Source organism: Podarcis raffonei, chromosome 12 (assembly GCF_027172205.1).
Source record: "Podarcis raffonei isolate rPodRaf1 chromosome 12, rPodRaf1.pri, whole genome shotgun sequence".
Taxonomy (NCBI): domain Eukaryota; kingdom Metazoa; phylum Chordata; class Lepidosauria; order Squamata; family Lacertidae; genus Podarcis; species Podarcis raffonei.
Window position 1 is genome coordinate 1,018,564 of NC_070613.1, and position 280,627 is coordinate 1,299,190.

General features: G+C 46.6%; 14 protein-coding genes across 24 annotated transcripts in view; 11 read left to right on the forward strand and 3 right to left on the reverse strand.

The window, feature by feature from the left end:
* Positions 1–4,246: 4,246 nt before the first annotated feature.
* Positions 4,247–49,830, reverse strand: LOC128398357 (uncharacterized). The gene is given in 24 exon segments (XM_053359363.1): positions 4,247–7,229; positions 8,378–8,504; positions 9,803–9,885; positions 10,118–10,193; positions 10,382–10,819; positions 26,607–27,305; positions 27,308–28,197; positions 28,626–28,752; positions 29,325–29,407; positions 29,914–29,995; positions 30,243–30,719; positions 37,824–37,829; positions 38,826–39,829; positions 40,263–40,389; positions 41,044–41,126; positions 41,634–41,715; positions 41,886–42,362; positions 44,553–44,656; positions 46,037–46,603; positions 47,031–47,157; positions 47,808–47,890; positions 48,741–48,822; positions 48,993–49,497; positions 49,646–49,830. Coding segments are annotated over 23 exon segments (7,797 nt in total). The 5' UTR covers positions 49,407–49,497; positions 49,646–49,830; the 3' UTR covers positions 4,247–5,670.
* A 1,864-nt stretch (positions 49,831–51,694) lies between these two features.
* Positions 51,695–55,322, forward strand: LOC128424031 (neurotrophin receptor-interacting factor homolog). The gene is made up of 6 exons (XM_053409805.1): positions 51,695–52,089; positions 52,803–53,307; positions 53,495–53,576; positions 53,836–53,918; positions 54,555–54,681; positions 55,213–55,322. The coding sequence occupies exons 2-6, from the start codon at positions 52,894–52,896 to the stop codon at positions 55,263–55,265; spliced, it is 759 nt and encodes a 252-aa protein (XP_053265780.1). The 5' UTR covers positions 51,695–52,089; positions 52,803–52,893; the 3' UTR covers positions 55,266–55,322.
* Positions 55,278–80,969, forward strand: LOC128398358 (zinc finger protein 850-like; the record flags this gene model as incomplete). The annotated part of the gene is made up of 13 exons (XM_053359364.1): positions 55,278–56,525; positions 63,296–63,427; positions 65,645–66,112; positions 66,313–66,394; positions 66,653–66,732; positions 67,393–67,519; positions 68,324–69,082; positions 74,834–74,871; positions 75,966–76,442; positions 76,694–76,775; positions 77,283–77,365; positions 78,597–78,723; positions 79,157–80,969. Coding segments are annotated over 13 exons (5,298 nt in total), but the record flags the coding sequence as incomplete, so codon positions are not given.
* On the reverse strand, positions 58,850–61,200 carry LAMTOR4 (late endosomal/lysosomal adaptor, MAPK and MTOR activator 4). The gene is made up of 4 exons (XM_053409811.1): positions 61,098–61,200; positions 60,918–61,004; positions 60,405–60,522; positions 58,850–59,208 (listed from the first exon to the last, which is right to left on the reverse strand). Exons 1-4 carry the CDS (start codon positions 61,098–61,100, stop codon positions 59,111–59,113), a joined length of 306 nt encoding a protein of 101 aa, XP_053265786.1. The 5' UTR covers positions 61,101–61,200; the 3' UTR covers positions 58,850–59,110.
* A 9,251-nt stretch (positions 80,970–90,220) lies between the features above and the next one.
* On the forward strand, positions 90,221–104,892 carry LOC128424038 (zinc finger protein 345-like). The gene is made up of 6 exons (XM_053409812.1): positions 90,221–91,316; positions 92,772–93,276; positions 93,460–93,541; positions 94,832–94,902; positions 95,622–95,748; positions 101,851–104,892. The coding sequence occupies exons 2-6, from the start codon at positions 92,863–92,865 to the stop codon at positions 103,338–103,340; spliced, it is 2,184 nt and encodes a 727-aa protein (XP_053265787.1). The 5' UTR covers positions 90,221–91,316; positions 92,772–92,862; the 3' UTR covers positions 103,341–104,892.
* A 3,940-nt stretch (positions 104,893–108,832) lies between these two features.
* LOC128423995 (zinc finger protein 260-like) lies at positions 108,833–154,848 on the forward strand. 3 transcript variants are annotated; one of them, XM_053409723.1, is made up of 6 exons: positions 108,833–108,909; positions 111,030–111,533; positions 146,639–146,720; positions 148,486–148,568; positions 150,750–150,876; positions 151,302–154,848. In XM_053409723.1, the coding sequence occupies exons 1-6, from the start codon at positions 108,880–108,882 to the stop codon at positions 153,215–153,217; spliced, it is 2,742 nt and encodes a 913-aa protein (XP_053265698.1). In that variant the 5' UTR covers positions 108,833–108,879; the 3' UTR covers positions 153,218–154,848. The 3 variants fall into 3 exon arrangements, with proteins under 3 accessions (XP_053265698.1, XP_053265699.1, XP_053265700.1); XM_053409724.1 differs by lacking the exons at positions 108,833–108,909; positions 111,030–111,533 and adding exons at positions 145,153–145,344; positions 145,930–146,437; XM_053409725.1 differs by lacking the exons at positions 108,833–108,909; positions 111,030–111,533; positions 146,639–146,720 and adding an exon at positions 146,237–146,437.
* LOC128423997 (gastrula zinc finger protein XlCGF26.1-like) lies at positions 121,174–183,329 on the reverse strand. Of its 4 annotated transcripts, none has more exons than XM_053409732.1 (6): positions 183,128–183,329; positions 175,508–176,006; positions 175,294–175,375; positions 174,524–174,606; positions 124,623–124,755; positions 121,174–122,814 (listed from the first exon to the last, which is right to left on the reverse strand). In XM_053409732.1, the coding sequence occupies exons 2-6, from the start codon at positions 175,919–175,921 to the stop codon at positions 121,586–121,588; spliced, it is 1,941 nt and encodes a 646-aa protein (XP_053265707.1). In that variant the 5' UTR covers positions 175,922–176,006; positions 183,128–183,329; the 3' UTR covers positions 121,174–121,585. The 4 variants fall into 4 exon arrangements, with proteins under 4 accessions (XP_053265707.1, XP_053265705.1, XP_053265703.1 ...); XM_053409730.1 differs by lacking the exons at positions 174,524–174,606; positions 175,294–175,375; positions 175,508–176,006; positions 183,128–183,329 and adding exons at positions 125,432–125,511; positions 125,776–125,857; positions 126,058–126,556; positions 130,094–130,415 and having other exon boundaries at positions 121,174–122,826; positions 124,629–124,755; XM_053409728.1 differs by lacking the exons at positions 121,174–122,814; positions 124,623–124,755 and adding exons at positions 170,480–173,210; positions 173,753–173,879 and having other exon boundaries at positions 183,128–183,230.
* LOC128424000 (zinc finger protein 883-like) lies at positions 134,579–209,999 on the forward strand. 4 transcript variants are annotated; one of them, XM_053409736.1, is made up of 6 exons: positions 134,579–134,904; positions 136,226–136,716; positions 203,505–203,586; positions 204,986–205,068; positions 205,712–205,838; positions 206,320–209,999. In XM_053409736.1, the coding sequence occupies exons 2-6, from the start codon at positions 136,303–136,305 to the stop codon at positions 207,912–207,914; spliced, it is 2,301 nt and encodes a 766-aa protein (XP_053265711.1). In that variant the 5' UTR covers positions 134,579–134,904; positions 136,226–136,302; the 3' UTR covers positions 207,915–209,999. The 4 variants fall into 4 exon arrangements, with proteins under 4 accessions (XP_053265711.1, XP_053265714.1, XP_053265712.1 ...); XM_053409737.1 differs by lacking the exons at positions 134,579–134,904; positions 136,226–136,716 and adding exons at positions 199,267–199,314; positions 203,081–203,372; XM_053409738.1 differs by lacking the exons at positions 134,579–134,904; positions 136,226–136,716; positions 203,505–203,586 and adding exons at positions 199,267–199,314; positions 203,081–203,372.
* LOC128424005 (zinc finger protein 260-like) lies at positions 156,580–165,428 on the forward strand. Its single transcript, XM_053409751.1, has 6 exons — positions 156,580–156,712; positions 158,998–159,501; positions 159,702–159,783; positions 160,039–160,121; positions 162,527–162,653; positions 163,097–165,428. Exons 2-6 carry the CDS (start codon positions 159,088–159,090, stop codon positions 164,563–164,565), a joined length of 2,175 nt encoding a protein of 724 aa, XP_053265726.1. The 5' UTR covers positions 156,580–156,712; positions 158,998–159,087; the 3' UTR covers positions 164,566–165,428.
* Positions 190,104–196,968, forward strand: LOC128424027 (transmembrane protein 176B-like). The gene is made up of 7 exons (XM_053409802.1): positions 190,104–190,220; positions 191,484–191,728; positions 192,507–192,632; positions 194,267–194,320; positions 194,431–194,661; positions 195,170–195,280; positions 196,309–196,968. Exons 2-7 carry the CDS (start codon positions 191,513–191,515, stop codon positions 196,393–196,395), a joined length of 825 nt encoding a protein of 274 aa, XP_053265777.1. The 5' UTR covers positions 190,104–190,220; positions 191,484–191,512; the 3' UTR covers positions 196,396–196,968.
* Positions 210,000–216,248: 6,249 nt separating the features above from the next.
* On the forward strand, positions 216,249–223,355 carry LOC128424013 (zinc finger protein 883-like). Its single transcript, XM_053409763.1, has 6 exons — positions 216,249–216,345; positions 219,218–219,711; positions 219,910–219,991; positions 220,259–220,341; positions 221,062–221,188; positions 222,077–223,355. The coding sequence occupies exons 2-6, from the start codon at positions 219,298–219,300 to the stop codon at positions 223,192–223,194; spliced, it is 1,824 nt and encodes a 607-aa protein (XP_053265738.1). The 5' UTR covers positions 216,249–216,345; positions 219,218–219,297; the 3' UTR covers positions 223,195–223,355.
* Positions 223,356–233,896: 10,541 nt separating this feature from the next.
* LOC128424018 (oocyte zinc finger protein XlCOF6.1-like) lies at positions 233,897–241,512 on the forward strand. Of its 3 annotated transcripts, XM_053409785.1 has the most exons (4): positions 233,897–234,008; positions 234,841–234,967; positions 237,894–238,007; positions 240,476–241,512. In XM_053409785.1, the coding sequence occupies exons 1-4, from the start codon at positions 233,985–233,987 to the stop codon at positions 241,477–241,479; spliced, it is 1,269 nt and encodes a 422-aa protein (XP_053265760.1). In that variant the 5' UTR covers positions 233,897–233,984; the 3' UTR covers positions 241,480–241,512. The 3 variants fall into 3 exon arrangements, with proteins under 3 accessions (XP_053265760.1, XP_053265759.1, XP_053265761.1); XM_053409784.1 differs by lacking the exon at positions 233,897–234,008 and having other exon boundaries at positions 234,298–234,967; XM_053409786.1 differs by lacking the exons at positions 233,897–234,008; positions 234,841–234,967 and adding an exon at positions 236,076–236,281.
* A 2,435-nt stretch (positions 241,513–243,947) lies between these two features.
* LOC128398359 (zinc finger protein OZF-like) lies at positions 243,948–256,756 on the forward strand. Its single transcript, XM_053359365.1, has 7 exons — positions 243,948–244,123; positions 246,618–246,820; positions 248,000–248,105; positions 249,448–249,576; positions 249,907–250,011; positions 250,355–250,489; positions 254,763–256,756. Exons 3-7 carry the CDS (start codon positions 248,072–248,074, stop codon positions 256,058–256,060), a joined length of 1,701 nt encoding a protein of 566 aa, XP_053215340.1. The 5' UTR covers positions 243,948–244,123; positions 246,618–246,820; positions 248,000–248,071; the 3' UTR covers positions 256,061–256,756.
* Positions 256,757–256,969: 213 nt separating this feature from the next.
* Positions 256,970–280,627, forward strand: part of LOC128424008 (verrucotoxin subunit beta-like) — a 26,881-nt gene continuing 3,223 nt past the window's right edge. The window contains exons 1-2 of the mRNA XM_053409756.1: positions 256,970–258,808; positions 279,307–279,444. Coding sequence (XP_053265731.1) covers positions 279,348–279,444 — 97 coding nt within the window. The 5' untranslated portion in view covers positions 256,970–258,808; positions 279,307–279,347. The remainder of the gene's footprint in view (positions 258,809–279,306; positions 279,445–280,627) is intronic.

The following is a 280,627-nucleotide window of genomic DNA, read 5'->3' on the forward strand; positions in this document are numbered from 1 at the left end:
ACTGGGGGGGGGGGAGAGAGGCTGGGGGTGTAATTGGCGTACCATGAGGTGGGTCTGCAATATTTAATGGGGGGCAGTTAGCGGGGTGAATATGCTACACATGGAAAAAAGACAAAGCCTAACAGAATCGTATAAATGCAGAAGCAGCACGAAAAGTAATCAAAATAACATCCAGGATAACACATAAAGCCTCAAGCATGAGATAAAATAGCCTCAAGTTACACCCAGAGCCTCAAGAAACAGCCATGGTGTGGCTGGAATCTGCAGAGTTTGTGGCACCACAAAGCGGTGAGCAGCGTTTGCCTAAAGGAAGAACAGGGTTGCAGCCCTCCTGCAAAACCACCCGCCCCCCGGCTTGGCAGAGAGCAAGGAGGGGGTGCAGGACCCTGGGGGGCACGCATGATCTGAACACGGCCCCCCTGCACCCTCGCCTGCAGCCCTGGGACCCCCTTCTCCCCCAAAGGGAGGAAAGAGAGAGGAGACTCACCCGATTGCAGCAGGAGCCACCCAGGCAGCGAAGCTTGCAAAGGAGACACGCAAAACATCCACGCCCCGCTTGCAGGAAGTGACTTGGGAGAGAGGGAGGGAGGGAGGGGCTTTGGATCGGGAGGACCTGGTCCCCTCCCCCCACCTATCTTTCTGTCCTCTCTAGGAATCCGGTTCGGTTCCGAGTCACCCTGGCAAAGCCAAGCGCCCCAAGCTCGCCCTTCCCTCTGCAAAGCAGGCGCCCAGGAGGAGCCCCGTGCGTTGCGCACATCCAGGGATGCTGTATCCTGGCTGGGCGCTGAGCTGCTCCCTCCCTTGGCAAAAAAACCGAGGAAAAGCTGGCAGGGGAGGAGACACAACCCGCGCCCTCCCCCCTTGGCTAGACATTGCGATCTACTCCCCCTTCCTTTCAAACCCATGCTTTAAATTCGTTTCTAAGTATTTCCTTTTTGTTCGTGTGTGTGTGTGTGTATAATTATCAGATTAATTTTTTAAATTTGTTTTTATTTTCATTCCCCCCATCATACAAAAACCCAGCATTTAGCAGGGTAATTAATGACTCATGATTCTTAAGAGACTTTTCAATGCTCTGCTTCAAATTTAAGTCTTAAAACATGATAGGCAAGAACGCTAAATGACGAAACAACACACATTTTTACCAGGTATCTCACAGGTAAGCCGCAGAAAACAAGGAGGTTGGTCAAGTTTAATGACAAGGTTCAACGATTTGCTGTTTGTAATGCAATGAGTATTTGTCTATGGATGTCTCTGTTTACTGAATCTAACATAAAGAACAGTAGAGGGGGGGTGGGTAAATTATCAGGGTCTGGGGCACCTGCACAGGAGCACCTGGGAAAGATTAGTAGGTGCCATGGCACCCGCATGTGCCCAGTTGGTGACCCCCCTACAGCACTCGGTTGAACACAGGCCAATTTCTCACGCAATGAATGTAAAAAGTTCCTCTCCAGCAGGAGTCCTTTGGTCAAAAGTCTTTGCTCAGGCTACAGCTCAGGCGTAAATTTTGCGCTCACACTGAAGAGTTATCGGAGTTGAAATAATGCCCCTGCGTGAGAGATACCCTACCCCTGTTCATGAAGTATCAATTGTTGTTTGGAGGGCTGCTAAATAATTTCCATTCTAGTTTTCTTGTGCCAAGGAGTTTCCTCAAGCTAAGCACAGGTATCAGTTCTGTAGGTAGAGTGACCCAGATTCCCCAGGATAGGTAGAAATGCCAGTGCAAAGACTCTAATGGGACAAGGCTTTTTAGCTTATATATTCTTCCCCTTTTCCAGGAATCCTCAGAGGCAGAATATTCCATTAATGGCAGCCCAGAAACAAATTCATTCCCTGACCCATCCCATGAGAAGCCAGAGTCTTGGGAGCCTATATCTCCTTCCTTGAAGCCCAGGAAGACACCACTGCCACCTCAATCCACTGGTCTACAGGCTCTTCAGTGGACTGAGAGACTCTGGGGAGAAATCCTGAGCCTGAAACTCCAGATCCTAGGTCACCAAACATTTTTGGGCCACTGCCCCCCAGTCCTCCTCAGTGCCCCCTACCATATAGAAGCATTATTCAGAAGAGCTGTTTGCGCAACACACTAAGGAAGATAATAACACCATAAATTCTAAACGGTAACAGTTGCATATTTACTCAAAATCAAATGCACATAGTTTAATTAGTACAACACAAAACCAATGAACTTGATCATGCAATGGAAGTTCTTCAAAGTCTGAGAGTTGTGTACACTGCCACACCTTTGCTTCTTAGCGCCCCCCAGGAAAAAACCCCTTCATGGGGCAGTATCACCCACTTTAGGGACCAAGAGGAAGCCAGTGGTTGCAGAGGAGGAACCGGTCCTTTAACTGCGCAGGTGTGGCATTCAGGGGGTGGGGCCTCAAGCCAGCCAATAGCAAGCCAGATTCTTGGGTAACTCCAGACCACTGCTGAGACAACCCTCCCTGTGGAACCCCCTCCCACTAGATGTCAGGGAGATTCATTGGTAACTCCAGGCCACTGCTGAGATAACTGCTCTGCCTCAGCTGCAGGGTTGCAAGCTGTGGTCTTGAAGCAGACTCCTTTGTCCCTCTCCATGGTGCTGATTCTGCCTCCCCACCCCATCCTGACAGCTGAGGATCTGGGCGCTATGGAAGTCCTCTTGCTGGTGCGGTCATCAATTTCCCATGGACAGAACACCCATGTACCCCTCACAAGGCTTTTCATTCATCCACTCTCACTTCTCTTCAGCAGTGTGATGCAGCAGCAAAAATAGCTAATCCTATTCTAGGCTGTATCAGAAGCATTGTCCCCGGATTGAGGGAAGAAATAGTCATCTAATCTAACTTGGTCAGACTCCCCTAGAGTTCTGTGTCCAGTTTTGGGCACTACAATTTAAGGATATTGGCAAGCTAGAACATGTGACCAAGATGATCAAGGGCCACATGGAAGATGGAGCAAGCTTGTTTTCACTGCTCCAGAGGGTAGGATCCAAATCAATGGCTTCCAGTTACAAGGAAGAAGGTTCGTACTAAACATCAGGCAGAACATTCTGATGGTGGACTCTCCTTCCTTGCGGGTTTTTAAGCAACAGGTTGGATGACTATCGTCATGCATGCTTTTTTTCTTACAGTAATTTTTATTAGTTTTCAATTACACTAATTCAATGAAAGCCTCATTATAACAATGCCAAATTATAATACAATTACTTATCCCAATCATTCAAACGCCAAATTATATCATTTAGGTGAGCTCCCGCATACTAGAATTGATGGTTTGATGATTTACTTTATTTCTGCGTTCCAAAATCTTATTCATCTCAATTACGCCCCAGTTGAAATAACAATCCCTTCTACAACTGCAATATTAACAACATCCATTCGTGTTAAATATCAAATTATTTATAAAGCTATAAGTGAAGCATTCCAACTATGTCCTGTGTGTGTCAATTATTCTGTCCGTGTTCCTTCCTGTCCTTGTAAAATATTACATCTATCTTTTCCCAGCCGTTGCTGCTCTCCATCATGCCTTGGGAGGAGCTAATATCCCATTGTTGCTTCAGAAGTTCTCCATTTCTCCGTCCTGTGATTCACTGTTCTGCAACTTTGACAGCAGCTGCAAAAATCACACTGTTCCAGTAAATATCCTGTTTCGCCTTTTTTCTCTCATCCTGGGAGGAAGAGTGATCTGACAAACTTCAAATAGCTCAGTAATGAACCTTCCTTGGCAAGTCCACAGATTCCTTTCATCTCTCCATTCAGCCAAAAATAAGCAAATATATTTCCAATTAAATTAAATTCCAAGTCTTTTTAGCATTCAGTCCACAAATAATAGAGAATAGGGAAGTCAGCTCTAAATTTCCATCATAAGCCTTCTACTGAATAGAGCTTTCCTTTTTCCTTCTTTCTTTATAACACACACAGTTCCACTTGGTATTATACTCCATAACTGCAATCCAGCTTCACCTATACATACATAATTGAACTAGCATTTCAGGGAGGGTTGCCAAATCATATCTGTAAAAAATGAAACTTTATTTAAAGACTATAGACTCCCCTCCCCCCACACCGTCGTTTACACTGATTGAAGTCTTCTTTCAAGTTCAGACCTTAACAACCTTGCAGCTGATTCAATTGCACAGTTTATGATTACATCTCTTCTCACACGCACCTGTACTTTAGTCCAAATTAAACTCTAATTAACAGGAGAACCTCTGCTTCCTAATGGCGGCATAGGAGGGTTATTGGCAGGCGAAGTTCTTTTGCATTCCATGCCGGAGCAAGAGCCATGTACATAGATGAACTGTGAGTGGAGCCTGTTCCCCCTGTCCCTGGGGGGAATTTGCAAGGATAATTACCCTCAATCATCCTTATTTTTCCTTCAATAACAATCTCCCGCTGTCATGGGAGCTGCCTCCATTAAGGCAGAGCAGCACCAGAAGCCATCTGCCACGCATGCTTTAGTTGAAACTCCAGCACTGCAGTGGGTTAGACTAGATGGCCCCTGTAGCCCCTTCCCACTGTGTTTCTATGATTCTCCTGGTATGCAATATTTAAGTGGGATGATCAAATTCTCCTCTAGGGCATATTTATTCTTAATTGGGTCCTCTGGTTCCCAACAGCTGATCAAATCTTCTTGAGACAATTTGCTTAAGCTCCTTTATGTTCTCCTCTTTAGAGTCCTTTTATATTTCTGGGATCTGGCTGCTTTAAAGTGAAGAATTAGTGGTGATAAAATCAGGTTGTTAAAAGACTCATACTGGGAAAATTCCTTTGGAAATCAACATAGGCTTTGTGCGATGTAGCAGTGAGGGAATTTTGGGAGGTCCTAAAGGATAGTAAGACTCTCTGAGCTTGATTGTAGTAGTTTGGAGGATCCACGTTGATTAAGTCTATATGACCACTTGATCCCCTGATAAATTCCTCATATGTCTCTTGGCCAGTTGAACTGTAGTCCATGATAGGACCCAGCATATACCGTATTTTTCCATGTGAAAGGCACCACCATATTTAAGACAACCCCTGTTTTTTTTACCCCAAATTAAAATGCACTATGCACTATCCATGTATAAGACGACTCCTTATTTTAAACTTGAAAAATTAAGGAAAAATTATAGTCTTATACATGGAAAAATACAGTAGCAAGGCAAACCTTATTCAACAGATGCACTAAGTGATGTTATTCTTTCATTCCACTGTCAAGCTTCTGCCTTGTAAACTCTCGTGATTTAGAACTCATTTCCTGAACCTTATCTTTGGCTCTCAATGAGTTGGGTAGAAAAGGTTTTATTGATGTCTTATGACTTATCAAGTCAATCTCCTTTCTGAGTGTCTCTGTAAACCTGATTAGAGTGACCATTTTGGAATGAACTTCTTTCTGACAGATAAATGACAAACGAGAACTTTCTATGTGTACAGTGGTACCACGGGTTACATACGCCTCAGGTTACATACACTGCTAACCCAGAAATAGTACCTCAGGTTAAGAACTTTGCTTCAGGATGAGAACAGAAATCATGCTCCGGTGGCGCAGCAGCAGCAGGAGGCCCCATTAGCTAAAGTGGTGCTGCAGGTTAAGAATAGTTTAGGTTAAGAATGGACCTCTGGAATGATTTAAGTACTTAACCCGAGGTACCACTGTATGTGATTTTATTCTATTTTATTTTGTTCTACTCAACTTTGTTCTAAACTATTCAATCTTGTAATTGGTGTTTTTATCTTGATAATGGTTACTGACCATTATAAAATGACTACTGCTACCACTACTGGTATGCATTCTTAGATGCGAAGTTAGAGTTTCCTTCCAGGTGAAGCTCTTTCCACATTCCAAGCACTGATATGGTTTTTCCCCTGTATGAATTCTTTGATGGGGAGTGAGACTTTCCTTCCGGGTGAAGCTTTTTCCACATTCCAAGCACTGATATGGTTTCTCACCTGTATGAATTCTGTTATGGGCTGTGAGATGGGGCTTCTGACTAAAGCTCTTTCCACATTCTAAGCACTGATATGGCTTCTCACCTGTGTGAATTCTTTGATGGAAAGTGAGAGTTAATCTCTGGCTGAAGCTCTTTCCACATTCCAAGCACTGATATGGTTTTCCCCCTGTATGAATTCTTTGATGGTTCGTGAGACTTTCCTTCTGGGTGAAGCTCTTTCCACATTCCAGGCAATGATATGGTTTCTCTCCTGTATGAATTCTTTGATGGGCTGTGAGATTGGTCCTCTGACTAAAGCTCTTTCCACATTCTAAGCACTGATATGGTTTCTCCCCTGTATGAATTCTTTGATGGAAACTAAGAGTTAATTTCTGACTGAAGTTCTTTCCGCATTCCAAACACTGAAATGGCTTCTCCCCTGTATGAACTCTTTGATGTGTCTTAAGGATAGCATTCTGACTAAAGTTCTTTCCACATTCCAAACACTGAAATGGTTTCTCCCCTGTATGAATTCTTTGATGCGACTTAAAATTGGATCTCTGATTGTAGCTCTTTCCACATTCCAAGCACTGATACGGTTTCTCCCCTGTATGAATTCTCTGATGGGAAGTGAGACTTTCTTTCCGACTGAAGCTCTTTCCACATTCCAAGCACTGATATGGTTTCTCCCCTTTATGAATTTTTATATGAGATCTGAGACTCTTTTTCTGGGTAAAGTTTTTCCCACATTCCAAACACTGATATGGTTTCTCCCCTTTATGACTTCTTTGATGGGTGGTGAGATGGGCACTCTGACTGAAACTCTTCCCACATTCCAAACATTGATATGGTTTCTCCCCCGTATGAATTCTTTGATGGGTGGTGAGACTTTCCTTCCAGGCGAAGCTCTTTCCACATTCCATGCACTGATATGGTTTCTCCCCTGTATGAATTCTTTGATGGGAAGTGAGACTTTCCTTCCAGGCGAAGTTCTTACCACATTCCATGCACTGATATGGTTTCTCCCCTGTATGAATTCTTTGATGGGTGGTGAGACTTTCCTTCCAGGCGAAGCTCTTTCCACATTCAAGGCACTTATATGGTTTCTCCCCTGTATGAATTCTTTGATGGGTCATGAGACTTTCTTTCTGCGTGAAGCTCTTTCCACATTCCAAGCACTGATAGGATTTCTTCCCAAAGGGATTTATTTGGAGGGAAGTGGAATGGGAGCTTTGACTAAAGTTCCCTCTACACTCTGTATATTTACATCGCTTCTCCATTGGGTAGACATTGTCCTGGTCTCCCTCGTTTTTAATTTCCAATTCATTACCACCTGCAACAAAGAGAGAAACAGATCACAGACTCAGGAAGAAATGCAACCCTTGATTATTGAACAATGCTAATTAATGCTTGGGACAAAGGAAGAACAGAAGGGAATTAAATGTAAGGTCTTCCAACCGGCTTCACTTCTTTTGTCGACAGGCGTTAATAGGAACCTGAGTGTCAGGAACGGATCAGCAATAAATCACATGGAATAAATGAAGTTAACTCTTTATGAGAACAAACAGGCTGCTCAGTAGTGTCAGGCCCAGTGAGCACAAGAACAATTCCCGTAGACTTTGCCACTATGAGGATGTTGTGGCGACTTCAAGTCCCTGCCTTCCCACAACTGACTAAGCTTCCTCCTCTTATGGGTCCTTCCCTTCCGCCAACACAACTGTCTCTGCTCCTTCTTCTTCATACCTCTTCTAGTTCAGAGAGACGAAGGGGGAAGGGAGCTTATCACAGCAGGAGGGCGAGACACCCTGGCTTCATCACCAGCCTGACTCGTCTGTGCCCTTGGCCTCCCTCTTCTTCAGCTTCTCCTTCCGGACTCCTCTCTGCCACAGACTCCCCCTGCTCACTAAAACATGTTACTTCCTACGCTTCCAACACCTTCTCCTCCCAATCTCTTCCTCCTTTCCCTCTGACAACTCATGCTTGTCCCACCACCACTCCCCAGGCTCTGAGCCTTATTCCCGTGGGGATTTCCCACCTGGTTCCTCCCACCATTCCTCTACATCCAGCCAGCCCATGACAGTGGGATTTGAAAAGCCCGGTTCCATTCCGGAACAGATTTTGTTCTGCTGAATCATGGAATTCACACCATACCAATGTCAGTCATCTCTTTTGTCAATGAAAAACGGACAGAAGCAAAAACAGAAACAGAAATCCTGACGGAAGCCTCTTCAAATTCCATAACATCCCTGAAGGCCCAGATAGTTCAGACCAGCCCAACCATGACTTTAAAAGGGAAAACTGGAGGAAGAATATTCAAAGACAGAAGAACAGATAGCCCTCCATTCAGGGTTCACTGTGAGGGTGTCAGAATCGCAGATGCTGTAGGTGGTGCTGTTGAGCTCCATCAAAATATTGGAGGTCCATCATATATAGATACGTATTGAATTTCAAAACACATCATGATCCAACAGGGAGCCTTACTGAGAGAGTTCATGATCCCACAGTTCTCCTCCATGACTTCCTTATGCAGAGCTTTCTGGTTGGGATCCAGCAAAGCCCACTCCTCATCTGTGAAACGAACAGCTACATCTTCAAAGCACACTGGACCCTAAAAGAAGAGAGAAGTCTTCCTCTTAGACAGCCAACAGATTATCTACAACAGAGTGCTCTGCTGCTTTCTGCCTGTTCATTGCTGTTCTGTTTTAATGTGATTGTTTTGATGTCCTTTTTTATTATGGATGCACATTTTAAGGTCTTAACGGAATTGGTTTGTTGTGTATTTTAATGATGGGTATTCATCTTTGTGTAAATGGATGGAACTTCATCTGGTATTCTTCAGATCATTCTCTCTGCTCAACACTCCCCCCTTTCCTCTCCCCGTCTACTGTTCTGGAGCGGGAAAACCTTCCCCATGCCCTAAAGAACCAAGTACTTGCAGATCAAGCTATGTCATGCAAGGGACTGTATCCAGAGAGGACTCATAAATGTCTCCTACATGGCAGGGAAAGAAATTCCTGCTGATTTGTTGTCTAAAGTTGTTAACAGAGAACAACTGGATGTATATGTACATAGATTGCTGATGTACTAGATATTGCAATGGTTATCATGAAACGGGGGAGGATGTTAGTGTTTCACTCCTCCCATTGCAAAGATCATCTGATTCTATTGTTTACTTTCTGTTCTGTGAGAAAGGAAGCCTGTCTGTGTGACTTCCGTCTCTGGTACTATTGTACTTTTTCTTTCTGCTCTGTCTTGTGACAAGACTGGATGTCTGTATGAGGGCTGCTCCTCTCATACGTGTTTGTTATGTTCTTTAATCTGTAATTAGTAGAAATAAAGTAGGTATGCCCAGATACCTCCTCTCCTCCGTCTACGCTGCTTTTACTCTGCTAGACCGGGTGTTCACAAGAGAGCAGCTGTGAGTCCCAGAACACCAGGACCTCTTCCCAGGAATGCTGCGTAGCTCTTCCAGTTGCCGGAGGAGGTCATAGGCCTGCAGGAGTGTTCCATTAAAGCCAACTTCAGGGGTGTAGGGGGCCACAAGGAGGGGAAGGAGGGGGAAAGCCCTATAATGCAACTGATGGGACTTGTGAGGTGAATTCTGGCCACGGTTTAATGGTTTGTCAATTGTTTAGAAGCTTATCTTAGCATTAAAAGTTAAATTGATAAATAAAACTGCAACGACTGATAAATAATACTAGCATCCTTCAGAAGGCTGGTGAACGTGAGGTGGTTGTTCATAATTCTCTGCACATAAACCTTCTGGAATGGCCTTTACAGCCTTTGTTAAGGACAATTTTGACAGACGTCAAGAGCAGGAGCCTCTTTGCCCACAATCAGGAGGAGAGAGAACCCTTGGTGCCCCATCTCTAAACCTCTTTCCCCACAATCCTTCATTCTCCTTACCTGATTTGGTTCCAGAGCTGCTGTTTCTCCTCTGCCTCCATGCAAAGATGGATGAGGAGGTCTTCCTGGCATCATTCTGTTACCTGTGAGAGGCAGAAGTAAGTGGCCGGCCATTAGCGTATGCTTTTCTTAGCGGTGAAGCAGTGCATCTCTAACTACAGGTGGGCCTCAGAAAAAGTCTCACCTACTGAATGAATTTTGACATTTGAGCTCCTGGCCCCAAGTGTCCTTCCCCAAAAGATGAAAAGAACCCACAGGTTAGTTTCAAAATCCACAGAATGTGACAAAATGGAGAAAAAGCTCCTTCCTCCTTACCCAGTGGTCTTTCTTTGGTGTCCAATGGAGTCTTCTCTTCCTCAGTGGAATATGGGTCCATTTCTGCAAACAGATCCTTTTCATGAAAAAGCAACAAGGATTGAAAACAGAGAATGGAGAGAAAGAATAGAAAAGGAATGGGAGATGCATTTTAGGGTATCAGATATCATTCCTTGGGTGCTTTCCAAAAAAAGGTTGGGGAGTTTCAGAATACTCTCTCTCATGTTCAGAGCCCAAGAGTATCCAGAGGACAGTCTCTCTCACCTGCTGCTCTGCCTGCTTCCTCTCCTCTGTCTGACTCAGGAGGAAACCTTCGGCCAGGGCCACCGCCTGGGAACTGGTCTCTGCTCCACATTCCCTCACCCAGCTCTCCATCTCTGGTGGAAGGACAGCCAGGAACTGCTCCAAGACCACCAGGTCCAGCATCTCAGCTTTCGTGTGCCTTTCTGGCTTCAGCCACCGACGGTCAAGGTGGTGGAATCGGCTGCAAACCTCTCGAGGCCCTTTGGCCTCCTGGGAGCAGAACTGCCTGAACTTTTTTCTCTGCGCATCTGAGCTGAAGGTGTCCTCCTCACCCAGGATCTTCTGCACAGAGTTTTCCCACAATCCTTCACTGCTCCCAGTGTTGATGGCATGGCCTCTTCCTGCTTCTGGGCCAGCTGAGTCTTGCTCATCCATCTGGGCTCTCAGGAAGCCTCCAAGATATTAGAAGGAAGCCCTTGTTCGTCTGTCCTAAGCAGAGGCGTCTGCAAATCCTACAAAGTAAATACATTGTTCTGTTATGAAATAGATCACAGGAATGACAAAGTTCCCTGAGCAAGCATGGATGAGTCTTGCTAAGAACCAGGGCTGGGCTGGACTACAGCCAAGACTCTGAACTGCCTTCAAAAAGGGAGAAGGAGAAATCAGCATCTAGTCCTCCTAGAAGAAAAGTTACTATACAAAATGTGCAGGAAACCTTGGAAATTTCTATTGGATGAAGCCCTCTTCAGCCACAGCAGGTTCTGCACCCTTCCTGCCCTTTGACTTCCTCCCCAAAGAACTCTCTTCCTTGTCTCCTGAGAAGAGACAGAAGCCAGCCAACCTGCCAACTTTGGGGTCCTCTAGGGTTGCTCTCTCCCCCCCCCCCAATTCAGGGTCTATTTCTTTCCTGCTTCTGCCTCAGTTTCTAGCATTTGGATTCTCCAATGTTCTCAAGACACACTGCTGGGGTGGAGTCCCTTTTTCTTTTTTTTTTTTAAATGAATATTTATTGAATTTTCCAATTTTATATAAACACAAAAAGAAAAAGGAAAAGAAAAATATTAAAAACAATTCGGTTTCAATAACAGTTTTTCATTCACATGTTTCTTTGACTTCCTCATACCTCCCCTTCTTGTTCTCTAGTTCAATTTATTAATTCAGCAAATCCTAATCTCTTAACATTCCTTTTAAAATAAAACCTTATTTTCCATTCAACTTTTTTTTTTAAACTTAATAACATAAACAATTATAATCCCCATTATCTTTATCATAACAGCTAGAGACCACCAAAGTTCAAACCAACATCTTTTCAAAGTTCATTAATTTTATAATATTTCTGTAGATAATCCTTGAATTTCTTCCAATCTTCTTCTGCTGCCTTTTCTCCCTGGTCGCGGATCCTGCCGGTCATTTCTGCCAGTCCCATACAGTCAATCAACTTCATCTGCCATTCTTCCAGAGTGGGTAGATCTTGAGTCTTCCAGTGCTTTGCTATAAGTATTCTTGCTGCTGTTGTAGCATACATAAAAAAAGTTCTGTCCTTCTTTGGCACCAAATGGCCGACTATGCCCAAGAGAAAAGCCTCTGGTTTTTTCAGGAAGGTATACTTAAGTACCTTTTTCATTTCATTATAAATCATTTCCCAGAAGGCCTTAATCTTTGGGCACGTCCACCAAAGGTGAAAGAATGTACCTTCAACATCCTTACATTTCCAGCATTTATTATCGGGCAAGTGATATATTTTTGCGAGCTTGACTGGGGTTATGTACCACCTGTATATCATTTTCATAATATTCTCTCTTAAGGCATTACATGCCGTAAATTTCATACCTGTGGTCCATAACTGTTCCCAGTCAGCAAACATGATGTTATGTCCAAGATCTTGTGCCCATTTAATCATAGCTGACTTAACCGTTTCATCCTGTGTATTCCATTTCAGCAGCAAGTTATACATTTTTGACATGATTTTAGTTTTAGGTTCTAGCACTTCTGTTTCTAATTTAGATTTTTCCACCTGGAAGCCAATTTTCCTGTCCAAATTATATGCCTCCCTTATCTGAAAATAATGTAACCAGTCTCGGACTCTATTTTTTAATTTCTCAAAACTCTGCAGTTTCAGTCTATCTCCTTCTTGCTCCAAAATTTCCCAATATTTTGGCCAACTGGCCTCCATATTGAGTTTTTTCTGAGCTTTCGCTTCCATTGGTGACAACCACCTTGGGGTTTTATTTTCAAGTAAATCCTTGTATCTGATCCAGACATTAAACAAAGATCTCCTGACAATATGATTTTTAAATGCTTTGTGAGCTTTAACCTTGTCATACCACAAATATGCATGCCATCCAAAAACATTGTTAAAACCTTCTAAATCCAAAATGTCCGTGTTTTCAAGAAGCAGCCAATCTTTCAGCCAGCAGAATGCTGCTGACTCATAGTACAGTCTGAAGTCTGGCAGGGCAAAGCCACCCCTTTCTTTTGCATCAGTTAAAATCTTATATTTTATCCTGGGCTTCTTGCCCTGCCAGATAAATTTAGAGATATCTTTCTGCCACTTCTTAAAACAGTCCATCTTGTCCACAATTTGTAGTGTTTGGAACAGAAACAACATTTTAGGCAATACATTCATCTTAATAGCTGCTATTTGACCCATCAAGGAAAGCTTCAGATTTGACCATATTTCGAGATCTTTTTTCACTTCTGACCAACATTTCTCATAATTATTTTTAAATAAGTTCCCATTTTTAGATGTCATATTAATTCCCAGATATTTCACCTTCCTCACCACAGACAGACCTGTTTCATTCTGGAATTTCTCTTTTTCAAACAATGTCATATTTTTCTCTAAAACCTTGGTTTTGGTCTTATTCAATTTAAATCCTGCCACCTGACCAAATTCTTGGATTAATTCTAAAACTCTTTTTGTACTAGATTCTGGCTCCTGTAATGTCAAAACTAGATCATCTGCAAATGCTCTCAATTTATATTGTTTGGCTCCGACCTGTATACCTTTAACCAACCGGTCCCTTCTAATCATGTTCAGCAAAACCTCCAGGACCGATATGAAAAGTAAAGGGGAAATTGGGCATCCTTGTCGTGTCCCTTTTTCAATCTTGAATTGTTCCGTAACCACATTATTTACAATTAATTTAGCCTTTTGTTCGGAATATATTGCACCTATACCATTTTCAAACCCTTGGCCTACCCCCATACCCTGTAGGTTCTTTTTCATAAAACTCCAAGAAATGTTATCAAAGGCTTTCTCCGCATGCACAAATATCAGAACAGCTTTAGTATTTATATCCACATCTAGCTTTTCCAAGATGTCAATTACGTTCCTCAAATTGTCAGATATATGTCTTCCCGGCAGAAAGCCCGCCTGGTCCTTATGTATCTCTTCAATCAATACTCTTTTCAATCTCTTAGCCAAAATGTCAGCAAAAATTTTGTAATCCACATTTAATAAGGATATGGGACGGTAGTTTTTAAGTTGGGTCTTTTCAGTCTCTGTTTTCGGTATAAGTGTAATGTAAGCCTCTTTCCACGATTCCGGTGCCTTTTTCCCTTCCAAAATCTCGTTACAGACTTCCTTCAGAGGTTGTACTATCCAATCCTTCAAGGATCTATAATATCTGGAAGTCAGTCCATCCGGTCCCGGAGATTTGCCCAATTGCATATTTAAGATGGCACCTTCTATCTCCTGATCTGTTATTTTACAGTTCAACAATGCTTTACTTTCCTGTGAGATTTTTTGTAATCCATTTGTTTTCAAAAATCCATCAATGTCCCTTTCATTCTGTGGCCCTTGTGCATATAATTGCTTAAAATACTTCTGAAAACAATTTCTTATCTCATTTGGGTTATTTATGTCTTTTCCCTCTACTTCCAGATTTGTGATTGTATTTAGTTTTTGTCTTTTTTTCAGTTGCCATGCCAGTAATTTCCCACATTTATCCGCCGATTCAAATGTCTTCTGTCTCATTTGTTTAATTTTCCATTCTATTTCCTGGTTCATCAGTTCCATATATTGTGTTTGGTAGATCTTTATTTCTCTCAAAATCTCTTGTGACTTCGGCTTGGCTCTCAGTTTTTTCTCACCTTCTTTAATTTTCTCCAAAATTTTATCTTTTTTCTCATTTTGCCTTCTCTTTTTTAATGCATTCTGTTGTATCAAAAACCCTCTCATCACGGCTTTACTTGCATCCCAGATTACTCTTTTCTCCACATTTGTTGGCAAGTTTAATTCAAAATAGTCTTTTAAAGTCTTTTGGGCCTTGTTGTATACTTCTTGATCTCTAAATAGGGTGTCATTCATCCTCCATCTAAAGGTACCGGTTGTTGTTGACTTCATCTCCATCTTTACAGCGTTATGGTCGGAGCATGTTTTAGGGCAGATTTCCACTTTTTTTATCTTTGGAGCCATTCCTCTAGTAATCCAAATTTGGTCAATTCTGGTCCATGTCATCTTGGCTTCAGAGAAGAATGTTCCTTCTCTCTCCAAGGGGTTCTTAGTTCTCCAAATATCAATCAAGTCCATGTTATCAGTCATTTCAAAAAAAGTTTTTGGTAGTCTACCATCTTTGGTAACTACCTGTTTTTGGGCCTTGTCCATATTAGTTGATACCACTCCATTCATGTCCCCCATCAAGATTATGTTGTAGTCCATAAAGTCCATCAAAGTCTCATGCAGCTTCTTGAAAAATTCCGACTTCCCCTCATTTGGTGCATACACACCTACTATCAAAAATTTTTCCCCTTGAAACTGAATTTCAATAGCCAAATATCTTCCTTGTTCATCTTTGAGGATGAATTTCGGTGAAAATTTCTCCTTAGCGTAAATCACCACTCCTCTTTTTTTGACTTTGTCAGACGAAATAAATTCTTGCCCTAATCTTTTATTTACCAATATTTTCCTGTGTAGCCTCATAACATGAGTCTCTTGTAAGCAAATCAAGTCCAAATGTTCTTTCTTTAATATATAAAATATCTCTTTTCTCCTTCTAGGGGAGTTCAATCCATTACAATTCCAGCTTAAAAGTTGCAGAGACATGGTTAGTTAATTGGTTTTCCCTCCTACTGCACCAAGTTGTTGTTCTTCTTCTGTCGGTGGCTTGTCTCTCCTTGGGCCGGAGCGTCCAGATAACAGATTTGCAATCTCCAAAAGTCCTTGTCCTGGCGTCAATACGTCCTCAGCAGAGTCCACTTCCTTCTGCAGGTCCTCTTCGTGGTCTTTCAAAAACTTGTCCTTGTCATTCACTGTCCTTATTCTTATTTTCTTTCCTCTATATTTAAAAGATAGACCTTGGGGGAATTCCCACCTAAAAATTATTCTGTTTTTCCTCAGCAACGCAACCAAATCTCTATAGTGGGTCCTTACCTCCAAGATATGTTTAGGTATGTCTTTGAAGATTTCCACATAAGTGTCCCCAATTTCCAGGGTTCTTTGATAGTGTAAGTTCAGTATCTTATCTCTTTCTTCCTTAGTTTTCAAAATTATCAGACAGTCTCTTGCTTTGTTCTTTCCTTGCCTTCTGCCAAGTCTGAAAGCACTCACAATAGTGAATTCTTCCTCCCCCAGGTCTTTTTGCCAAAATTGTGTAAATTCTTTTGTAAGAAATTCTACCAAATTATCTTTCTCAGCTTCTGGCACGCCTCTTATTCTTAAGTTTTTCGCTTTTCTTTCAAGATCTATCATCGACAACGTCAAATCATACTCTTCAAATTTCTTATGTACCGGTGGAATCTGTTCCTGGGCAGCAGTTGCAATTTCCTTGGCTTCCTCAGCAAGTTTTCTGGTTGACGCCGATTCTTCCAATAATTTTTCAATAGACTGCGTATTAGAATTCACCTTTTTCCCTAGTTCATTTATACTTGAGGTATTCAAATTAATGCTGGCGGTGTTCGCCTCAATTTTTGCACAGGCCTCTGCCACTTGTTTATTTGTCTCTTCAACTCTGTTTGCCAATTTCTCCAGAGATGCATCAATTTTACCCAATGCTTGGGCTAACAGTTCATCAGTTGACATAGCCTTTACTTTTGCCTGTGGGGCAACAGCTCCTGCTGTGCCCGCTGCACCCCCCGTTGAGGGCCTTCTAGTAGTATCTACTTTATATTGTTTTCCGGACCTGGTAGTTTTGTCCTGTGTCAACTCTGCTTTGTCTGCCATAACACTCACATGCACTCCCAAGGTCAGTCACACACTTAAGGAATTTGTTTTGGTAGAATAGAAATTTTCCCACAGCAAAACTTGCAGTCTAAAGTGTCTTTGCAACGTAGTTGCCACTAGGGGTCTCAGGCCAGCTTCTTATTGCAACTTTATAGCCAATAATGTTCAAAAGGCCCCCATTTCTTAGTATCAAATTAGTATCAAATTTTTAGTCCCAAAATGTTGCTTTCCTTTCCCAGCTACTGTATCCTTTGCAGAGCTAAATCAAACTTTTAACTCTATTCTCCGTTGACAGTTCCCTCTGATCGGCTCCTCTGTCATAGGCAGTCCGTTCCCAAGTTTTAAAGTCAGCAGATGTATTTTAAAAAATTCCTCTCTTTGCAGGTCTAAGATCTTTCAATATCTCTCCACTGTTCCTGCTAACAGTGGGGTGAATTTTCTCTTCAGATATTGGGTTTTAATCCTCCCAAAAATTCTCCCGAAAAAGTCTCAGCTTTGAAGTCTCTTTACTTTGATCTGTTAACAGTCCGGGAAGACAGACTTCCTGTTTTTTGCCTTTCCCGTTTTCGGCCGAATTCTTTAAAAATTTTCTTTCAAATAGTGTCAAATTCCTACTCACGGGTAGTTGTTTTCGAGTCCGATTAACCAGAGAAGAAATCAGCGCTCTCCGATCCTGGCTGTGCGGCTTCACTTCGCGGAGACGGGTAGACGGCTCTCAGCTCCGCACCCTTTTCCCCCGGTCCGTTCCGGAGCCTTTAAAAAGGCTCCTTTGCAGCGGGGGGGGGCACAAATGGAGCCCGCCGAGCCTACAGCTCACAGGCTTCCCCACCTGTGGTTTTTTTCGGGTCCCCGCTTCGCTGTAGCGGTAGAACCCCAGCTCCACGAAGCCGATCTCCTCCGGTGTTTAGAGGAAATCCGCCATTACGATCGCTGGCGCTGACCGGAAGTCGGAGTCCCTTTTTCTTAGGTCTGAGGGCCAAAGAACAGTGCTAAAAAGCAAGTATAGAAGGGCTCACATTCCTGCTGTGTCTGTAAGCACCCCTCTTCAGCTGCTTCCCCTTTTTCTGGTTTTGTTATTCCTCAGACACTGACCTCTAATAATGAACCATATGTTGTAGATATTCCCATAAACATATTGTGCTATTTCTATGAAATACAAATGACAAGAGAAGACTCGGTCAGTTTATTTGTATCCTTTCTTCTTCCTAGTTTTCTCCATTTGCTTCAAACCATGAGGTATTTTCCCTCAGAGCCAGAGCAGAGTGTGGGGGTGCAGTGCCTCTGAGGTTCCAGCAGAGGGCGGGAGCCTCTTTCTCTCTCTCTCTCTGATTGGCTGCCAGCCCTTTTGGAGGGAAAACCCCAGAAGCCCTTTCTGAGGGGGAGAGTTGGGAAGGCCTGATCCGAGAGGGGTATTATTATTATTATTAATATTCGGATATGCTCTTTTCTGAGGGAGAACTGGCTCTGATCTGAGAGGAGAACCTCTCTAGCCAGAAGAAGGAGTCTCACAGCTTAGATAGGAAGACGACCCAGTGGAGGGTCTGGGGAGAATATGGAGGCAGGATTTAATCTGGAGGGCTGAGTCTGAGGCAGGAGAGGGAGAAGCTGTGGGAAGACGGACTAAACCAGGGTCTCCTTCCAGTCAGGAGGGGAGAGATCTGCTAGGAAAAGGAGATCCCCAAACCAAGAACAAGGGCTGAGGGGATCCCCTGGGTCTGTGGGAAATCCCTCAGGGTGGCTAAGAGAGAGGCGGAGGAACGAAAAGTGCCCCTCGCTCTGGAACCAAAGTAGGCAAAGGAAGATGCGCTGTATTAAAAGTAACTGTAACACCGGTCATAACTAGGTAAAAGAACGAGAGGGAAGGAACAGAAACCAAGTTAAGCCTTTTACCTCCTATGGTAGAACCATTTCTATCACAAACCAAGAACTCAGACACTGCCTGACCTCTAATAATGAACTATATGTTGGAGATATTCCCATAAACTTATTGCACTATTTTTGTGATACACAAATGAGAAGACTTGGACAATTTCTTTGTATCCTTCATTATTCCCATGATCCTTGTTATAAAACTCCATTAAAAGTTATTCCAAAAAGACAACACACACTTCCAGCCCCCCCCCCCGGGCTGCATCTGTAAAGCAGGATGAGACCCCTTTAATGAGTCCATAGAACCACAGGAACCGTAGTTTGTAAAGGGAGCTGAGCGCTGCTGGGAGAGGTTCCCTTGGAGTGGCTAGGCAACCCGTCCTCCTTGCCAGGGAACTCAGGAATTATAGCTGGTGGGAAGAGGGTCTCCCAGTAACTCTCAGCACTGGGGGGGGGGGCTGCCCCTTTCACCCCAGCACAGCTTTGCTTCCTTCCCAGCAGGGCCTCTCCTGCTGCCTTTGATTCCTTGGGTGGGGAGAGCTCTGGTGGTTCTCTGTTCAGGGCTTCCTGGTCAGTCTCAGAAGATCATTTGGACACCTGAGAGGCTGCATGTCTGAAGGGGCGCACCTGGGTCAGCCAGGAGTCTGGACAAGTTCCCTGCCTGATGAACGGGGTGGGGTGGGGAAAGATTTCCTTCTAACTGGAGGACAAGGGAGGGTTCGCTTGTATCTGGGTCACTGAAATGGATGCAGAAAATCAGTTTCTTCCAAAAGCGCCTGGATCTGGTCAGCGACCACTTACTCAAGAACTTTGCTCAGGAAAGGGAGCTTAGCCACTGGCCGGGAGTGAGTTAGGATCTCTGAATCCAGAGAATTCACCCCGCCTCCTCCAAGCAGGAAGGGAGCCCCCACTGACCCCCCCCCGGCCCAGCCAGCCCCTCCTCCCTGCTCTTTCTCATCCTCCAAGAGGGGCTCAGACTGATCCCAGCACTTAGTCCGCATCCTCCAGCCTGACGGACTGAGACTCAACAGGACTAGACTGGGCTCTGGACACCCAGGAGACTCCTCGGCTATTGCAGCAAACGCAAGTCTGGCCGGATGAAAGCGATGGTTTCCCCACAAAGCGCTAAGTATCCATTGTTACAAAGGAAGGTAATAGCAGCCCTCCTGCAAAACCACCCGCCCCCTGGCTTGGCAGAGAGCAAGGAGGGGGTGCAGGACCCTGGGGGGCACGCATGATCTGAACACGGCCCCCCTGCACCCTCGCCTGCAGCCCTGGGACCCCCTTCTCCCCCACAGGGAGGAAAGAGAGAGGAGACTCACCCGATTGCAGCAGGAGCCACCCAGGCAGCGAAGCTTGCAAAGGAGACACACAAAACATCCACGCCCCGCTTGCAGGAAGTGACTTGGGAGGGAGGGAGGGAGGGAGGGGCTTTGGATCGGGAGGACCTGGTCCCCTCCCCCCACCTATCTTTCTGTCCTCTCTAGGAATCCGGTTCGGTTCCGAGTCACCCTGGCAAAGCCAAGCGCCCCCAGCTCGCCCTTCCCTCTGCAAAGCAGGCGCCCAGGAGGAGCCCCGTGCGTTGCGCACATCCAGGGATGCTGTATCCTGGCTGGGCGCTGAGCTGCTCCCTCCCTTGGCAAAAAAACCGAGGAAAAGCTGGCAGGGGAGGAGACACAACCCGCGCCCTCCCCCCTTGGCTAGACATTGCGATCTACTCCCCCTTCCTTTCAAACCCATGCTTTAAATTTGTTTCTAAGTATTTCCTTTTTGTTCGTGTGTGTGTGTGTGTGTGTGTGTATAATTATCAGATTAATTTTTTAAATTTGTTTTCATTCCCCCCATCATACAAAAATACAGCATTTAGCAGGGCAGTGAATGACTCATGATTCTTAAAAGACTTGTCAGTGCTCTACTGATTCAAATGTAAGTCTTAAAACATGATAGGCAAGAACGCTAAATGACGAAACAACACACGTTTTTACCAGGTATCTCACAGGTAAGCCGCAGAAAACAAGGAGGTTGGTCAAGTTTAATGACAAGGTTCAACAATTTGCTGTTTGTAATGCAATGAGTATTTGTCTATGGATGTCTCTGTTTACTGAATCTAACATAAAGAACAGTACAAGAGGAGGTGGTAGAATTATCAGGGTCTGGGGCACCTGCACAGGAGCACCTGGGAAAGATTAGTAGGTGCCATGGCACCCGCATGTGCCCAGTTGGTGACCCCCCTACAGCACTCGGTTGAACACAGGCCAATTTCTCACGCAATGAATGTAAAAAGTTCCTCTCCAGCAGGAGTCCTTTGGTCAAAAGCAGGGGTCAGCAATTTTTTTCAGCAGGGAGCTAGTCCACTGTACCTCAGACCTTGTGGGGAGCCGGACTATATTTTGGGGGAAGAAATGAAGAATTCCTATGCCTCACAAATAACCCAGAGATGCATTTTAAATAAAAGCACACATTCTACTTGTGTAAAAACACAGATTCCCTCGGACCAGATTTAGAAGGCGATTGGGCCAAATCCGGCCCCCAGGCCTTAGTTTGACTACCCATTGTCAAGAGTCTTTGCTCAGGCTACAGATCTTTCCACATTAGATGTAGGTTTTGTGCTCACACTGAAGAGTTATCTGAAGTAAAATAAGGCCTCTGAGTGAGAGTTATCCTACCCCAGTTCATGAAGTACCAATGGTACTTTACTGATGGTAAAGGTGGTGGAGTCGGCTGCAGTCTTCTCGGGGTCCTTTGGCCTCCTAGTAGCAGAACTGCCTGAACCGCTGGCTCTGCACATCTGAGCAGAGAATGTCCTTCTCACCCAGGATCTTCTGCACAGAGCTTTCCCAGAATTCCCCACGGCTCCAGGTTTTGATGGCAACATCAAAAGACAACACACACTCTCAGATCCCCATATGCAAGGCATCTGCAAAGCAGGATCAACCCATTTTAGATTCCTAAGAAGAGGATTTGGGGATGCTCTTCCTCTCTGAAGGCGAGGTTGCCAGGGCAATGCTGGACACCTGAGACCTGAAATGGTCTAATGGCCTGGGCACATGGGGCCACTCCAAGGTGATGGGGGCTCTTTCCTGGGGTAGGAGGGAGAGCAGCTCTTGAGGACCCCAGGGTTAGAACCCCCCCCTCAGCCTGGTGTGAAAATTGTACTCAGTCAACCACAGTTCTAAATTCCTTCCTTGACCAAAAGCACCAAAAGGCAGGAGCAAACAGGCAGATTCATCTCACAGAAATCCCTCAGTTGCCATCACATTTGGCGGGGTCACTTCCCTTCTAGGAGGGCTAGACACGGCCCGGAATCAACCGCCACTGCTCCCAGTTTGGATGGCATGGCCCCTTCCTGCTTCTGGGCCAGCTGAGTCTGGCTCATCCACCTGGGCTCTCAGGAAACCTCCAAGAGAACAGATAGAAGGAATCCCTTTTGTTTTTTTGCCCAGTTCTGTCTGTCCTAAGTAGAGGGACCTCTACTTATTACAGTGTTTACGACCTATTTTGACGGGCATTAATGATCCTGGCCCAACTGAACTGGCTGCCAATTAGCTTCCACACCCAATTCAAAGTGCTAATTTTGACCTATAATGCCATTACCATTATTATTATTATTATTTCTGGACTTCCGGGTTGGCGCCTCCGGCAATGGTGGAGCTCCTCTGATCGGGAGGAACTTGCTCCGTGAAAAGCAGGGTCTGACCGCCACGGCGAAGGCGGAGACCCATTGAAATCACAAGCGGGAGAAGCTTGTGAACCTGGGATTCGGCTGGCACCTTTTGCGCCTCCCCTACTCGCGGGGAAACCCGGTTTCAGGGATCCGGAGCGACGTGGGGTGAGTGGCACAGTGCTTCAAATTGACTGCTTCTTTCACGGAGTGAAGCCGCATTGCTGTTGCCGGAGAGCGCTGACTTTTTCCTGTGGACAATTGGATTTTAAACAACTACCCGTGAGTAGAACGGAAAATTGGATCTTTAAATACGTTAATTTGGCACCGAAACGGGGAAGGTTTTAAACAGAAAGTCCGCCTTCCCCTTTTGTAAATAGATTGAAGCAAAGACGTTATAAGCTAAAGTCTTTGAAAGCTTTTGGCAAAGGATTAAATTTTCATCGGTTAAAACTACAAAACCCCCCTTGGAAGCAGGAGAAGAGGGGGGGAATTTTGGACTTAACAAGCCTGCAGGAGAGAGTGAAAAACCAAATTACCACTGCTCCGAACCTGGTAAGGGCTGCCAGAAAGAGTGAAGTTTTGGGAGAGTTCATTGACTGCGAACAAAACATTTTTGACAGCTAGTTAAATAAGAGAAAGATACTGTTTCCATTGTCCTCTTCTGCGTTTAAAAAGGAGGAAAAGTAACTGGAAATTGAAACTATTTTTATGGCTTGAAGTGTGTCTGAAAGGATTGATACAAGTGGAGACTGTTTCCCTCTAGAGGGAGTTTTTGAAACTGTCACAGGAGTGCAACTGGGGAATCACCAGCTGCAAGATAAGTAATTGTGAGAACCAGAGATTGACCTTGGACCACTCAAAATGTTGACAGGAGAAGCCATTGTGACGGTATTATGCAAGATAAGCTACTCGCTGGAACAGCTTCATAAGAAGACGGATGACATGTCTTTTAAAATTGACAACTTGGATCAAAAAGTGACTAATTGGAGTCAAAAAGTGAGTACCAACACAGAAATAATTCAGGACTTGGTACAAGAATCTACTTTGGCAGGACAAATTGTGGAGGAGAAAGAGAAAGCTGTGGTTGTTGAGCCTAAAGTAATACAAGCGGGATCCTCAGTCTTACAGAAGCAAATTGAGGACTACAAGTTGAGGCCTTCTATGATTGAATCTAGAAAAAGCCAGATTTTGAGGATTGGATCCCGGCATGAACGGAAGAAGGAAAGTTGGAAAGATCCCTCTGTGCAGGGATCAATTGACTTTTGGGACATGGACTTGGTCTGGAGGAGATTGGAGTTCTGGGGGCCTTTGGATTTGGAGGAATTTTGAAACATGTCATGAAACATCTTATAGACCTCAGCTTCAACTATGGAAATTTGGCTGACCTGCCTAGAAGGAATAAAAGCATTGTTAGGTTGGAGTCTTCCCGAGATCTGCTCTTTGGCATTAAAGAATATGAAGAAGACCTGCAGAGGGGACCTGGAAAAGAGTTAAGAGCCTCGGACATAAGATCTCCAGGTTGATGAACTATATGGAATTGACGGAAAGGACTGACAGAATCCGAAACCAGGGAGAGGAGATGGTGGAAGAAGATTAGAGAATTTAAAGTTTATATACAGAAATACTGTAAAATTAATGAATGATAGAAAAATGGTGGAAAGAAATTTTATGGCCTTAGCAGAAATGTTATAAGGAGTTAAGCATATATAAGTATTTTAGTTTTAATGATAAAAAATATGTTAAGATATTTATAATATGACAGAAAATAGAGAAAGATGGAAAGGATTTGCTGAAACAATTAATAGAAGTGGAATACAAAAAGGGAGGTGAGAGGAAGTCGAGGAAACAAGGAAATGAAAGATAAGAGTATGGAAAAGGTGTGATGTATGTTTTTAAATGGTTATTGTTTCGTTTTGTTTAGGGTTAAGGTGGGTTAGGGTTTTGTTTAGTTTAGTTTAATATGTTTAGGTTGTGTTTTGTATTGTTTATATATTGTATTGTATTGGTTTTTTTTCTTTCTTTGTGTTTTTTCTCTTTTCTCTTTTCTCTTTTTCTTTTCTGTAATCTTTAAAAGTAATAAATATTATTTTTTTAAAAATATTATTATTATTTCTAACAATTCGTGAAACCACAGTAAAACTAACAAACATGAAAAACTTCCTGATCTAAAAGTCAGATAGTTATTTATTTTCTTAACATCTAACAAGAGGGAGTTCCTTTTTCTATCTTAAGATAGAAAAAGGGACACGACAAGGGTGCCCAATTTCCCCATTACTTTTTATATCGGTCCTGGAGGTTTTGCTGAACATGATCAGAAGGGACCGGCTGGTTAAAGGTATTCAGGTCGGAGCTAAACAGTATAAATTGAGAGCATTTGCAGATGACTTAGTCTTGACATTACAGGAGCCAGAATCTAGTACTAAAAGAGTTCTAGAATTAATTCAAGAATTTGGTCAGGTGGCAGGATTTAAACTGAATAAGTCAAAAACTAAGGTTTTAGAGAAAAACTTAACATTGTTTGAAAGAGAGAAGTTCCAGAATGAAACAGGCTTAACTGTTGTGAAGAAAGTGAAATACCTGGGGATTAATATGACATCTAAAAATGGGAATTTATTCAAGAATAATTATGAAAAATGCTGGACGGAAGTAAAAAAGGATCTAGAAATTTGGTCTAATCTGAAGCTTTCCTTGTTGGGTCGAATTGCAGCTATAAAGATGAATGTATTGCCTAGAATGTTGTTTTTGTTTCAAACATTGCAAATCGTAGACAAGATGGACTGTTTCAAGAAGTGGCAGAAAGATATTTCTAAATTTGTCTGGCAGGGCAAGAAGCCCAGGATAAAATTTAAGATTTTAACTGCTGTAAAAGAAAGGGGTGGATTTGCCCTGCCAGACTTTAAACTTTATTATGAGTCAGCAGCGTTTTGCTGGCTGAAAGAGTGGTTGCTTCTTGAGAACACAGACATTTTGGACTTAGAAGGTTTTAATAATGTTTTTGGGTGGCATGCATATTTATGGTATGACAAGGTTAAAGCACACAAAGCGTTTAAAAATCATATTGTTAGGAGATCTCTGTTTAATGTCTGGACTAGATATAAGGATTTATTGGAAAATAAAACCCCAAGGTGGTTGTCGCCAATGGAAGTGAAAGCTCAGAAAAAGCTCAATATGGAGGCCAACTGGCCAAAATATTGGGAAATTTTAGAACAAGAAGGAGACAGGTTGAAACTACAGAGTTTTGAGAAACTAAAAAACAAAGTGCAGGACTGGCTACATTATTATCAGATAATGGAGGCTTACAATTTGGACAAGAAAATTGGCTTCCAGGTGGAAAAATCTAAATTAGAAACAGAAGTGCTAGAACCTAAAACTAAGATCTTGTCAAAAATGTGTAACTTGCTGTTGCAGTGGAATACGCAGGATGAAACGGTTAAATCTGCAATGATTAAATGGGCACAGGACATTGGTCATAACATTATGTTTGCTGACTGGGAACAGTTGTGGACCACCGGTATGAAATTTACGGCATGTAATGCCTTAAGAGAGAATATTATGAAAATGATATATAGGTGGTACATGACACCAGTCAAGCTTGCTAAAATTTATCACTTGCCCGATAATAAATGTTGGAAATGTAAGGAGACTGAAGGTACGTTCTTTCACCTTTGGTGGACGTGCCCAAAGATTAAGGCTTTCTGGGAGATAATTTATAATGAAATGAAAAAGGTATTTAAATATACCTTCCTGAAGAAACCAGAGGCCTTTCTCTTGGGCATAGTCGGCCAATTGGTGCCAAAGAAGGACAGAACTTTTTTTATGTATGCAACAACAGCAGCAAGAATACTTATAGCAAAGCACTGGAAGACGCAAGACCTACCCACTCTGGAAGAATGGCAGATGAAGCTGATTGACTGTATGGGATTGGCAGAAATGACTGGCAGAATCCGTGACCAGGGAGAAGAGTCGGCAGAAGAAGATTGGAAGAAATTTAAGGACTACTTAAAGAAACACTGTAATATTATTGAATGTTGAAGGGGGTTGGATTGAAACTAGGTGGTCTTTAGCTGTTATGGTAAAAGAATATGGAAGAAATGTTTTTCTTTTTTTCTTTTGTTTAAATAATGTTTAAGCTATAATAATTTAAGAAGTTGAATAGAAAATAAGGTGTTAGCTAATTGTGAAGCTAAGAGATTAGGATTTGCTGGATAAATAATTTTAACTAGAAAACAAGAAGGGGAGGTATGAGGAAGTCAAGGAACTATGGTTTTGAAATTAGGCTTTGAAAATTTTGTGTTTTTAATATTTTTCTTTTTCTTTATGTCTTCTTTTTTTGTTTGTATAAAATGGAAAACTTTAATAAATATTTTATAAAAAAAAAGAAGAAAAAAAAGAGGGAGTTCTACAAGGCGGGTGACACTATCAAAAAGGCCCCCTGCCTTGTTCCATGTAACCTCACTTCCCACAATCAGGGAACTGGCAGAAGGCCTTCAGAAGTGGAACTCAGGGTCCGTGTTGAACATATTAATCAAAGTCTCTGAAAATTAAATTCATAGACAGCCATTGTCTGGTTTCTCCCCACTGTGACATCTTTGAAGGCCTATGAGACTTGTCTTCTGACCAAAGCTCTGTCCACATTACAAGCATTGATATGGTTTTTCTCCTGTATGAATTCTTTCATGGACTATGAGATAGAACTTCCTGGTGAACCTCTTTCCACATTCCAAGCACTGATATGGTTTCTCCCCTGTATGACTTATTTGATGGGTTGTGAGATGGGCACTCCGACAGAACCTCTTCCCACATTCCAAACACTGATATGGTTTCTTCCCTGGATGAATTCTTTGATGGGCCATGAGATTCTTTTTCCGACTGAAACTCTTCCCACATTCCAAACACTTATATGATTTTTCCACTGTATGAACTCTTTCGTGGGAAGTGAGACTATCTTTCCGACTGAAACTCTTCCCACATTCCAAACACTGATATGGTTTCTCCCCTGTATGAATTCTTTCGTGGGAAGTGAGATGGGCACTCTGAGTGAAGCTCTTTCCACATTCCATGCACAGATATGGTTTCTCCCCTCTATGAATTCTTTGATGTATTGTGAGAATCTTTTTCCGACTGAAACTCTTCTCACATTCCATACACTGATATAGTTTCTTCCCTGTATGAATTATTTGATGGGAAGTGAGACTTTTCTTCCAGGTGAAACTCTTTCCACATTCCATGCACTGATATGGCTTCTCCCTGTATGAATCCGTTGATGGGCTATGAGACTTTTCTTCCAGGCGAAGTTCTTTCCACATTCCAAGCACTGAAATGGTTTCTCCCCTGTATGAATTATTTCGTGGGAAGTGAGATGGGCACTCTGAGTGAAGCTCTTTCCACATTCCATGCACAGATATGGTTTCTCCCCTGTATGAATTCTTTGATGTATTGTGAGAATCTTTTTCCGACTGAAACTCTTCTCACATTTCATACACTGATATAGTTTCTTCCCTGTATGAATTATTTGATGGGAAGTGAGACTTTTCTTCCAGGTGAAACTCTTTCCACATTCCATGCACTGATATGGCTTCTCCCCTGTATGAATCCGTTGATGGGCTGTGAAACTTTTCTTCCAGGCGAAGTTCTTTCCACATTCCAAGCACTGAAATGGTTTCTCCCCTGTATGAATTATTTCGTGGGAAGTGAGATGGGCACTCTGAGTGAAGCTCTTTCCACATTCCATGCACAGATATGGTTTCTCCCCTGTATGAATTCTTTGATGTATTGTGAGAATCTTTTTCCGACTGAAACTCTTCTCACATTCCATACACTGATATAGTTTCTTCCCTGTATGAATTATTTGATGGGAAGTGAGATCTTTCTTCCAGGTGAAGCTCTTTCCACATTCCAAGCACTGAAATGGTTTCTCCCCTGTATGAATTCTTTGATGGGAAGTGAGATCTTCTTTCCAGGTGAAGCTCTTTGCACATTCCAAGCACTGATAGGATTTATTCCCAAATGGATTTCTTCGGAGGGAAGCGGAATGGGAGCTTTGACTGAAGTTCTCTCTACACTCAGAATATTTACATTGCTTCTCCATGGTGTATACATGGTCATGGTCTCCCTGGTTCTTAATCTCTGATTCATCACCATCTGCAACAAAGAAAGAAATGGATCACAGCCTCAGGGAGAAACGCAGCCCTCAGTTATTGAACTTTGCTAATTAATGCTTGGGACACAGGAAGAACTGAATTAAAAGTAAGGCCTTACAACAGGCTTCACTGCTTTTGTTGACAGGCATTAATGAACATATGTATGGGAACCTGAATGTCAGGAGTGGGGCAGCAATAAATCACACGGAGTAAGTGAAGTTAACTCCTTATGAGAAGCAACAGGCTGCTCAGAAGTGTCAGGCCTAGTGAGCACAGCAATACTTCCCTCTGGGTCTGGCCCCTATGAGCCAGTTGTGGGGACTGAAGGCCCTGCCTTCCCACAACTGACTAAGTCTCCTCCTCTCCCAGATTCTTCCCAAGGGATCTTTAATTCCGAAAGAGATATCATGATCCAACAGGGAGCCTTACTGAGAGAGTTCATGATCCCACAATTCTCCTCCATGACTTCCTTATGCAGAGCTCTCTGGTCAGGATCCAGCAAAGCCCACTCCTCGTCTGCAAAATGAACAGCTACATCTTCAAAGCAGACTAGACCCTAAAAGAAGAAGAGAAAAGTCTTGCTCTCAGACAGCAGAAAGATCATCTTCTACACATTGTGCTTCTCTTTTATGTCTGTTTGTTGCCCTATGGTTTTAATGGGATTGTTTGGCTGTACATTATAATTATGGATGTAAGTTTTAACGTCTTAATGGAATTGTTTTATTGTGTATTTTAATGATGGGTATTCATCTTTGTGTAAATGGGTGGAACTCCATCTAGTGGTCTTCAGATTATTCTCTCTGCTCAACATTCCCCCCTTTACTTTCCACCTCTACTGCTCTGGAGGGGAAAAGCCCTATAGTGCAATAGATGGGACTTGTGATGTGAATTCTGGCTACAGTTTTTTATGGTTTCTCAACTGTTTAAAAGCATATTTTAGCATTAAATGGTAAACTTATAAATAAATAAATATGATAAATAATATGAAAATGTTAGTTTAGGTAAGGTGGTTGTTCATCATTCTCAGCACATAAACTTTCTGCTTGGCATTTTAAGCCTGTGTATAGGGCAGTTTTGACAGAAGTCAAAAGCAGGAGCCTCTTTTCCCGCAATGTTTCTTCTCCCTACCTGATCTGGTTCCAGAGCTTCTGCTTCTCCTCTGCCTCCATGCAAAGATGGATGAGGAGGTATCCCTGACATCATTCTGTCATCTGTGAGAGACAAAGGGAAGTGGCAGGCCATTAGCACATGCTTTTCTTCGAGGTGAAGCAGTGCACCTCTAACTACAGATGGGGCGCTCTATGCGCGGTACCTTTGAAGGGGACTCAGAAACTAATCCAGAAGGAGGCTACCAGACTGGTGACTGGGAGCAGCTGCTGGGACCATATAACACTGGTCCTGAAAGACCTACACTGGCTCCTAGTATGTTTCCGAGAACAATTCAACATGTTGGTATTGACCTTTGAAGCCCTAAACAGCCTCGGCCAAGTAGACCTGAAGGAGCGTCTCCACACCAATCGTTCAGCCGGATACTGAGGTCCAGCTCCAAGGGCCTTCTGGCAGTTCCCTCACTGCGAGGAGTACAGCTACAGAGAACCAGGCAGAGGGCCTTCTCTTGGCCCCAAGTGTCTTCCCGCAAAAGATGAAAGGAACCCACAGATTAGTTCCTAAATCCATAAAATGCAACCAAAGGGAGAAAAAGCTCCTTCCTCCTTACCCAGCGGCCTCTCTCTCCTGACCAACGGAGTCTCCTCTGCCTCAGAGGAATCCAGGCCCATTTCTGCAAAGATAATCTTTCCCTGAAAGAGCAACAAGGATTCAGAACAGAGGATGGAGAGAAACATTAGAAAAGGAATGGCAAAGGGAAAACCATTTGGGGACGCTTTCCAAAAGCTTAGTAGAGGATTTCAGGATACTCTAGATTGGGATCATTTCTAGAATGCTCCCCCCCCCCAAAAAAAGGATGAGCAATTACAAAAGAATTTCAGGATACTGTCCCTCCTGTTCAGAGCCCCTTGGGAATATCCAGAGGAAAGTCTCTCTCACCTGCTGCTCTGCCTGCTTCCTCTCCTCTGCCTGACTCAGGAGGAATCCTTCGGCCAGGGCCACCGCCTGGGAAGTGGTCTCCGCTCCACATTCCCTCACCCAGCTCTCCATCTCCAGTGGAAGGACAGCCAGGAACTGCTCCAAGATCACCAGGTCCAGCATCTCGGCTTTCGTGTGCCTTTCTGGCTTCAGCCACTGATGGCAAAGATGGTGGAGTCGGCTGCAAACTTCTCGGGGTCCTTTGGCCTCCTGGTAGCAGAACTGCCTGAACTGCTGGCTCTGCACATCTGAGTGGAGGGTGTCCTCCTCACCCAGGATATTCTGCACTGAGTTTTCCCATAATCCCCCACTGCACTCAGTTTCCATGGCATGGCCCCTTCCTGCTTCTGGGCCGGCTGAGTCTTGCTCATCCATCTGGGCTCTCAGGAAGCCTCCAAGATATCGGAAGGAACTCCTTGGCCTTCTGCTAAGTTCTGTCTGTCCTTATTAAAGCAGCTAGCAAATCCTACAAAGGAATACGTCTTTCTGTTATAAAATTCATATTATTATTATTATTATTATTATTATTATTATTTTATTAAAAACCTATAATTCAAAGTTCAAGGTGTTTTTTAAAAAATAATATTGATGGCATCATTATGTACCATTTCTAATGAGTCTGGCATCTTTTTTAGGGCTGGACGATGCCTGGTTTTCAACATCGTAAAACAGTGAATCACCAGCTAAACATCCCAATACAGTGGTACCTGGGGTTAAGTACTTAATTCGTTCCGGACCTCCTGAAACTGTTCTTAACCTGAAGCACCATTTTAGCAAATGGGGCCTCCTGCTGCTGCTGCGCCGCCAGAGCACGATTTCTGTTCTCATCCTGAAGCAAAGTTCTTAACCCGAGGTACTATTTCTGGGTTAGCAGAGTCTGTAACCTGAAGCGTCTGTGAGGTACCACTGTGTTCTGGTTTTAAAAGAGCTGCATTGGTTGTCCATTCAATGGAAGGGGCTCCCCTGAGGGTTCACCTAGACCCCCACAAATCTGAAGAACCGCCTCCTTCCCTTCAGACCCTCTGGGGTGGGGAGGCTGGCAGAGGGGGGTCCTCTTGTGTTTGGGGGGCAGGGCGGCCCCAGAAAGGGCATCCTGGTGGGAGTTCCTGGGCTGGGGCAGACCCTCCCCACCGAGGCCCCCCTGGCACCGCCCCTCTTTCCCAAGGCCTCGGACCCCAGAGACAGGTGTTTCCAGGACCCCGAAGTCTGGCAAGGGGGGCTGCTCAGAATGTTTCCCCCTGGCTGCAATCCTCACCTGAAAGGGGCTTCTTTGCCTGCCTTTTCTCAGCATCCCAAGGGAGACCCCCGTGGCCAGCTCGCCCCCTCCCTGGCTGTGCAGAGAGACCCTCCTCTCCCTGACCCCCCCCCATGCACCCCCCCGCTGCAGCCCTGGGACCCCTTTCTCCCAAGGGGGGGGGGGAGAGGAGGCTCACCGCATCCCGGGGGCGAGAGGCAGGCGAAACCTCCCCCCGCTTGCAGGAAATGACGGGGGAGGGGGAGGGGCCTTTGCGGGGGGGGGAGGACCTGGTCCCACCCCCTCCTTCCTTACCTCTTCTCTCTCGGAGCCCAGCTCAGTTCCCGGCAACCCTTGCAAAGCGGAAATGAGGAATCAGGGAGGAGCCCCGCCCTTGGCCCCCGCCCAGAGAGGTTTTCTTTTGCGGGGGGGGGGGGCAGAAGTTGGCAGAGGACAAGGGGTCCCGTCCCACCCCTTGGAGCTTCCTGAGAGCCCAGATGGATGAGCCGGACTCAGCTGGCCCTGGAGGGAAGAGGCCATGGAGCAGTGGGCGGTTTTGGGGAAACACCATCCTGACTAGCCATTTGGCCAGGAAATGTGGACTGTGACCTGTGAACTCTGCTCTCTCCGGTCTCCCCCTTTTCTGGTTTTGATTAAACCAATTCATGAACCAAGAACTCGTACACTAATAATGATCCAGGTGTTGTAGACATTCCCATGAACTTATTGTGTGGTTTTTGTGATGCACAGATGACAAGAGAACACTCGGTCTATTTATTTGTATCCTTTCTTCCTCCTGTGAGCCTTGTTTATGAAACCCAATAAACCAGAATTCAAAAAAGGAAGGAAAAAGGCAACACACACTCCCAGGTCCCCATATGCGCGGCATCTGCAAAGCAGGATCAACCCACTTTAGATTCCTAAGAATCCTGGGATCTGTGCTTTCTTAAGGATGCTGAGAGCTGCTAGGAGACACCCTCCAAGTGTGCTTTAATAATCTGTCCTTTTTGCTAGGGACCTCGGGGAATTACAGCTGGTGGGAAGAGGGTCTCTCAGCGCTGGGGGGGGGGCTGCCTCTTTCACCCCCATCCCTCCCAAGGTTCCCTCCCTTCCCAGCAGGGCTTGGATTCTTTGGGTGGGGAGACTTCCAAGAGTTAGCAGCAGGGCTTTCTGGTCAGTCTCAGAAGATCATTTGGACACCTGAGAGGCTGCATGCCTGAACGGGTGTACATGTGTCAAAGTCTGGCGAAAACCATGTCGGATGAAGGAGTGGTGGATGGTGAGGAAAACTTTCCTTCTAACTGAAGAACAACGGAGGGTTGGAACTCAGCATCACAACAGAAGACGATGGCTGTAGCTTGAATTATTGGTGCACACCCTGACAGAGCCAAGTGGGACAGCCTGCCCACCGGCACAGCCATCGCCCCACAAGTGAGCCATAACAGAATGAGCTCCATTGGCCCCATGCCCTCAAGACCCCGTTCCTCCTCCCTGGGGGTGCCCTGAGGACTGGCTGAATAGACAGACATAAAAATACGCAAAAAGTGAAAACAGAAACCTGACTTACTCAATAAATAAATAAGGGAGATGGAGGACGGAGAAAAGAAAAGGCTTCTTCTGCAGCGCAGAGTTAGACCTGGTTAGGGCGAGGAAACAAGCTGGGAGACGGTTGGAGGGGAGGAAAATTATGGTTGAACGAAACCAAGACTGGTGAGGGTTCATCATGGAGCCTTCCTGGTGGCCAGGAGGGAAGCAAGAAAGCAGACTTTGCTGTCTCAATAATGCTCCACTTTAACTGTCATTAACCTTTTAGAATGTATTAGGCGCGGTTTCTGAGTGTTCTGCATTTGTGAATCTCCCCCCTCTTACGCTGCATTGCATCTCTCCTTACCTCACCCTGAAAGTGGAACAAATGGCAGGATGTTTTAGCAGCAGAGTGTAAATCAGCTCTCCGCGAAGCTATCTGAGACCCAGGAAGAGGATTTGGGGATGCTCTTCCTCTCTGAAGGCGAGGTTGCCAGGGCAATGCTGGACACCTGAGACCTGAAATGGTCTAATGGCCTGGGCACATGGGGCCACTCCAAGGTGATGGGGGCTCTTTCCTGGGGTAGGAGGGAGAGCAGCTCTTGAGGACCCCAGGGTTAGAACCCCCCCCCAGCCTGTTGTGAAAATTGTACTCAGTCAACCACAGTTCTAAATTCCTTCCTTGACCAAAAGCACCAAAAGGCAGGAGCAAACAGGCAGATTCATCTCACAGAAATCCCTTTGGTTGCCATCACATTTGGCGGGGTCACTTCCCTTCTAGGAGGGCTAGACACGGCCCGGAATCAACCGCCACTGCTCCCAGTTTGGATGGCATTGCCCCTTCCTGCTTCTGGGCCAGCTGAGTCTGGCTCATCCATCTGGGCTCTCAGGAAGCCTCCAAGAGATCAGAAGAAAGCCCTTGTTCTTCTGCCCAGTTCCGTCTGTCCTAAGTGTCTACAAATCCTACAAAGCAAATACATTGTTCTGTTATGAAACAGATACATGGCCACAGGAATGACAAAGTTCCCTGAGCAAGCATGGATGAGTCTTGTCAAGAACCAGGGCTGGGCTGGACTACAGCCCAGACTCTGAACTGCCTTCAAAAAAGGAGAAGGAGAAGTCAGCATCTAGACCTTCTGGGAAAAAAGTTACTATACAAAATGTGCAGGAAACCTTGGAAATTTCTGTTGGATGAAACCCTCTTCAGCCACAGCAGGTTCTGCACCCTTCCTGCCCTTTGACTTCCTCCCCAAAGAACTCTCTTCCTTGTCTCCTGAGAAGAGACAGAAGCCAGCCAACCTGCCAACTTTGGGGTCCTCTAGGTTGCTCTCCCTCCCTCCCCCAATTCAGGGCCCAATTCTGTCCTGCTTCTGCCTCAGTTTCTAGCATTTGGATTCTCCAATATTCTCAAGACACACTACTGGAGTGGAGTCCCTTTTTCTTAGGTTTGAGGGCCAAAGAACAGTGCTAAAAAGCAAGTATAGAAGGGCTCACATTCCTACTGTGTCTGTAAGCACCCCTCTTCAGCTGCTTCCCTTTATCTGGTTTTGTTAAAACATATGTGCTCATCAATGCTCATCAATGGTTCCTCTTCATCCTGGAGAAGAGTGACTCACAGTGGGGTGCCACAGGGTTCTGTCTTGGGCCCGGTCTTATTCAACATCTTTATCAACGACTTGGATGATGGACTCAAGGGCATCCTGATAAAATTTGCAGATGGCACCAAACTGGGAGGGCTGGCTAACACCCCAGAGGACAGGATCACACTTCAAAACGACCTTGACAGATTAGAGAACTGGGCCAAAACAAACAAGATGTTCTTTAACAGGGAGAAATGTAAAGTATTGCACTTGGGCAAAAAAAATGAGAGGCACAAATACAAGATGGGTGACACCTGGCTTGAGAGCAGTACAAGTGAAAGGGATCTAGGAGTCTTGGTTGACCACAAACTTGACATGAGCCAACAGTGTGACGCGGCAGCTAAAAAAGCCAATGCAATTCTGGGCTGCATCAATAGGAGTATAGCATCTAGATCAAGGGAAGTAATAGTGCCACTGTATTCTGCTCTGGTCAGACCTCACCTGGAGTACTGTGTCCAGTTCTGGGCACCACAGTTCAAGAAGGACACTGACAAACTGGAACGTGTCCAGAGGAGGGCAACCAAAATGGTCAAAGGCCTGGAAACGATGCCTTATGAGGAACGGCTAAGGGAGCTGGGCATGTTTAGCCTGGAGAAGAGGAGGCTAAGGGGTGATATGATAGCCATGTTCAAATATATAAAAGGATGTCACATAGAGGAGGGAGAAAGGTTGCTTTCTGCTGCTCCAGAGAAGCGGGCACGGAGCAATGGATCCAAACTGCAGGAAAGAAGTTTCCACCTAAACATAAGGAAGAACTTCCTGACAGTAAGAGCTGTTTGACAGTGGAATTTGCTGCCAAGGAGTGTGGTGGAGTCTCCTTCTTTGGAGGTCTTTAAGCAGAGGCTTGACAACCATATGTCAGGAGTGCTCTGATAGTGTTTCCTACTTGGCAGGGGGTTGGACTCGATGGCCCTTGTGGTCTCTTCCAACTCTATGATTCTATTCTATATTCCTCAGACACTGAACACTAATAATGAACCATATGTTGTAGATAGTCCCATAAACATATTGTGCAATTTCTGTGATATACAAATGACAAGAGAAGACTCAATTTCTTTGTATCCTTTCTTATTCCTAGTTTTCTCCCTTTGTTTAAACCCACATGCTCCCATGAGGCATTTTCCCTCCTAGGCCCCTAAGAGCCAGAGCAGAGTGTGGGGGTGCAGTGCCTCTGAGACTCCAGCAGAGGGCGGGAGCCTCTCTCTGTCTCTGATTGGCTGCCAGCCCTTTTGGAGGGAAAACCCAAGGAGCGAGAGAGTTTGACAGAGCCTGATCTGAGAGGGGAGGTGGGGATTTTATTATTGTTTTATAATAATAATGATATTTATTATTATTCAGAGAGCTTTTGTCTGAGGGAGAACTGGCTCTGATCCAAGAGAGCAGATGGGAATTTTTTTTAATTATTATTATTATTATTATTATTAGGAGAGGCTCTGTCTGAGGGAGAACTGGCTCTGATCTGAGAGGGGAGATGGGGATTGGGAGAGGGTTTTTCTGAGGCGAAGGAGCCTCATAGCAACTTAGATAGGAAGACGACCCAGTGGAGGGTCTGAGGAGAATATGGAGGCAGGATTTAATCTGGAGGGCTGAGTCTGAGGAGGCAGGAGAGGGAGAAGCTGTGGGAAGACGGACTAAACCAGGGTCTCCTTCCAGTCAGGAAGGGAGAAATCTGCTAGGAAAAGGAGATCCCCAAACGAATAACAAGGGCTGAGAGGATCCCCTGGGTCTGTGGGAAATCCCTCAGGGTGGCTAAGAGAGAGGAGGGCGGATGAAAAGTGCCCCTCACTCAGGAACCAAAGTATTAGGCTGAGAAGTAAGCTGTGCTGCATTAAAAGGAACTGGGAAAAAGTAACTGAGGGAAGGAACAGAAACCAAGTTAAGCTTTTTACCTCCTATTGTAGAACCATTTCTATCATAAACCGAGAACTCAGACACTGTCTGACCTCTAATAATGAACTATATGTTGTAGATATTCCCATAAACTTATTATGCTATTGTTGTGATATACAAATGACAAGAGAAGACTTGGTCAGTTTCTTTGTATCCTTCATTATTCCCATAATCGTTATTATAAAACTCAATTAAAACTTATTCCAAAAGGACAACACACACTCACAAGCCCCCCCCCCCCCAGTGCTGCATCTGCATAGCAGGATGAGACCGTAGAATCCCAGGAACCGTAGTTTGTAAAGGGTGCTGAGCGCTGCTAGGAGAGGTTCCCTTGGAGTGGCTAGGCAACCGTCCTCCTTGCCAGGGAACTCAGGAATTACAGCTGGTGGGAAGAGGGTCTCCCAGTAACTCTCAGCACTGGGGGGGGGCTGCCCCTTTCACCCCCATCCCTCCCAAGGTTCCCTCCCTTCCCAGCAAGCCTTGGATTCCTTGGGTGGGGAGACCTCTGGTGGTTCTCTGTTCAGGGCTTCCTGGTCAGTCTCAGAAGATCATTTGGACACCTCAGAGGCTGCTAGTCTGAACGGGTGTACATGTGTCAAAGTCTGGAGAAGACGCTGTCGGATGAAGGAGTGGTGGAAGGAGTGAGGAAAACTTTCCTTCTAACTGAAGAACAACGGAGGGTTGGAACTCAGCATCACAACAGAAGACGATGGCTGTAGCCTGAGTTATTGGCGCCACCCTGACAGAGCCAAGTGGGGCAGCCTGCCCACCGGCACAGCCATCGCCCCACAAGTGAGCCATAACAGAACGAGCTCCATTGGCCCCATGCCCTCAAGGCCCCGTTCCTCCTCCCTGGGGGTGCCCTGAGGACTGGCTGCATGTAGACAGACATAAAAATACGCAAAAAGTGAAAACGGAAACCTGACTCACGCAATAAATAAATAAGGGAGATGGAGGACGGAGAAAAGAAAAGGCTTCTTCTGCAGCGCAGAGTTAGACCTGGTTAGGGCGAGGAAACAAGCTGGGAGACGGTTGGAGTGGAGGAAAATTATGGTCAAATGCAAGCAAGACTGTTGAGGGTTCATCATGGAGCCTTCCTGGTGGCCAGGAGGGAAGCAAGGAAGCAGACTTTGCTGTCTCAATAATGCTCCACTTTAACTGTCATTAACCTTTTAGAATGTATTAGGCACGGTTTCTGAGTGTTCTGCATTTGTGAATCTCCCCCCTCTTACGATGCATTGCATCTCTCCTTACCTGACCCTGAAAGTGGAACAAATGGCAGGATGTTTTAGCAGCAGAGTGTAAATCAGCTCTCCGCGAAGCTATCTGAGACCCAGGAAGAGGATTTGGGGATGCTCTTCCTCTCTGAAGGCGAGGTTGCCAGGGCAACGCTGGACACCTGAGACCTGAAATGGTCTAATGGCCTGGGCACATGGGGCCACTCCAAGGTGATGGGGGCTCTTTCCTGGGGTAGGAGGGAGAGCAGCTCTTGAGGACCCCAGGGTTAGAAACCCCCCCCCCCTCAGCCTGGTGTGAAAATTGTACTCGGTCAACCACAGTTCTAAATTCCTTCCTTGACCAAAAGCACCAAAAGGCAGGAGCAAACAGGCAGATTCATCTCACAGAAATCCCTCAGTTGCCATCACATTTGGCGGGGTCACTTCCCTTCTAGGAGGGCTAGACACGGCCCGGAATCAACCCCCCACTGCTCCGAGTTTGGATGGCATGGCCTCTTCCTGCTTCTGGGCCAGCTGAGTCTGGCTCATCCATCTGGGCTCTCAGGAAGCGTCAAAGAGATCAGAAGGAAGGAATCCCTTTTGTCTTCTGCCCAGTTCTGGCTGTCCTGAGTAGAGGGACCTCTACTTATTACAGTGCTTACGACCTATTTTGACGGGCATTAATGATCCTGGCCCAACTGAACTGGCTGCCAATTAGCTTCCACACCCAATTCAAAATGCTGGTTTTGACCTATAAAGCCATTACCATTATTGTTATTATTTTTAACGATTCATGAAACCACAGTAAAACTAACAAACATTAAAAACTTCCCTATCTAAAAGTCAAGATAGTTGTTTATTTTCTTAACATCTAACAAGAGGGAAGTTCCACAAGGCGGGTGACACTATCAAAACGGCCCCCTGCCTTGTTCCGTGTAACCTCACTTCCCACAATCAGGGAACTGTCAGAAGGCCTTCAGAAGTGGAACTCAGGGTCCGCGTTGAACATATTAATCAAAGTCTCCGAAAATTAAATTCATAGACAGCCATTGTCTGGTTTCTCCCCACTGTGACGTCTTTGATGGCCTATGAGACTGGTCTTCTGACTGAAGCTCTGTCCACATTCCAAGCATTGATATGGTTTCTCTCCTGTATGAATTCTTTGATGGGAAGTGAGACCTTCCTTCCAGGTGAAACTCTGTCCACATTCCAAGCATTGATATGGTTTCTCTCCTGTATGAATTCTTTCATGGACTATGAGATAAAACTTCCGGGTGAAGTTCTTTCCACATTCCAAGCACTGATACGGTTTCTCTCCTGTATGAATCCTTTGATGGGAAGTGAGACCTTCCTTCCAGGTGAAACTCTGTTCACATTCCATGCACTGATATGGTTTCTCTCCTGTATGAATTCTTTCATGGACTGTGAGATTGAACTTCCGACAGAACCTCTTCCCACATTCCAGGCACTGATATGGTTTCTCCCCTGTATGACTTATTTGATGGGTTGTGAGATGGGCACTCCGACAGAACCTCTTCCCACATTCCAAACACTGATATGGTTTCTCCTCTGTATGAATTCTTTGATGGGAAGTGAGACTTTTCTTCCAGGTGAAACTCTTTCCACATTCAAAGCACTGGAATGGTTTCTCCCCTGTATGAATTCTCTGATGGGAAGTGAGATCCTTTTTCTGGGTAAAGCTCTTCGCACATTCCAAGCACTGATACGGTTTCTCCCCTGTATGACTTATTTGATGGACTGTGAGATTGAACTTCCGACTGAAACTCTTCTCACATTCCAGGCACTGATATGGTTTATTCCCTGTATGAATTCTTTGATGGGAAGTGAGACTCTCTTTCCGACTGAAGCTCTTTGCACATTCCAGGCATTGATAGGATTTATTCCCAAATGGATTTCTTCGGAGGGAAGCGGAATGGGAGCTTTGACTGAAGTTCTCTCTACACTCAGAATATTTACATTGCTTCTCCATGGTGTATACATGGTCATGGTCTCCCTGGTTCTTAATCTCTGATTCATCACCATCTGCAACAAAGAAAGAAATGGATCACAGCCTCAGGGAGAAACGCAGCCCTCAGTTATTGAACTTTGCTAATTAATGCTTGGGACACAGGAAGAACTGAACTGAATTAAAAGTAAGGCCTTACAACAGGCTTCACTGCTTTTGTTGACAGGCATTAATGAACATATGTATGGGAACCTGAATGTCAGGAGTGGGGCAGCAATAAATCACAAGGAGTAAGTGAAGTTAACTCCTTATGAGAAGCAACAGGCTGCTCAGAAGTGTCAGGCCTAGTGAGCACAGCAATACTTCCCTCTGGGTCTGGCCCCTATGATCCAGTTGTGGGGACTGAAGGCCCTGCCTTCCCACAACTGACTAAGTCTCCTCCTCTCCCAGATTCTTCCCAAGGGATCTTAAATTCTGAAAGAGATATCATGATCCAACAGGGAGCCTTACTGAGAGAGTTCATGATCCCACCATTCTCCTCCATGACTTCTTTATGCAGAGCTCTCTGGTCAGGATCCAGCAACGCCCATTCCTCGTCTGTGAAATGAACAGCTATATCTTCAAAGCATACTAGGCCCTAAAAGAAGAAGAGAAAAGTCTTGCTCTCAGACAGCAGAAAGATCATCTTCTACACATTGTGCTGCTGTTTTGTGTCTGTTTGTTGCCCTATGGTTTTAATGGGATTGTTTGGCTGTACATTATAATTATGGATGTAAGTTTTAACCCCTTAATGGAATTGTTTTATTGTGTATTTTAATGATGGGTATTCATCTTTGTGTAAATGGGTGGAACTCCACCTGGTGTTCTTCAGATCCTTCTCTCTGCTCAACATTCCCCCCTTCCCCTTCCCCGTCTACTGTTCTGGAGGTGGAAACCTTCGCCATGCACTACAGCCAACTTCAGGGGTGCAGGGGGTCACAGGGAGGGGAAGGAGGGGGAAAGCCCTATAGTGTAACTGATGGGACTCGTGAGGTGAATTCTGGCCCCTCTTTTTTATGGCTTGTCAGCTGTTGAGAAGCCTATCTTAGTATTAAATGTTGAATTGGTAAATAAAACTGAAGCTACTGATAGATAATACTAGCATCATTCAGAAGGCTAGTGAACGTGAGGTGATTGTTAATCATTCTCTGAACTTAACCTTCGGGAGTGGCCTTTACAACCTTTGTTAAGGACAATTTTGACAGAAGTCAAGAGCAGGAGCCTCTTTGCCCGCTATGCTCCTTCTCCCTACCTGATCTGGTTCCAGAACTGATGTTTCTTCTCTGCCTCCATGCAAAGATGGATGAGGGGGTATCCCTGACATCATTCTGTCACCTGTGAGAGACAAATGGAGGTAGCAGGCCATTAGCACATGCTTTTCTTCGAGGTGAAGCAGTGCACCTCTAACTACAGATGGGGCGCTCTATGCGCGGCTACCTTTGAAGGGGACTCAGAAACTAATCCAGAAGGAGGCTACCAGGCTGGTGACTGGGAGCAGCTGCTGGGACCATATAACACTGGTCCTGAAAGACCTACACTGGCTCCTAGTATGCTTCCGAGAACAATTCAACATGTTGGTATTGAGCTTTGAAGCCCTAAACAGCCTCGGCCCTGTAGACCTGAAGGAGCGTCTCAACACCAATCGTTCAGCCGGATACTGAGGTCCAGCTCCAAGGGCCTTCTGGCAGTTTCCTCACTGCGAGGAGTAAAGCTACAGAGAACCAGGCAGAGGGCCTTCTCTTGGCCCCAAGTGTCTTCCCGCAAAAGATGAAAGGAACCCACAGATTAGTTCCTAAATCCATAAAATGCAACCAAAGGGAGAAAAAGCTCCTTCCTCCTTACCCAGCGGCCTCTCTCTCCTGACCAACGGAGTCTCCTCTGCCTCAGAGGAATCCAGGCCCATTTCTGCAAAGATAATCTTTCCCTGAAAGAGCAACAAGGATTCAGAACAGAGGATGGAGAGAAATATTAGAAAAGGAATGGCAAAGGGAAAACCATTTGGGGACGCTTTCCGAAAGCTTAGTAGAGGATTTCAGGATACTGTCCCTCCTGTTCAGAGCCCCTTGGGAATACCCAGAGGAAAGTCTCTCTCACCTGCTGCTCTGCCTGCTTCCTCTCCTCTGCCTGACTCAGGAGGAAACCTTCGGCCAGGGCCACCGCCTGGGAACTGGTCTCTGCTCCACATTCCCTCACCCAGCTCTCCATCTCCAGTGGAAGGACAGCCAGGAACTGCTCCAAGACCACCAGGTCCAGCATCTCGGCTTTCGTGTGCCTTTCTGGCTTCAGCCACTGATGGCAAAGGTGGTGGAGTCGGCTGCAAACTTCTCGGGGTCCTTTGGCCTCCTGGTAGCAGAACTGCCTGAACTGCTGGCTCTGCACATCTGAGTGGAGGGTGTCCTCCTCACCCAGGATCTTCTTCACAGAGCTTTCCCAGAATCCCTCACTGCTCCCAGTGTTGATGGCATGGCCCCTTCCTGCTTCTGGGCCGGCTGAGTCTTGCTCATCCATCTGGGCTCTCAGGAAGCCCCCAAGATATCGGAAGGAACCCCTTGGCCTTCTGCTAAGTTCTGTCTGTCCTTATTAAAGCGGCTAGCAAATCCTACAAAGGAATACGTCTTTCTTGTATAAAATTGGTATTATTATCATTATTATTTTATTAAAATCCTATAATTCAAAGTTCAAGGTGTGTTTTAAAAAATAATATTGACAGCATCATTAAGTACCTTTTCTAATGAGTCTGGCATCTTTTTTAGGGCCGGACGATGACTGGTTTTCAACATCGTAAAACAGTGTATCACCAGCTAAACATCCCAATACAGTGGTACCTGGGGTTAAGTACTTAATTCATTCCGGACCTCCTGAAACTGTTCTTAACCTGAAGCACCATTTTAGCAAATGGGGCCTCCTGCTGCTGCTGCGCCGCCAGAGCACGATTTCTGTTCTCATCCTGAAGAAAAGTTCTTAACCCGAGGTACTATTTCTGGGTTAGCAGAGTCTGTAACCTGAAGCGTCTGTGAGGTACCACTGTGTTCTGGTTTTAAAAGAGCTGCATTGGTTGTCCATTCAATGGAAGGGGCTCCCCTGAGGGTTCACCTAGACCCCCACAAATCTGAAGAACCGCCTCCTTCCCTTCAGACCCTCTGGGGTGGGGAGGCTGGCAGAGGGGGGTCCTCTTGTGTTTGGGGGGCAGGGCGGCCCCAGAAAGGGCATCCTGGTGGGAGTTCCTGGGCTGGGGCAGACCCTCCCCACCGAGGCCCCCCTGGCACCGCCCCTCTTTCCCAAGGCCTCGGACCCCAGAGACAGGTGTTTCCAGGACCCCGAAGTCTGGCAAGGGGGGCTGCTCAGAATGTTTCCCCCTGGCTGCAATCCTCACCTGAAAGGGGCTTCTTTGCCTGCCTTTTCTCAGCATCCCAAGGGAGACCCCCGTGGCCAGCTCGCCCCCTCCCTGGCTGTGCAGAGAGACCCTCCTCTCCCTGACCCCCCCCCATGCACCCCCCCGCTGCAGCCCTGGGACCCCTTTCTCCCAAGGGGGGGGGGGAGAGGAGGCTCACCGCATCCCGGGGGCGAGAGGCAGGCGAAACCTCCCCCCGCTTGCAGGAAATGACGGGGGAGGGGGAGGGGCCTTTGCGGGGGGGGGAGGACCTGGTCCCACCCCCTCCTTCCTTACCTCTTCTCTCTCGGAGCCCAGCTCAGTTCCCGGCAACCCTTGCAAAGCGGAAATGAGGAATCAGGGAGGAGCCCCGCCCTTGGCCCCCGCCCAGAGAGGTTTTCTTTTGCGGGGGGGGGGGGCAGAAGTTGGCAGAGGACAAGGGGTCCCGTCCCACCCCTTGGAGCTTCCTGAGAGCCCAGATGGATGAGCCGGACTCAGCTGGCCCTGGAGGGAAGAGGCCATGGAGCAGTGGGCGGTTTTGGGGAAACACCATCCTGACTAGCCATTTGGCCAGGAAATGTGGACTGTGACCTGTGAACTCTGCTCTCTCCGGTCTCCCCCTTTTCTGGTTTTGATTAAACCAATTCATGAACCAAGAACTCGTACACTAATAATGATCCAGGTGTTGTAGACATTCCCATGAACTTATTGTGTGGTTTTTGTGATGCACAGATGACAAGAGAACACTCGGTCTATTTATTTGTATCCTTTCTTCCTCCTGTGAGCCTTGTTTATGAAACCCAATAAACCAGAATTCCAAAAAGGAAGGAAAAAGGCAACACACACTCCCAGGTCCCCACCTGCTCTGCATCTGCAAAGCAGGATCAACCCACTTTAAATTCCTAAGAATCCTGGGATCTGTGCTTTCTTAAGGATGCTGAGAGCTGCTAGGAGACACCCTCCAAGTGCGCTTTAATAATCTGTCCTTTTTGCTAGGGACCTCGGTTAATTACAGCTGGTAGGAAGAGGGTCTCTCAGCACTGGGGGGGGGGCTGCCTCTTTCACCCCCATCCCTCCCAAGGTTCCCTCCCTTCCCAGCAGGGCTTGGATTCCTTGGGTGGGGAGACTTCCAAGAGTTAGCAGCAGGGCTTTCTGGTCAGTCTCAGAAGATCATTTGGACACCTGAGAGGCTGCATGTCTGAACGGGTGTACATGTGTCAAAGTCTGGCGAAAACCATGTCGGATGAAGGAGTGGTGGATGGTGAGGAAAACTTTCCTTCTAACTGAAGAACATCGGAGCGTTGGAACTCAGCATCACAACAGAAGACGATTGCTGTAGCTTGAATTATTGGTGCACACCCTGACAGAGCCAAGTGGGACAGCCTGCCCACCGGCACAGCCATCGCCCCACAAGTGAGCCCCGACAGAACGAGCTCCATTGGCCCCATGCCCTCAAGGCCCCGTTCCTCCTCCCTGGGGGTGCCCTGAGGACTGGCTGCATGTAGACAGACATAAAAATACGCAAAAAGTGAAAACGGAAACCTGACTCACGCAATAAATAAACAAGGAAGATGGAGGGCCGAGAAAAGAAAAGGCTTCTTCTGCAGCACAGAGTTAGACCTGGTTAGGGCGAGGAAACAAGCTGGGAGATGGCTGGAGGGGAGGAAAATTATGGTTGAACGAAACCAAGGCTGGTGAGGGTTCATCATGGAGCCTTCCTGGTGGCCAGGAGGGAAGCAAGGAAGCAGACTTTGCTGTCTCAATAATGCTCCACTTTAACTGTCATTAACCTTTTAGAATGTATTAGGCACGGTTTCTGAGTGTTCTGCATTTGTGAATCTCCCCCCTCTTACGCTGCATTGCATCTCTCCTTACCTCACCCTGAAAGTGGGACAAATGGCAGGATGTTTTAGCAGCAGAGTGTAAATCAGCTCTCCGTGAAGCTGAGACCCAGGAAGAGGATTTGGGGATGCTCTTCCTCTCTGAAGGCGAGGTTGCCAGGGCAACGCTGGACACCTGAGACCTGAAATGGTCTAATGGCCTGGGCACATGGGGCCACTCCAAGGTGATGGGGGCTCTTTCCTGGGGTAGGAGGGAGAGCAGCTCTTGAGGACCCCAGGGTTAGAAACCCCCCCCCCCCTCAGCCTGGTGTGAAAATTGTACTCGGTCAACCACAGTTCTAAATTCCTTCCTTGACCAAAAGCACCAAAAGGCAGGAGCAAACAGGCAGATTCATCTCACAGAAATCCCTCAGTTGCCATCACATTTGGCGGGGTCACTTCCCTTCTAGGAGGGCTAGACACGGCCCGGAATCAACCGCCACTGCTCCCAGTTTGGATGGCATGGCCTCTTCCTGCTTCTGGGCCAGCTGAGTCTGGCTCATCCACCTGGGCTCTCAGGAAGTCTCCAAGAGATCAGAAGGAAGGAATCCCTTTTGTCTTCTGCCCAGTTCTGGCTGTCCTGAGTAGAGGGACCTCTACTTATTACAGTGCTTACGACCTATTTTGACGGGCATTAATGATCCTGGCCCAACTGAACTGGCTGCCAATTAGCTTCCACACCCAATTCAAAGTTCCAGTTTTGACCTATAATGCCATTACCATTATTTTTATTATTTCTAACAATTCATGAAACCACAGTAAAACTAACAAACATTAAAAACTTCCTTATCTTAAAGTCAGATAGTTGTTTATTTTCTTAACATCTAAAAAGAGGGAAGTTCCACAAGGCGGGTGACACTATCAAAACGGCTCCCTGCCTTGTTCCATGTAACCTCACTTCCCACAATCAGGGAACTGGCAGAAGGCCTTCAGAAGTGGAACTCAGGGTCCGTGTTGAACATATTAATCAAAGTCTCTGAAAATTATTCATATACAGCCATTGTCTGGTTTCTCCCCACTGTGACATCTTTGATGGCCTATGAGACTGGTCTTCTGACCGAAGCTCTGTCCACATTCCAAGCATTGATATGGTTTCTCTCCTGTATGAATTCTTTGATGGGAAGTGAGACTTTCCTTCCGGTTGAAGCTCTTTCCACATTCCAAACACTGATACGGTTTCTCCCCTGTATGAATTCTTTGATGGGAAGTGAGACCTTCCTTCCAGGTGAAACTCTGCCCACATTCCAAGCATTGATATGGTTTCTCTCCTGTATGAATTCTTTCATGGACTGTGAGATTGAACTTCCGACTGAAGCTCTTCCCACATTCCAAGCACTGATATGGTTTCTCCCCTGTATGAATTCTCTGATGGGAAGTGAGACTCTCTTTCCGACTGAAGCTCTTCGCACATTCCAAGCACTGATAGGATTTCTTCCCCAATGGATTTCTTCGGAGGGAGCTTTGACTGAAGTTCTCTCTACACTCAGAATATTTACATTGCTTCTCCATGGTGTATACATGGTCATGGTCTCCCTGGTTCTTAATCTCTGATTCATCACCATCTGCAACAAAGAAAGAAACGGATCACAGCCTCAGGGAGAAATGCAGCCCTCAGTTATTGAACTTTGCTAATTAATGCTTGGGACACAGGAAGAACTGAACTGAATTAAAAGTAAGGCCTTACAACAGGCTTCACTGCTTTTGTTGACAGGCATTAATGAACATATTTATGGAACCTGAATGTCAGGAGTGGGACAGCAATAAATCACACGGAGTAAGTGAAGTTAACACCTTATGAGAAGCAACAGGCTGCTCAGAAGTGTCAGGTCTAGAGAGCACAGCAATACTTCCCTCTGGGTCTGGCCCCTATGAGCCAGTTGTGGGGACTGAAGGCCTTCCCACAACTGACTAAGTCTCCTCCTCTCCCAGATTCTTCCCAAGGGATCTTTAATTCCGAAAGAGATATCATGATCCAACAGGGAGCCTTACTGAGAGAGTTCATGATCCCACAATTCTCCTCCATGACTTCTTTATGCAGAGCTCTCTGGTCAAGATCCAGCAACGCCCATTCCTCGTCTGTGAAATGAACAGCTATATCTTCAAAGCATACAAGACCCTAAAAGAAGAAATGTCTTGCTCTCAGGCAGCAGAAATATAATCTTCTACACATTGTTTTGTTGTTTTGTGTCTGTTTGTTGCCCTATGGTTTTAATGGGATTGTTTGGCTGTACATTATAATTATGGATGTAAGTTTTAACCCCTTAATGGAATTGTTTTATTGTGTATTTTAATGATGGGTATTCATCTTTGTGTAAATGGGTGGAACTCCACCTGGTGTTCTTCAGATCCTTCTCTCTGCTGAACATTCCCCGCTTTCCTCTCCCCGTCTACTGTTCTGGAGGTGGAAACCTTCGCCATGCACTACAGCCAACTTCAGGGGTGCAGGGGGTCACAGGGAGGGGAAGGAGGGGGAAAGCCCTATAGTGTAACTGATGGGACTCGTGAGGTGAATTCTGGCCCCTCTTTTTTATGGCTTGTCAGCTGTTGAGAAGCCTATCTTAGTATTAAATGTTAAATTGGGAAATAAAACTGAAGCTACTGATAGATAATACTAGCATCATTCAGAAGGCTAGTGAACGTGAGGTGGTTGTTAATCATTCTCTGCACATAAACCTTCTGGAGTGGCCTTTACAGTCTTTGTTAAGGACAGTGTTGACAGAAGTCAAGAGCAGGAGCCTCTTTGCCCGCAATGCTCCTTCTCCCTACCTGATCTGGTTCCAGAACTGATGTTTCTCCTCTGCCTCCATGCAAAGATGGAAGAAGAGGTCTTGGCAGCATCATTCTGTCACCTGTGAGAGGCAAAGGGAAGTGGCCATCAGCACATGCTTTTCTTACAGGTGAAGCAGTGCACCTCTAACTACAGATGATGCGCTCTATGCGCGGGTACCTTTGAAGGGGACTCAGAAACTAAGCCAGAAGGAGGCTACCAGACTGGTGCCTGGGAGCAGCTGCTGGGACTATATATCACTGGCCCTGAAAGACCTACACTGGCTCCCAGTATGTTTCCAAGCACAATTCAACATGTTGGTATTGAGCTTTGAAGCCCTAAACAGCCTTGGACCTGTAGACCTGAAGGAGCGTCTCCATACCAATCGTTCAGCCCGGACACTGAGGTCCAGCTCCAAGGGCCTTCTGGCAGTTCCCTCACTGCGAGGAGTAAAGCTACAGAGAACCAGGCAGAGTGTCTTCCCCCAAAAGATGTGTCTTCCCCCAAAAGATGAAAAGAACCCACAGATTACAGTGGTGCCCCGCAAGATGAATGCCTCGCAAGACGAAAAACCCGCTAGACGAAAGGGTTTTCCGTTTTTCGATTCGCTTCGCAAGACGAATTACCCTATGGGCTTGCTTCGCAAGACGAAAACGTCTTGCGAGTCTTGTGATTTTTTTCGCTTCCCCCCCTTTTTCTAAGCCACTAAGCCGCTAATAGCCTTTTAGCCGCTAAGCCGCTAAGCCTTTAATAGCTGCTAAGCCGCTAAACCACTAATAGCGCTAATCCGCTAATAGGGTTGCTTCGCAAGACAAAAAAACCGCTAGACGAAGAGACTCGCGGAACAGATTATTTTCGTCTTGTGAGGCACCACTGTAGTTCCTAAATCCATAAAATGCAACCAAACGGAGAAAAAGCTCCTTCCTCCTTACCCAGCGGCCTCTCTCTCCTGACCAACGGAGTCTTCTCTGCCTCAGAGGAATCCAGGCCCATTTCTGCAAAGATAATCTTTCCCTGAAAGAGCAACAAGGATTCAGAACAGAGGATGGAGAGAAATATTAGAAAAGGAATGGCAAAGGGAAAACCATTTGGGGACGCTTTCCGAAAGCTTAGTAGAGGATTTCAGGATACTCTCCATTCTGTTCAGAGCCCCTTGGGAATACCCAGAGGACAGTCTCTCTCACCTGCTGCTCTGCCTGCTTCCTCTCCATTCCCTGATGCAGGAGGAATCCTTCGGCCAGGGCCACCGCCTGGGAACTGGTCTCCGCTCCACATTCCCTCACCCAGTTCTCCATCTCCAGTGGAAGGACAGCCAGGAACTGCTCCAAGACCACCAGGTCCAGCATCTCGGCTTTCGTGTGCCTTTCTGGCTTCAGCCACTGATGGCAAAGGTGGTGGAGTCGGCTGCAAACTCCTCGGGGTCCTTTGGCCTCCTGGTAGCAGAACTGCCTGAACTGCTGGCTCTTCATATCAGAGTGGAGGGTGTCCTCCTCACCCAGGATCTTCTTCACGGAGCTTTCCCAGAATCCCTCACTGCTCCCAGTGTTGATGGCATGGCCCCTTCCTGCTTCTGGGCCGGCTGAGTCTTGCTCATCCATCTGTGTTCTCAGGAAGCTTCCAAGATATCGGAAGGAACCCCTTGGCCTTCTGCTAAGTTCTGTCTGTCCTTATTAAAGCGGCTAGCAAATCCTACAAAGGAATACGTCTTTCTTGTATAAAATTGATATTATTATTATTATTATTATTATTATTATTATTATTATTATTTTATTAAAATCCTATAATTCAAAGTTCAAGGTGTTTTTTAAAAAATAATATTGACAGCATCATCAAGTACCTTTTCTAATGAGTCTGGCATCTTTTTTAGGGCCGGACGATGCCTGGTTTTCAATATCGTAATACAGTGTATCACCAGCATCCCAATACAGTGGTACCTCGGGTTAAGTACTTAATTCGTTCCAGACCTCCTGAAACTGTTCTTAACCTGGAGCACCATTTTAGCCTGTGGGGTCTCCTGCTGCTGCTGCACCACCGGAGCATTATTTCTGTTCTGATCATGAAGAAAAGTTCTTAACATTCTCAGCTTTCACGTGAGAATGGGATCCCACAGAGAGGGGTTCTTGACAATTAAAGAGGATGAACAAAACTGCCGGAAAGGGTTTAGGGGGGACCCAGAGCCTCTGACATTAGGTTCCCGGACTAATGAGCTTGAGGCCATCAACGGAAAGGACTGGCAATTTTTTTTTCTTTTTTGGTGTCCAGGGGAGGAGTTGTGGGGAGAGGTTTGGGAAATTTAAAGTTTTTATTGAAATGTGTTACAAAGTTATAAAGTGTTATAAAATTTAAAAATTATTTTAAAGTAAAACAGGTTGTAAGAGAAATTGGATAATGGTGGATAGGTATCCATAGGTTTAAGCAGAAGTTTGTGGAAAAAGTTATGTACTTATAAGTTAAGAATTTAAAGTCAGTAAGGTTAAGGAAAGTATGTTATATATATGTAAAAATTTGGAAAGATGGAAAGGATTTGCTAAAATATCAAATTGAAGCAGAATACAAAAAAGGGAGGTGAGAGGAAGTCAAAGAACTAAGCTAAAGAAAGATACATTATTGAAGTGTATTTGATTTTTATGTAATGTTTTGTCTTTTTTCTTTTTTTCTTTGTGTTTGTTGTTTTTGTGTGATCGTTTTACCTTTGTTATATTGTTGAAAATCTAATAAATATCATTTTAAAAAAATATATAACCCGAGGTAATATTTCTGGGTTAGTGGAGTCTGTAACCTGAAGCGTATGTAACCCGAGGTACCACTGTATTCTGGTTTTAAAAGAGCTGCATTGGTTGTCCATTCAATGGAAGGGGCTCCCCTGAGGGTTCACCTAGACCCCCACAAATCTGAAGAACCGCCTCCTTCCCTTCAGACCCTCTGGGGTGGGGAGGCTGGCAGAGGGGGGTCCTCTTGTGTTTGGGGGGCAGGGCGGCCCCAGAAAGGGCATCCTGGTGGGAGTTCCTGGGCTGGGGCAGACCCTCCCCACCGAGGCCCCCCTGGCACCGCCCCTCTTTCCCAAGGCCTCGGACCCCAGAGACAGGTGTTTCCAGGACCCCGAAGTCTGGCAAGGGGGGCTGCTCAGAATGTTTCCCCCTGGCTGCAATCCTCACCTGAAAGGGGCTTCTTTGCCTGCCTTTTCTCAGCATCCCAAGGGAGACCCCCGTGGCCAGCTCGCCCCCTCCCTGGCTGTGCAGAGAGACCCTCCTCTCCCTGACCCCCCCCCATGCACCCCCCCGCTGCAGCCCTGGGACCCCTTTCTCCCAAGGGGGGGGGGGAGAGGAGGCTCACCGCATCCCGGGGGCGAGAGGCAGGCGAAACCTCCCCCCGCTTGCAGGAAATGACGGGGGAGGGGCCTTTGCGGGGGGGGGAGGACCTGGTCCCACCCCCTCCTTCCTTACCTCTACTCTCTAGGAATCCAGCTCAGTTCCCTGCGACCCTTGCAAAGCGGAGCGCCCCGAGCTCAGCCCCCCCATCTAGAAATGATGAATGGGGAGGAGCCCCGCCCAGAGAGGTTTTATTGAGTGTGCGCAATGCGCTGCTTTCCTCCTGGGCGCTTGCTTTGCAGAGAGACGAGAAAAGAGGAGTGAGCTCGGGGTGCTCGGCTTGCCAAGGGTTAAAAGCAACGGGGCTGGATTCCTAGAGAGGAGAGGAGATGAAAGAGGGGAGAAGTCCTCCAGTGCAAAAGCCCCTCCCTCCCCAGTGCCTCCCTGCCAGGGAAGGGGGGGCATATTTTGACAGCCCCTTCTGCCTGGGTGGCGCCTCCTGGGACCTGGTGAGTCTCCTCTCTCCCCTCTTAGGGTGCACTGGGGAGAAGGGGGTCCCAGGGCTGCAAGTGGGGTGTAGGCGAAGGGGGTTGTTCAGCTTATGCATGGGGGACCCCCCCAGTGAGGCTGCAATGGGGAGAAGGCGAAGGGCAAACTCTCTCTCTTTTTGTGTGAAGGAAATGCCCACCTACAGGGCACTGCAATAATCCCATCTGAGCCTGGCATCTCTGTGCCACTGTGGCTGCTCAGCTGGCCGAAACTGGAACTGGTCACTCCTAGTCACTGAGGCTACCTGAGCCTCAAGTGACCATGGTGGACCCCAGAGGACCCTCAAGCATATCTGGCTGTGTGGGGGTTAAGTCATGTAACATCGTCATCATTAATTACCTGCCCTTCACCCTAGATTCCCAGGGCAGAAAACCACATTAAAACACAATATCAAAAACAGCTTAAAACAACTTGCAGAAAGGAGGTGAGTCCTACTTTACTCACTTTTCAGGGCTATTCTTTGGCATCACCCACTTGGCCCTCAGGGGGGTTGGATCTGGCCCTAAGAACAAAGAAAAGGGCGCCCCACCCCGTAGTTTGTCTTGAATACATTGGAGATTCCCAGTGCTAGAAAATGAAGCAGGAAAGAAATGTGGACTGAAGTGGGGGAGGGAGAGAGAGGGCAGCCCTAGAGGACCCCAAGGTTAGGACCCCCACTCTGGCCTGGTGTGCAAATTATACTCAGTTTGTCATGGGCCTGACTTGATTTGTTGACTGAAAACACACACAAAAACGCGTAAACGTAATAGGCTGTGTAATAACAATTGTAAAGTTATTTACTAGAAACTCTCAAAATTAGATACAGCTTCTCATAACATCAAAGTCAACATTGTGATGTTAAAATGTAGCTTACTCAGTTAACCATCAAGCCCAGTATGTACAAAATGCAATTCCTGGATATTCCCCTGTTTCACCTATTATGTTTACGTGTTTTTTCAAGTGGATTTGGGTAATATAGGCATTCTAGTGGTTTTGATTTTGGATTATACTAAAAAAATTGGGTTCTACTCCTTCTTCCTTTCCCCCAAAAAAGGTGGGGGGGGGAGCATAGTGTCTGGGCTGTGGTGGAATTTTTACCCAGGTTCCAAGCAAGACTCGTCTGCACTTGCTCAGGGAACCTCTTTCTTTGCTTTGTAGAATTTGGTATCACTTCTGATTTGGACAGACAGAACTTGGCAGAAGACCAAAGGATTCCTTCTGATCTCTTGGAGGCTTCTTGAGAGCCCAGATGGATGAGCAAGACTCAGCTGGCCCTGAAGCAGGAGGAGGCCATGCCATGGAAACTGAGAGCAGTGGGGGATTATGGGAAAACTCAGTGCAGAAGATCCCAGGTGAGGAGGACACCCTTTGCTCAGAGGTGCAGAGCCAGCAGTTCAGGCAGTCCGGCTCTCTGGAAGCCAAAGGACCCCGAGAGGCTTGCGGCCGACTCCACCACCTTGACTGTCGGTGGCTGAAGCCAGAAAGTCATACGAAAGTTCAGATGCTGGACCTGGTGGTCTTGGAGCAGTTCCTGGCTGTCCTTCCACTGGAGATGGAGAGCTGGGTGAGGGACTGTGGAGCGGAGACCACTTCCCAGGCGGTGGCCCTGGCCGAAGGATTCCTCCTGAGTCAGGCAGAGGAGAGGAAGCAGGCAGAGCAGCAGGTGAGAGAAACTTGCCTCTGGATACTACCAAGGGGCTCTGAAAAGCAGGGAGAGTATCCAAAATATCTCTTTTTTTTTTTTTAAGTTTCCAAGGAATTATCTCTGATGCCCCAAAAGGTTTTGCCTCTGCCATTCCACTTCTAGGCATTCTTCCCATTTCCTGTTTTAATCTTTGTTGCTATTTCAGGGAAACTATCCATTTGCAGAAATGAGCGCCAATCACTTTGAGGCGGAGAGGATTCCATTGATGACTGAAGAGAGGCCACTGAGTAAGAAGAAATTAGTTTTTCCATCTCTTTGATAACATTGTGTGTATTTTGTAACTAATGTGTGTTTTTTCTCCATCTTTTTGGAGAGACACTTGAGGCCAAGAGCCCAAAGGAGGGGGGGGGTGTATTTTTACATAGCTAAAATATGAAATGTGTCCAAATATCCAAATGCATGGACCATCTGCAGTTAGAGCTGCATAGCTTCACCTCTGACAGAAGCATGCACTCATGGCTTCTTGTTTACCTTTGTCTCTTGCAGGTGTCAGAACGGTGGTGGAAAGACCTCCTCATCCATCTTTTAATGGTGGTGGAAGGGAAGCAGCAGCTATGGAACCAGATCAGGTAGCAGGAAGGAGCATTGTGGGGAAAGAGGCTGAGGGGTGGGGCAGCCAGGATGCCTCTGGGGCTGAGCAAATCTCCCTGAGAGTAATGAACAGCCACCTCCACTTAACTAGGCTTTTGAATGTTGCTAGCATTATTTATCAGTAATAATGCAGACCCCTGACAATTAAGCCCAGTCGTGGCCAACTCTGGGGTTGTGGCGCTCATCTCGCTTTATTGGCCGAGGGAGCCGGCGTACAGCTTCCGGGTCATGTGGCCAGCATGACTAAGCCGCTTCTGGCAAACCAGAGCAGTGCACGGAAACGCTGTTGACCTTCCCGCCAGACCGGTACCTATTTATCTACTTGCACTTTGATGTGCTTTCGAACTGCTAGGTTGGCAGGAGCAGGGACTGAGCAACGGGAGCTCACCCCATCACGGGGATTCAAACAGCGACCTTCCAATCAGCAAGTCCAAGCAGCACAGTGGTTTAAACCACAGCGCCACCCACGTCCCTAATCTAATCGTTAAAATACTTATCATTAAAGTACACAATAAAATAATTCCATTAAGTGGTTAGAAGAAGCAGCCAAACAACCCCCTTAAAACAACATAGCCGTCCTGTCTAAGAAGAGGACGTTTCTCTTTTTATTTTAGGGTCCAATCTGCTTTGAAGATGTCACTGTCCATTTCACAGACGAGGAGTGGGCCTTGCTGGATCCTGACCAGAGAGCTCTGCATAAAGAAGTCATGGAGGAGAATCGTGGGATTGTGGCCTCTCTTGGTAAGGCTCCCTGTCAGATCATATTATCTGTTTTGAAATTCAATCCATACCTCTATGTGATGAGCCTCCAATATTCTGATGGAGCTCAAGAGCGCAACCCCCAGCAGTGGCGATTTGGAAACTCCCCCCCCCTCCAGTTTTGCTTTTTTAAACATTATAGAAGATAGTAAGATTAAAATGACTGGGCTGGGCTGGTTAGGAAAGTGGTGGTAGTTTCTGTCAGGATTATTATTATTATTTTGCTTCTGTCCAATTTCAGTTGACTAAAGAGATGACTGACATTGGAAATTGGTGTTGAATCCATGACTGGGCCAAGCAAAGTCCACTCCGGAAAAGAGCCAAGCTTTTCAAACCTCAGGTTCCCATAAATATGTTAGCTAATGCCTTTCAACAAATGTAGTGATCCCTGTAGTGAGACTTCCTAATTCCCTTCAGTTCTTCCTGTATCACGTGTTAATTAGCATTGTTCAATAATTTGAGTTCCATTTCTTCCTGTAATCTGGATGTAATCCATTTCTCTATTCGTTCCAGGTGGTGATGAATTGGAAATTAAGAACTGGAAAGACCAAGACCTCAGGCTCTAATCTGTTTCTATTTTTGTTGCAGGTAGTGATGAAATTAAGAACAAGAGGGACCATGATAAAATCCACACAGTACAGAAGCCATATAAACATTTGGAGCATGGAGAGAGCTTCACTCAGCACTTTATTTCCATTTCACATCAAATAAATCCCTTTGGGGGGAAACCCTATCAGTGCTTGGAATGTAGAAAGAACTTTAGTCGGAAGGATAGTCTGACTTCCCATCAAAGGATTCATAGAGGGGAGAAACCATATCTGTGCATGGAATGTGGAAAGAGCTTCACTCAGAGTGCCCATCTCACTTCCCACGAAAGAATTCATACAGGGGAGAAACCACATCAGTGCTCAGAATGTGGAAAGAGCTTTAGTGTGAAGTCAAATCTCACAGCCCATCAAAAAATTCATATCAGGGAGAAACCGTATCAGTGCATGGAATGTGGAAAGAGCTTCACTCAGAGTGCCCATCTCACATCCCATCAAAGAATTCATACAGGGGAGAAACCATATCAGTGCTCAGAATGTGGGAAGACCTTCAGTAAAAGGGCTCATCTCACTTCCCATCAAATAATTCATATGGAGGGGAAACCCTATAAGTGTTTGGAATGTGGAAAGAGCTTCAGTCAGAGTGCCCATCTCACTTCCCATCAGAGAATTCATACAGAAGGGAAACCACATCAGTGCTTAGGATGGGGACGAAACTTCACAGTGATGTCCAATCGCACAGCCCCTCAAAAAATTCATACAAAGGAGGAACTATTTTATTGCTTGGAATGTGGAAAGAGCTTCCGTCAAAGTGCCCATCTCACTTCCCATCAAAGAATTCATACAGGGGAGAAACCGTATCCCTGTTCCAAATGTGGAAAGAGCTTTAGTGACAGGGCAAATCTCACTTCGCATCAAAGAATTCATACAGGGGAGAAGCCATATCAGTGCTTGCAGTGCGGAAAGAGCTTCAGTCAGAGCAACAATCTAGCTTCGCATCAAAGGATCCATACAGGGGAGAAACCGTATGAGTGCTTGGAATGTGGAAAAACCTTCAGTCACAGCCACCATCTCCTTTCCCATCAAAGAATCCATACAGGGGAGAAACCATATCCTTGCTTGGAATGTGGAAGGCGCTTTAGTGACAGGGCCAATCTCACTTCGCATCAAAGAATTCATACAGGGGAGAAAATATATCAGTGCTTGGAATGTGGAGACAGCTTCAGTCGTAAGAGAAGTCTCACTTCACATGAAAGGACTCATAGTAGGGAGGAACCATTTTAAATCCTTAGAACATGGAAACAGCTTCAATTCCAAGATGAGTCTCACTTTCCATCCAAAAATTAGTACAGGGCAGAAACCATATCACTAGTTGGAATGTAGAGAAAGCTTCAGTCTGAGCCCCCATCTCACTTCCAATCTAACAATTCATTCATGGGAGAAGCCACAACAGTGCTGAGAATGCGGAAAGAAGTTCAATGAGAGGGCCAATCTCACAATCCATCACAATCAAACCTAAAGAAATTCTTGTGCACGTGAGAAAAATGAATATTCTCTGTTAGCAGAGTTAAATAATTTTTCATATTATATAGATTTTGCTTTAGTTGTTTCATGTGTTTATGGGATTACGTATCAGTGTATCTATGAGTGATTTGATTCTTACATTCCTACATTTTTCAAATCTCTCATGCCACACATCTACACTGCATTCCAGTCCGATCTGACCCTGGATCGTGGGAGGTGTATTTGCATTACTAGAAAGGCACAAATGCCCAGCCAAGGAGGGAGGTTTTGCATTAGTACTGGAGTGCTAAGCAAGCGGCTCCTTGAAGTGTTCCAGGGATATGGAAGGACGATTTGCCCCTTAATGAAGGCAACTGGAGGCCAAGTGCAAAAGCTGAAACCTAAGGGTTGGGGTTCCCCAAGATAAATAAGGGGAGCTGAAAACAGAGTCCAGCCAGAACTTTTACACTCCTTTACCTGTGACCTCTTTTGATGTATGCAGTGTTGTTTTGTGATGTATAGCAGCTATTTGTATAAAACCCTATAAAACCTTTGTTCACATGTTCCTTTGGGGACAGTCTTTTCTAGCTGGCAAAACTGCCCTATTGTCCAATAGTTTTAATAAACCAAGTCCCAACAGGACATTTTTGTTTGCTCTCTTGGTTTCGTCGTTATTTAAAGGTTTGTTTCCTCACCTGGGCAAGGGCCAGTGGCATAGAGGTAAATTATTACCACAGTAGGATAAATCAAGTGCCAAGGATCTATTAAACTCAATTCATGTTTCCCTATTGTCCAACCTCACTAATTCTTTTTCTTTGTTGGTGTATTTCTATCTAGGTTAGGATAATATTTAATTAAAAATCCCCTGCTATTATTAACTCATCATAATTACAATCATTCAAGTGTCCAAAATAATCGGAAATCATTTATGGAGAGTCCATATTGGGACCATAAACATTACTGCAATGAGCTCTGAATCAGGCTACCTTTTAAGGTGACTCAGAAACTACAACTAATCCAGAATGTAGCTGCCAGACTGGTGGCTGGGAGCGGCCGCCGGGACCATAAAACACCGGTCCTGAAATACCTACACTGGCTCCCAGTAAGTTTCCAAGCACAATTCAAAGTGTTGGTGCTGATCTTTAAAGCCCTAAATGACTTTGGCTCTGTATGTCAAGGTGTATAGCCTTTTCAAAAAGAACAAAGTGTCATTCTAAGTTTGGAGCTGATTTATTTGATTGGAGCACTAAATTGCCATTATATAGTTCCTTTACAGGCCAACCAGAAGATTCACAAAACAGAGATTGAAATCCGGGTATCTCATTGTTGGGAGTTCCATTGGGATTGCACCAGCACAAGTCTACAGAGTCATTCTCATGGACTTCTTTCAGGAATATTTGAACTGTTGGGCTTTGAGATATTGTTGTTATGTGGTTATTATTTTGGCATGAGAGATATTATTTAAGATTCTATGTATTAGAAGGTGTTGAAATGTTGTGTATTTTTTTTTTTTAATGCCATATACATAGTTGTGTTGTTTGTGATTTATCTCTCTGCATTCCTTGGGTGTGGTATTGAGCTTATTTCCGTGCCAGCAAAACCTTTATTTACCTTTACCTTTTATGTGGGGCCATTGCTAAAAAGAGGCTAGTCAGGCCAAGGGGATAGCAAGGCTATTATATGGGTGCTGTGCTGATCACCTAACGAGCCAGGCTACCCAGATGCATCCAGACCTTTTGGGGGGGGTGCCATTTCCCGTCCCCCAGGTTGCCTTCGCTCTCAGGCCCTTCTGCTGCCATACGAGAAACTGAGAACCTCCGAGAAACACCTTCCCTTGGAGGTTTTTAAGCAGAGGCTGGATGGCCATTTGCCACCGATTCTTTGCTTGATTCCTGCACTGCATGGGGCTGGACTAGATGTCACTCAGGGTCCCTTCCAACACTGTGGTCCTATGGCCGCAGAAGGTGGTGAACTCTCCTTCATTGGAGATTTTGAGAGAGGTTGGGTGGCTACCTGTCAGGGGTTCTGGGCTAGATGACCCCAGGGTCCATTCCAACCCTAAAATTCCACAATTCTACTAAAAAGCTAGTCCAATGGGTTAGTTGTCTCTTTTCAAAGAACTTTATTTCACATGATACTGCCATCACGCCCACAGGTATATGGAGCAAACCCCCAGCGGCACAAAGCCTTTAAGCAGAATGTACAACGCATCCAAGGAGCCGCCAGCCCTCTTGTGACCCAGTATCAACACAGGGATGAGCCCCACACACATACAAAAAAGAAGGTGCTTTGTTCCTGCACTCCAACTCTCCTTGAGTCCCCCACTCCCAAAGTCAGTTACAGCAGAAGCAGGCAGGTCAAGTTCAGACGATCACAGGCTCCCGGACGCTGTTCTGCCTCTTCACCACAAACAGCTTCTGACCAGATATGGTCACAAGGAAGGAGTGCTCCCCAAACACCACTGGGGGGACGAAAGAGAGAGAGACCCCAGTAAGGGTATTAGGAGAGACGAGACCCCCAGCAGGGTGCTTGGGTGCATTTATGTACTTTTGCATATATTTATACACAGTCTGGTTATAATAAAACCTCAAAGCAGTATATAATATTATCACTGATGAAGATTAACAGCAGCAGTTTTAAACTTTCAAAAATATAGACTAAAAACTGATTTAAACTGGCATCAACTCTCTGAATGCCAAGGCGGGCTTGTTTTGCATGTTTTTTAGCAGGAACGAGAAGAGTGCAACTGAAGGCATCTGCCTAGCACCCATAGGCAGGGAGTTCCAGAGTTTAGGTGCTACCACATTAAGTGATCAAGTTCATACAACTGCAGTGCACGTATTATGTGGCACCTGTAGCCAGCCTAAATGGTCAGGCTGGCACATGCGGGCTTAGGTGATCTCACAGGTAAACTGGTCCCAAGTTGTTAAGGGCTTTACATTCTAATTGTGCCACCTTAAACTTGGCCTGGTAGCAAATGGGCAGCCAGTGCAGGTCTCTGAGTACAAGTGTTATATGCTGACGAGGCCTCACTCCTGCCAGCAATTGCGCTGTGGCATCCTGCACCGACAGCAGTTTCAAGGAAGCCCCACAAAGAGCACACTGCAGAACCACCTCACTTGCTCCCCATTCCTTCACTGATGGGGCGGTCACCCCATTTCCTCCTCACATCCCTCTGAGGTAGGTCAGGCTCAGTGACAGGAAGGTGCTTCTCCCAAGGAAGACCATTCAGTCCATTGAGCCCAGTTCTGTCTTCACTGACTGGCTGTGAATCCACTATAGGGTCCTCTGCAGACATACCTGGAGTTGCCATGGGACCTTCTGCATGCAAGGCAGGTGCCATGGCTCAGGGGAGGGGTGCTGAGCCTTCCTTCCCCACCACCCTAGCTCTCCCCACCACCTGCCTGGCTCTCCTTTAAGGTTTGGTGAAAGGGGGCAAGAACAGGACACATCAGGGAAGCTCCGAGTTCAACTCTACACGGGGGAGGGAGAAGAGCAGACGCCAAGAGGGGCCAAGAGGAATCCAGGCTCCCCTGAGGCTCCCCGACCTTCCCCACCAAAAGGGTGGGATGCAGCCCTGCTCCCCTTTGTATTCAGCGAGGCCCCACAGAGGAAGCCCGCCTGCGAGTGCTGGGAGCGGTCCTGCCCCCTTCTTACCAGAGATACGCCTGAAGGGCACCTCGGGGCAGCGGGGCAGGCGGAAAGCGCAGGCTGTGTTCACCAGCTCCGAGATCACCCCGGCCGTCCGCTCGTTGTTCTCCAGGTCGCCCGAAGACTGGCAGGGCAGGGAGAAAAAGAAGAGGAGTCCTTTGTCAGCAGGCATCTCGGGGCATCCCTGCCACCCGCCTCTTCTCCCTCCAAGGGGATCCTGAGGCAGCCCATGTGCTTTGCCGCCCGCATTTAACTCTCCCCTGACAACAGCCCTGCGAGGTCGGCTAGGCTGAGAATAATAATAATAATAATAATAATTTATTATTATTCATACCCCGCCCATCTGGCTGGGCGGCTCCCACTCGAATATTAAAAGCACAATAGAGGATTAAACATTACAAACTTCCCTAAATAGCCTGCCTCCCCCCCCCCAATATAAAGAGCTGTGCTTCCCAGGAGAGAGGGGAGCCCTGGCCCAGAGGGGCGTCTCCTCCTCCGTGTCCCAAGGCCCCTCCTCACCGCCAGCACCGCCCCGTCGCAGATGACCAGGTAGCCGGTCTGGTCGGGGACCCGCTCCAGCCCCTGAGTCAGCGCCGCCGTCGCCGCCTGAGGGAGAGAGAGAGAGAGAGAGTCAGGGGGGCGGGGGTCAGCGGGGGGGTCGGCCTGCCCTTCCCTTCCCGCGGGGGGGGAGCCGCCCACCATCGCCGCCGCCGCCGCCGAAGCTCCGTCCCGTGACCGAGCCCTCCGGTGCCGCCTCGAACAAGTTCCCCAACCTTGACTTCCGGCGGAAGCGGGCGGATAAAGGACGTCTCCGCTCTAGTCCTCGGGGCTCTCTTAGCGGATGGGAGGGAGCGCCGCTCTAGGACTCTGGAGCCTCTCCGTGGTGGAAGCCCGCTTAAGGCCGGCGCGGGGGGACTCCTCACTGCGCCTGCGCGAAGCCTCGCCGCCAAAATCTGCCGCTCGAAGCCCGCCTTTTCCCTTCCTTTTGAGGGGGGGGGGACCCTCCAGCTGGAGCTGGAAAACGCGGGGAGGTGGGGGAGGAACAGCCCTGAAAGAAGCAGGAAACAGCAATGGTAGTAAAAGGTGTAAAAGGTCTAGGAAAGCCTACAGCTCCTCGCAATGGTCCCCATTGTGAATTAACTTTCTTTGTTCGCCCCTGAAGGTCCCTGAAAGAGCAGCAGGATAAAGCAAGACGAATAGGAGCTCCTGATAACAGAGGCACAATATAACCTCACAGGCAGGTTCACTGTCATCCTTTGTATCTGAAGATGAAGAGGGGTTCACAGCATAAAAGGCAAAATAAACACACAAAACAAAAGCACAAAATACGCAATTGGAACCAGAAGAAACCTGCAACTTCCTGGCCCCCCACACCAGACACATTGAAACCTGGTGGGATGAGAGACCCGTGGCTGGACTGTAGGGCTTTTCTTTCTCCCTTTCCACCCCATTGTTCCTGAGCATTTGGCCAGGAAGGGGGGACAACACTTTCTTTGGCCCTTTGCTCCAAGTCGATAGGTATAACCACTTCAAAGGGAATACACTGAACAGGAAGGCAGCAGCAGCAGGAGGAGGACCGTTCTCTGCAAAGGATGTGTAGGTACACCTGTGAAGAAATCCATGATCTGGAGCATGGAAAGCACATGGAGAGTCTAGGACAAATGTCAGGTTCTGCACTTAAGGCAGGAAGAAGCAGCTGCACAAATATAGGATGGGGGACACCTGGCTTACTAGCAGCACATCTGAAAAGCATCTAGGGGTCTTGGTGGACCACAAGCTGAACATGAGTCAACCATGTGATGCAGCAGCAAAAAGAGCAAATCTATTCCAGGCTACCTCAATAGAAGTCTAGTGTCCAGATCAAGGGAAGTCATAGTGCCACTCTCTTCTGCCTTGAATACTGTGTCCAGTTCTGGGCACCACAATTTAAGAAAGATGTTGACAAGCTGGAAGGTGTGCAGAGGAGGGCAACCAAGATTGCCCAGCTGTGAGTCTTGAAGGCTGCTCCCTGCAAGGCCTTTTCCCACCTGGCCTAGGGGGCGGGAATCAGACTCACCCTGCTCTGCTTTAGACTCCTGGGAAGCTGGAGGGACATTGCCCGGCTATGCGTCTTGAAGAGCCCAGACTCACTGGAACAAACTCTAGGGTTGGGGCAAATGCTGAAAATGCTTTTAAATGTTTTAAAGAGTTTTTGTGGCATTTTGAATTTTGGTTTAAGCAGCTTCTTCTGGTCAAGTTTCAACGCAGTGCGTTCCTGGAGCTTCTCCAGCTTTGTGCTGATCTTTTCGTTCTGCTGCTCCGTCACAATGATTCTTTCCAGCACCTGGGCCATCTGGCTGCTGCTATCACTGAGGCTGCAGCTTAGTTTCTCATCTTCCTCCATGAGGGAGTGATTTTTCTCCATCCAAGATTGCACCTTTTCTGAGGGCCCACGACCCACAGAGACTGGAAGGGTCCCTCCATGAGGTCTGCAGCAGCAAGACCTGCAGCTTTAGCCAGCCGATCTCTGCTGCCTGAGGGTCAGTGTTCACTGTTCTTAATTTTCTGGCCCTATCAGCATAGCATAGTCTCTTCAAGGTTGGAATCTCCTGGGCTCACACAGGCAACCCTCAAGGTGTGGCTATTGCCTCCCAAGGAATCTTGCAAAAGGCGTGTTAACTTGGAGTCCTTATAAGGGACAAAATTGCCTTTTTTGGTTAACCAGAAAGTTGGCGCTTCGAGCTAACCCAGGAACGGCTGCGAGCGCAATTCCTGCATTGCAGGGGGTTGGACTAGACGACCCTCGGGTCCCTTTCCAGAGAGAATACTGTACAGCACAGTACGCAGAGAGGTGGAGAGGAGTGGCTTTGTCGCCCTCGGCTTTGCAAGGGTTAAAAGGAACCGAGCTGGATTCCTAGAGAGGAGAGGAAATGAAGGCGGGGGGAGGGTCCTCCCGAGCAAGAACCCCTCTCTTCCTGCAAGGGGCGGGGTGTGGAGAGGTGGTCTTTTTCCTGCGCAAGCGCTGTGTCGGGGGCGCCTCCTGGGACCCGGTGAGTCTCCTCTCCCCCCCCTTAGGGTGCAGTGGGGAGAAGGGGGTCCCAGGGCTGCAGGGGAGGGGAGGCGTCTGCCCCCTTCCTCTCTGCAAAGCCAGATAGAGAGTTCTGCTGTGGGTCCGCTGCAACTCTCCTCTCTTTGACTCTGTACGCTGCCTGCCACTTGGGGGAAGGGTCTTTGGGTCAGGGAAAGAGAGCATGCAAATAAACCCCTTTAAGATTGATGAAAAAGTCGCATTTATGAACAGAGGTCGTAACCGACTTGAACATTCAGACAAAACATACGGCAAAACCAAAAAAACCTACCAAAACTGACCTATGCAATGAATGAATGAACTGCTTGGAATACAGATCCACCTTTAATACCCAGTTATAAGTGTGTTTGCAAATATGTCAGACAAAACTGATTACGGTGGAATTATAGAGTGATTAGGTGATGCAAATAATTTATATGTATTTTATATCTGACTTCACTTAGCAATGTTTGCTTTTGAAACGTTTAAGATTTTTTTTTGTTAACTTTGTGTTAAATGTGTATACTGCCGTTGACCTCCTCCTTTGTAATGTTTTCTTTTGAAGTCTTTTAAGATAATATTTTAGTTTCCTGTTAATTATGTTGCTTTGACTGTATACTTTATATCTGACTTTCTTCAGAAATGTTTGATTCTGGATTGTTTTATTAATATGCTGTAAACGGCTTTGAGATTTTTCTGAAAAATATAAAGCGGTATAGAAGTGAAATGAATAATAACAGTAATAATGTGGAACATTGGAAGACGGAGGGCAAAGAAAAGAAAGTGCTTCTTTATGCAGTGCAGAGTTAAACCTGGTACACTCCAGTACTTGGGGCAAGGAAAGAAGCTGGGAGATGGCTCATATGGGAGTGGAGGAAAAACCTGGTTGAATGCAACCGGACACTGGTGAGGGCTCATCATGGACTCTGCCTAGTGGCAGTGAAGGCAGCACAGAAGCTTCCATTGCACGCTCATTGTGCCACCCAGCAGGGCTGTTCCAGGTAGTGTGGAATCCTTTACAGTCGGCAGTAGCTCACTGTGGCTTTTTTGCAAATCCTTTTGAGGATAAAATCACTTGAATCCACCAAGACCTTGAGTTTGCTGTAATAGCAGATGAATCTCATGGTTTGTCCAGAGCCCTTACTAGTCCTGTTGTGTTGGATGAGTTTCAGTTAGTAAGACTCGCAGATGTGGACAAGTTCCCAGATCAGTCAGTGCAACCACTTGCAGTCTGGACCTTTGTCCTTCTTCGATGAGAAGAAATAGCACTGAGGTCCAGCTCTGAGGGCCTTCTGGCGGTTCCCTCACTGCGAGAAGTGAGGTTACAGGGAACCAGGCAGAGGGCCTTCTCGGTGGTGGCCCCTGCCTTGTGGAACGCCCTCCCAGCAGATGTCAAGGCAATAAACAACTATTTTACTTTTAAAATACAACTGAAGGTGGCCCTGTTTAGGGAAGTTTTTAATGTCTGATGCTGTATTGTTTTTAATATTCGGTTGGAAGCCGCCCAGAGTGGCTGGGGAAACCCAGCCAGATAGGCGGGTATTATTATTATTATGGCAGGGATGAGACAGCTAGCTGGGCCAGGGAGATGGTCATTGCCTCCCTGCATGAGTGGGTGGTCCTTTCCTGCCTGAAGGAGGCGGGGGCAGAACCAACCACTTCTCAAGAAACCCTCCCTGCATTTGGAAAACCTAAGTAACTGCAGGCCAGTTGCCAGCCTCCCCTTATTGGGCAAGGTTCTTGAGAGGTTCATAACGGACCAGATCCAGGTGTTCCTGGAGGAAATTGATTTCCTAGATCTGTTTCAACTGGGGTTTAGGTCCACTTTTGAACACATACGTATCTGGGCCTCAGAACAAAGACAAAAGGACCTCACCAAAGTAGTATGAGAACGTTGCAGATTTCAAGTGCTAGAAAAAGTGACCGGACCAGGAAAGAAATGTGCACTGGAGTGGGAGGGAGAGCAACTCTTGAGGACCCCAGGGTTAGCACCCCAAGTCCAGCTCAGTGTCCAAATTACACTCGGTACAAATGACTCTTCAATCGCAGTTCTAATGGCATACGTTCACTGAAAACACTGAAAGGTGGAAGAAACCAGGCCTTTCATCTCACAAGACTCAGCCATGCTTAATTCAGGGAACATTTTTATTCTCCTGACCGTGTATCAATTTTATAATGGAACAATCTATTTGCTTTGTAGAAGTTGCTAGCCCCTGTTGGCAGAAGACCAAGGGGTTCGTTCCAATCTCTTGGAAGCTTCCTGAGAGCCCAGATGGATGAGCAAGACTCAGCTGGCCCTGAAGCAGGAAGAGGTTATGCTGTCCAAACTGGGAGCAGTGGGGGATTCTGGGAAAACTCTGTGAAGAAGATCCTGGGTGAGGAGGACACTCTCTGCTCAGATTTGCAGAGCCAGCAGTTCAGGCAGTTCTGCTACCAGGAGGCCAAAGGACCCCGAGAGGTTTGCAGCCGACTACACCACCTCTACCGTCAGTGGTTGAAGCCAGAAAGGCACACGAAAGCTGAGATGCTGGACCTGGTGATCTTGGAGCAGTTCCTGACTGTCCTTCCACCAGAGATGGAGAGCTGGGTGAGGGAATGTGGAGCAGAGACCAGTTCCCAGGCGGTGGCCCTGGCCGAAGGTTGCCTCCTGAGTCAGGCAGAGCAGCAGGTGAGAGAGACTGTCCTTTGGATACTCTCAAGGGGCGCCAAACAGGAGGGAGAGTGTACCCAAACTCTCTTCTAATGGCCCATCCATTTTTGGAAAGCATTAAGTGGATCATATTAGATACCCCTAAATCTTTTGCTTCTGCCATTAATTTTCCAATCCTTCTTCCTGTTCTCTGTTTTGAATCTTTGTTTCTCTTTCAGGGAAAGGATCTGTTTGCAGAAAGGAGCCAAGATTCCTCTGAGGCAGAGAAGACTCTGTTGGACGCCAGAGAGAGGCCACTGGGTAAGGAGGAAGGAGGTTTTTCGCTGTTTGGTCACATTCTGTTTGTTTTGGAACTATTCTGTAGGTTCTTTTAATCATTTGGGGCCAAGAACCCAAAGGAGGGGAGATGTATGTTTGCACAACTAACATATGAAATGGGTACAAACATCAACATTCACTCAGCAGGTGAGGCTTTTAGAAAGCTCTTCTGTATTCAGTGCTGCTTAAACCTCTGAGAAGCAGGCGCTAAGACTTCCCACTTACCTTTTTGTCCTGCAGCTGACAGAAGGACGATGGCAAGAGCTCCTCATCCATCTTTTCCTGGTGGAGGGGAAGCAGTGGCTGTGGAAGGAATTCAGGTAGGAGGAAGGAGCATTGTGGGAAGGAGGCTGAGGGACGGGGCAGCCAGGTGCCTCTGGGTCAGGATGAATCCCTCTCCTCATCTTGGTTTCTGTCGCGCCTGTCCCTAACAAAGGCCTAAAATGCAATTCCAGAAGGTTAATAAACAGCCATCTCACTTTAACTGGCCTTATGAATATTGCTGGTATTATTTATCTGTAGTTGTAGTTTTATTTATTGATTTCCCATTTAATATTAAAATAGGCTTCTAACCATAAAAATAATAGTGGCCAGGATTCACCAAATGAGCCCCATCAGTTGCGCTTTCTCCCTCCTTCCCCTCCTGTGACCCCCTGCACCCCCTTGAAGTTGGTCTTAGGGCATTGGGGAGGTTTCCCCCTCCAGAACAGCAGACGGTGGGAGGAAAGAGGGGATCCTTCCATCTGGGAAACAGGGACGCTTGCGCAGACTGATTTGAAGAACGCCATGTGAATTACGCCCCCCCCCCATTTACACATAGATTAATACCCATTATTGAAAGACATGTAAGAGAAGCATCCATAATTAAAATGTACAACAAAACAATCCCATTAAAAGAGCAATTAACAGGCAGAAAACAGCAAAGCAATGTGTAGTAGATAATGTTTTCTAAGAGGAAGACTTTCCCCTTTTTATATTAGGGTCCAGTGTGCTTTGAAGATGTAGCTGTTCATTTCACAGATGAGGAATGGGCATTGCTGGATCCTGACCAGAGAGCTCTGCATAAGGAAGTCATGGGGGAGAATCGTGGGATCACGGACTCTCTTGGTAAGGCTCCCTGTTGGATCATGATATCTGTTTTGAAATTCAGTACGGATCTCTATGAGGTGAATCAAGTATTTTGATGGAGCTAAACAACAACACCCACAGCAGGCTTCTTCAACCTCAGCCCTCCAGATGTTTTTGGCCTACAACTCCCATGATCCCTAGCTAGCAGGACCGGTGGCAAGGCATGCGGGGAATAGTAGTCGCAAAACATCTGGAGGGCCGAGGTTGAGGAAGCCTGACCCACAACATCTGGGATTTTGACAGCCCCACAGTGAACCGTGAATGGAGAGTTATCAGCTGTTTTATCTGTGAATATTCTTCCTCCAATTTTGCCTTTTTAAACCATGATCTGGCTGGTCTGAACTGCCCTAGCCTTTTAAAATTTAGGCTTTGGTGTGGTTAGGTTCTGTTATGTTCTCATGTCTTTCCTTCTTTCTGTCTGTTCTTGGTAGACCAAAGAGACTTCTGACATGGGAGATGGATTGGATTCCATTATTAGATCAAACAAAATCCATCAAAGAAAAGAGCCAGGGTTTCTGAATCTCAGGTTCACATAAGTATGTCTGTTAATGCTTGTCAGAAAAGTCAATGAACCCTGTAGTAAGACTTTTAGTAAGTTACCATTGTTTATTAATCTATGGCCTGTAAAAGTGTGGGGGAGAGGAATGTTATTATGATGACAATTTTATTATTAGGCAGCCTATTTACTATGTTTTCATAACTGACAAAGGGTAATAAACTAATAATAAAAATAATAATAACTTGGAGCTCAATCTCTTCCTGGTCTTTCTCTTTTTGATACAGCTGGTAATGAATTGGAAATTGGTGATGAATTGGAAATTAACAAGGGAGACCGTGACAAAATCCACACAGCGGAGAAGCCATATAAATATTTGGAGCGTGGAGAGAGCTTCAGTCAGAGTTCCCATTCCACTTCCCATCAGAGAAATAAGAGCGGGAAGAAACCAAATCAGTGCTTGGAATGTGGAAAGAGCTTCAATTCCAAGTGGAGTCTCACTTGCCATCAAAGAATCCACACTGGGGAGAAACCATTTCAGTGCCAAGAGTGTGGAAAGAGCTTCAGGCAGAAGGAAAGTCTCACTTCCCATCAAAGAATTCATACATTGGAGAAACCATATCAGTGCTTGGAATGTGGAACAAGCTTCACCTGGAAGGAAAGTCTCACTTCCCATCAAAGAATTCATACAGAGGAGAAACCCTATCAGTGTTTGGAATGTGGAAAGAGCTTCAGTCGGAGCACCAATCTCACTTCCCATCAAAGAATTCATACAGGGGAGAAACCATATCACTGCACGGAATGTGGAAAGAGCTTTAATACAAGTGTAAGCTTCCGTCGGCATCAAAGTAGTCATCGTGGGGAGAAACCATTTCAGTGCCAAGAGTGTGGAAAGTGCTTCAGTCAAAAGGGAAGTCTCACTGCTCATCAAAGGATTCATACAGGGGAGAAGCCATATCAGTGCATGGAATGTGGAAAGAGCTTTTACCAGAGCTGCAATCTCACTTCCCATCAGAAGTCTCACAGGATCGGGACACTATTCTTTTGTTGATGCAGCCTAGAATAGCATTAGCTCTCTTTTTTGCTGCTGCTGCATCACTGTTCACACATGTAGAGCTTGCAGTCCACTAAGACCCCTAGATCCTTTTCACATGTACTATTGGCAAGCCAGGTGTCTCCCATCGTATATTTATGCCAAAGTGTGGAACCTGACATTCGTCCCTATTGAATTTCATTTTGTTAGTTTGTTCCCAGTTCTCCAATTCTGTGTTCTGGGGCATTAGCTACCCCTCCCAGTTTGGTGCCATCTGCAAATTTGATGAGCATCCGCTCAGTTCCTTCATCTAAATTGTTTATAAAGATGTTGAACAACAACGGGCCCAGGACAGATCCCTGTGGCACCCCACTTGTCACTTTTTTCCTGGATGATGAGGAACTGTTAATGAGTACTCTTTGGGTTCAGTCAGTCAGCCAGCTACAAATTCACCTAACAGTTACCTCGTTCAGCCCACATTTTACCAGCTTCCTCATGAGAATATCATGGGGGACTTAGTCAAAAGCCTTACTGAAATCAAGATACACTATGTCCACAGGAATTCCCCTGATTGACCAACTTGTTACTCCATCAAAAAAAGAAATTATATTGGTCTGGCATGACTTATTTCTGAGAAACCCATGCTGGGTTTTAGTAATCTAAGTGCTCTCAGACAGACACCTGAATTATATGTTCTAGGACTTTTCCTGGTATTGATGTCAAGCTCACCGGTCAGTAGTCAGCTGGGTCTCCCCTCCCCCCTTTTGGAAGGTGGGGACATTTGCATGCTTCCAGGCTGCAGGGATCTCACCTGTTCTCCAAGAATTCTCAAAGATTATAGAAAGAGGCTCTGAGTTTATATTTGCAAGCTCCTTTAATACCCTTGAGTGCAGCTCATCAGGCTCTGGAGATCTGAATTCATTTATAGTAGCTAGGTGTTCCCTTACTACCGGTTTTCCTATCTTGGGCTGCAGCTGTCTCCTTGCATCATTGATTCTGTTATCATCAGGCTGGGCAGTGCTTTCTTTTGGGGGAAGACGGACGCAGAGTAGGTGCTGAGTGGTTCCGTCTTCTCTCAGTCACCCAACAGCGTTTCTCTGTCCTTTCCACGCAGAGGACCTGCCACTTACTTGCTTGTTCTTCCTCTTGCTTTGAACACAGCTGAATAAAACTTCTAAAATTATTTTCAATCTCTCTTCCAAGCCTGAGCTCATTCAGAGCGTTGGCCTGCCCAGACCTCCCTGCAACTGTTGGCTACTCGTGTATACTCCTCCTTTGTGATTTCTCCTTTCTTCCATTTGCTATACGTTGCCATAGCAGTGAGACCAGTGGGAATTTCATTCCTCCGTGTTGCAGGTGTGTGATTGTTGCTGTCACACGTCTGTTTACATTCCACAGTGTTGGATGTCATGGGAACGGAAGTTCAGATACGCTGTTTCTGTGATAATGCTTTTGCTTTTCCCCTCTCTTGCTGATTAAGAAAGTAAGAGGAGCCATGTTTTCCTTTGTCCTGTAAATAATAAACATAGCGCTTCGTATCCATGCCTCAAGCCTCACTTTCACTGTCTGTTGATACTGCGTGCATATGTTTACAGGTATCTGTTGCACCGGTGGCTCGGGAGGAAGATCAATCACCCGAGTGGCACTTCGAAGGGAGTAACACACCAGCCATGGTGTTGATTTCCCAATATATTAGTACCATATCAGGTAAACTATATCAGTGCTGGAATGTGGAAAGGGCTTCAGTCAGAGGGTCAATCTCTCTTTTTTTTAATATAATTTTTATTAACAAGCCAATCAAATCACATTAATTCCAAATCACATTAATTCCAAATTACACAGCCAAATTTTTGTTGGGGGTACCCATGCTTCGAGCTCAGAAAGGGATCCAAACATCTCTCTTGCTGCTGCTTTAATGTCAGAGGGTCATTCTCAACGGCCCTTCAAAGAACTCATGGCAGGGAGAAACCCCATATCAATGGCTGTGTGTGAATTTAATTTGAGGACACTTTATGAATATGTAGGTGAGGATTGCAACAGTGTTCTTCTCATTTGGAAATCCAGCAAAAAAATGTCATTGTCAAAACCATTGAGTGCACACACCCTCAGTGCCCAATATCTCTTCATAGCCAGATTTGTGAGTTGCAAGTCACTGGGCAAGGGGTTGAATACCTGCTTCATGTCATGTCTGCAATTTGCCAGCAATTCATGTACTTCAGGAGCCTCCAATTTACTAATATGTGGTGCTCCTGAGCGCCACTGACACCCTCAGCACGTCCAGGATGGTGGCCGTGTCCCCTTGAAGCTCTCTCTGGTTTCTGCTCAGCACACACACACATCTTCCAGAAAAGCCACAGGTTTCAGGCTTCCCTCTGTGAGAAGCGTAAGCTGAGGATTCCCTTCCTGCTGTCCTTTGATTATTCAGAGTACATTCCGAGAGGATGCAAGGAGCAATGGGTTGTATCCAGGATGAAGAAAGAGTTTTCTGTTTGCTGTACTTCAGAGGTGCTTGGGAGCAATGGCAAGCAGTCCAGACCCCACTTTCCCAAGCCAGGTGGAAAAGGCCTGCAAGGCAAGGAGCAGGTCTCTCAAGATGGTCCCTGGCCTCTCCAGCAACCTCCTCAGTGGAGACAGAGTGTGAGAGTAGTGGTTGTTGTCAAGCAGGGTTGATAGATTAGTAGTAGAGAAACAGCGTTGTAACACCCATTGTAATCAGGTGACAAAAAGAGCAGGAACATTTGAAATCGTAAGTTTATGTACCCAAGATTATCTTGAAACCCTTGTGTGTTTGTTTTAATAAATCAGTTGCATTCCACCACACATCTCCTCCTTTGCTAGGTTAGGGGTGAAGGTCCTCTCTCCCCAAGGTGGCAGCGGGAATAAAGCGGTGGTCTGATGAAAGACCCAGTCAAGACCCAGCTCATAGCTGTGCATCTGGAATAAAATGGGGAGGGGGCACAGGGGTGGGTGGGCAGTGCCAGAGCACCTAGGAGTGTAGGCAGTGCAGTGTGTGGGGCTTGTTGTTGACTCCTGCTTTCAAGAGAGAAACCACAGAGGGAGAGAGGGGTGAGCTGCCTGCGTTCAGCTTTGCAAGGCTTCAAAGGACCTGAGCTGGATTCCTAGCAGGGCAGGAAGTAAAAGCAGGGCAAGGGTCCTCCAGAGCAAAAGCCCCTTTCTGCAAGGGGAGGCAGGTGGCTGTTGCATCTCTGCTCTGCCAAGGCTGCCTCTGTGGAGCTTCCTGGAACCTGGTGAGTCTCCTTTCTGCCTTAGGGTGCAGTGGAGAGAAGGGAGGAGAGGGGGGCCCCGGGCTGCAGGGGGAGGGGCTCTAATGCATGGGGAGGACCCCCAAGTCTGGGAGAAGAGGGTTCTGCCAGGGTGGCCATGAGTTTGCAACTACAGTGGTACCTTGGGTTAAGTACTTAATTCATTCCGGAGGTCCGTACTTAACCTGAAACTGTTCTTAACCTGAAGCACCGCTTTAGCTAATGGGGCCTCCTGCTGCTGCTGCGCCGCCGGAGCACAATTTCTGTTCTCATCCTGAAGCACTATTTCTGGATTAGTGGAGTCTGTAACCTGAAGCGTATGTAACCTGAAGCGTATGTAACCCAAGGTACCACTGTAGTCTTCCTTTAGATCCATACACTGCTTGCCACTTCCAGGGTGTGTGTGTGTGTGTCTTCGGGTCAGGAAAGATTTCATGCAAATAAACCCCATTCAGATTGATGAATACGTCACATTTATTAACAGAAGTTGTGGGCAGATGGAAACATTTGTGTAGGAATAACAGAGGACGACGGGAGGTTGGATGCAGGTGAGCTGTGCAGAGGCTCCTTTTATTAACAGGAGTTGTGGGCAGACGGAAACATTTGTGTAGGAAAAACAGGACGGGAGGTCGGATGGAGGTGAGCTGTGCAGAAGCAAGCTGACAAGCATGCTCCAAGCAAGCTGCCGACTAGCTGTGCAGAGGCTCCTTTTATTAACAGGAGTTGTGGGCAGACGGAAACATTTGGACATAGAATATGCACAAAATACAAAGACAAAAACCTGACCTGTGCAGTAAATAAATAAGGACTATTGGAAGATGGAGGGCAGAGAGAAGAAAGTGCTTCTTCATAGATGCCCACCAAGCTAGATGGCTTTTTAAAAAGCACGTGACCAATTCGTGGCGCTGTGGGCGGCTCCTTGCCCTTTGGGCTGTGCATTGCAGTGCTTCCAAATCCCAGATGCCGGGCACCACAGGTGGAAAGTGTTGCCCTTGCGCTCCAGTCCTGCTGGGGGGGCTTCCCAGAGGAGGCCCCTGGTTGGCCCTTGTGAGAACAGGAGCGGGGGCTCCATGGGGGAAAGTTCAGAGGGCTCTCAAAGGCAGATCTTGATCCTTGTCTCTCAGAGAAGCAGGTAGGCCCTCCCAGCTCTCACCTGGGAGCTGCCCTTTCTTCTCCCAGCCCATGGGCATAGCCAAGGGGCAGCAAGGAGGGACAGCTGCCCACCCCCAATTTAAAAAAAATCAAAAGTACATAGCTAAGGAGGTTCTTCCCCCCCAAAAAAATCCTGGCTAACCCCAAAAGCTTCCCTCCCTTGCCTCTCACACAGGGTCCTTTGTCAGCCAGCCATCATCTTCCTGTGGGTGCCCCCATTAACCCCTTCAGTTGCCTGCATATTTTGAGTGGTCACTGTCCCTCTAGGAGGGCTAGAGGTTTACTTCAGCTTCTTCCTGTTAACGGAGAAATCTGAGGGCTCCCTTGGACAAAAAACAAGGACCCCAGCCAGGAATACCAGAGCAAAACAGCAGCCAGTAGGCTTGGTCTTGATTGAAGACTGTCGTGACAGGACTCCCACCTGCCACAAGGTGGAACAAGATGGAAGCCCCAAACAAAAGAGAACCCAAACTTTTATTAGCTGCTAATCCCCCATGTTACACCCCCCCAAACTACATCACGGTTACATCATGAAAGGGGAGGTCTGGTGGCAGGAATCTGAGCATCCTGGACCTGCCCCATGGTTCCCCTTGCCCTCCACCAAACACCCATCAAGTGTAACAAAAAAGATATTTACATTTCCCTGTTTCCCAGCCAAGTTCATCCCACCCTTTTGTCTTCCTCTGGGTTTGTTATTTCTGGAATGGCTACCTGTCTGGCACTCAGGTATCAGGAGGCCAGGAATTATCCCTCAGGCAGAGGGGCTGCTGTGTAGCTGAGCTCACATGTCTAGATGAATTTCTGAAGTTTTCCCAGTGAGCCAGTACATAGATACGTTTATCAGTGAATTCTTACATTTGGTATCGTGCAGCAAAGGCCCTTTGAATAGATAGGAAGAAAGTGTGAAGAAGTGTTTTGTGGGGAGAAATCACAAAAGTCACAAAAGTGATTGTGCTGATGTTCATGATATCTGAGCTGCATGTTCATGATATCTGCTGGAGGGGCAACACCCCCCCAACCTATACAATATTCCTTCTGCAATATTCCTTCTGTACTTAAAGAAAGCTCAGGATCTGGACTGTGGTGGAGTCCAGGCTTGGTTCCTAGCAAGGCTGCAGGAGCCGCTTGCAAGCTTCTCAGGGTCCTTTGGCCTCCAGGTAGCAGAACTGCCTGAGCTGCAGGATCTTCATATCTGAACTGCAGGTGTTTTCCCATGGAAGCCTCCATAAGACCGGAGGAAGCCCTTCTGTCCTCTGCCAACTTCTGCCCCCCCCCCCCGCAAAAGAAACCTCTCTGGGCGGGGGCCAAGGGCGGGGCTCCTCCCTGATTCCTCATTTCCGCTTTGCAAGGGTTGCCGGGAACTGAGCTGGGCTCCGAGAGAGAAGAGGTAAGGAAGGAGGGGGTGGGACCAGGTCCTCCCCCCCCCGCAAAGGCCCCTCCCCCTCCCCCGTCATTTCCTGCAAGCGGGGGGAGGTTTCGCCTGCCTCTCGCCCCCGGGATGCGGTGAGCCTCCTCTCCCCCCCCTTGGGAGAAAGGGGTCCCAGGGCTGCAGCGGGGGGGTGCATGGGGGGGGGGTCAGGGAGAGGAGGGTCTCTCTGCACAGCCAGGGAGGGGGCGAGCTGGCCACGGGGGTCTCCCTTGGGATGCTGAGAAAAGGCAGGCAAAGAAGCCCCTTTCAGGTGAGGATTGCAGCCAGGGGGAAACATTCTGAGCAGCCCCCCTTGCCAGACTTCGGGGTCCTGGAAACACCTGTCTCTGGGGTCCGAGGCCTTGGGAAAGAGGGGCGGTGCCAGGGGGGCCTCGGTGGGGAGGGTCTGCCCCAGCCCAGGAACTCCCACCAGGATGCCCTTTCTGGGGCCGCCCTGCCCCCCAAACACAAGAGGACCCCCCTCTGCCAGCCTCCCCACCCCAGAGGGTCTGAAGGGAAGGAGGCGGTTCTTCAGATTTGTGGGGGTCTAGGTGAACCCTCAGGGGAGCCCCTTCCATTGAATGGACAACCAATGCAGCTCTTTTAAAACCAGAACACAGTGGTACCTCACAGACGCTTCAGGTTACAGACTCTGCTAACCCAGAAATAGTACCTCGGGTTAAGAACTTTGCTTCAGGATGAGAACAGAAATCGTGCTCTGGCGGCGCAGCAGCAGCAGGAGGCCCCATTTGCTAAAATGGTGCTTCAGGTTAAGAACAGTTTCAGGAGGTCCGGAACGAATTAAGTACTTAACCCCAGGTGCCACTGTATTGGGATGTTTAGCTGGTGATACACTGTTTTACGATGTTGAAAACCAGGCATCGTCCAGCCCTAAAAAAGATGCCAGACTCATTAGAAATGGTACATAATGATGCCATCAATATTATTTTTTTAAAAACACCTTGAACTTTGAATTATAGGATTTTAATAAAATAATAATAATAATAATATGAATTTTATAACAGAAAGACGTATTCCTTTGTAGGATTTGCTAGCTGCTTTAATAAGGACAGACAGAACTTAGCAGAAGGCCAAGGAGTTCCTTCCAATATCTTGGGGGCTTCCTGAGAACACAGATGGATGAGCAAGACTCAGCCGGCCCTGAAGCAGGAAGGGGCCATGCCATGGAAACTGAGTGCAGTGGGGGATTATGGGAAAACTCAGTGCAGAATATCCTGGGTGAGGAGGACACCCTCCGCTCAGATGTGCACAGCCAGCAGTTCAGGCAGTTCTGCTACCAGGAGGCCAAAGGACCCCGAGAGATTTGCAGCCGACTCCACCACCTTTGCCATCAGTGGCTGAAGCCAGAAAGGCACACGAAAGCCGAGATGCTGGACCTGGTTATCTTGGAGCAGTTCCTGGCTGTCCTTCCACTGGAGATGGAGAGCTGGGTGAGGGAATGTGGAGCGGAGACCACTTCCCAGGCGGTGGCCCTGGCCGAAGGATTCCTCCTGAGTCAGGCAGAGGAGAGGAAGCAGGCAGAGCAGCAGGTGAGAGAGACTTTCCTCTGGGTATTCCCAAGGGGCTCTGAACAGGAGGGACAGTATCCTGAAATTCTTTTGTAATTGCTCATCCTTTTTTTGGGGGGGGGGGGGAAGCATTCTAGAAATGATCCCAATCTAGAGTATCCTGAAATCCTCTACTAAGCTTTCGGAAAGCGTCCCCAAATGGTTTTCCCTTTGCCATTCCTTTTCTAATATTTCTCTCCATCCTCTGTTCTGAATCCTTGTTGCTCTTTCAGGGAAAGATTATCTTTGCAGAAATGGGCCTGGATTCCTCTGAGGCAGAGAAGACTCCGTTGGTCAGGAGAGAGAGGCCGCTGGGTAAGGAGGAAGGAGCTTTTTCTCTGTTTGGTTGCATTTTATGGATTTAGGAACTAATCTGTGGGTTCCTTTCATCTTTTGCGGGAAGACACTTGGGGCCAAGAGAAGGCCCTCTGCCTGGTTCTCTGTAGCTGTACTCCTCGCAGTGAGGGAACTGCCAGAAGGCCCTCGGAGCTGGACCTCAGCATCCGGCTGAACGATTGGTGTGGAGACGCTCCTTCAGGTCTACTTGGCCGAGGCTGTTTAGGGCTTCAAAGCTCAATACCAACATGTTGAATTGTTCTCGGAAGCATACTAGGAGCCAGTGTAGGTCTTTCAGGACCAGTGTTATATGGTCCCAGCAGCTGCTCCCAGTCACCAGCCTGGTAGCCTCCTTCTGGATTAGTTTCTGAGTCCCCTTCAAAGGTACCCGCGCCTAGAGCGCCCCATCTGTAGTTAGAGGTGCACTGCTTCACCTCGAAGAAAAGCATGTGCTAATGGCCTGCCACTTCCCTTTGTCTCTCACAGATGACAGAATGATGTCAGGGATACCTCCTCATCCATCTTTGCATGGAGGCAGAGGAGAAGCAGCAGCTCTGGAACCAGATCAGGTAGGGAGAAGAAACATTGCGGGAAAAGAGGTTCCTGCTCTTGACTTTGTAGGATATGAAACCCAAGAGCAGTCAAGTACAACATTCCTAGAGTGAATGTTTACACATGGGAGGAATGTTTGTCCAGCCAGCAGGTAAACTTCCTGTTTCCTTCTGGACTGGGACAGCCTTCCTCTGCATGTGACCAGAGGTGGGTGTGGCCTCACGTGCAGGTACCGACAAAAGCACAGGGCAGGGCAGCCATCTCTCTCTCTATGACTACCTGCATCGAAGAAACAACATCTGCTTAGCCAAAGATGCCCTCTTGCCTTCCAGCCAAGAGAGGACAAAGGGACTGTCTTCTTATGAGATAGTTTCCAGGTGCATGTTACTTCATTAAGCTAAGTCTGCCTTCTGGGATCTGAATGTGAGCAAACTCTTTTTTATACTTTTGTAGAAGACTGTGTCATGTCTTATCTTTTATGAGGGAATAAGGGGAAAATACCAGAACAGTTATTATACAGGCTTTAGCGAGCCTGAGCAAAACGGATCCTCTGCAAAGTTTAAAAATAAGGGGAATGTTAACACAAGTTAGATAAGGATATAATCAGACAATATATCCTTTCCTGCATCCCTGAACATTCCCACAGACTTCTGTTAAAATTGTCCTTAACAAAGGTTGTAAAGGCCACTCCAGAAGGTTAAGTTCAGAGAATGATTAACAACCACATCACGTTCAGTAGCCTTCTGAATGATGCTAGTATTATCTATCAGTAGCTTCAGTTTTATTTACCAATTCAACATTTAATACTAAGATAGGCTTCTCAACAGCTGACAAGCCATAAAAAAGAGGGGCCAGAATTCACCTCACGAGTCCCATCAGTTACACTATAGGGCTTTTCCCCTCCCTGTGACCCCCTGCACCCCTGAAGTTGGCTGTAGGACATGGCGAAGGTTTCCCCCTCCAGAACAGTAGACGGGGAGAGGAAAGGGGGGAATGTTCAGCAGAGAGAAGGATCTGAAGAACACCAGGTGGAGTTCCATCCATTTACACAAAGATGAATACCCATCATTAAAATACACAATAAAACAATTCCATTAAGAGGTTAAAACTTACATCCATAATTATAATGTACAGCCAAACAATCCCATTAAAACCATAGGGCAACAAACAGACACAAAAGAGAAGCACAATGTGTAGAAGATGATCTTTCTGCTGTCTGAGAGCAAGACTTTTCTCTTCTTCTTTTAGGGTCTAGTCTGCTTTGAAGATGTAGCTGTTCATTTTGCAGACGAGGAGTGGGCGTTGCTGGATCCTGACCAGAGAGCTCTGCATAAGGAAGTCATGGAGGAGAATTGTGGGATCATGAACTCTCTCAGTAAGGCTCCCTGTTGGATCATGATATCTCTTTCGGAATTTAAGATCCCTTGGGAAGAATCTGGGAGAGGAGGAGACTTAGTCAGTTGTGGGAAGGCAGGGCCTTCAGTCCCCACAACTGGATCATAGGGGCCAGACCCAGAGGGAAGTATTGCTGTGCTCACTAGGCCTGACACTTCTGAGCAGCCTGTTGCTTCTCATAAGGAGTTAACTTCACTTACTCGGTGTGATTTATTGCTGCCTCACTCCTGACACTCAGGTTCCCATACATATGTTCATTAATGCCTGTTAACAAAAGCAGTGAAGCCTGTTGTAAGGCCTTACTTTTAATTCAGTTCAGTTCTTCCCGTGTCCCAAGCATTAATTAGCAAAGTTCAATAACCGAGGGCTGCGTTTCTCCCTGAGGCTGTGATCCATTTCTTTCTTTGTTGCAGATGGTGAGGAATCAGAGATTAAGAACCAGGGAGACCATGACCATGTCTACACCATGGAGAAGCAATGTAAATATTCTGAGTGTAGAGAGATCTTCTGTCAAAGCTCCCATTCCGCTTCCCTCCGAAGAAATCCATTGGGGAAGAAATCCTATCAATGCCTGGAATGTGCGAAGAGCTTCAGTTGGAAAGAGAGTCTCACTTCCCATCAAAGAATTCATACAGGGGAGAAACCATTTCAGTGCCTGGAATGTGAGAAGAGTTTCACCTGGAAGGAAAGTCTCACTTCCCATCAAATAATTCATACAGGGAAGAAACCATATCAGTGTATGGAATGTGGGAAGAGCTTTACCCAGAAAAAAAGTTTCAAAGCTCATCAAAGAATTCATACAGGGGAGAAACCATATCAGTGTTTGGAATGTGGGAATAGTTTCAGTTGGAAAGATAGTCTCACTTCCCATCAAATAATTCATACAGGGGAGAAACCATATCAGTGTATGGAATGTGGGAAGAGCTTTACCCAGAAAAAAACTTTCAAAGCTCATCAAAGAATTCATACAGGGGAGAAACCATATAACTGCAAGGAATGTGGACAGAGCTTCTCCTGGAAGAAAAGTTTAATAGACCATCAATGGATTCATACAGGGGAGAAGCCATATCAGTGTTTGGAATGTGGGAAGAGGTTTCATAAAAGTGCCCATCTCACGACACATCAAAGAATTCATACAGGGGAGAAACCATATCAGTGCATGGAATGTGGGAAGAGTTTCAGTTGGAAAGATGGTGTCACTTCCCATGAAAGAATTCATACAGTGGAAAAATCATATACGTGTTTAGAATGTGGGAAGAGTTTCAGTCAGAAAAAGAGTCTCATGGCCCATCAAAGAATTCATACAGGGAAGAAACCATATCAGTGCATGGAATGTGGGAAGAGTTTCAGTCGGAAAAAGGTTCTCACTTCCCATCAAAGAATTCATACAGGGGAGAAACCATATCAGTGCTTGGAATGTGGGAAGAGCTTTACCCAGAAAAAAAATTTCAAAGCCCATCAAAGAATTCATACAGGGGAGAAACCGTATCAGTGTTTGGAATGTGGGAAGAGTTTCAGTCGGAAAGATAGTCTCACTTCCCACGAAAGAATTCATACAGGGGAGAAACCGTATCGGTGCTTGGAATGTGGGAAGAGCTTCAATCGGAAGTTCCATCTCACAGTCCATGAAAGAATCCATACAGGGGAGAAGCCATATCAGTGCTTGGAATGTGGAAAGAGCTTCAGTAGGAAAAAGGTTCTCACTTCCCATCAAAGAATTCATACAGGGGAGAAACCGTATCAGTGCTTGGAATGTGGGAAGAGCTTCAATCGGAAGTTCAATCTCACAGTCCATGAAAGAATTCATACAGGAGAGAAACCATATCAATGCTTGGAATGTGGACAGAGTTTCACCTGGAAGGAAGGTCTCACTTCCCATCAAAGAATTCATACAGGAGAGAAACCATATCAATGCTTGGAATGTGGACAGAGCTTCGGTCAGAAGACCAGTCTCATAGGCCATCAAAGATATCACAGTGGGGAGAAACCAGACAATGGCTGTCTATGAATTTAATTTTCAGAGACTTTGATTAATATGTTCAACGCGGACCCTGAGTTCCACTTCTGAAGGCCTTCTGCCAGTTCCCTGATTGTGGGAAGTGAGGTTACATGGAACAAGGCAGGGGGCCTTTTTGATAGTGTCACCCGCCTTGTGGAACTCCCTCTTGTTAGATGTTAAGAAAATAAACAACTATCTGACTTTAAGATAAGGAAGTTTTTAATGTTTGTTAGTTTTACTGTGGTTTCATGAATCGTTAGAAATAATAAAAATAATGGTAATGGCATTATAGGTCAAAACTGGCACTTTGAATTGTGTGTGGAAGCTAATTGGCAGCCAGTTCAGTTGGGCCAGGATCATTAATGCCCGTCAAAATAGGTCGTAAGCACTGTAATAAGTAGAGGTCCCTCTACTCAGGACAGCCAGAACTGGGCAGAAGACAAAAGGGATTCCTTCCTTCCGTTCTCTTGGAGGCTTCCTGAGAGCCCAGGTGGATGAGCCAGACTCAGCTGGCCCAGAAGCAGGAAGAGGCCATGCCATCCAAACTGGGAGCAGTGGGGGGTTGATTCCGGGCCGTGTCTAGCCCTCCTAGAAGGGAAGTGACCCCGCCAAATGTGATGGCAGCTGAGGGATTTCTGTGAGATGAATCTGCCTGTTTGCTCCTGCCTTTTGGTGCTTTTGGTCAAGGAAGGAATTTAGTACTGTGGTTGACCGAGTACAATTTTCACACCAGGCTGAGGGGGGGGGGGGTTTCTAACCCTGGGGTCCTCAAGAGCTGCTCTCCCTCCTACCCCAGGAAAGAGCCCCCATCACCTTGGAGTGGCCCCATGTGCCCAGGCCATTAGACCATTTCAGGTCTCAGGTGTCCAGCGTTGCCCTGGCAACCTCGCCTTCAGAGAGGAAGAGCATCCCCAAATCCTCTTCCTGGGTCTCAGCTTCGCGGAGAGCTGATTTACACTCTGCTGCTAAAACATCCTGCCATTTGTCCCACTTTCAGGGTCAGGTAAGGAGAGATGCAATGCAGCGTAAGAGGGGGGAGATTCACAAATGCAGAACACTCAGAAACCGTGCCTAATACATACTAAAAGTCAAAACAAAAATTTTTTTTTCTTTCCAGTAGCACCTTAAAGACCAACTAAGTTAGTTCTTGGTATGAGCTTTCGTGTGCATGCACACTTCTTCAGATACTGATCTGTAGAAGTGTGCATGCACACGAAAGCTCATACCAAGAACCAACTTAGTTGGTCTTGAAGGTGCTACTGGAAAGAAAAAAATTTTTTAGTTCTGACTATGGCAGATCAACACGGCTACCTATCTGTAACATTCTAAAAGGTTAATGGCAGTTAAAGTGGAGCATTATTGAGACAGCAAAGTCTGCTTCCTTGCTTCCCTCCTGGCCACCAGGAAGGCTCCATGATGAACCCTCACCAGTCTTGGTTTCGTTCGACCATAATTTTCCTCCCCTCCAGCCGTCTCCCAGCTTGTTTCCTCGCCCTAACCAGGTCTAACTCTGCACTGCAGAAGAAGCCTTTTCTTTTCTTGGCCCTCCATCTTCCTTGTTTATTTATTGCGTGAGTCAGGTTTCCGTTTTCACTGTTTGTGTATTTTTATGTCTGTCTACATGCAGCCAGTCCTCAGGGCACCCCCAGGGAGGAGGAACGGGGCCTTGAGGGCATGGGGCCAATGGAGCTCGTTCTGTTATGGCTCACTTGTGGGGTGATGGCTGTGCCGGTGGGCAGGCTGCCCCACTTGGCTCTGTCGGAGTGGGCGCCAATAACTCAGGCTACACTGCTGTCCTGACCCAGAGGTCCCCTCCCCAAAGTGGATGAAAGGAAACTTGCCTTGAACCTTTCCTGGCTTTGCAGAGAGGAAGGGGGCAAGACCCTCTGCTCCCTGACTTCAGGGTCCCCCCATGCATGGGCAAAACACATACACTCCAACATCTCACTGATTCAAATAGGGATCCTGTGACCTAGCCACTCTAGGCAGCTTCCAACATATATGAAAACATTATAAAACGTTAAGCAAAAATGCTTCCCTATGCAGGATTGCCTTCAGGCGGTTTGGGGGTTGGATAGCTCCATCTCCCTCCGACACATTTACAATGAAAATAGGGACGTCCTAAAGGAAAATGGCTCCTGCCAGCCTATCAGTTCTAAAGCACGTCAAAGTGCAAGTAGATCAATAGGTACTGCTCTGGCGGGAAGGTAAACAGCGTTTCTGTGCGCTGCTCTGGTTCGCCAGAAGTGGCTTAGTCATGCTGGCCACATGACCCGGAAGCTGTATGCTGGCTCCTTGACCAATAAAGCGAGATGAGCGCCAAAACCCCAGAGGTGGCCACGACTGGACCTAATGGTCAGGGGTCCCTTTACCTTTAAGGGGAAAGGGGGCATTCCGGGATAAAATCAGAAACCAGGACAGCTTCTCTAAATCAGGGACAACCCTGGAACATAGGGGCACTTGGAAGGTGTGTGAACAGGCCCTGCATGCACATACCCCTACTGCCCTGGGACTCCCCCTTCTCCCCAATGCAGAAGGAGAAGGAGGAGAAGAAGGAGGAGAAGGAGAAGGAGAAGAAGAAGAAGAAGAAGAAGAAGAAGAAGAAGAAGAAGACGACCTAGGCCACCCATCTCTTCCGCTGGAAAGCGGGAGTTCCGGAGGAGCCCAGTGCATCGCGCACAGCCAGAGATGCTTTATTTTGAGGGACCCTCCTGGCTGGCCTCTGAGCTGCTCCCTTCCTTGGTCAGGAACAGGAGGAGGAGCAAGCAGGGGAAAGGCTCTGCAAGAAGTAGGCAACCCCATCCTAGAGGGAGAGGGTTGGAAGAGGAGTGGGGGGGGGATCCTCTTTGGCATTAAGAATAGCTATAGAACAAAAGCTCTAGTGCAGAGCATTAATCTCTTCCATCTCTTCCCAGGCAGAAGGTTCTAGGGGTTGCGCCAACCTTGTGGGGTAGGACTATTGTGGAGCTGGAAAACCTTTGGTGAGCATCTGATATCTGGCTATGAAACCTCGCCCGTCTCCTCAGGGGAACCTCCAAGGAAGCAAAATCCACCACCATCTTACCACCAGAAAGTTCTTCCTGATAAAAAAATGCCTTCCAGTAGCACCTTAGAGACCAACTAAGTTTGTTATTGGTATGAGCTTTCGTGTGTATCTGAAGAAGTGCATGCACATGAAAGCTCATACCAATAACAAACTTAGTTGCTCTCTAAGGTGCTACTGGAAGGATTTTTTAAATTTTGTTTTGACTACGGCAGACCAACACGGCTACCTACCTGTAACTTCTTCCTGATATTTAGTCACAATCTCCTTTCTCGTAACTTGAGGCCATGGGTTCGTGTCCTACCCTCCGGAGCAGCAGAAAACAAGCTTGCTCCATCTTCCATGAGACAGCCCTTGAGATATTGGCAAGTGGCGTTCGCATATTTCATTCTGGCAGATCTCAGTGAGGAGTAAGAAGACAAATCGTTCCTGCTTTTTTTGTCACTGAAGACGGGGGACGCTACATCTACCCCAGTAAATATTCATATTGATTTTTAGTTGTATTTTAGTTCCTTCTCTTATCCAGCATATTATATTGCATTGCACTTTGAATTTTGTGGAATATGAAAAACTACAATGTGTAAGATATAAAAGGAGCAATAAAAAAAATACAATTAAATATCATGCAGCCTCTAGCAAGAGAACATTGGCTAGGGCCTGGGGCTGATAACATTGAGGTCGTGGTTTGTGGGACAGCTGCATATTCCTGCATTGCAGGGGGTTGGACTAAATGATCTTCAGAGTCCCTTCCCACTCTACAATTCTGGGATTCTGCCACAAAAGCTACAATAAACTGAATGAAATCATTAAGTGGCCAGAAATTTTCAAGTGGCTTCTGGTGGTGGGAGTTTGGAAAACCCTGCCGTAAGCTGTGCTGAGCACTTGGGCTGAGAAGCAGCATGCGCACCACCTCAAGGTATCAAGTTTTCCAAGTTTTATTACGGCAAAAGCCAGTGACACTAAACACCACAAGATCAAACAAAAAGAAATCAACAACAACATCAGAAAAAAAAGGATTACACAAGGGAACTTCGCAGTGTGCCATTCAACAGAAGAGATTTACGCTTCCTGATTACTAAAGTGCAAAATTTGGCCACCTCATATGATATTGAGCTTGAGGAATCTTCCAGAAGGTATTTTCGTAGAATTTCGGGGGAGGATTCCAAATAATGTTGTAGGGGTATGAATTTTGATAAAAGCGGCAAAATAAGTTGAACTCGCTCTTCACTATAAAATTCGCAAAATAGAAGGATGTGTGTGACAGATTCTACCTTATTAGACATACAGGGGCAGAGGCGCGCATGCATTGGTACCCGCGTGAATTTGCCGTACAGCACTGCTGAGGGCATTGTCTCAAAGCGGGCTCTAGAGAAAGCCCATCTATAAGCTTCGTTAGTGATGTTAGTTAAGTAAGGGGCAGTTGCAAAATTAGGCCAAGCTTTTAAACATCTATACGTCTCCGGGAGTAGGGCGTCTTCTTGTTGTAATTCGACATCGTAAAGTCTCTGAGTGATAATTGCTTTTGCCTTATTCAGAGTTCCCAAAAGAAGGTTTTCAGGGTTTAGGCCAATTTGTTTAATCTTATTAGTTATTTGCATAAGCCAAGGAGGATAGGGAACTGCGGCCAGGAAGCAAGGTAACAGTCCCTTAGGATTGTAATGGATTTTCAGCCAGAGGGATATTGCTTGCTCCCAGACTTTTAATTCCACTCTGGGCAGTCCTGCCTCTTGCCTTAAGACTGCATTAGGTTTACACTTTGGGGTAGCAAATAATGATCTTAAGAATTTTGATTGTACTGTTTCAAGGGTCTTAAGGTTGGCAGAGGGGCTAATTTGAGAGCCATACAGGAGTTGGGCTAAAGATTTTGCCTGAAAGACTTTTAGGGCCATCGGGAGGAAGCCAGCTCCTTTCCTTCTGAATAATCTAAGGATGGCATTTGCACTTCTTCCTGCTGATATAGCTGATGTGGTCAGGTGTGCTGACAATTTGGCATTATAAGAGAAAGTAATGCCTAAGTATTGGAAGGTCTTAGTCTGTTCAATGGCGTTTCCCTTTACGCTCCAATTATCTTTCCTGTAGGAGCGGTTAAAATGTACAATTTTGGTTTTGGCAAAGTTAATTGTTAACAGTTCAGTGTTACATTGGTCACTAAACTTTCCTAAGGCACGTTTCAGACCCACTTTGGTTTGAGAGAGAAGAACAGCGTCATCCGCATACATTAAAACTGGTACTTTTCTGCCGTTAGAGAACACGGGGGGGTGGGTTTCAATTTCACGGCAACATGTGACCAGGGAGTTAACATAGATGTTAAATAAAAATGGGGCTAATAGGCATCCTTGTCTAACTCCTCTTTGAACTGGGATTTCTTTAGAGAGTCTGCCGTCCTGTGTGAGTCTTATCTGGAGAGTATTGTTCTCATGAAGCTTAATCATCAGAAGTAATAACCTTCTGTTAATACCCATATTGGCCAATTTGGCCCAGAGCCTACCCCTGGATACAGAATCAAATGCTGCCTTTAGGTCCACAAAGGCCGCATACAATGATTTTTTCCAATGTTTCACATACTTATAGACAAAATAATCTAACACTAAGCAGTGATCTATGGTGGAACGTCCAGATGTAAACCCTGCTTGTTCAATTTCTAGCAAGTCATTATGATCTAACCATTCACATAATTTTAGGCATAGATGTTTTGTATAAAGTTTGCAGATCACATTCAGAAGACTGATTGGTCTATAATTAGATGGGTCAGAGGGGTTGCCCTTTTTAAATATAGGAACAATTATAGCCAGTCCCCAATCTTTAGGGATTTCAGTTGTCTTATCTATATATGAAAATAGATTTGCAAGAACCGGGGCCCACCAGTTTATTTGCGCTTTCAGAAGTTCAACGACAATGAAATCACTTCCTGGGCCTTTGCCAGATTTCATTTGTAGAATTAACGAAGTGATTTCAGTTTCAGATGTTGGGGGCCATGGTGTATCATTATCTAAGGGAATGTTAAGCAGCGCAGAAGGACGATGTTCCCTAAACAGCACTTTATAGTGCTCTTCCCATACATTTGCAGGGATTATTTTGCCCTCGTTAGGAGCTTTGGTTTGACTGGATATAATTTTCCAGAAGTTGGTATTGTCTTTTTCTATTGACGCTTTTATGAGGGCCTGCCAGATGAGAGAGTCTGTGGTTCTTTTTTTGGTTTTTAGTAACTCTTTGTAGTTCTTTTTTTTAAGTTGTAACTCTAATTTAGTGATAGGGTTAGGATTTTGCTGGAAGACCTTAAAGCATTCCCTTAGTATAAGTTTTGCCTGGATGCATTCGCGGTCAAACCATTTTTTGTTGGTAGGGGACTCATTGTGGTTAGGTCTCCTGAGTCTTGACAATAACGGTTGGAGTTTTCGGATTAAAGTGTTATAATGGTCAATTGGGGAGGTCTCTTCAGTGTCGTTGGAGGTCAGAACAGCCCAGAGGAGTTGACCTTCCATTGATTGTGTCCAAATGCTAAAATTGTTATTAACATAAGGGGACCATTTAGTTCTGGATCTGCCTATTTGTTGTAGAACATTAGGATCAGGTGTCTGTGGGGCGAGCCCGCATCTAGAGGTATCCTTGCACTTCTGTCCAGTTGTGGGCCAGCGTGGTCCGGGATCGGTATGAGTCCAATGGGCACCTGGAGAGGAGGTCGCTCCAAGGAGACACCAGCCAGGTCCCAGAGGTGAGGGGGGAGCCTTCATCAGGCAAGGCCTCCTTCTACCTGCCTTGCTCCACCCTCTAATTTCTGCTTCTCAATTTGTATTGTATTATTTTATGTACTGTGGCTTGCCGTTGTTTTATTGATTATAGTTTAGAAATTAGTGTAACTGTTGAGTGGATTTCTGTTTAACTTTTACATGTTGATATTATTATTTTATACTATTCTAATGACCGTTGAAGGGATGTGGGTGGCGCTGTGGGTTAAACCACAGAGCCTAGGACTTGCCGATCAGAGGGACGGCGGTTTGAATCCCCGCAACGGGGTGATCTCCTGTTGCTTGGTCCCTGCTCCTGCCAACCTAGCAGTTCGAAACCATGAAGTGCAAGTAGATCAATAGGTACCGCTCTGGCGGGAAGGTAAACCGCATTTCCGTGCGCTGCTCTGGTTCGCCAGAAGCGGCTTAGTCATGCTGGCCACATGACCCGGAGGCTGTACGCCGGCTCCGTCGGCCAATAAAGCGAGATGAGCGCCGCAACCCCAGAATTGGCCACGACTGGACCTAATGGTCAGGGGTCCCTTTACCTTTTAATGATCGTTGAATGTTCCTTTTTTGATGTAGGTTGCTTGTTTTAAAGTTTTGTTTTATTATCACCTTTTTACCTTGCATTAGATTGTTATAAGATGTACATTTTTTGTTTCTTCAGGTTGTAAACCACCTTGAGAATTGTAAGATAGAAAGACAGTATACAAATTAAAAATGAGGATGAGGATGATGCTGAAGGTGCCCTCCTTGCGGAAGCTGAGCAGGTCGATGGTGACAGTTTGCAAAGTGGTGTTCCAAATTGCAGAGAGGGCTTCCCTGCTCCTTTCCCTCCACCTCTCTTCTTCTAGGATTCTAGGAAGGGGTTCCCTGCTCCTTGCGCAGCTTTCCCCCACTGCCAGCTGCTCCTTCTGTTTCTGGCCAAGGGAGGGAGCAGCTCAGAGCCCAGCCAGGAGGGTGTCCCCCCCCCCAAATGAAGCCTCTCCTCCGGGTGTGCGCAATGCACAGATCTGCTTCGGAGAGAGGAAGAAGAGGGGTGAGCTTGGTGCCCCCGGCTTGCCAAGGGTTAAAAGGAGCCGAGCGGGATTACTAGAGAGGAGAGGAAATAAAGGCGGGGGGGGGGGCAGGTCCTTCGGAGCAAAAGCACCTCCTTGCAAAGCCCGTCCCTGCAAAGGGAGGCTGGTGCTTTTTGTCTTGTCTGCGGCGCAAGCGCTGCCTCCGTGGCGCATTCCACGATCTGGTGAGTCTGGGGGAGAAGCGGGGGCGGGGGGTCCCAGGGCTGCAGGGGAACGAGGCATGGGGGGGCTGTTCAGCTGAGGCAATGGGGGGCCCCCAAGTCAGGAAGCAGAGGGTCTTCCCCGTTTCCTCTCTGCAAAGATAGGGAGGGGGCGAGTGTGCAGGAGCTCTGCAACTCTGTTCTTCCACGGTGGCAAGACGCTGCCATTTTGGGGAGAGCATAATGGAATGCAGATAAGCCCATTTCAGATTTATGAAACAGTCACACTTGTCTGCGGGGGTTGTAGCCAGACGGAAACAGCCGGGCATAAAAGATACGCAGAACAACAGCAATGAAAGCCTGGCGTTTGCCATCCAATGTTGGAAAGTCGAGGGCAGACAAAAGAAAGAGCTGCGTCATGGGACAAAGAGTTAAACCGAGGGAACTCCCTCCCACTGGAGGATGGGATGGGCATCAATCCAGACGGCTTTCCAAAGAGGAGGAGGAGGCAGGGAGGAAGGAGGAGAGGGATGTGGGTGGCAGTTCTGTGCCTCCCAGAGTGAGCTTTGAAGCATCTTCTCCAGGATGGAGATTCTCTGCATCTGCTGCTAGTTGCTGCTACCAAAGTGAGAGGAGGAGATATTAAAATACTGTAATACATCAAACATTAAAAGCTTCCCTGAACAGGGCTGCCTTCAGATGTCTTCTAAAAGTCTGGTAGTTGTTGTTCTCTTTGACATCTGGTGGGAGGGTGTTCCATAGGGCAGGCGCCACCACTGAGAAGGCCCTCTGCCTGGTTCCCCATACCTTGGCTTCTCGCAGGGAGGGAACCGCCAGAAGGCCCTCGGCGCTGGACCTCAGTTCAGATGCTTCTGAACTCCAGTTGCTGGAAAACCACAGGCAGGGAGAAAGTTGCTCTTGCACTCAGATCTTGCTGGGGGGCTTCCTGGAAGAAGTCCCTGTAAGAACAGGAGGGGGGACTCAATAGGAAGTCCCATTGGCCTGATCCCACAGGACTCTCTGATGCTGAGTTCCTCCAGATGCAAGCCAACCCTCTGTTGTCCTTCAGTTAGAAGGAAAGCTTTCCCCACCACCCATTCATCCCACAGGGGTCTTCTCCAGACTTTGACGCATGCAGCCTTTCAGGTGTCCCCAGGATCTTTGGAGGCTGAACAGAAAGCCCCGCTGAGAAGCCCTGGAGGTCTCCCCACCCAAGGAACCCAAGGCAGGAGAGGAAAGGAACCTGAGATGGGGGTGAAAGAGGCAGCCTCCCCCCATTGCTGTAGTTACTGGGAGACCCTCTCCCCATCAGCTATAGTTCCCTGAATTCCCTGCACACAGGACAGATTGTTAAAGCGCACTTGGGGAGTGGCTCCTAGCAGCTCTCAGCATCCTTAAGAAAGCACAGACCCCAGGATTCTTAGGAATCTAAAGTGGGTTGATCCTGCTTTGCAGATGCAGAGCAGGTGGGGACCTGGGAGTGTGTGTTGCCTTTTTCCTTCCTTTTTTGAATTCTGGTTTATTGGGTTTCATAAAGAAGGATCACAGGAGGAAGATAGGATACAAATAAATAGACCGAGTGTTCTCTTGTCATCTGTGCATCACAAAAACCGCACAATAAGTTTATGGGAACGTCTACAATACCTGGATCATTATTAGCGTACGAGTTCTTCGTTCATGATTGGTTTAATCGAAACCAGAAAAGGGGGAAACAGGAGAGAGCAGAGTTCACAGGTCACAGTCCACATTTCCCGGCCGAACGCCTAGCCAGGAGCCCTTGGAGTTAGTTCTGCTTAGGTCAAGTGTGAGGCAGAGTCATTTTTTCCCTCTTGCGTTACCAATAAAACAATGTAAGGTGCAGATCAACCACACTGAGCCAAATGGTGTTTCTGAGGCAGACATCCTGGATTTAGAAGGTCGTGACTCAAAATTCGGCTGGCCTGCGTGTCTTTGGTATGGGAAGGCAAAAATTTATAAAAGTTTTATTAACTATATCCTTAGGAAGAATTGGTATAGAGTTAGGGAGAAATATAAAAATCTGCTGGAAAGGAAAACACCTTTATGGCTCTCTCCTATTGAGGCTATTACAATAAAGGGAGTTAATATGGACAGACAATGGCAACTTAGAGGGAATTGCTGTATTTTACAGAGGGGGAACCTAAACTGAAATCAATGGAAAGTGTAGGGAGCCATGTGACAGATTGGCTACAATATCATCAGTTACATGAAATGTTTAGAACAGACAGGGAAAAATGTTTTTTGGACCAAAGCTCACACTTTGAAAAAGAACTTTTACAAAATGAAGAAGAACTCTTATCTAAAATGTACAATCTGTTATTAGACGGGGAAACAAAAGACGAGCTTGTTAAAGCTTCCATGACACACTGGGCAATAGATATAGGACATAATATAGATTTGAATCTCTGGGGGAAACTATGGAAGAGTGATTTGAAGTTCACAGCATGTTATTCCTTGAAAGAAAACTACCTGAAAATGATTCACAGATGGAATCTAACTCTGCGTAGACTTGCTAAGATGTACAAGACTGAATCAGCTAAGTGATGGAGATCTAATGAGGCTGAGGGTACGTTCCATCATATGTGGTGGTCTTGTAAAAAAGTAAAAGAGTATTGGGAAATAATTTATAATGAATTGAAAAAAATGTTTCGGGTTTTTTTTTTTTGGGCAAAGTACTTTTAGAGTCTTTTTGTTAGGGATAATTCAGATGGAAAATCCCAGGTGTCACAAAAGGTTATTTATGTATGCTACTTTTGCCACCCGTGTTTCATTAGCCCCAAAATGGAAAATTAGTGACGTCCCAACCAAAGAAGAATGGCAACTCAAGTTGACAGAATATGCCCACTTATATTTGCAGACTTATAGAATAAGAGAACAAGAAGAATATACATTTAGAGAAGACCGGAATATATGGGGGGGGGGAATGTGTAAACTTGAAAACGCTGGCAGCATTAAGATAAATTCAACAGTGTAAATAAGTTCTGATGAATGTAATAATGAAATACTGAATGGTTTAGTTTATATAAGATATGTGGGGATTTATGTTTTGCAAATTGAACCATGGAAGGAGAAGAAGGGAAGGCACTGATATTTTAAGGTTGTTCAAATGAATATTCTAATATGTAAAATAGAAAAACAATAAACATTATATAATTTCCCTCTCTCTCTCACGATGCTGTAATGTTTGTGCGCTTTGTTCTGCCAAAATCTCAGAGGGAGAACATTTCCAATTCCAACAGGCTCTTCCACTTTCTTGAGATTCTGTTTGTATCTTGAAGCTCCCCCCCCCCTTGAGGCTTTATGTTATTGTTGTAAAGCTTCTTATTATTAGTACAAGCCCCCCCCCTTTAGTCTGCCCCATTCCTGCCCTGCCCCATTTCGCCTCTTTCCACGACATTTTCGTGCTGCTTCCTGGTTCTTGACACTGAACATGTTCCTGGTTCTGTGTCCCTGGGAGGTTTGCTTGCTACTCTGCTCCATTTACTACCCAGGACAAGTTACATCAGTGGTGAAATTCCATCTTAAAAAGAGTTAAAACAAATGACAGCCACAGGAATAGGTTGGGTCCGGATTGTCTTAGGTGTCAGAGGTCTTGGTGAAGAGGGGAAGGAGCCAGACACGCCTCTGGGGAGGGAATTTCCCAATCTGGGAACTGCCCCCAGGATGCTCTGTCTTGGGCCACACCCCACTCCAAACTCTGAGGGTGTTGAAACAACCAAGAGGGTCGCCTGCCAATCTCAGTTTGACGCCATTCATTCATTGATAACACTGAAAGGAAGGCACAAGTAGGATGATTCATTTGACAGAAATCCCTTCTGTTACCTGCACATTTTGCATAGTAACTTTCCTTCTAGAAACTTACATCTTCCCTTTTTTTTGCAGGAGTCAGCTCAGAGTCTGGGATGTGGAGTCCAGTCTGTTTCCTAGCAAGACTCTTCCATTCTTTTCGGGGAACCTACCGGTATTTGTTCTCCAGACAGTGTATGAATTTTATTATGATACAATGTATTTCCTTTTGTAGAATTTGCTAGCAGCTCTCCTTAGGACAGACAGAACTTGGCAGAAGACCAAAGGATTCCTTCCAATCTCTTGGGGGATTCCTGAAAGCACAGATGGATGAGCAAGACTCACCCGGCCCTGAAGCAGGAAGAGGCCATATCATCCAAACTGGGAGCAGTGGGGGATGCTGGGAAAACACTGTGCAGAAGATCCTGGGAGAGGAGGACACTCTCTGTTCAGATGTGCAGAGCCAGCAGTTCAGGCAGTTGTGCCACCAGGAGACTGATGGACCCCGAGAGGTTTGTGGTCGATTCTCCCACTTTGACCATCAGTGGCTGAAGCCAGAAAGGCTTACGAAAGCTGAGATGCTGGACCTGGTGATCTTGGAGCAGTTCCTGGCTGTCCTTCCACCGGAGATAGAGATCTGGGTGAGGGAATGTGGAGCGGAGACCAGTTCCCAGGCGGTGGCCCTGGCCGAAGGTTTCCTCCTGAGTCAGGCAGAGGAGAGGAAGCAGGCAGAGCAGCAGGTGAGAGAAACTTTCCTCTGGATAATCCTAAGGGGGTCTGAACTGGAGGGAGAGTACCCCCTAATTTTCTAATAATGGCGTATCCTTTTTTTGGAAAGCATTCAAGGAAGTTTAGGGTTAGGGTTTACATCTGCCTTTTTTCTAATTCTCCCCATTCTCTGTTTTTAAACCTTCCTCTTTCAGGGAAAGGATCCGTTTGCAGAAATGGCCTTAGATTCTTCTGAGGTAGAGTGGACTCTGTTGGACACCAGAGAGAGGCCTCTGGGTAAGGAGGAATATGTCTGGAGGCGGTTGGAGGATGGATGGTGGCTAACGGATTAAGGTTGAATCCTGACAAGATAGAAGTACTGTTTTGGGGGGACGGGGTGGGCAGGTGTGGTCCTGAATGGGGTTACTGTGCCTCTGAAGGACCAGGTGCGCAGCCTGGGAGTCATTTCGGATTCACAGCTGTCCATGGAGACGGAGGTCCATTCTGTGTCCCGGGCAGCTGTCTGCCAGCTCCATCTGGTACACAGGATGAGACCCTCTGCAGACTGACTCTCCAGAGTAGAAGAGAAGAAGAAGGGTTTGGATTTGATATCCCGCTTTATCATGACCCGAAGGAGTCTCAAAGCGGCTAAAATTCTCCTTTCCCTTCCTCCCCCACAACAAACACTCTGTGAGGTGAGTAGGGCTGAGAGACTTCAGAGAAGCGTGACTGGCCCAAGGTCACCCAGCAGCTGCATGTGGAGGAGCGGAGACGCGAACCCGGTTCCCCAGATTACGAGACTACCGCTCTTAACCACTACACCACACTGGCTCCACACCACATACAGAGTGGTGCATGCTCTGGTTATCTCTTGCTTGGACTACTGCCTTGCGCTCTACGTGGGGCTACCTTTGAAGGTGACCCGGAAACTACAATTACTCCAGAATGCAGCAGCTAGACTGGTGACAGGGAGTGGCTGCCAAGACCATATAACACTGGTCCTGAGACCTTCATTGGCTCCCAGTACATTTCCGCGCACAATTCAAAGTGTTGGTGCTGACCTTTAAAGCCCTAAACGGCCTCAAAGGCCCAGTATACCCGAGGGAGCGTCTCCATCCCCATCGTTCTGCCCAGACACTGAGGTCCAGCTCTGAGGGCCTTCTGGCAGTTCCCACCCTGCAAGCAGTGAAGCTACAGGGAACCAGGCAGAGGGCCTTCTCGGTAGTGGCATCCGCTCTGTGTAACACCCTCCCTTTAGATGTCAAGCAGATAACGAACTATACAGCTTTTAGAAGACATCTGAAGGCAGCCTTGTATCAGGAAGTTTTTAATGTTTGATGCTTTATTATGTTTTAAATATACTGTAAGCCACCCAGAGTGACTGGGGAAACCCAGTCAGATGGGCAGGGTATAAATAATACTACTAATATTATTGTTATTGTTATTATTATTATGTATTTTTACACAGCTTAAATATGAAATGGCTACAAACAGCCCAATGCATGCAGCAGGTGAGGCTTTTTCTATGGCCAAGCTGTAGTTAGAGATGCCCTGCTTCACTCATGGCTTCCTACTTACCTCTGTCAGGTGACACAAGGATGCTGGCAAGACTTCCTCATCCTGGCGGAGGGGAAGCAGCAGCTCTGGAACCAGACCAGGTAGGGAGAAGGATTGTTTGGGGGGAAGAGGCCGAGAGAGGGGGCAGCCAGGGTTCTCTGGGCCTCAACGAATCGCTTTCGCTCATCTCTTGACTTCTGTCAAAACTGCCCTTAACAAAGGCTTAAAATGCCATTCCAGGAGGTTTATGTGCTGAGAATGATGAACAACCACCTCACGTTCACTAGCTTTCTGAATGTTGCTAGTATTATTCATCAGTAGCTTCAGTTTTATTTATATCATTTAATGCTAAAAAAGCTTCTAAGCAGTTGACAAACCATACGAAACAGTGGCCAGGATTCACCTAAGCAGCCTCATCGGTTACACAATGGAGCTTCCTCACCCCCCCCTGCTTTCCTCTGTGCCCACATGTGCCCTTTGAAGTTGGTTTTAGGGCATTGGGAAGGTTCTCCCCCACCCAGAAAAGGGCACAGGGAGAGCAAAGAGGAGACCCCTCCATTTGGCAAACTTGCACAGACAGAATGCTTTGAGGAACACCATGTGGAGTTCTACACATTTACCCCAAGTTTAATACCCTTCGTTAAAATATACAATAAGAGAATTCCATTAAGACGTTCAAATAAGCATCCATAGTTAAAATGTACAGCAAAACAATCCCATTAAAACTACATATCAGTTAACAGGCAGAAAACAGCAGAACGACATGTGGAAGATAATCTTCATGCTGTCTGACAGCAAGACTTTTCTCTTCTTCTTTTAGGGCCTAGTATGCTTTGAAGATATAGCTGTTTATTTCACAGACGAGGAGTGGGCCTTGCTGGATCCTGACCAGAGAGCTCTGCATAATGAAGTCATGGAGGAGAATCGTGGGATCCTGGACTCTCTCAGTAAGACTGCCCATTTGATCATAATATCTGTTTTGAAATGCGATACAGTCATACCTCGGGTTACAGCCACTTCAGGTTGCATTTTTTTGGGTTACGGAGCGCTGAAACGTGGAAGTACCAGAATGGGTTATGTCAGGGAACTGCCATCTGAGACTAAGGAGGTGAAAGGGCTCATGGAGGGGGAGAGAGACCATTCAGCGGAGGAGGGGACCAGCAGGGGGAGAAGTGGAGTTCCAAGGGAAAGTGAGTCGGAGGGAGGGCTCAGAGACACTTCAAGCGGGAGCAGCGGGGAGATTTCAGGACCTCCTGTAGGGACACCCACTCCTCGGCGGAAACTGTCACGCCGAGAGTCCAGAAGACGCGTTTCCGTTAAGGAGCTTTTATGCTGGAAGAAGTTCCGTAAACGCCCACTGTCCGATTCAACGAGCGATTGATGGAGTCATGTTAAAGGAGCTTCATCACAGACAGAGGTTTGGGGACTTAGCCAAACTCTGAGGGATTAGGATTTTACGCACAAGCAGCTCATCATCCCATCACAGCAATCGGACAGTCCCTGAAAGCAGCTTGTGCAGAGAGGCATCATGAGTAACCCAGCCGGAGCCGGAGGAGCAGCAGGAGCTGGAGAGGGTCCAAGCCTGGAAGAAAGGTACAGAGTGTTGGAACTCCAGCTAGCAATGCAAACGGCGAGGCTAGAAGAAAGGAGGGCGCAGGATGCAGAAAAGGCAAGAGGCGCTACACTAGCAAGAAAGATGCCAGGAATGGTGCAGAAGTTTGGGGGGGACCCCAGGAACTACCAAGCCTTTAGGACAGAGATGCAGTATGCTCTTGAACTGCAGTTTAATGACTTTCCCGACGAGGCATCGAGAGTGGCGTTTGTGATTGGCCATCTCGAAGGAGGGGCGAGAGATTGGGTCAGACCCCTGATGGCAGGGAAGAGTGACATGCTGAAGGACGCGAGGAAGTTTTTTCGCGCCATGGATTTGATGTTTTCCAGCGAGATTGAACAGGGGCTGGTGCGCAGACAATTGATGGCGTGCAAACAGGGGAGCCGATCGGTTCGTGAGTACTGGACTGAGTTTACAATGTTGATACATAGATTGGGGTGGGACCTTTCGGCGGAACCCATTCAAATGCTCTTTGAAGAGGGGCTTTCTTCGGCGGTGAAAGATGAACTTTCCCGGGCGCCCAGGGCGGAGTCTATGGACCAGCTGACCAAATCAGCGCTGACCATTGGAGCACGCCAGGAGGCAAGAGCCTTGGAGAAGCGGGAGGGGAAAGGAGAGCGTTGGAGGGATTTCCGCATTCCAGAGATTCCAGAACCAAGTTTCCCGCCAGGAGAGCCGATGGAAGTTGGAACAGCGCGCGCGCGCGCAGTTTCAAATCCCAGTGAAGGGAGGAAGAAGGAGGGAAAGAGCGCCAAGAAATGTTATCTCTGCCAGCAGCCAGGTCACTTTGCCAGAGTCTGCCCGCAAAGAAAGGAATGGCAAGGGATGGCGGGAGCTGTTGGGGGGAAGGAGGAGGAAGTCCAGGAGCCAGTAAAAGCCAACGCCTGTCTGCCTCTGTCAGGGCACTGCAGACAGGCCAAGGAGCAGTAAAAGTGCCCACTCCGGAACCTCCAAGACCAGCCCTAGTAATAGAGGTGTTGCTAGAGCTGGCAAACGGATACCCACTAAAGACTAAGGCGCTGCTGGACTCAGGCAGCTCCTGTAATTTTATGAGCAAGGAGTTTGCAGCTGAACACCAGATACAGACACTCCCTTTAAGCAACCCCCTGCAGGTCACCACGATCGATGGGAGGGAGCTGCTGGGAGGAGAAGTCAGCCTACAAACCGTCCCAATGGTTATGAGGGTGGCCAGGCACACTGAGAGGATAGCGTTCAATGTAGCCACCCTGGGAGGGGCTCCAGTCATTTTGGGAATGAGCTGGCTAGCGTTGCATGACCCGCTAGTGGGCTGGCATCAGAGAGTGGTCTCCTTTGGGTCAGCACATTGTCTGGAACACTGCAGAGAGGGAAAGGTGCCAGAAGGGGCAAAAGCCTCTCTAGCAGGGACGGAAGTGGCGGACAAAGGGAAGGTGCCCAAACAATACGCTGACCTGAGCAAGGTCTTCAGTGAAAGGGAAGCAGATAAATTACCACCGCACAGAGACTTTGACTGCCAAATTAATCTGGTCCCTGGGGCCCAGCTCCCCGTGGGCAAGCTGTACGCCATGTCAGACAGGGAAATGCAGGAGTTAAGGGAGTTTATTGATAAAAACCTGAAGAGGGGCTTCATCAGAGAGTCCAGAGCGGTGGGGGGGAGCCCAGTGTTTTTTGTGGACAAAAAAACCACGGATAAACCGAGATTGGTCGTGGACTACCGGGCCCTAAATGCCGTGTCAGAACCAGTGACTTTCCCCATGCCCAGGATTGATGACATTTTGACCAGGGTGAGGAAGGGAAAGATATTCACGAAACTGGACCTGAGAGGAGCATACAACCTGATACGAATAAAGAAGGGGGATGAATGGAAAACCACCATGTTCACCCCTTTGGGGGCGTTTGAATATCTCGTTATGCCATTCGGATTACAATCAGGCTCCGCCTGTTTTCAATCGCTCATGAACCACGTACTGGGACCTTTGCTCTACAAGAATTGCGTGGCCTTCCTCGATGACGTGCTGATATATTCAGAGAATGAGGAGCAGCATGTAAAGGATGTCAGGGAAGTGCTGAGCCAGCTGCAAGCAAACCAGTTGTGGGTGAAATTGGAGAAGTGTCAGTTCCACACCAAAGAGGTGGAATTCCTGGGGTACCGCTTATCAGACAAGGGATTAGCCATGGATCCAGGCAAGGTCCAGGCGGTGCTGGAATGGAAGACACCGAAAACGAAAAAAGATGTGCAAAGGTTCTTAGGGTTTGAGAACTTTTACCGTAAATTCATCAAGAACTTTGCCCACTTAACGGCTCCCATCACGGACTGTCTAAGCAGCAAGAAGAAATTCGTTTGGACGGCGGAGGCGGAGCATGCTTTTGAGGAATTGAAAAGGGCATTCGCTTCGGAAGAACAGCTCCTGCATGTGGATTTACAAAAACCCATGAGAGTGGAAACTGATGCCTCAGACCGGGCGGTGGGGGCGGTGCTGCTTCAGCCAGGGAGCAATAAGTCGGAATGGAGACCGTGTGCCTTCTTTTCGCGTAAGCTGAACAAATCCGAGAGGAACTACACGGTATATGACCGAGAACTACTCGCCATTCACGAAGCGTTCCGGAGATGGAGACACTTACTAATTGGCGCACAACATAAGGTGCAAGTGTGTACGGACCACAAGAATTTGGAGTATTGGAGAACGGCACGGGTGCTCAACCAACGACAAGTGAGATGGGCCCAGGAGTTCTCCAAATTCCATTTTGAAATTTGCTATGTGCCAGGTCCAGAAAACATCAGAGCGGACGCTCTCTCTCGCAAACCTGAATATTTGGAGGGGGAGGGAGCGCCGGAAGAGAGACATATTATCCCAGAGGACCACTGGGTGTGTGGTGCGGCCTGGGTGGGGCAAAGAGAACTGGTAGAGGGAACGGTAAATGATGAGTACGCCCAGGACAAGCTCAGAGGTCTAAGGAGAGAGGGAGAAGACCCCGGGGGTTTTGAAGAAAGAAACGGGGCATTGTATTACAGAGGGGCGCTATATATACCCGAAGGGGAATTGAGGGGGAGAGTACTCAAACAGCTGCACGACAATCCCACAGCGGGGCATTTTGGGCAACACAAGACCATGTGGTTGGTGACCAGGGAGTTTTGGTGGCCCAAGGTGAGGGAGGATGTACGGGAGTATGTGAGAAGGTGTGACCAATGCCAGAGAGCCAAAGGAGAAAGGCGGGCACCAGCGGGGTTATTAGAACCGTTACCCACACCAGAACGACCGTGGGAGGCGGTGTCGATAGATTTTATGACTGATCTGCCCAAATCCCAGGGGAAAACCGCCATACTAGTCGTAGTAGACCTGTTAACTAAGATGGGTCACTTTGTAGCTTGCTCACATGCAGTCACGGCGGAAGAAACAGCGAAATTGTTTGTAGAACATATTTTCAGACTGCATGGCGCCCCCTTGAGGGTGGTTTCCGACAGAGGGAAACAGTTCACGTCCAGATTCTGGAGGAAACTTATGAGCTTATTGCACGTAGAGGTCAACTTTTCGACTGCCAGGCACCCTGAGACCAATGGGCAGGCGGAGAGAGCAAACGGTATTCTCCAACAATACCTGAGGTGTTATGTCAATGACAGAGAGAACGATTGGGTCGAAAAGTTGGCACTAGCGGAATTTGCTTACAATAATGCTGAGAATGTGTCCACCGGGATGAGCCCCTTTTTGGCTAATTATGGGTGCCACCCCAGGGCGTTTCCAGGGGAAGGAGGGGAAAGATGGAGTGTTCCGGCCGCGGAACTTTTTGTAGAAGAAATGGAAGCGATCCATCGTCAACTCCAACTCAACTTAGAAAGGGCCAAGGAAGAATATAAGAGGCAGGCAGACAAGAGCAGAAGGGAAGGTGAAACAATTAGGGTGGGGAGTCGGGTCTGGCTATCAACCCAAGGGTTGCCGTTCAAGGGGGGTTGCAAGAAATTGAGACCCAAAAGATTGGGACCATTTGAGGTCATCCAACAGGTCAACCCAGTGGCGTTCAGACTCCGGTTACCGAACCACATGAAACTGCACCCAGTATTCCACAGGTCATTACTGTCACCATACAGGGGGGAAGGTGAAGGGGTATCCACACGGGGGCCAGCCATAGAAGAAAGGGAAAGCCGCAACCATGTGGCGGAAATCATCGACTCCAGGTGGAAGGGTAATCAGGTGGAGTATTTGGTCGCGTGGGAAGGGGAACCGGAGTCGGAAAACACCTGGGTGAAGGCAGAGGAGGTCCGTGACGAGATCTTGATCGAAACGTTCCACCAAAGGTTCCCCAGGAAACCTCAGCCAGTAGCGAGGTTTCGGAGGGAGTACTTTGGCACCACCGACGATGAGGAGGAACTGGAGGGATTCAGGGAATCGGAGTTGGAAGGAGGAACAGACTCCGATGAGGAGGAGTACTTGGAAACCGGAGACAGCAAAAGGTGGAGGGAAGTGTTCGAAACTTCGGAAGATGAGGGAGGTTCCTTCAGGGGTTTTGCTCCCTCGCCTCCCGCAGAGGAGGGGAGGGAAGGGGGTGAAGGGGGCCCTGGAGGGGAGGTGGATGTCAGGGAACTGCCATCTGAGACTAAGGAGGTGAAAGGGCTCATGGAGGGGGAGAGAGACCATTCAGCGGAGGAGGGGACCAGCAGGGGGAGAAGTGGAGTTCCAAGGGAAAGTGAGTCGGAGGGAGGGCTCAGAGACACTTCAAGCGGGAGCAGCGGGGAGATTTCAGGACCTCCTGTAGGGACACCCACTCCTCGGCGGAAACTGTCACGCCGAGAGTCCAGAAGACGCGTTTCCGTTAAGGAGCTTTTATGCTGGAAGAAGTTCCGTAAACGCCCACTGTCCGATTCAACGAGCGATTGATGGAGTCATGTTAAAGGAGCTTCATCACAGACAGAGGTTTGGGGACTTAGCCAAACTCTGAGGGATTAGGATTTTACGCACAAGCAGCTCATCATCCCATCACAGGTTACTTCCGGGTTTTGGAGGTTGCGCATGCGCAGAAGCGCCAAATCTCAACTCGCGCGGATCACGTTCACAACCCGAGCCTCCACTGTACATATCTTTATGTGATTCTGACACCCCCACAGCTACCCTTGAATTATCTGTCTTCTTGAACTCTAAATAGGCTGGCCTGAACTGCCCTGCGCTTTTAAATGTAGGCTTCAAAGTTGTTAGGGAACTTGAAGTAGATTCTGTCACATTTTTTGTTTTGGTTTATGCTTCCCACATTTTTGGTTGACCAACGAGATTACTGACATTAGAAATAGCACAAATTATATGACTGAGCCAAGCAAAATCAATAAATATGTATTGCCAGTCAACAGCAGTGAACCCTGGGGTAAGACCTTCAGTTCTTCCTCTATCACAAGCCTTCATGAGCATTGTTCAATAGTTTGGGACTGCATTTTTTCCTGAGAATATCTAATCAATTTCTCCCTTTGTTGCAGGTGGTGATGAATTGCTAATTAAAAACGAGGAAGAGCATGACGAAATCCAAATAGTGGAAAATCCATATATATATTCAGATTGCTGGGAGAGCCTCTTTCAGAGCTCCCACTCCACTTCCCTTCAAAACATTCCCATTGGGAATAAGCCATATCAGTGCTTGGAATGTGGAAAAAGTTTTGGGCAGCGTGCGCATCTCAAGGGCCACCAGATTATTCATACTGGGGAGAAACCATATCAGTGCTTGGAATGCGGAAAGCGTTTCAGTCGGAGCACCCATCTCACTTCCCACCAAAGATTTCATACAGGAGAGAAACCGTTTCAGTGCTTGCAATGTGGGAAAAGGTTCAGTCAGAGTGCCAATCTAACTTCCCACCTAAGATTTCATACCGGGGAGAAACCCTTTCAGTGCATGGAATGTGGAAAGAAGTTCAGTCGGACAGCCAATCTCATTTCCCATCAAAGAATCCATACAGGGGAGAAACCCTATGAGTGCTTGGAATGTGGGAAGAGCTTCAATGCGAGTTCCAGTCTCACGGTCCATCAAAGAATCCATACAGGGGAGAAACCATATCAGTGCTTGGAATGTGGAAAGTGCTTCAGTCACAGGCCTGGTCTCACGGTCCATCAAAGTATTCATACTGGGGAGAAACCTTATCTCTGCTCAGAATGTGGAAAGAGCTTCAGTAAGAGAGCCCATCTCACATCCCATGAAAGAATTCATACTGGGGAGAAACCGTATCTCTGCTCAGAATGTGGGAAAAGTTTCAGTCAGAGTTCCCATCTCAAGGGCCATCAAAGAATTCATACAGGGGAGAAACTCTATCAGTGCTTGGATTGTGGGAAGAGCTTCAGTCATAGTGCCAAACTCTCTTCCCACAAAATATTTCATATTGGGGAGAAACCATTTCAGTGTTTGGAATATGGAAAGAGCTTCATTGCGGGTTCTAATCTTAAGGGAGACCACAACCAAATCCACGCAGTGAAGAAGCCATATCAATATTTGGAGAGTTCAGAGATGTTCGATCAGAAGGAAAGTCTCTCTTCAAATCAAAGAATTCACAGCAGGGAGAAACCCTATCAGTGCTTGGAATGTGGAAAGAGCTTCACCCAAAAATTAAGCCTCATTTCCCATCAAATTATTCACACAGGGGAGGTACCATATCAGTGTCTGGAATGTGGAAAGAGCTTTAATACAATCACAAACTTCCGTCGACATAAATATATTCACAGTGAGGTAAAACCGTTTCAGTGTTTGGAATGTGGAAAGGGCTTCGGTCGGAAAGAAAGTCTCACTTCCCATCAAAGAATTCACACAGGGGAGAAACCCTATCAGTGCTTGAAATGTGGGAAAAGATTCAGTCAGAGTGCCCATCTCACTTCCCATGAAAGAACTCATACAGGGGAGAAACCCTATCAGTGCTTGAAATGCGGAAAGAGGTTCAGTCAGAGAACCCATCTCATTTCCCATCAAAGAACTCACATCGGGTAAAATCAAAGGATTGTAGAGTTGGAAGGGACCCAGTGCCATCTGGTCCAATTCACCTCTTACCGTCAGAACGTTTTCCCTCATTTTGAGTTGGAATCTGCTTTCTTGTAACCTGAATCCATTGGTTCATGTCCTACCCTCCAGAGCAGGAGAAAACAAGTTTGCTCCATCTTCTATGTGATAGATTTTTAGATATTTGAGGATGCCTGTCATCTCTTCTCTTTTTCAGTACATACCCAAATACCTTTACTGTTCCTCATCAGGCTTGGTTTCCAGACCCTTGATCATCTTGGTCGCCCTCCTCAGAACACATTCCAACTTGTCAATCTCCTTCTTTAATTGTGGTGCCCAGAACTGAACAAAGGATTCCAGTTGTGGTCTGAGGAAGGCAGAATAGATTGGTCCTATTACTTCCCTTGATCGGGACACTAGACTTCTGTTGATGCAGCCTGGAATAGCATTAAGTGAATTTGCTGCTGGATCACTTTGTTGTCTCATGTTCAGCTTGTGGCAAGCCAGGATAGCCCACCTTATATTTGTGCAACTGGTTCTTCTTGCCTAGCTGCAGAACCTGATATTTGTCCTATTTAAAATCCATTTATTCAGCTTCATGGCCAAATTGGGATTTGAACCCAAGTCTCCCAGGGTTCCTGAAACCATTATCACTATACCTAATCACTTGCTCTCTAGTAACACTCTTGGAAAACGTGCATGCTTGTGCATCTCCTTAATGTTTGTGTGCAGTGTTCTGGTGTTTTGTATTTAAAGTTGTATACACCTGTATCAAAGTAATTAATGTAATAGTGGCAAGTAAGTAGAATGGTGGTTTTAAGGAAATTTTAGCCAGGGAGTGGGAGGGAGGGTTAGGAATGCTAAAGTCAGAGATTATTGGCTCCAAGTTTGAAAGCACCAAACTGAGCAGTTTTCACATAAATCACAACAAGATCTAAGATAAAGATTCAGTTTGGAAACTTCAGCTGGTGCAGAATTCAGCAGCCACGTTGCTCACCAGAGCAAGACAGTTTGAGCCTATTACACCGATCCTGGTCCGACTGCACTGGCTACCAATTAGTTTCCGGGCCCAATTCAAAGTGTTAGTTTTGACCTATAAAGCCTTAAATGGCTCAGGACCGTAATACCTCAAGGACTGTCTTTTTCCATATGAACCCACCCGGACCCTGAGATCATCTTCTGAGTCCCTCCTTCGTGTGCCTCCTCCTTGAGAGGTCCGGAGGGTGGCAACACAAGAATGGGGCCTTCTCTGCAGTGGCTCCCTGTCTGTGGAATGCTCTCCTCAGGGAAGTTCGCCTGGCACCTTCATTATACACCTTTAGGTGCCAGGCAAAAGCGGTCATTTTTAACCAAGGCCTTTGGTTAACATCCAATAGCCTTTTAAAATGTAGCTCTTTTGGGGGGGAGTATTATTAGATTATTGCTTTTATTTTTATTTTATATACTGTGATCTTTTTATGTGAACCGCCCTGAGACTTCTGGGTATAGGGCGGTATATAAATACAATAAATAGTAAAATAATAAAGATAATAAAGATACAAAAAACTCGACAGTGACAACCCCTCACCCAAAAAGCCCCTAAGCCCAAGAGACTGTTCAACAGGCTCAGCCATTGCAGCTGCAGTCAGTCCATCAGTCCTCCCAGGCCAGGTGGGAAAAGGCCTGCAAGGCAGGGAGCAGCTCTCCTGAGATGGTCTATAGTCGCTTCAGTAGAGACAGGTGGAGGATGAAAGTAGTGGTTGTTTTGAAGCAGTGTTACATTGGGTAGATTAGCAGTAAAGGAACAGCCTTATAATACCCCTTGTTAGGGATGCGGGTGGCGCTGTGGTCTAAACCACTAAGCCTAGGACTTGCTCGGTCCCTGCTCCTGCCAACCTAGCAGTTTGAAAGCACGTCCAAGTGCAAATAGATAAATAGGTACCACTCCGGCAGGAAGGTAAACGGCGTTTCCGTGCGCTGCTCTGGTTCGCCAGAAGCGGCTTAGTCATGCTGGCCACATGACCTGGAAGCTGTACGCCTTCTCCCTTGGCCAATAAAACGAGATGAGCTCTGCAACCCCAGAGTCGGCCACAACTGTCAGGGGTCCCTTTACCTTTACTCCTTGTTACAGTTGGGGGAAGAGGTGGGGTGTTCATGATTTGTTTCCTGTTCTTGTTTTTATCATCATGCACTTGGTGTTTTTATATTGTATATTTATGTTGTGTATCGCCCTGAAATGTAATAAAATAAATAAATAAATAAACTATTAGAAAAAAAGAAACAGGAACGTTTGAAAGCATGCATTTATGTACACAAAGTTACCTGGGAACCCTTGTTATCTATCTATCTATCTATCTATCTATCTATCTATGAGTTGCATTCCACTGCACACCTCCTCCTTTGCTATGTTAGGGGTGAAGTGTTCAGATAAGAGTTCTCTGTGATGACAGACAGACTAAAGGGGGTGTTTGGTGAAAAACCCAGTAAAGACTCAGGCCAAAGCTGTGCACCTTGGCTCAAGTGGGAAGGGGGCACAGGCATGGGGGGGGGCAGTGTCGGAGCAAATCTCAACAGGGAGAATCACCAATTCATGGAACAAACCCCATGAATTACTGTTTTGGACACACCAAGTGGAATGGAAGAAGCTGAAATCGAAGGAGTGGTATTTCTAAATTAGCATGATACATCACGGCCTACAGGAATGGGTTCGGAAGCTATGGAATTGGATACGAATTAATGAATATTCAACAAAAAATAAAAGGGCTAAAACTATTTTGAAGTATGAAGATACGTTACTCTTAAGGGGCTTCAAGTATCCAAGAAATCACATTGTGGACTCATGTTCAGCTTGTGGTCTGCTAAGACCCCTAGATCCTTTTCACATGTACTGTTGCCAAGGCAGATTTCCCCTGTCTTATATTGGTGCAGCTGGTTCTTCCTGCCTAAGTGCAGAATCTGACATTTGTCCCTATTGAAATTCATTTATTGCATTTATGTACCACTTTTTTCTCCAAGGAGCTTGAGGTGGGGCTACATTGCTCTCCCCCTCCTCATTTAATCTGACCCTGTGAGGTAGGTTAGGCTGTGAAGCCCAGGTACATATACACATTCAAAGGAGGCTTTGTCGCAACAGACATTGGTCTTTTGCACTCACTATTGGAAGAAAAAGAACATGCAAATATTGACACTAAAATACATCGCTTAACAGTGAAGCAAAACTGGAGCTGTGGTGGTGGTGATTGTGTTAGGTGAGGCTTTTATGGACTGAACCAATTAGAACTGCACTTTGCCATTCATCCATGTTGACAGCTGCCCAGTGATGCTACTATAAAAAAGCAGATTTAATGGTTCATGACACAAGCCAAAATAAAACTAGACCTCATTAGTAACTCAAATACAGTATTGGTAGTAAAACAAATGTAACATTTCAGTTGTATATTCTACTGTATTTGTATTGACCCTTAGCTGTAGTCTAGCGTTTCTCAAACTTGGGTCTCCAGCTGTTTTCGGACTACAACTCCCATCATCCCCAGTGGATGATGGGAATTCTAGTACAAAAACAGCTGGGAAAGCCTGCTCCAGGGCTTGTTATGTGGATAATGCCCCTTTCATTGGGACGGAAGCAGCTATTAGTACTGCATCAGTAGAAACAGCCTCCATGAACAGCAAAACAGACTCTGAGAGTGCACAGAGGGAGTGCAAACAGGGGAGCCAATTCTGCTCCACACAATACACTTGCCCCACAATCAGAGATATCTGTGATAAAAGGGGGCAAACCTGCCGGATCCAATAACAGAGACAGATCTCATCCATGACAGGCCTCTATTTTGGCATGGTTGGCTCAGACCCCATCCAGGTATATTTAGAGCAGTTTAAGGCTGCAATCCAAAACTGTTATTCTACACTTGGTCCCATTGCTCAGAGGAATTGACTTCTGGGTAGAAATGCTTAGGACTGTGATGTAAACTCAACCATTGATCAAGATGCCAATAATAATGATAATAATAATAATAATTTATTTATACCCCACCCATCTGGCTGGGTTTCCCCAGCCACTCTGGGCGGCTTCCAACAAAGATTAAAAATACATTAAAATGTCACACATTAAAAACTTCCCCGAATCATCATCATGGCAAGGTACGACTTTTGCATATTGTGTGAACACCTTTGTCCTGTCTTCTTCAAGGATGACAAATCTGTTGCCCCAAAGGAGGCCTTTCCACTCTTGAAAAGCCCACTGCTGTTCTGCAAGGTGCTTTAGGTTGCAATCCCATAAACACTTAAGACCTGTTGCCCTTAGTGGGGCTTACTTCCAGGGAGACATGAATTGTACAACTAGTGTTAAGAGGAGGGCTGGATTGAGGTTTGATGCGGCCCTCAGCTCCTGAAGGTAATGGGGCCCTTTCTACGTCCAGCTGTCTTTTGCCAACAACAAATTGTTGCTGTTTTTTGTGTTGATCTGCTATATGGTCTCCAGTCAAGGACTCATTGTTAAAACCGTCTTTATGGAGGACAATCTTACTTGGCTACGAGGGATCGCCAAAGAAGACGAAGGTGTATCTGAAGCCATTGGCACATAACAATTAGGAGCCGACACAACACAAAACACTGGTGCTGGATGTAGGTTTTATTTTATTTGTTTTTTATCTTATATTTTGGAAATGTACATCCAGCTTATTTGTTCCTTTAATTTTTTGGGGGGGCCCCAAAGAGTGGGGCCCTAAGCTCTTAGGAGGCTTAACAAACCGCTTCTGCTTTAGAGCACCACCTCCTTGAGGCTGCTCTATTCTCCCCCCATCCCCAGGGTTTTACACTGAGGGGCCGCCGCCATGACACGAGAGGCAGAGCGAGGCGGAAGGCGCTCCGCGTCCCTCAGGAAAGGCGTCCCCCTGGCGGCAGAGCCCGCGCGCAAAGGTTCCGCCTCCGGCGCTTGAGAAAAAGGGGGCGGGGGGCGAGCGAGGGCCTGGCCTGGCCGGGGGCTGGACTAGATGGCCTTGCGGGGTCCCAGCTCTACTATATCTCTCTGAGTCTGGCGGTGGTGGGCTCTCCTCCCCTGGAGGTTAGTAAGCAGAGGCGGGGGGGGGCGTGCGTCTGCAGGGGATGCTCCTTGCACGAGGGGGTTGGACTAGATGACCCCTGGCGGTCCCTTCCCGAGGAGCCCGAAGAGGTTTCGCAGCCAGGTGTCTCTGGCATTTTGGATTTTAGGAAGGCGACTCCTGCTTCTTGCAGAGCCTTTTCCCTGCCAGCTGCTCCTCCTCCCGTTCCTGGCCAAGGGAGGGGGCAGCTCAGAGCCCAGCCAGGAGCCCCCCCCCCAAATGAAGCCTCTCCTCCGGGTGTGCGCAATGCACAGATCTGCTTTGGAGAGAGGAAGCGCAGAGAAGGGTGTGCTTGGTGCGCTCAGATTTGCAAGGGTTAAAAGGAGCGGAGCTGGATTCCTAGAGAGGAGAGGAAATAAAGGAGGGGGCAGGTCCCCCCCCAGAGCTAAACCCTCTCCCTCCAGCCCCCCCCCCACTTGCATAGGGAGAGGGGTGGCTTTGATCTCCCTCTGCAAATGCTGCCTCGGGGCCCCTCCTGGGATCTGGTGAGTCTCCCCTCTCTTCCCCCTGTGGTGCATTGGGGAGAAGGGGGGCTGCAGGGGGGGGCATGGGGGGGCTGTTCGGCTCATGCATGGAGGACCCACCAGATCAGGGAGCAGAGGGGCCCACTCCACGCCTTCCTCTCTGCAAAGACAAGGAGAGTTCCTCGTCTGCAACTTTGCTCCTCCGGATCCAGGGGCTGCCTGCCGCTTGGGGGGGGGGCTGGTCTTTGGGTCAGGGGAAAAGTCATGCAAATAAACCCAATTCACACTGATGCACAAGTCACATTTCTTACCAGAGGTGGTAGCCAGACATAAACATTCGGACATTAAATACACAGTGAAAATGAAAACCTGATCCGTGCAGTAAATAAATAAGGAATGTTGGAAGGTGGAGGGCAGAGAAATAAAGTGCTTCTTCCTGCGTTGCAGAGTTAAAGCTTTGGAACTCCCTCCTGCAGGAGGCAGGCAAAGTCACCAAGCTGGATGGCTTTAAAAGGAGGAGGAAGAGGCAAATTCGTAGAGGAGGATAGGGGAGCCAGGGTGGGTCTGCTCTGCCGCCCACAGTGGGCCCTTTGGCCTGATCCTGTGGAACTCATCTTCTGTTCTGATGCTGAGTTTGTCCCGATGCAATCCAGACTCCTGGCAAACCCGTGTGCGCCCATTCAGACATGCAACCATTGCTCAGATGTCCTGAGAATCTTTGGAGACTTAACAGAAAGCCCTACTGAGAACCCCTTGGGGGGTCTCACCATCCAAGGAAAGGAAGCAAAGCTCAGCTGGGGGTGAAACAGGCAGCGCCCCCCTCTTCCACCAGCCCCCTTTGCCCAAGAGACAATTATCTGAGTTCCCTGGCAAGGAGGATGGATTGTTAAACCACTCTGGGGAGGGGGGGTGTCTCCTAGCAACTGTCAGCATCCATAACTATGGCTCCCAGGTTACAGGTAGGTAGCCGTGTTGGTCTGCCGTAGTCGAAACAAAATAATAATAATAAAGTTCCTTCCAGTAGCACCTTAGAGACCAACTGAGTTTGTTCTTGGTATGAGCTTTCGTGTGCATGCACACTTCTTCAGATACACTGAAACAGACGTCACCAGACCCTTATATATAGGGAGAGGGTGGGGAGGGTTTTTACAGTATCCCAGGGATACTGTGGAGGAAGCCATAGAATCAGTTGGAAGGGGTCCTGAGGATCATCTAGTCCAACCCTCTGCAATGTCAGGAGCCCTTGTGGTTAATTAAGAGTAATAGTCATATTTCTCCCTATGTTACCAATGAAATTTAAAAAATGTTGGTCTTTGGTTGAATGTGGGAGCGGCGTTCAAAGTGAAGATAATTTCAATTTAGATCAACCACACTGAGCCAATTGCTGATGGGGTGAGTGGGTGTTTTCTTGCGCTTTTATTTTCCTCCCCACACACTTTATTTTTTTATTGTTCCAGTGGTTATTTTTGTTACTCTTATTATTAAAACTACATTTATAACCCAGGGCTCGTTGCGACCATATTCAGTATTAAAAACACACGTCTCAGCAGTCAGATATCGTGGTAAGGAGGGGAAGGTGCCTGACTGGCCTCTCTTGGGAGGGAATTCCCTCACTGAGGAACTGGCACCAAGATGCCCACTCTTGGGTCACCCCCACCGAAAACTCTGAGGGTGGTGATGAAACTACCAGGAGGACCCCCTCTGCCAACCTGAACATCCAAGATGGTCTGTAGAGAATGAGACAGTTTGTCAGATATTTGGGGGCCTAAGTGAATCCCTCATGTGAGCACCTTGAATTGAGCCTGGAAATGAACTCCACCCCATACACATTACTCATTTGTCAATCACAGTTCTGACTTCAATCTTTGACTGAAACTATTGAAAGGCAGGAGCAACCAGGCTCATTCTTGGCACAGAAATCTCTTCAGATGCCTGCACATTTTGCATGGTAACTTTCCTTCTAGGTGGGATAGAGGCTTGCTTCTTCTTGCCTGCTTGTTTGCTTGTTTCTTGAAGAAAGCTAAGAATCTGAGCTGTGAGGGGGTACAGGCCTTGTTCCTAGCAAGTCTCAACCATGCTTTCTTTTTTCTTCTCCTGGCAGTGTATGAATTTTATAACAGAACAATGTATTTGCTTTGTAGGATTTGGTAGCGCCTCTCATGAGGAGAGACAGAACTTGGCAGAAGACCAAGGGTTCCTTCCGATATCTTGGAGGCTTCCTGAGAGCCCAGATGGATGAGCAAGACTCAGCTGGCCCTGAAGCAGGAAGAGACCATGCCATCAAAACCAAGAGCAGTGAAGGATTCTGGGAAAGCTCCATGCAGAAGATCGTGAATGAGAAGGATACCCTCTGCTCAGGTGTGCGGAACCAGCAGTTCAGGCAGTTCTGCTACCAAGAGGACAATGGACCCAGAGAGGCTTGCAGCCGACTCTACCACCTTTGCCATCAGTGGCTGCAGCCAGAAAGGCACACGAAAGCTGAGATGCTGGACCTGGTGATCTTGGAGCAGTTCCTGGCTGTCCTTCCCCCAGAGATGGAGAGCTGGGTGAGGGAATGTGGAGCAGAGACCAGTTCCCAGGCGGTGGCCCTGGCCGAAGGATTCCTCCTGAGTCAGGCAGAGGAGAGGAAGCAGGCAGAGCAGCAGGTGAGAGAGACTTTCCTCTGGATATTCCCCGGGGTCTCTTAACAGGAGGGAGGGTATCCCCCAACACTGAATAGTTTGCCCATCCTTTTTTGGAAAACTTCCAAGGAATGATGTCTGACGCCATTAGAAGAGTTTGGATTTGATATCCCGCTTTATCACTACCCGAAGGAGTCTCAAAGCATCTAACATTCTCCTTTCCCTTCCTCACCCACAACAAACACTCTGTGAGGTGAGTGGGGCTGAGAGACTTCAAAGAAGTGTGACTGGCCCAAGGTCACCCAGCAGCTGCATGTGGAGGAGCAGAGACGCGAACCCAGTTCCCCAGATTACGAGTCCACCGCTCTTAACCACTACACCACGCTGACTCTCATTAGAATGTTTACATCTGCCATTCTTTTTCTAATTCTTCTCAAATCCTTCTTTCTCTTTCAGGGAAAGGATCCATTTGCAGAGATGCGCCCGGATTCCTCTGAGGCAAAGAGGACTCTGTTGGACACCAGAGGGAGGCCCCCAGGTAGGAAACAATGAGGTTTTTCTCTCTCTTTGGTCACATTCTGTGGATCTGAGAGGTCTTCACATCTTTTTGGAGAAAACATTTGTGACCTGGAATCCTAAGGAGGGGAGATGTATTTTTACACAGCTAAACGACGAAATGGGTACAAATGTCCAAATGAAAGCAGCAAGTGAGGCTTTTTCTAAGGCCCACCTGTAGCTAGAGATGCACAGCTTCACCTCTGAGAGAAGCATGCCCTCATGGCTTCCCATTTAACTTTGGCAGGTGACAGAAGGATGCTGGCAAGACCTCCTCATCTGCCTTTCCATGGAGGTGGAGGAGAAGCAGAGGCTGTGGAACCAGATCAGGTAGTGGGAAGGAGTCTTGTGGGGAAGAGGCAGAGGGGTGCGGCAGCCAGACTGCTTTTCGGCCCAAAGGAATCTCCTCTCCTCCTCTTGACTTCTGTCAAAGCTGCCCTGAACAATGTCTGAGCATGTCAATCAAGGTTTATGTGTTGAGAATAAGGATCCTCACCTAGACTGGCCTTCAGAAGGTTGCTAGCATTATTTATCAGTAGCTTCAGTTTAATTTACATCTTTATCTCTTAATGCTAAAATTGGCTTATAAGCTGTTGGAAAACCATACAACAGAGTGGTGAGGATTCACCAGCTCCACCAGCTGCACAGTGAGGCTATTTTCCCTCTCACCCCCTTCCCTGTGCCCCCAGGTGCCCCTTGAAGTTGGCTTTAAGGCACCAGGAAGGTTCTGCCCCAGAACAGCAGACAGGGAGTCCTTCCATGGGGCAGACAGGAAGGCTTGCGCAGATAAAATGATCTGAAGACCACCTTGTGGAGTTCCACTCTTTCCCAAAAGATTAATACCCATCATTAAAAGACACAATTAAGTACATTAAAAGAATTTCACGTGTAATTAAAATATGCAGGAAAACAATCCCATTAAAACAACACAGCCACTGGCAGGCAGTAAACAACAGAGCAGTGTGTAGTAGATAATCCTTATGCTGTCTAAGAGGAACATGCTTTTTCATTTTAGGGTCCAGTGTGCTTTGAAGATGTAGCTCTCCGTTTCACAGACGAGGAATGGGCATTGCTGGATCCTGACCAGAGAGCTCTGCATAAGGAAGTCATGGAGGAAATTCGTGGGATCATGGACTCTCTTGGTAAGGCTCCTGTTGGGTGATAATATCAGTTTTGGAATTCAGTACATACAGTATCTCTATGTAACGAACCTCCAATATTTTGATGGGGCTCAGCAGGACCACGTACAACATCTGGGATTCTAACACCCCCCAAAGCACACCTTCAATGGAGAGCTATCTAATGTTTTGTCTGTGAATGTTCTTCCTCCAGTTATGCCTTTTTAAACAATGACCAGGCTGCTCTGAAATGACCGGAGTGTTAAAGTGTAGGCTTCAGAGTGGCAAGGGAAGCTGAAGTAGCTTCTGCCAGGATGTTTATTTATTTTATGTTATTGCTTCTGTCCGGTTTTTTATTACCAAAAAAGGCAGGCTTCCATGATAGGGCCAGAGAAGAAAGAGCCATGCTTTTCCAAACTCAGGTTACCAAAGATATGTCTGTTAATGCCAGTTAGCAAAGGTAGCAAGCCCTGTAGGAAGACCTCACAACTAATTCCATTCAGTTCTTCCTCTATCAGAAGCCTTCATTAGCATCGTTCAGTAATTTGGGGCTCCATTTCTTCCTAATTTGTTTCTCTCTTCATTGCAGGTGGTGATGAATTGGAAATCAGGAACAAGAGAGAAGAGGACAAAATCCTCACAGTGAAAAAAACATATCAATATTTGGAGTGTGGAGAGAGTTTCAGGCAGAGCTCCCGTTCCTCTTCCCATCAGATAAATCCTAATGGACAGAAACCCTATCAGTGCCTGGAATGTGGAAGGAGCTTCAGCCGGAACTCCAATCTCACCTCACATCAAATAATTCATACAGGGGAGAAAGCATATCAGTGCTTGGAATGCGGAAAGAGATTCGCCCATAAGAAAAATCTCACTTGCCATCAAAGAATTCATTCCGGGGAAAATCCATTCCAGTGCTTGGAATGTGGAAAGAGTTTCATTCGGAGAGAAAGTCTGACATCCCATCAAAGAAATCATACAGGGGATAAACCGTATCAGTGCCTGGAATGTGGAAAGAGCTTCAACCAGAAGAAAAATCTCATTTCCCATCAAATAATTCATACAAGGGAGAAACCATATCAGTGTTTGGAATGTGGAAAGAGATTCCGTAAGAGCTGCCATCTCACACCCCATCAAAGAATTCATACCGGAGAAAAACCATATCAGTGCTTGGAATGTGGAAAGAGCTTCAGTCGGAAAGATAGTCTCAATTCCCACCAAAGAATTCATAGTGGGGAGGAACCATATCAGTGCATGGAATGTGGGAAAAGCTTCACCTGGAAGGAAAGTCTCAATTCCCACCAAAGACTTCATAGTGGGGAGGAACCATTTAAATGCTTGGAATGTGGAAACAGCTTCAGTTGTAAGAGAAATCTCACTTTCCATCGAACAATTCATACAGGAGAGAAACCATATCAGTGCTTGGAATGTGGGAACACCTTCACCCAGAAGTTAAGTCTCATTTCCCACCATCTAATTCATACAGGGGAGAGACCGTATCAGTGCTTGGAGTGTGGGAAAAGTTTCAATAAGAGGGGCAATCTCACAGCCCATCAACGGATTCATACAAGGGGGAAACCATAGTAGTGCTTGGAAGAGCTTCAGTAACCACCAGTCTCACTGCCCATCAAAGAACTCATAGTGCAGAGAAACCATCTATCAATGGCTGTGTATGAATTTAATTTTAGGAGACTTCAGTGTGTGGATGAGCATTTCAATGGAGTCGACCCTCAGTGCCCAATATTTCTTCAAGGTGCAAGTTGCTGTACGAGGTGTTGAATACCTTTTCCACATCACATATGGGGAGACGGTTAATGGCGATTTGGCAACATTGACAAGGTAGCCATCAGTGCCGATTTCTTCTCTGAAGATGTTGACAAGTAATTCGTACTTCAAGAACCTCCAAGTTGCAAATTTGTGCTGCTGCTGATTGCAACTGTCGTCCTTTGCATGTCCAGGATGGTGTCATCATGAAGCTCTTCCTGGTATCTGCTGAGCACACACAGAAAATAAGGACATAGTCCAGGAGGAAGAAGCAGAACCATTGCATAACAGTTCCTCCAGCTCCCATCCCTCCTAGATGGTCCAGAACGGTGGCCAACAGCATCAAAAACCGCTGAGAGATCCAGCAGAACCAGGAAACAGCTTTCACCCCTGTCCATAGTCTGCTGGAAATCATCAAGCTTCGCAACCAAGGCTGTTTCAGTCCCATGATGGGGCCTGAAGCCCCATTGGAAAGGGATCCAAATAGTTTCTCTTGTACCACATGGAAACCCTCTTGAATGAGGAAGGGATAACACACGAGGAGTTTTAGCCACACCTTGAAGCAAAGCTCAGTCACTGAGAGAGATTTTAGATCTCTTCTGGAAATGGCTAGGTTTGTGATGAGTGACTCTGGCCTTCCCAAATACATATGGGGAGAAGGGTGTCTCCAAAATAGACTACCAATCCAGGGAGCTACACGAATGGCTTTGGAACTTAGACATGGAAGAACACCTAATACGTCACACATTCATGTATTTGGCAGTCTTGCCTATGTCTGTGTACCTAAGGAAAGCAGGCACAAGCTAGATTCCAGGGCAGAAGAGACTGTGGCGACAGGCTGTGCTTCGGGGAGCAAAAATTTAGGGAAAGGCAGCATGAGGCATGAGGTTTATTTTGATCATGGGTAGGCATACTAAGGCCTGGTGGCTGGATCCGGCCCAATCACCTTCTAAAGTGATTCTAAAGTGAACGTCTGTGGACGTTCTGGGAATCAGCGTATTTTTAGATGAGAAGAATGTGTGCTTTTATTTAAAATGCATCTCTGGGTTATTTGTGGGACATAGGAATTCGTTCCTCCCCCCCCCCCTTCAAAATATAGTCCAGCCCCCAACAAGGTCTGAGGCACAGTGGACCAGCCCCCTGCTGAAAAAGTTTGCTGACCCCTGATTTTGATGAACACAGGAAGACAGACAAGAAGAACTGTGATAGAATTTTACGAGGAGTCAGGGATCAGGGTTAGGGGCGTAGGATTAGGTGGTTGAGGGGTAGGGGTTGCAGTTGCAGTTAGTGTTACATTAGGGGTTAAAGCAGGGGTTGTCAGCCTGGTCCCTACCGCCCACTAGTGGGCGTTTCAGGATTCCAGGTGGGCGGTGGGGGGTTCTACGGCACAAGCCGACTCCTCCTTCCATCAAGCACTGGGGGGCGGTAAGGAAATTTTACCATCAAGAAAGATGCATTAGTGGGCGGTAGGTATGAAAAGGTTGACTACCCCTGGGTTAAAGTCACCATTAGTGTTTGTGGCTAGGGGTTTGTGTTGGGGTTTGGTTAGAAGGGTTGCATTCAGGGGTTAGGGATTAAGGTTCAGGGTAGGGTGTGGGGTTAGAGGGTCGTTAGCTTTAGGGTCAGGGGATAATTGTACAGGGTTCAGGGTCAAGTTTAGGATTAGAGCTTGAGGGTTGGGTTATGGTTAGGGGTTAATGTTCAGGTTCCGGCTTATGGTTAGGGATTTAGGGTTAGGTTTGAGTTAGGTTGTTAGGGTGGGTGGGGTTAGGGGTAGGGGAAGCTGGAAGCAAGGCATTGGGCTGGACAGAGAAATGCTGGATTTGTTGAAATACAAGGATGCGACTATGCGGCAAGCAATCACTTATTGGGGTATTGATGCTGTGATCTCCTCCATTGCAGGGTCAGGTTGTAGATATGTGTGAATAAACCATATATCCTAAAGACACCACAGTCTCCACCACAGTCATTCCAAGAAAACACAAACTCTGGGTTTGTGAAGAGTGGCCTATAGAGCTATGGCTTCAACCACCACCATCTTCAGATAGGGCTGGGAATGTCCTTTGAGACCTTGGAGAACACCTGCAGTCTGTGGAGACAAATCAGAGCTAGTTGACGTGGGATAAAGGAGCCCCCTATGATCCCATGTCCTTGTCATCATAAAAAACATGGTAGCATCAGTGCAAGAGGATGCTAAACCCAACAAAGGAGTCCCCAGCGGGCCATAGGACCTTGGTGAGAAATCTCTGAGAGAAGCAGGAGTCCCACTTACACATTCCCCCAGCGAGAGAAGGGGCTTGCCTGGTGTGGGTCGCCATGCATAAGAGAGCCACTCTGGTGTAATGTGTAGAGCAGCCTCTCTCCACCTTGGGTCCCCAGATGTTGTTGGACTACAAGTCCCATCATCCCTAAGGTGGTCAGGGATGATGGGAGTGGAGAGTGTTGGATGGACTAGGACCTGGGAGACCAAGGTTCGAATCCCCACTCTGTCACTGTCTCTGAGCCTGACCTGCTTCCCTGTGTTGCTGGGAGAAGACCATGTATGGTGCCTTGAGCTCCTTGGAAGGTGGGATGTCACTATAATTAGCTAATAAATAAAAATAAATAAATAGCACATGTACATCAGAATAACACATAAGAATCTATTCTCCCCATCCCAGCCAAAGGTGACAAAATCAAACCGTTTCATGAACTGCAATCTAACAGCTTCATGCTGCAATCTCCTTTCGAAATTTTTCTCTTGGAGAACAAAAAGTCCTGGGAGAAAAGGTATCGGGAAAGAGTTATGTTCTCTTCCACTTTATACTTTAATAGGCTTTGGCTTGCAGATGCTCAAATGATCAGTGAAGTGCACAATCCGCCTTCCTGCAGCTGCAGATATAAAGCAAGCATGCACAAATGTTCTCAGGGCACAGCCGATCTCAATGCCAGTGACACAGCATCAGAGGAAAAACTGAGTTGAGCAGCTCTGTAACTGCAGGGCTAAGTATCCCCATTTGTTTGCTGAATCCATTGAAATTCTAACAAGGGCATGGTGAAAGCACTGTGTGCGAGGAGCTAAATCCAGTATATATAAAAAAATAAAGCCTCAGAACTCAATCCTAGGGGCAATAACGCTTTAGAAACTTAAGTTTTCAGCTCTGCCCCAGCAGGAATATCTTGAGGAGCCAGAAGCTTAGATGAGATCCCAATTTTAGAGAGGCGGGTATCAAAAAAGAGAAATCCATTGATCTATGGTTTCATGTGGCACAGACCAAGTTCGCAGGAGAGCCATCTCAGAATCAACAACGTAGGTGTATCTCAGTGCAAGCTGCAGTTTTTTGATAGGGGAAGGAAGAGTGGCATATATGCTATGGATTCAGCTGTAAGTTTCGTTCTTCAGTTTAAAACCAGTTAGAACTAGTTCAGCTTTTCAAAACCAGACTGTAAATTAATCACCAATTAACCAAGACACACATTCCTCTCTGCTGTCTGCTCAAAATGTAGGACTTGGAACAAGCTATCATTCCCCTGACCAAAATACCCAGAGAGATACTGATTTGGAGAATGAAATCAAGGAAACAGCCAAAAGAGAAAGGGATGCCAGAATCAACAACAACACTTTATTACAGCCGTAGACCAGCATAGTCAGAATCAGCGACTTCCGATTAGCCAAACATATACTGGCTACATGTGTGTTCTTTTTTTTAAAGGTATTGTTATTGATTATTTTTTTACACAAAATACAATAAAAATCAGACTAGTCTACAGAACAAGAATAAAAAACCAACAAACAGGAACATGTACAGAGGAGGGCAAGCGTATGGAAACCAAGTCCTATGACGAATGGTTGAGGGATATCTTTAGCTTGGAAAAGAGGAGAGAGAGAGGAGATAGAATAGCCATCTAAAAATGGCTTACCACTGTGTGGTAAGAATTCACTTCTACACCACCTTGTTTGTTACCCAAGTGAAGAGCAACCACCTCTTGAATAAACCATAGAACCAAGGAAACTATTTTTCACCTCCACCATCTGGATTTAGGGACCCAGCGTTTATTATAGCTATTGCAATAGGACAGCGCTCACTCAACTCAATGTGCCAGTTGAGAAGGTCTGCCCCAAGGCACTTCAAAATGAAAGAGGGTGCACCTCCACAGGCACATATCTCCACATGTAGTGGGGTGGGAGTGCCCCAAAATCCAACTATTCTGGACAACCATACAAGAAATAAGTAAAATAACCAAACAAGTATTAGAAATCACCCCAGAATTGGCCCTACTAAACATCTTCCAAGACAACAATGCCCACTTACACTACAAAGAACTCATAACCCACCTACTCTCAGCAGCCAGAAACATCGTAACCAGACACTGGAGAGACCTGTCAGGAGTAAGCATGGACCAATGGTACCAAATAGTATGGGCCTTACTAGAAAAAATTGCCAATAAACTGAAACTGACAAGGAGTGTCAATAAACTGAAACTGCCAAGGAGTGTGGTGGAGTCTCCTTCTTTGGAGGTCTTTAAGCAGAGGCTTGACAACCATATGTCAGGAGTGCTCTGATGGTGTTTCCTGCTTGGCAGGGGGTTGGACTCGATGGCCCTTGTGGTCTCTTCCAACTCTATGATTCTATGATTCTATGACATGGAGACAAATAGAAGACAACGCCTTCACCCCGGTATGGCTCCCCTTTATCACATACACAGCCCAACAAGACAACGACAAAAATCCACCAACAGCATACAAATCAATATGGCTAACCTGATCCAAAACACCCACCCACCTCACTCACACACGAAAACAAAGATCACCACAGCCAACCACACCCTAGGCCAACACCAAAGGAACATAAGTGAACAGCAAAGAACCTGCACAAGCAACGCTGACACCAAACCCTACATATAGCAAGTAAAATAGAAACATCACCACCCGACCCCACCCCCACTCACCTTTCTCCCCTCCACCTCTTACCCCCATTCTTCCTAATGTCTCAACAAATGAAACTGATTTGTAAAAATGATACATGGGTGGAAAAATATGAGAGAAAGACATTGCAAACACTTTTGTAAATCAATAAAATCTTTAATAAAAATAAAATAAAGCAATCTTAAACATAAAACATCTCCTTTACATGTGTCAAGAAAGGTCACAGGTCATTGGACAGAAAACACGCATGGCTCCATCCTGGTATCTTCACCCCTGCAATCACCTTGGAGCGGCCCCGATGTGCCCAGGCCATTTGACCATTTCTGGTACTGGATGTCCCTCGTTGCCCTGGCAACCAAGCCTATGAGCAGTCTTTATTGACATTTCTCCATCTATCAGGAAACTTCCAAGGATTTCTTCCCTGGTGCTACCTCATGACTGACATAGGAAAACATCTTGTCATTTGTGCCACTTTCTGGGTCAGATAAGGAGAGACGGAATGTAGCGTAAAAGGGGGGAGATTCACAAATGCAGAACACACACAAAAAGAAGCCTAATACATTCTAAAAGGTTAAATGCAATTCAAGTGAAACACTGAAATATTATTAAAACAATAAAAATATACACCTGGGGTCACTAATTCTTATATCATTCCCCCCCCCCCCCCGTGATCATAACCGTTTCAAGGATTATGACCACACTTTATCAAAGTTATCAATCTACCGATTGGCCTTAGGCACAAAACAACACACTTTTACAAGCATTGAATACCACAACACAGCAATATAAAACACAGAATGACTGAGAGGAAAACTAATAACTCTCCTTTCAAGGCTTCCTTTATCTCACTAATCTGAGGAGATCAACCTTTCAAGAACATTGGGGAAGTATTATCGCTTGCTTTAAACATGATAGTCTATGTTTTATACACGGTAGGAAGGTCTATTAATAAAGAAACATGAATTTTATTGCTTCAGTTTTTTTTATTCCCGGTGTCAAATTAGTCTTCTGGACCCAATATCTTTGCGATTCCACAACAATTCCCCTTTAATGAATCCCTGGTAAGGGCTTTCATCAATCATCAGCAATCTTCTGATTTGGCACACATCCTGAGAGAAGTTATATTCAACATTGCCATCCATTCTGGCAGGTTTCATCGCATAGCAGATGAGGCAAACCTGTTTTCTCCTACTCTGGAGAAGAGGACCCGCACCAATGGATGCAAGTTGCAAGAATTTAAGTTGCAAGTTGTAAGCATTTTATTTTCAGTTTATATTATTGTGCTCCAGCGTAATTGCACCCCAGATTTAAGTGTATTTGCATATTGGGGGGGCTATTGGGTGGTTGTTTTTATTCTTATTATGTATTTTCTGGTTTTATACCTTGATTTTACTCTGAGAACTGCCCTGAGACCCCCGGGTATAGGGCGGTATATAAATTAAACTAGTAATAAGAAGAAGAGATGCAGACTAAACATCAGGAAGAATCTTCTGCAGGTAAAAGCTCTTTCAAAGTGGAACCGGCTGCCTCAGAAGGTGGTGGTTTCTCTCTCTTGGTGGGTTTTAAGCAGAGGGTGAAGATTGCTGCATTGTGGAGGGATGGACTAGATGACCTGCAGAGTCCCTGCCCTGATACAATTATATGACTCTGTGATTCCCCCCCCCCCCGTCATGAGCTATTTCATAGAGAGTGAGATTGGAGCTATGTCTGAAGCTCTTTTCACATTCCAATCACTGCTATGGTTTCTCCACCGTATGGATTCTTTGATGGGAAGTGAGACTCCTCTTGGAATTGAAGCTGTTTCCACATTCCAAGCATATAAATGGTTTATCCCCAGTGTGAATTCTTTGATGGGAAGTAAGGCTATCCTTCCGACTAAAGCTTTTTCCACATGCCAAGCACTGGTATGGTTTCTCACCTGTATGAATTCTTTGATGGATTATGAGACTGGTCCTCTGACTGAAGCTCTTTCCACATTCAACACACAGATATGGTTTCTCCCCTTTATGAATTCTTTGATGGGACATGAGACTTTTCTTCCAATGAAAGCTCTTTCCACATTCTATGCACAGGTATAATTTCTCCCCACTGTGAGTTATCTGATGGGAAGTGAGAGAGGCCATATTAATGAAGTTCTTCTCACATTTTGTGCACTGATATTGTTTCTCCCCTGTATGGATTCTTTGATGGTACATGAGACTGGCACTCTGAGGGAAGCACTTTCCACATTCCAAGCACTGATATGGTTTCTCCCCTGTGTGAATTCTTTCATGACAACTGAGAACATTCTTTCGACTGAAGCTCTTTCCACACTCTAAGCACTGATATGGCTTCTTCCCTGTGTGAATTATTTGATGGGAAGTGAGACTATCCTTCCGACCGAAACTCTTTCCGCATTCCATGCACTGATATGGTTTCTCCCCGCTGTGAGTTATTTGATGGGAAGCCAGAGCAGCCCTTTGACGGAAGCTCTTTCCACACTCCAAGCACTCATATGGTTTCTCACCAGTATGGATTCTTTGATGGACTGTGAGGGTGATGCTATGACTGAAGCTCTTTCCACATTCAAAGCACGGATATAGTTTCTTCCCCGTATGTATTATTTCATGGGAAGTGAGACTTTTCTTCCAGGCGAAGCTCTTTCCACATTCCGTGCACAGATATGGTTTCTCCCCTGTATGAATTCTTTGATGGGAAGTGAGATTGGCCTTCTGACTGAAGCTCTTTCCACATTCCAAGCATTGATATGGTTTCTCCCCGCTGTGATTTATTTCATTGGAAGAGAGGTTGGATTTTTGACAGAAGTTCTTTTCACATTCCGAATACTGATAGGGTTTCTTTCCCAAGAGATTTATTAGATGGGGAGTGGAGTGGGAGCTCTGACTGAAATTCCCATGTCCCGGATATTTAAATGGCTTCTCCTCCATGCGGATTTTGAAATGCTCTCCCTTATTCTTCTTTTCCAGTTCATCGCCACCTGCAACAAAGAGAGAAACTGATTAAAACTTCAAGAGGAAATGCAGGTCTTAAATATTGGAACAACCAGCTTCCTGTTTCTTGTTGAGGGAAATGGCTGACTCTCATGAGATCGGACCACGGGTCGTGCCAGAAATTCAGGGATAATATGAGGGTAATTAGTCCTGCTGACCCCTCCAGGGCGGGGGGGGGCTGTCTCACCCACAGATTTCCTTTATCAGCCACCTGCAACAAGATGTGGCAGCTGGGACACTGGGTGCCGAGCCTGGGATGAAACTGGGCACGCTCCAGAGCCACTCCCATGAGCAGGGGATACCTGCTTTCTAAAAATTAATAAGATTCAGACTAAAAACAGGCGTGTTCTGGATGGAAGGAGATAAAAGAAACAATCTGGCAAATAATACAGTCGCTGGACACCAAGTTCAAAGCGATTCTTCTTTTGGCATTTGGATTAATGAGGTGAGTGGCTGCCGTTCTTTTGTTTTCGTTATATTTGCTGCTTCATGATTTGGCAAACCTCACCAGGAAAGAAAAAGTTAATTACCTAAAGGAAATGCAGGAGGTGTAAAGACTAATTGGATACATACTTGTATAGTTCTTGGCGGAGAGCCCTAATTTGATCTGGCAAAATAAGATCAGAAACGAAAGTGGCTCAGGCTGAGGAGGGGAACAAAAAAATGGCGACTGTTGTTGTTGCACAGCAAGGAAAGAAGAAACCTCTGAGGAGATGGAGATACCTTTTGGATTATAAAAGGGGATACTTCATATAAAAATATATTTGTTTGGATTATTTTCGTATATGGTTTGAAGAGAGTCTGATTGTGATTTATGGATTCCTGCCAGTTTTCCTAGGGCCCAGGAAAGCTGGCATGGATTTTGTTAGAGAAACCGGAAATTACTTTCATATAACTTACTGACTGAGAAGTACATCCTACACTACAGCAATTATTGGAGACATATCTTTGAAATACCAGCTCATTAAGAGAACACTTCATCATTGTTTTTTAACCTTGGATGAAGGCCCAGAATCTTTCAGAGCAAGAAATGGCAGATTGAAGGAGGACTGTGTTACAAGTTAATCTGACAAAGAATGATATGGATCATATTGAATAAAACACCTCCTGCATACTTATAGATATAAGGACTTGTCCAACAAGATGGTCCAGTGACTGACTAATTGAGAAGATGAGGATGGTTAACAACAGAATTATGAATTTGGATTAGAACAAGGAAGAAAGCAGAGGACTAATTATAGACATTATCTCTTGAAATCCAGGCCTTGGAGAGTCCCCCTTTTGAAATTATTTGAATTTGGAATATATACTTGGCAATATTGTTTGTGATTTGTTCTGTTAGTAATTGGAAGATTTGTATTGAAAATGAATAAAAATTATTTTTCAAAAAATAATAATATTGGAACAACAAGGATCCAAAAGCCAGAATCTCTTCTTTAATGGATTTTGTTGAGCCCAGCCATGAAATCTGTGCCATCTCCAATGTCTGTCGTCTCTTTGGACTACCAAAAATGCACACAAGCAAAAACAAATAAGATGACAGAAGTTACTTCAATTTCCCTAATAACTTCGAAGCCTACATTTTAAAAGTCCTGGGCAGATCAGTGCAGCCTGATTGTGGTTTAAAATGGCAAAATTGGAGAAAGAATATTCACTGACAAAACAGCAGATAGCCCTCCAATCTAGGTGAGCTGTGGGATGTTAAAATATCAGATGCTGTAGCCAGCACTGTAGAGCACCATAAAAATATATTTCTAAGCAGATAATATGATCCAACAGGGAGCCTTACCGAGAGAGTCCATGATCCCACGATTCTCCTCCATGACTTCCTTATGCAGAGCTCTCTGGTCAGGATCCAGCAATGCCCACTCCTCGTCTGCAAAATGAACAGCTACATCTTCAAAGCCCACCAGACCCTAAAATAAAAAGGGAAAGGTCCCCTTCTTAGACAACATACAGATTATCTACTACACATTGCTTTGTAGTTTTCTGCCTGTTAATTGCTGTGTTCTTTTAATGGGATTGTTTGGTTGCACATTTTAATTATGGATGCTTTTTTACATGTCTTTCATTGTGTCTTTTAATGATGGGTATTAATCTATGTGTAAATGGGTGGAGCTCCACATGGCATTCCTCAAATCAGTCTGCGCAAGCGTCCCTGTTTCCCAGATGGAAGGATCCCCTCTTTCCTCCCCCCGTCTGCTGTTCTGGAGGGGGAAACCTCCCCAATGCCCTAAGACCAACTTCAAGGGGGTGCAGCGGGTCACAGGAGGGGAAGGAGGGAGAAAGCGCAACTGATGGGGCTCATTTGGTGAATCCTGGCCACTATTATTTTTATGGTTAGAAGCCTATTTTAATATTAAATGGGAAATCAATAAATAAAACTACAACTACAGATAAATAATACCAGCAATATTCATAAGGCCAGTTAAGGTGAGATGGCTGTTTATTAACCTCCTAGAATTGCATTTTAGGCCTTTGTTAAGGACAGGCATGACAGAAACCAAGATGAGGAGAGGGATTCATCCTGACCCAGAGGCACCTGGCTGCCCCGTCCCTCAGCCTCCTTCCCACAATGCTCCTTCCTCCTACCTGAATTCCTTCCACAGCCACTGCTTCCCCTCCACCAGGAAAAGATGGATGAGGAGCTCTTGCCATCGTCCTTCTGTCAGCTGCAGGACAAAAAGGTAAGTGGGAAGTCTTAGCGCCTGCTTCTCAGAGGTTTAAGCAGCGCAGCACTAAACACAGAAGAGCCTTTCTAAAAGCCTCACCTGCTGAGTGAATGTTGATGTTTGTACCCATTTCATAGGTTAGTTGTGCAAAAACACATCTCCCCTCCTTTGGGGTGTTGGCCCCAAATGATTAAAAGAACCTACAGAATAGTTCCAAAACAAACAGAATGTGACCAAACAGCGAAAAAACTCCTTCCTCCTTACCCAGTGGCCTCTCTCTGGCGTCCAACAGAGTCTTCTCTGCCTCAGAAGAATCTTGGCTCCTTTCTGCAAACAGATCCTTTCCCTGAAAGAGAAACAAAGATTCAAAACAGAGAACGGGAAGAAGGATTGGAAAATTAATGGCAGAAGCAAAAGATTTAGGGGTATCTAATATGATCCACTTAATGCTTTCCAAAAATGGATGGGCCATTAGAAGAGGGTTTGGGGATACTCTCCCTTCTGTTCAGAGCCCCTTGGGAGTATCCAGAGGAAAGTCTCTCTCACCTGCTGCTCTGCCTGCTTCCTCTCCTCTGCCTGACTCAGGAGGAATCCTTCGGCCAGGGCCACCGCCTGGGAACTGGTCTCCGCTCCACATTCCCTCACCCAGCTCTCCATCTCCGGGGGAAGGACAGCCAGGAACTGCTCCAAGATCACCAGGTCCAGCATCTCAGCTTTTGTGTGCCTTTCTGGCTTCAGCCACTGATGGTCAAGGTGGCAGAATCGACCACAAACCTCTCGGGGTCCTTCAGTCTCCTGGTAGCAGAACAGCCTGAACTGCTGGCTCTTCATATCAGAGTGGAGGGTGTCCTCCTCACCCAGGATCTCCTGCACAGAGTTTTCCCAGAATCCCCCACTGCTCCCAGTTTGTTTGGCATGGCCTCTTCCTCCTTCTGGGCCAGATGAATCTTGCTCATCCATTTGGGCTCTCAGGAATCCCCCAAGAGATCAGAAGGAAGCCCTTGGTCTTCTGCCCAGTTCCGTCTGTCCTAAGCAGAGGTAAATCCTGCAAAGCAAATACATATGAAATTGATACACGGTCAGGAGAAAAAAGAGGGTCCCTGACTAAGCATGGATGAGTTTTGCTGGGAACTAGGGATAGACTACACTGCAGCCCAAACTCTGACCTTTCTTTACAGAAAGAAGACAGAGAAGAAGATGGAAAAGCAGCCAGCATCTTGTCCTCCTGGAAGTTACTATGCAAAATGTGCAGGAAACAGAAACGGAATTTCTGTCAGATGGATCAGCTTAGTTGCTCCTGACTTTCAGCGTTTTCAGTCAATGAATGAAGACAGAACTGTGAATGACAAGTGAGGTTATACCAAGTGTAATTCCAGCAATTGCAATTCAGAAGCATCCCTATCTCCAACTGAGGAGGACAAAGCAGAGCCATCCTGGCTAAACGCTTCTAAAAAGCTTTAAAGAGCTCCTCCTGCTTTTAAAGCCCTCTAGCTTGGTGGCCTATTGTGGGAGGGAGTTCCATAGGTTTAACTCTGCACTGCATGAAAAAACGCTTTCTTTTTTCTGCCCTTTGTTGCAGGAATTTATGTATAGGTTGGGGGGGGTTGCCCCTCCAGCAGATATCGTACACATTGCAGCCCACTACCAAAATCAGCACAATCGCTTTTGTGACTTTTGTGACTTGTCCCCACAAAACACCCCATCACAGGTTCTTCCTATCTACCGTATTTTTCGCTCTATAACACGCACCCGACCATAACACGCACGTAGTTTTTAGAGGAGGAAAATCCGTAGGCATGCCACCCGTAGGCATTCCCTCCATAACACGCACAGACATTTCTCCTTACTTTCTAGGAGGAAAAAAGTGAGTGTTATGGTGCAAAAAATACGGTATTCAAAGGGCCTTTGCTGCACGATACCAAATGTAAGAATTCGCTGATAAATGTACCTATGTACTGGCTCACTGGGAAAACTTCAGAAATTCAAATAGACATGTGAGCTCAGCTACTCAGCAGCCCCTCTGCCTGAGTGATAATTCCTGGCATCCTGATACCTGAGTGCCAGACAGGTAGCCATTCCAGAAATAACAAACGCAGATGAAGACAAAAGGGTGTGATGAACTTGGCTGGGAAACAGGGAAATGTAAAGATCTCTTTTGTTCCACTTGATGGGTGTTTGGTGGAGGGCAAGGGGAACCATGGGGCAGGGTCCACGATGCTCAGATTACAGCCACCAGACCTCACCTTTCTTGATGTAACCATGATGTATTAGTGATGTAGTTTGAAGGGGGTGTAACATGGGGATTAGCAGCTAATAAAAGTTTGGGGTCTCTTTTGTTCGGGGCTTCCATCTTGTTCCACCTGGTGGCAGGTGGGAGTTCTGTCGCAACTGTCTTCAATAAAGACCAAGCTGACTGGCTGCTGTTTTGCTCTGGTCTTCCTGGCTGGTGTCCTTGTTTTTTGTCCAAGGGAACCCTCAGATTTCTCCGTTAACACCTCAATCTTCCAACAGCCCTTATTTATTTTCTGCTGTTAAGAGGAAAATATTCTGGGGCAAGAGACTACTCAATAGCCCAGCTCGTCGGGATGCAAGTCCCCTGCAGGTCCATGAAGTCAGTAGAGGAAGGAGGTTCCAGCCAAGTAATTTGGAGCAAAACAGTCGTCAGTAGACCATGATCTTTATTGTTGCACAACAGGTCCCCACAGGAGTAAGAAACCTGAGCATGTGGTGACATCGACTTTTAAACCTTCCCTCTTTCCCCCAGAGTACACTTTGAGAGGCATCATTGATACATCATCACTACATCACTAGCATGTCACAAATGGCGAGGGGTACATAAGGACGCGGGTGGCGCTGTGGTCTAAACCATGGAGCCTAGGGCTTGCTGATCAGAAGGTCGTGGTTCGAATCCCCGCGACGGAGTGAGCTCCCGTTGCTTGGTCCCTGTTCCTGCCAACCTAGCAGTTCGAAAGCACCTCAAAGTGCGAGTAGATAAATAGGTACCGCTCTGGCGGGAATGTAAAGGATGTTTCTGTGTGCTGCTCTGGTTCGCCAGAAGTGGCTCAGTCATGCTGGCCACATGACCCGGAAGCTGTCTGCAGACAAACACCGGCTCCCTCAGCCTATAGAGCGAGATGAGCATGCAACGTGCAAGCCCAGAGTCGTTCACGACTGGACCTAACGGTCAGGGGTACCTTTACCTTTATACAAGGGTTACACAAGTTCAACATTAGGTCACTTTATCAGACATCTTTCCCAACACCTCTTAAGTACTGTAATAAAAAATTTTAAGGTCTTATATATATAATAAATGTTCATAAATGTACCAACCAAGCGCACACATAGATATGTGGACCACATGTCTGGAGCAGCACAGAAAGACCGCCCTGAAACCATTTTGACTCCCAAACTGACCAAATGTTTTCTCTGCAAAGGGGGAGGGGGTGAGGGAACCTTCCCATTGTCTCAGGAATTGGGAAATCACCATTTCAAAGAAATGGCCAGACTAAGGCATTATCAGATAACCTGACAGACAGGAAAAAAAACAACATTCAAATTTCTGTTGTAGACCGCCTTTTCTGTGATGTAGGTATGATGTTTGTGGGTGGTGGTCTTGGGTTACACCCCTTCTGTGATGTATGTATGATGTATGGAGGGGTGGTCTTGAGCTCCAGGGCAGGGAATTAAAAATGTCTATATAAGGGCAGGCACGGCTTGGTTCTGGGTCCTCCGTGTGAGAGGAGCCCCCTGTTGCAACAGCTTTAATAAAGATCAGGCTTCCTAGCTGCTTTGCTTCTCAATATTCTCTGGTTGGCCTCTGTTATTTTCTCCTACCAATAGAGAACCCACTTAAGGACTCTATATGGGCTCTTGGAGACCCCATAGGGGAAGAAGGGCAGATTTTGTTTACAACAGCCCCCACCACTGAAAGAACAATAAAACTCTTGACATCTCCTTGCCCTCAGGGCTTCTCTGGAGATGGGCTTTCAGAACACCCAACTTACTAAACTGCCTCTGGATGTCTAGTGTTGCCCCCCTGGTCACTCCCTGGGTGGGGGGCCGTGAACGTGCTCTCATGCTTGGGGAATTATGGCGGGATGCCCTGTTCCTGCTGCCTACGTGACTTCCCGCTTCTTGGTCCATGGAAGGAGGGGGGGAGCCCAAATTCACCTTTCTCTAAGGGTTAAAATGGCGTGGGAATGAGGAGAATCGGTTAAAGTATGGATTTTCCTACGAATTTATAAAGCTAGGTATCTTTCCTGACCTGTCAAGTCGAAAGGATACATTCAGGCATAAATGTGAGATTAATTTGCACGCCTTTTTTCCTGATCCAAAGAACTACACACACACACACACACACTCCGTGGCAAACAGAGTTGGGATCCAAAGTAAGAAGAGAGTTGCAGACTTCTTGCAAACTCGCCCCCGCCCTGGCTTTCGTTTTTCAGGAAGGGGGAGAAACCTCTGCTCCCCGATTTTTTATGGGGGGCTCCAAGCATCTGAACAGGCACCCTCCCCCTGCAGCCCTGGGACCCCCCCTTCTCCCCAATGTACCCGAAGGGGGAAAAGAGAGGAGACTCACCAGATCCCAGGAGACGCCGCAGAGGCAGCGCTTGCACAGAAGGAAGACAAAATATGCACATTCCTCCCCTGGCAGCAAGGGACTCTGCTCTGGAAAAGCTGCCTTTCTTCCTTCCCCCCTTTAGTAATCCGGCTCCGCTCCTTTTAACCCTTGCAAAGCCGAGCGGAGCAAGCTCACCCCTCGCCCCGTCCCTCTGGAAAGCAGGAATCCCGGAGGAGCCCCGGGCATCGCGCGCAGCCAGAAGAGAGGCTTAATTTTGGGGGGGCTGTCCTGGCTGGGCTCTGAGCTGCCCCCTCCCTTGGCCACGAACGGGAGGAGCAGCTGGCAGGGAAAAGGCTCTGCAAGAAGCAGGAGGAGGGGTCATCCCGGTGGGTCAACCGATAGTGGGGCTTTCATGCACCTTCGTGTATTTCCCCTTGTACTGCCCTGGAGCTCAAGACTACCCCTTCATACATCATACCTACATCACAGAAAAGGCGGTCTACAACAGAAATTTGAATGTTGCTGTTTTCCTGTCTGACAGGTTATCTGTTATCTGATTACCTTTCCTGGTAGTCTGGCCATTCCTTTGAAATGGTGATTACTAAATTCCTGTAACAAGGAAGGTTTTTTTCACCTCCTCCCTCCTTTCAGAGAAACATTTGGTCAGCTTGGGAATGGTTTCAGGACTGTCTTCCTGTGCTGCTTCAGACATGTGGGTTACATATTTAAACCACAGGGTAGGGCAGGGAATTAAAAATGTCTATATAAGGGCAGGCACACCTTGGTTCTGGGTCCTCCGTGTGAGAGGAGCCCCCTGTTGCAACAGCTTTAATAAAGATCAGGCTTCCTAGCTGCTTTGCTTCTCAATATTCTCTGGTTGGCCTCTGTTATTTTCTCCTACCAATAGAGAACCCACTTAAGGACTCTATATGGATGGGGTGAGCTCCCGCTGCTCGGTCCCTGCTCCTGCCAACCTAGAAGTTCGAAAGCACATCAAAGTGCAAGTAGATAAATGGCAGGAAGGTAAATAGCGTTTCTGTGCGCTGCTCTGGTTTGCCAGAAGTGGTTTAGTCATGCTGGCCACATGACCCCGAAGCTGTACGCCGTCTCCCTCGGCCAGTAAAGCGAGATGAGCGCCGCAACCCCAGAGTCAGTCACGACTGGACCTAATGGTCAGGGGCCCCTTTACCTTTACGGGCTCTTGGATAAGCCATAACGGAAGAAGGAAATATTTTTGTTTTCACTGGCCCCAAAGGCTGGCAGCGCCCGTGTAAGGATTTCTCATTGTGCAATGGAACGCTCTCCCCCTCTCCTCTCCCTCCCCCCAAATCTGCTCTGGGAGTCCCCCAACCCTTGAGAGCAGATGTGGGGGATACACAAGGTGCACTGGGAGGAAGGAGAGTGAGGCGGGGATGCCTCCTTGCACTAGTGCAAATCTTTTTGCTGGCACACTCATTTAGTCAAATTACAACCCACTAGCTTTATTTGAGACGTCACATCTCCCTTTCTGCAGATAACTTATTGGTTTTAATACGCAGCAAGAAAGACAACAGCCGAGGGCCTCTGAAAAGCAGGAAAAGCATGAAAGCACCACTATCAGCACAATCCCAGTGAGCCTTGACCCACTGGGCCAGCAAGACGAGGTCAACATTTCCCATCGAAGAAGAGCTGGAAACACTTCCCTTGTCCTGCCCTCATTGCCCCCCATCCAAGTGCCTCTGGGCTTAATGGCTGGGCTCTTCTGGCCTGAAGTGCCCCTGAAGTTTGATCTGCTCTCGGTCTGAGAGGGACTTGGCTGTGGTGGAAGGGGCTTCCCCTCTCCCTTTCCAGCAAAAGGCTATTTCTAAACTCCCCCCAGTTTCCCCATGAGGACTGCAGGAAGAGCCTTCACTTCTACCTTCAGTCGTCTCCGCCACCAGGGTGGCAGTTTGCACATTTATTTTGCCTTCTTTGGTTTTCTTATTGTATAACTTTTATGTGTTGGACGTGGTATGAGAGAGTGGGTAGGGAATATTAAGAATAGTAAGCTTTTTCCATAGAGTTCATTGTTTTTTCTGCCTATAGCCTTCCTCTTTAGCTATTTCACACGCTAATCGCTTTATGTGTTCCTCTTCGCTTTGATTCTCTCCTATCACACAAACATTCCTTTTGATGCTCTGCTTTCCCCATTCTCACACGTTTTCTTTCTGAGTTTATAAACGGTCTGATTTCAACACACATCTCAAATCCGCTTTGCTTGTGATCTTGGTTCTCCTGCTCGTTTCTGGTTCCACACGCCTTGACTTCCAGGATCAAACCCAGAAGTGAGTCTTGAAGAACATAAGGGCTGGGAACACCCGCTTCCTGGAATGGTGGAGACACGGCCAGTTCCTATGCAGCGCAAGGGACCAGGGGCCCAACTTGGTTGAAGGCATGTTTTTACTTGAACCAACCCTTTGTTCAGGGCCAGCAGCACGGGAATATTACTTTGTTTTTAACAAAGCGTAAGAACATTGGAGCCCACTTCCTGGGCGGGGGGTGGACTCTACTTCCCTGGAGGTTTTTAAGCAGAGGCTGGAAAACGCACAGAAAAGCTCAAGATACATGTTGATCTACCCACACGTAGTTGTTATCCCTGAGAAACGTAGAAAATAATAGGATATATTTATCTGAAAGTCTTCAAACTTACACGACCCTTTAAAAATTAGCTGATGAAGGTGAATACATTGAAACAGGGCCCTGTCCTAAGGCTCAGAGAAAACTTAACATGGAGGCCAAATGGCCAAAATACTGGGAAATTTTGGAACAAGAAGGGGACAGACTGAAATTGCAGAGTTTTGAGAAATTGAAAGATAAAGTGCGAGATTGGCTTCATTATTACCAGATAATGGAGGTTTACAATTTGGACAAGAAAGTTGGTTTCCAGGTGGAAAAATCTAAATTGGAAACAGAATTGTTAGAATCCAAAACTAAGACTTTGTCAAAAATGTATAACTTGCTGCTGAAATGGAATACCCAGGATGAGACGGTTAAATCTGTAATGATTAAGTGGGCACAAGACGTTGGACACAATATTATGTTTGCTGACTGGGAACAGTTGTGGACCACCGGGATTAAATTTACGGCATGTAATGCCTTAAGAGAAAATATTATGAAAATGATATATAGGTGGTACATGACCCCAGTCAAGCTTGCAAAAATTTACCATTTGCCCGATAATAAATGTTGGAAATGTAAGGAAAATGAAGGTACATTCTTTCACCTTTGGTGGACGTGTCCCAGGATTAAGGCTTTCTGGGAAATGATATATAATGAATTGAAAAAGGTATTTAAATATACCTTCTTGAAGAAACCAGAGGCCTTTCTCTTGGGCATGGCCGGCCAAGTGGTGCCAAAGAAGGACAGAACTTTTTTTTATGTATGCTACAACAGCAGCAAGAATACTCATCGCAAAGTATTGGAAGACGTAAGATCTACCCACTCTGGAAGAATGGCAGATGAAACTGATTGACTGTATGGGATTGGCAGAAATGACGAGCAGAATCCGTGACCAGGGAGAAGAGTCGGCAGAAGAAGATTGGAAAAAATTTAAGGACTGCTTACAGAAATACTGTAAAATTAAGGAATGTTGAATGATGTTGGATTGAAATTGAGTGGTTTCTAGCTGTAATGATATAAAGGAATATGGATGAAAAAAAAGGTTTTGGATAGAAAATAAGGTGATATTATAAGCTGTAATGCTTTAAGGTAAGGATTTGCTGAACAAAGAATTTAAAAGGGAATACAAGAAGGGGGGGTATGAGGAGGTCAGAGAAATATGTTACTGAAAAGATTGTATTTTGAACTATATGTCTTTTTTAAAAAAAATTTGTTTGTTTTTTGTTTGTATAAAAATTGAAAATCTTAATAAATATCTTTTTTAAAAAAATGAAACAGGGCCCTGTCCTGGTTTCTGATCCATAATTGACTTCTGCTCTATGATTGAAACTGAGTCTCCATCTGCAAGCTGATAAATTATAAGGATCAACATTATTGTCGAGTGAGAAAGAGAAAATCTTTGTAACAAATTATTGTTATACATATCTTTATTAGTTTGAGTTTGTAATCTCTGTTAGAATCTGTAATCTCTACTTGAGTTTGTAATCCTTGTCAGAATACATACTTTTGAATGGATTAGTTTTTGTTACAACTGACTATTGACTTGTGAGTAGGGACCACTCCCACTATTGAAATTTACATCGGCCTGAGTTCTTGGTGTGCTTTTTTCTTAGCTGAGATTCCTGCATTGCAGGGGTTGGACTGGATGACCCTTGGGGTCCCTTCCTGAGGAGACTGATGAGGTTTTGCAGCCAGAAGTCAGAGGCTCTTCCACACCAAAGGAAGGCATTGTCTATCCTCGCAAGGACATGCATAGATCGATGCTCTACAGCAGAGCTTTTGTTTCATTGTTATTTAAATCGCAGAGAGGATTATCCCTCCTCCTCTTCCCCTCTCCCATTCCAGGGTTCTAGCAAGGGGCTTCCCGCTTCTTGCAAAGCCTTTTCCCTGTTCCTGGCCAAGGGAGGAAGCAGCTCAGAACCCACCCCGGCCAGGAGGGTCCCCCAGAAATAAAGCCTCTCCTCCGGGTGCGCGCAATGCGCGGGGCTCCCTCCGCCTGGACTCCTGCTTCGGAGAGAAAAAGCGCGCAGAGGGAGCGAGTCGGGAGCTCGGTGCGCTCGGCTGAGCTGGATTCCCGGAGAGACCAGGAATAAAGGCGGGAGGAGGGCAGAGCAAAAGCCCCTTCCTGCAAAGGGAGCCCGGCTTTCGTCTCTCTCTGCAAGTGCTGCCTTGGGGGCGCCTCCCGGGATTTGGTGAGTCTCCTCTCTCTCCCCGCTTTGGGTCAATGGGGAGAAGGGGGTCCCAGGACTGCAGGGGAGGGTGCATTGGGGGGCTGTTCAGATCATGCATGGGGGGACCCCCAAGTCAGAGACATTGCACATACTTTTGTAAACCAGGAAATCTTTAATGTGTATCAAGAGATATAGTGAGAGGGAGAGCAACTCTTAGGCCTCCAGGGTTGGGACCCGCAATCCAGCCTAGTGTTCAAATTAAACCCAGTAAGAATGATTCTCTTGCCAATACCAGTTCTGATTCATTCCTTGACTGAAAATACTGAAAGAAAGGAGCAGCTAGGCAGATTCATCATCCTGCCTGGACAACTTTCCTTCTATGAGGGCCGGAGGCTTACTTCTCTTTCCTTTTGTTTGTTTGTTTGCTCCTATCTTGAAGAAGGCTCAGAGTCTGGGCTGTGATGAATTCCAGCCCTGCTTCTTAGCAAGACTCATCCACGCTTGCTCAGAGAACTTTGTTCTTCCTGTGGCCATGTATCTGTTTCATAACAGATTGTCCCTTACCTTTCCCGCCCCGACCTGGCCACAGTGATCCATGCAATGGTCACCTCCAGGCTTGACTACTGTAATTCGCTCTACGCGGGGCTGCCCTTGAAGCTGTCCCAGAAGCTTCAGCGGGTGCAGAATGCTGCAGCGAGGCTCCTCACGGGGTCCCTGCCATGGGAGCATATTCACCCAGTGCTTTTCCAGCTGCACTGGCACCGGTGGGGTACAGGATCAGGTTCAAGGTGCTGCTTTTGACCTTTAAAGCCCTTCACGGCCTAGGACCCTCGTACCTACAGGACCGCCTCTCCCGGTATGCCCCACGGAGAGCCTCAAGGTACATAAATAGCAACACCCTAGTGGTCCTGGGCCCTAAGGAAGTTAGATTAGCCTCAACCAGAGCCAGGGCCTTTTCAACACTGGCCCCGGCCTGGTGGAACGCTCTGCCTCATGAGACCAGGGCCCTGCAGGATCTGATTTCCTTCCGCAGGGCCTGTAAGACAGAGTTGTTCCGCCTGGCCTTTGGCTTGGAGCCAATTTGATTCCCTCCCTCTCTTTTTTCTTTTCCTTCTCCTCCTGCGATGAGGCTATATATTAATATTTTAATGTTCCATTATTTTAATGTTGTATTTTAATCTTGTTTTAAGTTTTATTCATTCAACTTGTTTTTATTATTGCTTGTTAGCCACCCTGAGCCCAGCCTTGGCTGGGGAGGGCGGGGTATAAATAATAATAATAATAATAATAATAATAATAATTATTATTATTATTATAACAGAACAATGTATTTGCTTTGTAGGATTTGCAGACGCCTCTGCTTAGGACAGACGAACAAGGGCTTTCTTTTAATATCTTGGAGGCTTTCTGAGAGCCCAGATGGATAAGCAAGACTCAGCTGGCCCTGAAGCAGGAAGAGGCCATGTCATCCAAACTGGGAGCAGTGGGGGATTATGGGAAAACTCTGTGCAGAAGATCCTGGGAGAGGTGGACACCCTCTGCTCAGATGTGCAGAGCCAGCAGTTCAGGCAGTTGTGCCACCAGGTGACTGAAGGACCCCGAGAGGTTTGTGGTCGATTCTACCACTTTGACCATCAGTGGCTGAAGCCAGAAAGGCACACGAAAGCTGAGATGCTGGACCTGGTGATCTTGGAGCAGTTCCTGGCTGTCCTTCCACTGGAGATGGAGAGCTGGGTGAGGGAATGTGGAGCGGAGACCAGTTCCCAGGCGGTGGCCCTGGGCGAAGGATTCCTCCTGAGTCAGGCAGAGGAGAGGAAGCAGGCAGAGCAGCAGGTGAGAGAGACTGTCCTCTGGATACTCCCAAGGGGCTTCAAACAGGAGGGAGAGTATCTCCAAAATGCTCTCCTAATCGTCCATCCTTTTGGGGGGGGGAAGCATCCAAGGAATGATATCAGATACCCCCAAAATTTTCCTCTGTCATTCCTTTTGTAATCCTGCTCCCCATTCTCTGTTTTAAATCTTTGTTCTATCAGGGAAAGGATCTGTTTGCAGAAAGGAGCCTGGATTTCCCTGAGACAGAGAAGACTCTGTTGGTCACCAGAGAGAGGACACTGGGTAAGGAGGAAGGAGCTTTTTCTCTGTTTGGTCACGTTCTGTGGATTTTGAAACTAATTGGTGGGTTCCTTTCCTCTTTGGGGGGGGGGACATTTGGGGCCAAGAGCCCAGAAAAGGAGAGATGTATTTTTGCAGAACTAAATTATGGGTACAAACACCGAATTGCATTCCGCAGGGGAGACTTTCTGAGGCCCATCTTAAGTGAGAGAGGCACCGTTTCTCCTCTCAGAGAAGCATGACCTCATGACATCCCCCTTTGTCTCTTGCAGGTGACACAATGACACTGGCAAGATCTCCTCATGGTGGTGAAGGAGAAGCAGGGGCTGTGGAACCAGACCAGGTAGGAAGAAGGAGCCTTGTGGGGAAAGAGGGGAAGCCAGGCTGCCTTTTGGCTTGAAGAAATGTCTCTCCTCCTCCCTTGGGCTTTTGCCAAAGCTGCTGTCAAGAAGGGCTGTATCTGCAATTCTGAGAATAATGCACAGCAGCCTCACCTTGCCTTCTGAATAGCGCCAGCATTATTTATCACTATATTTTATTCTAATTCTTGAATGCTGATATGGGCTTTGATGCCGTCAAGAAACCATACAAAACCGTTGTCAGGATTCAGCTAAGTGGCTCCATCAGTTGCACAATGGCTTCCCTTGTTTCCACCCAGGCACCCCTTGAAGTTGGCTTTAGGGCATCAGGAAAGTCTCTCCTCCGCCCAGAACAGCGCATGGGGAGAGTAGAAGCAGAGAGGAATCCTTGGACAGATGGAATGGTTGGAAGACCACCTTGTGGAGTTCCACCTGTTCACACCTAGATTAAGACCCATCGTTAAAAGGCAATGAAGAATTCCATGAAGACCTGAAAAGAAGCATCCATAACTCAACTGTGCAGCTAAACAATCCCATTAAAACAACACAATAATTAATAGGCAGGAAACAAGAGAGCAATAGGAATGTAGACTTGGAGAGTTGGAAGGGATCCCAAGGGTCATCTAATCCAACCTTCTGCAATGCAATAATTTCAGCAAAATCATCCATGACAGATGGCCATCCAAGCTCTGCTTAACAACCTCCAAGGAAGGACAACCCATCACCTTCTGAGGGAGTTGGTTCCTCTGCTGAATAGTTCTTACCTGCAGGAAGTTCTTCCTCATGTTTAGCATAGTAATAATAATGATAATAACAATTTATTATTTGTACCCCGCCCTTCTGGCTGGGTTTCTCCAGCCACTCTGGGCGGCTTCCAACAAAGATTAAAAATATGTTAAAATAGCACACATTAAAAACTTCCCTGAACATGTAGCTTTTTTCTTGTAACTTGGATCCATTGGTTTGGTCCTACTGTGCAGGGCAGGAGAAAAGAGGCTTCCTCCATCTTGTTCCCTCTTCCCTCTTGTTCCTTGAGCCATCTTCCACGTGACAGACCTTTACATATTTGAAGATGGTTATCATATCTCCTCTCAGTCTCCTTTTTTCCAGGCTAAACAAATAAAGCTCCTTCAAGAATGCCTCATAAGGCTTGGTTTTCAGACACACGCCCCGCACACATTCCAATTCCAGCTTGTCAATATCGTTCTTAAATTATGGTGCCCGTAACTGCACAAGGGATTCCAGGTGTGGTCTGACCAGGGCAGAACAGAGCAGGACTGTTACTTTCCTTGATCTGGACACTAGATCTCTGTTGGATGCAGCCTAGAAGGCAATTAGCTTTTTTTGCTCCTGCATCACACAGTCATCTCATGTTAAACTCGTGGTCTACTAAGACCAGTGCTTTTTTTCTGGGGGGACGGAGGGGTACGCATACCCCTAAACACTTTGTGAATCTAAGTTTGGCCTCATTGAGGGGCAGTATTTCAACGTGAGTAGGAAAATGAGAGTACCCCTAAACATTTTTAAAGAAAAAAAGCACTAAGACCCCCTAGATCCTTTTCATAGGTACTACTGGTAAGCCAGATTTCCCCCATCTTATATTTCACAGAATCATAGAATTGTAGAGCAACTAATCCACAGGTTACCTTATCCAGCCCATATGTTACCAGCTTCACCATAAAAATATCATGGAGGACACTGTCAAAAGTCTTACTGAAATCAAGATATACCACACACACAGCATTCCCCTGATCCACCAAGCTTGTAATTATGTAAAAAAAAAAAGAGAGAGATTTGTCTGGCAAGTCTTGTTTTTGAGAAACCCATGCTATATCTTAGTAATCACAGCATCCTTTTCTAAGTGCTCCCAGACTGTTTAATCATCTGTTCTAGGACTTTTCCCTGTGTGGAAGATAATCTTTATTGTGTCTAAAAGGAATATGCTTTTCTTTTTCTTGTAGGGTTCAGTTTGCTTTGAAGATGTAGCTGTTCGTTTCACAGACGGGGAGTGGGTGTTGCTGGATCCTGACCAGAGATCTCTGCATAAGGACGTCATGGAGGAGAATCGTAAGATCATGGACTCGCTTGGTAAGGCTCCCTGTTGGAACACAAGATCTGTTTTGAAATTCTTTACATATCTGCACATGATGAACCTCCAATATTTTGATGTACTTCCTACAGCATCTGGGATTCTAACACCCTCCCCCGCTACAGCTCAGCTTGAATGCAGTGCTATCTACTGTTTCCCACTTTGAATATTCTTCCTCCACTGATGCCTTTTTAAACCATTATCAGGCTGGTGTGAACTGGTCAGGCTTGTTAAAATCTTGGTTTTGAGTTGGAGTAGCTTCTGTCAGGTTATTTGATTTTGCTTGTTTCCATTTTTGTTTGACCAAAGAGATGAATGACGTTGGAGGTGGTGCGGATTCCATGATTGTGCTAAACAAAATCCATTGGAGAAAAGAGTCTGGCTTTTCAAATCTCAGGTTCCCATATTTTGAATTTGCATTTCTTCTTGAAACTAGACTCAGTTTCTCTCTTTGTTGCAGCTGGTGATGAATTGGAAAATAAAAATAAGGGAGAGCACGACAAAATCCACATAGAGAAGAAGTCATTTAAATATCCGGGACATGGGAATTTCAGCCAGAGCTCACACTCCATTTCCCATCTAAAAAATCTCTTGGGGAAGAAACTCTATCAGTATTCAGAATGTGGAATGAACTTCTGTCAGAAATCCAACTTCACCTCTCATCAAAGAACTCACAACAGGGAGAAACCATTTCAGTGCCAAGAATGTGGAAAGACCTTCAGTCAGACAAAAAGTCTCACTTCCCATCAAAGAATTCATACAGGAGAGAAACCATTTCACTGCTTAGAATGTGGAAAGAGTTTCATTTGGAAGAAAAGACTCACTTCCCATCAAAGAATTCATACCGGGGAGAAACCATATCAGTGCCTGGCATGTGGAAAGAGCTTCAGAAACAGGGCCCATTTCACAGTCCATCAAAGAATTCATACAGGGGAGAAACCATTCCAGTGTTTGGAATGTGGAAAGAGCTTCAGTCGAAAAGATAGTCTCACTTCCCATCAAAGAATTCATACCAGGGAGAAACCATCTCAGTGCTTGGAATGTGGAAAAAGCTTCAGTCGGAAGGATGGTCTCAGGTCCCATCAAAGAATTCATACAGGAGAGAAACCATATCAGTGCTTGGAATGTGGAAAGACCTTCAGTCAGAGGGCTGCTCTCACTTCCCATCAAATAACTCACAGTGGGGAGAAACCTTATCAGTGCACGGAATGTGGAAAAAGCTTTAGTCGGAAGGATGGTCTCATTTCCCATCAAAGAATTCATACAGGAGAGAAACCATATCATTGCTGGGAGTGTGGAAAGAGGTTCAATTGGAAGAAAATGTTAACTTCCCACCAAAGAATTCATACAGGAGAAAATCCATATCCGTGCTTAGAATGTGGAAAAAGCTTCGGCCGGAAGGATAGTCTCACTTCACATCAAAGGATTCATACAGGGGAGAAACCGTATCAGTGCATGGAATGTGGAAAGAGCTTCATTCAGAGTTCCAATCTCACTTCCCATCAAATGACTCACAGTGGCGAGAAACCATTTAAATGCTTAGAATGTGGAAAAAGCTTCAATTCCAAGAGACGTCTTGCTTCGCATCAAAGAATCCATATGGGGGAGAAACCATATCCGTGCTTGGAATGTGGAAAGGGCTTCAGCCGTCATGCCAATCTAATGTTCCATCAAAGAACTCACAGCGGAGAGAATCAAAGGATTGTAGAGTTGAAGGGACTCTGCGGATCATCTAGTCCCTCCCCCTTGAATGCTGGAATATCCACTATGACAGATAGTTATTCAACCTCTGCTTCAAAAATTCAAAGGAAGGAGAACCCACCACCTTCTGATGGAGTCCATTACATAGCTGAATACATCTTACCTGCAGAAAGTCCTTTCTGATATTTAGTATTCTATTTTCTTGTAACTTGAATCCATTGGTTTGGGTCCAGAGCAGGAGAAAACAGGCTTTTTCCATGTGACAGCCTATTAGATATTTGAAGATGGACATCATATATCTCTTCTCAGTCTCCTTTTGTAGGCCAAGCATATCCAGATCCCTCAACTGTGCCTTACAAGGCTTGGTTTCCAGACTCTTGATCACCTAGGTCCCTCTCCTCTGCGCATGTTCCAGATTGTCCATATCTTCTCAAATCGTGGGTGCCCCAAACTGGATACAGGACTCTAGGTGTCCTGTGAAGGCAGAATAGAGCAGTTCTATTACTATAAAACCAAAGACGTGACACCTGAGATTCTCACCAAGCCTCTACCAAGAGGCAGTCTTGAGAATCTTTGAGTCTAGTTGGGATTCTGGGTGGTTTGTTCTATTGTGTATCTAGTTTTTGTATTTACCTGAGGAGTTTCTGAAAAAGATTCAGCCAAATATCACAGGCAAACTTCAGGCAGGTTATTGCATGAAGGGAGAGGAGACGGAGAGAATATTCTGTGGCACAAGGGAGAAATCCCTGTGATTAGGCAGGGGCTGCCAACCTTGTGGACCAGTGAGCACATTTCCAGATGCTTAGATAGTGGATGTGAATTTTAATTTTTCCAGTATTTTAGCTTTTTGTATGTTCTAAAGCATGGTTGTAGATTTTTTTTTATTTTCTTGTTTTATCTCTTTGTAAATCTTTTTGTTTATCTTGAGATTGTTGTGTTTTTTTACAAGCAGGCAGGGTATATTTCATGAAATAAATAAAAGTAAAAAAAAATTTTGAATTTTGAGAGAGTGCTGGGGATTGACAGGAAAGAGGCTTATAGCAACAAAATAAATAATGGGACTATATAATGAGGATGTGAAAATGGGAAGAGTACAATTTTAACTAAGTTAAAGATTTTGATATTAAAATATATTAGAGCAGGCAGGAAAAGTTGAGATGTAAAAAAACCCAGAAGAGGAAGTTGAGGGAAATAAGGGGGGATTTGGGAATTGTATTTTTTATATATATTTGATATGAATTTAATGTTTAAAATGCAAAATCTAATTAAAAATATTTTTTTTGAAAAGGAAAGAGGGCTTATAGCTCTGTTGTGGAGCAGAAAACCTACATCTGATATGAAAAAGAGCCTTAGCAGGAGCAGCAAACACTTTAGATCAGGGGGGCCCAAACTTTTTTCAAAGAGGGCCAGATTTGATGACGTGAACATGCGCGAGGGCCAACCAAAGTTGTTGAGCTTTTTAAAAAGGATTTTACCTAGTGCCACAGGGGCCGGATTAAATCGACTGGTGGGTCAGATATCCTGGCACCCACAGAGAATTCCCTGGGTGAGCCTGTGCGGGTGCCCCACACTCTGAGCATTCTCCACCCCACCCCGTCCTCTTCTACTGTTCTCTATTTCAGATTCACTAAAGTAAATAAAGACATCGGTCAACAAATACTCATAGGATTGCAACAGGAAAGCAGCCTAAGGATGAATGTGATCATTAAATGGATTATTCCCAAAAATACCCATCTGTCCATGAACCTGTTACTGTACTTAGATTTATACTGTTGGGTTTTCTCCTTTGGCGACCACTCCTAGCAGAGTAAGATTGTCTTCCATGAACACGGTCTCAACAGTGAATCTCAACTATGAGACCAGAAACACCCTAAGCCCTAGGAATTAATCTATGGTCTGGTTTTGATTATTTGGGATGTGAAAGGAGAAATGCCAGCTGCAGATTCTAGCAAGGGGTTCCCTGCTTCTTGCAGACCCCTTTCCCCTTCCAGCTGCTGCTCCTTCTGTTTCTGGCCAAGGGAGGGGGCAGCTCAGAGCCCAGCCAGGAGGGTGTCCCCCCCCCCCAAATGAAGCCTCTCCTCCGAGTGTGCGCAATGCACAGATCTGCTCTGGAGAGAGGAAGCGCAGAGAGGGGTGTGCTTGGTGCGCTCAGATTTGCAAGGGTTACAAGGAGCAGAGCTGGTTTCCTAGAGAGGAGAGGAAATTCGGTTCCGGGTGGGGGGCCAAGTCCTCCAGCGCATCAGTCCCTCCCCGCAAAGTCCTCCCTGAAAGGGGAGCCGGCTGGGTCTTGGGTTTTCCTCCTGCGCAAGCGTCTCCGGTGAGTCCCTTCTCTCTTCCCCCTTTGGGTGCATTGGGGAGAAAGGGGGTCCGAGGGATGCGGGGGGGGCGGCTGTTCAGGTCATGCATGGGGGGCGTCCAAGTCCAAGAGCAGATGGTCCTGCCCCCCCCCCTTTCCTCTCTGCAGATCCAGGCTGGGAGGAGACTGCGGCTCTGCCCTTCCTTCGTATCGCTGCGCTGCTTGCCACTTTGCAGGGGGGTCTCTTTGGCGTGCAAATATTTATGAATCAGTCACGTTACTGAACAGAGGCTGATGTAGCCAGACATAAAATATAAGCAAGAAATGAAGGCGAAAATCTGACCTAGGGGGTCAGGTGGAAGCTGGAGGGCAGAGGAAAAAAAGTGCTTTTTCATGCGGCGCAGAGTTTAACCTGTGGAACTCCCTCCTGCAGGAGCCTAGATGGCTTTAAAAAGAGGATGGAGGAGGAGAGGGCGATGGGGGGCTCCTAGCCCCCTCCTCAGTCGGGGACAGGGATGCTTCTGAATCCCAGTTGCCGGGAAACCGCAGGCAGATGCTCTTGGGCTCGGATCCTGCTGGCGGGCTTCCTAGAGGAAGCCTCCTCGGCCCCTGTAAGAACAGGAGGGGGGACTCCATAGGGGCCTCTTTGGCCTGATCCTGCAGGTCTCGTCTTCAGTTCTGATGCTGAGTTCCTTCAGATGCAAGCGAATCCTCTGTTTTCCTTCAGTTAGAAGTATAGCTCCCCCCCAAAAAAAATCACCAGAAGGGGTGTGATCCAGACATTCGGATGATACAGGTGTCCCTGTTCAGACATGCAGCCTCTCAGGTGCCCAGAGGATCTTCTGAGACGGAACAGGAAGCCCTGCAGTGTAGCAGGAGAGGCCCTGTGGGGAAGGAAGCAAAGTGGGGTGAGGTTGGGGGTGAAAGAGGCAGCCCCTCCCAAGTGCTGAGAGTTACTGGGAGACCCTCTCTGACCAGTTACAATTCCAGATTTCCCTGACCAGAAGCACACATTCTTAAAACACCTTTTTTTTATGGGGGTCCTCTTAGCAACCCATAGCAGCCTTAACTGGGAGACCCTCTCCCACCAGCTTCTTCTGCCTGGCCTATAATTCCCAGGGAAAGAGATTGAATTGCTCAAACACTCTTAATGGGGTATCTCCTAGGAACTCCCAGCATCCTTAACAAACTACAGTTCCCAGGATTCTTTGGAGGAGTCCATGGCTCTTTAAAGAGGTCTGATCCTGCAGCACATAAATGCTCTGAGCCTGCTTTGCAAACACAGTGCAGATGAGGTGTGGGTCTCTCTGCGTGTTGTCTTTTCCCTTCCCTTGTGGAATAACATTTTTATTGGGTTTTATAACAAGGATCATAGGAGTAATAAATGATACAGATAAATAGATGGAGTCTTTTCACTTCATTTGTAGATCACAAAAATACTGTAATAAATTTGCAGGCAAATCCACAACATATGCTGAATTATAGGTGGTCGGTGCATGAGTTCCTGGTTTGTTAATGGGTTTAAACAAAACAAGAAAAAAGGGAAACAGAGAGCAGAGTTAACAGTCATCAACACATGGCCAAATTCCTAGTCAGGAGCCCTTGTTTAATGAGGAAGAGTAATTTCCCCTTATGTTAACAATAAAACAGAATAAAGTGTTGATCTATGGATGAACATGGGAGGAGCGTTCAAAGTGAAGATAATGATTTCTGTTTCAATTTAGACCATACTCCTCTCTCAGTCTCCTCTTTTCCAGGCTAAACATACTTGGCTCCCTCAACCCTTCCTCATCAGGCTTGGTTTCCAGATCCTTGATCACATTGGTCACCCTCCTCTGCACACGTTCCAGCTTGTCCACATCCTTCTTAAATTGTGGCGCCCAGAACTGGACGCAGTATTCCAGGTGTGGTCTGACCATTGCAGAACAGAGTGAGACGGTTACTTCCCTTCTTCTGGCCAGGTCCTCCCAGGTTTCCCAGAACTTCCCTGCTGGTGAGGACCAGATCCAAGATAGATGATCCCCTTGTTGCTTCTTCCACCGTCTGGGGAATGAAATCTTGGGAATGTTGGAGATTCCAAGGGGTGTTGGGAGGGAGAGCAGCTCTTGAGGACCCCAGGGTTGGAACCCCCCTTCTAGCCTAGTGTCCAAATTACACTCTGTACAAATGACTCACTTGTCAGTTACCGTTCTGACTTGATTCGTAAACTGAAAATACTGAAAGGCAGGAGCAACCAGGTTCATTCTTGGCACAGAAATCCCTTCAGATGCCTGCACATTTTGCATGGTAACTTTCCTTCTAGGTGAGATAGAGGCTTGCTTTTCCTACTTCTTCCTTATGTTTGTTTGCTTGTTAAAGAAAGCTCAGAGTCTGGGCTGTGTGGAGTGGAGGCCTGGTTCTTAGCAAGACTCAACCATGCTTGCTCAAGGAACATCTTACCTTCTGACAGCGTATGGATTTTATAACAGAACAATGTATTTTCTTTGTAGGATTTGCTAGCACCTCTCATGAGGACAGACGGAACTGGGCAGAAGAACAAGGGCTTTCTTCTGATCTCTTGGAGGCTTCCTGAGAGCCCAGATGGATGAGCAAGACTCAGCTGGCAGTGAAGCAATAAGAGGCCATGCCATCAAAACAGAGAGCAGTGGGGCATTTTTGGAAAACTCTGTACAGAAGATCCTGGGGGAGGAGGACACCGTTTGCTCAGATATGAAGAGCAAGCAGTTCAGGCAGTTGTGCTACCAGGAGACCAAAGGACCTCGAGAGGTTTGCAGCCGACTCTACAACCTTGACTGTCGGTGGTTGAAGCCAGAAAAGCGCACAAAAGCTGAGATGCTGGACCTGGTGATCTTGGAGCAGTTCCTGGCTGTCCTTCCACTGGAGATGGAAAGCTGGCTGAGGGAATGTGGAGCAGAGACCAGTTCCCAGGCGGTGGCCCTGGCCGAAGGATTCCTCCTGAGTCAGGCAGAGGAGAGGAAGCAGGCAGAGAGAAAGCAGGTGAGAGAGACTTTCCTCTGGATACTCCCATGGGGCTCCAAACAGGAGGGAGAGTATCCCCAAATTCTCTCCTAATGGTCCATATTTTTTTGGGGGGGGGACAGCCTAGGAATGATCTGTTATACCATAAAGTATTTGCCGCTGTCAATCCTTTCTGAATCCTTCTCCCCATTCTGTTTTGAATCCTTGTTGCTCTTTCAGGAAAATGATCTGTTTGCAGAAATGGACATTGATTCCTTTGAGACAGAGAGGATTCCATTCGACACCAAAGAGAGACCAACGGGTAAGGAGGAAGGGTTTTTTTCTCCATTTGGTCACATTCTGTGGATTTTGAAACTAATCTGCGGGTTCTTTTAATCTTCTTAGATTAAAATATAAAATATTTTATATAAAATATAAATATATAAAATGGGTACAAACATCTTGCATGCACTCTGCAGGTGGTGCTGTGGTCTAAACTACTGAGCCTCTTGCACTTGCCGACAGCAAGGTCAGCAGTTCGAATCCCCACGACAGAGTGAGCTCCCATTGCTCTGTCCCAACTTCTGCCAACCTAGAAGTTCAAAAGCACACCAGTGGAAGTAGATACAGTGGTACCTCGGGTTACAGACACTTCAGGTTACAGACTCCACTAACCCAGAAATAGTACCTCGGGTTAAGAACTTTGCTTCAGGATGAGAACAGAAATTGTGTGGTGGCAGCAGGAGGCCCCATCAGATAAAGTCGTGCTTCAGGTTAAGAACAGTTTTAGGTTAAGAATGACGCACAGCATAAATTAATAATGCAGAGTTTTTAAGTGAAAGAATAAGAGCTTTACTGAGTTAAAATAAACATCTTCATAAACAACATGGTTCCAAACAGCTTGAGTGAGATTCCATACTGACTCTGCTCACAGCTGCGGCGGACGGACTCTGACTGAAATCTTACTGGGAACACGGAGAGAAAATGGCTGCCACTTATAAGGAGAATGAGTCCCGTGTCAGAGTGACTCAACACTTAGTAGTCAGGCCTGAATAACTTTAGTAGGCCCAAATGATTGTGCAGTCCCAGCACCTCCCAGCCTGCTTTGCTGCTTCTGCTCTCGTGTCTTTGTCACATGACAAAGAACGGACCTCCAGAAAGAATTAAGTTCTTAACGTGAGGTACCACTGTAAATAGGTACCGCTGCGGCAGGAAATTAAACGGTGTTTTTGTGCGCTCTGGCTTCTGTCATGGTGTCTTGTGCCAGAAGCAGTTTAGTCCTGCTGGCCACATGACCCTGAAAGCTGTCTGAGGACAAATGCCGGCTCTATCAGCCTGCAGTGAGATGAGCGCTTCACCCCATAGTCCCCTTTGACTGGATTTTACCGTCCAGGAGTCCTTTGCCTTTACCTTTTACTACTAAAAGCACCCAGTGCTTTTCCAGTCGCACTGCCTCCCGGTGGAGTACAGGGTCAGGTTTAAGGTGCTGCTTTTGACTTTTAAAGCCCTTCACGGCCTAGGACCCTCGTACCTACGGGACCGCCTCTCCCGGTCTGCCCCACGGAGAGCCTCAAGGTCCATAAAGAGCAACACCCTAGAGGTCCCGGGGCCTAAGAAAGTTAGATTATCCTCAACCAGGGCCAGGGTCTTTTCAGTGATGGCTCCAGCCTGGTGGAACGCTCTGCCTCATGAGACCAGGGCCCTGCAGGATCTGATTTCTTTCCGCAGGGCCTGCAAGACAGAGTTGTTCCACCTGGCCTTTGGCTTAGAATCAGTTTGATTCCCTCTCCCTCTTTCTTTTTCCTTTTTCCTTTCTCCTCCTGCGATGAGGCTACATTTTAATATTTTAATGTTGTATTTTAATCTTGTTTTTAAGTTGTATTCATTCAACTTGTTTTTATTATTGCTTGTTAGCCGCCCTGAGCCCAGCCTTGGCTGGGGAGGGCATGGTATAAAGAAAAATTATTATTATTATTATTATTACTACTACTACTATTTCTTTGGTCCGTCTGTGGTTAGAGATGCACTAATTCGCCTCTGAGGAAAGCTTGCACTTGTGGTTTCCCACCTCCCTTTATTTCTCGCAGGTGACAGAAGGATGCCAGCAAGACCTCCTCATCCATCTTTCCATGGTAGCGGAGAGGAAGCAGTGGCTGTAGAACCAGATGAGGTAACCCTAACCCGCCAGTCTGTTTTTCCTACTCAGGAGTAAGCCGCCTTAAGTTCAGCAGGGCTTAACTCCCAGGTCAGTAAGCGTATAAAGACGGCAACCTAAGAAGGGGCTGCTGGGTTTACATGTTCGCTGGGGTTTCCCGTGGAAGCCAACAGAGAAATAATAATACATTATTTATACCCTGCCCATCTGGCTGGGTTTATTTATTTATTTATATTTGTATGTGCGCATGCAGATAATCATTATTATCTCGTATTAAAAATTGGGAGAGGGTGGCTCTTAGTACAGCCCTCCAGTGTACACTAGTGGCCAAAATTGTGGAACCTACTGGGAAAAATGTGTTTCCGAGGTTTGATGGCTCAGAACACCACTTCGTTTTGGAGTAATACCGGCGCTTTTTTTCTATGGGGACGCATCTCCCTAAACATTTTGTGAATTTAACCGGAGAATAATAATAATAATAATAATTTATTATTTATACCCCGCCCATCTGGCTGAGTTTCCCCAGCCACTCTGGGCGGCTCCCAATCAGTGTTAAAAACAGTACAGCGTTACATATTAAAAACTTCCCTGAACAGGGCTGCCTTAAGATGTCTTCTGAATGTCAGGTAATTATTTATCTCTTTGACATCTGATGGGAGGGCGTTCCACAGGGCGGGCGCCACTACCGAGAAGGCCCTCTGTCTGGTTCCCTGTAGCCTCACTTCTCGCAATGAGGGAACCGCCAGAAGGCCCTCGGCGCTGGATCTCAGTGTCCGGGCTGAACGATGGGGGTGGAGACGCTCCTTCAGGTATACAGGACCGAGGCCGTTTAGGGCTTTAAAGGTCAGCACCAACACTTTGAATTGTGCTCGGAAACGTACTGGGAGCCAATGCAGATCTCTCAGAACCGGTGTTATGTGGTCCCGGCGGCCACTCCCAGTCACCAGTCTAGCTGCCGCATTCTGGATTAATTGCAGTTTCCGGGTCACCTTCAAAGGTAGCCCCACGTAGAGCGCGTTGCAGTAGTCCAAGCGTGAGATAACTAGAGCATGCACCACTCTGGCGAGACAGTTCGCGGGCAGGTAGGGTCTTAGCCTGCGTACCAGGTGGAGCTGGTAGACAGCTGCCCTGGACACAGAGTTAACCTGCGCCTCCATGGACAGCTGTGAGTCCAAAATGACTCCCAGGCTGCGCACCTGGTCCTTCAGGGGCACAGTTACCCCATTCAAGACCAGGGAATCCCCCACACCAACCCGCTCCCTGTCCCCCAAAAACAGTACTTCTGTCTTGTCAGGATTCAACCTCAATCTGTTAGCCGCCATCCATCCTCCAACCGCCTCCAGGCACTCACACAGGACCTACACCGCCTTCACTGGTTCTGATTTAAAGGAGAGGTAGAGCTGGGTGTCATCTGCATACTGATGAACACCCAGTCCAAACCCCCTGATGATCTCTCCCAGCAGCTTCATATAGATATTAAAAAGCATGGGGGAGAGGACAGAACCCTGAGGCACCCCACAAGTGAGAGCCCAGGGGTCTGAACACTCATCCCCCACCACCACTTTCTGGACACGGCCCAGGAGGAAGAAATTCACTCTTATTTATTTTTCCAGATTTGAACTGTATTCATTTCCCCCCTGCGATGATTTTCTTGAGTCAAAATGAGAGTACCCCTAAACATTTTTAAAGAAAAAAAGGACTGAGTTATACCATAAAATTATATATCAACAGAAATATAATTTAATGAAGAATGTAATGCAGTAACTTTTATGAAGGATTATTTATTACAACAGCAGTCGTAAAGAAGAAACGTGAAACACACAGAAAAAATGAGATATACAGGTTAATTGCCATGTTGCCACTTTGTGATAAATAAGTGGGTTTTGGGTTGCAGTTTGGGCACTCGGTCTCTAAAAGGTTCGCCATCACTGCCCTAGATCAGTGGTTCCATGGTGGTCTGCCGTAGTTGAAATAAATTAAAACAATTCTTTTAGAAGATATTTAAAAAGACTCATCTTTTTAATGGGTTTCTCTTTATTTATTTTAATCTGCCTTTTCTAAGAGCTCACAGACCGACTGTTTCATTCTCTGTTCTAAGACCTTTCTTACTATTGATGACACTCTTACTGGTCAGTCATTACCTGTGTGGTAGATGATCTTTAAGCTAAGAGGAAGATACTTTTCTTTTCCTTTTAGGGTCCAGTGTGCTTTGAAGATATAGCTGTTCATTTCACAGACGAGGAACGGGCTTTGCTGGATCCCGACGAGAGAGCTCTGCATAAGGAAGTCATGGAGGAGAATCGTGGGATCATGGACTCGCTTGGTAAGGCTCCCTGTTGGATTGTGATATCTGTTTTGAAATTCTATGTAACAAACCTATATCTTGATGTATTTTAACAATGCTACTTCTAGCATCTCTTGCAGCTCATGTTGGATGTGGGGCTACCTGCTGTTTGGTCTGCAAATATTCTTCCTTTTGCCTTTTTAAACCATGATCTGGCTGGACTGAACTGCCCAAGCATTTTAAAGTGTAGGCTTTAAAGTTGTTTGGGAAGTTGAAGAAACTTCAGTCAGGTTTTTTGTTTTTGTTGTTTCCATTTTTGTTTGACAAATGAGATGAGATTGGAGTTGTTTCGGCTCAACTAAAGACAAAAAAGAAAAGATCCTGGCTTTTTTATCTTTGTTGTTCCAATATTAAAGAGCTGCATTTCTTCCTGAAGCTCTAATGAATTTCTCTCTTGGTTGCAGGTGCTGAAGAATTGCAAATGAAGAATGAGGGAGACCCCGACAGAATCCAAACACAAGAGAAGCCGCTTAAATATTCAGGGTCTGGAAAGAGATTGAGTCAGAGCTCCCACTCCACTTCCAATCTAACAAATCTCTTGGGGAAGAAACAATATCAGTGTTCGGAATGTGGAAAGAACTTCTGTCGGAAATCCAACCTCACTTCTCATCAAATAACTCACAGCACAGAGAAACCATATCAGTGCCAAGAATGTGGAAAGAGTTTCAGTTGGAAGAGAAGTTTCACTTCCCACCAAAAAATTCATACAGGAGAAAAACCCTATCAGTGTTTGGAATGTGGAAAGAACTTCAGTCGAAAGGATGCTTTCACTTTCCATCAAAGAATTCATACAGGGGAGAAACCGTATCAGTGCATGGTATGTGGAAAGAGCTTCAGTCGGAAGCAAAGTCTAACTTTCCATCAAAGAATTCATACAGGGGAGAAACCCTATTCTTGCTTGGAATGTGGAAAGAGCTTCCGTCAGAAGGATAGTCTCACTTCCCATCAAAGGATTCATACAGGGGAGAAACCATATCAGTGCTTAAAATGTGGGAAGGGGTTCTATGGGAAGAATATGCTCACTTCTCATGAAAAAATTCATACAGCGGATAAACCCTATCAGTGCTTGGAATGTGGAAAGAGTTTCCGTCAGAAGAGTGAGCTTACTTCCCATCAAAGAACTCATACAGGGGAGAAACCATATGAGTGCATGGAATGCGGAAAGAGCTTCACTCACAGAGCTGGTCTCGTGTACCATCAAAGATTCCATACAGGGGAGAAACCATATGAGTGCTTGGAGTGTGGAAAAAAGTTCAGTTGGAAGAATATGCTCACTTCCCACCAAATAATTCACACGGGGGAGAATCCCTATCAGTGCTTGGAATGTGGAAAGAGCTTCAGTCGCAAGGATAGTCTCACTCTCCATCAAAGGATTCATACAGGGGATAAACCATATCACTGCTTAGAATGTGGAAAGAGCTTTACCCAGAGGGCCGCTCTCATGTCCCATCAAAGAATTCATACAGGGGAGAAACCATATAAGTGCTTGGAATGTGGAAAGAACTTCGCTCACAAAGCCGGTCTCATGTCCCATCAAAGAATTCATACAGGGGAGAAACCGTATGAGTGCTTGGAATGTGGAAAGAGGTTCAGCTGGAAGAATATGCTCACTTCCCACAAGATAATTCACACAGGGGAGAACACCTATCCGTGCTTAGAATGTGGAAAGTACTTCAGTCGGAAGGATAGTCTCACTTCCCATCAAAGAATTCATACAGGAGAGAAACCTTATCAGTGCTTGGAATGTGGGAAGGGGTTTTATGGGAAGAATATTCTCACTTCTCATCAAAAAGTTCATACAGGGGAGAAACCCTATCTTTGCCTGGAATGTGGAAAGAGTTTCCGTCAGAAGAGCGAGCTCGTATCCCATCACAGAATTCATACAGGGGAGAAGCCATATCAGTGCTTGGAGTGTGGAAAGAGGTTCACTCACAGAGCTGGTCTCATGTACCATGAAAGAACACATACGGGAGAGAAACCATATGAGTGCTTGGAGTGTGGAAAGAGGTTCAGCTGGAAGAATATGCTCACTTCCCACCAAATAATACACACTGGGGGGAATCCCTATCCTTGTTTGGAATGTGGAAAGAACTTCAGTCGGAAAGATAGTCTGACTTCCCATCAAAGAATTCATACAGGGGAGAAACCTTATCAGTGCCTGGAATGTGGAAAGAGCTTCACTCAGAGAGCCAGTCTTATGTACCATCAAAGAATTCATATGAGAAGGAACCATATCGGTCCTTGGAATGTGGAAGAGCTTCAATCAGAGGGCCAGTCTCACTTCTCATCAATTAAGTTACCGTGGGGAGAAACCATATAAGTTTTGGAATGTAGAAAGAGCTTTACCCACTCACCGTCAAAGAATTCATATGTTGGAAACTATGGAAATGTTTGTAATGTGAAATGAGCTTCAGCTGTAGCTCCAATTTCACTTTCCATCAAGAAACTCACGAGTAGAATCATAGAGTCTCAGAATTATAGAGCTGTAGCATTTGAGAGGACTCTTGTGTGTTGTCTAGTCCATCCACCTGGAATGCAGGAATCTACACTATGGCAGATGAGCATGCAACCTCTGCTTAAAAACCTCCATGGAAGGAGAACCCACCTCCTTCTGAGGCAGCCTGTTCCACCGTTGAACAGCTCTTACCCATAGAAGGTTCTTCCTGATGTTTAGTCTGAGTCTCTTTTCTTGTAACTTGCATCCATTGCTTCAGGTCCTGTCTTCCAGAGCAGGACAAAACAGGCTTTCTTCATCTTGTCCCCTCTTCCATGAGACAGCCCTTGAGATATTTGAAGATGGCTATTATATCTCTTCTCAGTGTCTTCTTTTCTAGGCTGACCATTCCTCATAAGGCTTGGTTTCCAGACCCTGGAACATCTTGGTCACCCTCCTCTGCACCCATTCCGGTTGGCTTGTTTTTTGTTCCTGTTCCATGGTGTCAGGGACTGGGCAGAGGAGGAATGGTGGAGACCACCTCCCCAGCCTGATCTTTCCAGAGATGAAGACAGTTCAGAATTACAATAGGGGTTTGAGGGAGGTCACAGCTCAGAGGCAGATGAGGGGGAAAGCTGGGAAATAAGGGGAGATGAGGAGGAGGAAGAGGAATCACCAGGAGGGCAATAGCTGACAGACACAGTGTCTTGAGAAAGCATTCTAGACCCCCCTCTCCCAGACCCCGGCAAGCCTTGAAAGTACAGTGGTAGCTCGGGTTACATACACTTCAGGTTACAGACTCTGCTAACCCAGAAATATTACCTCGGGTTTAGAACTTTGCTTCAGGATGAGAACAGAAATTGTGCTCTGGCAGTGCAGCAGCAGCAGGAGGCCCCATTAGCTAAAGTGGTGCTTCAGGTTAAGAAGAGTTTCAGGTTAAGAACAGACCTCCAGAACGAATTAAGTTCTTAACCTGAGCTATCACTGTAGAGCAAAGGGCCCTCAGTGCCACCCATAGGGGAGAAGGTGGCAAATGAGGGAGAAAAAGGGAAGAAGAAGAAGAGTTTGGATTTGATATCCCGCTTTATCACTACCCGAAGGAGTCTCAAAGCATCTAACATTCTCCTTTCCCTTCCTGTCCCACAACAAACACTCTGTGAAGTGAGTGGGGCTGAGAGACTTCAGAGAAGTGTGACTGGCCCAAGGTCACCCAGCAGCTGCATGTGGAGGAGCGGAGACACGAACCTGGTTCACCAGATTACTAGACTACCGCTCTTAACCACTATACCACACTGGCTCCCAGGGAGTGGAGAATCACACAGGACAACACCATTAGTCCCAGAGGCTGCGTTCCAAGCCTCTGTCTGTAAATATTGAATAAAAAGCAGATGGTAAGGACTTTTCATTGTCTGTTCCTGGCAACCTGCTGTAGGGGCTGTTTCCTCTGCTGCCTGACATGTAGACTAGTCTGACTTTTATTGTATGTCAAAAAATTCATTAAATTTCCTTCTGCCCTCGCTCTTTTGGATGCTTCCTTGATTTCATTCACCAACGCAGGATCACTCTGGGCATTTTGGTCAGGGAGACGAAAGCACTTTTCAAGTAGACAGCAGAGAGAAATGTGGGTCTTGGTTAAGTGGGGAATAATTTACACTCTGGTTTTGAAAAACTGAACTAGTTCTAACTAAAGAACGAAACTTAGAGCTGAATCCATAGCGTATATGCCACTCTTCCTTCCCCTACCAAAAAACTGCAGCTTGCATTGAGATACACCTACGTTGTTGATTCTAAGATGGCTCTCCTGCGAATTTAGTCTCTGCCACATGAAACCATAGATCAATGGGTTTGCTTTTTTGATACCCGCCTCTCTAAAATTGGGATCTCATCTAAGCTTCTGGCTCCTCAAGATATTCCTGCTGGGGCAGAGCTGAAAACTTGTTTCTAAAGCCTTATTGCCCCTAGGATGGAGTTCTGAGGCTTTTTTAAAAACTGGATTTAGCTCCTCGCACACAGTGCTTTCACTATACCCTTGTTAGAATTTCAATGGATTCAGCAAACAAATGGGGATACTTAGCCCTGCAGTTACAGAGCTGCTCAACTCAGTTTTTCCTCTGATGCTGTGTCACTGGCATTGAGATCAGCTGTGCCCTGAGAACATTTATGCATGTTTGCTGCATACCTGCAGCTACAGGAAGGCAGATTGTGCCCTTCATTGATCATTTGAGCATCTGCAAGCCAAAGCTTATTAAAGTATAAAGTGTGGGAGAATACAACTCTTTCCCAAAACCTTTTCTCCCAGGACCTTTTGTTCTCCAAGAGAAGAATTTCAAAAAGAGATTGCAGCGTGAAACTGCTGGATTGCAGCTGATGAATTCTGTCACCTTTGGCTGGAATGGGGATAATAGATTCTTATGTGTTATTCTGATGTACGTGTGTTGTTTATTTTTATTTATTTATTTATTTTTATTTATTTTATTTATGAAGCTGGGAGACCTGAAGTGCTAGTTCCAACTGGTTTTAAATTGAAGAACGAAATTTACAGCTTCGCTTATATGCCACTTCCCCTACCAAAAAACTGAAGTTTGCTGTGAGATACACCTACCTTATATTAACCAAGCTTTTGAATAGATTTTATGGAATAAATGAAAAAAAGCAAAAATATGTTTTGAATTTTGGGAGTGTGCTGAGGTTGTCAGCTACAAAACGACGGAGGAAGCGTGGCTTAACATCCAATGGCTGCCTTGGAGCCTGGCGTAGCACTCAATCGGAGAGACAACAGCCCCAGGCAACCTTACGGATCCCCTAGAAAGGCAGCGATGTTCTGCTGGTCCGGATTGTACAAAGGGCTTTCCTTCTCTCTCTCTCTCTCTCTCTCTCTCTCTCTCTCTCTCTCTCTCACATACACGCACACACACACGTGTCGTCCCTGTTTAACAACATGGAGTGTTCATCAGTACAAGGGGAAATACACGAAGGTGCATGAAAGCCCCACTATCGGTTGACCCACCGGGATGACCCCTCCTCCTGCTTCTTGCAGAGCCTTTTCCCTGCCAGCTGCTCCTCCCGTTCGTGGCCAAGGGAGGGGGCAGCTCAGAGCCCAGCCAGGACAGCCCCCCCCAAAAAATGAAGCGTCTCCTCCGGCTGTGCGCGATGCACAGATCTCCTGCTTGGGAGAGAGAAAGCGCAGAGAGGGGTGTGCTTGGTGCGCCCAGATTTGCAAGGGTTAAAAGGAGCTGAGCCGGATTACTAGAGGGGGAAGGAGATCGCGGAGGGGGTGGGGCCAGATCCTGCCGAGCAAAGCTCCCTCCCCCGCGTCACTTCCTGCCTGTTTTGTCTGTCTCCTGCGCAAGGGCTGCCTTGGTGGCCCCCTGGGGGGATCAGGTGAGTCTCCCCTCTCTCGCCCCTTTGGGTGCAGGGGGGAGAAGGGGGTCCCAGGGCTGCCGGGGGGTGCATTCGAGAGGGTCCTGTGCATGTCATGCATGGGGAGGGAAGCCAGGGAAGGGGCGAGTTTTCGGGAGGTTTGCAACGGTGCTCTTTGCAGGGATGCGACGCTCGCCGCTTTGGCGAGGAAACAATGGGCTGCAAACAGCCCCCCTCCGGATTTAGGAATCAGCCGCATCTGTTAGAAGAGGTTGCAGCCAGACGGAAACATTCCGACATAAAATCCACCCAAACAATAAACGCAACTTGATCTATGCGGTAAATAAATAAGGAATGTGGGAAGATGGAGGGCAGAAAAAGTGCGACCATGCGCGAAGAGTTAAACCTACCGAACTCCCTCGGCAGGAGGCAGGGATGCCCACCAAGCTAAGTAACAATTATTATTATTATTATTATTATTATTATTATTATTATTATTATTTATTATACCCCGCCCATCTGGTTTAGTTTGCCCCAGCCACTCTGGTCAGCTTCCAACACGTATAAAAACACAGCAAAACAATAAGTAATAAAAATCCAAAACAATATAAAAAGTCACAGTAAGATTAAAATAAACAACTTATATAAAATAAAACAATATTCAATAATGCATTATAATCTAATAGTAAACAGTAAAATTAAACATCAACAAATAACAATTAAACAATATACACTTATCAGTTACAGTGGTACCTCTGGTTACACACTTAATTCGTTCCGGAGGTCCGTTCTTAACCTGAAACTGTTCTTAACCTGAAGCACCACTTTAGGTAATGGGGCCTCCTGCTGCCGCTGCGCGATTTCTGTTCTCATCCTGAAGCAAAGTTCTTAACCCGAGGTAATATTTCTGGGTTAGCGGAGTCTGTAACCTGAAGTGTATGTAACCTGAGGTACCACTGTACAATAAAGAATTACTAATAAATAATCTATAAGAATAAAGAGAAGTATCAATGCATGCAGATGGTTTTAAAAGAGCAATGAGGCCGATTCATCGTTCCCACGATTCTATGGAGGAAGCCAGGGCTCTTCGAAATGCTCTGGTCCTGCTTTGCAAACACAGTGCAGACGGGGCCCGAGTCTCTGCCTGTTGTCTTTGCCCTTTCCTTATGGAATAACTTTTTATTGGGTTTTATAAGCAAGGGTCTTAGGAGTAATAAATGATACAAATAAATAGATGGAGTCTTTTCGCTTCATTTGTAGATCACAAAAATACTGTAATAAATTTGCAGGCAAATCCACAACATAGGCTGAATTATAGGTGGTCAGTGCATGAGTTCCTGGTTCGTGAATGGGTTTAAACAAAACAAGAAAAAAGGGAAACAGAGAGCAGAGTTAACAGTCATCAACACATGGCCAAATTCCTAGTCAGGAGCCCTTGTTTAATGAGGAAGAGTAATTTCCCCCTTCTGTTAACAATAAAACAGTATAAAGTGTTGGTCTATGGATGAACATGGGAGGAGCGTTCAAAGTGAAGATAATGATTTGTGTTTCAATTTAGACCATACTCCTCTCTCAGTCTCCTCTTTTCCCAGGCTAAACATACTCAGCTCCCTCAACCCTTCCTCATCAGGCTTGGTTTCCAGACCCTAGTTCATCTTGGTCACCCTCCTCTGCACACATTCCAGCTTGTCCACATCCTTCTTAAATTGTGGCGCCCAGAACTGGACGCAGTATTCCAGGTGTGGACTGACCATTGCAGAACAGAGTGAGACGGTTACTTCCCTTCTTCTGGCCAGGTCCTCCCAGGTTTCCCAGTACTTCCCTGCTGGTGAGGACCAGATCCAAGATAGATGATCCCCTTGTTGCTTCTTCCACCGTCTGGGGAATGAAATCTTGTGAATGTTGGAGATTCCAAGGGGTGGTGGGAGGGAGAGCAGCTCTTGAGGACCCCAGGGTTGGAACCCCCCTTCTAGCCTAGTGTCCAAATTACACTCTGTACAAATGACTCACTTGTCAGTTACCGTTCTGACTTGATTCATATACTGAAAATACTGAAAGGCAGGAGCAACCAGGCTCATTCTTGGCACAGAAATCTCTTCAGATGCCTGCACATTTTGCATGGTAACTTTCCTTCTAGGAGGGCTAGAGGCTTGCTTCTTCTTGCCTGCTTGTTTCTTGAAGAAAGCTAAGAATCTGAGCTGTGAAGGGGTACAGGCCTTGATCCTAGCAAGTCTCAACCATGCTTTCTTTTTTCTTCTCCTGGCAGTGTATGAATTTTATAACAGAACAATGTATTTGCTTTGTAGGATTTGGTAGCGCCTCTCATGAGGAGAGACAGAACTTGACAGAAGACCAAGGGTTCCTCCTGATCTCTTGGAGGCTTCCTGAGAGCCCAGATGGATGAGCAAGACTCAGCTGGCCCTGAAGCAGGAAGAGACCATGCCATCAAAACCGAGAGCAGTGAAGGATTCAAGGAAAGCTCCATGCAGAGGATCCTGGGTGAGGAGGACATTCTTCGCTCAGATGTGCAGAGCCAGCAGTTCAGGCAGATCTGCTACCAGGAGGTCGATGGACCCCGAGAGGTTTGCAGCCAACTCCACCACCTTTGCCATAAGTGGCTGAAGCCAGAAAGGCACACAAAAGCTGAGATGCTGGACCTGGTGATCTTGGAGCAGTTCCTGGCTGTCCTTCCCCCGGAGATGGAGAGCTGGGTGAGGGAATGTGGAGCGGAGACCAGTTCCCAGGCGGTGGCCCTGGCCGAAGGTTTCCTCCTGAGTAAGGCAGAGGAGAGGAAACAGGCAGAGCAGCAGGTGAGAGAGACTTTCCTCTGGATACTCCCAAGGGGCTCTGAACATGAGGGAGAGTATATCCAAATTCTCTCCTAATGGCCCAGCCTTTTTTTGAAAGCATCCATGGAATGAAACCGGATACCACCAAATTTCCCCCCTCAGACCTTCCTTTTCTAATCCATCTCCCCATTCTCTGCCTTGAATCTTTGTTGCTTCTTCAGGGAAAGGATCTGTTTGCAGCAGTGGGCTCAGATTCCTTTGAGACAGAGAGGACTCCATCGGACACCAGAGAGAGGCCACCGGGTAAGGAGGAATGGTTTTTTTCTCTGGTCACATTCTGTAGATTTTGAAACTAATCTGTGGGTTCTTTTAATCATCTTGGAGAAGACACTGAATTGTGTATTTTTGCACAACTAAAATATGAAATGGATACCAATGTCTCACATGCACTCAGCAGGTGACACTATTTTTTTGGTCCGTCTGTGGTTAGAGATGCACTAATTCGCCTCTGAGGAAAGCATGCACTCGTGGTTTCCCACCTCCTTTTATTTCACGCAGGTGACAGAAGGATGCCAGCAAGACCTCCTCATCCATCTTTCCATGGTAGCGGAGAGGAAGCCGTGGCTGAAGAACCAGATGAGGTCAGGGAAGGAGCATTGTGGGGAAAGGAGCAGTCAGGGTTCCTCTGAGGCTGAGGAAATCTCTCTCTTCCTGCTCTGTCTTATTGCTATATTGATGGTGGAATGCTAGTATATGTTGGGAAGCTGGTAAGAAACCATAGAAAAAAGTTGCCAGGATTCACCTCATAAGCCTCATCAGTTGCACAATGGGCTTCTCCCCCTTTCCTCCTACTCGCTGTGCGCCCATGCGCCCCCATGCGCATCAGGAGAGTTCCATCTCAGAACTGCGCACAGGGAGAGTAAAGAGGGGATCCTTCCCTCTGGCAACAGGAATGCTTTTGCAGACATAGTGATTTGAAGACCAGCGTGTGGAGTTACACCCATTTATACAAAGATGAATACCCATTGTTTAAAGACACAATGAAAAATACATCAAGATGTTAAAAGAAGCACTGCACCCAGACTTAAAATGTGCAGCACAACATTCCCATTAAAACAACATAGCAATTAACAGGCAGAAAACAACAGAGCAATGTCATAGAATTCTAGAATTGCAGAATTGGTATGGACCTAGCTACTTTAAATGATTTGAAATCTCCAGGGCCTGATGAGCTGCATCCAATAGTACTAAAGAAGCTTGTGGATTTAATTTCAGAGCCTTTGTCTATTATATTTGAGAAATCTTGGAGAACAGATGAGGTCCCTGCAAGCTGGAGGAGGGCAAATATCCCCCGCTTTAAAAAGAGGGGAAAAGGGAGAACCAGTTAACTACAGACCGGTGAGCTTGACGTTGATACCAAAGAAGGTATCAGAACAGATAATTCAACATTTGGTCTGTGAGCATTTAGAAAAGGATGCTGTGATTAGTAAGCATGGTTTTCTCCAAAGTAAGTCATGCCAGACCATTCTAATTTCTTTTTTATGGAATTACAAACCTGGTGGATCAGGGGAATGCTGTGGACATAGTGTATCTTGATTTCAGTTAGGCTTTTGACAAAGTCCCCCATGATATTCTCACGAGGAATATGGTGAAATGTGGGTTTAACAAGGTAACTGTTAGGTGGATTTGTAGCTGGTTGACTGACTGAACCCATGAACCCAAAGAGGACTCAATCATGGTTCTTCGTCATACTGGAAAATAGTGACAAGTGGGGTGCCGCAGGGATCTGTCCTGGGCCTGATGTTGTTCAACATCTTTATAAACGACTTGGCTGAAGGAACTGAGGAGTTATTAATCAAATTTGCAGATGACACCAAACTGGGAGGGGTAGCTAATGCCACAGAAGACAAAATCAAAATTGAAAATGACCGTAACAGATTGGAGAACTGAGTGCAGGCTAACAATGTGAATTTCAGTCGGGGCAAAGCTCAGGTTCTGCACTTAGGCAGGAAGAACCAGGTGCACAAATGTAGGTTGGGGGACACCTGGCTTACTAGCAGTACATGTGAAAAGGATCTCAGGGTCTTGGTAGACCACAAGCTTAACATGAGTCAACAATGTGATGCAGCAGCAAAAAAAGTGAATGCTATTCTAGGCTGCATCAACAGATTTCTAGTGTCCAGATCAAGGGAAGTAATAGTCCTGCTCTAATTTGCCTTGGTCACACCTCACCTGAAATACTGTATCCAGTTTCGGGAGCCACAATGTAAGAAAGATGTTGACAAGCTGGAAGATGTGCAGGGCGACTAGGATGATCAAGGCTCAGGAAGCCAAGCCTTATGAGGAACGGTTGAGAGAGTATGTTTAGCCTGGAAAAGAGGAGCTATGATAGCCATCTTCAGATATCTGAAGGGTTGTCACATGTAGGATGGAGCAAGCTTCTTTTCTCCTGCTCTAAAAGGCAGGACTCGAATAAAAGGCTTCAAATTGCAGGAAAGGAGATTCTGACTAGACATACGTAAAACTTTCTGACACAGCTGTTCAACAGTGGAACAGTCTCACTCCGGAGGTTGTGTACTCTTTTTCCTTGGAGGTTTTTAAGCAGAGGTTGAAAGGCCATCTGTCAGGGATACTTTAGCTGAAATTCCAGCATCGCAAGGGGTTGGACTAGACGGCCCACAGGGTAATAGAATCCTAGAGTTGGAAAGTACCCAAAGGTCATCTAGTCCAACCACCAACGAAGGAGAGTCTACAGCTTCACAAGGGAGTAGCAATTATATTTCATTCTGTTAGTTGGGCTAGATGAGGGGATTTGTAGCTGGTTGCCTGACAGAATTTCAAGATGATGAACATAGATGGTCTGTGGTGCATGAAACCCTAGATCAATGGGTTTCTCTTTCTTTTTTTTATCTGCCTTTTCTAAGTGCTCACAGACCGAATGTTTGATTATCTGTTCCTGGTATTGATGACAATGTCACTGGCCAGTTAGTGTAGTAGATCATCTTTATGCTGTCTTAGAGGAAGATACTTTTCTTTTTCATTTTAGGGTCCGGTGTGCTTTGAAGATGTAGCTGTTCATTTCACAGACGAGGAGTGGGCATTGCTGGATCCTGGCCAGAGAGCTCTGCATAAAGAACTAATGGAGGAGAATCATAGGATCATGGACTCTCTTGGTAAGGTTGCCTGTTGGATCACAATATCTGTTTTGAAATTGCATACGTATATCTATGTGACAAAACTCCAATAATTTGATGGAGCTCAGCAGGGCAACCTATAGCAGCTGGGATTTTAACACACCCACATCTCTAAAAGATTTGCCTGCAAATATTCTTCCTCAAGTTCTGTGTTTTTAAACAGTGATCAGGCTGGACTGAACTGCCAAGGCCTTTTAAAATGTAGGCTTAAGGTTGTAAGCAAAGTTGAAGGAATTTCAGTTGGGTTATTCGTTTTTGGTTGACGAAAGAGATGACTTGACATTGGAGATGGAGCAGATTCCATATTGGACTCAACATAATCCATCAAAGAAAAGAGCCTGGTATTTTTTATCCTTGTTTTTCTGATATAGAAGAGCTGCATTTCTTCCTGAAGCTCTAATTAATTTCTCTCTTTGGTGCAGGTGCTGAAGAATTGCAAATGAATGAGGAAGACCCCGACAGAATCCACACACAGGAGAAGCCGCTTAAATATTCAGGGTCTGGGAAGAGATTCATTCAGAGCTCCCACTCCACTTCCAATCTAACAAATCTCTTGGGGAAGAAACAATATCAGTGTTCGGAATGTGGAAAGAACTTCTGTCGGAAATCCCGCCTCACTTACCATCAAGTAACTCACAGCGGGGAGAAACCGTATCAGTGCTTACAGTGTGGAAAGCGTTTTAGTTGGAAGAGAAGTTTCGCTTCCCATCAAAGAATTCATACAGGGGAGAAACCCTATCAGTGCTTGGAATGTGGGAAGAGCTTCAAACGGAAGGATGCTTTAACTTTCCATCAAAGAATTCATACTGGGGAGAAACCATATCAGTGCATGGAATGTGGAAAGAGCTTCAGCCGGAAACACAGTCTGACTTTCCATCAAAGAAGTCATACAGGGGAGAAACCCTATACTTGCTTGGAATGTGGAAAGAGCTTCAGTCAGAGGGCCAGTCTCACAGTCCATCAGAGAATTCATACAGGGGAGAAACCATATAGGTGCTTGGAATGTGGAAAGGGGTTCTATGGGAAGAATATGCTCACTTCTCATCAAAAAGTTCACACAGGGGAGAAACCCTATCAGTGCTTTGAATGTGGAAAGAGCTTCCGTCACAAGGGCGAGCTCACCGTCCATCAAAGAATTCATACAGGTGAGAAACCGTATCAGTGCATGGAATGTGAAAAGAGCTTCACTCAGAAATCCAGTCTCACGTCCCATCAAAGATTCCATACAGGGGAGAAACCATATGAGTGCTTGGAGTGTGGAAAGAGGTTCAGCTGGAAGACAATGCTCACTTCCCACCAAATGATTCACACAGGAGAAAATCCCTATCCGTGCTTGGAATGTGGGAAGAGCTTCAATCGGAAGGATAGCCTCACCCTCCATCAAAGAACTCATACAGGGGAGAAACCATATCAGTGCTTGGAATGTGGAAAAAGCTTCACTCAGAGAGCAGGTCTCATGTACCATCGAAGAATTCATACAGGGGAGAAACCATATCAGTGTATGGAATGCGGAAAAAGCTTCACTCACAGAGCTGGTCTCGTGTCCCATGAAAGATTCCATACAGGGGAGAAACCATATGAGTGCTTGGAGTGTGGAAAGAGGTTCAGTTGGAAGACAATGCTCACTTCCCACCAAATGATTCACACAGGGGAGAATCCCTATCCATGCTTGGAATGTGGGAAGAGCTTCAATCGGAAGGACAGTCTCACTTCCCATCAAAGAATTCATACAGGGGAGAAACCATATCAGTGCTTGGAATGTGGAAAAAGCTTCACTCAGAGAGCAGGTCTCATGTACCATCGAAGAATTCATATGAGGAGAAACCATATCAGTGCATGGAATGCGGAAAGAGTTGCATTCAAAGAACCAGTCTCATTTCTCATTGAGTAACTCACAGTGGGAAGTAATTGCTGCCTCAGTGCATGGAATGGGGAAAGAGCCTCAGTCGGAAGAATGGTCTCACTTCCCATCAAAGAATGCATAAAGAGTAGAAACCATATAGGTGCATGGAATGTGGAAGCAACTTCAATCAGAGGGCAAGTCTCTCTTCCCAACAAAGAACTCACAGTGGGCAAAAACCGTATTAGTGTGTGGAATGTGCTTCACCTGGAAGGAAAGTCTCAGCTCCCATGAAATACCGTATTTTTTGCTCTACAAGACTCACTTTTTCCCTCCTAAAAAGTAAGGGGAAATGTGTGTGCGTCTTATGGAGTGAATGCAGGCTGCGCAGCTATCCCAGAAGCCAGAACAGCAAGAGGGATTGCTGCTTTCACTGCGCAGTGCTCCCTCTTGCTGTTCTGGCTTCTGGGATTCAGAATATTTTTTTCCCTTGTTTTCCTCCTCCAAAAACTAGGTGCGTCTTATGGTCTGGTGCGTCTTATAGAGCTAAAAATTCGGTGATTCATACAGGGAAGAAACCACATCAGTGCATGGAATGCAGAAAGGGCTTCACCCAGGATCAAAGTCTCACCATCAAAGAATTCATATGTTGGAAACCATAGAAATGCTTGTGATGTGAAAGGAGCTTCAGCCGTAGCTCCAATTTCACTTTCCTTCAAGAAACTCACAATGAGCAGAATCATAGAGTCTCTGAATTATAGTGTTGTAGCATTTGAGAGGACTCTGTGTGTCGTCTAGTCCACCCTGTTCCTGGCAACCTGCCGTGGGGGTTGTTTCCTCTGCTGCCTGACACGTAGACTAGTCTGACTTTTATTGTATGTCAAAAAAATTCATTAAATGTCCTTCCGTCCTCACTCTTTTGGATGCTTCCTTGATTTCATTCTCCAACGCAGGATCACTCTGGGCATTTTGGTCAGGGAGACGAAAGCACGTTCCAAGTCCTGCTTTTCAAGTAGACAGCAGAGAGGAATGTGGCTTTTGCTTAAGTTGTGATTAACTTACAGTCTGGTTTTGAAAAACTGAACCAGTTCTGACTGGCTTTAAACTGTGGAACGAAATTTACAGCTGAATCCATAGCATATATGCCACTCTTCCTTCCCCTACCAAAAAACTGCAGCTTGCATTGAGATACACCTACCTTGTTGGTTCTAAGATGGCTCTCCTGCTAACTTGGTTTGTGCCACATTGATCAATGGGTTTCTCTGTTTCTCTCTCTCTCTCTCTCTCTCTTTCCCACCTCTCTAAATTTGGGATCCTGCTGGGGTAGAGCCAAAAATTAAGGTTCTAAAGGCTTGTTGCCTCTAGGATTGGGCTCTGAGGGTTTTAATATATATACCAGATTTTGTCCCTAGCTCAGTTCCTTTACTATGCCCTCATTACAGTTTCTGTGGATGCAGTAAACAAGCAAGCAAACAAATGGGGATCCTGGAACCACTTCCCTCACTCCTTGATGCTTTCTCGGTGGGATTGAGACGGGGTGCGTGGCCTGAGAATGTTTGCAAATGCTTCTTGTAAAGCTGCGGTTGCAGGAGGGCTGATTGTGCCCTTCATCGCTCACCTGAAGATTTACAAGCCAAAGCCTATTAAAGTATAAAGTGGGAGAGAACATAACTCTTCCCGATACCTTCTCTCCCAGGACCTTTTGTTCTCCAAGAAGGGAGAATTCGGCATGAAACCCCTGTGTGTGTTGCAGTCCCTGAAACGGTTCGATTCTGTCAGCTTTGGTTGAAATAGGGATAAAAGATTCATATGCCCCATGTGTTAATAATTTTTATTATTTAGCTAATTATATTGACATCCCATCTTTCTTCCAAGGAACTCAAGGTGTCGTATGACACTCTAGAAATCTGAAGCTGGGGGACCTGAAGTGCTAGTTCTAACTGGTTTTAAACTGAAGAACGAAATTTGCAGCTTAGCTTATATGCCACTTCCCCTACCAAAAAACTGAAGCTTGCACTGAGATACACCTGCCTTGATGGCTCTCCTGCTAGCTTGGTCTGTGCCACATGAAACCATAGATCAATGGGTATTTCTTTCTTTTTTTACCCACCTCTCTAAAATTGGGATCTCATCTACGATTCTGGTTTACTGGGGCTCCTCAAGATATTCCTGCTAGAGCAGAGCTGCAAACTAAGTTTCTAAAATTTTATTGCCCCTAGAAATTGAGCTCTGAGGGTTTTTTTTTAAATCGTGCCTTTCACTGATCATTTGAGCATCTGCAAGCCAAAGCCTATTAAAGTATAAAGTGGAAGAGAACATAACTCTTTCCCGATACCTTTTCTCCCAGGACCTTTTGTTCTCCAAGAGAAAAATTTTGAAAGGAGATTGCAGCATGAAGCTGTTAGATTGCAGTTCATGAAACGGTTAGATTCTGTCACCTTTGGCTGGAATGGGGATAATAGATTCTGATGTGTTATTCTGATGTACATGTGCTATTTATTTTTATTTATTAGCTAATTATATTGACACCCCCCCATTCTTCCAAGGAGCTCAAGGCACCATACATGGTCTTTTCCCAGCAACACAGGGAAGCAGGTCAGGCTAAGAGAACGACAGAGTGGGGATTCGAACCTCGGTCTCCCAGGTCTTACTCAGCTACGAGTGATCGCACATGCACACGAAAGCTCATACCAATAACAAACTTAGTTGGTCTCTAAGGTGTTACTGGAAGGATTTTTTTTGTTTTGTTTCGACTATGGCAGTCCAACACGGCTACTTACCTGTAACTAATATTATGAGGCAGTTTGTTTTTTCTAGTATAATTTTGTTCCAAGATGCAAACACACTCTTGGCTTTTAAAACTGGTGGTAATACACACCAACTGTTTCCCTCGGTGGTCTAAACTCAAAAGCCTGGTGACTTGTGCTCTGTGTGGGGCTGCCCTTGAGCTTGTTCCAGAAGCTGCAGTGAGTGTACAGTGCAGTGGCATAACTGCCCACTGAGGCAGACCCCTGCCACTCTGTTACGTCCCTGTGGAAAGAATTGCACTTGGTAGCTGCCAATCTTACTTCAAAAGCAATAAATCATACTCTGATAATGACTAATACTTTGTTTTTATGCATTATCTAAAAGGAAACGCAAACCTATGCCACTTCCCCTTTCAGAAATGTTTAATTGCTAATTGAATGGACTTTTATTGTTGTTATTCATCCACCGTTGGTCCACACCCTGCACTCAGCTCTCGTTTGTGGCTCCTAGAAGCTCTTGGTATGCAAATGTGGTCACATATTGGGTCTGTTTTGGTCTGCTAAACCAGGTGAGGGTAGCTGATGGGTCTTAAACCCTTGGTGACTTAGGGACTCACCTATCTTCTGCATGTGAAGATAGGCTTGGCCAGATTGAGCCATCAAGACCAATTGCAGGTCCAACAGTCAAGAAGGTGGTTTCTGCACATGCAGCACAAGGAAATGAGGAGCAGGTGTGGCTTTTCAACCTGGGAAGGTAGTCCATCTAGAAGGAAAACTCTGATCCTAAACCTTGGCTGCCTTGCAGCTGTACTCATTTGTGAGAAAGGCTTGGGGAGTAAATCCTGAGGAACAATCTGTAGCCTTGTGGGATACCTTTGGGAGAAGAAAAGGCTAAGGAGTAAACACTGTACAAATCTGAAGTCCCTACGGTGTCTTGTATGTCTCCTTCCAGCAGCCAAGCAGGTGCCAAACATATTGTTCTGATTTTTTTGGACCACACTGGGCAGCCCAGGACCTCCATACACACTGCCCAGGCCTATGCCCTTGAGATACCACCATTCATCAAGAGACCAAAGGGCAGTTTGCAACATAGAACACATCATTGAAGAGACAAATGATGCCTTGCCCAAGATTTCTTTAATCAGGTGGCAGCACCAAATATGGGGAATCGCCATAGCTCAGCAGTAGAGCATCTGCTTGTCATGCACAATGTTCGACCCCAGGCATCCCTACACACAACAGCTTTCCAGGTTAATTAGCTGTAAGGCAGTTAGCATAGTGGCATTCTGCTCTCTAAGATGTCAGCTGCCACAGCAATTACTTTCTTGAGCCACTTTAGCACTGTAATACATACCTTTTATATTTAAAAGGAGGATTAATTTTAAATTCATGGCAGTATGTGAACATCTACTTACACATTTGCACTTAGTCATTGCAGGTGCAATTTCAGCATGACTAAGTGCTGAAATTCTCCATGATGCTCACTAGATTCTAAACATTTGGGGGAAAGGGTGTGCCTCTTTTCTTCATTTTCATTATCAGTTATTTCTACCTAAGAAATTGGGAGAAAGCAGCAGGGTTCGTCGGGGTTCAGATTAATGAGCCAACTATGGTGTAATTTTTCTGCAATAAGTATGATATATTATTACCTGTGAAGTGAAGCCACACTTGAAACACTACAGCAGCAGTCCAAGGGATTTTCCTAGGAAGCACTTTATTTAGTCTCATCTGCAATTATATGTGCTGAACACACAACAAACACATAGATAATATGAAATTACTGAGAGCTATTGTCAACAAACAACATTAAACCTGTGCAAACAGATTCATAGAATAGTACAAATGATTCCCCCTCCTATGAATTCACTAGGCAAACAAATTTTTATGATACTTTACCGTATATGAAATGGAACATTTCTACTGTAACATTAAGTCTTAAGATACTCTGCTTTGACACCGAAGTATCTCTAGTCTATCCATCTATATAGAAACCCCAAAAAGTCACAATGCACCAAAGGAACTTTTTTTAAAAAAAAAAACAACAAACCCCAACAATTCAAAATAAATTCAGGTGTGGGTTGTGTGTGCCGGGGGAAATGTGCTTTAAATTAAAGGTGTGTACAAAGTCTCAGTGGCACTCGGGGTTCCGCAGCTTCAGATTTCTTGACCTAAGGAACAGGACAGCCAATAGCTAAGCAGGTTAAAGGGTGTGATATGATTTCTGTGACCAGTTGTTTAATTCCAGGTTAGAAGGTGGGTGCCCTAGTCCAGGAGCACATGGACTGTGCCAGATTCCTCTCTGGAAGCTGCAGAACCCAACATCATGGACACTGTCTTTGGGGCAAGGCGCCATCTTTTCACAAACTTCTGAAAGACTTTATTTCGATTTCATTGTTTGGAAGACTGTATTCTCGTCTGGTTTTCATACGTGACGGTGGACAATGCAAAAAGTTACCCTTGCTGTCCACTTTGCAGCAAAAGCCATCATTTCTATTTATTCATTTATTTTAAAGATGATGGGATTACAGATCATATTAAGAGGACTGGGGGGTAAGAGAGAGGATTGCTCATATTAAGAGGACTGGGGGGTAAGAGAGAGGATTGCTCATATTAAGAGGACGGGGGGGGGGTAAGAGAGAGGATTGCTCAGCTACGAAGCTCAGGGCCAGCCAGTCACTGTCTCTCAGCCTAAACTACCTTACAGGATTGTTCATTTAAGTATTTATAGACAGCTGTATCATCAAAATATACTACAGGAGTTTAGAGCAATATAAGAACATAAAACCAATTAATATCATAAAAATTAAAATTAAAAGCAAGTTAATTAAAAACAAGTTAAAAATAAAATTTTAAAAACAAGCATCAATAGACCCCTGATGGGGTGTACGTACTCTTAATGGAATAGAAACAAAAACAGCAGGCAGTTAAAAGTTGGCACAGCAGGAACCTACGGAATCTCTAGTGGCAGGATGTTCCACAGGACTGGGCCCATGACAAGAAACGCTAAAATAAAGCCTTGAAATCAACATTGGTAAAAGATGCACAGCTGTGAGCTGGGTCTTTCACCAAACACCTGCTTTTCTCCTCTGCCACTCTTACCAGAACACTTCAGCCCTAATGTAGCAAAGAATGAGATGTGTGGTGGAATGCAACTGACTTTTTAAAAAATAAAGGTTTCAATGAAATTTTGTGTACATAAACGAATGCTTTCAAATGTCCCCATTTCCATTTTTGTCACTATTACAACTGTAACAACAGGTATTATAATGCTGTTCCTCTATTCCTAATTTAACCAAGGTTGCTCCACAACAACCACCCCTCTCACCCTCCACTCCACCCTCCAACCGTCTCTACTGAAGAGGCCAGAGACCATCTTGGCCATCTCCAGAAGACCTGTTCTCAGCCTTGTAGGCCTTTTTCCACCTGGCCTGGGAGGGCCCAGACTGATGGACTGACTCCAGCTGCAAAGGCTGAGCCTGCTGAACAGGCTCTGGGGCGTAGGGATTTTGGGGTGGGGAGGCTGTTGCTGTTACTTTTTTCCCTCTTGTATATTTATTTTAGATCTTGTTGCAATTGTTGTAGAAACTGTTGAGCTTGATTGTATATTTTTAATGTTTCATTCATTGTTTATGACTATTTTTCGGACAGCGTATTTATTCAAACCTCCTTTGAAACTCAGCCAATCACCTCTCACCCCAGCATTCCAAACTTACTCTGCCCCACCTCCCTAGCTAACAGTACCTTAAATCTACTGTTATATTATACTTATTATGAATTACTTTGATACAGGTGCATACAACTTTACATACAAATGGAGCCCAAGAGAGATACAATAGCCATCTTCTAAGGTCAAAAGGGCTGTCACATGGAAGATGGAGAAAACTTGTGTTCTCTTGCTCCAGGAGCAGGACCTGAAGACATGGATTAAAGTAACAATAAAGGAGATTCCAACTAAACATCAGACAAGAACTTAGACAATACCATAATAGCTATTCAACAATGGAAGGGAATTCCCACAGAAGGATCGGGTGGCCATCTGTCTGAGATACTTTAGCTGAGATTCCAGCCTTGAGGGGATTGGGGTAAATGAACCTCAGGGTCGATTGATCGCTACAATTTTATGATTCTCTCCTCTGGAAGATCTTTTATGGTAAGTAAGATGGATTCTCTGACTGAAGCTCTTAGCACATTAGAAGCATTGATATGGTTTCTCCCCTGTATGAATTATTTTATGGGTCATGAGATTGATGTTCTGACTGAAGCTGTTTCCACATTACGAGAAATGATATTGTTCCTCTCTTCTGTGAGTTCTGTGATGGGAAGTGAGATGGGTGCTCTGGCTGAAGCTCTTTCCACATTCCAAGCATTGATATGGTTTCTCCCCACGGTGAATACTTTGATGTCGACGGAAGTTTGTGCTTGTATTAAACCTCTTTCCACATTCCAAGCACTGATAGGGTTTCTCCCCAGTGTGGATTCTCTGATGGGAAGTAAGATTGGCCCTCTTACAGAAGCTCTTTCCACATTCCATGCACTGATAGGGTTTCTCCCTTGTATGAGTTATCTGATGGGCGGTGAGATGGGCACTCTCACTGAAACTCTTTCCACATTCCATACACTGAAATGGTTTCTCGCCTTTATGAATTATTTGATGGGAAATGAGACTTTCTTTCCAGGTAAAGCTCTTTCCACATTCCATGCAGTGATATGGTTTCTCCCCTGTATGAATTCTTTGATGAGCCGTGAGATTGGTGCTCCGACTGAAGGTCTTTCCACATTCCAAGCACTGATATGGCTTCTCCCCCGTATGAATTATTTGATGGGATGTGAGATAGGTGCTCTTATTGAAGCTCTTTCCACATTCCAAACACTGATAGGGTTTCTCCCCTGTATGGATCATTTCATGGGAAGTGAGACTTTCTTTCCAGGTGAAGCACTTTCCACATTCCAGGCACTGGTAGGGTTTCTCCCCTGTATGAATTCTTTGATGGGACGTGAGATAGGCACTCTTACTGAAACTCTTTCCACACTCCAAGCACTGATATGGTTTTTCCCCACTGTGAATTCTTTGATGGGACGTGAGATTGCCCCTCTCTCTGAAGTTTTTTCCACATTCCAAGCACTTGTAGGGTTTTTCCCCTGTATGAATTCTTTCATGGGTTGTGAGATTGGCACTCTGACTGAACCGCTTTCCACAGTCCAAGCACTGATATGGTTTCTCCCCTGTATGAATTCTTTGATGGGATGTGAGATTGGCGCTTTTATTGAAGCTCTTTCCACATTCCAAGCACTGATATGCTTTTTCCCCATTGTGAATTCTTCGATGGGCTGTGAGCTTGCCCATCTCACTGAAGCTTTTTCCACATTCCAAGCACGGATAGGGCTTCTCCCCTGTATGAATACTTTGATGGGATGTGAGACTTTTCTTCCAGGTGAAGCTTTTTCCACATTCCAAGCACTGATAGGGCTTCTCCCCAGTGTGGATTCTTTGATGGCAAGTGAGATGAGTGCTCTGACTGAAGCTCTTTCCACATTCCAAACACTGATAAGGTCTCTCCCCTGTATGAATTCTTTGATGGGAAATGAGATTGGCCCTCTCACTAAAGCTTTTTCCACATTCCAAACACTGATATGGTTTCTCTGTTGTATGAATTCTTTGATGGGCCGTGAGCTTGCCCCTCTCGCTGAAGGTCTTTCCACATTCCAAGCAGTAATATAGTTTCTCCCCTGTATGAATTCTTTGATGAGACGTGAGACTTTTCTTCCAAGTGAAGTTCTTTCCACATTCCAAGCACTGATACAGTTTCTTCCAAATGGGATTTATTTGATGGGAAGTGGAATGGGAACTCTGACTGTAGCTCTGTCCAAACTCTGAATATTGATATGTCTTTTCCACTGTGTGGATGATGTCGTGGTCTCCCTCGTTCTTAATTTCCAAGTCATCATTATCTGTAACAAAGAGAGAAATGGATTAGAGCCTCGGCAAGAGATGGAGCCCCAAATTATTGAACATTGCTCATAAACACATGTGATAGATTAAGTACAGAAGGGAGTTATATGTGAGGTCTTACTGCCTTAGTTTACTGGCACTAACAGGGATATTTATGGGGACCTGAGATTCCAAAAGCCTGGCTCTTTTCTAGGATGGATTTTGTTTGGCCACATCATGGAATCTTTGATCAACCAAAAGCTGACACAAGCAAAAATGGAAAAACCTGCCAGGGAGCTACACCAACTTCCCTAATAATTCTGAAGCTTATAAAAAGGGCCAGGCATTTAAGGCCAACCTGATTTAAAAAGGCATAACTGGGAGAATAAGATTTGCAGACTAAACAGTAGATAGCTGTGCATTCAAGGTGAGCTGTAGAGGTGTCAGAGTCCCAGATGCTGTTGGTGGCAGTATTAAGCCCCATCAAAATATAGGAGGTTCATCACATAGAGATATGTATTGATTTTCAAAACAGACATTGTGACGCAACAGGGAGCCTTACCAAGCGAGTCCATGATCTCACGATTCTCCCCCATAACTTCTTTATGCAGAGCTCTCTGGTCAGGAAGCAGCAATGCCCATTCCTCATCTGTGAAATGAACAGCTACATCTTCAAAGCACACTGGACCCTAAAAGAAAAAGAAAGTATCTCTTCTTAGATAACATACAGATTATCCACTACACATTTCTTTCTTACTTTAATGGATTACTTTTTTTGCTGCACATTTTAATTATGGGTGCTTCTTTTAATGTCTTAAGGTCATTCTATTACTTTAATGATGGCTATTAATCTATTTTTAAATAGATGGAATGCCACACTGTGTTCTACAAAACATTTTGTCTCTGCAAGCATTTCTCTCTCTTCTCTCCCCATGTGCAGTTCTGTGGTGGGGACCCTCCTGATGCACTAAAGCTTCAAGGGGCGCAGAAAGCAGGAGGAGAGGGAGGGAGCCCCATTGTGCAACTGATGAGGCTGCTTAGGTGACTCCTGGCAACTGTTTTGTATGGTTTAACTACTATTTTCACATTCAACAATCAATATATAAATAAAATAGCAACCAGTGGTACATGATACTACAAGTACTCAGAAGGCAAATTAAGGTGAGGCAGCTGTTCATTATTCTCAGCACATAAACCTCCTTGAATGGCATGTTCAGCCTTTGTTAATGGCAGCTCTGACAGAAGCCAAGAGGAGAGAGGTTCATCCTGGCCCAGAGGCACCCTGGCTGCCCTGCCCCTCAGCCTCTTTCCCCGCAATGCTCCTTCTTCCTACCTGATCTGGTTCCACAGCGGCTGCTACTCCTTTGCCACCATGAAAAGATGGATAAGCAGGTCTTGCCAGCATCCTTCTGTCACCTGTGAGAGATAAAGGTAAGTAGGAAGCCACAGGTGTGTGCTCTCAGAGGTGAAGCAGCGCACCTCTAACTACAGATGGGCCTTCGAAAAAGTGCCACCAGCTGAGTGCATTTTGATGTTGGTACCCATTTCGTATTTTAATTCTGCAAAAATACTGTAGATTCCGGCGTATCAGATGACCGCCCCAAATTGGCAGCTGCAATTTGGGGCTTCGTCTTATAAGCCCAGTCGCCTAATACGCTGGGCAGCTCCGCGCCGGGAGAAAGCCGCCTGGCGCAGAGTGGAGCCCACCACCCCTCCTGCTGCTTCCGAAGTAGGGGGGGCGGGCTCCACGCCAGGCGGGTTTCTCCCGGTGCGGAGCAGAGCCAGCCGCCTGCTGCTTCAAAAGCAGCAGCGGGAGGGCAGGTTCCGTGCCAGGAGAAAGCCGCCTGGAGTGGAGTGGAGCCCGCTACACCTGCTGCTGCTTCCGAAGCAGCAGTGGCCGGGCTCTGCGCTGCCCATACCCAGCATATAAAATGACCCCCGGCTTTTTAACCTCTTTTCCGGGGTTAAAAAGTCGTCTTATACACTGGAATCTATGGTACATATCCCCTCCTTTAGGCTCTTGACCCCAAGTATCCTCAAAAACATGAAAAGAACCCCCAGATGCAAAGAATGTGACCAAACAGAGAAAAAGCTCCATCTTACCCAGGGGTGTCTCTCTGGAGTCCAATGCAGTCCTCTCTGCCTCAGAGGAATCAGGGTCAATTTCTGCAAGGATGACTGTTCCCTGATATAGCAACAAGGATTCAAAACACAGATTGAGGAGAAAGATTAGAAAAGAAGTGGCAGAGACCAAAAAAAAGGACCTCCCATATCATTCAGAGCCCCTTGAGGGTATCCAGAGGAAAGTCTCTCTCACCTGCTGCTCTGCCTGCTTCCTCTCCTCTGCCTGACTCAGGAGGAATCCTTCGGCCAGGGCCACCGCCTGGGAACTGGTCTCTGCTCCACATTCCCTTACCCAGCTCTCCATCTCCGGTGGAAGGACAGCCAGGAACTGCTCCAAGATCACCAGGTCCAGCATCTCAGCTTTCGTGTGCTTTTCTGGCTTCAGCCACTGACAGTAAAGGTGGTAGAGTCGGCTGCAAACCTCTCGGGGTCCTTCGGCCTCCTGGTAGCAGAACTGCCTGAACCGCTGGCTCTGTACATCTGAGTGGAGGGTGTCCTCTTCACCCAGGATCTTTTGAACGGAGATTTCCCATAATCCCCCGCTGCTCTCAGTTTCGATGGCATGGTCTCTTCCTGCTTCAGGGCCAGCTGACTCTAGCTCATCCATCTGGGCTCTCAGGAAGCCTCCAAGAGATCGGAAGATTGGTCTTCTGCCCAGTTCTGTTTGTCCTAATGAGAAGTGCTAGCAAATCCTACAAAGCAAATACATTGTTTTGTTATAAGACTAATACACGGTCAGGAGAAGAAAAAGCTACCCTGAGCAAGCATGGATGAGTCTTACTAGAAACCAGGGCTGGATTCCACCACAGCCCAGAGTCTGAGCTTTCTTTAACAAAGGAAACCCTCCTTTGATAGATTCTAAAGATAGAGGTGGATTCTCCCTGCCGGATTTAAGATTATATTATGAAGCATCCTGTTTATGCTGGCTAAGGGAATGTATATTATTTAAAAACTCATTTTAGATCTCGAAGTTTATGACAATAGATAAGGTTGGCATGCATTTTGTGGTACAAGAAGGTTAAAGTACATACAGCTTTCCTAATAAGAAAATCGGTTTATGAAGTATAGAGAAAATATAAAAATCCATTAGAGCAAAAAACACCATGGTGGCTTGACCCACAGGAAGCGGTATCTTTGAAAAAATTCAGTATGAGAAATGACTTGGCAACTTACAAAGAACTGTTAAGGAAGTAGGACATCAACTAAGATTTAAGAGCTTTGAGAGTATAAGAGAAGAATTAACTCATCGGTTACAATACCATGAGCTAAATGATATATTTAAGATGGATTAAAAGAAGGTTTTCTTAATAAAACCTCTAAATTTGAAAAAGAGCTGTTAGAAAACAAGACTAAATTGCTTTTTAAAATGTATAAATTCATATTAAAATATTAATATTAGAATAGCATACGAAAGATGAACAGGTTAAATCAGTTATGATACACTGGGTGAAGGACTCTGGATATAATATACAAATTATAGCATGGGAGAAGCTATGGAGCTGGGATCTGAAGCATGTTATACATTGAAAGAAAATTTTATGAACATGATGTATCTTTGGTATTTAACTCCTAGTAAACTAGCTAAAATGTACAAAACTAGGTCAAATACATGCTGGAAATGTAAGGAAAAAGAAGGCACATGTAAGGTAGTAAAAGAATTCTGGAAAATGATATATAATGAACTGAGGGGGAAATGTTTGAAATAACCTTTTCTAGAAAACTCGAAGCTTTTCTTTTAGGAATTCTAGGTGCTGAAATTCCAACAGATCAGAAAAGCCTGTGACCACTGCTGCTCGGATGTTATTAGCCCAGAGATGGAAATAAGACAGAGTCTTCTTCTTCTTCATACCAGAGAAGAATGGAAGATTAAGTTGATGGACTATGCCCAATTGGCAAAAATGACCAGAAGAATCAGAAACCAGGAAGACCAAAATTTTAATAAGGAATGGGGAAAATATATAATTTATCTTAAAAACCACTGTAAACAACTGAAATTATTAGTAGGATTAGAATAACACTTCTGGTTTAATGTTGAATTTCGGCTATAACAGATTTAAAAGATTTGGATTAATAGACAAGATGCAGGAGGAAAAGATTACCGTAATATAAGGACCCACCAAAGGGAGGAGGAAGTTCAGGAGATCCTTTGGAATTCTCTTTTTATGTTGGTTGTTTGATAATTGTTTGTAATTTTAAAAAATCTAAATAAATAAATAATCCTCCAGCCCTCCTGGAAAGAAAGTGACCATGCAAAATATGCAGGCAACTAAAGGGATTTCTGTGAGATGAAGCAGCCTGGTTGTCCCTGCCTTTCTGTATTTTCAGTCAAAGAGCGAAGTCAGAAGTGTGATCCACATGTGAGTCGATCGACTACGGAATGTAATTTGGATACTAATCTAGTGGGGGTCCTAACCCTGGGATCCTCAAAAGTTGCTCTCCCTCCCATCCCCACTTTGGGGACAATTTCTTTCCTGCTTCTTCCTCGTTTTCTAGCACTTGGAATCTGCAACACTCTAAAGACATGGTATTGGGGTGGGGCACCCCCAAATAGGCAGGGTATAAATAATAAAATTGTTGTTGTTGTTTTCCTGAGGGCCAAGTGGGCGGGGTCAAAGGACACCACTTAAAAACGAAGTTAATTAGGAGTAATTTTCTTTCTGTGATTGCAAGTGGTTTTAAACTGTGCTTAATATTGTGTATAGGGACGCGGGTGGCGCTGTGGGTAAAAGCCTCAGCGCCTAGGGCTTGCCGATCGAAAGGTCGGCGGTTCGAATCCCCACGGCGGGGTGCGCTCCCGTTGTTCGGTCCCAGCGCCTGCTAACCTAGCAGTTCGAAAGCACCCCCAGGTGCAAGTAGATAAATAGGGACCGCTTTCTAGCGGGAAGGTAAACGGCGTTTCCGTGTGCGGCTCTGGCTTGCCAGAGCAGCTTCGTCACGCTGGCCACGTGACCCGGAAGTGTCTCTGGACAGCACTGGCCCCCAGCCTCTTGAGTGAGATGGGCGCACAACCCCAGAGTCTGTCAAGACTGGCCCGTACGGGCAGGGGTACCTTTACCTTTTAATATTGTGTATACCAGGAATCGGCAAACTCGGCCCTCCAGATGTTTTGGGACTACAACTCCCATCATCCCTAGCTAACACGACCAGTGGATTTAACCTCCTTCCGTCGGGCCTGTAAGACAGAGCTATTCTGCCTGGCCTTTAATTTGAATTCAGCCAGATCTTTTATTTCCCTTCTCTTCCCTCCCCTTTTATGAAGATCACCCGCTCTGAGACCCCACAGCTAATTCTCCCCTGGCCTCCTCGCTGGCCCAAGTAGGACCAATTCAGCCAGCTAGCCCTGGGGATTATCAAATTGATTTTTGATTTTTATTGTTATTCATGTTTTTATACTGTATTTTATGCTGCTTTTACAATTAAGTGTTTTAAATTTGTTGTTCACCGCCCTGAGCCCGGTTTTTGAACTGGGAAGGGCGGGATATAAATAAAATTTTTTTATTATTATTATTATTATTATTATTATTATTATTATGCCTGGCATATACTGTCCTGGGAAATTAGGGTCAAGCACAGGTAATCAATATTAACAATATTATCAATAATAATGCCACATAGCGTATTCTGCCCCCCAGCCATATATTCCTGGGTGTTCTCCTGCATCCCACACGGCCCCTGGAGGCTCAGGTGGCCTCAGTGACGGAGCAGGGCCCATTTCTAGCTCCAGCTCCTTTGCCAGCCACCATCCCTTGGGGGCTGAGGGGACGAGGCCATGGGGCTCCCCACTCGGGATCAGGTGGGGCATCGCAAGACCCTCCATGTGGAGCAGACGCCCTTGAAGGCAACTGTGAGGGACACTGGGGGGGGGGGGCAGCGCCTCAGAGATTCTGCCAGAGGGCAGGCGTCTCTCTCTCTCTCTCTCTCTCTCTCTCTCTCTCTCTCTGATTGGCTCCCAGCCCTTTTGGAGGGAAAATCTAAGGAGCCCTTTCTGAGGGAAAGAGTTTAACAGGGCCTAATCTGAGAGGGGGAATTTATTATTATTATTATTATTATTATTATTATTATTATTATTATTATTCAAAGAGGTTCTGTCTGAGGGAAAACTGGCTTTGATCCAAGAGGGGAGGTGGGGATTTTATTGATTATTATTATTATTATTATTATTATTATTAGCGCTGTCTGAGGGAGAACTGGCTCTGAACTGAGAGGAGAAGGAGCCTCGCAGCAGCTTAGGTAGGAAGACGACCCAGTGGAGGGTCTGGGGAGAGTATGGAGGCAGGATTTAATCTGGAGGGCTGAGTCTGAGGAGGCAGGAGAGGGAGAAGCTGTGGGAAAATGGACTAAACCAGGGTCTCCTTCCAGTCAGGAGGGGAGAGATCTGCTAGGAAAAGGAGATCCCCAAACCAAGAACAAGGGCTGAGAGGATCCCCTGGGTCTGTGGGAAATCCCTCAGGGTGGCTAAGAGAGAGGAGGGCGGATGAAAAATGCCCCTCGCTCAGGAACCAAAGTATTAGGCTGAGAAGGAAGCTGTGCTGCATTAAAAGTCACAAATAAGTAAAGAAACGAGAGAGAAGAAACAGAAACCGAGTTAAGCCTTTTACCTCCTATGGTAGAAACCTGAACATTTAACTGAAGTGCAGCAAGTGAGCTTTTAGCAACTGAAGTTGCATGTACTACAGTGACATCTTTCTATTTAGTTTAAGTAATAAGCTAACGTTTATTTGAAAGAACTCATCTCCTGACCCCAAATTTGTTTCACAAACCTCTTCTTTTGTAAATAAAACTGTTCTTGTTCGTTCAGCTCCTGCCTAAGTCTCTAAATAACTAAGTTTCCCCTCACACAAGATCCTCACAAGGGAGCCTGTGGTAAATTGCAGAAATTCATGTAATTGGCCTGCCAAGCGGTGGGTCCGCTATATTTAATGGGGGGCAGTTAGCGGGGTGAGTCTGCCATGTTATTAATCGGTGGCTAGCGGTAGGTTCTGCTACAACTTACAACCTGGTCCAAAATGGAGCAAACACATTATCGGCTCTCTTTATTAACGACATTTCCCCCCCAATCTTTTTCCTCCAGAGCTCAAGGTGGCCTCCATGGATCTGCCCCTCCTCATTGAATCTCATTCCTGGTTTTGGTGTTCCGTTCATTTCGGGGCCCAATTTGAGGTGTTCACACCAGGGGTTCACTTAGGTCCCCAAGAATCTGAAGAACTGCCTCCTTTTCTACCGCCATAACCCCACTTCCAGGTTTTGGCTACACACTAAGCTACACACACAGCATCATGAAAAGGAGAAAAAACCCTCCCCAGGAATATCCCCACCCCTTCAGGATTGGGCTGCACCTGGTTGATCTAAATTTGAATTTAAACATAAACTACTATCTTCACTTTCCTCATGAGAAGAGAAGACTCTCTGGAAAAGACCCAGATGTTGGGAAAGATGGAGGGCGCAAGGAGAAGGGGACGACAGAGGACGAGATGGTGGGACAGTGTTCTCGAAGCGACCAGCATGAGTTTGACCAAACTGCGGGAGGCAGTGGAAGACAGGAGGGCCTGGCGTGCTCTGGTCCAGGGGGTCACAAAGAGGCGGACACGACTAAATGACTAAACAACAACAACAATCTTCACTTTGAACCCATGTTCATCAATAGACCAATTACTTGATATTGTTTCATTGGTAACATAGGGATGTGTGCTAAGTCCCTACCCTATACATACGATTGTGTATCATCTGACCCGTCTACTGCAATTATTAGGTTTGCAGATGACACCACCATAATGGGTTTAGTAACAGGTGGAGACGATTCAGCGTCTAGAGGGGAGGTCCAAAAAATATCTCCATGGTGCCTAGGGAACAACTTGCACCTTAATACCAGCAAGACAAAGGAGATGGTGTTGGACTTTCTGAGGAAGAGAGGAGAACTAGCCCCGCTGTGTGGAGAGAGTATCTTCCTTTAAATTCCTAGGAGTTTATCGCAGTGAAGACCTTACTTGGAAAATCAATACAACCCAGGTGGTTAAGAAAGCCCAACAGAGACTCCATCTCCCCAGAGTATTGCGGAAGAACGATGTCAATCAACATCTGATGATCTCCTTCTACCGGTCCACAATAGAAAGTGTCCTTTCCTACTGCATCACGGTGTGGGACACTGGTTTGACATCAACAGATAGAAAGTGCCTACAGAGGGTGGTCAATACATCACAAGATATTATGGGCTGTCCCATGAATCCGCTGGATGACATCGCGGAAGAACGTTGCCTCAGGAGGGTGAGGAAAATTCTCAGGGATGATTCACACCCTGGCCGGCACTTTCTATATAGAAACAGGATTAGTCTCGCCAACAGGGTGAAGAACAGCTTCTATCTGTGGGCTGTTAGGCTGCTGAATGAAAAGAGAACAACAGGGCAACTGACTTTCAGTAAACGAGGGGAATTAAGACTAAGAGAGCTGAGTGGGGGGTGCTCATGTAATCTCACTGTATACAAGTTGTACAAGTGACAATAAAGTATTTCAATTTCAATAGGAGGAAAAATGACTATTTTTCACACTTGAGCTCAGTGCAACCCCAAGGGCTCCTGGCCAGGCCTTTGGCTATAAGATGCTCAATGTTATCTGTTAACTCGGTCCTGTTTCCCCCTTTTCTGCTTTAGGTTAAACCAATTCATGAACTGAGAACTCAGACACCCCAATAATAATGAACCATGTGTTACAGATATTCCTGCCCAATTATTATGCTATTTTTGTGATGCAGAGAAGACTTGGTCTTTTGTTTTTCCTTATCCCTTATTCTTCCGATGATCCCTGTTCATAAAACCTAATAAAGTTATCCAAACACACACACAAAAGCACAACACACACTGCCAGGCCCCCCCTCTGCGCTGCATCTGCAAAGCAGGATGAGACCACCTTAAAGAGTCCAAAGAATCCTGGGAACTGTAGTTTTTAAAGCATGCTGGGAGTTCCTAGGAGATACCCCCCTTAAGAGTGTCTGAGAAATTCAATCTTTTTGCCAGGAAACTCTGGGAATTATAGGGAACCAGGCAGAGGGCCTTCTCAGTGGTGGCACCCGCCCTGTGGAACGCTCTCCGACCAGATGTCAAAAAGAACAACAACTACCAGACTTTTAGAAGACATCTGAAGGCAGCCCTGTTTAGAGAAGCTTTTAATGTTGGATGCATTACTGTATTTTAGTGTTTTGTTGGAAGCCGCCCAGAGTGGCTGGGGAAACCCAGCCAGATGGGCAGGGTATAAATAATAAGTAGTTGTTGTTGTTGTTGTTGTTGTTGTTGTTGTTGTTGTTGTTGTTGTTGTTGTTGTTGTTGTATAGTCCAGGCAGAGGGAGTTGGTGGGAAAGGGTCTCCCAGTTAAGGATGCTGAGGGTTGCTAAGAACCCCCCCCCCACAAAAAAGGGATCTAAGAATTTGTGCTTCATGCCAGGGAAATCTGGGAATTATAGCTGGGGCAGAGGCGGCCCTCCACCTCTCCGCCTTCCTTATTGATGGATTGCACAGCTCAGGTTTTCCTTTGATCTTTTGCGTATATTTCACGCCCCGTCCGGCTGCAGCCTCTGCTCGTCCCTGTGGCTGATCCTGATCAGTCTTCTCTGCATGCAGAGACCCCCCCCCGCAAAGTTGCAAGAAGCCTGGGGATCCTAAGGAAGACTAGAGCGCCAGGCTTCCTGCAAACGCGTCCCCTCCCTGCCTTTTCCTGGAGGGCTAGGGCAGGACCCTCTGCTCCCAGACTTGGGGGTCCCCACATACATTAGCTAAGCATCCCCCCCAGAACACCCACCCTGCAGCCCCTTCTCCCCCAGACTCACCAGATCCCAGAATGCGCCACGGAGGCAGCACTTGCTCTGCAGACAAAAACCACCAGCCTCCCTTTGCAGGAAGCGGGGGGGGGGCTGTTGCAATGGAGGACCTGCCCCTCCTGCCTTGCCTGTCCTCTCTAGGAAAGCAGATCAGTGCCTTGTAACCCTTGCAAAGCCGAGCTCACCCCTCCCTCCCTCTGCTCAGGAGGTATTATTTGGGGCCCCTCTGGTCTGGGATCTGAACTGCTCCCTGCCTTGGCCAGCAAAAAGAAGCGCAGGGGGAAATGCTCCCAGCCAAGAGGGCCCCCCCCCAATGAATGCTCTCTGGGTGTGCGCAATGCACGGGGCTCCTGCTTTCAAGAGAGAAAGTGCAGGGGGGGGGGGGAGCTTGGTGTCTCGGCTTTGCAAGGGTTAAAAGGAGCCGCGCTGGATTCCTAGAAAGGAGAGGAGGAGAGGCAGGTCCTCCAGAGCACAATTCCTTGGCTTTTGTCTCTCTCTGCAAGCCAAGCGCTGCCTAGGAGGCGCCTCCTGGGCGAGTCTCTTCTCTCTCCCCCCTTAGGGGTGCAACCGGGAGAAGGGGAGTCCCAGAGAGGATGCGTGGGAGGCTTGTTCCGATCATTCATGGGGATGAGCAAGGAGCAGAGCGGGGACTCCTGTGGCCTGATCCTGCAGGGCATCTGTTCTGATGCTGAGTTCCTCCTGTTTTTTTTTTTTTTTTTGACAATACTTTTAGCCTAATAAACATATTGCCCCAATGTCATGGCTATCTTTGTCTATTATTTGATTTCTGCTCTCTAATGGTAGAAACACCCACAGGCGGTTTATCAGGGGCCAAGCCTGAAACCATTTTAATCCTTTTTGAGAAATGATACCAAGTTACCCTGTGTAAACAGACACAGATCTCCCCCCCCCCCCGACACATTATTTTTAAAACAATGTAGATGTGGCAACCGCCTTTTCCACATTTATCATGGCAGATGAACAAAACACACTAAAAGAAAGCGCATGCATACAATGATTCACACAGACATACAGAGACACAAGTGAGGTGCAAGTCTCCTTTGTGACAGCTTCAGTACAGTTTTATAGAGCTTCAGGGTGAAGCTAAATTCTTTAAAAGGGCAAAGAATTCAATGTCACAAATGTTCCAGGTGCGCTAGCGTATCAGCTTGCCTGACGAAACAATCCTCACTCCCCCTGCATGCTGTTCTGGGGGTTCATCCAACACTCAAAGGGATGGGGGGAGCCCTGTTTCAGAGGTGCAAGGTCAATCCTGCCCAGTGTAGGAAAAAATGCAACTATTTATCAGCCACCTCTAGACCTGGAAGTTTAGTAAAAGAAGAAGCCTGAATTTATGAGAAAGTTGCATTTTGTTGCAGGTCCCACTTGCAGTTAATATTAACAGCTGCATCTAGCACCATTTTCAGGTTTAGACTTCATCGTTAAGAGCACTTTATCAATGTGGGTAGCAAATACATAGGCTATATATAGGTGTGCATGCACACCTGCATATATCACCACCCGCCAAGCAGGGCCAGATTTAGGTTTGATGAGGCCCTAGGCTACTTAAAGTATTGGGGCCCTTTATATGTCCAGCTGTCCTTTGTTTTTTGTGCTGAATATATGCTATATGGTAATTTATGGACCTAATAGATATCTAAAGCCATTACTTACATCATAGGAGCCTGCACAACACAAGACACTGTTGCTGTATGTAGGTTTTATTTTATTTGCTTTTTATCTTATATTTTGGAAATGTACATCCAGGTTTTTTTCCTTTACATTTTTTGGGGGCCCTAAACTATAGCTTGTTTGGCTTATACAATCCGGCATAACTACCCAAGAGCGGCAGAGGATTTGAGGACCTCAGACAGCAACCTTTCAAGAGAGATGCCTTTTAAAGTGGAACCTTTAAGCGTGGCCCCTCTGCCGCCGCCCCTGAGAAGCTTCGCCTCCAAGGCGAGCCTTTCGAGAAGCGACCCGGAGGCCCCAGCTCCCAAAGGAACCTGGATTTTGCTCCACCCACGGGGCTGCGGACGGCTCTTCCGTGGCAGGCAGTCCGCACATGCTCAGAAGCGCTCTTGGGCATTTCTTGCCTCGCTTGCCATAGGGATAAGGCCCCCTCCGGCCTCGCAGGCAGGATCTTCCCCGCCGCTTGCTGGCCCCTTACTTACTTTCAGCGCCTGGAGAGGCTGAGGCCACGGAGACTCCGCCGCCGGGACAGACATGAACTCCGCCCTCCTCGCCTCCCAAACTCCCAATCCTGAGTTCCTCCTGTTACGGAAAAATTACGGGGGTGGGGCACATCTTTAAAGCTGTTAAATGTTACAAATATTATGCATAAATGTATCCTTTCGACTTGACAGCTCAGGGAAGTTACCTAGCTTTAACAATCTCATAAAATCAACTCCTTTGCCAGTTTCCTCCATTTCAACACTGTTTTGCCCTTGGAAAAACGACTCTTTTCCCTGCCACCTCCCCAAGCCTGAGGACATGTATACACACCTCCTACCCCAGGAAGTGCCCAGAGGTGACAATTGCTGAGCTGATTGGTGGCCAAGGGAAGCCTAATCCCATCACCAGACTTGCCAAGGGGTCCAGACATGCAAAGGAAGGTCTATGGTACTTTGGGTGGTGGGACTTCAGAGGTGTTTGCCTATGCTAACCTTATGCAGTGGTATCTCTGGTTACATATGCTTCAGGTTACAGACTCCGCTAACCCAGAAATAGTACCTCAGGTTAAGAACTTTGCTTCAGGATGAGAACAGAAATCGTACGGCGGCAGCAGGAGGCCCCATTAGCTAAAGTGGTGCTTCAGGTTAAGAACAGTTTCAGGTTAAGAACGGACCTCCAGAATGAATTAAGTACTTATCCCGAGGTACCACTGTACCTGGGTCTTGCCCTGACATGTCTGCTTATGCTAATCTTATACCAAGGACTTGTCTGGACATGTTTGCCAAGGTTGAACTAGTGTAACCCCAGTCTACCCCTCCCCTTTTGTGACATGTCAGTGATGTAGCAATGATGCTGTACGAACTGTATTCTGGGATATGGTGGGAAAGTTTTAAAAGTCCTTCTCACCCCATCTTCAGGGTTCAAAATTCCTCTTTGAACCTGTTGCGCAATAAACTTTGGTCTACAGCTATTTGCTCTGGTCGGTGGCTGTGTAGCACCCTGCTTGTGGTTAACGCTTAGCTGGAATGAAATATTCAACGCAGCAATAGAGAAATTAAAATAATAATTTATTTGTCAGACAAATAAATGAGAGACACAGTGGTATATGGTTACCAAAGCTCTGCCCACTCCAGCCCTGATGGCCAGCACTTATATTCCCTCAGCCCAGCCCCCTTGCTCCTCCTTTGGCTGCCTCTGTCCAATCAGCCTGGTTGAAATTCCTATTGGCTGTTTGCTAGAACCAATCATAAAAGATACACCCATTTCCTATTGCCTTTTATGGGAGACAAAGAGCTATATTTCCTTCTATCTATAAATGGCAAATAAGTAGTCATATATCTTACATTTGCCTCTACAAGGCACCTTAATTACCAGATCACCTTTTGCCCTCCTTGCCCTATTGCCCTCCAAAACAGATGGCTAAAACAGATGGTGCATGGTTTTTTAAATTTTTATCTTAAAGAGATCTTGGGTTCACCTTCTCACACACCATCTATGAAATAAGAATCTAACATAAGAATCTAACATTTCTTACTTTCTAAATCCTTTGCATAATTACATTTAAGCCAATATATTTCATATATTAACATATATAGCTTTTTAGAAGGAAAGGCCTTTTCAAAGTAAAAAAGGAAAAAGCTAAGTTCTCTAAGTTCTCTGAAGCTTCAAAGCAGCTTCAGAGAGAAGCCTCTTTCCCTAGCCAGCTGCTGTTTCTATTAGCTCTTGCCCTTTTAACCTTATGAAAATGTGGCTCAAGTTTAATGGGAGGCACAATAATTCTTACTGTTTACCAACTCTTAATTGTGTTTTTGTAGCTTGATTGTATTCTGTAATTTGTATGGTCAGTGTGACCTTTTGCTCCCAGCCTGTAATTTCCTTTTACAACCCTGAAATACTGCTATAGATCAGTGGGGCCCTTGAACAGGAAGATAAACAGCTGCCAGCTGCTTTATGCCTGGCATGAGAGATACAAACATTTGCAAATATATTTTTTAAGCTCATTTTAAAATACAGATCTTGATCAGATGCCTCAGCTGGACTCCTTCCTTTATTCCGCAGGGACCCACGGGCTCTGCCTGACCAGCTGGGGGACTGAGCAGTCTCGCACCTAGATTTTCCCATAGCACTCCAGATGCCAGTGAATTGTCCACTTCAGTTAGCGGCTCCCCCCTCATTCATCAGGCAGGTCAACTTCTTAGATCTTCTGAGACGGAACAGAAAGCCCTGCTGAGAACCACTGGAGGTCTGGCCATCCAAGGTAGCAGGAGAGGCCCTGTGGGGAAGGAAGCAAAGTGGGGGGGGTTGGGGGTGAAAGAGGCAGCTCCCCTCCCCTGCTCAGAGATGCTGAGAGACCCTCTCCCACCAGCTATAATTCCCAGAGTTCCGTGGCAAAAAGGACAGGTTGTTAAACTTGGGGGTGTCTTCTAGCCTCTCAGCACCTTTTAAAACAACAGTTCCCATGATTCTGTGGAGGAAGCCAGGACTCTAAAGTGGGATGATTGTGCTTTGTAGATACAGTGCAGACGGGGCCTGGGTATGTCTCTTGTCTTTCTCCTTTCTTCTTGGAATGGCTTTTTATTGGGTTTTATAAACAAGTATCATAGGAGTAATAAAGGATACAAATAACTAGACCAAGTCTTCTCTTGTCATCTGTACAAAAATAGCACAATAAGTTTGCGATAATCCCTTCAACATATGGTTCATTATTAGTGGTCAGTGTCTGAGTTCTTGGTTCATGAATTGGTGTAAGCAAAAGCAGGAAAAGGGGAAACAGGGTAGAGCAGAGTTAACAGGTAACAGGCAACATTGCCTGGGGAAGAGTCATTTTCCCTCTTACGTTGTCAATGAAAGTGTTGGACTGTTGATGAGGGTGGTGTTTAGATTTTACTTTAGATCAACCAGAGTCTGATCCTGATGTATGGGGGGGGGCGTGTTTCTGGAGACTTTTCGTCCGACAGAACAAAAGAAAAGAGGAGACCTCACCCCAGTAGTCTGTCTGGGTTGGAACTTTGGAGATTCCAAGTGCTAGAAAACGAGACAGAAGCAGGAAAGAAATGAGAATGGGAAGGAGAGCAGCTCTTGAGGACCACAATTTAGCACACACACCCTCTAGCCTGGTGGACAAATTGCACTGGGTCAATCACAGTTCTGACTTCATTTGTTGACTGGAAACAGAAAGGCAGGAGGAACTAGGCTCTTTCATCTCACAGAAAACCCTTCGGCTGCCTGCATTGTAAGTTTTCTTTTCGGAGGGTTACTTCTCATTCTTCCTCTTTTTTTGGTTAAAGCCAGGGTAAGTGTTGTGCTGCAGTCCAGCCCTGGTTCCTAGCAAGACTCAATATTTTTCCATCTATAAGACGCCCCATGTACAAGATGCCCCCTATTTTTGGGGACTCATATTTAAGAAAATGGAGGGAATATGTATCTGTGTATAAGATGCCCCCAAATTTTTGACATTATTTTTTAGGGGAAAAACCTAGTCTTATACACGGAAAAATACAGTATTTCCTTTTGTAGGATTTGCTAGCAACTCTAATAAGGACAGACAGAACTTGGCAGAAGACCAAGGGGTTCCTTCCAAACTCTTGGAGGAGTGGCACCTTGAGATGTTGAAATATGTGGAATTCGCAGGAATGACCAGTAGAATAAGAAATCAAGATGAAATAAAGGTTTAAGGAGGACACGATAATATATATATATATAGATTACATGAAAAACTATAATAAACAATTAATTATAACAATTAACTAGCAGGTTGCTAGTAACTTCAGCAGTGTAAGTAAGAACAGGAGATAAAGAGTAAAAGAGAAAGGATTGGAAAACTAAGATGTGGGAGGGAGTGGATTATAAAATGAGCCATGGAAGGAGAGGAAGGGAAGTCCAATAATGTTTGTATCTTTGAAAGTAATAGAAGTTACAGTTTTGAAATGCAAATAAATAAAATATGGGGGGGGGAGAGTGTTGGTTATTTTGCAGATTAGTTGGGCTGCAGAAGGCGTGATGGGGAGACCACACATTCAAGAAACGCAAAAGTATCTTTCGCTTGGTTTAATAACCAAAACAAAAACACCTTTTACACTAAATTAAATTATATCAGTAAGTACAACCAATCCACCGGGGTACTGAGAGAGCCACATGCTGCTCTTTATATACCATACCCAACAACTTAATTAACACAACTTAACAACACCTGCTATTCTGCTTCGCAGCTGTAAAACTAGGTCGTGTTATTTGCTCTGGCCTTTAAAGAAATACACATCTTGTGAAACAATAATGAACCTTATATTTAAAGAAACCTTTCAATACAGAGAAGCGGGGATGGGCGAGCGGGCTTTAGCATGTTTGTGTTTTGCAGGGTTTTTGGAAATGAGGCCCCTGTACTTATGCGCCTGCCCCCTCATGTTTTTATAACATTTCTGACTAGCAACTGTTGGAAAGCTGTTGTCTGGTTGCTCGGATCCTGCCTGGCCACTGTGAGAACACGATGCGGAGCTCGAAGAGCCATTCAGAACAGAACATGAGCCAAGGGCTCTTCTGGGCCTGATCCCGCAGGTGGTTCTTATGTTCTTGCAATTCATGGAGGCAGCAATGCTTCTGGATCCCATGTGCTGGGAAGCGCAGGTGAAGAGCTCGGATCCTGCTCCGGGTTTTCGCATAAGAGGCATCAGGTGGGGCCCTTCTGCCTCCAGGTCTCTCCCCTAGTTTTCTGGGACAAGGCAGGCATTGCTTTCCCGGAGCAAGTCCGAGCTTCGCTCCAGAAATTCCTCGGTTGCGCAACCTTGCGCGCTTCCGGGGAGGCGACAAAGTCCGTTTTCTCCTCCCGCTGCTGCGCTTCCCTTGCTGCGCTCAGTGCGCAAAGGCTGCCATCCCGAAAGCAGCACCAGCCCCGACTGCGCGCATCCAGCTGGAAAGGCCGTCGGACAAAGAGGTGCGGGGGGGGGACTGGACAGGGCGGGGCGCTTTGCTGGAAGTTGGCCCCTTTGTTTGATATGGGGGGGGCATTTATTTTTATTTTTTTTAAGTTGCGTAGGGGTCTCACTCCCGTTATTTGGGGAGCGCGGCTTATTTATCCCCCCCCCCAGATGTGGAACGCCTGTAATCTCTCTTCAAGGCACCGGGCGGAGAAGGCGGCTCCCCTCCATCTCCCTAGCTCTGTGCCTGACCAAGGGGGGGTTTGGGGGGGTTCCGGGGCTGGTGCAACAGGCTTCGAAGCCACCTCGCTGCAGGAAGTAAAAACTTCCTTGAGTCAAAGGGGTTTTCCAGAATCTGGACTCTGCCCTTCCTCCGCCAGCGCTCTCTGGACAGGGGCCAGGTCTCCGCCCGGGAGCCAAGAGGAATCGAAGCCGGGGAGCCGAAGCCCCAAGGGAGCAGTCTGCGGGAGGGAGGGAGGGGTCTGCCCAGGGTGTAGCCGGGGGGGCAGCTGCCCCCCATCAAGTAAATCCATACAAATACTGTACTATACTTAGCTAACTGAGGTTCTGCACCCCCTACCATAAAGCCTGCCCTCCAGCATATATCGTGGCTGCGTTCATGGGTCTGCCCCCCAACATTTTAAGCTGAGCGCCGCTTCCTTCGCGCCTCCAGATTGGGGCCACCCGGCACCTAAAGACGCTCCTCTCCCTCAGGTGGGCGGAAGGGGGACCTCCCCCTGGCCTGGCTCCACGAATCCTCCCCCCTCCACGGAGCAGGCTGACCTGACAGTGCTCCGTGCAATAGAGACGCGTGGAGCTGGAAGGGATCCCCAAGGGACATCTAGTCCAGCCCCTTGCAGTGCAGAAATCGCCGAACCTACAGGAGTTTCCACCTTTCTCTCTGGTGCAACGCGCCCCTTTCCCGCCATCACCTTTGTGCTGCAAAATTCTCCTTGCTTATCGCTCCCACCCCAACTACTTATTCCCCCCTCCTCCTTCATGAATTTGCCCAGTCCTCTTTCAAGCCTTCCAGGTTGGTGGCCATCTCTGCCTCCTGTGGCAGGGAGTTCCACAGTTTCATTGCACAGAAGGACTCTATTTGATTTGTCCTGAATCTTCCCACATTTGTCTTCCTGGGATGTCCTCACTGAGTCCCAGGGTTAGGAGAGAAGGAGGGAGACCCCTCTCTCTCCTCTTTCAGGCTCCCTCCAGGCTGACCCTGCCCTCTTCTGCTCCCTGACCCCCCCCCCACAATTGTCTCTCTTCTCCCCCCCCCCCAGGTGCATCTTGTGGGTCCCGAGGAGGCATCATGGCCAGCAGCAGCAGCATCATGAATGTGTCCGGGGCGGAGGGCGCAGAGAAGACGGTGATCCACGTCAACATCACCCAGGAGTCCTCCCTCGGCTCCCTCCTCAAGGCCCTGGCAACCTGGAGGCAGACCCCCAAGCCTCGCCCCAAGGACCCCCAGGGCCCCTCTGCCCCTCCGAAAAAGGCTGGCTGCAATGCGGAGCAGAAAGTGCTGGGGGTAAGGGCCAGGTGTGGGGTGGGTGGGGGGAAGGAGGGGAGGGGCCCCAGGCTGTGAGGAAGGGCAGGAAAGAGAGAAGGGTCTCTCAAGGGCCACATAGTCCACACACCCACCCCGTGATGCAGGAAGGGGGCAGCGTAGCCTGAAGAAGTCTGCAAGTGGAGATCAGCAAAATCCCTCTCTTGCAGGAAGTTGCTGCCCTGAGGCCAGAAGGGAGGCAGCTCTGGGGCTTGGGGAGCATTTTCAGAGCTGGAGGGAGTGGGACACACGCACACTGCTGGAGATAATAATAATAATAAATAATAATAATAATAAAATTATTTATACGCTGCCCGGGCTCAGGGCGACTAACACCAATAAAATAAAATCACAGTAAAACATAATAGGGGGGAAAGAGAGGGAGAAAAAAACCCAAACCAATTTAAAATACAGGTTAAAATGCAATTTAAAATGCAGCCTCATTTTAAAAGTAGCCCATAGATCAAGATCATAAGGGGCGGGAAACACAAGAGTCAGACTGAGTCCAAACCAAAGGCCAGGCGGAACAGCGCTGTCTTGCAGGCCCTACGGAAAGATGTCAAGTCCCGCAGGGCCCTAGTCCCTTGCGTGCCTGAGTGCTGGCTGCATGGAACTCTGTGCATGCCCAGAGACAGCCCCTCCTGGCCTGGCAGCTCTGAGAGGGACTTGAGTTGCTCTGAGGGGGGTGACTTGTGGGGCGGAGCATGTGTTGGACCCTGTCCCTCATTTGTCAGCCAGTCTCGTCTCTCTTGCTTTGCAGGGGACACAGATCCTGCTTGGACTGTTCACCATCGCCATCGGGTGTGTCCTGTGCCTTGGACAAGGGGTTGACTATTGGATATTCCGACCACTCTGGAATGGAGCTCCTTTCTGGTCGGGGGGCGTGGTGAGTCCTGTGGGGCTGAGAGGAGGCGCTGCTCCTCTGGAAGGGAGGGGCGGAGGTCCCCTTGGAGGCATCTGTTGGCCCCAAGGACGTCAAAAGAGCCTGCCTGGAGAAAAGGCGAGGGAGACGGGACTTTGTCAAATGATGCACAGCCTGGAGAAAGGGAACAGAGGAAGCTTTTCTCCCTCCTAATGCGAGAAGTGGGCACCCAGGGAGGCTGAATGTCGGAAGATTCAGGACAGGTCGAAGAAAGTCTTTCTCCACACAGCAAGTGAAGTTAAACTATGGAGCTCACTTCCTCAGTAGGCAGTGATGGGCCCCATCTTGGACGGCTTTCAGTGGCGATGGACACATCCATTGAGGAGGAGAGGACTATGGATGACGATGAGCTGAGATGGCTCTGCTCTGCCTCCACCGTTCTGAAGACCAGTCCTCTTTTATGGCCATCCCAGTTGGCGGCCGTCGCTGCCTCCAGTGGCAGGGAGTTCCATCATTGAACTCTGCTCTGCCTGAAGGATTTTCTTTGGTCTGTCCTGAATCTTCCAAGCTTCCTTGGAGGGCCAGGAGTTCTGGTGCCACAAGAGAGGGGACAAGTCCTTTTCTCTGTCCTCTTCCTCCACGCCATCATAAATGTTCCTAAATGTCTACCACGTCACTTCAGACTCGCCTTTTCTCTAAACTTAAAAGCCCCCAATGCTGCCGCCTTTCCTCATTGGGGAGTCACTCCACCTGCCTGGAAGTTTGGGCTGCCTTTACCTGAGCAGCCCAGGCAACAGGTCCAGCCCACTTCCCCCGGGCTCAGGTGAGAGGCCAGGTGTTGTGTTTGTGGCCATGGGGGTGTGTGGGGGGGTGTCATTCTGGGCTGCAGAGCCATTGCAGGTGAAGAAGCACACCTGGCGTTGGACGGAGAGCAACCTCAAGGCCTACGAATGGTGGTCGCTGGGGAAGGCGGGCAGGAGAGGAGGGGATGCCTGATTCTTCCCAGTTCCTCATTGGCAAGAAAGGGCAGGAAGCAGATGGTTCGGGCCGGTGGAGATACTGCAGAATCCTAGAGATATCACCATCATCATCATCATTATATATTGATTTATATCCCCACCAGGCGGGACTCAAGGCGGCTCACAGCTAAAAATGAGAAGGGCTAAAAACAGAGAAAAAGCAATGACTAGAAAACAATCAAACGTTGATAGAATAAAACTGCAGCGACGCGGACTTATAAAAAATATTGGGGGGCCCCGGGAAAGCTCATGAATAATAAATAAGCTCATGAATATGCAAATAAAGTGGCGCCGCCTCCTCGTGAGCGAATAGGGGAGAGCGTGCTGCGCCTATTAATCAGCTCCAAAGGAAATTGGGTGGAGCTTTTGCTCGGGAGGGAGGGCAGGAGGCATGCAGCCCGCCCCCCCTGTGCATTTTGGGCTGGGGGAGGGGCGGCGATGGCGCTCTGCTGGAGGGGCGCCGGAGATTATTGGGGGGGCGGAGCCCCCCCAAACGAATTTTTGAGGGGGCTCGGGCCCCCTCAAGCCCCATGGAGTCGGCGCCTATGTAAAACTGTATACATATATGAAATCTATTTAAGCCAATAAGGACCCTGGGGGTCATTTCTGTGGACCCCTGACCTTGGTGTTTCTCCCCAGCTCTTCGTGGCCGGTGTCCTCTCCGTTGTGGGCGACAGACGTGGCGGCCGCTGGGTAAGTGAGCGGGGTGGGGGCTGCTCTTCCATTGCAGGCAGGGGAGGGGGCTGCTGGGCCTGGGGCTGCTGCCCCCTTCCTCATGACTGGGCCTCACTCTCCCTTCCCAGGTCCACCTGGCCACCTTTTCCCACCTGGCCAGCGTTGTCGCCTGCTCCGTGGCCCTGGCAGTCGGTGAGGCAGACTTGCCCCCCCTCAATTACGAGCCCTACTACTCTGAGAAATTGTGCAGGAACGCCCAGTACAGGGACCGCTATTACCAGCCCTGGGAGACAGCTGCCCCCATCCCTGAGGACACTGACAGGGTCCAGCGGTGTGAGATGATGATCCAGAATCTCTGGGTGAGTTGTCTGGCTCATGGTGAGGGGTAGACAGTGTGGCTTAGTGGTCAGAGTGCCACACTGGGACCTGCGAGAGAGCAGGGTTCAAGTCTTCCCACTCGGCCATGAAGCTCTCGCTGCCGTGACCTTGGGCCAGTCGCTGCCTTCCCTCTGCCTCTCCTCCCTTCCTCGCAGGGCTGGTGTGGGGACTGAATGGGGAGGGGGAGAAGAAGAGGAGGTGGGATAAAAAGGCAATGAGTCTGTGCATCCAAGTAGCCATGAGGAGCATGGACACTGAAGTGAGGAGGGGAGAATCTACTGGATTCCTGGCATGGTGGATCTCCTGTTTCCAGACCTTGGTTGCAATCCATGCAATGGGTGGGGGCTTCCTGTATGTCTTGAGCTGCTCCCTGGGGGTGGGGGTGGCGTCACCCCTCTAGACCCCAAGGGAGCAGTTGCTGTTGTGGGGAGGGGGAATATTGCCATGCTTCATCCTCACTCGTCTCTCTGCTTCCCCACACCCATCCAGAAAATTGCTGCTGGACTCAGGATCCTGCTGTTAGCCCTTTGCATCGGGGCTCTGGTGATCGCCGTCTTCTGCCTGGGCAACGGCCTACGCCGGCTCTGTTGCTCCTTCCGGGTACTTGCACTGGGTGGGGCAGTGGGTGGGAGAGAGGAGTGCTGGGCCCAAACAGACAGGACCTGATCCATGACGCTCTTGGTGCTCGATTGTGAGGAGAGGTCCAAAGTAGAAGTATTGGTAGACTCTCCTTCTTGGGAGGTCAGTAATAATAATAATAATAATAATAATAATAATAATAATAATAATAATTTATTATTTATACCCCGCCCATCTGGCTGGGTTTCCCCAGCCACTCTGGGCGGCTTCCAACAAAGTATTAAAATACAGTAGTCTGTTAAACATTAAAAGCTTCCCTAAACAGGGCTGCCTTCAGATGTCTTCTAAAAGTCTGGTAGTTGTTCTTCTCTTTGACATCTGGTGGGAGGGTGTTCCACAGGGTGGGCGCCACCACTGAGAAGGCCGTCTGCCTGGTTCCCTGTAACTTAGCTTCTCGCAATGAGGGAACTGCCAGAAGGCCCTCAGAGCTGGACCTCAGTGTCAGGGCAGAACAATGGGGGTGGAGACGCTCCTTCAGCAGAGGGTGGGGGCCCCCTGCCAGGGATCCTTCAGCTGTGATCCCTGCATTGCAGGGGGACGACGACTGGATGGCCCACAGGGCCCCTTCCAACTCAGCCCTGTCCCCCAAATTGTTTAGGGCTCTCAAAACCTGTGCCTGGCTGTGGGCAGGTGGGGGCACTCCCTGCCCTCCATCCCAGCTCCCAGCCGCTGTGCTTTGCTTGGCACCAGCTGCAGCTTCTGGGCAGCTTTGGGGTATCAGGAACTGCAGGAGCCCAACTGGGATGTGTCCAGTGCATGGCCTGGCCCTTCTGCCATGGCTGACCTACAGCTGACCAGGGTCTTAAAAGGTCCCCGCTCATCACACTTTCTCTGCACGTAGATACTTGTGTGAAGGCACCTCGGCAAATGCTTTCAACTTGTTTAGCAGAGCTGCTGGGAAGCAGCGAAACAGCATCTTGAGTTAGTTTAGAGATGAAAACACTCAGTGTCAGTCTTTTCCTCAAACTGCCCTTTCTCCCCCCTTCCAGGGCTGCTGTGAGAACTACAGCCCCCTTGAGGACCCTGAAGTGCCCCCTCCGTATGAGGAGCCGGCCAAGGAGGAGAACGCCGCCTGAGCCGTGGGGCAGAAGGAGCCGATGCCTGCCTCTTGCCCCTTCCTCTTGCCCCCTTGCTTGCCTGGGTGGGGGGACCTTGTCCTGGTGAGCGAGTGGGGTGCCCTTCTCACCTGGAGCCCCCACCTGGACCCAGGACCTAGCGGCTGAAGCTCTGGCTGTCTCGCAGCTGCCCTTTCTTGCCCTTTCTTTCTCTCTGCATATCTGCTCATTCCAGCCTCTTCCGGAATTGGGGCTAGAAGTCACCTGCTAGAAAAACACAAAGCAGGGGGAAGCCCGTCCCCCAGTCAAGGGGAGGGGCAGGCGGGCAGAGTCCTCTTCTGGCCTTTCCAGCAGAAATCCAGAGCCATTCATGCCTTCCCTCCATCCTGGCTGCAGTTGGGCTCTGAGCTGCCACTTCTGACCTTCCCCGGAAAGGGCTTCCCCGCCTGGTCCTTTGCCACTTCTTGATATTACTTGTTCAAACTTCTTCTTCTTCCTCAAGCCCCTGGTTTCCAGGGGGTGACAGATGCTGCCTCTCTGCCTGCCGCTTGATTTGTAACCAATATATTCTCTAATAAAAAGATTTATCTCTTCTCCTGGGAGTTTTGCTCATTTGCTTCCAGTCCCTTTTCCAGGAATGCCTGGCCCAGCGGTTGCTCTTTTCGCAGCTGCTGGCTCTGCTGTGAGAACCTGAGAAGAGCCTCCTGAATCAGGCCAAAGGGGGCCCAGCTAGTCCAGCAGGGGCCACACAGGACCACACAGCAGGACATGAGCACAACAGCAGTACATCATCTGTGGAGCTTGCTGCCACTGCAATGGAGGATTGGACAAATTCCTGACAGAGGTGAAGGCAGTCTAGGGCTGGATACCTTGGAGTGCCACCTCTGTGTCCATTCTTACATGCAACGTGGCGCCAGTGCCAAAGGGCACATCCTTTGGCCTTCGTCCTGGGTGGGGCAGGTGTGTGTCTTTCTGTTGCTTTGCCTGCTTGGATAGGGCTCCGGCTTCTCTTTCCTCCTCTGGCCCAGAAGGAGGAGGAGAAAGAGGAGGCTCCTGGCTGGCCGGTGTTCTCTGTGTGTGCTCAGAGGCACACACTTTGTGGAGAACTGAGGGAGCCTCTTGCCTTGCATGGGAGGATTGGCTGAGGAGCCCCCCCCCCCAGACAGGGGCAGTCCACACCAGGGACTGCCTGGCAGGACTTGGAGTGGGGATGAAGCCCCCCAACAACTGCCTGGCTGCTGCTGCCGCCTCCTTGCCAGGGCTTTCTGGACTCCTAAATAATTATGTTGTTACAAAAGCAGTGTGCCTGCCCCTCTCTCTGCCGAGTGGTGGCAAGAGCCCATGGGGTCCCAGGCACACATGCAGGGTCTGTGTCCCTTTGGAGAATGGAAGACACTGTTGATTCACCTATCTACGCCTTCAGTCCATGATGGATCTCAGCTCTCCCACCCCCTCCCCCTCCCCAGAACACGCCCCCCCCCAGAGCAGTTACCCTGGGTGCCTTCCAAATCTCTGGTCTTTGTCCACCCCTCAAGGCAAGAGGGAAGGACAGTGGTACCTCGGGTTAAGAACTTAATTCGTTCTGGAGGTCCGTTCTTAACCTGAAACTGTTCTTAACCTGAAGCACCACTTTAGCTAATGGGGCCTCCCGCTGCTGCTGCGCCGCCGGAGCACAATTTCTGCTCTCATCCTCAGTGGCGTAGCGTGGGTTGTCAGCACCCGGGGCAAGGCAAGTAATTTGCGCCCCCTAACCCGTGGATTTTAGCAGGGCGCAGAGAGCTGCGAGTGCGAGCGCGCGCCCCCCCAGATGTTGTGCCCGGTGCGGCTGGGCCCCCCTGCACCCCCCACACTACGCCACTGCTCATCCTGAAGCAAAGTTCTTAACCTGAAGCACTATTTCTGGGTTAGCGGAGTCTGTAACCTGAAGCCTCTGTAACCCGAGGTACCACTGTTAATGGCCAGCTATTCTTCTCTCCATAGCCACAGTTCAGCCAGGTTGGTTTGCGTAAGCCAGCCCAGGAATTTCCTGTCTGGCACAGCTCTGCACGTTATGTTTTATCCATATCCCCATAATCAACATCCTAGCATTTATTCACCCCCACCAGATCTATAACAATATTACCATAAAGGCATTTCTACCCGACCTCTTCAAGCTCCAAGAATCTCAAAGTGGCGAACACGGATTCTCAAAGTGACCTCTTTCATTGGAGGTTTTTAAGCTTCTGTTGGATGTCCGTCTTCCAGGGATGCTTTAGTTGAGGTTTCTGCATTTGCAGGGGATTGTATTGGGTGGCTTTTCTGGACAAGGGAAGGAATAGCTCAGAACCAGCCAAGAAATAAAAACAAAACCTGCTCTGAAGGGAGAAAACACTAAACAACCACCACAAGCAACACATCGGCTAATATGACATACTGTATATTGTTTCAAAATTCACAAACAGAGAACAAAATATGTGCATGGAGTCACAAATTAATGCGAATCGTAGAAATGTTCCATAAACAGAAATGGTAGAAGTGGTAAGTAGCTTAAAAGACCACTAGAATGAAGGCCGAATGCCTTTCCCCCGTCAACATCCTCCCGAAGTGAGATGATATCAGGGCGCCCTGAACATCGCAGACGGGACAGGACAGTTCTTCCCGGATAATTCGGGAAGAAACATTTCTGTTTATGAATTTTAAAACAATACATGTTATTTTATTAGCCGACGTGCTGCTTGTGCTTGTTGTTTAGCGTGTTCTGTTTTGCAGGGATTTTCTGAAGGGAGAAAACGCAGAGGGGGGGGGAGAGGGGGGATCTTGGTGCTCCCGGCTTTGCACGGGTTAAAAGGAAGGGAGCGGGATTCCTAGAGAGGGCAGGAGAGAAAGGTGAGGGTGGGGCCAGGTCCCTCCCTCCCAAGTCACTTCCTGCAAGCGGTGGGCGGGGGCCTCTTCGGAGAGCTGGTGAGTCTCCTGTCTCCCCCCCCCCGTGCATTGGGGGAGGGGGTCCCAGGGCTGCGGGGGAGGGTGCATGGGGCTGTTCGGCTCATGCATGCTGGGGACCCCCAAGTTTGGGAGCAGGGGGGCCTTCCCCTTCCTCTCTGCAAAGCCGGGGGGGGGGAGTTTGCAGGAGGTCTGCAACTATGTTCCTCCTTTGTATCAATGCGCTGCTCGCGGGCACGAAGGTTTCAGATTTATAAACCAGTCACGTTTGCTAATAGAGGTTGCAGCCAGAGACGGAAACATTCAGATGTCAAATGCACCCACACAATAAGCACAACCTGACCTGTGCAGAAAATGAATAAGGAATGCATGGATGGAGAAGGCGATGGGGGCATAGCTGTCAACTTTTCCCTTTTCTTGCGAGGAATCCTATTCGGAATAAGGGAATTTCCCTTAAAAAAAGGGAAACGTTGACAGCTCTGCATGGAGGCCTCCCAGCCAGGATGGCCAGTCGGAGGCAGGGATGCTTCTGAATCCCAGTTGCTGGAAAAGCCTCAAGCAGGGAGAGAGGTGCTCTTGGGCTCGGATCCGCCTGGTGGGCTTCCCAGAAGAGGCCCCTGGTTGGTCCCTGTGAGAACAGATGAGGGGACTCAATGGAGCCCCCTTGGCCTGATCCTGCAGGTCTCATCTTCTGCTCTGATGTTCCTCCAGATGCAAGCGAAATCTCCGTTGCTTCTGCTTCCCCAGCCCCTTCATCAGACAGGAGGGTTATCCAGACTCTTGGGTGACACACGTGTGCCTGTTCAGACATGCAACCTCTCAGGTGTCCAGACACCTCACTCTGAGGGGTGGCTCCTAGCAACTCCCAGCATCCTTAACAAACTACAGTTCCCAGGATTCTTTGGAGGAAACCAGGGCTCTTTAAAGGGGTCTGATCCTGCTTTGCAGATGCAGTGCAGATGAGGGGTGTGTGTCTTGCCTTTTTCTTTTCTTTTTGGAATAACTTTTAATTGAGTTTTATAAACAAGGTTTGTAGAAGGAATAAAGGACACAAATAAATAGGCCAAGTCTTCTCGTGTCATTTGTATATCACAAAAATAGCGTAATAGATTTGCAGGGATATCTGCAACATTATTAATGGTCAATGGATGAGCTGTAGGTTCGTGAATTGGTTTAAACAGAAACAAAGGGGAAACGGAGTTAACAGATGACAGTCAACAGCCAAACACCTAGTCAAGAGCCCTTGGGTTTGTGCTTAGGTTAAATGTGAGTAATAGTCATTTTCTTCTTATGTTACCAAAGAAACAATATAAAGAGGAGGTATGGTAGACAGTGTCAAATATCTGAAGGGCTGTCACATGGAAGATGGAGCAAGCTTGTTTTCTCCTGATCCAGAGGGCAGGACTCAAATAAATGGCTTCAAGTTAAAAGAAAGGAGATTCCAAACTAAACATCAGGAATTATCTTCTGGTGGAAAGAGCTGTTTGTCAGTGGAACGGTCTCCCTTGGGAGGTGGTGGACTCTCCTTCTTGGAGGTTTCTAAGCAGAGGTTGGCTGGCCATCGGTCATGGATGCTTTAGCTGAGATTCCTGCATTGCAGGGGGTTGGGCTAGATGACCCTCAGGGTCCCTTACAACTCTACAAATCTATGATAAAGTGTTAGTCTATTGAGGAACGTGGGAGGGAGGTTCAAAGCAAAGGTAATGCTTTGTGTTTCAATTTAAATTCAGATCAACCAGATTGAGCCAAATTCTCAAAAGTCTGCAAATTCGAACAAGCTCCATGCCTGTTTCTTAAGCCTCTCAACGTACCTTGAGGCTATTTTCCCACATGCCTGAAGCTTTAGGCTTTGTACTGGATGTTGTTTTGCCTATTCTTCGTCCTGCTGCTGCATTTCTATGATTCTAGTAGACTTTATCTTTTTTCCACGCTGGAGGCCTCATTAGTGTAGTTTGTTATTATTATTGCTATTGTTACCACTGTTCCATTTGTTACCCAGAGCAGCTTACAACCATTTTAAAATATTTTTAAAAGTCAAAACAAATAATAATCAGAGGAATAGGCTGGGTCCTCTGTTGTCAGAGGCCTTGGGAAAGAGGGGGAGGTGCCTGTGTGGGGAGGGAATCCCCCAAGGGGGGATCTGCCCCCAGGATGCCCTCTCTTGGGCCACCCCCAGCCAAGACTCTCAAGGGGGTGAAGCTACCAAGAGCCCCCCCCCCGCCAAAATTCACAGCCAAAAGGGTCTCTAGCGAAGAAGGTGGTTCTTCACATATCTGGGGGCCAAAGTGAAGTCCTCCTGTGAGCACTTTGAATTGGACTTGGAAATGAAGGGACCACCAATGCAGCTGCTTTAAAACAGGAATTAAATGTGTTCTCAAGAGTTGTAATGGGGGTGGGATTCAGTGAGGAGGGGGAGACCCTTGGATGCTCCTTGGAGAAAAAGGGGGGGAAGAAATGCTCTTCATAAAGAAAGGGAGCCCAGCCAACAATCCGGCTTCTGCCATTTGGAGCAGATTCTGAACTGTGCTGGGCCCGGGGGTAGCCCCAGTAATGCGGTCCAGGTCCGTTCCCGAATCCAAGGGTTCCGTGAGGAGTCAGTCCGACAGGGCCAAGGCATAGAATCACAGGCAGGGTCTGGCATACAGCTCCCGCAACCTGGGGCGGGGTCCAACAGCCTTTTATCTTTGTTGGGGTAACGGCCGGTCCTGATCCCCCAGCGACTCACCTCCCTGTCTTGCCCGAAGGCGAGCACTTCTGCTGCGAGTACTCAGGTTTCTCCTTCTCTCAGACCTCAGTCTCTGCAGCTTGGGAGACATTGGTGGGTTACTAGACCCAGGGGCCGCCTCAGCCTCTCCTGACCCAACTGGTAGTGGAGCAGCTGTAAGTGGTGGGCCAGCTAGAGGCAATGAGGTCATCCTTGCTTCTGGAGCCAGGGCAGGATCAGGCCCCTAACTCGGCCCAGCTGGTCTTTGTTGCAGGGGAACCTGTGCAGACTGGAGCTCTTCAGAATCAGGCCCCAGATTAGGCAAAGGATCTGGTGTGGACTGAGACTCCTCTGGCTCCAAGTCTGAGCCCGAGTCCCAGGCCATCACATGAACCATCCTCAAGAGCAGTTCCACTTGGAGGGCATTGCGATAATCCTATCTGATCCACAGCAGAGAGTACCCTGGCCATGTCATCTCTGCTCCAAGGGGACAGTGGTGGGCAAACTAGCCAGACCTGGAAAGGGGCACTCAGTGACCATTCTGAATCCAGGAATACCCCCAAACGTATAAGGCTGCGTGTGGGTTAAGCTATGCAACATTTTTATTAGTAGTATTATTAACCTGCTGTTTATCCTAAGTACCCTGGGCAGACAACCATGTTAAAGCGCAATACTAAAAACAGTTTAAAACAACTTACAGCCGCAGAAAGGAGAGCCCTTCTTAACTTGCTTTCTAGCGCTGCCCTTTGGCCTCCCCTACTGGGCCCTCATGGGGTGGGTTGGATAAGGAGAAAGAAAAAGAGACACCACCGAAGTCGTCTGTCTTGAGAACTTTGCAGGTTCCAAGTGCTAGAAAATCAGGCAGAAGCAGGAAAGAAATGGGCCCTGAATTGGGGGAGGGAGCAACCCTGGAGAACCCCAGGGTTAGGAAACCCACATTTTAGGAGGGCTAGAGTCTCTTCTTTTTTGTGTTGAAGAAATCTCAGAATCTGTGATGTGGAGTCCAGGCTTGGTTCCTAGCTGGACGCAGCCACGCTTGCTCAGAGAACATTTCCCCCTCCTGACAGTGTATTTGCTTTGTAGGATTTGCAGAGCCAGCGGTTCAGGCAGTTCTGCTACCAGGAGGCCAAAGGACCCCAAGAGATTTGCAGCAGGACTCTATCACCTTGACCATCAGTGACTAAAGCCAGAAAAGCACACGAAAGCCCAGACGCTGCACCTGGTGATCTTGGAGCAGTTTCTGGCTGTCCTTCCACCGGAGATGGAGAGCTGGGTGAGGGAATGTGGAGCGGAGACCAGTTCCCAGGCGGTGGCCCTGGCCGAAGGTTTCCTCCTGAGTCAGGCAGGGGAGAGGAAGCAGGCAGAGAAAAAGCAGGTGAGAGAGGCTTCCCCTGGATGCTGTCAAGGAGCTCTGAATGATATGAGAGATGCATCATTTTTTGTCTCTGCCACCCTTTTTGTAATCCTGCTCCCTATTCTCTTTTTGGAATCTTGGTTGCTCTTTCAGGGAAAGGATCCATTTGCAGAAATGGGCCCTGATTCCTCTGAGGCAGAGAGGGCTGCACTGGACACCAGAGAGAGGCCACTGGGTAAGGAGGAAGGAGTTTCTTCTCTACTTAGCCCACATTCTTTGGGTTTTAAAACGAATCTTTAAGTCCTTTTAATCTTTTTGGAGAACACACTTGATGGCCTGTGAGGGACAGTGGAGCCAGAGCGGAGTGTGGGGTGCAGCACCTCCGAGGTTCCACCAGGGGGCGGGAGCCTCTCTCTGTCTCTGATTGGCCACCAGCCCTTTTGGAGGGAAAACCCAAGAAGCCCTTTCTGAGGGAGAGTTGGGCAGGGCCTGATCTAAGTGGGGAAGTGAGGATTATAAAATAATAATAGTAATTGCTATTATTCAGAGAAGCTCTGTCTGAAGGAGAACTGGCTCCGATCTAAGAGGGGAGATGGGGATATTATTATTATTATTATTATTATTATTATTATTATTATTATTCGGAGAGGCTCTATCTGAGGGAGGACTGGCTCTGATCCAAGAGCAGAATGAGCCCCACAGCAGCTTAGATAGGAAGGCGACCCAGTGGAGGGTCTGGGGAGAATATGGAAGCAGGATTTAATCTGGAGGTCTCAGGAGGCAGGAGAGGGAGAAGCTGTGGGAAGATGGACTAAACCAGGGTCTCCTTCCAGTCAGGAGGGGAGAGGTCTGCTAGGAAAAGAAGACCCCCAAACAAATAACAAGGGCTGAGAAGATCTCCTGGGTCTGTGGGAAATCCCTCAGGAGTGGGAAGGTTAAGAGAGAGGCGGACGGACGAAAAATGCCCCTCGCTCAGGAACCAAAGTATTAGGCTGAGAAGGAAGGTCTGTTGTATTAAAAGTCATAAATAAGTAAAGAAACGAGAGGGAAGAAACAGAAACCGAGTTAAGCCTTTTACCTCCTATGGTAGAAATCTGAACATTTAACTGAAGTGCAGCAAGTGAGCTTTTAGCAACTGAAGTTTAAGAAAAGCTGTGCATATACTTCAGTGATATCTTTTTATTTAGTTTAAGTAATCAGCTAACTTTTATTTGAATGAACGCATCTCCTGACCCCAAATTTGTTTCATGGACCTCTTCTTTTGTAAATAAAACTGTTCTTGTCCGTTCAGCTCCAGCCTAAGTCTCTAAATAACAAAGTTTCCCCTCACACAAGATCCTCACAAGGGAGCCTGTGGGAAATTGCAGAAATCCCTGTAATTTGCATATCATGAGGTGGGTTTGCTATATTTAATGGGGGGCAGTTAGTGGAGTGAATCCACTCCTTATTAGGTGATGGTCACTGGTGGGATCCAAGAGCCCAAAGCAGGGTGCATCAATTTCCACATAACTAAAATATGAAATGGCTCCCAATGTCCAAATGCCCTCGGCACGTGAGGCTTTTTCTGTGGCCCCTCTCTCGTTCGCCATGCACAGCTCCACCTCTGACTTCTCACTCACCTTTCTGTCTCACAGATGGCGGAGGGATTCTGGCAAGACCGCCTCATCCATCTTTTCTTGGTGGCGGAGGAGAAGTCGCGGCTGTGGAACCAGATGAGGTGGGGAGAAGGAGCATTGGGGGGGAAAGAGGGTGAGAGACGGGGCAGCCAGATTGCCTCTGGGCCTGAATGATTCTCCTTCTCTTGGCTTCTGGGCTTAAAATGTCATTCCAGATGGCTTATGTGCTGAGAATAAGGAACAGCCACCTCATTTTAACTAGCCTTCTGAATGTCACTAGTATTATTTGTCACTAGTTAACAGTTTTATTTCTATATTTGTTGAATGCTAAAATAGGCTTCTGAGCAGTTGACAACAGGGGAAAAACAGTGGCCAGGATTCACCTAACCATCTCCCTTAGTTGCACATCAGAGATTACCCTCCCCTATGCCCCTTTGTACCCCTTGACTTTGGGGCATCAGGAGAGTCTGCTAACCCCCCCCCCCACCCGTGCACAGGGAGAGAATACTTGATTTGAATAACACAATGTGGAGTTCCCATTTACAACAAGATTAACACACTTCATTCAAATACACAGTAAAAGAACTCCATTAAGATGTTAAAATAAGCATCCATGCTTAAAATGTGCAGCAAAACAATTCCATTAAGGCAACGCAGCAATTACCAGGCAGAAAACAACAGAGCAATGTGTAGTAGATGATATTTATGCTGTTTAAGAGGGCGACGTTTTCCTTTTTCTTGTAGGGTTCAGTTTGCTTTGAAGATGTAGCTGTTCGTTTCACAGACGAGGAATGGGCATTGCTAAATCCCGACCAGAGAGCTCTGCATAAGGAAGTCATGGAAGAGAATTGTGGGATCTTGGCCTCTCTAAGTAAGGCTCTGTGTTGGATCATGATATCTGATTTGAAATTCAATACGTATCTCCATGTGAGAAACCTCCAAGATTTTGATGTAGCTCAACAGCACCACCTACAGCATCTGGGATTCTGATAGCCCCACAGCTCACCTGGAATGGAGGACTATCAACTGTTTGGCTGTGTATAGTCTTCCTCCATTTATGTCTTTTTAAGCAATGATCAGGCTGGTCCGAACTAACCTGGCCTTTTAAAATGTAGGATTCAGAGTAGTGAGGGAAGTTAACATAGTTTCAGTCAGGTTTTACTTGTTTGGTTAAACAAAAATGATAGAAAAAATGAACAAAGAGAAGACTGACAGTGGAGATGTAGCAGATTCCATGAATGGGCCAAACAAAATCCATCTAGGAGAAGATCTAGGCTTTTCAAATCTCAGATTCCCGTTATCTAGGGCTCCATTTCTTCCTGAGGTTCTAATCCATTTTTTCCCCCTTGCAGGTGACGATAAATGGGAAATTGAGAACCAGGCAGAATATGACAAAATACACACGGTGGATAAACCATATAACTATTTGGAACGTGAAGAAATCTTCAGTCACAGCTCCCATTATGCTTCTCATCAAAGAAATCCCATTGAGAAGAAACTCTATCCATGTTTGGAATGTGGAAAGAGCTTCAGTAAAAGGGCCCACCTCACAGCCCATCAAAGAACTCACACTGGAGAGAAACCTTATCCGTGCTTGAAATGTGGAAGGAGCTTCAGTCGGAACTACCACCTCACAGCCCATCAAAGAACCCACAGTGGGGAGAAACCATATCAGTGCTTGGAATGTGGAAAGAGCTTCGCTCAGAAGTTAAGTCTTACAACCCATCAAAGAACTCATACCGGGGAAAAGCCATATAAGTGCTTGGAATGTGGAAAGAGCTACATTCAGAAGTTCAGTCTCACTTCCCATCAAAGAACTCATACTGGGGAGAATCCATATCAATGCCTTGAATGTGGGAAGAGCTTTCATACAAGCACAAATTTCCGTCGACATCAGAGTATTCACCGTGGGGAGAAACCATATCAATGCCTGGAATGTGGCAAAAGCTTTATTCGGAAATCTCATCTCACTATCCATCAAAGAATTCACAGTGGTGAGGAACCATATCAGTGTTTGGAATGTGGAAAGAGCTTCACCTGGAAGGAAAGTCTCACTTCGCATCAAAGAATTCATACAGGGGAGAATCCATATCAGTGCTTGGAATGCGGAAAGAGCTTCTGTAAGAGGGCCAATCTTACAGTCCATCAAAGAATTCATACAGGTGAGAAACCCTATCAGTGCTTGGAATGTGGAAAGGGCTTCACTCAGAAGGAAAGTTTTAATTTCCATCAAAGAATTCATACAGGGGAAAAACCCTATCAGTGCTTGGAATGTGGAAAGAGCTTTGGTACAAGCGCTTACTTTGTTCAACATCAAAGTATTCACTGTGGTGATAAACGGTATCAGTGCTTGGAATGTGGAAAGAGATTCACTTGGAAGGAAAGTCTCACTTCCCATCAAAGAATTCATACAGGGGAGAAACCATATCAGTGTTTGGTATGTGGAAAGAGCTTCAGTAAAAAGGCCAATCTTACTTCCCATCAAAGAATTCATACAGGGGACAAACCTTACCAGTGCTTAGCATGTGGAAAGAGCTTCAATCAGAGAACCCATCTGACAGCCCATCAAAGAATTCATACAGGGGAGAAGCCCTATGAGTGCTTGGAATGTGGAAAAAGCTTCAGTCGGAAGGAAAGTCTCACTTCGCATGAAAGATTTCACAGAGGGGAGGAACCATTTAAATGTTTGCAATGTGGAAAGAGCTTCAGCCGGAACGCTCATCTCATTTCACATGAAAGAATTCACAGCGGAGAAAAGCCTTTTCAGTGCTTGGAATGTGGAAAGAGTTTCAGTCGGAAAGAAGGTCTCACTTCCCATCAAAGAATTCATACAGGGGAGAAACCATATCAGTGCTTGGAATGTGGAAAGAGCTTTAGTCAGAGGTCCCATCTCACAGCCCATCAAAGAACTCACAATGGAGAGAATCATGGAATCATATTATTGTAGAATTGAAAGGCACCTTGGGCGTCATGCAGTCTAACCCTCTGCAATAAAGGAAACTCAACTAAAGCATCCGTTGCAGGTGGCTATCTGCTTCAAACCCCCAAGGAAGGAGAGTCCACCATTTTCTGAGGGAGTCCATTCCAATGTTGAACAGCTCTTAGGATCAGAAAGTTCTTATTTATGTGTCAAGGTAATCTCCTTTCTTGTAACTTGAATCCACCAATATGGATTCTATCCTCCAGAGCTGGAGAAATCAAGCTTTGTTCGTCTTCCAAGAGACAGTACTTTAGATATTTGAAGATGTCTATCAAAGCTCCTTCCAGTTTCCCCTTTCCCAGGCTTAACGTACCCAGCTCCTTCAACTGCTTCTCATAAGGTTTGGTTTCCAGACCTTGGTCACCCTCCCCTGCACACATTGCAGCTTGACGTATCCTTAAATTGTGGCTTCCAGAACTGGACACAGGACTCTAGGCGTAGTCTGACCAAACCAGAATAGAGTGGTACTACAACTTCCCACGATTGGGACACTAGACTTTTGTTGGTAACAGCCTAGAATAGCACGAGGGGTTTTTTACCGCTATCACACTGTGGACTCATGTTAAGCTTGTGGTCTACTAGGAATCACCTAGATCCTTTCACATGTAATATTAGCAATCCAGGTGTCTCCCATTTTATATTTGTGCAGCCTAACTGGAGAACCTTATGTTTGACCTTATTGAAATTTCATCTTGTTGGTCTCAGCCCAGTTTCCCAACCTGTTAAGGTCATCTTGATTCTGTCTTCTTCAGCTACCCGATTCCACCCCGCCGGTTTGGTGTCCTTTGTAAATTTAACGAGCATCCTCTCAATTCCTTTGCCCAAGCCATTTATAAAGACGTTGAACAAAAACAGGCACAGGATAGAACCCTGTAGCACCCCAGTTATTCCTTTTTTCCAGGATGACGAGGAATCATTAGTGAGCACTCTTTGGTTTCGGTCAATCAACCAGCTACAAATCCCACATTTTACCAGCTTTTATACAAGAGGGTGATGAGCAATTTGGCAGTGCTGGTGAGTTAGCCATCAACACTGAGCTCTTCCTTGGAGAAGCTGACAAACAATTCACGTACTTCCAAGAGCCTCCAACTCACAAATTTGTGGTGCTCCTGGCTGCAACTGTCTTCCTTGGCATGTCCAGGATGGTGGTGGTGCCAGCTTGAGCCCTTCTTGGTTTCTGCTGAACACACACAGGACATCTTCCACAACAGCCAGGAGTTCCCTCTGTGAGAAGGGTAGGTCAAAGATTCCCTTGCTGCTGTCCTCCTTTGATTCTTCACAGTACATTCCGAGAGGATGCAAGGAGCAAATAATTGTATCCACGAGAAAGAATGAGTTTCGTGTTCATTGTACTCAAAGGTGGTTGGGAGCAACAGCAAGCACAGTTTATTTACTTCGGCCAACTCCAGTTCTCATCTGCACATGTCTGACCCATGGAAGATGGCTTAGATTGAACCAATATTCTGAATGACAGTGCAAAACCTGACATTTGTCCTTATTGAAATTCATTTACTGCATTTATATGCCGCCTTTTTCTCCAGGGAGCTCAAGGTGGTGTCACACGGTTCTCCCCCAAGCTCCTTTAATCCTGACAATAACCTTGTGAAGTAGGTTAGGCTGTGAAGCGGAAACTGGCCCCCAAGGTCACCCAGTGAGCTTCATTGCCAAGTGGGGATTTGAACCCACTTCTCCCAGGTCGTAATCTTGACACACTAACCACTAAACCACACTGCCTCTCTAATGAGCCTCTCTGAAAGTGTGCATGTGTGTGCATTTCCTTAAAGTTTGCCTGTGATGTTACAGTGTTTGTATTTAAAGTTGTATACACATGTAATTAATATAATACTGGTAAGTGCAGTATAATAGTAGATTTAAGGTAGTGTTAGGTAGGGAGATGGGGAGAATGAATTTGGAATGCTGGGGGTGAGAGGTGATTGGACAAAAGTTTTAAAGGGGGTTTGAATAACTACAACATAACAAAAGTAGTGATATACAATAAATATACAAGATGTAAAATAAAGATACAAAAAATCAACAGCAAGAACCCCCCTCCCAAGCCCAAGAGTTTGTTCAGCAGCCTCAGCTTTTGTAGCTGGAGTCAGTCCAGGCCAGGTGGAAAAGGCCTGCAAGGCAGAGAGTAGATTTTCCAGGACTCAGCCAATATGGTTTCTGGCCTCTTCAGCAGAGACAGTTGGAGGCTGGGGTGTGAGAGGGGTGGTAGTTTTGAAGCAGCATTGGGTAGATAAAGGAGTAGAGGAACAGCGTTGTTATCCCACACAATCCGCTCTGATTTCTGCTACCGTTGACATCTGTTTTAATCCCCCAGGCATTTGCTGCCCCAGTTTAGGTGCTATTTTTTTTAGTATTTCATACTTGTTGCTTTCTTAAATTGTGATTTTAAGGTGGGGGTATTTTTGGGGGGGGGCGTTGAGTTATGTAGGCTCCTTTGAGCTGGAAAGGTGACTGTGACATTGCCCTAATACTGAGGCAGAGGGAAGGGAGTTGCTGTGAAGAATGGGCAGGAGGCATCTCCCAGCGGAGAGCCAGAGCTGAATATTGTAGCCCTGAATATCTTGGTTGTGTCCCAGATCCTTTTTATCTTTGATATTGGGGGAGGGCATTTCATGAGTCTGTTCCTGGCCACACACACCCCAATTCAAAAACATGGACAGGCAGGCTGGAGATGAATTTTTAAATTTGCTATCATTAAAGGTAAAGGTACCCCTGCCCGTACGGGCCAGTATTGACAGACTCTGGGGTTGTGCGCCCATCTCACTCTATAGGCCGGGGGCCAGCACTGTCCGGAGACACTTCCGGGTCATGTGGCCAGCGTGACAAATCTGCATCTTGGCGAGCCAGCGCAGCACACGGAAACGCCGTTTACCTTCCCGCCAGTAAGCGGTCCCTATTTATCTACTTGCACCTGGGGGTGCTTTCGAACTGCTAGGTTGGCAGGCGCTGGGACCGAGCAATGGGAGCGCACCCCGCCGCGTGGATTCGAACCGCCGACCTTTCGATCGGCAAGCCCTATCATTGCTATCATTATTTAGCTGCATTATGGCTATATCGATTCCACTTTCCCCACAAGTTGGTCAAGGAAGTATCCTTTTACCAGTGTTAATTTCAAGCCTTTACTTTAGTCTTCTGTGTCCTGTGGAAAGTCCTGCCACTAGAGATTCAGTGGGTGCCTGCTGTGCCAGCCTTTTAATGCTTGCTGAAAAATTTCCTATTCTGCCCTGCATGTACAGGTAATTAAGAGTACAGTGGATGCCCGGGTTGCAAACAAACCTGATCCATGCGGGATGCACGTTTGCAACCTGCAGCGTTTGCAACCCGCAGTGACGCGTCTGCGCACGCACAGGTTGTGATTTGGCACTTCTGCACATGCACAAAGCGCGATTTAGCACTTCTGCGCATGCGCGACTGCTGAAACCCAGAAGTAACCCGTTCCGGTACTTCCAGATTTCGGCGGTCCGTAACCCGAAAAAACGCAACCTGAAGCGTCTGTAACCCGAGGTATGACTGTGCATCCCCCACAAGGGGCTATCAATACTGGGGTTTTTAAATTTTATTTTTGTTTTTAGCTTATTTTAGACTTTTTATTATGTTATTGTTTGGGTTTTTATTGCTGTAAACCACTGTGGTATATTTTATGATACACCTGTGTATAAATATTTAAACAAACAAACAATTCTTTAAGGTAGTTTGGGCTGAGAGACAGGTCTCAGCTACTTTAGTAAAGAAGCAACAAATTGAATGCGTTTTAAACATGCAACACCAGATGGCACCAGAGAGCAGGAATGGTTTAAAACATTTCCCATGGCAAGTTTCTTCTTTTGTTTTCTTTCTGGCTTATTTATAGCGTTCCTTTCCTGTGTTTTGATCCACCCAAAGGGACTGACTGTCCCAAGGTCACCCACTGAGCTTCACAACTGAGCAGAGACATTCTCTCTTACCTCCCAGGTCCTCTCCCTCCTTCATATGACCTGTAATCCCTTCATCTTTAAACTAAATGAATAAAAAGAAATGATGGTTTCTGCCGCAAAGTGAACAGTTGCCAGGGTAACTTTCTTGTAGTGTCCATGGCCACATCGGAAAGCAAGACCAGAATAGAAGACATTCCTCAAAACACCCACATGCAATTGAAATAAAGTATTTCAGAAGTTCATGAAAAGACGGAGCCTTGCCCCAAAGACATCTGGCACAGTCCATGTGGTCCTGGACTAGGGCACCCACCTTCCAACATGGAATTAAGCAACTGGTCACAGAAATTATATCACATCTGATATAAGTAAAAAAAAAACAACTACTCTTTTTCCCTTATGGGGTACCCAAGAGCCCATATAGAGTCCTTTTGTAGGTTCTCTATTGGTAGGAGAAAATAACAGAGGCCAACCAGAGAATATTGAGAAGCAAAGCAGCTAGTAAGCCTGATCTTTATTGAACTGTTGCAACAGGGTGTTCCCTCACACACAGAAGAGAGGAGAAGGACCCCGAGCCATTCGTGCAAGCCCTTATATAGACGTTTTAAATTGCCCTCCCTGGAGGAGTCCAAGACCACCCCCAGAAACATCATACAAACATCACAGAAAAGGCGGTCTACAACAGAAATCTGAGTGCATTGTTTTTACCCTGTCTGCCAGGTTACCTGTTAATGGCCACTTGACTGGATTACCTGTGGAACCTGGCCATTCTTTTGTAAAGATAATACTTAATTCCTGAGCCAGGTCACAGGCTCACCCTATTCACACCTTAAATGTGCCCTTAAAGCAATATTTGCGAGGACAAAGACAATGGGGAGGTTTCTGCCTTTCCTTCGACTTTGTAGAGAAATATTTGAGGTGACTGAAAGAGTCAAAATGGCTTTAGGACTTTTCCTGTGGGTTTTGCACATGTGGTTTATATATTTATGTATGTGTTTGCTTGGTACATTTATGAACATTTATTATATATATATATATATATATATATATATATGACTAAAAAATTCTTATAGCACACCCCTTAGCCTAGGCTGTCCTGTTCCCTAGGTCAAGAAATCTGAAGCTGGGGAACCTGGAGTGCCACTGAGATTTTGTACACACCTTTCATTTAAAGCACATTTAAAGCACACACAACCCACACCTGAATTTATTTTGAATTGTTGTTGTTGTTTTTTTAAAAAATGTTCCTTTGGTACAAGGTGCCTCCTGAATCCGAATCTCAGCAAACCCTGCACTCAACGTGAGTAGCGGCTGCCTTTCCCAATTTTTTAGGTAGAAATGACTGACATGGAACAGGAAGAAAAGAGGTACACCTTTTCCCTCAGTCTTGGGAATCTAGAAAGCACCTTGCAGAATTCCAGCACTTAGTCCTGGTCCTGCAAGCTTGGCCGCCTACGAAAATTATGAATGTGTAAGTATTTGTTCACACAATGCCAGGAGCTAAAAAAACAGACAAACCTCTTTTTCAAAGCTACGCATTACAGGGCGAAAGTGTCTCAAGAAAGTAGGAATCGGCATCTTGGAGATCGCAGTGTCCCCATGCCCACTGCCTTGTACCCTCCTCTGCACACACAGAAAAGGAGGCTGCATGAGTCAGGCTGCAGGCATTTGGCCTTGAACTGTTTCTAAACCAGGCAGTGCAGCTGGGCGTTTTTCTGAACAAAATCCAGACGTGGGGGATGGGCCGCTCACATGTTGGACTGAGCACTTAAGCGCAATTTGACCCATTTTTTTTCCTAAATTGCACCAACAGGGCAGGATCAGGACACAGGACACTGCAAGCAGAGGGCATTTGGGGAAGGGGCTGGAGGGACATCCAGAAGTCTGGGAACTTGTGTGTGTATATGTGGAGCCATTTCTCTGGGGTGAAGGGATGCAACTCTTTCCTGCCCCTGGATGTTTCAGCTGCTCGCCTGACCTTGGAGGGAGGTGGGCATTGCATTCTCAGGAAGGAAAGGATCCAGCCCCCTTGCTCACATCCTCGAGGAGGAATTAATTCTCCAGGGGTGAATCCTTCCTCCCCCCCCCCACTTCTCTCTCTCTTTTTAATAATTATTTTTTTCCATTCTTTATAATCACACTTTCATCCAGTGATGTCGAATAACTTTAAAAAAAACATTCAGTCGAAAATCTAACAATAATATGCATCAAAATCCTCCTCCTCCTACTTATTGATAACCGTATATACTTTTGTCCCTGCTCATTTATCCTATTTCCCCCCCTTCATCCCTCCCCTTTAACCCCTCCCCCCCAAAATTGTTCTCTCTTCAGATCTTTAACCATGTGCACTGATTATTCATTCTAATTTGGATGCTTGGGTTGGCTTCTCCCGGTGATATCCAATTCCTGTAACTTGTCCATTTATTCAAAATCTTTTGACATTTGTTTTCCCATGTATCTTCCGATATTACCTGTTCAAATATATATCAGATTGTATTGTTGCAGGAATTTATGTATAGGTTGGGGGAGGGGAGTTTTCCCTCCAGCAGATATCATGCAAATGCAGCCCACTGCCAAAATCAGCACAATCGCTTTTGTGACTTTTGTGATTTGTCCCCACAAAGCACTTCATCACAGTTTCTTCCTATCTATTCAAAGGGCCTTTGCTGCACGATACCAAATGTAAGAATTCGCTGATAAATGTACCTATGTACTGGCTCACTGGGAAAACTTCAGAAATTCAAATAGACATGTGAGCTCAGCTACTCAGCGGCCCCTCTGCCTGAGGGATAATTCCTGGCATCCTGATACCTGAGTGCCAGACAGGTAGCCATTCCAGAAATAACAAACCCAGATGAAGACAAAAGGGTGGGATTAACTTGGCTGGGAAACAGGGAAATGTAAATATCTCTTTTGTTCCACTTGATGGGTGTTTGTTGGAGGGCAAGGGGAACCATGGGGCAGGGTCCAGGATGCTCAGATAACTGCCACCAGACCTCCCCTTTCGTGATGTAACTGTGATGTATGAGTGATGTAGTTTGGGGTGGGGTGTAACATGGGGATTAGCAGCTAATAAAAGTTTGGGGGCTCTTTCGTTCCGGGCTTCCATCTTATTCCACTTGGTGGCAGGTGGGAGTCCTGTCCTGACAGTCTTCAATAAAGACCAAGCCTACTGGCTGCTGTTTTGCTCTGGTCTTCCTGGCTGGGGTCTTTGTTTTTTGTCCAAGGGAGCCCTCAGATTTCTCCGTTAACAGTTTATATTCAAAAACCTTCCTGACACAGGTGGGATGTGTGTGCAGAGCCTCCACATGGGGCCCCCAAAACCGTGGCCCTGAGAGAGAGGGAGGGCCAAACCTAAGCAGGCTCTGGCCAGCGGACAAAGATGGGATCCCGTGTCACATGCAAACAACCACAGTGACACCCGAGGAGGAAAGCGGCAGCAGAGGGAGGGATGGGGAGGAGGGTGTTTCTCAGCGGAGGCTGGGTGGGAGGCATCTGCCAGGGATGTTTTAGCTGAGATTCCTTCCTGATTTGGGGAGGACAGGACTAGAGGGTACCCCTTCCAATTCTAGGATGGGGTTCCCTGCACCTTGCAGAGCCATTTTCACATCAAGCAGTTCCTCCTGTTTCTGGCCGGGGGGGGGACAGTTCAGAAGGCCAGCCAAGAGGGCCCCCCAAAATAAAGAGTAGTAACCCACTTTTGGGGGTGTGATGAAACGGGGGGGTTTCAGTGCAAAAAGGTTGCAGAACGATAGCAAAACTTTGGCATTGACTTGGCTGTATTATTCCTTGATGCGCTTCCTAGAAGACCATTGCCAAACTTTGGCACTGCTTTGGACAGAACCGGGGAGCGTTGGGATTTGGGGTGATACAGTGGTACCTCGGGTTAAGTACTTAATTTGTTCCAGAGGTCCATACTTAACCTGAAACTGTTCTTAACCTGAAGCACCACTTTAGCTAATGGGGCCTCCTGCTGCTGCTGCGCCGCCGGAGCACGATTTCTGTTCTCCTCCTGAAGCAAAGTTCTTAACCTGAAGCACTATTTCTGGGTTAGTGGCGTCTGTAACCTGAAGCGTATGTAACCCGAGGTACCACTGTATTTATGACCCTCAGAGCATCACTTACTCAGGGGCGGGGGGGGGCGGAGGAGAAGATGCAAAATATACGGCTGTTTCGCTGCAAAACGACCGCACAACTTTGGCGCAGGTTTGGAGAGGATCCCAAATGTTGGGATTTTCTGGCGAGAGAGAAAGCGCAGAGAGGGGAAAGAGGGGGGAGCTTGCTGCACTGGCTTGCCAAGGGTTAAAAGGAGCTGAGCTGGCTTCCTAGAGAGGACAGGAAATGAGGGCGGGGGGGAGGTCTTCCAGAGCAAAGGCCCCTCCCTCCCTCCCTCCCCCGTCTCTTTCTTCCCGGGGTCCTGGGGGTTTGCATTTGGCTCTCTCCAAGCGCTGCTTCTGGGCGCCTCCAGGGACCTGGTGAGCTTCCTCTCTCTTCCCCTTGGGGTGCCCTGGGGAGAAGGGGGTCCCAGGGCTGCAGGGGCGGGTGTGCATGGGGTGTGTGCGTGCTCAGCTCATGCATGGGGGGTGGGGAGGACCCCCAAGTCAGGGAGAAGGCGTCCCTTCCCCCGCCCTCTCTGCAAAGCCAGGAGGAGTTTGCAGCAGGTCTGCAACTCTGCTCTTCCTTGCCGTTTTGGGGAGGGGTCTTTGGGTCACGGGGAAAGTGGCATGCAATTAAACCCCGTTCGGGTGGGTGGGAAAAGCCACCTTTATTATTAACCGGGGTTGTAGCTGGACGAAAACATTCGGACATAAAACATATGCAGAAAATAATAAAAAAAGAAAACCTGACCTAATGCAGAAAGAAAGACTGTTGGAAGACGGAGGGCGGAGAAAAGAAAAAAGCTTATTCGATGGCTATTTCGCAGATTAGTTGGGCTGCAGGAGGCGTGCTGGGGAGACCACACATTCACGAAACGCAAAAGCAACTTTTGCTTGGTTTAATAGCAAATAACAAAAAATCCTTTTACACTAAATTACATTATATCTATAAGTGTGACCCATCCACCAGGGTACTGAAAGAGCTAAAAGCTTACCGTAATTAACATAACTTAACAGCACCTGCTATCCTGCTTCACAGCTGTAGTAGTAGTAGTAGTAATAATAATAATATATTTATACCCCGCCCATCTGGCTGAGTTTCCCCAGCCACTCTGGGCGGCTCCCAATCGAGTATTAAAAACAATACAGCATTAAATATCAAAAACTTCCCTAAACGGGGCTGCCTTCAGATGTCTTCTAAAAGTCTGGTAGTTGTTCTTGTTGACATCTGGTGGGAGGGCGTTCCACAGGGCGGGCGCCACTACCGAGAAGGCCCTCTGCCTGGTTCCCTGTAACCTCACTTCTTGCAGGGAGGGAACTGCCAGAAGGCCTTCGGAGCTGGACCTCGGTGTCTGGGCAGAACGATGGGGGTGGAGATGCTCCTTCAGGTATACTGGGCTGTGGCTGTAAAACTAGGTCATGTTTTTTGCTCTGGCCCTTAAAGACATACGCATCTTGTGAAACAACAATGAAACCTAAAATTTAAAGAAACCATTCAACAGTTGTAGCTGGATGGAAACATTTGGACATAAAATATATGCAGAAAATAATAAAAAAAGAAAACCTGACCTAGTGCAGTGCAGAAAGAAAGACTGTTGGAAGACGGAGGGCAGAGAAAAGAAAAAAGCTTATTCCTTTGGTGCAGAGTTAAACCTACCTCTCGCAGGAGGCAGGGATGGCCACCAAAGTAGGTGGCTTCCAAAGGAGTTGGGGGCCAATGCATGGAGGAGGAGAGGGCGATGGGGGGCTCCTAGCCAGGAGGGCCATGCCTGCCTTCTTGTAGTCAGAGGCAGCCACGATTCTGAATCCCAGTTGCTGGAAAAGCACAGGCAGGGGAAGAGTTGCTGTTGGGCTCAGATCCTACTTGTGGCTTCCCAGAAGAGGCCCTTGCTTGGCCCCTGTGGGAACAGGAGGGGGGACTCAATAGGGGACCCCTATGGCCTGATCCTGCAGGACTTGTCTTCCGTTCAGATGCTGAGTTCCTCTGGATGCAAGTGAACCCTCCCTTGTCTTTCAGTTAGAAGGAAAGCTTTCCCTACCACCCATTCATCAGACAGGGGTCTTATCCAGACTCCTGGCTGAGCAACGTGTGCCTGTTCAGACATGCAGCCTCTCAGGTGTCCAAATGATCTTCTGAGACTGAACCTGATGAGAAGCCCCCCAAGGAATTGAAGGCAGGGGAGGCCCTGCTGGGAAGGAAGCAAACTTGGGGTGGGGGTGAAAGTGGCAGCCTCCCCCCAGTGCTGAGAGTTACTGGGAGACCCTCTCCCACCAGCTACCATTCCCAGAGTTCTCTGGCAAAAGTGACAGGTTGTTAAACCGCTCTAGGAGGGTGTCTTCTAGCAGCTCTCAGCATCCTTTGCAAACTACAGTCCCCAGGATTTTTGGAAGAAGCTTGGGCTCTCTAAAAGTGGGGTGGTCCTGCTTTGTAGATACATGGCAGATGGGCCCCAGGTGTGTGTGTGTGTGTGTGTGTGTCTGTTTCTTTCTTTTTGGAATAACTTTTTATTGGGTTTTATTTTAAAAAAAGGATCATAAGAAAAAGGGGGAACAGGATAGAGCAGGACCACTCGTAATTTCCTAGAGCAGATCACGGCATTAAAACCCAATCTTAAAACCAGTTCAGAACCACTTACAACCACAGAAATGAGGTAACTCCTACTTGCTTTTGAGCGCTGTCCTGTGGCCCCACCCACATGCCCTTTGGCCTCACCCATTTGGCTCTCAGGGGGTTGGCCAGATAAATATCTGGCCCTCAGAATAAAAAACAAAAAGGCACTTCACTCCAGTAGTATGCTTGCAGATTTCAAGGGCTAGAAATGAGGCTGAAGCAGGAAAGAAATTTGCGCTGAAGTGGGGGTGGGAGGGAGAGCAACCCTAGAGGACCCCAGAGTTAGGAAACCCCACTCTAGCCTGGTGTCCCCATTACACTCGGTACAAATGACTCACTTGCCAATCACACCTCTGACTTCATTTGCTGACAGGAGACACTGAAATGGAGGAGCAACCAGTCGGATTCATCTGACAGAAATCCCTTCAGTTGCCTGCACCTTTTGCCTAGTAACTTTCCTTTTAGGAGGGTTAGAGGATTCCTTTTTCTTTCTCATTGTTTGTTCCTTAAAGAAAGCTCAGAGTCTGGGCTGTCCAGTCCTGGTTCCCAGCAAGACTCAACCACGCTTGCTCAGGGAACCTTTTTCTTCTCTTGACCGTGTATGAACATTATAACAGAACAAAGTATTTGCTTTGGTAGCACCTCTCATTAGGACAGACAACTTGGCAGAAGAAAAAAAGGATTCCTTCTGATTTCTTGGAGGTTTCCTGAGAGTCCAGATGGATGAGCCAGACTCAGCTGGCCCAGAAGCAGGAAAGGGCCATGTCATCAACACCAAGAGCAGTGGGAGAGTCTGGGAAAGCTCAGTGCAGAAGATCCTGGTTAAGGAGGACCCCTTCAGCTCAGATGCGCAGAGACAAAAGTTCAGGCAGTTCTGCTTCCAGGAGGCCGAAGGACCCTCAGAGGCTTGCAGCCAACTCTACCACCTTTGCTATCAGTGGCTGAAGCCAGAAAGTCACACGAAAGCTGAGATGCTGGACCTGGTGGTCTTGGAGCAGTTCCTGGCTGTCCTTCCACTGGAGATGGAGAGCTGGGTGAGGGAATGTGGAGCGGAGACCAGTTCCCAGGCGGTGGCCCTGGCCGAAGGATTCCTCCTGCGTCAGGGAATGGAGAGGAAGCAGGCAGAGCAGCAGGTGAGAGAGACTGTCCTCTGGATGCTCCCAAGGGGCTGAGAACATGAGGGAGAGAACCCCCAAATTCCCTCATTGAACCATCAGTTTTTGGAAAGCATCCAAGGAATGAAACTGGATACTGCTAAAGTTTTTTCATCGACCATTCCTTGTCTAATCTTTCTCCCCATTCTCAGTTCTGAATCCTTGTTGCTCTTTCAGGGAAAGATTATCTTTGCAGAAATGGGCCCCGATTCCCCTGAAGCAGAGAAGACTCCCTTGGACACCAGAGAGAGGCCACCAGGTAAGAAGGAATGAAGTTTTTTTTTCTGTTTGCTTACATTCTGTGGATTTAGAAACTGATTTGTGGGTTCTTTCCATCTTTTGGGGGCGACACAGGGCCAAGAGCCCAAAGTGGGGGAGTGTATTTTTCCATAGCTAAAATACAAATGTCAAAATGCACTCAGTAGATAAGGCTTTTTCTAAGGCCCACCTGTAGTTGGAGATGCACTGCTTCACTTCTAAGAGAAGTGCACACTCATGGCTTCCTTCTTACCTTTTTCTCTTGCAGGGGACAGAACGTTGCCGACCAAAGTTTCTCCTCCATCTTTCCACGGTAGCGAAGGGGAAGAAGAGGCTGTGGAACCAGATCAGGCAGGTGGAAGGAGCCTTACGGGGAAGGAACCTGAGGGGTGGGCGAAGCAGAGGTGGCTCTGGGCCCAAACACATCTTTCTTCCCCTTGGCTTCTGTCAACACTGCCCTGAACATGCCGGTCAAGGTTTATGTGCTGAGAACAATGAACAGCTCCCTCACCTTCGCTAGGCTTCTGAATGTTTCTAGTATTGTTTATCACTAGTACAGTTTTATTTCTATACTGGTTGTTGAATGCTAAAATAAGCTCTTAAGCACAGTTCACAAACTGTACAAAACAGTGGCCAGGATTCACCTTAGCAACCCCATCAGTACAATACAAATACAGTGGTACCTTGGTTCTCAAACTTAATCCCTTCTGGGAGTCCGTTCGACTCCTGGAACTGTTCGAAAACCAAAACTCGGCTTCCGATTGGCTGCAGGAGCTTCCTGCACTCAATCGGAAGCCGTGTCATACGTTCGGCTTCCGAAAAATGTTCGCAAACCAGAACACTCACTTCCGGGTTTGCAGTGTTTGGGAGCCTATTTGTTGGGAGCCAAGCCGTTCGAGTACCAAGGTACCATTCCATTAAGGCATTAAAATAAGCATCCATACTTAAAATGTGCAGCAAACCAATCTTATTAAAACAAGACGCCAAGGAACAGACAGAAAACAACAGTGCAATGTGTAGTAGATATTCTGTATGTTTTCTAAGAAGGGGACCTTTACCTTTTTATTTTAGGGTCCGGGGTTCTTTGAAGATGTAGCTGTTTGTTTCATAGATGAGGAGGGGGTGTTGCTGGATCCTGACCAGAGAGCTCTGCGTAAGGAAGTCATGGAGGAGAATTGTGGGAGAATAGACTCTCTCGGTAAGGCTCCCTGTTCGAGCAGGATATCTGTTTTGAAATGCAATATGTATCTCTATATGACAAACCTCTAGTATTTTGATGGAGCTCCACAGTCCTACCAAAGCACCTGTGATTCTGATGCTCCCGCAGCTCACCTTGAATGATTTGTGTGCACATATTCTTCCTCCAGCTGTGCCTTTTAAAACCAGGAACAGGCTGGTCTGAACTGCCCACGCCTTTTAAAACAGGGGTAGGCTCCCTGAGGCCCGGGGGCCAGATGCGGCCCAATCGCCTTCTCAATCTGGCCTGCGGACGGTCTGGGAATCAGCGTGTTTTTACATGATAGAATGTGTGCTTTATTTAAAATGCATCTCTGGGTTATTTGTGGGGCAAAGGAATTCATTCCCACCCCCACCCCCCAAAAAAATATAGTCTGGCCCAACACATGGTCTGAGGGACGGTGGACCGGCTCACAGCTGAAAAAAGTTGCTGATCACTGTTTTAAAAGATAGGCTTCAGAGTTGTGCAGTAACTTTTTTGGGGGGGATTATTTTTGCTTCTGTCCATTTTTGGTTAACCTGGAGATGGTCAGTCATCTCTTTAGTCAACCGAAAATAGACAGAAGCAAAAACAAACAAAAAACAGAAGTCAGACTAGCAGATAAACATCTATACAGTCGTACCTTGGAAGTCGAATGGAATCCATTCCGGAAGTCCGTTTGACTTCTAAAACGTTTGGAAACCAAAGCACCACTTCAGATTGGCTGCAGGAAGTTCCTAATATTGTAAATTTATTTTTATATTGTAAACTGCTAACTGATTTTACATCACAAGCATTCATGAGAATTGTTCAATTATTTGGGACTCCATTTCTTCCCGAGGCTCTAATCCATTTCTCTTTTTGTTGCAGGTGGCGACGATTTGGAAATTAAGAACGAGGGAGACCACGACAAAATCCCCACAGTGGAGAAGTCATATGAAAATTCAGAGTGTGGAGAGAATTTCAGTCACAGCTCCCATGCCACTTCCGATCAAAGAAATATCACTGGAAAGAAACCTTATCAGTGCCTGGAATGTGGAAAGATCCTCAGTCGGAAGGAAATTCTCACATCCCATCAAAGAATCCATACAGGGGAGAAGCCATATAAGTGTTTGGAATGCGGAAAGAGCTTCAGCCACAGAGCCAATCTCACAGCCCATCGAAGAATTCATATAGGTGAGAAACTATATTTGTGCTTGGAATGTGGAATGAGCTTCAAACGGAAAGAGAGTCTCACTTCCCATCAAAGAATTCATACAGGGGAGAAACCCTATCAGTGTTCGGAATGTGGAAAGAGCTTCACTCGGAGGGATAGTCTCACTTCACATCAAAGAGTTCATACAGGAGCAAAACCGTATCCGTGCTTGGAATGTGGAAAGAGCTTTAGTCGGAAGGATAGCTTGACTTCCCATCAAAGAATTCATACGGGGGAGAAACCATATCAGTGTTTGGAATGTGGAAAGAGCTTTGCTCAGAGTACCCATCTCATTTCCCATCGTAGAACTCACAGTGGGATGAAACCGTATCAGTGCTCAGAATGTGGAAAGAGCTTCAGTCAGAGCGCCCATCTCACTTCCCATCAGATAACTCACAGCGGAAAGAAACCCTATCAGTGCGTGGAATGTGGAAAGAGCTTCGGTTGGAAAGAAAGCCTCACTTCCCATCAAAAAATTCATGCACGGAAGAAGCCGTTTCGGTGCTTGGAATGTGGAAAGAGCTTCACCCAAAAGCAAAATCTTACAGCCCATCAAAAAACTCATACAGGGGAGAAATCCTATCAGTGCTTGGAGTGTGGAAAGAGCTTCAGTCAGAGCGCCCATCTCACTTTGCATCAGAGAATTCATGCAGGGACAAAACTATATGTTTGCTCTGAATGTGGAAAGAGCTTCAGTCAGAGCGCCCATCTCACTTCCCATCAAAAAACTCACCGGCCAAAATTACAGAATCGTAGGATGGTAAAGTTGGAAGTCACCACCATGGTCATCTAGTCCAACTCCCTGCAATGCAGGAATCTCCACTATAGCATTCCATGACAGATGGACACCCAATATCTCCTGAAAAACCTTCAGTGAAGGAGAGTCCACTACTTTCCACGGTTGTCTGTTCTACTTTCCAATGGCTCTCTTGTAACTGCATCAGGAAAATGATGAGATCCCGATGGGGACCCAGTTACATGCCCTGAAGTTGAAACTCTCATAGATCGATTTAAAGCAGGCAAGGCCCCCGGTGATGACCTTATATCCACTGATGCCATCAAAGCAAATAAAGATTGGTGGATCCCACTTTTAGCAGCACTTTACACGCATATAAACAAAACAGCAAAATTTCCCTCAAGCTGGAGCTCTGCGTTGATTGTATTAATACATAAGAAAGGCCCACGTACAGAGCCGAGCAACTTTAGGCCAATCAGCTTGCTAAATGTCATTGGGAAGATTTACTCGGGGTACCTGCTAAACAAACTATCGAAATGGATGGAGGACGACAATATCATTGCCGATGAACAGGCGGGTTTTCGCCCTGGAAGATCTACCACAGACCAAATATTAACCTTGAATCACCTGGCAGAAAAGTATGCCGGCAAAGCCCCAAAGGTTCTTCATGTGGCTTTTATTGACCTTAAGCAGGCATTTGATCGAATCTCTAGAAAGCAGCTATGGACAAAACTGGCTGCTACAAAGATCGATCGTCGTCTCCTTCATCTGATTATTAGCCTCCATACAAACACCTTTCTGAGAATCAGGCTAGACAATAAAGGCCTAGTCTCCAACCCTGTTACCACCACTAGAGGGGTAAGACAGGGTTGTCTATTGGCCCCAGCATTGTTTAGCTTTTACATTAACTCACTGGTGACTCACATGGCCAATGATGCTTTCCACCCCCCCAAATTAGCAGGCCGATCTCTGAATGTTCTTCTGTATGCGGATAACGCCACACTTCTTGCCAGATCCCCTATTGGACTGAGGAGAATGTTGCAAGCTCTACATGAATACTGTGATCAGCATGAGCTCCAACCCAACTATGCCAAGACCAAGATCATGGTCTTCTCTGCCCGACCGAGACTCCATCGATGGTCGATGAACGGGATCCCCCTAGAGCAGGTTAACTGCTTTAAATATCTGGGACAAGTAATACAGTCAAATAGGTCTTTTCTGGCCCATAGAGACTATATAACAACTAATGCATCTAAAGCAGCCATCCAGATTAGATCTCTATATGCTAAGAATCAGGCTCAATCAGTGAAGATAGCTTTGAGACTCTTTCAAATGAAAGTCCTCCCCCTTCTTTTGGTGGGCATCTCTTTAGGCTCCCGTAGGGATTTTTTGAAACTGGATTCTATCCAAACGCGATTCCTTAGAGCCATCCTTAGAATTCCCCCCTTGGTAGCGGGTGCGGTTATGAGATTAGAGGTCAGCTGGCAAGCTCTACGGTATGTGGCCTTGAAGATGAAGCTCTGGCTATGGCTCAAGCTTTGTTTTAAACCAGTGGGTATTGCCCCCTTGATATTGAGGGACGATTTCCAATCATCGTGGGAAAGGGAGGTCATTAACGAGGTTCAATCCTGCGGATTGTCTCACCTTTACTTTGAGTCTATGACGTACAATCAAGCTAGAGCTGTGATCTCCCGGAGACTGAGTGACATTGCCAGACAAGAGGACATAGCCCAGGTAAAACCAGGGATGTTCCTAGGGGACCAGATTTATCGGACCATACCAGCCCCCTACCTTGCAGAAATCCACTATGTGGAATACCGCAGACTTCTTACAGCGGCTAGATTAAATGTCCTTGACTCTGCGATATTGTGGGGAAGGTACAGGGGAGTACCATACGCCCAGAGAACCTGTCATTGTGCCATGGGTGTGGTTGAGTCCACCGAACACATTCTCTTGACTTGCCCTTCTTATGCAGAGCTTAGACAAAATTTTATAGACCCACTCCTATGTCAATTTAGCTTCCTACCCGGAGAAAACCAGGTTTTACACTTGCTGAATAATGTCACTAGAGCTATACCTTCCTTGGTGGCCAAATTTCTTTTTTTAGCTTTTACGCGTCGCAAGACTATAATTGACTGTATTGATAAGGGGCTATCTGTTTAGCCCATTTTAGTGTTGGCTAAGTTCTAAAATCTTCCTGGATGTTTTAACTGTGTATTGACAAATGTACTTTTTTTCTGACTGACGGTCGAATAAAAATGTTGATGATGATGAGATCCATCTAGCATGACTAGTTTTTGAGAAACTCAATGCTGTGTCTTAATAATCACAGCATTCTTTTTAATTCCTCACAAGCCAACCATTTAATTATCTGTTCTAGAACCTTTCCTGGTATCCATGTCAAGCTTGAGCGTTCAGTAGTTACCTGGGTCTTCTCCCCACACCCTTTTATATATGACAATATTTGACCTCTAGCCTGCAGGGACCTCATCTGTTCTCCAGGAATTCTCAAAGATTATAGACATAGTGCCTGAGATTGCATAAGCAAGTTCCTGTAGTACCCTTGGGTGCATCACATCAGGCCCTGGAGATTTGAATTTATTTAAAGTAGCTAGATGTTCTTTTACCACCTCTTCCTATCCTGGGCTGCAGTTATTCTGTTAACACCGAGTTCGACACGGCTTTCCTTTTGGGTGAAGACAGGGGCAGAGTGGCTATTCCGCCTTCTATCACTTAATAGCATTTCTGCGTCTTCTCCATGAAGAGGACCTGCTCCCTGCTTGTTCTTCCTCTTGCTTCCAAGATAGCCGAAGAAACCCTTTGAGATTAGTTTTAACCTCTCTTCCAAGCCTGAGCTCATTTTGAGATTTGGCTTCCCTGACCTTCTCCCTGCAACTTTTGGCTCCTGGAGAATACTCTTCCTTCTTCGTGAGTTGCCCTTTCTTCCATTTGTTATCCATCCCATATCAGAGGAACCATATCAGTGTGTGGAGTGTGGAAAGGGTTTCAGACAGAGGGCCTGTCTCATGGCCCATGAAAGAATTCATACGGGGGACGGGACCAGATCAATGGCTGTGTACAAATTTAAACTTAAGAAATTTGAATGACTCTGTAGGTGAGCACTGCAACAGTGTCATGTGGCAATCTAGCAAAGAAGTTGACTTTTCTCTCAAAGCTATAGAGTACACAACCACTGTCCAGTCTTTCTTCAGACTACATACTCAGGTTTCGGAGTTGCAAGTCATGGGTTCATGGTACTGAATACCTTCTCCACATCCATCACATCTGGAAAGAGGGTGAAGAGCAATATGGCAACACTGCTGAGATAACCCTCAGTGCTGAGCTCTTAAAAGAAGTTGGCAAGCGATTTGTGTACTTCAGGAACCTCCAAGTTGCAAATTTGCGGTGCTCCTGACCGCCACTGTTCTCCTTGGCATGCCCAGGATGGGGGCAGTGCCCCCTTTGAAGCTGTTTCTGGTATCTGCTGAGCACTCCCAGGTCATCTGCCAGAAAAGCCAAAAGTTTCAGGCTTTCCTATGTGAGAAGCTTAAGTCAAGGATTCCCTTGCTGCTGTCTTCCTTCGATTACTCAAAGTACATTCTGAGCGGGTGCCAGGATTGTACCCCTGAGGAAGAAAGAGTTACTTGTTCATTGTACTCAAAGGTGCTTGCGAGCAATGCCAAACACACTTTGTTTTCTTCAGCCAACTCCAGTCCTCCAGTCCTCCAATACAGGGATGAAGCCTTAAATTGAACCAGAATTCCAAACATCTCATCCCAGTGTGGCAGCATCTGAGACCTTTTCCCAGGCCATGTGCACAGAGTACCAGATCTCAACCAGTGGGACATTTTTGCCTGTGTCTCGCATCTATTCCTTGAGCAGGGGACCCTGTTCTGCTTTCCCCCCAGTGTGAACTGAGACTCTGTCGCAACGGACCAGGTATTTCTGGAACCATGCTAGGTGCGTGTGTCTCCAAGGCCTTGCAACCCTCTTCCCATGAACCCCTGAGCTCCAGAGATTGTCGGTTCTCGCACTCCCAAAAAGTCTTGCTCCTTTTCTCAAGGTTTGGAAACTGCTCTGCCCAATGTATAACTTTTCTTTATGTGTATCCAGTCTACCAATCTTATCACCTGTGGTTCTTTCCCATCAGCTATTATCGAGTGCTAATGTCTTTATTGCAACATTAAAATATATTGCAAAATACATTGATGGTTCTGGTTGCATATTCTGTTGTGGTGTATCAGAGTGCAATGCCCCCAAAGACCCTCTGAAGGGCATGAACTCTCCAGAGGCTCCTGGGGAAGCCAGCTGTCTGAGTGAGTAGGAGTTCTTGTCAGGATAGGATCACTTCTTCACTGCAGAGCCTGGCTGCGATATCTAGCCCACCTCTTCCTGTTGAATGGTTTATTTAAATGTAAAGGTTCATCATTGTTGCACCCGATGTGTATGTCTTTAAGGGGCCAGAGCAAGGGCCAGAGCAAGATAACGAGACCCAGCTTTACAGCTGTGAAGCATAGCAGGTGCTGCTGAGTTGTATTTGATTAAGGTGTGTCAGCATTTGGGTGTAGTATATAAGGAGCAGCACCTAGCTCTCCCATTACCCTGGGGGATGGGTTGGTGGTTGGGTCTGGTTTGGTTGTTAATGTACTTAGTGTAAAAGGAGTTTTTGTTTTTCTTATTAAAACCTTGTTTAAGTTATTTTTGAGTCCTTTCTTTTTAATGCATGGTCTCCCCAGCAAGCTCTCTGCAGCGTTACCATACTGCAAACAGCCAACATCTTTGGTTATGGGCCCAGCTGCTGAGTGGATGACTGCATATTTTTGGACTCTGAGAAAGGTTTGAAAACTCCTTCTCCTGTTAGCGTAGTTCTGTGGGTCTGGAAGAGTTCCAGAATGGTTGGCCGGGTTCCTGAAGCTGAGAAGGCTCTGGTCTTCCCACAGCTAACAGATGAGAACTATAGTTTATGGTCTTTTCGGGTGGAGGCGCTTTTGACCTCTAGAGAAGTATGGACCTATGTAACTGATGACCCTCCTGACCCTGTGACTAATGCTTGGTCGAAAGGAGATGCAAAAGCCAGGGCGATAATTAATTTGGCAGTCAGCGACCAGCAAGTAGTCTATATAAGAAATAAGAAAACTGCCAAAGAAATGTGGGACAGTCTTGCAGCAGTGCATGTTAGAAAAGAGTCAGCATCTGCATTGACGTTTTTCAAGCAGTTGTACCAGACGAAGTTGCAGCCTGGTGGTGATTTGGCAGCACACTTGAGACGTCTGGAGGCAATACGCGGCGAATTAATTCGAAGGGACATGGACATACCTGATATTCAGTATGTTTTTATCATTCTTTGTTCCCTTAATGAGGACTTTGATGGTATAGCTAGCCAGATATCTGCTGTTCCACCAGCACAATTAACTGTGGAAGGGGTGACGGCAAGATTAATGGGCGAGTTGGACAGAAGGGAGGCTTGTGCCATAAGCACTCCTATTTCCAGAAGTAATGAGGAACGCCATATGCAAACCTGTGGTGATACAACTGCATTTAAAGCTGCAAAGCGTTGTTGGTTCTGCAATAAACAAGGACATTTTGCAAAGGACTGCAGATCCAAAAGAAAGCAAAGTACTCCCAAGCCTGTTTCTGTTCGTCAGTCACGGTCGTCAGCCCAGCAGCCGACATCGTATAGTAGAGACAGAAACGAGCCGCGAGTTTTCCATGCTAGGACAACAGATCGTAAAAGACTTAAACGTGCCAAGTGGAAGTCTTTTGTTGTGGACTCAGGAGCATCTCAGCATATTTGCAACGATCGAAGCTTGTTTATTTCTTTCGAAGAGGAAATTGGTAATGTACATTTAGCCAATTCACAAGTCTTGCAGTCGCTTGGCAGGGGTACTGTTAAACTTGACTCTTTAAACATTACAATAGCGAACTGCATTTACTGCCCGTCAGTGGACAATTTATTGTCAGTAAGGTGCTTTGCTCGTCAAGGCATAACTGTGCGTTTCTTAAAGTCAATGTGTGAGTTTTTCGATGGGAACAAACGTCTATTATATGCCCGGGAATCTGATGGTTTATATAGACTGTATTTTCGCACCTACTCCCAATCGCCTATAAATTGCAGCGCAGCACAGTCAAGCCAGGGGTTGAGGAATGTAAGGCCACATTCCGGGTGTGTCCATGAAGCGCACAGAATTCTAGGACACCTGAATTTTGCTGATGTAATTAAGACAAAGAATATTGTTAATGGCCTCAACTTAAAACCATGTAAATTCTTTATGCAATGTCTATCCTGTTGCAAGAATAAGATTAAGGTTGCATGCAAGGGTAGATGCTCAGATAGGAAAGTAACTGAGCCATTTGAGCGTGTACATTGTGATTTAGTTGGGCCACTCCCACCATCATTAGGAGGTTCTAAGTACTGGCTTACTCTGATAGACCAGTATAGTAGATATTGTTGGACTTATGCAATAGCTGAGAAGTCCCAAGCATTTGAGAAGTACAAAGTTTTTTGCAACTGGGTAAAAACGCACTTTAACAAACCAATTAAGAACCTATTTTCTGACCGGGGCGGGGAATTTGTTTCTGAGGATTTTGAGAAATTCCTGGAAGTGCAGGGGACTACTCATGAGTTATCTTGCCCCCGAAGTCCTTGGCAAAATGGGCTTGTTGAAGTTGTGCAGCGAGACCTGTAGGCAGGGGTTAAAACTTATCTGCACGATGCTAATCTGCCCAAAGACTTTTGGGCTGAAGCGCTTAATGCTTTTTGTTATGTTAGAAATCGCAGTTATCATTCTGGTTTAGATGTCACCCCCTATGAGAAGCTGTTTAAAAAACGCCCTAATCTGAAATACCTACGCATTTGGGGTTCAGATGTAATTATGCATTATCCCGCTAAGCAGAAATTGGGTGAACGTAGTGTCCAGGGAAAATTAATGGGCTACCAGCAGGGGGCGTACAGAATTTACATACCAGCAACTGGCAAATTTCATATTACCAGAAGCATGATACAAACTGTAAATTGGAATGGAGTTGCTGTCTTCCAAGATACTGATGGTATAGATAATACTGAGGAAGAAGAGGAAGCAGCAGCAGCAGCAGCAGGAAATGGTGCTTCTGAATTAATGGAAAAAGACAAAAAGTCTGTTGAATCTGATTTGTTTGAGGATTTAAAGTCACAGGCACCCAAGGGGAGGTTAGATTCTCTTGAGTTTTCTGATCGTGAGCTTAGCCTACAGGCATCTCTTCAATCTGACAATGATTTACAACCTGAAACTAGTGGTTCACTTAGTCCCATTAAGTCTGAGGAGTCTGACTCTCCTTCTGGACTAAGACGTTCAGATAGAAAGAGGCAGAAGCCACAACGATTTGCAGATGAACATTTTAATACTGTGTATGCCAATAAGGCAGTTTTTGAGCCAAAAAGCTACAATGATGTTCAGAAATTACCCAAGCAACAAGCTGCAAATTGGTATAAAGCTATGAACTCTGAGATAGCTTCTTTAAAAGAGCATAACACTTGGTCTCTTGTACCACAAACCCCAGATATGAGACTTATTGATTCAAAGTGGGTTTATAGAGTTAAAATGAATGACAAAAATGAAGTTGTAAGGTACAAGGCTAGATAGTTGCTAGGGTTCTCAACAAATTACAGGTGAAGATTATGATTTGTGTTATTCACCAAGCGTAAAATTTGAAACAGTTAAGCTTTCGTTAAAAGATGCATCACAACGTGGACATTCTGTTTTGAAAGACATGTACAAAATATGCTTTATGTTTTTGTTCCACAATGATGAACCGCAGGGGAAATGTTGAATGGTTTATTTAAATGTAAAGGTTCATCATTGTTGCACCCGATGTGTATGTCTTTAAGGGGCCAGAGCAAGGGCCAGAGCAAGATAACGAGACCCAGCTTTACAGCTGTGAAGCATAGCAGGTGCTGCTGAGTTGTATTTGATTAAGGTGTGTCAGCATTTGGGTGTAGTATATAAGGAGCAGCACCTAGCTCTCCCATTACCCTGGGGGATGGGTTGGTGGTTGGGTCTGGTTTGGTTGTTAATGTACTTAGTGTAAAAGGAGTTTTTGTTTTTCTTATTAAAACCTTGTTTAAGTTATTTTTGAGTCCTTTCTTTTTAATGCATGGTCTCCCCAGCAAGCTCTCTGCAGCGTTACCATACTGCAAACAGCCAACACTTCCAGCACCCTGTTCTCATAGTGGCCAAAAAGCCCTAAGAACCCAGCTTCATGTGCCACCTCCAGGGGAAGTCAGGAGGGTGGCGACACAAGAAGAGGGTGGGATCAATCCCCAAGAGCTACATGTTCCTGCATTGCAGGGGAAGGGTCCCTTCCCACTGGACAAGTCTATGATTCTGTGATATCTTAGGTGTTGTGTGAAAACATTCCTCTTCTCCCAGGCCTTCAGCTATTTTTTTCTTTGTTTGTTATGCAAAACAAAACTTTTAAATTTTTTTGAAATAATTTTTATTTAGTTTTACAAGTATGAAATTATAACAATACAGCCAAACACATCCATATTTAAAGATTCCTCCGAATTTCAGGACTTCGCACCTTCCCAGTACACTTTTGAGCACAATTCAAAGTGTTGGCACTGACCTTTAAAGCCCTAAATGGCCTCAGTCCTGTATACCTGAAGGAGCGTCTCCACCCCCATCATTCTGCCCGGACACTGAGGTCCAGCTCTGAGGGCCTTCTGGCGGTTCCCTCCCTGCGAGAAGCCAAGTTACAGGGAACCAGGCACAGAGGGCCTTCTCAGTGGTGGCACCCGCCCTGTGGAACAGCCTCCCACCAGATGTGAAAGAGAACAGCTACCAGATTTTTAGAAGACATCTGAAGGCAGCCCTGTTTAGGGAAGCTTTTAATGTTTAACAGACCACTGTATTTTAATACTTTGTTGGAAGCCTCCCAGAGTGGCTGGGGAAACCCAGCCAGATGTGCGGGGTATAAATAATAATAAATAATAATAATAACAACAACAACAACAATAATAACAACAATATTTTATTATTATTTCCCTCCATGGGACCTACGGTGAACCTTATCAACTGCATATTATTCAGTAGTCCATGTTTAATGTCACTCCATTTTCTCTATAGTATATATGGTATTTTACACTGAGGAAGGCATTGTTTTGTTTGTTACCATGATATGCATTTTTGGGTTTTCATTTTGTAAACTGCGCTGTGATCCTTGGATGAAGGGCGGTATAGAAACTCAATAAATAATATAATAGGAGTTGAGATAGACTGCCTCTGCTGCTGAAGGTTTCACTCTGAAGAACATAAGAAGAGCCCGCTGGATCAGGCCCATAGCCCGTTGAGTCCAGCACCCTGTTCTCACAGGGACCGACCAGAGACCCTATTATGGGAAACCCTCAAACAGAACCCAAGAACTGCCTGCTGTTTCCACCAAATTCAGAAGCACACCAATTTGGAACCAGTTCAGAGTCAATGGGACAAGGTTAGTTTTTGGGCCATTTACTTGTCATCCTGGTTTGGGTGTCGATTACTCAGTTTGGGGGAAGGCACAAAATGGGTTCACAGCACAAGACTGGCACCAGTTTGGAGTCAATAGGTGGATTATTTTGGCATTTACCTGTATCATCTGCTCAGTTTAGGGGACAGCAGGAAACATGGAGATCGCATTACAAACGACCATTAAACTTTGGCATCAGGTTGAGGGAATCTGAAATTTCGGACCAATGGAGCTGTATTCTTTTGGGAATTATGGGGTCAGAACTACCTAAATCGTATAGAAATTTATTTATGTCTGCTACTACAGAAGCAAGAATGTTGCTCGCCCCAAAATGGAAAGAAGCAGAAATGCCAGCAAAGGAAAAATGGATACCAAAAACTTAAGAAATATGCAGAAATGGTGAAACTTACTGGAAGAATAAGAAATTGAGATAATTTTTTTATAAAAGAATGGAAATGGTTTATTGGATATTTACAGATAAATTGCAAACAGATAAAAACATTAGCATGATTATTGTATTAACCTGCAGTTATATTTAAAGTAGATAAACAAGTGAGCAAATTAAATGAATTTGGATATGCGGAAGAGAGAGAGATACATTTCCTCAATTTTACTAATTTTTTCCTTAATTTTCCTAACATTTCAAAACTTCATTTCCCCCCCCTTTCTGCGGTTCCTTAAAGTTATTATATATAATATATACATTTCCTTAATTTTCCTAACATTTCAGAACTTGACTTCCCCCTATTTCTGCGGTTCCTTAGTTATATTATATATAATAACTTTAAGGAACCGCAGAAAGGGGGAAGGAAGTCAAGTTTTGAAACGTTACAATGACTGTAAAATTAAGGAAATGTATCAACCTGAAAAGTGTTTGGTTTTAAATAAAAAATGTGGCTGTATTGTAGCTACATCGCGGCCTCTGATCCCGGCGGGGAGCCCTCTCCACGGATTTGCCTAATCCTTTGGAAGCCCCCTCCCCTCCCCGGCCCCCCTTTGTTCTGTCGGGGGTCCCGCGCCCCCCTCTCTCCCGTCCCCCGGGCTTTGTTCTCGATTTGGAGAGGCGGCGAGGCTCAGCTCCGGCTCCGGGAGAGGGAGGCTGTGTTCCGGCCCGCCGTGCGCCCCGGGAGCCTGGACGGCGGGGACGGGAAGGAAGGCGCTTTGGGGGGCGCAGGGCGCCGTCCCGTCGCCGCCTCTCCCAGCGGCCCGGCAGGTAGGGAGGGCGCGGAGGGGCGCCGGGCGCGGAGCTCGACGGGGCGGGATAAAAAGGCGGCGCCGGCTCGCAGCGCCTCCCCGAGCGCCCTTTGCCCTCCGAGCGGCGGAAGCGGAGGCTACGCGGCTGCGGCCGCCCAGCCTGGCCGGGGATGGCGGCGCTGGCGGGGCGCCAGGTACCGGCAGCCCTCGAGGCGAGGCGCCCGCGGCGTCCAGGGAGCGCGCCCGGCCCGGGAGGCGTTGCAGCGCCAGCTCTTGCCGCTGCTGGAGAGTCTCCGAGCCCCGGGGCGTCCAGGCGCGCTGGGGGATGCGGGAGCCGAGGGGGCGTCCGCGGGGGAAGGGAAGGGGAACCCCCTCCTCTGCAGCGGGGCCCGAGGGCCTTGATCCAGATGGGCCGTGGCGTCTGTTGGGGGGCAGCAGGGGTGCCAAATGGATTAAAATATTGGGGGTGACCAGGTAAGCCCCACTCCTGGACAGGTGGATTTCTTTGCCTAGGGAGTTACTGAGATTGAGGCCTGTCTGAGCTCTGGGCTCCTAATCTACGGGGAAAGCCGCTCTGCCCAGGCTCAGGAGCACCATTTCCTTTATCTTTGGCCGCTCTTGTTCACTGTTGCTTCCCTTACTCTGGGGCCAAAGCCCAGGCCTGAAAACAAGGCAGGGTCCAGAATCCAGTTACAAGGGAGGAGATTCTGACTAAACCTTTTGAAGGCCAGACCAGAAGGGGCTCCCTTGGAGGTGGTGGACTCCCCTTCCTGGGGGGCTTTTAAGCAGAGGTTGGGTGGCCATCCCTGCATGCTTGTGGAGATTCCTGCTTTGCAGTGGGTTGGTCTGGATGACCCTCCGGGTCCCTTCCACCTGTACAGTTCTTTGATCTACAGGGGTTGTGTCAAGAGGTTCCACAGCTCCCGGCCCTGTGTGTTCCAGGGGGTCCGTGAACCCCCCTCGTGTCACGCGATGGAAAGAGATTTCTCTAAGGAGTCAGGTCCCCCTTTTCTTTCTTTTTCTCAGCTTCCAGTGACCTTTGAGGACGTGGCCGTCTATTTCTCCCCAGAGGAGTGGCCCCTGCTGACGGACTGGCAGAGGGACCTCTATTACGATGTCATGCAGGGCAACTTTGAGCTGGTGGCTTCACTGGGTGAGCATCTTGGGGGCAAAGCATCTTCAGGGCCCCACAGCCAGCGTTAGAAACTCAGATACAGGTGAAACTCAGAAAATTAGGATATCATGGAAAAGTTCATTTATTTCCGTAATTCAACTTAAAAGGTGAAGCTAATATATGATATAGACTCATGACATGTAAAGCGAGATATGTCAAGCCTTTATTTGTTATAATTGTGATGATCATGGTGTACTGCTGATGAAAACCCCAAATTAACAATCTCAGAAAATTAGAATATTAAATTAAATCAGCAAAACAAGGATTGCAAATAGAGCAATATTGGACCTCTGAGAAGTAGAAGCATGCATATGTACTCAGTACTTGGTTTGGGCCCCTTTTGCATCAATTACTGCCTCAATGCGGCATGGCATGGAAGCTATCAGCCTGTGGCACTGCTGAGGTGTTACGGAAGACGAGGATGCTTCAATAGCAGCCTTCAGCTCTTCTGCATTGCTCGGTCTCATGTCTCTCATCTTTCTCTTGGCAATGCCCCATAGATTCTCTATGGGGTTCAGGTCAGGCGAGTTTGCTGGCCAATCAAGCACAGTAATCCCATGGGCACTGAACCAGGTTTTGGTACTTTTGGCAGTGTGGGCAGGTGCCAAAGTCCTGCTGGAAAATGAAGTCAGCATCCCCATAAAGCTCATCTGCGGAAGGAAGCATGAACTGCTCCAAAATCTCCTGGTAGACGGCTGTGTTGCCCTGGACTTAATGAAGCACAGTGGACCAACACCAGCTGATGACATGGCTCCCCAAATCAACACTTCACATTGGACATCCAGCATCTGGCATTGTGTGCCTCCCCATTCTTCCTCCAGACTCTGGGTCCTTGGTTTCCAGATGAGATGCAAAAGCTGCTCTCATCAGAAAAGAGATTTGGAGAAATCTATTATTATTATTATTATTATTATTATTATTATTATTATTCATTTAATTTTTATACCGCTTTATATTTGAAAGAAAAATAACCCCAAAGCGGTTTTACAACCCATTAAAACATTGAGCGTAAAACAAATTCACGCTTCGAGGAAATTATTTCCGATCCTTCTCTAAGAGACATTTTGCTTTCCCCATACAGTCATACCTTGGAAGCTGAACGGAATCCATTCTAGAAGTCTGTTTGACTTCCAAAATGTTTGGAAACCAAAGCGCCGCTTCCGATTGGCTGCAGGAGGAAGCTGCGTCGGATGTTCGGGTTCCAAAGAGCCTTCGCAAACCTGAACACTCACTTCTGGGTTTGTGATGTTCGGGAGCCAAAACGTTCGAGTCACAAGGCGTTCGGGATCCAAGGTACAACTGTATTTATTTACCTAAATTTATAAAGCTGCCCCATAGCAGGCACTCTAGAAAGCCAGGGTGGAGCAGTGGTTAGAGTGTCCGACGAGGACCTGGGTTTGAATCCCCACCGGGCCATGAAGCTCTCCCTGGGTGATGTTGGAGCCAACCACAGCCTCTTCACCTAGGGGTTAACTGTGGGGGTGGGGTGGGGGGTGGACTATGGGATATGAATGCAGACATGGGAAATGTTAATGCTCAGAGTAATGGAGGTACCTCAAACGTCATCAAGGCCAGCCCCATTGATGCGTAAGACCCACTGCTGCAGCCTGCCTGAGAAGAGACAATCAAAGCTTTGCCCAAAAGCCTCTAGCAAGGGAGACTCCGCCCCTTTTCCCAGGGATGGAAATGTGGAGATGCGTGTTTAAAAAGCAGCAGTCATGGATTTTGCAATTTACTGCATCCCAGTTGGGGCCTCTCCTCTTTTGGAATATTTTCCTGGTTGGGGTGATTTGTGATCTCTGCCTATTACCAGCGTGACAAATCTATTTATTTCTAGCTGTTGCATTTGTACCCCAACATTTTCTTCAAGGAGCTCCAGGTGCTGAACGTGGCTCTCCCACTGCTCTTCTTAAAACAAAAACAAAGGGGCCATACTCTGTTTTTATTTGCTGATTACATACATTCTATTGTTATTTTAAACAACGCTTAAACAACATAGAATAAAAATAAACATGAGAACATAAAAAAGAGGCAGGCATACTACATAACTATAAGATTCACAGTTTCAATTCTATAGAGTTTAATCTAATATATGGATATTATTATCCAAGTAGATATATATTTATTTTTAACCTTGCTGTATTTTGTATAAATATGCTCCAATGTGAGGTTGAGAGGGAGTAACTGGCCCAAGGTCACATTGAGCTTCATGGCTGAGTGGGAATTTGAATCCTGGTCTCTGTCTCCAGGGCCCCAGTCTGACACTCTAATCACTGCTCCACACCGGCTGCCTTACGAACAAGGAACATGGGAGGAAGTCCCTTACTGGCCAAAATGCAAACCCCTCATGCTCACTTGCCCATCTGCAAAATGGGAATAGCAGTGGCTTACTTCAGAGGAGCTGGGCGTTGAAGGAAATAACATCTGAAAAGAGTGAGATAAGTCAACGGCCTTGTAGCTATTGGAACTGAGATTCCCGCAAGAGGTTTTGGGGCCTGATGTTCAAAACAGATGTAAAGTGGTACTTTGGAACTCGGATGGAATCTGCTCCAGAAGTTCGTTCGACTTCCGAAAACATTCAGAAACCAAGGTGCAGCTTCCGATTGGCTGCAGGAAGCTCCTGCCCTGCCTCAGAGGCGAACGGAGGGCAGAGCGACTGGTTCTGTCCCCCTGGGGCACTGCAGGGCATCACAGCTATGATGTAGTGAGTGCAGCAGAATGGAAGGCAAGAGGAAGGGGGCTCCGAATTCTGGCCTCGCACAGGGTGCCCCTGGAATTTGAAAGACCCAAGCCTGCCCATGCCAGGAGCTCCTGCACCCCTCTGAAAGGCAGGGTCTCCTTTTGTCCGTTCTCCTGCTGCTAGCAAAGGCCGACTTTTCTTTCTTTGCTGTCTGTCTGCACACAGGAGCTGTTCCTCCCAGACCGGAGCTTCTGTCCCGGATTGAGCGAGGGGAAGAGCCCGGCATTGTGGGTCGCCCTGGGCAAGGGTGCAGAGACTCCCAGGGGAGTGCCAGTTCCGGTGAGTATAGAATCCTAGAATTGTGCGGCTAGAAGGGACCCCCGGGGTACCTGCAAAGAAGGAATATCAGCTGAAGAATTCCTGAGACAGATGTCCAACCAAGAGGGCCAGATTCAGAATTTAGAGGCCATAATAATGATAATTTATTTATACGCATCTGACTGGGTTGCTCCCACTACTCTGGGTGGCTCCCAACAAAATATTAAAAACACGATAAAGCATCAAACATTAAAAACTTCCCTAAGCAGGGCTGCCTTCAGATGTCTTCTAAAAGTCAGATAGTTGCTTATATCCTTGACATCTGATGTGAGGGTGTTCCACATGGTGGGCACCACCACCGAGAAGGCCCTCTGCCTGGTTCCCTGTAACCTCACTTCTCGCAGGGAGGGAACTGCCAGAAGGCCTTTGGAGCTGGACCTCAGTGTCCGGGCAGATCGTTGGGGGTGGAGACGCTCCTTCAGGTATACAGGACCGAGGCCGTTTAGGCCTTTCAAGGTCAGCACTAACACTTTGAATTGTGCTCAGAAACGTACTGGGAGCCAATGTAGGTCTTTCAGGACCAATGTTATTTGGTCTTGGTGGCCGCTCCCAGTCACCAGTCTAGCTGCCGCATTCTGGATTAGTTGTGGTTTCCGGGTCACCTTCAAAGGTAGCCCCACATAGAGCACATTGCAGTAGTCCAAGCAGGAAATAACCAGAGCATGCACCACTCTGGCGAGACAGTCTGCGGGCAGGGAGGGTCTCAGACAGCGTACCAGATAAGGCTGGTAGACAGCTGCCCTGGACACAGAATGGACCTGCGCCTCCATGTTCAGCTGTGAGTCCAAAATGACCCCCAGGCTGCGTACCTGGGAGCCCCCATACAGATCTCATTCAACTTAGAAATGATAATAAACTGTAAAATAAAACTGTATTTTTCGAAATGAAACAAAACCTACAATAGGATGAAAAACAATGTTTGTTTTGCTATACTTCCACCAGGGGTCGGCAACCTAAGGCCCAGGGGCCGGATGTGGCCCAATCGCCTTCTCAATCTGGCCTGTGGATGGTCTGGGAATCATCGTGTTTTTACATGAGTGGAATGTGTGCTTTTATTTAAAATGCATCGCTGTGGTGCATAGGAATTCCTTCATTATTTTTTTCCCCAAAATATAGTCTGGCCCCCCCAGAAGGTCTGAGGGACGGTGGACCGGCCCATGACTGAAAAAGGTTGCTGACTCCTGATCTACTTTATTTATATTTGGAAAAATATCTCTTCCTTTTTCTCATTGCTCAGATCCCGAAAACTAATCTTTGGTCACATACCTGCTTCTATACTTAGTAGAGATCTAGGCACCCGGCCTGCCCTGTGGCAGAATTGCTTCTGTTGGGATTTTTAATAGACTTCAAGTGAGAACGCTAACGCTCCACTGAGCAATTTGTGACCATTGATGTTAGAAATCTGGCAGTGGAAATTTTCCATGGTGCCTCCCTTTCCCCTGATGTCCTAAGCAGGTGCTCATTTTGGCAACCAACCTCTCTTTTAAAACCTTCCAATGAATCAGAGAATCGTTGCGCTGGAAAAGCAGCCGGAGTGCTGGGCTGGATGGGCCAATGTTCCACCCTCCAACCTTTCTCCAGGGAAAGAGGGACATTCCCTTCTGCGGCAGGAAGCCTTCTCCTGCGTTTGATCTTGTCACGCACCCAGGCGTCGTCCTGGACTCAGAGGCATCGTTCACCTTGAGCTAAGGACAACCTCACCTCCCTCGCAGGAGTGTTGTAAAGAAAACATGTGCGAGGGAAGGGATCATTTACAACACCTTCCACAGATCAATGGAATGAAGAAAAGCCCGTCAGGAAAATCATCATCATCATCAAAACACCGGGAATATTCAGGAACATACCAGAGAGTAAATCTTACTGAATTGGGATTGGGATTGCAGTGTAAGGATTGCCCGAGCATGTGGGCTCAGGGAGGGAAATAGAAACCAACAAGGATGCCCAGTCTTGACCCCATTACCTGGGAGTCAGCTCCATTAAAAACAGTGGGATTACTTCTGAGTAAACAGAGCAGTTCCAGAGGAATAAACACTCCCTGCGTTTCCTCAGAAGTGTCTGGCTGCGGAAGCAACGCAGTGAAAGAATTTAAAGTAGATTGGTGACCTTTTCCTTCAAAATTGTAGGGAGGGTTTCTTATGCCAACTTCACCCTTCATTCAGTGCAGGGCTTTTATTATTGGTATAAACAGAACTCTATTTTTGCACCCCCCACACCACTTTTAGAGCGGGTGGAAAAAGGAAAAATGGGACATTCTAGGATCAAATCAGAATCTGGGACAGCTTCTGTAATTCTGGGACTGTTCCTGGAAAACCAGGACACTTGGAGGGTATGGGGTGGCCTGATCCAGCAGGTTCTCCTTATGTAGGTTTTAAGTCTTCGACTCCATTCCCAGACTTGGGTTTTGCACCTTCTCCTTCTTCTTCCCGCAGGAGAGTCGAGCATGAGCTGGCAGGCGATGAAAGAGGAGCCGAGAGGGGAGTGGAACCCGCCTGCCTCCCCTCCCTGGTCCCTCTCGGGACCCCAGTTCCTTGCCCTCCAAGAGCTGTGTCCCACGTGGTGCCAGGTGGAGCTGACGAACATCCGGAGCCTTGCCCAAGAGGGGCCTCTGGAGACGGGCGCGCTGCAGGAGCCCCAGCTGCTGATCTGTGGCGACTGTGGGAGGAGCTTTGAGGACGGGGGCTCCCTGGCGGACCACCAGGCCACCCACGAGGAGCAGAAAGGCCCCTTCGCCTGCTCTTCCTGCGGGAAACTCTTCCTCTACCGCCTCAACCTCCTGACCCACAAGAAGCACCGGGCGAAGGCTCAGCTTGCCTGCGCCCCCTGCGGCCTCCACTTCTGCCTCAAGGGGGACCTCCTGCGCCACCGGGCCAGCCACGCGGCCAAGGAACTCTACCCTTGCGGCACTTGTGGCGAGGTCTTCCAGCGCAAGGCCCACCTGCTGGCCCACGAGGCAGTGGAGCATGCTGGAAGGGCAGGCTGCAACTGCCCCGAGTGCGGGGAGGCTGTGGGTGGGGAGGCGGAGCTCGCGCAGCACCTGGCGGCGCACCACGAGGAGCGCCGCCCCTTCGCCTGCGCCTTGTGCCCAGAGACCTTCAGCTGGAAGGAGGGCCTGCGGCTGCACCAGCGGGCGCACGCCCAGGAGGGGGGCCACCGCTGCCCAGACTGCGGGAAGAGCTTCAGCCGCCGCGGGAACCTCCTGACCCACCAGCGCCTGCACACCGGGGAGCTGCCCTTCCCCTGCTCCGAGTGCGGGCGGGCTTTCCCCACCAACGTCGCCCTTGTGGCTCACAGCAAGATGCACCTCCGGGGCAAGACTTTCGCCTGCCAGCAGTGCGGCGGCTGCTTCCGCTCGCGGGAGAAGCTCCTCCAGCACCAGAGCCACCACAACGGGCGGCTGGAGGAGGACGGGGTCAAGGAGGAGGGAGAGGCGTAATGCCCCAGTTCTGCCTGTAGGTGGAGCAAGTCAGACTCCTCCTCTCTCTCCATTATCTCGGACTCCTCATAAATCTGTTTTTCAAAAACGCACCTTGACTGGTTTGTTTTGTTTGTTGTCTCTGCCTCCCACCTTCTTCTTTAAAAAAAAATTCATTTTTTTCATTCATTACATACATCTCAAATTCTTAACATTTTCTATATAATCCTCCCTCCCTTCCAGGGCTTCCCCCAACATCCGCTTCTGGTTCATTTCTCTTTTCACCCACTTTGCTGTCTCCTAACAGAAAAAAATAATTAATAACAACATCAAGCCTAAAAACATAAAAATAGAAGTAAATGCACCATAATATTTCACTATCTTCTAAACATTTTCTAATACTAATAATGTAAATGTTTATTTAAATCCTGCCAGCAAGTCTTTTGACTTTCTTTGTTTCTGCAAATATGGTTCCCATTCTTTTTCACTGTTGTCTCTTTCTCTTCATCTGTCTGTCATTTTTGCCAAGTCTGTACAGTTCATCAACTTCTCTTGCCAGTGTTCTTTAGCTGGTACTTCTCCAGCCTTCCAATTTTGTGCAATCAACATTTTTGCTGATGTGGCGGCATTCGGCTTCCCGCCTTCTTGCCAAGCTCAGGGTTCTCCTCTGTGAAGTGGCTCAGGATGAGAGAAGGCAGGGACTGGCTGCCAAGGTCACGCCCAGGGAGCTCCATGGCCAAGTGGCCGGATTTGAACCCTGCCCAGGCTGACACCCTGGAGCACAGTATCACACCACCTTCCATGTTCACCTGAGGGCCTTGGGGGGCTGGGTGGGGGAAGGTGGGGCCCAGAGATGCAGGGAGCCTTGTGCCCACCAAACACCTCCAGGGGTGATTGCATTTCCTCTTTATGCACCCCAAGGTGTATTGCATCTTCACCCTTCCAAGGCCAGCGTTCTGGGCAGCTGTGGAGGGTTATTGCACATCTTCCATGGGGCTTCTTTGTGCCTTTTTGCTCCCTTGGGGAAAACGTGTGATATCACAGGGGAAACCTGTAACAAAAGAACCCACTGTTGCCTTCGCCAGCGCTTCCAATATTGGATAGCTTTAGCCTACTCAGGAATCAAAGGTTTTGTGTGTCTTTTGCAGGAAATGCATACTGTTTCTCATACATTTTGCGATCCCTTGGGAGCCAAGTGCCAAAGGGAAGACTTGGGCCAATTTTGTAGAAACTTAAGAGCTGGGACACCCAGGGTCATCTAGTCCAACCCCCTGTCATGCAGGACTCTCAAGCACAACATCCCTGACAGATGGCCATGGTTTTCTGACTCAAATCAGGAGAGAATGCTACCAAGAGCAGCTCAGCTACTGTCTGAAGAAGTGGGGATTATTGCTGTTATTATTTTCAAAGCCCCCCACCCATGTCTTGAAAAGTAAGCCCACCCCACCCAAACATTCTGAGATGCTTTCTAACCCAAGGAAAATTGATGAAGTCTTTAGGGCGGCATCGTCGCCTGACCTCCCCAAATGCTGAAACGAGCCTGGGCTGAACATTTCGGCTCTGCCCTGCGTTTCATATGAGTAGACCGCACAGTGTTTTTTTCTTCTCTGCTGCAACACAAAACTGAAAACTGAGAAGGCTTTCACCCTGCAAGGAGCCACTGATGTTTTCGAAACCTTTTCAACTTTTTTGAAACCTTTTCCAACTCTAGTGTATCCCTTTGGGAGTGAGGCAACCAGAACTGTCATTCCAAACTGGGGTTGCGCCATAGATTTTGTGTAATGGGCATTAAGGGTATTGGGGTTTTTGATTTATTTTTTTTTGGGGGGGGAGATCCATGATCATCATCCAGCTACAGTTAGGTTTGTGCATAAATGGCGGTCCTCAGCCCCCAAGGGAGTCTCTAGGGAAGGAGGTGCTTTTCAGGGATGTGGGCCATAAACTACTCGCTGTTTCAAAGGGTAATTTGAGCACCTTGAACTGGGGCCCCGAAACAAACTGGCTGTTGCGTGATTTACCCCACCAACCCCACCGAATAATCTGTACTTTGGAGCAGCAGAAGTTTCCGCTTCCAGGGCAGCCCCACGCAGAGCCCATGGCAGCGGTCCAGCCGGCAGCTGAGCAGGGCAGGGACTTAATGGGGCCAATCGCCTCTGTCCAAAAGCGGCTGAGGCTGGAAAGGGGCCCCTCCCGGACCCCCCGAGATCATCCATCAGGTGCATCTCCATCATCTCTCCCCGTCTGGATGGGGGCCAATTCCCTGCCTGGGGGAGGGGGGGGAGCCAGGAGGGCGGCGTTGCTTGGGAGGGGGGTCCCATCCCCACCCAGGAAATCGGGGGCGGGGGTCGCAGCAGCCCCCTTGGAAGAAGCCTCTCCCGGGCGCCCCCAGCCAGGCAGGCCAGGGGACCGGGGGGCGGAGAGTTGGGTGCTGCTCTCCAGACCCCTCCCCCCGCCCTCGCCGGCGCGGGGGCTGCCGGGACTTGTAGTCTTCTCCCCGCCCACAACAAAGGCAGGCAGAGCCCGAGGGGCACCAGCCGGAGTGCCGGGCGCGCGCGGAGGGGCCCAGGCAGAGCCAGCTGCTCCCCGCCCTCCTCTCGCCGGCCGGGCTCCCCCCGCGCCCCCTTGGCGGGGAGGCCGCCCCCCAGCCTTCTCCTCTGCAGGCCAGGTAAGCCCCCCCCCGCCGCCAGCGATGCTTCTGCCCCCTTTTGCAATAAAAGCAGGGGGCATGCAAGCCGCGCGCCCCCTCTCCGGGCCAAGGGGGCGCAGGAGCGCGGCTGCCCTGCTCTGCAAGAGGGGCGCCCATGGGATTGCGCCCCCCACTGATCCTGCAGGATCGGGCCCAAGGGGGCGCAGCCTCTTCTGTCTCCGCCGCCTTGCCCGCTCCAGGAGGCCCACCCCAAAACCCCTTTGGGTTCAGGGCTGGTCTGACTCAGCTCGGCCCCGATTCCGAGGACCAGATTTCCTGCCCATATAGCATATTGGGGGGGGGTGTGATTTGGCACCTGAGGAGGAGAGGGCTGCTGGGCATGTGCAGAGTGCCACTCGCGCACTCCTGGCAAGTCTCCGCCAGCTTCGACTGGACTCAGCCGTCCAGGGGGTCCTTTCCCTTTCCCTTTTTATGTGTGGGGTGCAGCACGAGTGACTTGGGGGGTGAAATTGCCACGGACACAGCCTTGCTTGGGTGGGGAATTCAGTTTGCAGAAATGGAAAGCGATGGACCTAAATAGACATGCCCAAACGGAGGGAGACGAGGGCAGGAGGTCAAAATGCCAGTGGGCAACGAGCTGCCTATTAATGGGAAGCCCAGAAATGGGTCCCAAGGAAAACAGTATTTTCCTATTGTGCCCCATTAGCTGGTTATTCAGAGGTCGACTGCCCCTGGGCATGGAGGTTCTGCCACCACAGGAGAACTTGCATATGGAGAGCCTTGAAGCGGGATCAGGCCAAAGGGGGACCCATAGAGCCCAGCCTCCTCTTCTCACAGCGCCCAGCCGGATGCAGGATCCGAATACAAATTCAACTCTCCGCTCCTGTGGTTATCCAGCATTCATAACCACTGCCAGCTGAAGTTTGGTGAGGTCAGGCCCCCTTGCAAGGCTGCTCCTGGGCACCCCACACCTCTCCAGAGTTCCCCCGTTGGTTGTGGGGCCGCAGCACGCTGCCTTGGGAGGTCAGAGGCCTGGGTGGGCAGCATCTGGGGAAAAGGGTCTCTGCCTTGGTTTCCCTGCATAGCAGCAGGCGGGTTGGGAAAGGGAGGCGAGGGCCGGCCTGTTCTCAAAGGTGCGGAGGCTGCCTGGAGGCAGGGAATAAGTGGAGGTGGAGGTGGAGCGAGAGAGATCTTGTGGGGAGATGGCTCTCAGTTGTGGCTTGAAGGACTGACATGGAGGAGTCTCTTGCTAGCGCATGGCTCTGCGAGGCAGCAGGGCTTCTGAATGCCAAGAATATTCTTGTGCTCGGATCCTGCTTGCAGGTTTCCCATTTGGAGGACTCCCTGGTCCTGAATGGGGCAACTGTGCCCCTGAAGGACCAGGTGCGCAGCCTGGGAGTCATTCTGGACTCACAGCTGTCCATTGAGGTGCAGGGCAGTTCTGTGTCCAGGGCAGCTCTGTCTTGTACGCAGGATGAGACCCTCCCTGCCCACGGACTGTCTGGCCAGAGTGGTGCATGCTCTGGTTATCTCCCGCTTGGACTACTGCCATGCGCTCTACGTGGGGCTACCTTTGAAGGTGACCCGGAAACTACAACTAATCCAGAATGCGGCAGCTAGACTGGGGACTGGGAGCAGCCGCCAAAACCATATAACACCAGTCTTGAAAGACCTACACTGACTCCCAGTACATTTCCGAGCACAATTCTAAGTGTTGGTGCTGACCTTTAAAGCCCTAAATGGCCTTGGCCCAGTATACCTGAAGGAGCATCTCCACCTCCATCGTTCTGCCCGGACACTGAGGTCCAGCTCCGAGGGCCTTCTGGCGGTTCCCTCCCTGTGAGAAGTGAAGCTACAGGGAACCAGGCAGAGGGCCTTCTCGGTGGTGGCACCCACCCTGTGGAACGCCCTCCCATCAGATGTCAAGGAAATAAAGAACTATCTGACTTTTAGAAGACATCTGAAGGCAGCCCGGTTTAGGAAAGTTTTTAATGTGTGACATTTTAATGTATTTTTAATCTTTGTTGGAAGCCGCTCAGAGTGGCTGGGGAAACTCAGCCAGATGGGCGGGGTACAAATAATATATTATTATTGTTGTTATTTGGGCATCTGGTCAGCCACTGAGAGAACAGGATGCTGGGTTCACTGGGCCTGATTCAGCAGATGCTTGTCTTATGATTTCGAAAACTTAGCACAAAGGATTGCAATCGTTTCGCAAATGAAGCAATTACAATAACAATAATAAAAAAGCTACTTTCCTCTAATTCGCCTCTTCCTTATAATGTGGCTGGCCAAACTTAGTCCTAAAGAGTTGGGAGGGGCCCAAGCCTCACCTAGTCCAATGTTTTTATTTTGTATTTTTATGCTGTGAACTGCCCTCAAATCTTCAGATGAAGGGTTGTGTATAAATCAAACAAATAAATTTGCTTCCCCCTTTCCCAAATTGCAGGCAGTCGCAGGCCTGATGTACAATTCCTTCCTTCCTTCTTCCTCCTGTTTCTCCTCATCACAGGGATGGAGCTCTGCGCATGTTCAGTGAAGCCACATCAGGCAACGTGGTGATGGGAGCAACAAGGGCCCCAGTGATGTGGTCCAGAGAGCGCTGGGCGGGCACCCCCACACCGTGTGGGGCTTAGCGTTGTGGTGCGTTGACGTTGTGCGCAAGGCAAGTTGGCTCTTTGAGGCTGTGAGTTTCATGTCTCTTGTTCCTCTTTGGTGAGTCCTGAGCGCTGTGGAATCACAGAATTGTATGGCTGGAAGCAACCCCAGGGGTCTTCTATGGAGGGATGTGGATAGGGAGGCTAAGAGAGGGTATATTTGTTAGAATCATAGAATCATAGAATCATAGAATCATGGAGTTGGAAGAGACCACAAGGGCCATTGAGTCCAACCCCCTGCCAAGCAGGAAACACCATCAGAGCACTCCTGACATATGGTTAGATATTATCCTTCCTCGCTCTTGTTTGTGAGTTCAGCAGAGCGCACCCCTGTGCAGCTTAAGAAGGGAAGCTTAGATAGCTTAGTTTTAGCCTTTTCGTTTAAGTAATCCAGAATGCTTTAAGGCAGACAATCGCAGTCGGTCCATCATTTGAAAAATAAAGACTTCAGAGCTGTCTGTCCCCAAAATATTAACTAGGCATTCCGTTTTGGTGACTCCAACCTTCGTTTAAGGAGCCATTTGGCACCTAGTTTCTAATACTGATTCACTCACTCGGAATACAGAACCAGATGCAGCATCTATGTTCATGCAGGCTTAAAATGGTAATTCAGTTACAAAGACTTACTTTAGTCTAGCTTAAAATTGTCTCTGAGCATTGGAACTCAGACTTGCAGACGTCCTTCATTTTTCCGGCAGAGTTTTCTCTAGCAAACATGCAGGAAAACTCTGAGAGCTTCAGCTCCTCTCACATGCCTATCTGGGGAACATAGAAATATCATTTCCCCAAAGCCTTTCGCTTTTTTACACATCAACCACATATGGAAGAATGGCCCCTCTATCTGCTTACATTTCCAGCATTTTCTACATCTTGGCTAGTTCATTTGGTGTTAAATGCCACCTGTACATCATTTCGAAATAATTTCCTCTAAGTGTATAAAAAGCAGTAAACTTCATATCCTTTCCCCATAACTTCTCCCCGGAAGCCCTATCCAAATTATGACCTGAGTCTTTAGGCCAGTGTATCGTGGTTGATTTAACCATTTCATCTTTAGCACCCCATTCTAGTAACATGTACATTGTAGAAATCAACTTTCCACTACTCTCAAGCAGCCCCATCTTCTGCAATGTTCTGTCATGTTGTTATTTATTGTTTGGAATTTGGGGTTTATTGGAATGACATGCAAGCATAGGAATATAATAAATCAAATCAAATTCCCCCCCTTCCTCTTGGGCAGGTGGTGTTGATGCGAAGCCCCCAATAGCCGTTGGAGCAGACCGAGAGGGGAGGCCACCCCCCAGGAGAGGAGATGGAGAACAAGAGTCTGGAGCTCCCCAGCCCAGGTCAGTAACGGGGAGACTTCCCTCCTGAGCCCTCCGTGAGTCGGTGGCAGAGATGCAGAGCGGAGCCTAAACACACTCCCTCTTCGGTCTGATTTGTTTAGCACCCTGCTAGGGAGATCCAAGATTATTTGATTGACTTGTAGGTCGCTTTTCCACCACGAGCTTTTGCCCAAGGCGGCTTACAGCAAACAGCCCCAACCTCCAAACGCAGAGCAATGGAAATGCAAATATGTGGAACGTTTTGGCAAATCCAAAAATGAGCAAAAAAGCCCAAACAAACAACGCAAGCAATTTGGCCAACGCAGAATAAATTCAGTATTGCAGAAAAGAAATAAATATAGGTTTGGAATCATAGAAGGGAGTCCAAGGGTCCAGCCCATTGCAATGCAGGAATCTCAGCCAAAGCATCCAAGACGGCCGGCCGTTCAAACTCTCTTGAAAAACCTCCAAGGAAGGAGAGTTCACCACTTCCCAAGGGAGACCGTTCCACTGCCAAACATCTCTTAACTGTTGGAAAGTTCTTTCTGATGTTTCGTCAGAATCTCCTTTCTTGTCACTTGAAGCCACGGGTTCGAGTCCTGCCCTCCAGAGCAGGAGAAAACAAGCTTGCTCCCTCTTCCATGTGACAGGCCTTGAGGTATTTGAAGATAGCAACACATCTCCTCTCAGTCTCCTCTTTTCCAGGCTAAACATTCCGACCTCCTTCAGTACATGAATACAGTGGTACTTCGGGTTACATACGCTTCAGGTTACAGACTCTGCTCACCCAGAAATAGTACCTCGGGTTAAGAACTTTGCTTCAGGATGAGAACAGAAATCGTGCGGCGGTGGTGCGGCAGCAGCAGGAGGCCCCATTAGCTAAAGTGGTGCTTCAGGTTAAGAACAGTTTCAGGTTAAGAACGGACCTCCGGAATGAATTAAGTACTTAACCCGAGGTACCACTGTACATGGGAAACAAGACTTAACCGACAATAAAGGTTCTAGCACAAAGCAGCTCAGAGAGGGTGGAGTGGGGGTGGCCCAGAGCTGGCTCCCATATCCTTAGTCCAGAGGAGACTGACAGCAGCAAAAGGCAAATGTTGGAGAGGGAAATGATTAACTGTTTATTCGGGGACAGGGCTCCTCACATCTCTGAAAAGGTGAGGGTTGTTTTGCCTTTAGAACGGCAACTTAGGGATAAGTTAAATTCTTCTGGTGAAGAAACTCTGCCCCCCTCCAAACGGAAGGCCTGGTTTCAATAACTGTGGAATGCATTTTATTTTGTCATGTGTATCTTGGGGGGTTTCTTGGTAACGGCTTCGGCTGCACATATAAATTAATATAATATTCTTCCTCCTTGCAGCTGCCGGCTGGGCTGCTCCCTCGGGACGCAAAGTGGTGGTGAAGGTGGAGCCAGAGGAGGAGCTGCGCATCGGGTGCCCCCAGGACCCGGCGGAGGCAGAGAGGGAGCCGCTTCCTGACTCCCCGGCAGGTGAGAGGGGCTGGTGTTCCTCCCTGGGGAGCAGGTGGAGGGGTGCATGACGCAGCCCCGCAGGACACCCAGTGCAAGATGAGGGGCCCCCTGGAGTTGGCTATGGGTGGCACCCGGTGCCCGCTGGCTCCTAAGCTTGAAGGTTCCCGCACCTTCTCTGAGCTACTAAGAACAGCAGTTGCTGTCTTAGCAAACTCATCAGCAGGCGTCTTTTGGGGCGCAAGCCCCCCTTGTTCAGAACTGTGTGTCAGAGGCAGAGGTCTGTGCCCCCCAAGAGGGCACCCGGCCAGAGCAGTAAATGAGGCTCCTGGATTTCCTCTCCTCTTTCAGGGATCAAGCCAGAGGTGGCCATCAAGATGGAGCCAGAGGACGACTCGTATGCAGAAGAGCCTTGGGACTACAGCGGCGGGGAGTCCGGCGACGACACAGACTCCTGTGAGTCCAGGAAGCCTGTGCTGCTTTTGGTGTGAGGGGCGAGGTGTCCGTGGTGGGGGGTGGGGACCCCATGGGCTATAATAAGCCTCTTTGGGGCAGCTGGGTCTCTGCCCCACAGCCCGTTTGTGGCTGTGAGGAAGGCTGTCAAGGCGCATGGCCAAGCCTCGCAGGGTGCTTCTGTCCGGGCAGAGGGGCTCCCGGATGCTGCAGCCCCTTGCCTCACAGAACCAAAGGGTTGGAGAGTTGGAAGGGGACCCTGAGGGTCATCTAGTCCAACCCCCTGCAGTGCAGGAATGGCAGCTGAAGAATCCGTGACAAATCCTCTCTCTCTCCCTCCATACAGCCGACATCCGACCTGATGTTATTGTGAAGATGGAGCCAGAGGAGGAGGAGGAGGAGGAGGAAGAAGAAGAAGAAGACTTTGTGTGCCCCCCAGGAGAGATGGGAGCAGGAGCAAACCATGGTACCCTTCTCATGGGTGAGTTCTGCGACTCTCCCATCTTAGCTAAAGGAGAAGTGCAGGAGTGTCGGGGGGCGTGCGTGTCAATTAGGTCTTCTTTGTTACTGTTTTTATTATGTGTCTGATGATGATGATGATGCTGATAATAAATTTTTATTTATACCCCGCCCTTCCCTGTTCAAAAACCAGGCTCAGGGCGGCTAACAACAAATTTAAAACACTTAATTATAAAAGCAGCATAAAATACAATATGAAAACATGAAGAACAATAAAATGCAAAAATCAATTGCTGAATTGGTCCTACTTGGGCCAGCGAGGAGACCAGGGGAGAATTAGCTGTGGGGTCTCAGAGCAGGTGATCTTCATAAAAGGGGAGGGAAGAGAAGGGAAATAAAAGATCAGGCTGAATTCAAATTAAAGGCCAGGCGGAATAGCTCTGCCTTACAGGCCCGACGGAAGGAGGTTAAATCCTGCAGGGCCCTAGTGTTTTTATATTGTGATTTTACGTTGTAATTGTCCTGAGACCTGCAGGTATAGGGTGGTATACACATTTAACAAATAATAATCCAGTGGGAGTGAGTTCCACAGTTGAACAATGTTCTGCATGACAAAGGACTTTCTTTTTCCTGCCTGTCCCAAATCTCCCGACATTCATCGCCATTTCCACAAGTTCTGGTGTTAGGAGAGAGGGAGGACAAACTTTCCTCCAGCTACTTTTCTGCAGGCCAGAAAATAATTTAATAAGCTTCTATCATGTTGCTTCTCACTTGCCTTTTCCCTAAACTAAAAACTCCCCAATGCTGCAGTGTTTCCTCATCCGGGAGTCTCTCCACCCCCAGATCATTTTGCCTGCTCTTTTCCGAACCTCAGCTTAGCTGCTTTAGCTGCCTGCCTCTCCATACTCCCAAACGCGCAGTCTGCGCATGCTCAGAGGCTCACTGATACTGCTTCACAAACAGACATGCAGACCAAGTGGCTGCACCTCGATGTTCTGTTGGAGAGCCATTTCATAGAATCAAAGAATTGTGGAGTTGGAAGAGACCCCCAAAGGTCATGCAGTCCAACCCCCCTGCAATGCTGGAATTTCCCATGATGCACCTCGCACTAAATACATGCCTTTTTTTAAAGCCATAAAACACCTGGATAACTGTCGGTAGAGCATGAGGCTCTTAATCTCAGGGCTGTGGGTCTGAGCCCCATGTTGGGCAGAAAAATTCCTGCTTTGCTTTTTTTTAAAAAAAATATATTTATTAAGATTTTTGAATTTAATACAATAAAAAAAAACAAAAAGTCAAAAAGGGAAAAAAAATAAAAACAAAAAGGAAAAAAAATTAAAAACACATAAAGTTCACAAAATCTATTTTTCAATAACATATTTCCTTGACCTCCTCATACCCCCCTTTCTTGTATTCCAATTCAAATTGTTAATTCAGCAAATCCTTATCCATAATTTTTAACCTATTTCTTTAACATATTATTATTTTACTTTTTTTCTTTCATCCATTTCCTCAATTTATTTTTGCTAACCTTTTTTTCCTTTAATTTAGTCCGTTTTAAAACAAACCAATTTTACCTTCTCCAGACTTCAACATCAACACTTGTACCTCAATACACATTCTTAAAACATTCTTTCTAAAGTCGACCCAGGTTCCCTTCCACGAATTTCCCAAATTTCATACACATTACCAAAACAAAATGAAAGCAAAAACACATTTATAATTATGTACCCTTTGGATTCCCAAGCCCCACACCCCCCTTTCCCGGTTTCAGTCCCCCACAAATATCCACCAGTCTTAATCTAGTATTAGCCTGGAGACCTCACATCCGAGGCTCTTAATTCTCTCTCAATTCCTCTCTGCTGGTTTTTCTGATAGTCCTTAAAATTAAACACCAAATCTCGGAGAAGCTCTGGCCCTTCAGGATCCATATTTCTTCCAACCAGTCCTCCATACTTAAAGGTGGGGCCCAAATCTTGTTTCTTACTCCTTTCAAAACCAAATGTCCCCAAGGCTCCAACCTCCACTTTAAGCAAATTTGTAATCCTTAGGTCTTCAGATCTCCACATAAGGAGATCTCTCCTTTTTTCCATCTCCAATTCAGGCCAGATTTTCCACATCAAGTTCTTATTTTCCTTCATTGCCATCATATCAAACCTCAAGTCCTCTTTCATCATCTGCAGAATTACAGTTCCTCCTTCCTTTTCTTCAGGGACAACATATGTCTCCTTCTCCAAGTTCTCAATGTTGTCAAGTTTCTCTTTCTGTTCAGTTGGATAAACTTCCTGATTCAAATCCTTATCAGGTTCCATGATATTGTTTACAGTTGAGTCCAGAGTTGTAACATTTATAGCCAAAACATCAATTTGGCCTTTCCCAAGAGAACAAAGACTCTGTCCAATTCAGCCTGAACTCTCCCTCCTCCAGCCATTCTTGTAATGTCCCAAAACCCCCTCTAGAGGGATTTTGGTTTCTTAATGTTCATTCCAGTTCAAATCCAAAAATCCAGTTAGTTTGTATCGGTTCTTCCTTGTTTTCAACAAATTGTAACAAAAATTGTAACAGCTATAACCAGCAGAAGCAGCAGAAACAAAGTTCTCTTTTTCTGTCTTGACAGCTAATTTGACAGCTGTCAAGCTCTTTAATACCTCATCAACAGGCTCTCTCGCGGAACACTCCCGGGTCCGGGAGGGTGGCACTTCAGCTCCCAAAATTAGCTCTTTATCCTCCAGCAAGATTTCTTATACTGCCAAACCGTGAAATTAAAGTCTTTTACCAAAGAAGGAAAAAAGAGGTTCTCTCGACCTTAGTTAGCAAGTCTTTGCTTTAACTTGTTTACAAGACGGGGAGGCAGACTTCCTTTTTACACCTTCCCCGATCGTGCCTAATTTTAAAATTTCTTTACGATACCTAATTTCTTTACAATACCAATTTCCGTAGTACTCACGGGTTGTTATTTTTAGAGTCCAATTGTTCCAAAGAAGAAGTCAGCGCTCTCCGACCATGGCAATGCGGCTTCACTCTGCAGGAGAAGCAGTCGACTCTCAGCACCGCGCCGCTCACCCCGTCCCCCCTTCCGAAGCCTTTAAAAAGGCTCTTCACAGGTCGGGGGGGGGCACAAATGGTGCCCGCCGAGTCACCAGGTTCACAGGCTTCACCGCCTGTGATTTTTAAGGGTCCCCGCGTCACCGCAGCGGCAAGACCCGATCCTACAGAGCCGATTCCCTCCGGAGCTCAGAGGGAATCCGCCATTAGTCGATGGCGCTAACCCGGAAGTCCCCAGAAAAATTCCTGCTTTGCATGGGGTTGGACTAGATGATCCTCATGGTCCCTCCCAACTATACATCTCTGTGTCACAGACTTAGCTGTGCTGCTGCTGCAGAAGCATTCTGATTCCTGCCAAATGCCCAGCTCTTGTCTTCTTCTTTTTATATATAATTTTTGTTACATTTTCTGTTTTACAATTTAAAATGCTCATTTAAACATCCTTAAAATATAAATGAGTTCCCTGCTTCTCTTTCCATGGTTCATTTTCCATATCTTAGTTTACAAAAACTAAACCATTCAGCATTCCATCATTGCATCTATCAAAACTTATTTACACTGTTGAATTTATCTTAATGCCACCAGTGTTTTCAAGTGTACACAATTTCCCCCCTATATATTCAATAAGCGTTTTATAATCTTCTCTAAACGTATGTTCTTCTTGTTATCTTTTTCTATATGTTAAATCTGCAGGCAGCGCATATTCTGTCAGCTTAAGTTGCCATTCTTCTTTGATTGGGACCTCGCTCGTTTTCCATTTTGGGGCCAACAAAATACGGGCTGCAGTAGTGGCATACAGAAGTAACATTTTTTGACACATGGGAATTTCTGTCTTAATTATCCCCAATGAAAAGGACTCTGCTTTTTTTGGGAAAGTCCTTTTAAACATTTTATCGCTTAAAATTCCTGATAGAGGATAAGGATCCAGAGATCACGCTAAGGGAGGCCAAATTTTGCGCGGCTGCCATAAAACTCAGGGAACAAGCTGTGCTGTTACAAAGACTAAGGCCTCAGGTGCAAACTCTAGATAATATTTTAGAGACTAAGACCTAAAGCACATTTCTAATGGCTGTCATATTCGTATTGTTTATTGTTATATTCGATTGTTAATTCAAACTTAATTCTATTGTGTTTTAATGTTTGCTTAGTATGGTATGTGAAGCTGGTCTGGGACCGTAAGAAATTTCATTTCATTTCAAAGCTCTTGTCTTGTCTTCTGATGCCTTGCCCTTTCCCTTCCTCACCACCAGATGGCGACATCCAGCCGAGTCGGAGGAGAGCGGAAGCAGCCACCGCCTCCTCCCAGAGCGTCCGCAGCGGCAAGGGCAGTGGCAGCCAGTGGGCGAAGCAGGCTGGTCCGGAGCAGAAGAAACCGCCTGCCCCTGGAGGCTCCGGCAGCCCTCGGGAGAAGCCCCGTCCTCGGACCCCGCCGGACCCTGCCGGCACCCCCGAGGGAGCGCGGCGCCCCAAGAGCCACGCGGCCTGCGACCGCCCCTTCGCCTGCAGCATGTGTGGCAAGCGGTTCCAGCACCGGGGCAACCTGGTGACGCACCTGCGGGTGCACACGGGCGAGAAGCCCTTCCCGTGCTCCGAGTGTGGGAAGAGCTTCAGCCAGAAGGGGGACCTGATGCGCCACCTGCGCATTCACACGGGCGAGAAGCCCTTCGAGTGCACTGTGTGCGGCAAGAGCTTCTGCTCCAAGCAGACCTTTGTGCTGCACCAGCGCATCCACACGGGCGAGAAGCCCTACTCGTGCGCCGACTGCGGCAAGGCCTTCAACCGCAAGGCCAACTTCGTCACGCACCAGAAGATCCACCGCGGCGAGCGGCCCTTCGTCTGCGGCGAGTGCGGGAAGGGCTTCTGCGCCAAGAAGACCTTCATCCTCCACCAGAAGATCCACGTGGGGGACCGGCCCTTCGGCTGCGCTGAGTGCGGCAAGAGCTTCAGCCGCAACGGGGACCTGACCCGCCACCAGCGCATCCACACGGGCGAGCGGCCCTTTGCCTGCGGCGAGTGCGGCAAGTGCTTCAGCCACAACGGGGAGCTGATCAAGCACCAGCGCATCCACACGGGCGAGAAGCCCTTTGAGTGCACGGTCTGTGGCAAGAGCTTCAACCGCAAGAGCACCCTCATCACCCACCAGCGCATCCACACGGGCGAGCGGCCCTTCGTCTGCGGCGAGTGCGGCAAGACCTTCAACCTCAAGACCACTCTCATGAAGCACCGGCGCATCCACACCGGCGAGAGGCCCTTCACCTGCCTTGAGTGCGGAAAGAGCTTCAAGTACAAGGGGAACCTGAGGACGCACCACCTCACCCACACGGTCGAGCGCGTCTACCCCTGCACTGAGTGCGGCGCCGTCTTCGGGCAGCGCAAGGAGCTCAAGGCGCACCAGGCGATGCACGCAGAGAGCCGGCTTCTGCCGTGCTACGGAGACGACGGGGGTAACCTGAACCCCTTCCTGCAGGTGCACCCTCTGCTGCTCTCCTGCTCGCCCATGGAGACCCTGGCGAAATTCAAACAGGAGGCGGGCTTCACAGACCCTTAGCGGGACCCGGGAGGAGAGAGAGAAGGGGCTGTTTTAATTTATCGGTTAAGCGGGCAACCGGAAGACCTCCTGGCCCCAGAGATCTCGCGGGGGTTGGCGCCCAAAGATGGGCGGACGAACGGAGCAGAGGAAACTTTCCTCTTTTGTGGGGCACCCGGGCCGTGGGTCTGCAAATGTTGGCTGTGGGCCACGACTTCAGGACAAAGCTATAACTGCAGGCCATGCCCCAGCAGACTGACAGCTGTCTGTTAACATCTTCCTCGCTGTAGCAAATTGCAGCTTGGTTGGTTCCCAAACTCTTGGAGAGTTCGGGAGCAGCGATGCACTTGCCCCTTGGGGGACGCAGAGGGCAGGGTAGGGGGGGCTTTTGCTTTGGTTGGTGGTTTTTTTGGTTGGGGGAAGAGGAGGGTGTGTGTGAATTGGGACGATAAATTGATAGGCTCGTTTGAAGTCCAGGTTAGTTTTCAATTATAGGAGATGCCGGCGAAGACGGCATGATGAAATTCATTGATGTTTTTTAATAGCTCGAAATGCTAGGCTTGAGGCGCTTCAAGGAAATGTTTGTTTGAAGATTAAAGTGGTGGTTGAAGGACAAGCAGTAGAGTGAGTGAAAAAGTAGCAAAAACTCCCCTCTTCCCCCCTCCCCTGGTACACTTTTTGAGATAGCTGAAAGCAAATAAACCAACGATGACTAAATCGGAAGTGGTTGAATGCGACTGCTTGGGAAATGGCCTCTGTTTGGACCCTGCGGGGGGTGGGCAAGAGAGTCTTGATCCAGGGGCACTCTAGGGGATCTAAAATTTAGAAACTGAATTACAGAGCTGGAAGGGGCACCCCAGGGTCATCTAGCCCAACCCCATGCAATGCAGGAATCCCGGTTCAAGAATCGCTGGTGGGTGGTGAAGAGTCCAGCACTTTCCAGTGTCGAAAAGCTCTTGCTGCCAGAAAGTTTTCCCCAGTGTTTAGCTGGAATCTCCTTTATTGCAAGTTTATTCCATTGTTGGTCCTGCAACTCCAGTGGGGCACTCCGGCCGAGGAATGGGGCTGCCCAGCTGCCTGATGTTTTATTTTCTTTTGAACCCAAGCTGGTCAGTAAAGGGCAGGTCTCTTATCTGCTAGTAACAGTTTTGATTTCAGGTTGCACAGGCCAAGGAAACGAGGTTTGCAGCTCCCGGTTAGTGGCACCTGCCAACCGCGGTTGCTTTCGCCTGTGGGGTGAATAGTGTTTTGTTTTTGTTTTTTTTAACCAACCACCAAAACGGAAACAGTGAAACCCCCCAGGCGGCTGATAAATTAGGTATACAATATTCAATAATATACATATTCAATAATAACATATTCAAATTAACCATATCTACACTTCTATATACCTTAACGCTCCTCCTTCCACAAGGTTTATTTAACTTTTAACATTTTAATTGCCCCAAATTGTTCAAACCTACTCAAATAATTCAATATCTTCTCAAACCAATCCTCCTCTTTCTCACTGACCTTAAACCCTTTCATTCTATGTATCTTCACAGTTAGGTATTCTAAAATTATAATATTATTCAGTTTTTTCCTCCATTGGTGCACCCCTAATTCTTCTACATTTTTCCAATTACTGGCTATAACCTGTCTGGCTGCAATTACCATCAGTATTACCCATTTGCATTCCTCTTTTGTTTTTAACTCGGTACTACTCAGGGAAATAAGAACCATTAATTTAGTTATTTCCATGTTCCTTCCCACAATTCCTGATATTTCTATACCAATCTGTTTCCAAAATTCATTAACTAACGGACAGTCCCACCACATATGACTGTACGTTCCCATCACTCCACATTTCCTCCAGCAATTCTTACTTCCAGATTTTGTAATGTGATACAGTATAACCTTACCGGTGTATAATACCATTTTTGTACCAGCTTCAGCCCCTGTTCCTGGATTATCCTAGAGGTCGCAACAAAGGGTGGTTGTGGAAAGATTCTTTCCCAATCTTCATCTAAAATCTGTTCCTGAGTATCTAACCTCCAATATTCTTTCAAACTTTCCTTTGGTGATTTCCCTGTGGGGTGAATGGTGACCCCCTCACCCTGGTCCCCTGGTCAGCCCCTGGACGGGAGACCCACTGGGAAATTCCCATGTGCTTTGCCTTGGGGTTCCCTATCGGAAAGGCGCTCTGTGAATAAATGCAATATTGTCAGGAGGCGGGTTAATTTGGATGTTGGGAAAACCCATTTCTGGTATGTGTGTGTCTTTGGAAGCTGGGAAGGGCAGAGAAAAGAAAAGAAAAACCTTTATGCAGTACATAGTTAAACCCTGGAACTCCCTGCCGCAGGGGATTTAGGCAGAATCGTGGGGGATTTAGGAGATTTAAACCTGGAGATTTAGGCAGATTCGTGGAGGGCCTTCAGAGGACAGCCTTGCCGTGCGCCAGAAGGCCAAGGAGAAACAAGCTGCCCCACCTCCCAGGCAGGGCCCCGACCCAGCGCTCGTGAGGCTGAGCACAGGCCTTATCAGGGTGGAACACACAACGTATCTCAAGGGGCAAACTTGCACTTTTGTAGGTGAAGCGGCTTGGGAGTCTGGCAGGGCTCAGATCTGTGGCTGCAACGTTGGGGCATAATCCACTTCATGACAACGGATTAAATTTGTGGGGTCCGGCTCCTCGTGGGCCCTGCCTCACCCAGTGCTAGCTGTGGGGTGTATATATTTTTGTTTTGGATCCCGGGCGCAGAAGGCAAGGCCCAGGTCTGGAATTCCCAGGTAAGAAGCATCTGTGGGGAATGGCATTCAAGGATGGAGACTGGGCGCAGTTCAGAGAGAGAAGGAAGGAGCTGCCACTACCATGAAGTCCTTGACCCACACCTACTCTAGAACAGACCTATCTGGATCTAGGAACATTGGGACCTCCAGGTTCAGAGGAAGTCTACCTTTTGATGCTGGGGGAGAAGCAACAGGAGGGCTCTGGGCTTCGTGTCCCCTTGGCGAGGCTCCGAGATGCATCTCATGTAGTTGTCTTGGGTTGGGTTTTTTTGCTAAACTCTTTGATTATACAGTCATATCTCGGGTTACAGGCACTTCAGGTTGCGTTTTTTTGGGTTACGGATGTGCTGAAACCCGGATGTAACCTGTTCCGGTACTTCCAGGTTTCAGTGCGTCCGTATCCTGAAAAAACGGGTTACTTCCAGGTTTTGGCAGTTGCGCATGCGCAGGAACGGGTTACTTCTGGGTTTTGGCAGTTGCGCATGCACAGGAACGGGTTACTTCTGGGTTTTGGCAGTTGCGCATGCACAGAAACGCTAAATCACACTTTGCGCATGCGCAGAAGTGCCAAATTGCGCGTGTGCAGACGCTGTGCTGCAGGTTGTGAAGGCTGCGGGTTGCGAATGTGCCTCCCGCATGGATCACATTCGCAACCCGAGCGTCCACTGTCCTTGGCTCTGTGGGAATGTTCTGGGGTGCAGGAGAGGATATATTGTGAGATTATATCCTAATCCAACTTGTGCTAACAAGTTCCCAAAATATCAGCAGAGTTTATAGACATTCCCCTTTAAGTTCGCAACGGTAACGTGTGCACAGGTTCGCTAGAACCTCTATAATAATTACTCTGGTAATTTCCCCTTTGTTCCCTCTTAAAATACAAGACACGACACAGTCTTCATAAAAGTATAAAAGAGTTTACTCACGTTCTGTTCACAATATGATCCCAGAAGGCACACAGGCTTAAAAAGGTAAAATACATTTAGAATCTATCTTGTAGCAAGATAGTCCTTATCTCCTCTCTTGGCTGGGAGCCAAGAGAGCATCCTTAGATGTTTCCTCATCGAAGGAAGATGGCAGAGAGAGAGAGATGGCTGCCTGCCCTGTGCTTTTGTCATTTAACTGCACAGGTGAGGCCATACCCACCTCTGGTCACATGCGGAGGAAGTCCGTCCCCAGGAAGTTTACCTGCTTGCTGGACAGACATCCCTCCCCATGTTCTAACATGTACACTCTAGGAATGTTGTCATTGACTGCTCCTGTGTTTACATCCCACATACCCCTTCTCAGGCAATACAACATATACAAAACATAAACAACTTTATTCAACCACCCAGAGTCCCAGCTTGACACGTAGATTCTGGAAACTCTCTCTTGGTAGGGGTTTCGTCAGGATGTCAGCAGTCATCTCTTGGGTGCTGCAGTAGGATAGCTCCACAAGTCCATCCTGGATCATCTGGCGTATGTAGTGGTATTTAACCCCAATGTGTTTTGTTCTGGCCAGGAACTTCTCACTCTGCGTCAGCTTCAGGCAACTTTGATTGTCCTCCAGCAAGCTGACAGGCCCTTTCCTCACCAACCCAAAGTTCTTTATGAGTTGATCAAGCCAGGCGATCTCTCTGCAGGCTTCTGTTGCTGCAACGTATTCTGATTCTGTGGAAGATAATGCTACACAGCTCTGTTTATAACTGCCCCATGAGACAGGTCCATCCCCAAACATGAAAACATGACCACTTGTTGATTTATAGTCAGCATTATCCCCAGCCCAATCCGCATCAGTATACCCAACCAACTTAGGGTCTCTGACGGCTGGTAACCTTAATTTACAATTCATGGTACCCTTCAAATATCGCACCACCCTCTTTACACCTGCCCAATCATGCTCAGTGGGAGAATTCACTTTTCTGCTAAGAATCCCCACAGCATTAGCTAAGTCAGGTCTACATGTGGTAACTAAATACAAAAGTTTACCAATCGCCGACCTGTAGTCATTGTTGTCTGGCAACTGCTTCGAATCCTGCTGATTCTTCAGGAAGTCAGTGGCCATCGGTGTAGCAACTGGATGTGCGTCTTGCATCTGCATGTGCTCAATTAGCTCGTGGATCTTCTGTCTTTGGCTAAGAAGAAATGATCCGTCCTCTTCTCTTTCCACCTGGATCCCGAGGTAGTACTGGACATCTCCTAGCTCCTTGACCTCCACCTCTTTGCTAAGGTGCTTTACTATCTGTGTATAGTCTTTCTCACTTGCTGTGGCAATAATCAGGTCATCAACAAAAGCTAAGATATATGAGAATTGTCCATTATTCGACTTACTGTACAAGCACTTGTCAGCGTCGCCTTGCTTGTACCCAAGTTGCATCAGCATTTTATGCAACTTCTGGTTCCAGGCTCTGGCAGCCTGTTTAAGTCCATAAAGTCCTTTCTGGAGTTTGCACACTAAATGTGCCTCATGTGGTTTTACAAAACCTTTGGGCTGTTTCATGTAAATTTCTTCAGAAATCTGCCCATGTAGAAAAGCGGTAGCAATGTCTATGTGTTTCACCCTCATTTTCTTGGAGGCTGCAATGCTTAAAAGCATTCTTACGCTGCTGTACCTCACGGTTGGTGCAAAAACTTCATCATAGTCTTCACCAAAACGCTGTGAAAATCCCTGTGCTACAAGTCTAGCTTTGTAGCGCTGCACTTCTCCTTCTGACCCCTTCTTAACCTTGAAAACCCATTTACTGCCAATGGCCTTCTTACCGGGAGGCAGCTCAGTGAGTGTCCAGGTCTTGTTCTGATGCAGTGCATCCATCTCCTCCTGCGCGGCCTTCCTCCAGAGACTGGCTTCTGCAGCTGGCATCTCCTGTATCTCTTCCCAAGTGGAAGGTTCCTGTGGAAACGCCGACCCTGCAAAGTAGGACAACCGTAATGGTGGGACACATTTGTTGGTTCTGGACGAGCGCCTGACCTCTGGTTCTGCGACCACATCAGCTTCCTCATCCTCCTCCAACGCAGGCATGTCCCCATCTGAGTCCTCATCTTCGTCTCTGGTGCCGCCAGGGTTCTGGTCCTCTGCGTCTTCTGGTGCGTCGCCTGTAGGGGGCGCTGTAACACTCGAAGGCAGATTATTACTTTGTGGGGTATCAAAAGGGAAATATACGAACTCTTGAGTCCTTTCTGACTCATCTGAAGAATCCACAACAGTGTTCTTAGTGTCTACTTTTCCATATTCATCAAAATAAACCGCATGGTATGCATTTGTCTTACCAGTTTGTAAGTCCATAATTCTGTATCCTTTGCCTCCAGAGGCATATCCCACCAGGATACCTGCTTTTGCCCTGGAGTCAAGCTTGTGTCTGTGTTCCTTGGGCACGTGGAAGTAGCACGGACTTCCAAACACACGTATGTGCGACAGATTGGGAGCTTTCCCATGCCAAAGTTCAAATGGTGTGCGCTCTGCACCTTTAGTTGGCAGTCTATTCTGCAAATAGACCGACGTATACACTCCTTCGGCCCACAGCTTCTGTGGCAAACATGCATCCTTTAGCATGCACCTTGTCATGTCCATAATGGACCTAAACTTTCTCTCAGCTATGGCATTCTGCTGTGGTGTGTAAGGAATTGTGGTTGCGTGTGCAATTCCTTCCTTGGTCAGGAGAGCCTGCATTTCATTTGAGCAGTACTCACCTCCATTGTCGCTCATTAACACAGCTGGAGCTCTTTGGAATTTGTTCTTGACCATGGCAATGTATTCCTGGAGCTTGTCCACTGTCTCACTCTTCTCTTTGAGGAAATATACAACACAAAATCTTGAAAAGTCATCCAGAAATATTAAAATGTATCTATTCTTTCCCAGTGAGGGAACATTCATGGGTCCACATATGTCAGTGTGCACTATGTCAAGCACTTTGTTGCTTCTTTGTTCTGCACAACGTGGAAATGAAGGTTTTACAGCCTTCTCAGTAATACAGCTTATGCACTTTGTTGGAGCTTTGTTGCTCTGCTTTACCTGCAAACCTCTTACAAGATCTCTTTTCTGTAGATCCAGAATGACGCTGGTGTCTCTGTGTCCAAGCCTTCTGTGCCATAGGTCCAGATCTGCCTCATCCTTCTGGCTGGAATGTGCCACTTTTGCAGACTGGTTCTCTGAAAGATCAAGCTCATATACACCATTGATTAGCTTTGCTTGAGCAAACACTTTGCCATTTCTAGTCACTTTACATTCTCCATTTCCAAATGTGATCTGGAAACCTTTCTTGTCCAAAGTGGACACGCTGATTAAATTGCAGCTCAGCTCTGGAACATACAAAACTCTAGAGATTGTGTTCTCAATGCATTCATTGTTTATATTGCATTTCAGACTCATGGAACCTGCACCTTTTGCTTTAACAATGTTCCCATCTGCAATTTCAATTTCAGATCCTTCTTCATCATTTATCTCATTAAAATAGTCCTTTTTATATGAAAAATGCGAACTGGCACCTGAATCTAAAATCCATTTATTACGTCTATTCTCACGATTCTGGACAGTTAAATTCCTTTCTTGCAGTAGCCATGTGCATTCACATTTCCCCTTCTTTTCCCCTTTTGGCTGAAAGGGGTGGGGTTTCTTCGCTTTAGGAGCCCTGCAATTCTTTGCAATGTGTCCTTCTTTGTTACAATTGAAACAAATCACTTTCTTAGGCATTTCTTTCATCTTTGTAAATTGCCTAGATGCATAACTACTGTCCTTGCTTCTAGCATTTCTCACTGGAGATTCAGCTCTATCTCTGCATTCTTCTTTTAAATAACCAATCAAGTCTTTAAAAGTCAGACCTTGTCTATGATCCATCAAACTTACAAATGCGCTAAAGCGTGGTCCAAGTGATGATAACAAAAATGCTATCTTTGTATCTTCATCAAAAGCTTTGGGAGTCAGATCAATTCTTTGAATAATCTCAGTAAACTTGTTGATGTGCTCTGTGAATTCCTCTTTTGAATTCATCCTCAATCTGGTTAATTTACACACCAAGTTTCTGAAGCAGTTTATGCTAGATTCTCCATACACGCGCTCAATATCTCTTAGGATTTGAGATGCATCATCTGTACTATTTATTAATGATAGCTGCTCATCACGAAGTCCACTCAAAATTATGTGTCTAGCTTCGCTGTTCATGCGTTTCCAAGCACTTATCTTGGCTAAAGCTTCCTCAGATGATCCCGTAGGTTGAGGGTCTAAAGCTTCCAAAATGTGCTTATAATCTAAACATGCTATCAAGCGCTGCTTCCAGTGTATGAAATTGTATTCATTCAGCACAGGCATTCCTAGCTTTGCATCACTATCAAAAGCTGCTCTAGCCATCTTAAAATCCAAAATTTGAAAATTCTTCAAAATTTCAAAATTTCTCAAAATTTTAAAATCAAAATCTCAAAAATCTCAAAATGCAAAACAATTCTTCACTGCCTTGGGTCACTGTGAACTCTGAGGGAAGGGGGGGGGTTGCTTAATCCCCACTGCACAATGGAACAAAGGACCATGTGCTTACCAGGAAGTTAACTCAGAAAAATACTACTCAACTTAAAATCACAATCCAACGCAATCCTTCAAAAATACGCAGAAATGTGCAATACTGGGGCCACTAACCCTTTGTGGGAATGTTCTGGGGTGCAGGAGAGGATATATTGTGAGATTATATCCTAATCCAACTTGTGCTAACAAGTTCCCAAAATATCAGCAGAGTTTATAGACATTCCCCTTTAAGTTCGCAACGGTAACGTGTGCACAGGTTCGCTAGAACCTCTATAATAATTACTCTGGTAATTTCCCCTTTGTTCCCTCTTAAAATACAAGACACGACACAGTCTTCATAAAAGTATAAAAGAGTTTACTCACGTTCTGTTCACAATATGATCCCAGAAGGCACACAGGCTTAAAAAGGTAAAATACATTTAGAATCTATCTTGTAGCAAGATAGTCCTTATCTCCTCTCTTGGCTGGGAGCCAAGAGAGCATCCTTAGATGTTTCCTCATCGAAGGAAGATGGCAGAGAGAGAGAGATGGCTGCCTGCCCTGTGCTTTTGTCATTTACCTGCACAGGTGAGGCCACACCCACTCTGGTCACATGCGGAGGAAGTCCGTCCCCAGGAAGTTTACCTGCTTGCTGGACAGACATCCCTCCCCATGTTCTAACATGTACACTCTAGGAATGTTGTCATTGACTGCTCCTGTGTTTACATCCCACAGGCTCCTCGCCTCCATGCTGGCCACTGAGCTGTTTTTACAGCCTGTTGGATCCGAAGGGTTTCTATTGGAAACAGCTTTGTCTGTTTTAACTGAGAAGTGGCACGTAAATGCTGTAAATATATTAAGTCCTTTTGGCTGGTCGCTGGCAGAAAGAATTGTTGGAACTAGATTGAATTTTGGTCCAATCCACAGAGGCGTCAGTTTTTCTGACACCTCCATGAACACATTTATTTACGAGGTTAAAGAGGGAGCAGGGCTCCTCCAGGGCTGGATTACGCTGAGAATTCACACGTCCATCTAGGGTATCTCATTCACTGCCCTGCCTTTGCGGGGTCTGTTTCAGCTGTTCCTGCTGATGACATAGAATCATAGAGGTGGATGGGGGCATCAAGGGTCATCTAGTCCAGCCCCCTGCGATGCAGGAATAAGCATAGACAGGATCCTTCAAGTGTTGTGGCTGACCCCATCCTCTCTCAACCCTTGACCCCCCCCTTGGCTTCTTCAAGCTAGGCAGGGATCCTGCATGTGTGGCTGGCTGGGTCCAGGCTGCTGTCAGAGCATACCTGTGGTCAGAGGAAACACGGTGGCCTAGTGGTTAGCGTGTTGGAATAGGACCTGGGAGAGACCAGGGTTCAAATAGACCCACTTCGCCGTGAAGATCCCTGGGTGATCTTGGGGACAACCAGGGCTATTTTTCTAGATAAAGAAATGAATCTCTCCTTTGTTCTCTCCACTGGAGAGGAACCGGAACTAAATTCTGCCGAGTTCCAGCTGGGGGGGGGGAAGACCCTGGGGCTAACTCTCAGACTAGCCCACCTCACGGGGGTCTTGTGTGGATAATATGGAGGGTGGGGCCATGCAGGGAACCTTGAGCTCCTGCGAGGAAAAGTGGAAGACAAACATACCTGCCTGTGTGGCTTCCTTGGAGGAGGAACTGACTGACTGCCCTTAAGGAAGCCCACCTTGGACCCACTGTTTCTTGACAATGTCTGATCACTAAAACTCCCTTTTTGGGGAAGGGTCCTGAAGGAGTCCTGGGGGCCCGGCTGCAGGCACTGCAGGGATGAGGCTGATAATCCAGACCCCAAATTAGTCCTGGGGCAGGACCTTTATTTGGGAGAGAGACAATGGGAGTGTGACAGGCCGAGTTCCCTCCATCTCTCAGCAAGTCCTCTACAGCTTGGGACGAGGTAACCTCAAAGACACCCTAATAATAATAATAATGATAATAATGATAATAATAATAATTTATTATTTATATCCCACCCATCTGGCTGGACTTCCCTAGCCACTCTGGGCGGCTTCCAATATTAAAATACTGCGGGCTGCGGCTGAGGACCTGCCGGTGGCACTGGACACACAGAATGGTAGAATGGTAGAGAGGTAAGGTACCCCCAAGGGCCATCTAGTCCAACCCCTTGCAATGTAAGAATCGCAGCTCAAGGATCCCTAACCAGCCACCCAACCTCTGCTTAAAAACCTGCAAGGGAGGAGAGTCTGCCGCATCCGAGTTACACTCTCACAGTCAGACAGTTACTCCCAACGTTTAGTCGGAATCTCCTTTTTTTGCAATTTGGATCCATGGATTCGAGCCCTACCCTCTGGAGCAGCAGAAAACAAGCCAGCTCCATTTTCCATGTGAGGCCCTTCAGATATTTGAAGACGGCTCTCACAGCGCCTCTCAGTCAGTTGCACAGATTAGGAACTTCCTTCAGTGTGGTGACACCTGACGTATAAGGCAGCAGACCCTCCCAGTGCCCCTATTTTCCAGGGACAGTCTCAAATTTACAGGAGCCAACCCAGTTACTGATTTGACCTGGAAGGTCCCGATTTTCCTTAGGACATCCCAATTTTCACTGGAGAAATGTTGGAGGGTACAACTCTTTTTTTTTTTTTTATAATATTTTTATTGAACAATTTTTTATATAACAGAAACAAAACATACATCAAACAATAATAAAACATAAAACAAGTACCATTTCATAACCTAATTTCTAAACCTTACTTCCTCGACCTCCTCTTACTTGCCGTTTCTGTATTCCAAATTCTTACAGTTATTCAGCGAAATCTTGCCTTATTTTATTATAAATTTATGGTATTCACCCTTATTCTCTTTATCATAACCATTACTGATAGTAACCATTTGTTTTAATCCAACATCATTCTAACTGTCACCAATTTTATAATGTTTCTTTAAATATTCCTTGAACTTTTTCCATTCTTCTTCCGCCGCTTCTCTTCCCTGGTCTCGGATTCTGCTCGTCATCTCTGCCAAACTCATGTAGTCCATCACCTTCATCTGCCATTCTTCCAGTGTGGGTAGATCCTGTGTCTTCCAGTACTTTGCAATAAGTATTCTAGCTGCGGTTGTAGCATACATAAAAAAGGTTGTGTCTGTCTTTAGCACCCCCTGGCCGACAATACCCAAGAGGAAGGCCTCTGGTTTCTTGGGGAAAGTATATTTAAATACCTTTTTCAGTTCATTATATATCATTTCCCAGAATGCCTTAATCTTCGGGCATGTCCACCAGAGGTGAAAGAATGTACCTTCCTTTTCTTTACATTTCCAACATTTATTATCAGGCAAATGGTAGATCTTTGCAAGCTTGACTGGGGTTATGTACCACCTGTAAATCATTTTCATTATATTTTCTCTTAAGGCGTTACACGCCGTAAACTTCAACCCGGTGGTCCACAACTTTTCCCAGTCAGCAAACATGATGTTGTGACCAATGTCCTGAGCCCATTTAATCATAGTTGATTTAACCATTTCATCTTGTGTATTCCATTTCAGCAGCAAACTATACATTTTTGACAAATTCTTAGTACTGGATTCTAACAGTTCAGTCTCTAATTTTGACTTTTCCACCTGGAAGCCTATTTTTCTGTCTAGTTTAAACACTTCATTTATTTGGTGATAATGTAACCAATCTCTCACCTTTCCTTTTAATTTTTCAAAACTCTGCAATCTCAGTTTATCCCCTTCCTTTTCCAAAATTTCCCAATATCTTGGCCATTTCGACTCCATGTTTAGCTTTTTAACTGCCTTAGCTTCCATTGGTGATAACCATCTTGGAGTCTTATTTTCCAGCAAGTCCTTATATTTAACCCAGACATTCAACAGTGCTTTTCTGACAATATGATTTTTGAAACTTTTATGCGCTTTAACCTTGTCATACCACAAATATGCATGCCACCCAAAAATGTTGTTAAATCCTTCCAAATCCAAAATGTCTGTGTTTTCAAGAAGCAGCCATTCTTTCAGCCAGCAAAAAGCTGCCGCTTCATAATACAGTTTAAAGTCTGGCAGGGCAAACCCCCCTCTTTCCTTTGAATCCGTTAATATCTTAAATTTTATTCTGGGCTTCTTGCCCTGCCAGACAAATTTAGATATATCTTTCTGCCACTTCTTGAAACAGTCCATTTTATCCATTATTTGCAATGCTTGAAACAAAAACAACATTCTTGGCAATACATTCATCTTTATAACTGCAATTCGACCTAACAAGGAAAGCTTCAAGTTTGACCATATCTCTAGATCTTTTTTCACTTCTGTCCAAGTTTTTTCATAATTGTCTTTAAATAAATTCACATTCTTAGCTGTCATATTCACACCCAGATATTTCACTTTTTTAACCACAGTCAACCCCGTCTCATTCTGAAACCTTTCTTTTTCTATCTGTGTTAAGTTTTTCTCCAAAACCTTAGTCTTTAACTTATTCAATTTAAATCCTGCCAATTGACCAAACTCTTGGATTATTTCCAAAACTCTTTTCGTACTAGCTTCTGGCTCCTGCAATGTAAGTACCAGGTCATCTGCAAATGCTCTCAATTTGTATTGTTTGACTCCGACCTGAATCCCTTTAACCAACTGGTCCCTCCTGATCATATTAAGCAAAACCTCCAGGACCGATATAAAAAGTAATGGGGAGATAGGGCACCCCTGACGTGTCCCTTTTTCAATCTTAAACTCTTCTGTTACCACATTATTTACAATTAGTTTTGCTTTCTGTTCAGAGTATATTGCACCTATACCGTTTTCAAACCCTTGGCCTACCCCCATCCCCCGGAGGTTCTTCAACATAAAACTCCAAGAAATGTTGTCAAAGGCTTTCTCGGCATCCACAAATATCAAAACAGCCTTAGTGTTTATATTCACTTCCAACTTCTCCAAAATGTCAATTATATTCCTTACGTTCTCCGACAAATGCCTTTTCGGGAGAAAGCCCGCTTGGTCCCCATGAATCTCCTCCATCAAAACTCTTTTCAGTCTCTTTGCTAAAACATCAGCAAAGATTTTGTAATCCACATTTAGTAGGGAGATGGGTCGGTAGTTCTTAAGTTGGGTCTTTTCAGTCTCTGTCTTTGGTATAAGTGTAATGTAGGCCTCTCTCCACGTATCGGGTGCCTTCCTCCCCTCCATGATCTCGTTACAGACTTCCTTCAAAGGTTGTATAAGCCCTTCCTTCAAAACTTTGTAATATTTGGAAGTCAATCCATCCGGTCCGGGTGATTTGCCCAACGTCATGTTTTGAATGGCATCTTCTATTTCCTGTAATGATATCTCCTGATTCAAAATTGTCTTACTTTCCTGCGAAATCTTTTTCAGCCCATTTTTCTCGAGGAATTGTTGTATATCTGTTTCATTCTGCGGCCCTTGTGTATACAATTGTCTAAAGTAGTTCTGAAAACAATTCCTAATTTCCACTGGGTTACATATGTTCTTTCCTTCCACTTCTAAGTTTGTTACCGTGTTGAGTTTTTGTCTCTTCTTTATCTGCCAAGCCAATAACTTACCACATTTGTCTGCAGATTCAAAGGATTTCTGTCTCATTTGTTTAATTTTCCATTCTATTTCTTGATTCATCAATTCCATATATTGTGTTTGATACAATTTAATTTCTCTTAGAATCTCTTGCGATTTTGGCTTCAGTCTTAATTTCCTTTCCCCTTCTTTTATCTTTTCCAAAAAATTTTCTTTCCTCTCATTTTGCTTTCTTTTCTTTAATGTATTTTGTTGTATCAAAAACCCTCTCATCACGGCTTTACTTGCGTCCCATACTATTCTTTTTTCTACTTTAGTCCTTAAATTGATTTCAAAATAATCTTTCAGAGTTTTTTGGGCCTTTTTGCAGATCTCCTCGTCTCTAAATAAGGTGTCATTCATTCTCCATCTGAAGGAACCAGTTGTTGTTTGCTTCATCTCCATCTTTACTGCGTTATGGTCGGAGAGAGTTTTTGGGCAGATATCCACTTTTTTTATATTCGAAGCCATACCGCTAGTCACCCAAATTTGGTCGATCCTGGTCCATGTCATCTTGGCTTCAGAAAAGAAGGTTCCCTCTCTCTCTAATGGGTGTTTTATTCTCCAAATGTCAATCAAATCCATATTGTCAGTCATTTCAAAAAAGGTCTTTGGTAGTCTTCCATCTTTGGTGACTACCTGTCTTTGTGCTTTATCCATATTTGTTGAAACTACTCCATTCATGTCTCCCATCATAATCAATTTATAGTCCATATAATCCGTTAAAGTCTCATGCAACTTCTTAAAGAATTCTGTTTTCCCTTCATTTGGTGCATATATCCCCACTATCAGAAATTTTTCTCCTTGAAATTGAATTTCAATTGCCAAATATCTTCCTTGATCATCTTTAAAGATTTGTTTCGGCTGCAGATTTTCCTTTACGTAGATCACCACTCCTCTCTTTTTTACTTTATCTGAAGATATAAATTCTTGTCCCAGTCTCTTATTTATTAACAATTTTCTATGTGCTCTTGTCACATGGGTCTCTTGTAAACAAATCAAGTCCAAATGATCTTTCTTTAAAGCATGAAATATATTTTTTCTTTTTCGGGGGTTGTTTAGACCATTACAATTCCAAGTTAGAAGTTGCAAAGTCATGATGGGGTTATTTAGTTCCTCCTACAGCTCCCAATTGTTGTTCGTCCTTTGTCGGTGGTTCTGTGTCTTTGTCTAATCTTGAAGGATGTCCTTCTCCTGGATGGATCTCTTTCTGTAGGTCTTCTTCGTGTTCTCCCAAGAACTTGTCTTTATCACTCACTGTTTTTATTCTTCTTTTCTTTCCCTTGTATTTAAAAGACAAGCCTTGGGGGAACTCCCACCTGAATAGTATGTAGTTCCTCTTCAGTAGTGTCACCAAATCCTTGTAAGGTCCTCTTGCATCCAAGATACTTTTAGGGATGTCTTTAAAAATCTCGATATAGAAATCCTCAATTCGAAGGGTTGTTTGATAATGCAGGTTCAATATTCTATCCCTCTCTTCTTTGGATCTTAGAGTTATCAAGCAATCTCTGGGTCTATTCTTCTTCTGCCTTATTCCCAACCTGAATGCACTCTCAATTTTGAACTCTTCCTCTTTCAAATCTTGCTTCCAGAAGTCAGAAAACTCTTTTGTCAAATAGTCCACCAAGTTATCTTCTTCTTTTTCCGGCACAAGTCTAATCCTTAAATTTTTCTCCTTGCGTTGCATATCCTGCATTGAAAGTGCCAGTTCATACTCATCCAGTTTCCTGTACACCGGTGGAAGTTTCCCTTCAACAACAGTAGCAATTTCCTTAGCTTCTTCCGCTATCTTTCGCGTTGTAGATGAATCTTCCAATAGTTTCCCAATTGCTTCTGCATTAGAGTTCACTTTGTTTCCAAGGTCAGTTATACTTTTTGTATTCAGATCAATTTTCCCAGAGATTTCTTCAATTTTTTTATTTGTTTCAGCACCTTGCTTCTTTAATTCCTCTAAAGATTCACTTATTTTTCCCAAAGCCTTTGTAAACGCATCTTCTGAAGACATTGTTTTCACTCTTGCCTTTGTGGCAGCTGCAGTTCCCGAGGCCCCTGATACAGAGGCCCTTCTTTGCATAGAAGAGTCCACTTTGTATTGTCTACCAGATCTCAAAGTTGTTTCTTGTGAATCTTCTTTCTGTTTACCATCTGCCATAACAAAGTCTTTCGTTCAAGGTCATTCCCACACTCTTAAGCTGTCAACAATAAAGAGTTCTCAGGTTTTAAAATTCCACTTGGTTGCTGAAACTGACCAAATCCTCTAGAGGGCGCAAAATCAGTTTCTGAACTTTGAATTGTTCCCACACTTCCAAAAAGCAAAAGCCCTCCAAGTCCCTTACTTTGTAAAAGATCCAAGTCAAAAATATACTGCAAATAACTTACTATGTAACTAAATACGATGTTTCAAGTTGAGAGTAACCAAAGTCTGTATATCAGTTACTTTCTAACCTTATTTGTAACAACCGTCCTTAGCCGGTGTCTTCCCTCCGGCAGTCCGACCCCCAGGTAGATAAGCAGCGGTAATCAGTTCAATCTCCTTTGAAATAGGCAGGAAATCCCTTTAAAAACTTCTTCCCCCCCTCTCCTGCCTTTTTGGGGGGGAGTTCTTTGCTTGGTGTTGGATTTCTTAGCTCATAAAAGCTCCTGTCAAAAGTTACAGCTTCACTGTCTTTCGCTTTAATCTTGCTGCAGGACGGTAAGCAGACTTCCTTTTTAGTACTTATCCGTCTCGGTGCCCAAATTCATTAATTTTAACGTCCAATTTGTAGTGCAAACTCAATCCTACTCACGGAAAGTTGCTCTCTTTTAGTCCAAAGTTTTCGGAAGAAGTCAGCGCTCTCCGCTGATGGCGACGCGGCTTCGCTTCGCAGGCTGGGTGAAAGCGACTCTCAGCACCGCTCCACGCACCCCTCCGCTGATCTATAGCCTTTAAAAAGGCTATTTCACAACGTCGGGGGGGGGGCAAAGGTGCCCGCCGAGTCTCCGGTTCACAGGCTATGCGCCTGTGACTTTTAAGGGTCTTTGCTCCGCCGTGAGCAACAAGACCCGAACCCGCGAAGCAGATCTCTCCCGGAGCTCCGGGAGAAATCCGCCATTCAGCGCTGGCGCTAACCCGGAAGTCTAAATTCCTTTCTTGCAGTAGCCATGTGCATTCACATTTCCCCTTCTTTTCCCCTTTTGGCTGAAAGGGGTGGGGTTTCTTCGCTTTAGGAGCCCTGCAATTCTTTGCAATGTGTCCTTCTTTGTTACAATTGAAACAAATCACTTTCTTAGGCATTTCTTTCATCTTTGTAAATTGCCTAGATGCATAACTACTGTCCTTGCTTCTAGCATTTCTCACTGGAGATTCAGCTCTATCTCTGCATTCTTCTTTTAAATAACCAATCAAGTCTTTAAAAGTCAGACCTTGTCTATGATCCATCAAACTTACAAATGCGCTAAAGCGTGGTCCAAGTGATGATAACAAAAATGCTATCTTTGTATCTTCATCAAAAGCTTTGGGAGTCAGATCAATTCTTTGAATAATCTCAGTAAACTTGTTGATGTGCTCTGTGAATTCCTCTTTTGAATTCATCCTCAATCTGGTTAATTTACACACCAAGTTTCTGAAGCAGTTTATGCTAGATTCTCCATACACGCGCTCAATATCTCTTAGGATTTGAGATGCATCATCTGTACTATTTATTAATGATAGCTGCTCATCACGAAGTCCACTCAAAATTATGTGTCTAGCTTCGCTGTTCATGCGTTTCCAAGCACTTATCTTGGCTAAAGCTTCCTCAGATGATCCCGTAGGTTGAGGGTCTAAAGCTTCCAAAATGTGCTTATAATCTAAACATGCTATCAAGCGCTGCTTCCAGTGTATGAAATTGTATTCATTCAGCACAGGCATTCCTAGCTTTGCATCACTATCAAAAGCTGCTCTAGCCATCTTAAAATCCAAAATTTGAAAATTCTTCAAAATTTCAAAATTTCTCAAAATTTTAAAATCAAAATCTCAAAAATCTCAAAATGCAAAACAATTCTTCACTGCCTTGGGTCACTGTGAACTCTGAGGGAAGGGGGGGGGGGTTGCTTAATCCCCACTGCACAATGGAACAAAGGACCATGTGCTTACCAGGAAGTTAACTCAGAAAAATACTACTCAACTTAAAATCACAATCCAACGCAATCCTTCAAAAATACGCAGAAATGTGCAATACTGGGGCCACTAACCCTTTGTGGGAATGTTCTGGGGTGCAGGAGAGGATATATTGTGAGATTATATCCTAATCCAACTTGTGCTAACAAGTTCCCAAAATATCAGCAGAGTTTATAGACATTCCCCTTTAAGTTTGCAACGGTAACGTGTGCACAGGTTCGCTAGAACCTCTATAATAATTACTCTGGTAATTTCCCCTTTGTTCCCTCTTAAAATACAAGACACGACACAGTCTTCATAAAAGTATAAAAGAGTTTACTCACGTTCTGTTCACAATATGATCCCAGAAGGCACACAGGCTTAAAAAGGTAAAATACATTTAGAATCTATCTTGTAGCAAGATAGTCCTTATCTCCTCTCTTGGCTGGGAGCCAAGAGAGCATCCTTAGATGTTTCCTCATCGAAGGAAGATGGCAGAGAGAGAGAGATGGCTGCCTGCCCTGTGCTTTTGTCATTTACCTGCACAGGTGAGGCCACACCCACTCTGGTCACATGCGGAGGAAGTCCGTCCCCAGGAAGTTTACCTGCTTGCTGGACAGACATCCCTCCCCATGTTCTAACATGTACACTCTAGGAATGTTGTCATTGACTGCTCCTGTGTTTACATCCCACAGGCTCCTCGCCTCCATGCTGGCCACTGAGCTGTTTTTACAGCCTGTTGGATCCGAAGGGTTTCTATTGGAAACAGCTTTGTCTGTTTTAACTGAGAAGTGGCACGTAAATGCTGTAAATATATTAAGTCCTTTTGGCTGGTCGCTGGCAGAAAGAATTGTTGGAACTAGATTGAATTTTGGTCCAATCCACAGAGGCGTCAGTTTTTCTGACACCTCCATGAACACATTTATTTACGAGGTTAAAGAGGGAGCAGGGCTCCTCCAGGGCTGGATTACGCTGAGAATTCACACGTCCATCTAGGGTATCTCATTCACTGCCCTGCCTTTGCGGGGTCTGTTTCAGCTGTTCCTGCTGATGACATAGAATCATAGAGGTGGATGGGGGCATCAAGGGTCATCTAGTCCAGCCCCCTGCGATGCAGGAATAAGCATAGACAGGATCCTTCAAGTGTTGTGGCTGACCCCATCCTCTCTCAACCCTTGACCCCCCCCTTGGCTTCTTCAAGCTAGGCAGGGATCCTGCATGTGTGGCTGGCTGGGTCCAGGCTGCTGTCAGAGCATACCTGTGGTCAGAGGAAACACGGTGGCCTAGTGGTTAGCGTGTTGGAATAGGACCTGGGAGAGACCAGGGTTCAAATAGACCCACTTCGCCGTGAAGATCCCTGGGTGATCTTGGGGACAACCAGGGCTATTTTTCTAGATAAAGAAATGAATCTCTCCTTTGTTCTCTCCACTGGAGAGGAACCGGAACTAAATTCTGCCAAGTTCCAGCTGGGGGGGGGGAAGACCCTGGGGCTAACTCTCAGACTAGCCCACCTCACGGGGGTCTTGTGTGGATAATATGGAGGGTGGGGCCATGCAGGGAACCTTGAGCTCCTGCGAGGAAAAGTGGAAGACAAACATACCTGCCTGTGTGGCTTCCTTGGAGGAGGAACTGACTGACTGCCCTTAAGGAAGCCCACCTTGGACCCACTGTTTCTTGACAATGTCTGATCACTAAAACTCCCTTTTTGGGGAAGGGTCCTGAAGGAGTCCTGGGGGCCCGGCTGCAGGCACTGCAGGGATGAGGCTGATAATCCAGACCCCAAATTAGTCCTGGGGCAGGACCTTTATTTGGGAGAGAGACAATGGGAGTGTGACAGGCCGAGTTCCCTCCATCTCTCAGCAAGTCCTCTACAGCTTGGGACGAGGTAACCTCAAAGACACCCTAATAATAATAATAATGATAATAATGATAATAATAATAATTTATTATTTATATCCCACCCATCTGGCTGGACTTCCCTAGCCACTCTGGGCGGCTTCCAATATTAAAATACTGCGGGCTGCGGCTGAGGACCTGCCGGTGGCACTGGACACACAGAATGGTAGAATGGTAGAGAGGTAAGGTACCCCCAAGGGCCATCTAGTCCAACCCCTTGCAATGTAAGAATCGCAGCTCAAGGATCCCTAACCAGCCACCCAACCTCTGCTTAAAAACCTGCAAGGGAGGAGAGTCTGCCGCATCCGAGTTACACTCTCACAGTCAGACAGTTACTCCCAACGTTTAGTCGGAATCTCCTTTTTTTGCAATTTGGATCCATGGATTCGAGCCCTACCCTCTGGAGCAGCAGAAAACAAGCCAGCTCCATTTTCCATGTGAGGCCCTTCAGATATTTGAAGACGGCTCTCACAGCGCCTCTCAGTCAGTTGCACAGATTAGGAACTTCCTTCAGTGTGGTGACACCTGACGTATAAGGCAGCAGACCCTCCCAGTGCCCCTATTTTCCAGGGACAGTCTCAAATTTACAGGAGCCAACCCAGTTACTGATTTGACCTGGAAGGTCCCGATTTTCCTTAGGACATCCCAATTTTCACTGGAGAAATGTTGGAGGGTACAACTCAAGGCAGCCACTGTGGGGTTTTCTGTTCCTTTGGGCAATCCCAGTTTAGGATGGTTAATTCCCCGCACCCAGCTGCAGGCAGCGTTGCGACCACGGGAATGTTTTCATTACGGGAGATTGCTTTTATTTATTTTTTTGCCATTGTTTTTATTGTTTTTAATATTATATATTTATACATTCTTACAATATTGGTAACCTAAAACTCTCAGGTTTACCGCTTCCCTCCCTACCCCTCTTCTGGTTTTCTAGTTTCCACACTATAATATTTACATGTTGATTTATATCAGCATACTGTTCATAGCTATACATAGTTCTTTCTATAATCTCACATAGAATGCTCCATCATTTATACGTTGTAAGGTTTCTCTCAGACCTGCCAGTGTTCTTATATATAAACAGTGTTTCTCAAGGTAAGTTATAAATTTCTTCCAGGCTTTTTGGAACGTCTGGTCGTCCTGCTCACAGATTCGTCCGGTCAGCCTGGCTAATTCTGCATACTCTACCATCTTCGTTTGCCATTCCTCGATAGTCAGCATAGAATCATAGAATCATAGAATCATAGAGTTGGAAGAGACCACAAGGGCCATCAAGTCCAACCCCCTGCCAAGCAGGAAACACCATCAGAGCACTCCTGACATATGGTTGTCAAGCCTCTGCTTAAAGACCTCCAAAGAAGGAGACTCCACCACACTTCTTGGCAGCAAATTCCACTGTCGAACAGCTCTTACTGTCAGGAAGTTCTTCCTAATGTTTAGGTGGAATCTTCTTTCTTGTAGTTTGGATCCATTGCTCCGTGTCCGCTTCTCTGGAGCAGCAGAAAACAACCTTTCTCCCTCCTCTATGTGACATCCTTTTATATATTTGAACATGGCTATCATATCACCCCTTAACCTCCTCTTCTCCAGGCTAAACATGCCCAGCTCCCTTAGCCGTTCCTCATAAGGCATCGTTTCCAGGCCTTTGACCATTTGGGTTGCCCTCCTCTGGACACGTTCCAGTTTGTCAGTGTCCTTCTTGAACTGTGGTGCCCAGAACTGGACACAGTACTCCAGGTGAGGTCTGACCAGAGCAGAATACAGTGGCACTATTACTTCCCTTGATCTAGATGCTATACTCCTATTGATGCAGCCCAGAATTGCATTGGCTTTTTTAGCTGCCGCGTCACACTGTTGGCTCATGTCAAGTTTGTAGTCAACCAAGACTCCTAGATCCTTTTCACATGTACTGCTCTCAAGCCAGGTGTCACCCATCTTGTATTTGTGCCTCTCATTTTTTTTGCCCAAATCTTGATGTTTCCATCCTTGAGCTATCAAAACTTTGCTTTTATATGACGTGTTTCCTTGTTGGGCTTTTAATGTCGACCAGTCTAGAAACTCCGCTAGCAAAATGACTCTGATAACAACATGGGGTTCTACTGCGTTCTGGACCATTTCCAAAGGCAGCCCTCTGCAGAGCACACTTTGCTGCTCTAATCTGGCCAGCATGCCTGCCTGCAGGGGCCAGATCCCTCTCTCTTCCAGGAAGGGTGCAGTTGGCACAGCAGTGCAAGCAGATAAAAAAGGCCCTCTGGTGCCCCCTCAGACTCCATCAGCAGGGCTGGGTCTATCCGAGAGGACCTGCTTCTTAAGAGGAAGTGAGATCCCACTGCTACCCCCATCCAGAGGAGACCAACCAGTCCCTCACACAGGAAGCTGCTCTGCACTGAGTTGCTCCATAGAGCTCAGCAGAGTGCAGGACGGACTGGCAGAAGCTTCCTGGGGTTGCAGCCCCCCCAGCAATGCCGTGAATTTAATCTAGGACCCTCTGCATGCGACCCCCAGTAAGACCGCAGTCCTTATGAATGAATAAAGGGTGATTTAAATACGAAGATAGTTTTGCACGCCACCCCAGTCTCCAAGCGGTGTGAGATTCCAGGGGTTCCAGGCACTTGCCCAGAACTCTGTCATGAAATTCTGCTCAATATTGATCCAGATCAGAACTCCAATGTATGCTTAGCAGAGTAAGAATAGACCAGAGGCAAAGAATACTTCATCCAGCAGAGCTTCACTGCTACTGAAGGCAAATGAGCATCATGATCACAAATCTAATGCATTCAGGATTGGCACTGTCCATCAGAAATCCAGTTAAACTTACAATAACTTATAATAAGACTAAAACCTTAATGCTAAGCATACTATGTAAAGAACACCACGCCAGAAGGAAAAGCGATAGAAAGAGAAAGTGAAACCCAGGCTCCTTCTGGCCTTATTATTATAGTCAGCATGACCGTGACAGAAGAGATAAGAGAACCATTTTAAGCCAGCTGTACTCAGCTTCTCGGAAGAAATAACCCAAACATCATGAACCTTCTGCTTGTTTCTTTAACACAGAGAAGCTCCCGGAACCCTCTTGAATTAAGTAGAATAGGAAAGATCTCTACACATCAGATCAATGCTTTCTGCACCAAGAGATGCAAACTGACAAACTCCTGTTTCTTTTTGGAATAAGGCACAATGGAGAAAAGTGGAGACTGAGAGGAGGCGTGACAGCCATCTTCAAATATCTCAAGGGCTGTCACATGGAAGAGGGAGCATGCTAGGCTTTTAGCTACTCTGTGGCGCAAAGCACAGATCTATCAGGGGCAAAGCCAGGTGAATCTTGGAAGCTGGAAAATCCTCAACCACTTTTGGTCAACGTAATGGAGGGAAAGAGTCAGAGGAATGGCCAGGTAGTCTTCCCAGGAGGACTTGGTTTCTCCACCTTTTCCTCTTGTGCTTCTTTACCTCCTGCCATTCTTTTATTGTCCCATCTCTTGCAGAAAAGCCACCCTTGGGCCCAGGCAGCAACCCGGGTGAAGCAATGGCTGAAGAAGAGCAGGTGATCGAGATGGCAGCTCTCGGCCGCCCGTTCCAGCTGGGGATGCTCTACGACTGCCGAAGGGACAACCTCATCCCAGGTAAATGGACGATCCCTCTGCCTCTCCCAGTGCCCAGAGAGGAGATTTTCTGGCAAACCACCATGAGCCATTATAGGGGCTGGGTAGTGGTGGCGGGTGGCACCCCTCTTTCCTCTTAAACCCTCTAAGAAGGTCTCAAAGGTGGTGGCCGGAGAGTCTTGGGATTTTATTTGGCCATCAACATTTCATCTCCAGTTTGTGGTGTTGTGGTGATACCACTTTCTGGAAGGCGCCAAAACTGTCATGGAATTCTACTCTTATTGATCCAGAGCAGAACTCCAATGTATAATTAGCAGAGTAAAAGCTTAAACACGTTGCAGGGTTCCCAAAAAATAGACCAGAGGCGATGAATACTTCATCCAGCAGAGCTTTACTGTTACTGAAGGCAACTGAGCGAAATGGTCACAAATGCATTCAGGATTGGCACTGCCCGTAAGAAGTCCAGTTGCAGCAGACTTAACTTAAACTTACAATAACTTATAATAAGATTAAAACTTAACACTACATACAGAACACCACACCAGAAGGAAGAGCTAGAAAAGAGTGAAACCCAGGCTCCTTCTGGCCTTATGATTACAGTGGTACCTCGGGTAACAGACGCTTCAGGTTACAGACTCCGCTAACCCAGAAATAGTAACTTGGGGTAAGAACTTTGCTTCAGGATGAGAACAGAAATTGCACAGCGGCGGCAGCGGGAGGCCCCATTAGCTAAAGTGGTGCTTCAGGTTAAGAACAGTTTCAGGTTAAGAACAGACCTCCAGAACGAATTAAGTTCTTAACCTGAGGTACCACTGTATAGTCAGCATGACTGTGACAGAAAGAGATAACAGTTCTGCTTCTCTGAAGGAATAACCCAAACATCATGAACCTTCTGCTTGTTTCTTTCACACAGAGAAACTTCCCATATCCCCTTGAACTAATTAGAATAGGAAAGATCTCTACACATCAGATCAATACTTTCTGTACCAAGAAATGCAAACGGACACAAACCTGTTCTCCACTTCCTCTAAAGTTTTCTTCCTCCTCCTCAACAGAAGCCTCTGCTTTTCAGCCTCAAGTGCAGGAAGGCAGGGAAGAGATCAGGGGTGCAGTCACTGATTTTGCCGCTGGGGCCACATAACACCGGTCCTGAAAGACCTACATCGACTTCCAGTACATTTCCGAGCACAATTCAAAGTGTTGG

What these genes read in the sequence shown, in the direction of transcription:
- LOC128424027 (XM_053409802.1), top strand. Translation starts at nt 191,513, where the DNA reads ATGGCCAGCAGCAGCAGCATCATGAATGTGTCCGGGGCGGAGGGCGCA. An exon ending in CTTTCTGGTCGGGGGGCGTG is followed by an intron (nt 192,633 to 194,266) that starts GTGAGTCCTGTG and finishes GTTTCTCCCCAG; the next exon opens with CTCTTCGTGGCCGGTGTCCT. An exon ending in GGCTCTGTTGCTCCTTCCGG is followed by an intron (nt 195,281 to 196,308) that starts GTACTTGCACTG and finishes CCCCCCTTCCAG; the next exon opens with GGCTGCTGTGAGAACTACAG.
- LOC128424031 (XM_053409805.1), top strand. Translation starts at nt 52,894, where the DNA reads ATGGATGAGCAAGACTCAGCTGGCCCTGAAGCAGGAGGAGGCCATGCC. An exon ending in GGAAGCAGGCAGAGCAGCAG is followed by an intron (nt 53,308 to 53,494) that starts GTGAGAGAAACT and finishes TTGCTATTTCAG; the next exon opens with GGAAACTATCCATTTGCAGA. An exon ending in CAGCTATGGAACCAGATCAG is followed by an intron (nt 53,919 to 54,554) that starts GTAGCAGGAAGG and finishes TTTTTATTTTAG; the next exon opens with GGTCCAATCTGCTTTGAAGA.
- LOC128424013 (XM_053409763.1), top strand. Translation starts at nt 219,298, where the DNA reads ATGGATGAGCCAGACTCAGCTGGCCCAGAAGCAGGAAAGGGCCATGTC. An exon ending in CACCAGAGAGAGGCCACCAG is followed by an intron (nt 219,992 to 220,258) that starts GTAAGAAGGAAT and finishes TTTCTCTTGCAG; the next exon opens with GGGACAGAACGTTGCCGACC. An exon ending in AGGCTGTGGAACCAGATCAG is followed by an intron (nt 220,342 to 221,061) that starts GCAGGTGGAAGG and finishes TTTTTATTTTAG; the next exon opens with GGTCCGGGGTTCTTTGAAGA.
- LOC128424018 (XM_053409784.1), top strand. Translation starts at nt 234,625, where the DNA reads ATGCTTGTGGAGATTCCTGCTTTGCAGTGGGTTGGTCTGGATGACCCT. An exon ending in TGAGCTGGTGGCTTCACTGG is followed by an intron (nt 234,968 to 237,893) that starts GTGAGCATCTTG and finishes GTCTGCACACAG; the next exon opens with GAGCTGTTCCTCCCAGACCG. An exon ending in CCAGGGGAGTGCCAGTTCCG is followed by an intron (nt 238,008 to 240,475) that starts GTGAGTATAGAA and finishes TTCTTCCCGCAG; the next exon opens with GAGAGTCGAGCATGAGCTGG.
- LAMTOR4 (XM_053409811.1), bottom strand. An exon ending in GCGACGGGGCGGTGCTGGCG is followed by an intron (nt 60,523 to 60,917) that starts GTGAGGAGGGGC and finishes CTGCCCTGCCAG; the next exon opens with TCTTCGGGCGACCTGGAGAA. An exon ending in GCCCTTCAGGCGTATCTCTG is followed by an intron (nt 59,209 to 60,404) that starts GTAAGAAGGGGG and finishes TCGTCCCCCCAG; the next exon opens with TGGTGTTTGGGGAGCACTCC.
- LOC128424005 (XM_053409751.1), top strand. Translation starts at nt 159,088, where the DNA reads ATGGATGAGCAAGACTCAGCTGGCCCTGAAGCAGGAAGAGACCATGCC. An exon ending in CACCAGAGAGAGGCCACCGG is followed by an intron (nt 159,784 to 160,038) that starts GTAAGGAGGAAT and finishes TATTTCACGCAG; the next exon opens with GTGACAGAAGGATGCCAGCA. An exon ending in TAGGATCATGGACTCTCTTG is followed by an intron (nt 162,654 to 163,096) that starts GTAAGGTTGCCT and finishes TCTTTGGTGCAG; the next exon opens with GTGCTGAAGAATTGCAAATG.
- LOC128398359 (XM_053359365.1), top strand. Translation starts at nt 248,072, where the DNA reads ATGGAGAACAAGAGTCTGGAGCTCCCCAGCCCAG. An exon ending in CGGCGACGACACAGACTCCT is followed by an intron (nt 250,012 to 250,354) that starts GTGAGTCCAGGA and finishes CCCTCCATACAG; the next exon opens with CCGACATCCGACCTGATGTT. An exon ending in CCATGGTACCCTTCTCATGG is followed by an intron (nt 250,490 to 254,762) that starts GTGAGTTCTGCG and finishes CCTCACCACCAG; the next exon opens with ATGGCGACATCCAGCCGAGT.
- LOC128423997 (XM_053409728.1), bottom strand. Translation starts at nt 175,921, where the DNA reads ATGGATGAGCTAGAGTCAGCTGGCCCTGAAGCAGGAAGAGACCATGCC. An exon ending in CCGCTGTGGAACCAGATCAG is followed by an intron (nt 173,880 to 174,523) that starts GTAGGAAGAAGG and finishes TTTTTCTTTTAG; the next exon opens with GGTCCAGTGTGCTTTGAAGA. An exon ending in TGAGATCATGGACTCGCTTG is followed by an intron (nt 173,211 to 173,752) that starts GTAAGGCTCCCT and finishes TCTTTGTTACAG; the next exon opens with ATAATGATGACTTGGAAATT.
- LOC128423995 (XM_053409723.1), top strand. Translation starts at nt 108,880, where the DNA reads ATGCTGCCTCGGGGCCCCTCCTGGGATCTG. An exon ending in GGAAGCAGGCAGAGCAGCAG is followed by an intron (nt 111,534 to 146,638) that starts GTGAGAGAGACT and finishes TTGCTCTTTCAG; the next exon opens with GAAAATGATCTGTTTGCAGA. An exon ending in CACCAAAGAGAGACCAACGG is followed by an intron (nt 146,721 to 148,485) that starts GTAAGGAGGAAG and finishes TATTTCTCGCAG; the next exon opens with GTGACAGAAGGATGCCAGCA.
- LOC128424000 (XM_053409736.1), top strand. Translation starts at nt 136,303, where the DNA reads ATGGATAAGCAAGACTCAGCTGGCCCTGAAGCAGGAAGAGGCCATGTC. An exon ending in CACCAGAGAGAGGCCACTGG is followed by an intron (nt 203,587 to 204,985) that starts GTAAGGAGGAAG and finishes TCTGTCTCACAG; the next exon opens with ATGGCGGAGGGATTCTGGCA. An exon ending in CGGCTGTGGAACCAGATGAG is followed by an intron (nt 205,069 to 205,711) that starts GTGGGGAGAAGG and finishes TTTTTCTTGTAG; the next exon opens with GGTTCAGTTTGCTTTGAAGA.
- LOC128424038 (XM_053409812.1), top strand. Translation starts at nt 92,863, where the DNA reads ATGGATGAGCAAGACTCACCCGGCCCTGAAGCAGGAAGAGGCCATATC. An exon ending in GGAAGCAGGCAGAGCAGCAG is followed by an intron (nt 93,277 to 93,459) that starts GTGAGAGAAACT and finishes TTCCTCTTTCAG; the next exon opens with GGAAAGGATCCGTTTGCAGA. An exon ending in CACCAGAGAGAGGCCTCTGG is followed by an intron (nt 93,542 to 94,831) that starts GTAAGGAGGAAT and finishes TACCTCTGTCAG; the next exon opens with GTGACACAAGGATGCTGGCA.